Genomic DNA, 288358 nt, shown 5'->3' on the forward strand with positions numbered 1-288358 from the left:
ATTACTGATAAGTTCATTACTAAAGCTGACCCAAACATTCATGGTTGGTTAAATCAGTACTAATAGCTGCTCCTTTGGATTTTGATTTTTGTGCACAGTAAAATTATTAAACATTTCCACCATGACAATATACCATTTAGAGTTTAAAGCACTTGAAATACTAATAACAAAATTTGCTGCAAAATTCAGTTGCAGAATGATTTCTCTAATCTAGTGGTTTTCAGACTTTCTAAAGTCACAGAACACTCATATCACTTCTGCTGAGGAAACTCCGCCCTTGGCTCCACAAGCTATATGAGCTGATGTGGAGTCAGATAAGCTGGCCAGGCAATGGCAGCTCACTTCCTCCCAGTCTGCTTTAGTATTACCCCTAATCTCTTTGCAAAGTCCCTGTTTGAAACTCTAGGTTCTGCAGAACACAGTTTGAAAACCATTGCTTTGATTCATTTCTTTCCTTGAAATTGATTAATTCCCCAATAGTTAATGCTATTTCCTTTAAGTGTGTAATGAACAAATGTCCATAATTTAATATTATTCTTCCAGTCACGTTCTATAAACATTCTGTTTTAAACATTTCCCGCTTTTCCAGTCTCAGTGGCTCTACATTAACTGAGAAAGCTGATCAAATTATGTGAAAATCTGGACTTGCTCCAAGTGTGTTCTTGCACAAATATGGGAATTCTTTACTACGCCCTTGAAAGCTGCTCAGTTCCTCTTTTATTTCACTTTAAAACACACTGACTTCCAATTCCCATGCCTACTAACTAAATAGCAAATTTCTGGACTGACCCACCTGCAGATATGCACATTAATACTGCTGGATAGTTAAATATCAGAAGACCACTTAGATTAGGTTAACAGGTTGATTGCATTGTAATTAGGAGCGCTGAGATAATTTGTTACTAAAAATCATGTCTACGCACTCAACTCATGCCCTCACATTTCATCTGCCCCCCTTCCCCCTCCCCCCAAATCTCCATAGAGGTTATAGTCACATTTGGAATATCTGTCTTCTTTGTTGGAGTTCTACTGCCACTGGCAATGACAGGCCTCTACTTGGAGAACATTCTGCCGGTCATAATCATCTATGTTAGGCCAAATCTTGCTAAAAGTAAAGCCACAGGAAATCTTGGTGATAGTGCTCTGGGGTCATAACACTGAGTTTTGGAGATGACTTCATAATCATCATCATCTTGTATGACGAATTCAACCATGGATAATTGAACATGTAGGCCAGTAATTCTCAACCAGGGTGCCATGGCACCCTGGGAGACTTTGAGATCTTTTTAAGGATGCCATGGCGTGCCATGCTTATGTTAGTATTCTTAGGTGTGAAACCATGATTCATGAGATAAACCCAGACATTTCAAATAGGAATCCACAGTGTTAAAATGTTCTGATCTTGTGTGGTCTGAGTTCCTTGCAACAGAAGAATTGCTCCATTATTTTTCTGTTGCCAAAAAACAAGTGAAAATTAAGTTCTGGCATTTCCCAAGGGGTGCTTTGAGTCAAATGAGGTGTGCCTTGAGTCTAAAAAAGTTGAGAACATTGACTTAGGCCTTCAGCCACTGAGGTACCTGGGGAAGGAAAGGCTTTGGTCAGGCCTCACCTGGAATCCTGTGTACAATTCTGGTCACCCATGTTCAAGAAAGATGTATACCTGGTGGAACAGATGAAGACAAGTGTTGCCAAGATGATCGGGGGTTGGGGAGCCTATCTTGCAAGAGGAGACTAAGGACTTATCTGCTGCATGCTGACAGCATATCTTGACCACAAAGGGCCTGAACATACATCTCTGCACCATACCCACTTGCACCACAGGCACACTCCAAACCAGAAATTTATTGGTGAGCTTCTCTCAGTAATGTTCCTTTGAGGCCACTCTCAAACTCTTGGTCTCTAGTATGGATTAAAATGGCTACTACAGATGAGACCAGGGCAGCTCCAGTGACATATTGGGCACATCTACACATGTTGCTATGGTGACATTGTTACTGCACCATCTTTTAGTGCTTCCTTTTAGAAGTACTAAAAGATGTCACAGTAACACCCTGTACTGCACCATGCATGTTGTGCATGGTTCTTTTTAGGCAGTGTGTCACTGTAGAAACATGCTATAATGGGGGAGCATGTTGCTACAGCAAGGTAGCTGTGACATCACGGTTTGTGACCACCGACACTACATCACCATAGCACATTCTATAGTGTCACAGCATCATGTGTAGAGGTGTCCACGGCTTGGCTTGTAGCATGCCTGCAGGCATGGGTACTGCAAGATGTGGAAGAAGCATGCTTCAGCCCACCTAGACTTGGGTACACTTTTGCTTCCATGTGGACAAGCCCTAAAAGAGCCTGACTTGTTTATTCTTTGAGCTGTGTTTTCTATATGCACATTCCACTATGGGTGCTCATAAACCTGATGCAGTCAAAGCAGAGGCTCAGATATGTTTAGCCAACTGTACCTGTGTGTAGGGCACATGTGTATCCTGCTGCTTCCTGTGCTTTGCACCAAGGGCAGGCATAAAAGGACAGAGTGCCTATTATACCTGCATTTTCTCTCAGCCACAGAACCCAGGTATGCCAGACTTCAAGGAAGAGGGTCTGGAGGGCAAGAAGTGGGATGGGGACACTTGAATGAAGATATCCAGTCACTGTGATAAACAACTTCTCTTTCTCCTTTTGTGCTTGTCCATGTGCACATTCAACTGCAGATAACTCTGAAATGGTAACTAATCCACTTAAAGGAAGGAAGTTAGAGTGTCAAGATAAAAGTGACTCCAGCACCCCATCTGAAGGCTTCAGAAATTGTCCAGTGTTTTGTGAATATAACTCCACATAGCCATTCTACAGATGCCTGGGGCAGAGATGTTTTTAAATGATGCTGTTAAGAGTGCCTAAGCTCTGATGCTGTAAAGGCCCAAAGCAGGTTTGCATGGTTATTCTGTGGCCTGGATTCATACAAGCAGAGATCCATTTGGAAAGCCTTTGGAGAAGACTGTTATGCTTTCCATCATTTTTGCTATGGATGTGGAAAGCTGAAGAGATGACCTTGGAGATCTCATCCTTTGTAAGTCAAAGGCCAATGCATGTTTTATGTCTGGGTTATGGGGCAATGCCTCTGTTCCAGCTGCATATGTTTGGGGAAAACTATGAGAAGGTGGTTGTTAGTTGTTGGTTTAGTTTTAATTCCGTATTCATCTTCTGTAGGAAGGAGACCTTGTCCAGATAGAAAGCTATATAGGGAGGACTTAGCATCAGAGCTTGGACTATCAGAGAAAGCATCACAATCATATCCAAATAGCATTTGCCAGGAGTGCACGCTAGTTTTAATCAACCTTCTATGCACTGCAGGTGTAGTTTTGCATGTGGCATTATGTAGGTACACAATGCCATGTAATCCTACAGAGAGACAAGTCATTGCCTCTGTTTAGCTCTAGGTTAATTGGGCTCTGAAATCTGTCCTGAGGAAAGTATGCCACATGTGACATGAAATCCATAATCCCAATGAACTGAGTCTTTGCTTTGACATTTGATTCCTGGGTGTTTACTTTGAGACCAGAGTAAAATCCAGAGCAGACAAAGAAAGTATCAAATGACTTTAGAAACGTGAAGAGAGACTTTCCTTTTCATTAGTCAGTTATCTAGGTAAGAGTACACCATTACAGTGTTTGTCTTGATGTATATCTCCCTTACTCCCCTGCTCTGGGAAGCTAGAGTTGAAGGAAAGATGTTAAAACACCCTCGTTTTTCCCAGCCGTAAGTATTCTATGAAGTGATCACACCACAAAGTTGATTAAAATTCTGCAAATAAATTCCCCTATAGCTTATAGCTGGCAAATAAATGATAATCTAATGCAATACAGTTAATACATTTCACAAATATATCTAGCTATAGTCTAAAATCAGTCATAAACTTAACAAGAATAAGCAGTCTTATAACATAGTGGCCACACCTACACACGTGCTTCACTGTGGAGTAGACTAATTAATAGGACTGCATGAAACAGCCATGTTTCATTTTCAGTTTCGGATCCTGCCATTTTGGGGGACAGTGATTCAATCTGGTGTTTCAGATCACTGTTCTGTTTTGATTCAGCTGAATCTGTTTTAGAGTTTCGATGCTGTTTTGGTGATTCAGCAATAGGCTATAATGGGGAATCACTGAAATGCCTATAACTTTGTCACTTCTTGCCTGATTTGGATGAAAATTGCAAGGATGGTAGCCCCTTCTGAGGGCATGAAGCCCATCAAAGAGATAGGTGCAGGGGTTTTTGTGAAACTGCACCTCAAACTGTTCAAAGCAAGACTTGTGTCACGTGTGTGTATTAAGGCTAGTGGGATGAAAACAGCAGGGATGGTAGCCCCTTCTGAGGCCATGAAGCCTGCCAGGTTTCAAAGAGATAGGTGCAGGGGCTTCTGTGAAACTGCACCTCAAACTGTTCAAAGCAAAACTCATGATATGTGCGACTTTGCGTGTGTGTTGAGGTGCAGCAGGATGAAACCAGCAGGAATGGTAGCCTGTAACAGGGGGCCTTCCTGGTGCCGATTAGATCTCCACCCGCCCATCTGTTTCTGGGCCAACTGCCCGACCCTCTTTTTCCTGCCATGCATTGATGGAAAACTGATTCAGATGTTTCCCAGGTGGAAGGCTGTCTATTTAGGTGTCTTGCGGTGACATCCATTCCACAGCTCCATACCTCTCCTAACACTGTGGCCCATGCCTCGCACATTGCATCCTTTACCCGCTGCAGCTGTGGACTCCTCTCTGGGACCTTTGGCTCCCCCTTAGGTCCTGGCCCCACCTTCAGGCCAGTCAGAATCCTGAGCCTCTTGCTCTGGGTATCCCTCGCGGTAGGCCCCGGTCCTTTGACCCCCCCTTTGGGTCCTGACCCCAGCACGGACCAGTTGAGAGTACCTCTGATATCTTTTATTAGACCAACTGAATAGTTGAAGAAATATATCTTAGCAAGCTTTAGGGTTTAAAAACCCTTCATCTGGCTGAGAAAGCATCAAGTTGGTGTGTGTGCGCTCTTCCTGGATGGAACAAATATTGAAGAAGCCAGAGGCTGGCATGCAATGCGGGCAAGAAAGCCAGTCAGTGAAAATGTAAATTGAGGTGTCAGGGGGTGAGGGACAGGCCGAGGTGGGGGGAAGGGGATGTAGCAGGTAAAAATGGAGAGGTACCTGGGGAGTCAGATGTCAGGCAGATTACAGTGTCATAAATCCAATGTCTATATTGAGTCCATGAGTTTTTGTATCCAGGAGGTGATGAAGTGAAGTTCATGGGCTCATCTGTGAAAAGTGGTTTATAAATTCCCTTTGAGGATCAGGCCTGAGAGATTGGAGACAGAGTGGCTTTCTTGTGAGAAATGTGCCCCCACAGATAGTTGGGCATTCTTGTCTGTAATAGATTGGATTAGTATGTGTGGCGTCCCCTGCTGGCGCTGTGAGTATGCTCCCACTCTGTGGTCCGGGCCTCTGACTCACTTGCTATGACTTGATGGAATTACAAATGAAAGGAGGGTTTCCGTGGTGTTTCCCCCGACCCAGAGATGGGATACTCACTGGCTCGCCACGGTTATTCCTGGGGCTCTGCCTCCCCTACACCCCGTCCACTCACCAACCATGTGGACCTCTGGGTTTTGGCTCGTCTAGTGCTCCAAAGAGCCTCTGCCTTGGAGACCACTAAGATCTGGGAGATGGTATCCCACTGTGTTTTGTTAAGGGGGCCGCTGATCCCAATCTCCCTGAGCATAGCCATCTCATAGATGGCCTTCTGTTGCTCGACCAGCCTTCCCAGCATCAGGTATATGGACTTCCACCAAGTCTCCGCATCCTGCATTATTTTGTTCAGTGGGATGCTCAGCTCTGCCTGTTTGTCCCACAGCACCTTGCCCCTCTTGATGCTCCAGTGGAAGTAGCCCACCACCTTCCTGCATTTGGAAATGAGCTGGCTGGTTGTAACAGTTCCCTCACTGGCAGCCCTGTCCCCCTCCAAGGCATCCCTGACTATAAGGTGGAACTTATGTGCCACATAGCAGATGCAAACAAAGTTGGCATCACAGACTGCCTTGACCATATTAGCCCCATTGTCAGTGACCATGAACCCGTGGGTGAGCACACCCTGCCCAACGAGCCACCCCTGCACCATGTGGTTCATGGGCCCTGTTGCCATCTGGGACTCATCTATCACCTCCACTTGAAGGAGAGCCCACTGATGGCCTGACTGATTGCATCAGTGCCCTGTGAGGGAGAGGTAGGTGCAATCTCCACCCCAGCTGCTCCAGATGTCCGAGGTGAAGTGTAAGGCCACCTGCAGACCTGCCTTGCGCAGCTCCTCCCTCAAGTACTCCCTGCATACCTCATACAGGGAGGGCACCACCGTTCTGCTGAAGGTGGTGTGTGTGGGAATGTGGTATGATGGGGCCATGAGCGCCAAGAGCTGCCTGAACCCTGGCCACTAAACTAAGGAGAGAGGATGGCCATCCAGAGCAAGCATCTCCCCAATGCTCTGGGTGACCTAGCTAGTCTTGGGAGTGTGTCCCCCTTTCTGTCCGCCTTTCCCGCACTGGTCCAGGGTGGCTTGCCTCTGCTTCTGAGGGATGGGGGTTTTGAAGTGAGAGGGGGACTTCCCCTTGGGCATGGCTCCCACTGGTGCCAGGCTGAGGAGGAGGAAGGGAAATGGGGTGGTGCCTCCTGATATGCATCAGCATCTCCATGGTGCTGAAGTGTTTCTCGTCCTTGCCCCAGCTGGTCTTGCATTGGCAGTGCAGGCAGATAGCATACTTTGGATCATCTGACACCTCAAAATGATCCCACACTACATTATCCCCTCACTTCTGGGGTGCGGGTGCAGATCCTGCCTTATCCCCCTCCTCAACAGACAGAGGCACAATGACAGGGGAAGCTGAGTCACCTGCCCCCACAACCTCCTCCGCAGTGCCTTCCTGACAAGTAGACCTGGCTCTAGGGGAACTTTTAGGGGTGTGGAGCAGAAACTCAGATTCCCTCTCCTTCCCTGGAATTTCCCTGGCTATGACACTGAGCTCCCCTCATTCCAGATCCAGCTCCTCCTCTGGCACTGGGAGGCTCGCACTGGGAACTGAAACTGGGGTGGAGGAGTCTGTCTTGCTGGTGTTTGTCATGCTGGTGGTGCTGGGGGTTATTATTACTGCTGGTGTTAGTGGAGGTGGGGCAGGTGCAGACACTCCTCCCACCTTCTTGCTGCCACTAGCAGCAGAAGCCTCATGCCAGCTAGGGAAGAGGGTGTGTCTAAGTTTAGCGGGGGCGGGATTTACAGCTCTCCCTCCCCTGCCAGAAGACCTGGAACCTGCCTTTCTAGCACGCTTCATAATGTTTGCTGTGCTGGATAATGTGTGTGTGTGTGTGTAATATATCTTCTATGTCTATCTTTATGATATCTTCTTCTATCTGCTTATTTTACTATATAATATCATCTTCTAGCTGCTTATTTTACTATATCTTCTATGTCTTTACTATATCTTCTTCTCTCTGCTTACTATATTTTCTATCTGTAATATATTGGAATCCTTTCCAAAAAGAGAGGCTAGCAAGAGACTGACTAGGAAGTCAGTCACTGCAACAAGCCACAATACCTTTCACATGCTGTTGCTTCCAGACAGACAGCTCACAAAAGGGACAGAAAGGCTTCACGCAGAGCCTTTTATGCTCTTTCGTCATCCCTCCCCCAGAGCACTGAGACTGAAAGGGACCTCAGGGACAGATCGCAGACACTGGCCAGCTATAGATGTCAATGTCAGAGCAGTCCTTCCCCCACTTTCTTCCCCCTCCCTCTTCTGAGTTTCTTTTTCCCTGCAAGCCTGCCTCCAAAACATTCCTAAACATCCAAAACATTTTGAATGGTTTCGTTTCATTTCAGAGCCTTCTGTTTCATTTCAGATTCAGTGTTTCAGGTGCTAAAATGGGGTGAAACACCTCCAAAATGAAATGGCTGCCAAAATTTTGCACAGCCCTACTAATTAGCTGTGGAGAAAAGTGTCACCATCTACACATGAGATGGTATTAGGCTGCAGTAAACTAATTTACACCAACATAAGAGTAGTACTGTCCCCAGCAGTACTATCTTATGCTGGGGTAATATACTGCAATAAAATGTACATGTAGATGCTGACTGCAGGCATAAATTGCACCCAGTCAGCCCAGCCAGTCGAGGGCCAGACTCCTGTCTGCCACCTAGCCACACAGTTTCACACTTTTAGCACCCTTGTGCCCCAGCCAGCCCCTCCACCACCCAATGCCACCAGCCAGAGCCTGAGGCTGACCCCTCATCCCCCTTGCCAGCCTAGGTCTCCTCTGCCCCAGCTCAAATTGTTGCTGTCCTGGGGGGCATGTATAGACACTGCACCTGGTAGTAGTTTACTCTGGCTCAAACTGGGTGCATCTACACAAGACATTTACTGAGAAGCTGCCTAATTAGCTCCACGGTAAAGTCTCTGCATCTATACATGTGGCCCTTTTAGGCTGCAGTAAACTAATAAACACCGCCATAGGCTATGACCTATAAATACAAGTACTATCCTGCAGCAGCATTATTTACTGCACAGCAACACACATGTACATGCTGACAGGGGCATGGAGCTGCTACAGTGCAGGGTCTGCCTGCTGGTTAGCCCAACAGTGAAGGACTTTCTTGCCCTGACCAGCCCCTCTGCAGCATGATGAGCCAGATCAAAGCAGCCCCAGGCTGGCAGGCTGACCCCCGGCCCCTCTTCCAGCTAGAGCTCCCCCAAACCGGCTCAATGTGCTGCAGTCCCGGGTGCACATGTAAATGCAGCACCCAGGAGCAATAAATCCTGGAGCAATATGTACCAGAGTTTATGGCTTCACATTAATTACGTGTGTAGATGCAACCACTAACCACATCTACACAAGACGCTAACTGTGTAGTAGCCAAATAAGATTGTGCAGTAGCATGGCACAGCATAGACAGTATTAATATGCTACTACACAGTAGCATCACTAAAAAGGCATTTGCTGGTACTACTGCACAGTAACTCTGGTTACTGCGTGTTTATTTACTACTTGATTATACAAGTACTAAATTAAATGTGCAGTAACCACTGCACATTAATGAATATGTAGATGCACCCAGTATCACTTAAAAAACCCAAGTCCTAAAAGTTCTGACAGGTGGCCAACCTGTCAAGAGGATCTTACTCAAAATCAGAGACTGTTTTAAGAGGCATGGGATCCTCACAACATCTGCAGATGGGAACCACAGCAAGGGATCCTCTTGGATCACTAAACCCTCTTTTATCCCCTTCCTCAGTAAAGGCTTACAGAATTACTTGATAGAAACTTCAACCAATATAGCAAAAGAAAAGATGCCCTTATGTCATCCTATTAACCAGGATGGAACCCGCTGACCTGACCCCTTTATCAAGAATAGATGTCCAAAGACTAACTATCTTTCAAGGAGTTTCTCTCACTGGGGACTTTCTTCCATTTTTTTCTCTTATACTACTTCCCCTGTCCTAACTTATGCTAATTTAACAGTACTTAAGGCCTATTAGAACATCACACAAGTCTCTCCTAAACCCAGAAATCATTTGTTGACAAAGGTGCTTGATATTTAATGGTCCTGAACTGTAGGCTCAGACTTCATTTTTTTGTGAGTGACTTTGTTCTGGTGATATTTTTCATTTGCTTTTATCACTAGAGAAGATGAGACTGGAAATACTGTCCTTCCTCTCTCTCTCCAGTGAGACTTGATATTTCTTGTCCATATCTTACATAAAGTGGAGTGTACTATAGCTGAAATCTGTCAGACCGCTAGAGCATGACCCATTTGTTTATAGGCAGAGCCACTTTTCCCATTGGCAGTGAAGAACGTCTACCAGTTTGTGTGTTTGTTCCTCAACTTTCTCAAGACCAGAAGGGGGATCTAGAGAACACTTGCTATTCTTTTCAGACGATTGTGGAACCCTCAGAAATCATGCAATTCAGGGGTTCCCCAGGGGAATCACTACTTCAGCTAGGGAGGAAAAGTGAACAGAGTAAGACCTCCTGTGTTTTTAAGTTGCATCATGGTCTCAGGCACGTGCTCTTGCTGTGGTGATAGATCTTGCTGGTGCTGGTCAAAAAAAGCCACCAACCTAGAGATCATGAGTTGCATGTCCATCTTGCAGCAGAATGTGCATGTACCTTTTTCAAGGAAAACAAATGGGTATAAATTGGCTGTAAATACATTTCAGCTAAAATGAGTAGAAGGCTTCTAGCCATCAGAAGAGTGAGGCTGGAACAGCTTTCTAATAGGAGTAATGTCAGCAAGAAAACTAATTGGTTTTAGAGTGCAGTCTGAGAAATGTGTGAACAGGATTACCTGATGAAAAAAAATTGTGACTGACATGGAGAGAATGAAAAAAAAAAAAAATGTCACTGTTTAGGTTTATCACTGATTGTGAGCAGATATTACAGGCAAGTGACATGTGCATTAAGTATCAACTCCCTGTCTGCCTCCTTACTTCTATACTCTGTTGCAGACAGCTGGACCAAAAGGACATGCTATGACTAAGTTGGGTTCCTTTCTCCTTGGACATATTCAGGGTTCAATTAATGGGAAAATTCCAACTGGAGAGAAAGTCACATTCTAGAAGAGTTGATTCTTGATGTGCAATAACAGGAAGTAGATCTATTGCACCTTTTCTCAAGGTCCTAGTAATTCATTATAGACTTTCAGCCTCTGTCATTCTGAAGATTGTGTGTTTTCTCGTTTCCTTTGAAAATATTAATGGAAAGTTTAAATTTTATGTTGATTCTTGGGGAGCACATAAAGATTCACTTGGTGAAAACAGACAACCTTTCATAGACTGTTTCTTGACAATCTTCAGTGAGCAGATAATTAAGATTTATATACATTTTATTTTGCTGTGGTAAAATTCTCTCTGGTGTCAAGAGATAACATCAGGACCTTTATCGCTCCTGCACTGGATTCCCAAATAGATGCTAGTCCTCCTTATGCATCTCTGGAGTTTGTGACCAGTATTCCCAAAGGGAACAGAGACTCCTCTACTTGTACTCCTAGACATACAAGACCTACTTTATTCATTTTTCTTGTGGAAGGAAAATGCTGCTGTATATTTAGATCCTCAAGCAAAGTACCAGATTTTCAACACCCTGCCAAAAAGAAAATTGCTTTCCTTCACCTGAAGCTAGGAAATCTGGTTATATTTCTTTCACAGAAATAGGGACATAAAATGATGCAAAGCATGCATAAAAAACCCCCACACATCCCAGCAAGAAACCACTTGTGAAAGAGGGAAAATCTAAGGACCTTTTACCACTCTCTCTTGCTGCATTTAATTTTTGGAAGATTTGGATTTAGTATTATGGCTGATGGGTGACAGATGAAAAAGCATTTGATAAAGAGGCAGAAATGGAGGTAAATTATTAGAAAAACCCTTTTAACTCTTGTAATTGCCTCATATGCAATTAAGGCAGAATGGCAGCCAAACTTCTAATAACCCACATATGATATATAAGGGCCTTGTTACATGGTAACTTTAAGCAGCTTCCAGAGCTCTTAAAAGGTGTTAACATGCAGCCAGGCCAGGGTTTAAGTGGCTTAAAGCACTCAATATTCACCTTAATGTTACACCACTCCAGGGCAGGATTATTGCTAATCTGTCTAATTTTGCTCCCGTTCCATTAATTTGTGGCCACTCTCCATAGCTTTTCCACCTAAACTAAAGTCCTACAGCATGCCAAGAAGCTGCAGTGCCTCCCACTGCTGCTCAGACTGGCTTTGCTCCTGGTGCCACCTCCCGGCAGCCGCCATTTGCATGGGCTCTGCTCCCAGAGCAGAGCCAGTCCAAACAGTGGCTGGGAGGCAGTGCCCCATATCACCGCTTCCACGGGCTTGCTCTGCTCCTGCAAGGAGCAAAGGTGGCTTCCTTGCTGCCACAAGGAAGACACCAGAAAAACCATATAGATGCACCCACACTTTCTGCCACAGCCTCCCAGGTGCACTTTGTACTCTGCCTTCTCCCCCGGGAGCCAGAGGGTAGACCACAGTCTCCCTCCAGGACAAGGGAGGACTCTGGGACCTCCCCTTCTGTCCAGTCAAGGGAATGGACCAAGGTGGGTAAGGGCCCCAAGGCCCACCGCACCAAGGCCCCTGCCCCACCAGCTTAGCAACAGGTACCCCAGCAGAGCCTGGTGAGTTGCCAGCTCCTGCAGGCAACACAGGCGCTACTGTAGCTACTGCCCCGGCTCTCCCCAAGATAAAACATAAAGTGTTTGTTGTGGGAGTCTCCTTTCGGAATGGAGTCTGATGGGGTAATCTGCTGCTCCAACCCCTTAGCCCGGGAAGTCTGCTGCTTCCCAGGGGCCCACATCCAAGACATTGCGGAGAGGATCCCTAAGCTTCTCCAGCCCACAGCCCACTATCCCATGCTCCTTATTCATGTGAGCGCCAGTGACGCAGCTTGGAGCACTCCCAGCCGGGTCATGAGGCACTACAGGGATTTGGGAGTGGGGCTAAAGGGTCTGGGGGCACAGGTGGTTTTCTCTTCGATCCTCCCAGTCTCGGGGCATGGGCTGAGGAGGGGGAGGAGGATCCAGGTAGTTAACCAAAGACTGTGGCACTGGTGTCATCAGGAAGGCTTTGGCTTCCATGACCACAGCCCACTTTTTGGTAAGAGAGGCAGTGAGCTGCTGGGAAGGGACGGCCTCCACCTCTCTCTGCTGGGGAGGAGGCTCTTCTCAGCCAGACTAGCTGAACTGCTCCACTGGGCTTTAAACTAAACCCGCTGGGGTATGGGGGACTACCACCACTGCTGGCCCACTGAGCAACCCTTGCAAAGCCAGCAGGCCAAGGCACTTAAGGGAGCCCACCCCTGCCCCATCCCGGTACAATCTGTGGGCAAGGCAAGAGCCCCCAAGGGGACACTTGCCTGCCTGTACACAAATGCCAGGAGCTTGGGGAATAAGCAGGAGGAACTCGTCCTCCTGCTTAACCACAAATAATTATGACTTCATAGGGATAACAGAGACCTGGTGGGACTCCATCCATGACTGGACCATGGGTACAGATGGCTATACCTCATACAGGAGAGATTGAGTAGGTAAAAGGGGCAGGTGTGTAGCTCTCTATGTTAAGGAAAGCTACACCTCCCTGCAAGCTGATAATGGTGACCAGGGTGGACAACTGGAGACCCTCTGGGTTAAAATTCATGGGGAACATGGCACAGGGGACAACAGTGGGAGTCTACTGCAGACCTCCCACCCAAAGTCCTGAGCTTGACCAGGAGTTCGCCCGGGAACTGGCTGAGGCCGCATGCTCCAGAACCATGGTTGTCATGGGTGACTTCAACTACCCAGACATGTCATGGGAGGATCACTCAGCAGGAGAGTGGGCAGGGGATGGGGCCTGGTGGGGCTGCCCCCCATGGTCCCCTCTCCCCTCCTCCAGCCCTTCCTCCTCTACTTACTGATACAGAGTCTGAGTCCAGCTTCCTGTGGTGGTGGACAGGGACTGCCCAAATTGCCAAATCTCCACATCAATTCGGAGGCTTCGAAACAAGTTGGTCCTTTTTATTGGTCTCCAGATTCGATTTGGATTTGGAGATTCAGCTGCCGGATTGGACTGAATCTCCCCTGAATTGAATCAGCACAAGGCATGAAGCTTCACGCAGCCCTACTCTGCAACCCTGTAGTTGCACCCCCTCTGGCACTGGGGCTCTACACAGTAGTGTGCCCCAATAAGGCCTCCTCCTCCCCATAAATACTCATCCCACTCCACCTGTACAAATGACAACATGAGCACAAGCCACTGGGCTGCAACACGACAATAACAATGGAAGCAACACTCTGCCCCTTTAAGGAGGCCAACTTCTCCCTTAGTATTGTGTGCCTCTCCTAGCCCCAGGTACCTTATGAGCTCTAGGAGCCCTATTAATCTTGCAGGAAGAAAATCAAACAACTAAATGTCCCCCAGGTAGCTCTCTCATGCAGGAGCTTCTTCCCCTGGCTTGGGCCTTCTAGCCCTAGCCTTGGGGTTTATATGTGCCCAGGGCCCTGTCAGCTGATCATGTGCAGGTGCCAGCTAATTTCCTCATTAGCCTGCTGCCCGGGCAACCTGCAGCTGTGGAGCTCTGCCTCACTCACAAGGCTCTCTAGCTAAGCTGCTTTTGAGCTTAAAGGAGCAGGCTCACCTTAACGCCTTGTGACACCGGGCTTCACACAGGAGCTGTGAGCCTGTTCTTCCCCTAGCTCCTAGTCCCACCCCTGCTCACAAAGCCTTGAGTGGCAAGTCACAGCTGTACAAGTGAGGGACAGTCAGAGGTTTTTTTAGCCTTACAGGTGACTGCTTCACTAAGCTGACCAACACTAAGCCAATTCACATTTGTTTGACTTACAGAATAAGGTCTGACACTGCCCTAAGTATTGCTGGGCATGTCTACAAGACATTTACTGTGGAGCTGCCTAATTAGCTCTGCAGTAAGTAAATACAGGTACTATCCTATGGTGGCATTATTTACTGTGCAGAAACACACGTGTAGACACTGATGGGTATGGTTGGGGCATGAGAGTGCTTCAGTGTGAGGGCTGCCTTCCAACTAACCCTCCTCTGAAGCACCCTTGTGCCCCAGCCAGCCCCTCTGCAGCATGTTCAGCCGGGTCAGAGTAGCCCTGGGCTGGTAGGCTGACCTCCACCCCCAGGCCTTCTGCCAGCTAGGACTCCTTTGACCCGGCTCAACATGTTGCTGTCCCAAGTGCACATGTAAACATGGTGCCTGGGAGCAACAAATTCTGGTGCAATATGTGCCAGAGTTTATTGCTTCACATTAAATTCATGTGTAGATGCACCTGCTGAGTAATAGATTCAGTGTTTTTGAAGCAGGTCCTCTAATTTCAGAGAGCACGTTCGTCTTGCACATTTATTTTTGTTCCATTTTCAAAGCTACTTGGATAAATGCATTGGATGTAGCCTCACAAGAAGTATATATCAACAGTTATTTTGTAGGTATTGCCTGTTGTACACCAGTGGTTCTTTCTGGCCAATGTATATAGTGATCTTATTATCTCATGCTTCATATTTTTCACATTTATTCCAAATTAAAGGCCAAATTGTAAGGCCTTTTGTTTATTTTTAACTCAGGCAACTTTCAAATGAGTAAGATTTCACTGATGATAACTGTCTTCCAAAACAGCAGGGATTTCTGTACATAATCGGAAGGGCTGCTTTCCACTACATACAAAATGTCAAAACTTATAAAAAAGTAGAAGCACAGAATAAGAATTTGGAAACTGCTTATGAGAACCAAAGGAGAGGCTTTAGTATTAGTATTTAGTATTAACTTCCACTGATTTTAGTCACTCCTTATTCCCTCGTTAGTATCACTTCTTCCTTTCCTCCCAGAATAACTGAACCAGCTCATTGTAATTTCAAGTGCAGTGTGGCAGGCCCCCACCCAGCTTACAGGCCCAGCAGGAGACCCAGTACCTGGGATTCCAGGTTGGGAAAGCCAGATACGCCCATTAGAAGATAAGGTCAGAGCCTTGAATTCCTATGAAAGGCCTCAAATGAAGAGGCAAGTCTGAGCTTTTTGGTGACTTGCCAACTACTACCTCAAGTTCATCCTGTGGTTTACAGAAATGACAGCACTCCTCATGGATTTGACACAAAACCGGCAACCAAACCAGGTCCAAAAGACTGCGGTGGCCCAAGAGGCATTCAAACAGGTCAGACGGATGTTATGTCAGGACCCAGTGCTATATACCCCCGACTTTAATAAACCATTTGTTTTGCAGAATCGCCATAGGGGCTAGGACTGTGCAAAACAACACCGTTCAACTTTGACTTCCGCTTCGACGTTTCAACAGAACAGTGTTTTGTTTTGAGTTTTTAGTTTTGAAAGCACTGCTCCATTTTGTTTTGTTGAAACTGTTTTGCTGTTTTGATATTTTGCCCATAGGCTATTCTGCAGCCAGCGCCGGAAAGATCGGTGCTCCTGCTGGCCCCAGCTGGCAGCACCAGCCTCCTGTGATCCAGCAGGCAGATTGGGGGCTCACACCCCCCAGGAGCAGTCTGGCATAGCCAAAACATTTCACCCTTGTTTTGTTTTGAAGCTGTTTCAAGGCTTTTGTTTCATTTTGATTTCTCTGTTTTGAGCTCAAAACACATAGAATCAGCTTTGAAATGAAACACTGGGCAAAATTTCACACAGCCCTAATAGGGGCTATCCTAATGGAATGGTAAGAACCTTGGGAATGACCCATAGCTTATGCAAGCCCTAAGTTGCTTTCCCAGTACTCGATGATTTGCCAGTACTCGACTCGCCAGTACTCCATGATTGAGCTAGAATGTCTGGCCATCCAGTGGCTGGTGGAATTTCTCCACTATTAGTTACTAGGATGAACTTTCACCCTCATGACTGATCATGCCCCCCTTTAGGTGACTACAGTCTTCCAAGATGGATAACTCTGAAATCATGCAGCGGTTGTTAGCACTACAGTTGTTTTATTTTCCAGTCCAGCACTGGCCCGGCAAGCAGAATGTGGTGGTGGACTTCCTCTCTTCCCAATATGAGATCAAAGCAATACCTGGTGGACTGGAATCTTAGGCACCTCCAACACATGGCCTGGAAGTAAGCACCAACTCCACACCAACGCATTATCCAACCATCAAGCAGAGGGAGGGGGTATGTGGTAGACCCCTACCTGTCTTACCTCTGCGGCATAACCCTGGTGACCCGGCTGTGACTGGCACAGCTGCTGCTCTGCAACCAGAGAAGCAGGGCCCTGTGACCACATGCTGAAAAGTGTCCCAGGGGCCAGGAACATGGTGGGATGTGCTGGGCACTGGAAACAGAACCAAATGCACTCCCCACTGCCGGGAACACACCGCTGCTGCTGTCATCATTGCCATACAGCATGCCAGTGGGGATTGGCCCAGGGTGCCTGCAATTAGAGGGGTCCAAACCAGAGGGGCATCCAGGCCCCAGACATGAGACTGCACACCAGGTGCAGCTCTGGCTGCCAGCCCAAGGCCAGACCCACTTGCTGGGACCAGGCAACTCACGCTGGAACCAGAGAGCCAAGCAGCCTATGCTGGACCAGAGCCAGTATCATCACAGGTTAGATGGGGATGGGAGAGGGCAGACCGGTGGACCTAGAGGGCACCCGACAGGGACGAACCCTGGAGGGACAGACTGCAATTCTGGAGCCTCCTGGCAGCCCAATCACGTGCCCAAAGGGTACTGTTGGGAGAGCCCACTACATCTGGCCACAAATGGGCTCAGCAGAAGCCTCATGGAGCCATGGGGACATCAGGCCATGGGGCAGCAGGGAAAAGCCCTGAGGCAAAAAGCTGTCTGATAGAAAAAGGGGAATGAGGGGTTGAGGAAGCGGACCCCTAAGCCCCAAAACTTGAGAGCAAGCAGCTCAGAGCAGGGGCAATGATGCCCTGCCCACCACTCAGCCTGAGCCACATTGAGTTATATTATTTTCTGTTTTGTGTTAGCATCCCTTTTCCAAGTCCCACATATCACAGCAAGCAACTGTGACCCTGAAATGTCATCCTTTCTGTGCATCACAGCACCTAGAATGACAATAAGGCACAGCGTGTGATCTACAAGAACACCTGAGTGGAAAGGAGTGGGGTGTAGAGGAGGAGACCAACAGAAGAAGCACCAAGGCAAAGTCCCTGAGCTGGTAAGAACCACTGAGCAATATCACAGAGGTACTGACAATACCCAAACTTGGCGGGTGAGTAGGCTCAGGGTGGTCTGCCCCACAACAGGCAGCAAAGTGAGGGCCTGCAACATGAAGAAAATGGGTTATTGTTAAACTGCACTGTCAAAGTGCAAGCAAAAGTTTAAAACCTACATTACTAACAGGATGCTCTCTGCCCCTTTGGTATGTTGTGATAATTTCAGAAAAAATATAATATTGTAATGGGCCTGGCCCCATCACTGTGTGAAGGATTGTACCTGAGCTACCATTGGCCTGGGGTGGCTTTCCCCCCTCTTCCCAAAACAGATGTGGTTGTGCTGTGGTCATCCACACTGGCCAGTAGGGCTGTGCAAAGCTTTGGATCATGATTTGGATTCGGAGATGATTTGGGCAATTCAGAGGCTGAATCTATTAATCTGAATTGAATTGCTAGAAGTTTTAGACTTTCTGAATTGATTCAGAGCTTCCGAATTGATTTGGAAAAGATTCAGAGATTCAGCCATAAGGTACAATGGGGAATCAGTGAAATATCTATAACTTTGTTGTTTTTTGGCTGATTTGGATTAAACTTGTAGAGATGGTAGCCTCTGCTGAGGCCACAAAGCCTGCCAAGTTTCAAGGAGATAGGTACAGGGTTTTCTGGGAAACTGCACCTCAAGCTGCTGACAAGCAAAACTCATGACATAGGTGACACTGTGTGTGTGTGTTAAGGCACAGGGGGCTAAAAACTGCAGGGGTGGTAGCCCCTGCTGCATCCACAAAGCCTTCCAGCTGTCAAGGAGATAGGTACAGGGGGAATCTGGGTTCTGGGGCCCTGCACCTCTGGCCGCAGGCAGGCAAAACTTGTGACATGGGTGCTTGTCGGACTGTGTGTATGTTCAGGTGCACCCTTCCTGGTGCTGGGGCCTCTGCACAACATGGCAGTGTGCCCCCGTGAGGCCTCCTCCTCCGCTACAGCCTTGGTCTGGTCCACCACTGTAAACGACAGCTGGCTCCACACCAATAGCACCAGCAGCATCAAAGATAGCCAGACGGAACTGTCACAGAGCCTTTCTTTTTATAAAGGAACTGACAGCAAGAAGTAAAGATGTTGTGTTGGATATATGTTACTTGTGGTGTGCAATGGCTTATCTTGTGTTTTTATGGTTATATGTTTATTATGAAAAAAACCAAAATAGTTAGAAAAATGTATCTTAGGAAGCTTTCGGGTTGAAAAACCCTTTGTCAGGCTGAGGAAGTACCTGAAGTTGGTGTGTCTCCTGGTCCTGGATGGAAGGAATGGTAAAGAAGCCAGAGGCTGGCCTGGCATGCAATGCAGGCAAGAAAGCCAGTCAGTGAAAATGGAAATGGAGGCATCATGGGGTGAGGGACAGACTAGGATGGGGCGGGGGGGAGAGGGAAGGAGGATATAGCAGTGCAGGTAAAAGTGCAGAGGTGCAGTTCCCCAGAAACCCCTGCACCTCCCTCCTTGAAAACTTGCAGGCTTCCTGGCCTCAGCAGGGGCTACCATCTGAAGTTTTCACCCCACTGCACCTTAACACACACACACAGTGTCACCGATGTCATGAGTTTTGCTTGTCAGCAGTTTGAGGTGCAGTTTCCCAGAAACCCCTGCACCTATTTCCTTGAAACTTGTCAGGCTTTGTGGCCTCAGCAAGAGCTACCAACCCTGCAGTTTTCACCCCACTGTGGCTTAACACACACGCACAGTATCACCTACGTCATGAGTTTTGCTTTCAGGACTTTGAGGTGCAGTTCCCCAGAAACCCCTGCATCTATCACCTTGAAGCTTGGCAGGCTTCATGCTCTCAGCAGAGGCTACCACCCCTGCTAGTTTCATTCGAATCAGACAAAAACAACAAAGTTATAGATATTTCATCGATTCCCCATTATACTCTATGGCCGAATCTCCGAATCAGCTCCAAATCTTCTGAAGTGATTCAGCCAAATCCAATTGGGAAAACAATTCAGATCTCCAAATCAAATCTCTGGCATCTGAATTGGCTGAATCCGAATTGAATAGTTCCCTATTCGCACAAGCCTACTGGCCAGCAGCCCATGCAGCCAGCACAACTGCAGCAGACAGCCCCAGCTGTGAGCAACTTGGGTCTTGGCTGCCTAATGAGGGTGGAACGGCCCACCCCTGCTGCACACACAAGGAGAGAAAAGCACTTGGGAGAGGCTGCTTGGGGCTGGCTGGCTAGGAGCAGGCAGGCAAGCTGCCCCTTGCTTGGCAGGAACCCTGCAGCTGGCCCGGACCCAGACCTGGGCTGCTAGGGGGACACACCGAACCCACTATGTGGACAATGGCAAGGACCAGAATCACAAGCACAGATACATGTGACCTTTTTTGTTAACTCTTTATTGTTGATTTTATCTTAACCATTGTAGACCCAGGTCAGGGAGCTGTGGGCCCCAGGGAAGTCTGTAATTCCAATGGCAAGCCTCAGGCCAGCTGCCCAGGGAATCCAGAGTCTGGATCAGTGGACCTTTGGCTGCCCTTCTGCAGGCTATACTAAAAAGGGTCAGGGTGTTGGCAGCACACCCAACCTAACACACCCGGAAGAGCCCCTCCCAGGACTGCAGCCACCTTGGCAGGTCACAATAGTAATATATTGTTAATTCTAAGAAGTCCCAATTGGGAACTAGAATTATATTGTTTCTAAGCATGGTAGACACGTATACTGACAAGATATTTAGCATACTCATTTAGTCACCTGGTCAAGTCATAACCTGTGACAGTATCTGATTTTCCCAAGCTAAACAGCGTTGGGTTTGCTCCCTGTTTAGACAAGAGACCAGTAATGAAAATGCAAGTGATGCAGGAAGAGGTGTTATTGAATTAACAACCCACGCTCCTTCCTCTGAGTTAACACTAGCTCAACTGGTATAAAACATAAGCAGCACTGAAAAAATTGCATAGCGAGGCTCATTCTGCAGGAGAGTTTGGGATATGCGGATGATACAGGAATTAAGATTTCTTTCTCATTCACACATACTTTTTACATATGATGAGTTAAAGTCATGATGTAACCCATAGTAACCCTTGATGGTGACCTTCATAAACTGATAAGTGTGTGCCCTAAACGTGAGCATGGTTTCAGGGGATGATTTACTGCATGTCTCCAAAAACACAGAAGTATTAACATGAAAAAGATTTTCAAATCTCACTGCAGGTCTAGAGACAAAATGATAAACCTCTTTTCTCACTTTGCTCCATTGACTTTGAAGAACCCCTCATATGATCGATAAATGTTAGCAGGTTCTCACCCTTATTTCAATTGGTAAATCAAGAAATATTTACCTACAGGTAGGGTATTTGCTCTTATCAGGGAACAGTCACTGAACCTAAACAAAACAGTCTGCTTTATCTTTCCACTGAAAAAGTTCCACTTTGACATTCACATCTTATGTTTTCTTCACCTTGGAAGTTTCTTTATTATTTTTTAATGATCTTAATAAAATTTTGTGTTTTAGACTGGGAGCTCTTGACTTGAAAGAGTACATAAAAAGAGTACATAAAGTACTGCGATACAGCTTCCTTTGTGTATTTTCATGTAAGAAAGCCATTCATTGTCTCACGGTCTTTCTATATCAGATATCCTTATACACTCAAGATATAGTTCACTTTTTTCAAAGAGCAAACGAAAGACCTATGTACCAATGAGGTCTCAACTTAGAGCCCTGATATGAGAATTTACCTGTAGGTACTACTATGTACACACATCTTGCCAAAGAATAAATTTCACCCATGGATACATATGGCCTGATTCTGATTTCACATAGCTACAATACATCTACAAACAGTTGCTGCAGTCCAGCCAGGAAAACATGAAGGCATGATTGGTAGTTAAGGTCAGGTTGTTGTCTGCCAGGAAGGTCCAAACTGAAGATGATACCAGTGTATGGACCTAAGTGAGAGGCAAGGTGATAGGGGGTATAGCAGGGCACTAAGGTGTACCACCTGCTCCTGTAAAGCTGAAGCAGCCTGACCAGGGAGCTCTGCAGGGTAAGGAGAGCTCCACAGCTGTGGGTTGCTGGGGTAAGCCTAGGGGTAAAATTGAGCAGCACCTGCAGGTGTCACATGACTGCAAGAAGGCAGGGTTTTGGGACATATAGCCCAGGGCTGTAGCTAGCAGGGATACATTCTCTCTGACAACTGCAAGGGAAGGAGCTCCTGCATAAGGAAGGTAGTAAAGCTGCCTGCTTTACTACCCTAGTGCTGCAAGACTTCAGGAGCCTCCCAGGTACCAAGGGCTAGGAGCATGTTGCCCTAAGGTTGGAAGTTTATCCCTTTAAAGGGGCAGGGCACTGTTGTCATTGCTAGTGTTTCAGTTATAGCCCAAGGGCTTATGCAGCCACGGTGTTCAAGGTAGCACATGGCTTGGTCATGTCAATTTAAATGGGACTTAGGCATGTATTTAAAGTGCTCTTCCAAACAGGGATGCTTTCCTAAAGTGAAGCCTGTGATTACCCAAAATATCAGTGTTGATTATTTTTTCCTGCAAGAATACAGGAACACTGGCAGAGACACATTTTATACATAAATCCAAAGCACCTGTAACTTTTCCAGGAGAAAATCTTTGATAATTTAAAATATATTTGTGAGTTCTAGAAGTTTTAGGATAGTAGCACAGGAGTTGGGACTGGAAAGTGGTACTTACTATTATTTCTGATTGTCTGTTATGTCCTGACAATATGCTCTATTAACATCTATAAATTCTAAGAAAATATGACAATGGAATACCACTAAAGAATTTTTCAGAAGTCCTTGAATCAATATAGTATTTATAGATTCATAGATTGTAAGGGGCTGGAAGGGACCTTGCAAGACCATTGGGTCCAGCACCCCTGCATTAGGCAGGAAAGACAACTAGGGTCAAGTGACCCCAGCAAGGTGACCATCCAGTCTCCTCTTGAAGATTTCCAGAGTAGGTGATTGCACCACATCTGGAGGGAGTTTATTCCACAGTCTGGACACCCTAATTGTGAAGAAGGTTTTCCTAGTGTTAAGCCTGAAAAGGTCTTCCAGGAGTTTGTGGCCATTACTCCTGGTTTTCCCCAAAGGTGCCCTGGTGAACAGTTGTTCGCCAAGCCGTTGATGTATTCCCCTGATATAGCAGTAAGCTGCAACCAAGTTCCCTCTCAGTCTTCTCTTCTTTTAGTATATGTTACAGGTCTTCAGATGTCCCACAGAATTCAATGAACTACTCACATAAGGTTAGACACTTGCATAATCATCTTACTGCATTAGTGCCAGAATCATTAAAATTTATTAGTTATCGGGAAGAAATATTGAGGAAAAAACAGATCTTATGTGATCTTGTATTTTTGGTTCAAGTTCATTGCATGCGACTTAACTGATGTCCCTGTTAAAGAAAAAAGACACCAGTGCAACCTGCTTTGATATCAACAAAATAAGGCTTTAGTCATATATTTGTTTGAAACATTCAGTGGGTTATGGGAATTGTCCAGCCCTAACATAAGCTAGAACCAATAGTAGTAGCATATAATGGGTGGTATATGAAATTCATTAAATTAATTTTAGTATGTTCATAATTAGAACTTAAAAAAAAATTGAAGTACCAAACAGCACTGACATGTTAAATGTTTGCTAGGTTTTTCATCATCATAAATCCTTTGAGGTCACAATTGTCACTAGTTTGAACTTGTCATGTAGATTTTCTTCCCCTGGCTATATATATATATTTTTTTTTTTTAAAAGCTTACACTGATTAATTTTTTTTCAGGTTTTTGGCATTTAAATACACAACATGTCTAGTTTCAGAAAACAGTTTGTATCACTTAGGCTAACAATAAAAATAATCAGATGGGTAGAATTTGGTACACTCCAGTTGTTGTCTAGCTAATATATTTTAACAGTATGTCTGAATGCTTCAGTAGAACAATTTATGAGCCCAAAATAATAAGAATCCTGGCCATATTATGGCATTCGATAGCTAAGGTGGCAGAAAAATTAGGTCTTAGCTCTGCATTCTGAACACAGGCAAAATTATCCCCCCTAAATGCCAGCAGTCATGCTTTTTTTGATTTCCTAACTATATCCTTAATGAATCAAAAAGGAGGCAAAAGGGAACAACAGGACAGGCAAATAGATATATGGGCTTGATGATGCCTCTGTAAAGCTCTAATAGGTCTTTATCACTTTTAGTATGAAACATCAGTCGATATCACTTTGGGTGCATCTACACGTCACCCTACAGCGACATAGCAACATGCTACATCACCGTACGACATGCTATGGTGGCAGCGATCACATGGGTCTACATGTGATCAGCAGCTATGTTGCCATAGTGACACGCCCCCCCTGTTTCAGTTCACCACCATGGCAACATAGTGGCAAAATCTAATTGTGCCATGTGCATGGTGCTGCATGGGTGATTACTGCACTGTTCTTTACTACTTCCAAAAGGAAGTACTAAGCAAAGCACCATAGCAATATTACCATATGGTGATGTGTAAACATGCCCTTTTAGTATGAAACATAAGTCTATAGCCAGAGCTGTCCCATAGGTAGGACATATTGGGGTGACTGCCCTGGGCCTGGTGCCTTGGAGGGCCCTGAGGAGCTGGGTGGAGTGGCCACTGCCCCTCCCATGGGGCTTACCTGGAGCTGGCGGCTCAGTCCTGTGCTGCGGAAGAAATGTCCAGCTGTTCACCCCCTTCCTCCCCCTTGCTGCAAGCCACCAGCTTTGTGTCCGCTGAAGAGCGGCTTGGCCAGGGCATGCGGAATCTGCTTGGCCCCGGGAACCAAATTTCATTGCTATAGCATTGCCATGCCCTGCCTTTGCGGGGGTCCCACAGCCCTGTGCAGTGTTAAAGGGGCTCCACACAGGCTGATTTAACCCGGGCCCTGGACCCTCCTAGGGACGGCTCTGTCTATATCACTTTTACTATGAAGTACACTGAGATGATCATTCTAAGATCAAACAGTACTTGGGGTTTCTACTTGTAACAGCATCTGAATCTCCTGCTGAAACACTGGCAAATCTGCAAGACACAAGAAAAACACACAAACACCAAACCAAAACAACACCCCTACACCCCTAAATATTATTTTCTTAAGCTACTGAAATTTTTATGAGTACAGGATTTTAGCACATAAAGCCAGACCAGCACAAAAGGGATAGGGCAGGGGAAGACAGAGAATCTGGCCCTATGTGTGTATAGCACGTGCATTTGTGGAGTATATTGTTGACCCAAGCCAATGTTTCTCAACTAGAGTTCTATCAAATCCTTTTAGGGGTGCTGGAGGGTGCAGCACAGTACTGGCATTGTTAATTGTACACATATTCACAAGCATAGGCAACATGTGGCGGGGGGGGGCACATGCCCCCCCTGAGATTGGCCCTCACTGGCTGGGGAGTGGGAGCACCAAGAGAAGCACCAGCAGTACTTCCGGTTTTGCTGCCAGCACTTCTGGGGTCAGTGATCAGCCTCTGGTTCCCCCCCAAACTCAGGAGGCACCAGTTGCCTATGTTCACAAAATAAACCCAGAGATTTCAAACAGGAATCCACAGTGTCAAAAAGACTCATTGTGGTCTTTCTGAATTCTTTGCAACAGAATTCAGAACAATTCTTTTGAAGACTTGTCTATCATTTTTCCGCAGTCAAAATATGAGTGAAAGCTAAGATCTGGGATATTCTGAAGGGTGCCTTAAGTCTCACAAATATATCTTCAATCTAAAATGGCTGAGAACCACTGACCTACGATTAAAGAATGGAGTTAAAGAAAAATATTGACAGAACCAACAGTGACTCTCATCTGAAGATTGTAACATATACCAAGGGTGGCCAACCTGTGGCACAGGTGCCACCACAAGTGGTATGAGCACCCTCTGTGTCTGGCACGTGGGAGATCGGGGAGGGGACAGGCAGCACAGTGGCAGATAGGGAAGTAAGCAGAAAGCAGAGCAGCAGATCAGGCAGGAAGCAGAAAGCAGAGCAGCTATCAGGAAAGGGAATGAGATCAGAGTAGCACTTGGGGAGGGTGCAGGGCTAATTTATTTTGGTCTGCCAAAAATGTTGGCCCCCACTGACCTACACTATTCATGTACTAACTGGATTGTAGTCTTAAAACTCAATCTGGCTATACTAGGACTATATATAGCAACTCTTTTCATCCCAGATGTAAAAAATACTAGCATAAGACCAATGCTTTTCCCTGGAAATAGCTATAAGTAGACTCAACTAGACTAAAATACAACTACGTTTCAAGGTGTCTCCAGGTCATATCCTTGCACAGAGATTTGCTCATATCACATCACAGTTTCCAATTTGGACTCTGAGGCATTTCTGTTTCTCTCAAATAAAGTATAACAGAATAACTTGATGAACTTGGTAAAATATATGAGCCCAGTTGAGTTAAATCAATGGGATGAAAAATAAATTAATCCATTTACAGGTTCTGTATTCTTATTGCATAGCCCTCTCCCTTTCAAACTTCTAGCACTGACTTGGAGACATTACAGTCTGGGATCAAAATTCCCTCCTGCCCACTATCCACTATGAAGAATAAAAAGTACATGGGCCTAGTTTGCCTTTTACTTAACAGCAGCATAAATTGTGCGTAGGTCCATTAAAGCCTCTTGTAAAACTGAAGCAAGATGAGACACAAGACAAAATGTTTAATCTTTTTGTTCCTATTAGCCACAAGGTGGCAGTGTTCTCCTATCTCAGACATATTTGAAACCCGTTCTTTGTGCTGGTGAATGAGTAATCTCTTGTTAAGCAACTCACCTTGAAGGGAAAAATGAACATGAAACATAATTTTTATTTGTTTCCTTTCTATGCCTAGATTGCTCATTCTAGGATTCTGCTAACACAAGCCAAATTTTTGTCCCTGCTCTATCTGGAAGGCTCAATGGTCTTTGGAAGCATGCCTATGTAACCCTTCTGGGTTCAATTTTGGGGTCAACATATATTTTATCTTGGCTCAAGCCCCCACCTGGGAAACACTAAATAAATTACTAGGGTGTCCCACATAAACAAAACAACCCCACCTTGCAAGCAGTGTAAACAAAGAATAAATTTATTACTGAAAACAAAGGCAAAAAACCCAAAGGAAACACCAAATACAGTTTTAAACACTACCAACTGCAAGGCATCTTTCATAGATTGCACCCTTTTGGGGAAGCCTCACCCATGCCCAGGCAATCTAGGACTTGGGGCTCATCCAAAAGGCAGTTCCAGGGTCTTGCACCCTTATACCTACCCTTCAGCAATGGGCTGCAGAGGCGGCTTCACTGGAGAATCCTTTGAGCTGCTCCTTGGGTTTGCATGGCTGCGGGAAGCTGATAGAGAGCATGGGTCTTCTGTTTTGCAAGGGGCCCCTTGTTGCTCCCTGTGACACTGTAGAGTGATTCCCACTTCCATATGTTGGCCTTGAGGGGTTGACTATAGCCCCAGACAGCATGTTGCACCCCTAAATTCCTAGTCCCAATCCCAGCTCTGCTGGGCAGAAACTGCAAAAAGAAAACTTCAAAGGAGAGGTCAGGCCTACCTCACTGGGCCTGAACTGGGCAGCAAAAGCTGGCCAGGCCTATACTGCATTGCGGCCTGAACATATAACTGGGGTTCAGCTGTGCAGTTAGGCTGAAACAACATAGCTGTAGAAACAGCAGAAAAAAAAAGGCCTAGGCCCACGGGCAACCCGTAGGCGGTGCACATGGGTGCATCTGCACCCCCTGAGCATAGTGGTACATCCCCTACAAAAAGGTGCCGCTGACAGTATTGCCGCTCGCCACCCCACTGTCGACACTGCTGGCAGTGTCTGCAGATGGTCTGTGATCTCCGCTGGCCGCTGCCACCAGTGGCGTCTGTGAGTGGTCACCAACCCCTGGTCAGCACTCACCCCTCCCCGCCCCTCCCCTGCTGCCGACAGTGCCAGTGGTGTCTGCAGGAACTTCCCCACTTATCACTGCCGCCATACCCCGCAGTCACATTTTTTGAATGATTAAAATGAAACACCTCTATATATACATCTATATCTAAGTGGGGTATCATTTTAATAATGGAAAAAAATGGATTTTGGGTTACTTTTTTAAACCAAAAATTGGGGATTTTTTTTTAATCAGAGAAAACCAGGATCCCTGCTCATCAGGCAGATGAATAAGAGCATTGGTGACGCGTAGGGGGTGCACACAGGTACACACGCACGCCCTGAGATTGGTGGTACACCCCCTGAAAGAAGCACTGCTGACGGTGCCTGTGGGCAGTCGCTGCTCACTACCTCCTCCCCGCCCCGTGCTGCTGACACCACCAGCGACATCTGTGGGCAGTCGCTGATCACCACTGGCCACCACCAACACTGCCGGCAGTGTCTGCCAGTGATCACCACTCGCTGTCCCCCTTTCACTGCGAATGCCACTGGCAGAGTCTGCAGGTGGTCACCAATCACCACTGGCTGCCACCGACGCTGCCAGTGGCACCTGTGGGTGGTTGCCGATCGCCACTGGCTGCTGCCACAACTGCCAGTGGTGTCTATGGGTGATCACCGCTCGCCACCCTAATTGCTGCCAACACCACTGGCAGCATCTCTGGGCAGTCACCAATCACTGCTGGCTGCCACCAACACTGCCAGTGGCATCTGTGGCTGGTCACCACTTGCCACCCCCTCGTTCACTGCTGACACTGCTGGCAGTGTCTGTGGGTGGTTGCTGACTGCTGCTGCCAATGCTGCTGGTGGCATCTGTGGGTGGTTGCCGACTGCTGGTCGGTGCTCAGCACCACCCCCACACACACTCCTCGCTCACTGCCACCATGTGCCTCCTGCCTGTGGGTGGTTGTTGTGCCCCCACAGCCTCTGGGAGCACATGCCATTTATGAATAAGAGCCCCACGAGAAAGAGAGAAAGACTTAGTGAGTTGTTCTTATATACCTGCTGTGGCATCACCCAAGCCTTGTCAAGTCTGGGAGTGCCATATTTCAGTCTTTCTCCCAACCAATCTGCCCAAAAAATCCTCTGGTACCTCTGGCCAATGAGGTCAGAGGGTTTTACATATTTTCCCCAGATACAGGCCCCAGCTTGCCATGTACTGAGCACATGGCCAGCACTGCAGAGGCCATCTGGCCCATATCAAATCACACACACACATACAAAAAAGACACTGCCCCAAAATTCACCTTAGCCCCCCCCATAGCCACCCCTCCCAGCATCGCCCCTGTCCAAGCCCCTCACCTTCCCTCCCGAGTTGCCACCACAAACCCCACTCCTGCCTGCAGAGGTGCAGTGCTCCTAGCCCAGCCTGGCCGGCAGGCCCATGTTTCACCTTTGTCTAACAGCCCCCCACCCAGTTTTCTGTCTAGTCTACCTCAGCCCCTGCACTGGGAAGAGGCTGGTGTCACCCTGATCTACATAGTACAAAGGCATCACTCTACTTCATCTTGAAAAAAAATAGAGTGAGTTTCTACAGCCTGCATTGTGTGGGAGGTCAGACAAAATGATCATAATGGCCTCTTCTGTATAAATCTGCAAAACCAGACCTACTTTTCACTGTGTGAAAAGTGTTTTGGGATTTAATGGCCACAGTTGATCAGGACCTCAGATGTATGTAACATTTGAAAGACAATATAAATAATATATTGCTTTATATTCCTATGCATTGATATTAGTTCAATACCATCTCAAAATGCAATATTATTTATCCAAGCTTCATAACATTGAATTTTGCTCTTGAGTTAGCAGCTTTTTTTTCCAGCCATAAAAATTGTTTAGTTTCTCAAGAGAGAAACAGAGGGGAAGCAAGCAACTCTTGGACAAAGTGGAGCAAAACAAGAAAGGAAAGAAGAAGAGAAGAGCAGCTGGTTCTAGAGAGCAGGGGAAAGAGAAGTGGTCTCACCAGATCTTGAAGAAGAAAAGAGAAAGATTTGCTGTTTTGTGCCACAAGGCTTCCCTGCAAAACTTACTGTGTTTTCATCTGACCCCCTTACTTTATTGTAAAATCTCCTGTCTTTGCTGTAGCCCCTGGGTAATTTTCCAGCAACAGCAGAAGCACAAATGTAGACCCTATTTTTACCCCAGTGCTATCTAGAACTGCCTAGGCTGAACGTTTATGGCCTAGTGCCAAATGGAGAACAATTACTCTCCCAAGCTGGAAAAATGTCAGCACATTTTAACCTGACAGATGCTAAAGCTGTTATTGAGACAAACTGAATGGAGGGGATTGTGAGTCCTTGAAACAAACAGACCAACAGAAAAAAAAAAAGCAGTGGCAGAAAAAAACTATGGGCATAACCAAACACAGACTGGAGAGCCCACAGACTGAGATCCTTGCCACATTATTTGCAGCATTCTTTAGTAGTTTGTATATTCTAAACTTTCTGCTGGAATTCAAATATCAACGTTTTTATCCCCTGAATTTCAAATTTATGTAACTTCTTAAATTGATGTCTTTTTAATACAGCCTTGAGAAAATGGTGATAAAGATTTTTTGGGCTGATACCAATGGCCAGTTATTAACCAGTCCTATTGGCTGATACCAATCTAATTGCCAATATGCAGCCTGGCAGCTTGGAGTGCAGTGTCTGGCTGGTAAGTCTGTGGGGTGGAAGGGGCAGGGGAAGAGAAGGAGTGTAGGGGGGCTTCAGATTGAGGCCCCTATGGTGAAGAAGGGGGTGAGGCTGGGGCCGGGAAAGGCACTGCCCAGCCAGGGGCTCATCTAGGGAATGCAAGGGGAGAGGGAGGGGCAGCTCCCACTCCTGCATGCACTCCCGGGGGAGGCATGGGGGGAGTGTTCCCCCCAGAATTGTGCATGGGACAAGGGCAGGCTGCCCACTGTGGGCTCAGGGCCAGGGGCTGCACCAGCCTCTTCCCAGTGGGAGAGCTGGGCCAAGGATGTGCTCAGACTGAGCGGGGGTGGGACAAGCAATGGCTGTGCTGGGAGGGTGGGTTACAGGCTGGGCTAGTCGCCCCAAAATTTGCCATAGCCACCCTGTAACCCCCATCCCAGTGCCACTGCCACCCATCCTGCCTGCCCTGAGCTCAGCCCAGCCCCACTGCTAGGGAGAGGATGGCTCAGCCCCTGGCCCTGAGCCCATAATGTGCAGCCTGCCCTCGCCCTGCACACAAATCCAGGGAACACATGCCCCCGTGCCTTCCCTAGGGGTGTGCACAGTGTCAGAAACTACCCCCATCCCTACCCTGGATGAGCCACCCATAGCTCCATCGTGCGCCCTGCCCCACACTGGCTGGGCAGTCCATTATCAGCCACATCAGCCAAAAAAAGCCGATTGCCAATAATGTCAATTTTCTTTTTATCAGTGCAGATACGATATGGACTGAAATATCAGTGTACCTCTATTTACCACATTTATTTAAATACAAGATGAGATTTTTTTTAAATCTTATATTCATATACAAGGAAACATCACTAAGTATATTGTCTGTCATTAGACAGCTACCAAAAGCAGCATGTGCTCAGTAATGGAAACCAATTATGAAGTTGATTAAATGCAGCCAACACTATAAAACACATGGCCCATACTGGGCAAATATGCTTCACTAACCCATTTTTTTTAACTAAAATATATTTCTATATAGAGAGAGTTATATATATATATCCTTTATCATAAACTTTCCATCACACATCTTAAAACCGCATTAAGAAACCTGTGATTCCTGTTACAATAAATGCAACCACTCTCCTGAGCCCCCACCCTCCACCCTCACCTACCCCAATCACAGTCTTTTAGTCCAAGCCCTGATTTGGAGTTTACATTCTCAGTTCATTCACTGTCCTTGTCGATGTCGCTGTCACTTTCACTGCTGCTGATCCTGTTGTAGTCCTTCTTGCTGTCTCCAGGTCCAGTTGCATGTCTGTCTTCTTCATTCTCCCTGTCCACTTCCTCTCCCGGGGGGTTTTTGAACACTCTGTGCCATGTGTCACTTTTCCAAATGAAGTTGGCTGCATCTTCTCTGTCCTTGTTCACTGATTTCCGGTGGTAGGACTGAAGTTTGTTCAGAAACATTTTAACAGTCTGTTTTCTTGAGCTCAGCGTGCCTGTATAACAGGAGGTTCCTGCATTGCCACAGGGCACTCCAGACACAAGACACAAACTGGTCGAAATGCATTGTCTGGGACCCCTGCGGCTCAGTCAGGTCTCCATACACCGCCGTCTTACTTGTGATCAACCAGACTTCTATCACTCTTTCAAGGAGCCAGCTTACCTTTTTCCACACATCCTTGGCATACAGGCAGTGCCATAGGAAGTTGTCAATGGTCTCTGCTTCTTTTTGGCAGGTTTCATGGAGCAATTGGATCAAATCCCTCATCCCCCTCTGTACCTCCATGCCTCACTGGCAGTATTCGGTGTGCTATTAACCAGCTCAAGGTCCCTGTGGTCCTTATAGAAGTCCTTGTGGAAGATCCGGTTCCAGATGGCTTGACAGTCCTCATCGGGGAGCGTCTCCACAGTTGATAGACTGTCTCTGTCTCTTACTGCCTTCTGTATCTTTTTGTGGTTGGACATAGTCACCAGACTTTCCTTCTGTGACCCATACTTACTCCAGAACTCGATCAGGAACTCATAGAACCAGGGCTGCTCCATGGTCCATGGTCTTCCATTGGTTGGTGTGTACACCCCACACTGTCTCAGGAGGTGACCTGAAAAAAACTTTACTAGACAGGCTGTTTTTCTCTCTGGCCCGGTTGCCAGCTTGCAAATTTGGCTCATGTACCATGCCCGCAGGAACAGGTGGATGTCTGGCATCCGTCTGTCCCCAGCCCATTTCTTTTTGTATAGGATCTTCCTTGCCAACTTCTCCATTTGGGATCCCCAGAAGAAGATACTCATGGCTCTCTGGATTCTGTGGATGATACGCTTTGCAGGAAGGAAGACCAGTGCAGTGTACAGAAACACTGGTAGCAACACCCACCCATGGAGAGGTGATGCCTGTGCCACATACTCAACCTCTGCTTCACCTTGGCCTCCTTCTCCCAGGCCCTCCTTCCATTCAGCTTCAGGTCAAATTCCACCCCAAGGATCTTGATCCCCTTCACGGGTGACTGAGACCCCCAGAAACTCCAGGTCCCAGCGCTCACCTGTGACCAGGCAGGTGCTTTTGCTCACATTGAGTTTGGCCCCCACTGTCACTTTCTAAATCTGTGTGTGCCACAGGACTCCACAAGGATAGGTTAGTGTAGCCAATCTGAATAATGTATATGGTAGTGCCCATTGAGTGCAGTTCCCCTCAGTGCAAACTCTTTTTAAAGTCATGGTGGGCCACTACATTGCATGTATTTCAGCTTTGTCTTACCTCCCACAGTTGAGCTCCAACTTTCTTTTCGATCCCCAATTATTCCTTTCATCACCAGTCTTCAATGTCTGGCAAACATAATGAAATGGATCCCTAAATAATTAATCCAGAATCCCTCTGTTGCCGCCTCTCTCATATAATTATTATGGCCCTGCCCTCCATGAGGTAGAAACAGACCAGGTTACCCCGTGCATTGTCTTCATGTAAATTTTTGGAGAATCCCAGGATTTGTGACAGGAACATTTGGTTCCAATCATGTGTAGGGGGCTAATTAGTACACATCCTTTGTGGTGGGTATCTGGAATACACACACACAGCGAGCAATGCTGAGCTGTGAGGTCACCATGGCTTTGAATGCTATTGTCTCTGCTGGGACCCAGCCAAATGAACTATATGGTAAATTATGAACCTTTTGGCTTTGGACTAATATCATGCATAGATTGTACTTTATATTTCTCAGCATCTTGTGAGCTAAGATCAAGGGTAGTCACTGCACTGGTCTGATACCTGAGCCAAAATGGATTTAAAATGGCACTGTGTAGTGAAGGCTGCACCCCAGTCCAAATGTGGGCAGGACTCCCTATGAGATCCTCATAGTTATCTTTCCACTGGCCAGCTTCCAGTAGGAAAATCTCAGCTACATGCCAACTTTATGGAAATGGGGACTTCTCCCTAGCTTGCTCCTGTGGCTGCTGGCTGAGGAAAAGCAAAACTTGGGGACATCCAAACCCTGAGTCTCCAGGCTTGGGCCTGCATATAGGATGCCTGATACTGGATCTGGAAGCATCTGAAGCCCCAGGCTGAAAAGTCCAGGGTGGAGGATATTTGCCGGCAGCAGGGCCACACATGGTTTTTTGAATGATTCCAAGGATTCGGAACCAATCTGGCGAATTTGACCTGGAACAAAAAAATTTCCAAAAAAATAAATCATAAAAAAAAGTTTGTACTTAATGTAAGTAGGCACAAAAGTGCTGCTTAAAAATGTGTTTATGGAGAACCTGTGCTAAAACTTGCAGTAGCTTCAAAAAAGGTAACATGCATCATTTCTGCATTTAGTAAGTCTGCAGGCAGTATGCAAATTACTTCAGGTCTATTTTGAGGTTATGTTTTCAAATTTGTTCTTTACTTTCATGTACTCAGGAAGAGTTGGAGCTGATAGTAAGGATGAGAGGAAGGGACTGGAGGGGGGGTGTCAGGTACTACCTAACCCCCCCCCCTCCCCACGGCTTTACTTTCCTTGCTATAGCAGTAGGGAGGAGAAAAATTCAAGGTAAACCACCAATAATTAGATTCTATATCTGGAAAATTATAAGAAATGTATACATTTTCCATATATAGTGTCTAATTATTGGGGGGTCACCTTATATTCAAGTAAACATGGTATGTGCATTGGTCATTATTTATGGTATGGTTTCTTTAATGTGGTTATGCTGTGTTCCTCCTCAGGCACCATGTTTTATTTTCAGTTTTGGTTCCTGTTCAGAACAATAAAGTCACCAGCCATGTGAGCTGTGTGATGCTCTCTCTGCTAGTCTAATCTCCCCACCCCTGTGGAACCACAAGACATAACAGAATGGTAAACTCCAGAGCTTACCTGGAAGTCCCAGTAGTACATTTGCAATGTATGGAAGAGAGGCTGCACTGGGACAGATATTTCAAGGAGGGTGGCACTGCACAGTACTGGTATCATGCTTCTGAGGAGTTTGGCCAGATCACATAAGGCCAAAGTTCTGGAGAATACAGGGAGCCATCTATGAGAGATTCTAACCTTGTAGGCATTCCTTGTGGTCTGTGTATCCACAGGCTCTGTAGGAGTTGACAGCCAACACTGCTGCTGCTGCTTTGAGGTAGGAGGAAACCTCCCAACAGAAGAATTCTTCCTTGCTGAAGCTGCACCCCTTCCCCTAGCCCTGTCTCATGGGAAGGATCAGTCAGGTCCATTACCATTAATGAGTAACTGTAATAATTAGCAATGCACTCATACAGAATACTTGGCACTCATACAGCATTATGGAACTACAAAACAACATTGGCAAGTAAAACACAGCTAGCACTTTATAATGAATAGTACATAAAGTATATTTAACAAATCTAAAAATATCGAGTGATATAGTGCATGCAAAAACACATCAGCATTGATTTATATTATCTTTTATTTATTTTTCATTCTAATATGAACCTTGCTGTTGTGGTTCAATGGTAGAAGCTTTGTCTGCTGTGTGGGTGATTTGGGTTTGATTGTTGGACACGTGCATAACTACAGCCATTGAGGCACTGAACATCTGGATTCAGTCTGGCCTCTGGATTTTGTCCCAATAGTTTAAGAGGGGTGGAAGGTCTGGGGAGCCTCCATTTCTCTGTACTCCTGCCTAGGCGTACATGCTGAAGATCTGGGTGACCTCTCACGCATATACCACGATAGCGAAGGATCAACAGTTGCCTACTACTAATCAGTGATATTAGCAAGTCCTTTCCAATCCACACTGTTCTCCACTATTTGAGTGGAGAGCCCAGTTTGATTTCTTACAAAAACCCAAACACTCTTAAAGTTACATTGTGCCTGCTTGTGCATGGGTTTCCTCAGGAAAATCCACTTAGCAACACTGTACCACTACACAGAGCTAGAACACTATAGCGGTCCTTTACTCCAGTGAGGTCTGATCCTAACATCGCTGGCTAACCCAAAAGAGAGGATGGTTTGGGAGAAAGCAGGGCTGTAACCTTGCCTACTGCCTCCATCAGACAACAGAGCGGGTTGGGCTTAGAAAGCCATGAATATTGCACTTGTTGAAAGAGTCACACAACATACCCATTGAAAGCGCCACCTGCATACCACATGTCCCCAAATAAGTATGTGCCTTTTTTTTTTTGGAAGGCAAAATTGGGGGGGCAGAAATTTTTCCCAAGTTATGGCTTAAAGCTGGCTTTTTCATGAAGAGCATGTGTTGCAAAGTGGCTTTTAGCATCTGTTAGCCACCAAGCTGAGTTGCTGTAAAAGGGTTAACAATGGACTCCACCCCTCCTTCCTGCTTGCTGAGACCAAAGCTGTCAGCAGTTTTGCAATACAATGTTTTCATGCTTCTATCACTGCAAAGAAAATCAACTTCCCCACTTACAACATGGATCCCAACTTTGGAGGACTGATTTCTGGGGGAAAGGTGCACGTGGTATGCAAGTAAATATGGTAGCCATACTATCCAGGAGCTCAGGGTGCAGGAGAAGGGGACATTGCTGAGTCTGCTTTTGACTGCCTTCTCCCCTGCCTCTCATATTATTGCATAAGTACCAAGAGTTCTCATGTAACCTTCCCACTTGATTTGGCTGTCCTTCAGCTCAACGGTGAGCCCAAGGTTATAAATACAGTCACTGAATACAAACCAGAAAGTAAACATCAGCTACGTTCAAACAGCTCTGGGTAGAGTACAACAAATGGGTATTACGTGCAAAACACCTCTCTGGTGTCCTGGTACCTGGATTACAGGCAAACTTGCAGGTTGATACTGATAAAAGAGGCAAGAGACAGGTCTGCAGCCTGAACTTTTATTGCTTACACCCCAAACACAAAAACAAACAAACAGTTAGCCCAAAGTTTATCTGGCTGTCTGAGCAAAATAAAGACTCTTACCTATACTGGCTGGGAAAACTAACAGGGATGAGGATGGTACACAGATTGGCAGCAGGTCTTCCTGAATTTGCTGGTTTCTCCAATTTTTCCTCCAGCCTATACACTATATTTGTAGGTGGCTTAATATTCTAATAAATGGTCTGTGCTTGGTTTGATTGAAATTTCTTTGTTTTATTGCTTACCACCATCCTGTTTCATCTTGACCTTGACCCATGGTCTTCCCTAACAAACTACTTTGCTTTTACAATTTAAATAGAAATGTTAACAAAAAGATATCTATTATAGCAAAACAGCATCTAATACATTGGGTACATTCATCACTACTACTAACATTTTAAGATAAAGTTATGCTATAATATATTTGAATTATTTTAAAGGTCTTTCCTTACAATGTCTCCTTCCAGGCCTCATGTTCTGTTTAATTAGATCTCATTATTGGTTTAGCTGGACATGTTGATTGCTTTCTTTGCTGACCAAGCTGGTTGTCACATCTGTAAAAGTTGATTCTACATTCACTCAGAAACAGGCTCTGGGGTCTTCTGCGTAGCAGCTTTGCCTGGGCCCCTTGAAAATGGCCAAGGCTGGCATGTCTTGACAGGATACTTTGTGCATGTTCACATGTGCAGTACATGCAAACAGCCTGGCTCAACAACAGGAGGACAAAGGGGAAACAGGTTGCAGAGCAGCAAAACGATGAGAAAAGAAAAGGAGCAACACTGACTGAACAGGGCCAGGGAACCTCTAGGAGGCCCTTCATGATGAAGAACTTCCAGGAAAACTGCACTGAGTCAAGGAAAATGGAGGCTCAGCTGCAGCGCTGGGTGTTGCCTGGCCCCAGCTGGACTGAGAAAGGGAGAAGATTACACAGATCCAAGAACCTTGAGTAGGAAATGCAAAAGCAAAATATCCAATAATTAATAACAAACAACTTTCCAAACTACCACTATTACTAGCTACCCCAAATGCCCAAGTACAGAAATGAGCTGTGCAGGCTGTCTAGATTGTGATTATTGTGCAGGCGGACAAACACATTGTAGTTTTTCATGGGTTTCTTGGTTTTCAATGGAGAAATGCACGTGGGTCCCCCAGACCTTTGTTAGACCTTGAAAGCATGGAATGACTGCCGATTGTGCAAGTTTCTGTCTCCGAAGCACTTCTGCTCTTCCAACACATTTTTTCTGTCTTCACATGCCTTAATCTAGTTTAATCTCTTAAATGTAGTTAAAACATGTACTGGCCACACATCTCCATGCTATTTAACCTGTAATTTCAGCTGCTTTCTGCTTTGCTCAATGGAGAGAGATTTCTACTACAAAAATGGAGAACAAGCCATATATAAAATTCCATTTTTAAGAGCCATTTACTTTCTTAGATCTGATCACAAAACTCCCATTGAGATCACTAGCTGATACATATACAGGAACTGTGGGCAATTTACAGTTTGTAGTAGCTATATCTGTCCTTCTCTTAAAGGTTTTGAAACTATTTAGCTCTAACTCTTGCCACTTCATATGTTGATGTTGTATCCCAATGATAATGACCACTGTATCCCTCATCAACAACCTGGAAGATAAGATGGAAGTGCACCCTCAGCAAGTTTTCACATGACACAAAGCTGGGGGCAGTAGTGGAGATGCTGGAGAGTAGGGTTAGGATTCAAAAAGGCCTTGACAAATTGAAGGATTGGACCCAAAGAAATTTCATGAGGTCCAATAAGGGCAAGTGTAAAGTCTTGCACTTAGGACAAAAAAATCCCATGTACTCGTACAGGCTGGGGACCAACTGACTAAGCAGCAGCTCTGCAGAAAAGGACCTGGGGGTTACAGTGGACAATAAGCTGAATATGAGCCAACAGTGTGCCCTTGTTGCCAAGAAGGCTAACGGCATACTGGGCTGCACTGGTAGGAGCGTTCCCAGCAGATTAAGGGAAGTGATTGTTCCCCTCTATTCAGCACTGGTGAGGCCACATCTGGAGTACTGTGTTCAGTTTTGGGCACCCCACTACAGAAAAGATGCGAACAAAATGGAGAGAATCCAGCAGAGGGCAACAAAAATGGTTAGGGGACTGAGGCACATGACTTCTGAGGAGAGGCTGAGGGAACTGGGCTTATTTAGTCTGGAGAATAGAAGACAGAGGGGATTTAATAGCAGCCTTCAACTACCTGAAGGAGGGTTCAAAAGAGGATGGAGCTAGACTGTTCTCAGTGGTGGCAGATGACAGAACAAGGAACAATGGTCTCAAGGTGCAGCAAGGGAGGTTTAGGTTTGATATTAGGAAAAAAATCACTAAGAGGCTAGTAAAGCACTGGAACAAGTTACCCAGAGCGGTGGTGGAATCTCCATCCTTGGATGTTTTAAGACCCAGCTAGACAAAGCCTTGGGTGGGATGATCTAGCTGGGGATGGTCTTGCTTTGACCTCCTGAGGTTCCTTTCAACCCTAATTTTCTATGCTTGTATTCATTTATAATATAAGCTGCAATTAAAGTAATGAAATAGGGTAAAAGTGGTAAAAACTTAGAAGTTATTTTAGATGCTATGGAAAGTCATCCAATAATGACTGACCCTCTAATAATGCCTAGTAAACATCATAGCTGGCATGTGAGTGTGATATTTATTGACTATACATATCCGTAAGAACTTGGGAGTCTTAAACTCTTACACTTGTGGCTATATACTGCATCAATAATAGTGAGACAGAGGAGCAAGAAGGGGAATTTACCTTAGTAAAGTATTACAGGATCCAGGAGTCAACTCCCTGAAGAGGGGGAAATTTCACCACAAACTCAGAATATCCTCAGAAAAAGTATAATACAGATCTCTACTAATGCCTCATTGAGATAAGTTCTTCCGCATTATAGAAATAAACACACATATGCAAATTAAGACCATCCCCACCTAGATCATCCCACCCAAGGCTTTTTCATATTGACCAGAATTCAACTTGTTATAATTTTCCATGTATAGGATCTAATTATTGCAGGGTCATCTTAAATTCATCCCCTCCCCCCACAGGGGGGTAGGACAGGCAGCCTGATCCCTGCACCTTGCTCCCTCAACTCCCCCACTTGCACCCCTATTGCCTGCCCCCCATTCCCCACCACTTTAAGCCTCCTGCCTGCACCCCTGCCACCTGACCTGATCTCCAGCTCTCACTGTTGCCTGATCCCCTACAGGTGCTACTTCCCCATCCCCCGTGCAACTCCTGCAGGTGCTGCTGCCTTATCCCCTGACCCACTGCTGCAGCACCCCTGGACCTGTGCTTCTGACTGGCAGCAGTGCACACCAGGGGAAAGGGAAGCAGCGCACATGGCTGCCACTGGATGCAGCTGCTGCCAAATAGGAGTGTGGATCAAGGGATGGGGCAGGAGTGTGCACTGCATCCCTATCTCTGACCTGCATGGCTGCCCCATCTCCTGACCTGTGCTGCTGATCAGGCAACAGTGCAGGTGAGAGGATGCAGCAGCAGTGCGAATGGGGGCATGGAGCAGCAGTACAGATCAGGGAAGAGAGAAGCAGTGTTTGTTGTGCCATCCCCTGCCAAATTTCCGATCCAAACCCCAACCCCAGCATCCACCCATCCTGGACCCTAGCCCTGGTCTAACCTGCACTCCTTAGATTGCTGCTGGCTTCAAGCAGCAGTAATAACAGCAGACCCAGCAGCTCCAGCTCTGGCCCTAGACCAAAACTGGGGAGAGGGCAAAGCTGGTACTTGAATCCAAAACCAGGTTTATTTTCTCACCAGTTGATGGAGAGCATACAAACCTCATCTTGGAATCAAGTAAATATATATGTATATTGTATTTATTCAAATCCAAGACCAGGTTATTTTTCCCATTTATCTTTCAAGTACAAGGCAGTTTGGGGACAGGCTACTGGTGCAGCTTTGCCTCTGGCCCCAGCCTCAGGTAAGGGCCAGAACCCCGAGTGCTCTCTGGTCCCCTGATTCTCCCCCACCATAGCCTCAGGCCCTCTGCCTGCTCCTTCCCCTCCCCCCTGCAAACTAGGGTCTCCTCTCCCCCACCACCACTTACCCTTGCTCCAGCCTGGGGCATGGAGCATATGCTTACTCTGGCCCCAGTCTGACCTGTAGCAGTGGTGACAGTAGCTCCAGCCAGGCCCCAGAGCTGAGGCTGTGAGCAGAACTGCCACACTGCCACTGCTGCTACCAGTCTGGGCTGGGGCAAGAGCAAGGGTAAGTGGAGGGGAAGAGGGCAGGTGTGGGATGGGGGAAGAGGCTGCAGGGGGAGACGAGATATGGGGGGAAGAAGCAATGGGGATTTGAGGTTACAGAGGGGGCAGAGGGGGTGGAAGTGCAGGCAGCAGCTGAGCACGTGGTGGAGGGGAAAGACAGCCAGGAGTAAGGGACAGGGGTCAGGCTGCTTGATCCCCCCTCTGCCTATCCCTTAATACCTGCTCTTCCTACCATCTGCTTCCCTGCCTCCCCCTCTGCCACTGCTTCTCCTGTTGCAGCAGTGGAGGTGGGGAGGGGCATGACAAATTTTAGATGACCCTCCCTTAATTAGTTTCTATGTATAAATTTTCCATGTACAGAATCTAATTATTGAGGGGGGTCCTCTTGTCTTGGATTCTGATAAATATGGTATATATGATGAGGCAGTCAATTTGTGGAAAACTGGAAAATCCCCAGATTTCCATTGGAAGTTTTCAAAAGCTCTTCAAATCAATACTGTCTCTACTCATAAAGGGCACCATTAATCTTGGAATATTTTAGAATCCTTTAATCTGTCTCATAGTATTTTAAGGAGAACAGAATATATAGTAGATATGTTTTAGGAAAAACAAATTTAATGAAGACAGATTTGAAAATATGGAAAATGCTAGATTTTAGTTTGAAATAATACTGTTACAGAGACAAGATATATATTTTTCCATTCAGATACCATCACTGGTTTCATTTTAAAATCTTGGGCCTATTACAGCAGTATCAAAGGTTTTATCAAAAGCAGTGCTACATTTCAGGAAATCATTTTGAAACGCATTTACACACACCTCAAATCTGCCTGCAGAATGTGCTGATTCCACCCTTCACAAAACCACAATAAACACAGAAGCAGTTCCATCTTTGCAAAGTTTTGATCAGAGTAGAGCTGCATTATTGGAATAAATAATGCTAGCACCCACATAGAATTATTCTGCCTGGGGCTGGAGCAGCTAAGAATGCTAAAAAAGGAAGGAGAAGGTACTGGGGATAGGGGTGGGTGGGAAGAGGGAGGAGGGTTGCCTTGGAAGGAAAAGGATAGTAGGAGAGGGGAGAACACAGTTCGCTAACAGCAACAATATTGGATGTTGCTTAGAGTTAAGATGAAAGGTCAACATTTCAAAATGTTTCAAAGGATGAAAAGTTCTGATTCAGAAATGACAAAATGTTTCCCCTCCAAACAGCAAGGAGTGCTTGCCTGAGTTACCACAGTACCTCTGTGGGAACTTTTGCATAGGTACCTGATGTGCTTGGCTGGACTCTGTGTCTCTATCATGATGGTCATGGGACTGCCAAGACACCATCATCTTACTTTGGACTTAGCTTTTGTAGTCTGGTGAGAAGCATGGCTCACAGGGGAGGCATGTGAACTACCACAGCTATGATCCACCAGGACAGCTCAGAGAGATGTAGACAAATGTTCTGATCCCCAACCATGTATTTCAGTTCAATTTGACCAGTGGAAACATTTTGTTTTAGATCAGCTCAACTTGAAAGCAAGCATTAACAAAAAATTCCCAACCAAAACTCAGCATATTTTGGCAAAATTGACATTTTCTTGTGGCGATGGATATATTGGAAAGAAAAAAGGAGGACACTGCACATATATAGCAAGTTTTAATTCCATTTGTGTCATGTATTGACGGTTAATGCATGCCACGCAGAACAGATCCCTGTGTCTTTAAAGCTGCTGGTGACAGAACTCTTGGAGACAGAAGTAGAGCTGTGCTGCCTTCCCCACCAAGGGGAGGTCTTTTAATCTATTTCTCAGCCAAGAACACGGCCCCAAGAAGCTTGGTCATTTTGATAACATTGAAGAAAGTGCAAAGTGTTCTTACCTCTAGGAATCCTGACAACAGACCAGGAAGTGCTTAAAAAAGAAATGGCAAAGTTAGACTGTTACAAGAGTATGGATTTTCGGCACCATTTCTCCTTATGTGCAGTCTATTACTTAGCTCAGAAAGATACTCATGAACAGTTCTCCCTTTTCTAATAATACTTGGAAAGTCTGCAATTTATGCGCACAATGCTGTGTGGAAAGTGCATATATAATTACTAGTAGGCACCTACCGAATTCATGGTGGAAGTGGGATGTGCTGTGGCTCCTTTAACCTTGCAGGTTCCCCTGCACTCCCTTGGTTGATTGGTGGAGTGTCCCTGCTTGCGGCTTGCTCCTGATCAGTGGGGAGGCAAAAACTGCGGTTTTAAATATGATGCCATTTTTGCCTCCTGCCACTGATTGGCTGAGGGACCCCGGGCAGCTCTGCTGTTTGCTGCTGACTGGTGGGAAGGCAAAAATGATGCCATGTTTAAAACAGCGGTTTTAACTTCCCTGCTGATCAGGGGGGAGTGGCAGGGTCCTCTGCTAATCAGCAGTTTGGAGGGGGGAGGTCCAGGGGCGAGGTGCATGCAGGGAAACATGCAAGATTAAAGGAGCCACCATGCACTCTACTTCCACTGTGAATTTGGTAGGGCCCTAGCAATTAGCCATCCACTTTGTCAACAGAATTATGATTTTGGTATGTACTGGTCAATTCTATGCACAAGGGGCTACATGTGGTCATTTATGTAAACAGTTAAATAATTTACATGCACAGAGCTAATTGTGCAAGTAGTTCTTTGCTAAATCAAGCACAGAAGAATAATTCCTGGTGATTCCTTGTACAGAGAATGTATTTCTTGGCTTTTGTCTGTTCATCCAATGTTCTTACCTGATGTGTTTGATACGTTGCCTAATAACATATGCTAGAAGTTACCATAACCCACTCCTATTTTCTGTGTATACGAAGTTCAACATTTACATAAAAAAATACATAAATAAAACAAAAATACATACCCCCCCCATAGAAAACAAGAACACTTAGGCTCTGATCCTACAGAGACTTTTGGGACCATAATTGATTTATTCCAGTTGGACTGCTCACAACATGTAAAGTTAAGCATACACATTTGCAGCAACAGAGCTCCAGGTTGTAAAGCAAAATAATCAGAAGTCAGGAATGCTAAAGTTAAGGTAAACCCATGGCATCTGAACCTACTTCCTTGCCCACATATACAACAAAACTGCCTTTTATCATAATCATGCTTTCCTGCTGGATCCAGTCTTCATTTAGTTGTGGTGGTGAGAAAGAGGCAGGGATATAAAATGGATCAGATGCAGCCTTGTTACTTGAGATAGTGCACTAGAATAGAGCCTCCAGTAGATAGTAGAGAAAAAGTAATCCCAAATTTCCTTTCTGGTTGTGAAAATGGGCAAACTGAATATTGGATACTTCACCAAATCTGCAATTACTTACTCCCTGTGGGCCCACAGGAGGAACTTGATCAGGTGGTTGTAGATTATTTAAAAAAAACACCAGGGGAACAGTCTTTCTTAACTTTATCTGTCTTGATAACAGCTATCACACTGAATATATCACAGGCTCTGAAGGTGGTGAGCAAAATGCGTAACTCCACAGATTGAGGTATTAGAAAGTAGAAGGACATTTGATAGCAAGAAATTTTTCCTTGCCAGTCTGAACATAGTACATTGTCAATAATGACATAAAAGACAATATCTGAATTGGGTTGATAATTGCTTGTGGTTTCACTGATATTGGATGCAATCTGATTGACCTTCAGGGTAAAAAGGTATAAAGACCGAAGTATTTTTCTTGAACAGCCATTTGGATATCAGTTTAATTTCTTGATTTCTAAGGGACTTCTTTGGGACGTGGGACCAGATTTTTCTAAGAAAATGGCAACTTTTAATGAAAAAAAAACCTGCAGCCAACGGATGGAAGATTTCAGCCGTTTTATGTGGAATCCAGAAACAAAGCAGTTTATGGGAAGAACCTTGATTAAGTGGGGTATGTGTTTGTGTTCATCTACAAAAACAAGAATCTTTTCTTTTTTGTGGTATTGTTAGAAAACTACATATTTTTAAATGACTGAAATAACATATAAATGTTGGATTTTTTATGATTACCAATTTTACAGATGACTGATTTTTATTACATAGTTATGATTCATCTTTGCAGGTCAGTGAAATATTTTGTTACAGCCCACATTAATTTCCTGAAATGTTTCTGACTGTGGAATTATAGAACGAAGAGATTTGGTATTTCAATGATGCTTCACAAATACAAGGGTTTTATTGCCATAGTTAAAATGTCTAAACAACTGTCAGGATAAAATGAATGGATTTAAAAATGAATTAAAACAAGGCAAGGAAAGACAATCACTGAAAACTGGAGTGAGCACAATGAACAGCAACCAGAAATATTAAGGAGTTAGTAGAACTGATTTATGAGAAAAACTGAAAGGACTAAGGACTCAATCCTGCTCCCACTTTAGTCAATGACAAAGTTTCTACTGGCTTCTATATCTAAAGCCCATGAAAACAGCATGAACAATGCACTCCCAGTGTGTTTTTTAACTCTTCAAGACCAGGTCAGAAGAATGAGAAAATCATTTCTAGTCCAAATATCTGGAAATATAATTTTCCTCTCTAAAATTATTTTTGAACTCCTATTTGATTAGCATATTTGCCATTTTATCCCAGCACACTGATGTCTATTCATCCACCCAGAGCCAGATCTTTTAATAATAACATGCGATATAATTATATGGTCTACAGTCAGAGGCCCAACTCTTACTAACGTTAAGACGACTTTTCATTCTTCCCACGTATTCTAATCTCTCCTTTCCTTACCCCTTTCATGAGATACCAGAATTTGACTGCAAGACATTTTTCTGAGATACAGTGTGTCAAATTTTATTTAATCAAAAGGGTTTTATTTTGAATTTTAATTTTAAATCAATTTGAAATTTTAATATTTTGTTATTGGCAAAGTGCCCAGTAACAATTGAGGCCATGTAGAAATAGGTGACTCATTCATTATTTTGCCACTCTACTTTCCTGTCTTTGGCTATGACAGTATTTACAAAGGTGGTGGTGGGGAATGATGGCAAAACAATGTTGCTGTGGAATGCTTATATGCAGAATTCACTTTAACTATATATTCTAAATCATACATTTCCTTTGCAGTGTGGATCATTTTGTACTACATGGCCTTCTATGTGGTGATAACTGGGCTGTTTGCACTTTCCCTATATTCCTTAATGAGAACAATAAATCCATATACACCGGACTATCAAGATCAATTAAGATCGCCAGGTACTGTTATAATTCTGTCAGTTTCACATCATATGGCCAAACTATCAAAATCACATTGTTTTGTATAACAACACAGTAGTTTACTTAAATTGATTGGCACTGGAAGTATTCTCACAACTAATGGGGCAATGGGAGATGGAGATTGGTAGAACTGACTTGGGTAAAGCAAAAACATGCTCCAACTGTAGTCCAAAAGTTAAACACAGATGAAAAGAAAATCCAAGGTTGAAAAATCTGCATTTACTTTTATACTTCTCTGAACATTTTGGCTTCAACTATTAAAGTACTAGTGCCTGAGTATGCACATGAAAACCATGTATGGAAGATATTCTCCACAGTCTGATCTCTGCCCTTTCACGTGCAGATAGGGTCACCCATCACTGCATTACCCCAACCTCTTAGAATCCGCAGGGTCAGAAATTGAGTAAGTAGGGGTAGAAGTACCTAGGTTAATATGGACACCCCTGCTTGCGTCCAGCATAGGTCTGCTCACAAACAAAAAACAGCTGGAAATCAACCAAGAGAAAAATGGAAGAGAGTGGGAAAAGGCAAAACGTGTTTAACACCTGGGAAAAACAGGTGTTCAACAAGTTAATACCAAAATATCCAATCTAAGGCTTCTCCTAATTACCATTTTTAAGCAAAGGAAAAGAAAACCCACCGCTTTTAGCTATAGAACACTACTCTAAATTATATCCGCCCACCCTCAAATGATATGACTTGTTTGTAAGCAAATGGTCAATTTTCCTCTCTTCATATCTAGCAAGTGAAAAGCTTGCTGGCAAATAATCAGTGCAAGGATGGTTTTTCTTTTCTTTCTTTCATAAAGGTGTGACATTACGGCCAGACATTTATGCAGATGAAGATCTGGACATTCATTATAATATTAGTGACACACACTCCTGGGGAAGACTTGTAACTGCACTTCACACTTTTCTTTCAGGTGAGAGAAAAAAATATAGTTCATATTTATTCAAGCATAACATTAAGGAAGCACCAGTTACAGCTCTCTTGTGAAGGCTGAATTGAGTTTTGCACTTCAAGCAGAGATGCAACTTTGAGGGGGGGCGGGGGGTTGTATAAAAAACACAGTGTATCCTCCCAAAATTATAAAACATTTACTATATGAGTATATACTTTGAGTATTATCTTTTTTGAAAATTAACAAGTAAACCTGTTGATTAATTTATTAATCAAGTTCATGGGAAATGTGTTGCTTAAAAAATAAAGATCCTTTTCACATCACTTTTCATCAGAAATGGTCCTAAAAACAGTGGGTCAGATCCTAAAAGAGGACTTAGATGGATTTTAGGCCCACAAATAAAAAAACTGGAATCCAAAAAATCCCTACAAAGCAACCATGTACCCCTGGAGGCACCTATACTCACTTCTTGTCCTAAAATCTTCCCAGGTCCTCCAGTTCCATCTTCTGCACATGCTCAAATCTACCATGCTGAGCAGGTAGGCCCTATTTAGATCCAGAATCTAGCTGGAGCAGCAATTATATCCCCAGAGGGCTGATCTCCAGAAAGGCTCAAAACACTAATGGCTCTGGATTTTGCATTCCACCTTGGGGTAGAGGTGTCTATGATATAGACATTATAGACGCCATTTGTTAAGTACCCAAGTCTTTTACTGGATCCGGCACAGAGAGAAACCATAAAGTGAACACCATGCCATGGTGTTATTATAGGGGGCATTCAAAGCTGTGTTGGTGATGTAACTGTACCATAGCAGTTAAATATTTGTATTTATTGTCAGTTGAACTATAATTTTGTATTCCTGGCATTTATAATGCTTATTTTTAGAATAATTATAACATTCCTGGTATTAATTTTACTTTGAATTATTAATATATACAGTCAACCATAATTCCATTTGAAAGTAGGTTTATAAACAATGTAACTTAACCTTCTAATACTATCTGACACCATTCTATCCATCAGAAACAAGAACTTGTAAATGGTATCAGGAACTAGAATTTCACAGTGAAATGTTTCAAGGACACAAAACTGGTAGAGAAATTAAGTTTTTTCCTTGTTGTTACATGTACAGCATACAATACAACTGCACAACGTAATAACATCAACTGCTCAAGTGAGACATACTTCTTCCAGAAATCATTCCTTGGTCCAAATAAAACAAAATTCTCCTGCAAGTTCACAGCAGACATGCTTGAAAACTGTTCAGGCCTGACAGATCCCAATTTTGGATTTCCAGAAGGAAAGCCATGCTTTATTATAAAAATGAACAGGGTAAGTACCAATCCAACATGCTGAAAAAGCATGATCTGTTAGCTGTTTGATAAAATAAGCAGAAAAAAAGTATATATTTTAGGGCATAATATATGGTATATTGCTTTAGAATGTACATTCTGACTTGCTTCAGTACTTCAGGTATTGTCCATTTCTGTGAAGACCCAAATATTTATTAGAGAATCAGTATGATTATGATATCACAAATGCCAAGAAAATGAAACTTGAGCAATTAACAGGAAAACAGGTTTTAAAAAGATTGTTCACAACTGCATTTTTCATTTGCTTTTTGTTAACATCAACTTAACTTTAAGCACCTGACAAAACCCCTAAGGGAAAAAAATACACTTTTTGCTGAAATGTCAAGATCCTTCTTTCTTAACCTGAGTTTCTTACATACACCTCCAATTGGAACAGTATAATATTCTTGATAGCTCATGGACTCATTCTCCAGATTTCAAGAAAGCCTCCAGCTGAAACTAGGAACACAAGGCTTGATCATTTTAAATAAGAAAATATTGGGGGGAGGGGCATGGAAGAGAACTTCAGGTTATTTTGTTCTGTTTTTTTACAATGTATCAATGTATGAAGACCACAAAACTAGTTTTTTGTTTTCCTTTTCAGGGAATGGCCCATTAAGATTCCAGGCTTTTTGATTCAGTTTAAGTATAGGATAAAGAAAGTTAATTTTTCTGGTCACCTGTGAAGAATTGTTTAATTTTTGGGCTTCTGACTTGCACTGTAGTCATTAGTGATTGCTGCTACTTAGCAAGCTTCAAGGGCCAGCTTCCAGGAGTGAAAGCTTAGATGCCTGGCTTTGGCAGGTAAAGAACAGACTCTTTTCAGAAAGCTGCTGCATTCACCAGCAAGGCCTTTTTCAGACCTTCTACCACCTCAAGGCTCAGCAATGAGAAAAGCCTGCCTTACAGTCCCCACTGAGGATTACGTCCTTCCTTGCTCACAGAGATACAGATTCTGCTATTTTGTATCTGCAATGGGTAGCCCAAGCCAGTGATGAGATGTTAGGACATTGGAGGGAGCAAGTTTTAATAAGGTGCATTAATAAGCTTCTGCTCACTGAAAATTACTGTGATGAACATACACAATTGAATCAGTTAGCCCCTGTGAAGTAACAGAATAGTGTTGCATATTGCCATATGATGTTTTATGGCAAGGTTTTTTATGCTTACATAAAAGTAAGTGACCTAAGTTTCATAATTCTTACTGAGTTTCAGATAAAGCAGCATGTAAATCTAAACGTATTGCTTTGTCAATTTTAAATAACAAGTAAATAGCTGAACAACATGAACTTTTTGGTATTTCAGATTATCCATTTTCTCCCTGGCAATGGCACTGCACCAAGGGTAAACTGCACGAATAAAGTAAGTCTCCAGAGCTTATATTTCAAAGTATCTAAGTAGTGCAGCTCTAACGCATGTAAACTGTGATTTCTCTTTATCTTTTAAGACAAATAAATGACTGTTAACTTGATTTAACAAAACAGTGAATTTATAACTCATTGCAATGTCTAATTGTTCTTTCATTTGAGGTATTCTGAGCTATACACCTCTTTCTGCACCAAAAACAGTCAAAAAGGGAAGTTTTTTAAAGTCATTTGGAAACTGTTCAGATATTGCAGATATTACAGTAGTGGAAATTATTTGTCTCAATTTTTTGCTATTGCTGCCATCTTACCTTTTACCACATATACTTTTGAAAATGGAAGGTCTATTTTTACTAAAATAACATCTAAAACCCAGGAACTCTGGGTTGACAGAGGTCTCTTCACATTTAAAAATTTTAATTATATGAGATTTGGTCATTTAAAAACTGTGCTTGTAAATATTTATTTAAGGGAGTATACATATTAAATATCAGATATTAAAGCTCTTCATAAAAACTATTTCCCTTATGCATTTTGATAAAATAATTAAATATATTGCTCTTTAAATATAATCACTGGCATCTGAGCTAGTATTCATTGAAATGAGTAGGGAATTCACTACTCAAAGCAATTGTTATGGACTCTCTGATGATGTAGGCAGAAATCCAGGCACTAGTTAAATTAGTTAAATTATCATGATATTTGAGACTTTATCTTTACAACTAGATATCTACTGATTTATTAACGAGAGCTGAGTCTATAGAATTAATTTAACTGGGGCATAAAATGTTAGGCATGTTCTTAAGTGCTGTGCTGACAAGCAGTGGACCACTGAACTGGGACTTCAGTGAATACTATATGGGTTTCAGTATCAACAACATTCCGGGCAAAGTTTACAGTTATATTGCTAATAATCCTCTTTTCTTCAAAAACAGGATGATGATTCCAGCCCACTTGAAGTTCAATACTATCCAGTCAATGGTACCTTTAACCTTCACTACTTCCCTTATTATGGAAAGAAAGCACAGGTATACATTTCTAAACTCTCATTTTTCCTTCAAGTTTTTTCTGTAAAATTGTGTGAATTTAACAGAAATTAAATGTACAAGATGTATTTCTAAATTGACAGCATAATTTTTTAAGAAAAGTTTTAAGACCTCCTTTTTCTTTCATCCTAGCCCACCTATACCAACCCTTTGGTAGCAGTGAGATTTCTCAACATTCCAAAGAATACAGAAGTTAACATAGTGTGCAGAATTGTTGGAACTGGAATCATCTCAGATAATATTCATGACCCATTTGAAGGAAAAGTGGAATTCAGACTGACAATACAAGATTAGACAACAGTAACATTTATAGTACAAATGAAAACATTTCTAAAAAGTGTGCTATGAAGAGTGATTTAGGTGTCACTACATTGTTTTGTATTTATTTTCTCTCAATGATTTTACACCAAAATTGCTCAGATTGCAGTTTAACAAAAGCCATTTTAAATGCCTGTACTGAAAGATCATCCACAGATCAAAAAATCCACAGTATCATTTACAATGCAACAAGCAAGAAGGATTTTTCTTGATGACATACTATGTGGAACAAAACAGCTTGCTCTTCCATGACAACCGTATGTTGATGTCTTAGTGCAAACAGTTATATAAAACAACTTTCTTCTAAAATGGAGCAGAAATGACTCATGAGAAACATGGACATAGTATCAAGATGTCATTTTCAGTTACTTTTTTTAACCATAGAATAACCATTGTATATTTACTACTTACTGGACACTGTAGAAACAGCTGAGGTATTAGGAAAAATAAAATGGCACAGCAGTTGAAGCACTTGTTTATATTTCATTACACATTTTTTTTTGCGTAGCATACAATGTATAAATCAAAAAGTAGTATAATCTAACTGGATCATTAATTAATACATTATATTCTGCATGGTTCAGTCAACAGATTTGTTTTATGGTGTAACATCAAATATTAGAAAAAGAACTGACTTGAAAATTAGCTTACGTAACTTACAGCATTATAATTACTGCAAGTTTTACAACTTCTGTATGTGTACAGTTTAATAAAATAATCAAAGGTGAAATCTAATTATGCCTATGAAAGTTGGGCTAAACTGTTAAATTAACACAACATGGCACCTCCATAGGCCAGCCCCCCAAAATAATCACTGAGTTTTGGCTGTCTGCAATAATTCAGGAAAACAGCCTATTATGAAATATCAAGTTCTGTAACAACTGACATAAAATAGCATTAATACAGCTACAGCATAACAGTATAGCTTCTGTTCAAACGGACTTGGGTAAAAACTAGGATGTTTTAAGTAGATAGTAAGTATTTTGGAGAGTAAGTAATTCAGAAGATATTTTTGAATGCTTTCTTAGCTGGAATCTAGAAAAACAAAAGATCAACAAACTCCCACAGCAAGACCCAGTCAGCATGGCACCTGGAATGACTAACCTACAGAAAGAATCCTTAGAGGGGAAGCTATGTCTCCCTCCATGACCAGCAAGAGACCCTCCTCACAAACCTGGAATTAAGGACTATTTGGGTATCTCCAGTTTCAGGGAGAGTAAGAAAATTAATTAATTCTTACCTATACATTTCTTTCCCTAAATCGTTTGCATCTCAGTCTTAACAGTGGGATTTTTGTCTCTTTTTTAGGTGATTCAGTGAAGACCAATCTTTTATCTTTGCTGGGGCATAGATTTCTCCTCCGAATCTTTCCCAAAATAGCATTTAAAACTATGAAAACAACAAAAAATTGTGAACCAAAATGCTCAAATGTTAACCAGTACCATTTGTACATAACCATACCATTTGCCCATTGAGCTATTAGAAACGAGCATAAAAATCCTCCTGCTTCTCTTGCTGGCTTGCTTCTGAAATTTTTATATTTGAATCAGAAAGCCCTCTATCACAACTGCACATACTTGTAGGAAGACTGCTATTCATTTTTGCTATATGCTAGACTGCTTGTGCTCTCAAAGGTAATCTGAGCATAAAACGTCCCAAAGATTGGACCATTAGGATTACGAAGAAAGATCTTCAGTACATTGAAGAGAAAGCCATAGCACTAGGATTGTCCATGTGTGGGTTTTTTTAAACAGATTTTACTGCCATCTGAAAATGCTACTTGATGTCACTGCAAACAGTAACATTTGCCAGGCTTCCCATACACAGTGCAATCAGCTCACCTAGCAATCTCTTAGATGCTGGAATGTATGGCCACTGGACAAATTACGCAATTCCCCTCTTCAATGGTGTAGTCAGCTCACATTGCTGAGGTGACTGCAAGATGTTTAGAAACATCGGTTTAGAAGCATTCAAGGACAGCCAGTACTTCTGAATGTAGCTGGACATTTTCTTCTGTCCAATAGGAACGGGAAGGAGTCATAGTTTCAGGCTAAGAGAGATCACTAGATTGTCTACTCTGAACTCAGAAACCCCCCATTTTAATGTACTGAGCCTGATAACTAGTGTTGGAAAAAGTGCATCTCTCAGTAAGACATCCACATTCTTGATTGGAAGACAGCACAAAATGGAAAAATAAGCACTTTGTAATTTGTTCCACTAATCAAATCAGTATTTGCTTAAATATTATGTTATTTTTTATTTGAATTTGTCTGGTGTTGGCTTCCAGATATTAATTCTTGTTATGCTTTTCTTCACACGATTAAAGAGTCCTTTCTTATTCCAACTCCTGAGGAGATACCAGTTAATCTTTTCTCACAGTCTTCTTTTTGATAAATTATAAATTCAGCTCTATCACTCCACAGCCTCTTCTCCAGATCTTTACATAATTCTTGTGGCTCTCTTCAGCACTGTCTCCAAGTTTCCAGCACCCATTCTTAGATATGGCCACAGTACAGAACTATACACAATAATACAGGAAGGTAAAAGAAAAATCAACCTCCCTGCTCATTACTGCCCCACTTAAGTATCCAAGATTGCACAAGCCCTTTTTCACTCAGCCTCACATTGAGAATTTATGGTCAGTTGCTTGTCCACCATGACCTTTTCCAGGATCACTTTCTGGCACACAAGTCCCAAATTTTATAGGTATTGCTTGTGTACCCTGTAGTTTCTAGATATATTATTTTACACTGAGCTGCAGCAATGCACATTTTATTTGAATGGCCCCAAATAAAAAACAATCCAGAGTACTTTGTCTTCATCATCATTTACCACTCTGCTAATCTGCATTATTTATAAGTTACTTTTTTATTATCAGCATTGATTTTATACTTACGTTGGAATATTTTGTATCAATGATCTGAAAGTGATTGCTGCAGAACCTCACTAAAACCACTCTCATTCAGTGATATGATGTTTTTTAAATGGTCATTTAGCTAGCTCTTAATCTATTTAACTTGGGCTTTGTGGTTTCTGTAGTATTGATGTTATTTTTAATTAGGATATCATGCTGTACTGAGTCAAACACCTTAAAATAGTCTAAGCATCTATGAGAGGTAAAGGGTTTTTATGATCTTTTACTGCACCAATTTTAAAATATTACTAAAAATGTATATACGGTTGATCCAATAAATCACACACACTTTCTACTCTAAACATCCATATGATTTAAACACCCAACTCTTAACCTCCCCAGAGAAATTAGGTTTGTTTAGGAAGATCTATTTTCTATTAGAACTACCACTTCGATAAAAATAATATAATATGTCTAATTCTTTTAAAGTCAACACTCTTTAAAAAAAAAAAAAAAAAAAATAGTAAAGTGAGGCCTGGCAGCCTGATATCAGAGTTTGCTGGGTTGTTCTTTTTGAAAATATGTACAATGGTAGTAGTCTTCCATTCTTCTAGAATGTCTCTTGTGTTCCAAGATCTATTGAAAAATTAAAACACAGAGAGAAAATATCTACTTAAATCAAACCTTTTAGGACTTCATTTAAAATTTTAGGATTTAATTTTGTTTTAAATCCCAAAGTAGATATTTAATGTCATCCTTAATTACTGAAGGAGTGGGAAAATACTTCAACTTCCTGATAGCCTTCTTCACAAGGACTTTCAATTTTGCTGTATACTGGTATCCTAAAAGTGGGGGAGAAGGGAGGTAGAAAGTGTTTTTCAAACTTTCCAATAACCAGATCTTGCAATTGAATAGGACTGACATCATTGCTTTGGCATTTGCACTGATGGTACCAAGCTGTCACTTGGTACACTGACAGTACCAAGGTTTATTACTAAGACCGCATGCAAAGCTAGCTGGGCTTGTGTTTCAGTTAGGTGAATTTAATCCATGCTTTTATGCTACCCTGCCTCTCCCTCAAGATGCCAAAGAGCTCCATTATGAACAAGTGATTTCTTGAAGAGAGTAGTAATTGCAACTTGGCAAGTGGTTTAAACAACTGATGGATATTCTTTGCTTTCCACCTTTGTTTCTGGAGAGGAGCTGTACAGAGCAGTTTCCCTACCCCAGATCTGTTTTGATTTCAGACCCTCCTGCTGAAATTCATGAAGATTAATCAGAAACAAGAAGTCAAGAAAGAGAAGGCTTTTAGAACTTCCCCCCCATTTTTTCATACCCACTGCCAAAGACCAAGAGCCCTACGAAACTACTCCACAGTCTAAAAATCACTGATTTATACCCTTTACCTTTATCTCTTCACTCTGAAACTTTGAACCTTCCCTTTCTCCCTGACCTAGCTTTCTCAAAGCCTCTCTTTCCTCTGTCCAACTGTAGATGATATGCTGGTACTTTATAATTCAGGGGAAGCTTGAAGATATGAGCCAGAGAAGTCTTTGGGCTGCCACTTAACTACTGATAGGCTTTGCAGATGCAGATGTGACTTCTCCTACTGAAGAGCTAAAGGAAGGGAGCAGCTGACTCAGCTGCTATGGAAGGATATTTTCTCACATCAACACCACAAAGAAACGCACCCATCTGTGGTGACATCAGGTTGATAACGCATTAACAAAAAAGTTCCTCTAGACCAGTGGTTCCCAATCTTTCTGATTCCATGCCCCACTTCCAGCAAGGGCCCAACTCTTCCAACAGAATACATGTCGCTTACAACCCCACTTGTAAAGTGCTGCAAACTCTAGTTTGGGAACCATTGCTCTCAGACCTCCAAAATCACCACTCAGACAATCCAATAAGCCCCTGAATGAGCTGAAATGTTCTAAGTGGAATAATCCTAAATTAGAAAAACACAGAGCTTGTTAAAAATGCCCATGCGCGTTTTATTAATAAAAACTAACAGTGCCAAGGTTAAACAAGTCAAACAATTAAAGTCTCTTTATATTCCATAAAATATTACAGAAGTTTATTTGTGTTTCAATAAAAAGACTACTGTCTTAGAATAGGCAGCTGACAGTATTTGTGCAGTTAATTGTTTTGTGAATAAATTTAAAAAGACTACCACCTGCCCTGAAATTCCTTTTATAAAAATGAACTATTAAAAATGATTGACAAATTTTGAGTTAAAAAACTTAAAACATTCTCTATATTTAATTTCAACTTTATAATAGATTACAGGAAGATGCTTATGAAACAAATACAAACATTTGTTTCAGTACATGTCTTTATACGATAGACTTATAAGTATGTAAACAACTATATAATAAAAAGTTTCCAAAGTCTGCCTGTAAGAAATCAGGCAAAATTTACCATAAGCAATAAATCATTCCAAACCTTCAAGACATTTTATACAGCTGCACCAGCTGGCAGTAAACATTTGCCAAAAACTTTGTAATTTTATGTTTCAACATACAGTGAAAACAATATATAAAACCGATGGAATCACAATGTTATATATAATTTAAGGGAAAGTAAGTTCACAACAACATTTCTGGAATTTAACATGTAAAAAAGTAGGACGTATCTCTTTTGTTTGTTTCTTTGGACACTGCATGATTAACGAAAACCACTACTACATTAGCTTGCTATCCCTCAAAAAGTGGTATAATCAAAATACACTCCAAAGAAATGGCCATTCAGTGTATTCATTTTCCACAGAAGGATAGCGTTTTATTTTTCATTGATGTGTCTACATTTTCTTTAGCAAACTTAGCAAAAAACATTTGGGGCAAAATGCATTTTCCTTCAAGTAAAAAAACTAAAGAGTAAATAAAGGCTCTGCATTAACACACTGGTATCAAAACACACATCCACACCACATTTAAAAATATCCTACATAAAACAATCCTTGTTTGCTTATCAGAGGTGCAATTTCTAAACTCAGAACTGCTTACCAATATTTTCCTTGAGGGATGGGGCAAAATAATTTGAGTGTTCTCTCCCTAGAACAATTTATTTCCTGAAGCTTGCTGAATTTTAACAAAAAATAAAGTCTACAAACAAAGGGGATCAGTCGTCATCGTCATTTTCATTAAAGTCGTCATCATCATCATCATCATCTCCAACATAAGAGACAGGCGTTTCAACTCTGGAGCCACTGTACTGTGATCCATTGGAACTTGTAGCTAACATTCCATCTCCACCATTGGAAAAGTCACTGAAACAAGGAAAAATTAAATTAATATTTATCATTTATAATACATTTATTCAGCTATTATTTGCATGTGAGGTGGAACACTAAAATTCAGTGAAATTTTGAACATTCCATGGAAAGAAAGTCAAGTTTTTATCAAGTGTTCACCTATTTTTGTCACTGCTGCTATACTGATTTATTGCCATTTATCACATTTTTAGGCATGGGAAAGACAGACAAGTCAGAACATCTGGATACTGCAAGAGTTCAGAAGGGCTGACACTTTCCTGCAAGGTTACTTTAACATATTGAAAATTTCTTTAAAACAAAACAAGCAAACACCAAACCTTAGTCAGCTTTCCAGATATCACTTCAGAAAAATGGTCCGCAAACAACCGAGACTAAACAAAGACAAGTGCAGAGTCCTGTACTTGGGACAGGATAACTGCATGTAAAAATACAGACTAGGGAATACTGGACTGGCTGTAGTACTGCAGAGAAGGACTATGGGATTACAGTGGACCACATCCCGAATGCGAGTCAACAAGGTGCTCTTGCTGCAAAAAAAGCCAACAGCATCCTAGGCTGAATTAACAAGAGTGCCACTTGCAATCAAGTGAGGGATTTAGCACTGGTAAAGTCACATCTGGAATACCATATCCAGTTTTGGGCCCTACACTTCCAAGAAAGATGTGGACAGTTTGGAAAGGGTCCAGTGCAAGGCAACAAAAATGATTAGGTACCTCTGAGACAAGACTTCTAAGGAAAGGCTGAAAGAACTAGGGTTATTTAGCTTGAAGAAGAAGACTGAGGGAGGATTTGATAGTAGTCTTTAAATACCTGAAGAATAAATATAGAAACGATGGAGATGGATTTTTCTCTGTGGTTGTAGGGGACAGGACTAGGAGCAATGGCCTCAAGCTGCAGCAATGGAAATTTAGGCTGGAGATTAGAATGAACTCTCTATGAGTGGTTAGGCATTAGAACAGGCTCCCTAGAGAAGTTATGGAATCTCCTTACTTGGAAACTTAAAAAAAAACAGTTTAGATGCCTTGCTGAGAGGTTTAGTTAGGGATGATCCTGTCTTGAGCAGGGGGCTGGAACAGACCTTGTGAGCTCCCTTCCAGCCCTACTTCCCTATGAACCTATGAGGCTCTAAGCTACTCTTAGATGAGACCACTCCTCATAACTGAAAATGTGCCACTGTGTAGATAAGGTGAGAGCAAGCACAGGAGTGAACATAACTTCATAGCCCAGCAACAATGGCACTTACTCAAGGAAAGGAAGGGGAGATGCCTAGAATCTGTCCCTACTTTTAACACTGTTTAAAGCATTTTATCTAATGACTTCATCTGCTGTGCTGGTATGTTGGGAAGACTGTTTATAAAACATATTTGAAGTAGTTTGATTAGCAAACCTAGAAAGAAAATGGCAAGTGAGAATTGACAAGCTAGCAAGTGAAGTAATATTTTCTAAAAATCTCTGAAAGAAAAATAGTTGTGAGTGGGTGCAACTATGCAAGCATGTATAATTTATAAATGTCATAAGAATGGATGAGAAAGCAATAAAGAAAGAACTCACCGTAAGTTTGCACCATCCCTTTGAACAGATTGTCAACTGTGTGAAACTAATCACACAGTACTATTTAAAACCACTGAATCTGACATTCATTTGCACATCCATATTTATACTCTATTTGGGGTGCTTTTTTATTTGGTCAAACCAGGAGGTTCCAAATAAAAGCTTATCAAAACTAAAAAAATTGCAAGATTGTCTATTTGTTTCAAACTTAGGAAAAATGGAGGATGCTAAAATGTCAGAATTTGGAATATTTATAACAGGTGCCTCAAAAAAGGGATATACCTATAGAGGCAAAGTTAAAAAAAAAAAGGCAACACAGAGCTACTATTTTAGGGCCAACAGGGTATTAAAAAAAAAGAAAAAGAAGAAAACACAACCTCTTAAATCTTACAAATAAAGAGATGAGGATATAAATCTGTCAAATAAGTCTGGCATACAGTCTATACCTAGAAACTTTTTAATCTACTAAAACGGGCCATGTAGTTGCCAATTTGTGCCTTTTTATCTATACTAATACCAAAAATTAAGTTTGCTTGCGAAATAAATTAACTGAGAAACTGATAAGTATGTGAACATGAGCATCCCATGTAAGAATTAAATGCCTCCCAAATGGTGCTCCCTCCCCTCACTCCCAGAGAAATGGACCTTAAATGGTTAGTGTATTCCTGGGAACATGTTGGGGTAGAGTTATGCTCACTATGGTAGGTTACAAAAGGTTGGCAAGTCAGAAATACTTAAAGTGAAGCCTTAAAGCCCAGTGGGTTTCAGATTAATATTGTATCTGTCGGTATGACTAGAAACCAATATTAGAAGCTGAAGAATACTTCTGGGAAATTGTGAGTAACTGAGATACAAAGATTATTAAAAGCAGCGGGGAAGATTAATATAGAGAGTGACCCACATTCTCCCAGCACATATTAGGATATAGAAACTGCTTTTCTTTCATTAGCTGAGGTTGAAGGGATTCTGCAAATTCAGCTGACATCTAACAAGTCAAGGAGAGAGAAAGTTAAGGGGTGACGGAGTAGACTGCAGGAACAACTTCCATATCAAAAGTACAGGGCAAATCTTTCCTTCAGCCAGAAGCAATAAGTTTGTCAGGCTTCTCCTAGGGTGATGTTCTGTGACCTTCATCTTTGTATTGGCCTCTGGCCAGAAAATACTTAAAATTTCAATGCCCTTGATGTTCAAAGGTTTCTTTACACTCCAATTCCAACTATTACTACACAAAACTTGGTTAAAAGTTGAAGGTAAAGTGGGGGGAAATGTACTTACCTTGTAATTCTGATTCTATAAAGATATTCTGGCAACATTTGTAATCCTGAACTTCAGTTCCCTACTCAAAATGGGGAGAACACCCCACACACTTTCACACAACCCACCCTGCAGGGGTAGTATTTTACCACCCTGAGCTTAATTGCTTCCTTTGCCAGTTAAATCTGGACTTGAACACAAAACAAAAAGCACACCACAAAGAAATACCCTCTACCTGCAACATCACTTTGGAAATGTAATGCTTAAAAAATATGATACAATATACTGCATCTGCAAAAGGTTTCCCTTCCAAACTGAGGGAAGGTGGGTGGATGGGTGAGAGAAAGAAAGATACCAGAATGATAACTTCAGAGAAAAAGAACTGCACGTTATACTTCCCCCTGTTTAAAGATAATCTTACCATTGCAGGACTTTTACCCTACAAAGCAAATAGCTTAAAACAGGGCTGTCAAATGCATCTGACCCTGCAGGACAGATGAGTGATAAGAGGGTGGTCCATGGACTAGATCACACCCCCATCCCCACTCCCATCAGATCCACCACATAACTGGTCTGGGATGTGCTCTAGCCAGTTTGGGACCATGCTGCATGCAGCAGTGCAGCCTAGATTCAGCTCTTGGACAGCATCTTTGACATCCCTGGCTGAGAAGATGTAAAAACAGTGCAGTCATGCAGCACCTTCCCATATTACTAAGTGAGAAGGGACACCCTGCAGCCTAGAGCAGGGGTGGGTAAAATATGGCCCGCAGGCTGGATCTGGCCCACCAGCCCATTCTATCCAGCCCGCGGGGCCTTTAAAAGTTAATTCATTTCTGCCCATCGCTGCCTGTCAAAGATGACAGGCAGCCAGCGGCAGCAGGACCAAGCAGGAGCCTGTGGCTAAGCAACAAGGCTAGCCTGGCTCCACCCAGCCCCCCACCCCCTTCCCGCCCTCAGCCCCCAACCAGAAGCCTCTGCAGCTTCTGGCTCTGCACCACTGGAGCTGTTCCCCTTCCCTCTATCCGAGTGGAAAATAAGGTAAGATTGGACAGAGGGAGCAGTTGGAAGTGGCGGTCGTGGGGAGCAGTGGGGGCCGCAGGGAGTGGTGCAGCAGCAGGGGGGCCCATGGGGAGCAGCATGGTAAGTGGCAGCTGTGGGGAGCTCCAGGACCCACGTGGTACGCAGCAGGCGGCGAAGCCACGGTGGTCCCCAGTGGGCAGCGGGGCCGCAGCAGGCCCCAACAGGCAGCACAACGGGCCCTGATGGGTGGCAGAGCTGTGGCCAGGCCTCAGCGGGTGGTGGGGCTGCAGTGGGCTCTGGGAGGCAGCAGACCCACGGCGGGCAGCAGAGCCATTGTAGGCCCCAGCGGGTGGTGGGGTTGCAGTGGGTGGTGGAGAGGCAGCAGGCGGCAGGCCCTGGCAGGTGGCAGAGCTGTGACCAGGCCCCAGCAAGCAGCAGAAGCCAGTGGGCGGCATAGCCACAGCAGGACCCAGCAAGTGGTTGAGCCACAGTGGGTGGTGGGACCCGGTAGGCGTCGGAGCCCCAGGGGCCCCCAGCAGGCCCCAACGAGCAGCAGAGCTACAGCCAGGCCCCAGCAGGCAGTGGGGAGGTGGTGGGCCCCAAGAGGTGATGGAGCCACAGTGGGTGGCAGAGCCCCAGTGGTTCCCAGCAGGTGGTGGGGCTGCAGTGGGCCCCAGCAGGCAGCAGAGCCACAGCAGGAGGTAGGCCCCAGTGGGTGGCGGAACTGCGACCGGGCCCCAGCCGGGACCTGGCAGGCAGCAGAGACACGGTTGGTGGCGTGTCCTAGAGGGTGGCAGAGCCACAGCCGGGCCAAGGCAGGCCCTGGTAGGCAGCAGAGCCCCAGCGGGTGGTGGCAGTGGTGTGGCAAGCCCTGGTGGTTGGCATAGCTGTGCGGGGCCCCAGCAGATTATACAGCCATGGTGATGCAAGCCTGAATGAGGAAATGCAGGGAAAGGCAGAAACACAGAGTCCATGCAAGTGCCCTGGGACTGGCAGAGACCCAGGGTGGGGTTGCAGAAGTGAAGAGCCTAGGCATGGGGTCTGCCTGTTTGCATCTTGTGAGGCTCACATGTAATGTGTTAGAACTGCACACCATGGAGCTGGCAGCCCGGTCCCAATTCTCTCTCTCAGCACACACCCAGCCACCATACCCACACCCCACCGTGTGTGTGCGCGCGCGCACGCACACACACACACACACACACTCCCCCAACTACACCCCCACTTACACCCCCTTACTGTCCACACAAAACACACAGTAGGACTGTATTTTAAGCTATTATGTAGTCACCTCTAGATACACTTTTTGTAAACACAGAAATCAGTACAAAAATATTTTTAAATAAAATTAAAATAAGTTATAGTAGGTGGGGTGTACACACATACATATATGCATCTTTTTCCTGGTTTCCAGAACACGGCACCCTTCCTCCCAAAAGGAGTACTTCCAGGGCAAGGGGAGAGACTTCCAATGGCAAAGGTCAGGGGCTAGGAGGTGGGACTTCTGGTTTCAATATAGTGACCGGGGCAGGGCAACTGTCAAGGGGTGGGGCTACCCATGCAGCCCTTGACAGCTCCCTGAAACTTGGTAAAGTGGCCCTCCATCCAAAATAATTGCCTGCCCCTGGCCTAGAGCAATTAGCCAGCTGGTAACAGGTCACCCACTGCAACTGGCTTGGCCAATTAGTAAATGTGGGGAAGTTGGCTGGCTGACCCAGAAATAGAAGGGGACAGGAAGAAGAAGCGAAAGAGAGGACCTGGAGGGGGCAACTGCTTGTGTAAAGAGGGAGGTCTCTCCCAGGAAAAAAGGTGAGTAGAGGGTGAAAACTAACTCAGCCTGCTGGATGTTCATTATGGGCTGTTCGTACTTTATGTTGTGCTCTGTGGTGAGGATTAACCCAGGACTTGAAGCTTATAGTGGATTGGTTCTATTTGCTACTGAACCCTGAGAGGGCTGAAGAACCCAGAGCATTATCATCATGTGCTGTGAAGCCCAGAGAAAGACTGTAGCAGGGACCGAGTAATCATGACCTGGGAATTAGTTCAAGGACTGATTTGAGCCTGGTGGTGCCAGGCTAGCCATGTAACCAGCTTCAACACTTCGGAGTAGTCCTAGCAGAAAAAAGAATGGCTGAGGCTTGGAAAAGTCAAGAGACTCTGGAACTTGCTCTCCCCTCTTCTTGTTCCAATGACTGCACAGTTATGTGTTACTGATAGAGTTGGTTAGTCAACTAGCCAAAAAATACTTGGTCAACTGACCAGTCAAATATTTTAAGCATTAATTAAAAGTGGCGAGAGACTCATTTAAGCTCTTGCAGCCCCTTACACTTAATGGGGCAGAAAGAAAATGAGGCTGGAATAGCTCAGGAAAGAGCAGAAGGGCGGGGGGGGGGGTGCCTGCTCCTAAATGGACAGCATGTAGGATAATTTATGAGTCCTGACTGCTGCAGGACTTCAGGGACAAGACGTACATTCCTTCTGCTCTTGCTAACAGATGAAACCATGATGCTCTAAAAAAGTAGGCCGCCACTTACACAAAGGCATTCTCAGCTTCCTGAAATATTTGACAAATTTTGACTGAAGTCAAATAATAGGCTGTCAACTGATCAGTCAATTATTTTATATTACCTGACCAGTCAGTTTGTCAATCATAGTTACTGAAAGAGGTAGAGGGTATGCTTCTAGAGACAACCTGGCAAAAAGGATTCTTGTAGCTAATTCATGAGCTGGCTAAATTAAATTTGTTCTACTTGATTTTTTTTTTAACACTGCTAGCTGTATTACCCTGTTGTAAGAGTAATTAGAGCTTACATAGGTGTCTGAAAGCAAAAACTAAGCCAATACCAGTTTATGAGCTAAACCTAATACAGTAAGGAAGAGACAGAAATAGAAATTAGTAAAATCAGGGATTACCATAAGGAACAGTACAGGGCTACCATGCCATACAAGGGGTATAATTAATTTATAGTCCCATCTGCTACTCTTGTTAAGGACCAAAGAAATTTAAATTCCCACTGCCATAAGCTAAGGAACCATAAAGAAGTGAGATTCTTGCCCAAACGGTATCTTTATATTAAGGACTTTCACTTTATCGCCAATTTAAAATCTAAACTAAAGCCAATTCCATAGTACTCTGACTATATTTCACAGTTTTGTGACAGATTTTTCCAATGACCACAACCAACTGCTTAACAAATTTCTATACAACAAACTGCATATCAACCATGATTAATTTCTTTACAATATTAAAAGGGGAAATTGCCTATATGACATCATATGATAGTCCAATTACTCCTAAAAGTGACAAATGGGCAATAAATAGTAAGAAACATCACTAATTATCTTTTAATTAATTGGTGTTAATGGATGTGATTAATGCAAGAACCAATTAAACACATTAATTTTTTATGCATTAATCACTGACGTGGTTTTCAAGTCTGTGCCCAGGCTGCCTTGCAGCTTCTCTCTGCTGCTGTCACCACTGCCTCTGAGCTGCCCAGCAGGGCAGCAGTGGCAGTGCAGACAAGCCACAAAGCAGCCTGGGCATGAGCACAAGGTAGCAGCTCTGGCACAAGCTGCCTCTGGGCCCCTGGGGAGCGGTGGCGACAGTAACCCCATGGAGGCAGTTGCTGCTGGCAGGCAGGGGCAGGATTCCTGTGGAGCCACCTCCCACAGCCCCCACCCCATGCCACCCCACACACCTGGCCCCAACCCAACGCTGATGGAACCCAAGCCCAGTGCCACTGCTGCCATGCTGGGAGAAGCTGCCGCTGCTACTCTCCCTTTGCTGTCTGTGCTCCCACTCAACAAGGAAGAGGAGAAGTTCAGGTCCAGGCTGGGGCCAGAGCAGCTGCCCCCAGTGAGGGCAGGTTGAGGCCACCACTGCTGGAGGTGTACTCAGGCAGGGGCATGCTGCAGGCCCAGGGCAATTCTGCAGAGACCCTGCTTACGTAGGGCATCCTGCCAGGGCATGTGGGGGTCCCCACTCCCCAGGCTCTAGAGCCCCTCCCCCACATCCCTGCAGGGAACCTTCTTCCCCGGGCTCCAGATCCTACATACACAGCCACAGCCCCCCACACCTTCACAAATTTCGCCCCACACCCACCCTGCAACCATACAGAGTACCTGCAGAATTTTGAGTTTTTCTGCGCATAATTTTGAGTTTTTAGCTGTGCAATTTAAATAGCTATTAATTGCGACTTTTTTAGTTGTGCAATTAATTGTGATTAAATTTTTAATAGTTTGACAGCCCTACTAATTACAATAGAATAGTCCCCTAGAGTTACCTTTGAAGAAGAAATTGAGTTACACATCAAATCTGCCATTGCCAAGGCAAAACTAGAGATTGCATACGTCATGGTACTGGTTAAATTGCTGTAGTTTAAATGGCTCTAAAGCTAATTTATTAAATTAGTCTCACCTAGCAGAAAATCTTGTGCCATTTGAAGCAGAGCCTGATGAAGATGTGACATATACACTGCTGATTGATCCCTGAGCCATTTCTGCAAAATAGAAAGAGTATACACTTCAACAACTTAACATGACATCGAACTAGCATAAACAAGAACCACCTTTCCATCTGATCACAGCCCAGAAGTATCTTTTAACTCTTAAAAACAGTATTTGGACTCAGACATTCAAATTCCTATATGCAAGATAACAGAGTATCGAATTCCAAAGGGCAAAAGAAAGAAAAGCTGTAACCTAAGACTTAACTTCCTTATGTAACATGAAAAAGTACTAATATACAGTTAACAGAGATTCGTTTATTGCAAGTGAAACAAGTCTTATGCTCCCCTACTAAAACGTTAGCGGTTTAGGTAATTCACTTGAAAAAATGAACTAACAGAACTTTTTGCAGTCAAATCAGTTTTAGTTGAACAAGTTCTCTCTCAAGTCCTATATAAAAAGATAAAATAGCAGAAGCATGTTATAAAGGGTAACTAACCTGTCACATATGGTTCCAGAGCTTTAGGAACCAAACTCTTTGCAATTTTTAGGTCCTCTGCTGAACAGCTTCCAGATTCTAGCCCACAAGCCATTCCCATTCGTTTTAATACCTCTATATCATCATGAATTTCAAAAGTATTGTCAAAATTAAATAGGTATTCAAACCTGGAGAGGAGAAATCTCAATTAACTTCTGAATTTTGGAAACACAGAAATATAGCAAGTATATCAAGAATTTTCAAATATAGTAGTGTAGTGCTTAAAGAAATTAAAACACATGACCACAGCAATATACGCTTTCTTAATGCTGGTTTGTTCTAGTAGCAATTCTTCTTTGTTCTAGTGAAAACTCTTAAGTCTCAAATGCCATACCCTAGTTAATAATATGAATAGATAACTCTGTATTTACTTGAATATAAGATGACATTGAATAAGACAAGCCCCCCATAATAAGATTCTACATATGGAAAATTTACAAATGTTTTGCCTTGAACATGTCCCCTTCCCACTGCTAGAGCAGGGAAAATAAATCTGGGGGGGCCATGTGCCCTCTGACCCCACAACAGTCCCTCCTCCCCGATCCTTACTTTCAGACCTTACTCTCCTTGGGCACATGGAAGCAAGGGGAAAATTTGAAAACAATGACTTTGAAATAAACTTCCCTGTAGTAACCTTGAATATAGGCAAATTATTATGGGTACCAATAGACTTAGTTCATCCAGAACTGATGCATTTTACCTTTTCTGAAACTGCTGCAAGTTTTAGCACAGGTACTCCATAAACACACTATAAACAGCACTTTTATATTAACTTCTATATTGGGGTGGGCAAAATACGGCTCATGGGCCAGATCCAGCCCACGAGGCCATTCTATCCAGCCTGCAGGGCCCCTAAAGAATTAATATTCATCACCCTTGGTTCCTGTCAAAAATGACAGGAACCAAGGGCAGTAGGACCCAGGGGAAGCCTGGCAAGCCCCCACTACAGCAGGACCTGCCTGGCCCTGGCCCCCTCCCCCAGCCAGAAGCCCCAGCTGGGCCTTCTGACTTGGAGCCACATGGCTGCCCCAGCTGGAACTACAGGTAAGGGGGAAGGGCGGGGAGGGGAGGACCCCAGGCAGGGAAGGAGCCCCGGGAAAAGCTGAACACAGGAGGGGGGGGAGTGGCCCTTCCCCTGTCCCGTGGCTGGCGCCTCACACTACAGCTGCTTGCAGCCCGCATGGGGCTGCCTGTGCCTGCCCCAGACAGCCCCATGGGCTGTGAGCAGCTGCAGCAGGGAGCGCTGGCCACGAGGCAGGGGAGGGGCCACTTTTTCCCCACCTTCCTTCTTCATGCAAAGTGGCCCCTCCCCCTCCCCATGGCCAGTGCCACACACTGCAGCTGCTCGCAGTCTGTGAGGGGCTGTCTGGAGCAGGCAGAGGCAGCCCCAGGTGGGCTGCGAGCAGCTGCAGCACGGGGTGCCGGGTGGGCGAGGGGCTGCTCCCCCCCCCAGCACCACCTTGTAACTTGGCCCCACTGTGAGCCTGAGCCCCGTCCTGGCTCCGGGCTCACCAGTCGGGGCTATGCGTGGTGACAGAAGCTGTAGCCTCCCCGCTTAACACAGCATTTGCCACCACTGCCTGTGGGTAGCAGCCAACACTGCCCAGCACAGCAATGGGGGGGGGGGGGGGGCGCGGCGGCAGCTGACAGGCAAGCCCAGAGCTGGCTTGGAGGCCAGGCTAGCAGCAGGGCCGGGTTACAAGCTGGTGCTGAGCGTGGGGAAAAGCGGCCCCTCACTCGCCCCATGGCCAGCACCCTGTACTGTAGCTGCTTGGAGCCCACGTGGGGCTGAGTGCCTGCTCCAGAGAGTTCCGCGTGGCTGCGAGTGCCTGCAGCAAGAAGTGCCGGCCGTGGGGCGGGTGAGGGGCTGCTTTTCCCTGTGCTCAGCACCAGCTTTGTCCCTGCTGGCAAGCAGGGGGTTGGGGCTGTGCGCTGCCACCTGCATGTACCACAGGGCTGGGGGGGCACTTGGTGCGAGTGGGTGTGAGAGCCAGCAGGAACACGGGGCCCGCACCAGTGTCCAGTGCCAGCAGGGCCCAGAGCAGGGTGGCAGGAGCGTGGGGTCCCAGCCAGCAGGGGCTCTATGGAGCCAGGCCAGCTCCCCACTCTCTCTGCTGGTGCAGCCCAGCCCGGCTCCACAGACCCCTGCCAGCCTGTGCCCCACTTTGGGCCCCCCCCAGTGCTGGCCCTGGGATACTGGTCCCAAGACATTGGTTCCAAAATGGTGACCGGGGGCAGGGCACTTGTCAAGGGGCGGGGCTACCCATGCGGCCCTCGACAGCCTGCCAAACTGGGTAAGCAGCCCTCCACCCGAAATAATTGCCCGCCCCTGTTCTATATAGTACAAACTACGCATGATATTAATCCAAAGCCAAAAGGCTCATGATTTACCATATGGTTCACTGGGCTGGGCCCCAGCAGAGACAACAGCATTTCAAACCATGGTGACTTCATACTGAGGTATGTGCGTGTACTCCAGATATCAAAACCCCAACCCCACAAAGGATCCATGTACTTATCAGCTTCCCTCCCCCTACCCAATAACTGGAACCAGGTGTTCTTGTCATGAGTCCTAGAATCTTCCAAATATTTATATGCAGATGAGGTGCAGGGTAACCTGGTCTGGCTCTACCTCATGGAGGGTGGGACCATGCCAATCACGTGACAGTCTGGGACAGGAGTGACAGAGGGATTCTGTCTGTTTAGGGCCCCATTTGGTGATGGTTTGCCAGACATTTAAGACTGATGAAGAAAAAGGAATATTTGGAAACGGGAAGGAAAAGGCACAGCTTCACTGTGAAGAGGAAGTCAAAATGTATGCAGTGTAGTGGCTCAGTTAGGGCCTGGTTTAAACCGTAGGCCAGCTCGTGAATATCATGGCCCAATCATGGCAAACGTCACCATTTTTGTGAGCCTGATTGCAGAGCCACTGACTATCATCTTTGAAACCTCATGACTATCAAGAGAGGTCTCAGATGGTTGGAAAAGGGCAAACATAGCACCCATATTTAAGAAAAGGAAAACCAAGGATACAGGGACCACAGACCAGTCAGCCTCACCTCAGTCCCTGGAAAAATTATGGAGTGGATCCTCAAGGAATCCATCTTGAAACACTTGGAGGAGAAGTTGATTAGGAACAGTCCGTATGGATTCACCAACCTGATTGCCTTCTGTGGAGATGACTGGCTCTGTGGAAGTGAGGAGACCAGTGGGTGTAGTATACCTTGATTATAGCAAGGCTTTTGATATGGTCTCCCACGACATTCTTGCAGGAAAGCTAAGGAAGTACAAGTTGGATGAATGGACTGTAAGGTGGATACAGAACTGGCTGGAGCATCAGACTCAGAGGGTAATAATCAATCAATTGATGTCTAGTTGGCAGCCAGTATCAAGTGGAGCGTTCCAGGGGTCGGTGCTAGGGCTGGTTTTGTTCACTGTCTTCATCAATGATCTGGAAGATGGCAAAGAGTGCGCCCTCAGCAGGTCTGCAGATGACACCAAGCTGTGCGGAGTAGTAGATATGCCAGATAGTAGGGCTAGGATTCAGAGTGACCTAGGCAAATTGGAGGATTGGGCGAAAAGGAAACTCCTGAGGTTCAACAAAGTCCTGCACTTCAGATGGAACAATCCCATGCACCAGTACAAGCTGGGGGCTGACTGGCTGGGGAGCAGCTCTGCAGAAAAGGACCTGGAGGTTATAGTGGACAATAAGCTGAATATGAGCCAACAATGTGCCCTTACTGCCAAGAAGACTGAGGGCATACTGGGCTGCATTCGTAGGTTTGTTGCCAGCAGGTCCAGGGAAGTGATTATTCCCTTCTATTCAGCACTGGTGAGGCCACATCTGGAGTACTGTGTTCAGTTTTGGGCCCCCCACTACAGAAAGGATGTGGACAAATTGAAGAGTTCAGCAGAGGGTGACAAAAATGGTTTGGGGGCTGAGGGACAGGACTTCTGAGGACAGGCTAAGGGAACTGGGCTTGTTTAGTATGGAGAAGAGAAGAACAAGAGGGGATTTAACAACAGCCTTCTACTACCTGAAGGAGGGTTCAAAAGAGGATGGAGCTAGACTGTTCTCAGTGGTGGCAGATGATAGAACAAGGAGCAACCATCTCAAGTTGCAGCAAGGCAAGTTTAGGTTAGATATTAGGAAGAATTTTCTCACTAGGAGGGCAGTGAAGCACTGGAACAGGTTACCCAGAGAGGTGGTAGAATCTCCATCCTTGGAGGTTTTCAAGACCTGGATAGACAAAGCTTTGGCTGGGATGATCTAGTTGGAGATGCTCCTGCTTTGAGCAGGGATTGGACTAGATGACCTCATGAGGTCCCTTCCAACCCTAATTTTCTATGATTCTATGACATGCCCTTTGAAATATTTCAAAACCATCTGAAGCATTCCAAAATAGTACCTCTTGAAATGAGGTATTTTTTTGAAGCATTTCAGTTCGTGTACACAGAGATAGGGGGATCCATAGATTCTCCAGAACCCCAATGATGTGTTTCTTTCCTTCCTCAATTCCACAGCAGAGGGAGGGAGAGTGCAATGGACATTCTGCAGCATGGGTAACTGGTGCCTCTTGAGTCAGGGGGGGCATATGTCCCTCTGACACCAGTCAGCACCCGGGATGGGGGGGAGGGGGAAGTGTGCCCTGGCAACCAATCTCATTGACTGGGGGCGGGAGGGAGAGAATCCCTGGCAGTCAATCTCACTCACCAAACAGCGACCGTGCTTTTACTGACAGCCCTGCTCTCTGGCCAGTACCTGCAGGGGGGGCACTGGTGCTTCTGCCTGCCCCTTGCTAAACAGGGAGTGCGGCCTGACAGGGGGTGCATATACACCCCTGTGCATACCCTACGCATCGCCACTGGTCTACAGGCTGGGTGATGGAGCACCAAACTATGCAGCAGTCAGGTACCAGACCATGTCTTGGCCACTCCTGTACTAGGAACCTGCTGCCACTGCTAGGTTCTTCAGCTACAGTCCCCTATACCTCTCCTCTCTGGTAAAAGGGATTGGAGTTGGAAAGGAATCCCAGCAGTGGGGAGCTGGGGAGCCTCTTCCTTTTTGAAACATTTCCAAGCCCAATTTACTTGAAAATGTTTTAAAAGTTATTCAAGTCTTCACCCTTCTCTAAACATCTAGTACACTGGGTTATCTTATCTTCTTTTCTTTACTCTCCCCTTTCTCCTTTCATTAGCAACTCTTGATAACCTAAAGCCAAAATATAGACGACCACTACACTGTTTCCTCAGTAAGACACAGGTATGGATTCCAAATTAAGGGCAAAGAAAATACAAATCTAGCCATAAGCCTGAAGCCTGTGTGTCATTTTCCTTGAAACAAAGAAACAAACTACTTAGTGAAAGACAACAAAGTTTTCATAGAGTTACCATCACTAGCTTTCAGCGTAAAGGAATGCTAATCTCCACAGCACCCAAATGGATAATAAGCTTTAAATAGACCCTAAAGTAATTTTTATTTAGAATTTTAGAAAATTCATTTTCTATTACATACAAACTAAATGGTTCTGGGTGAAGAAACAAACAAATGCTCCCTATCAACAGAAGTAAATACGTAGCTTTATTTTTATTTCTTCTTTATCAAAGTAAGTTGTGGATTTATTTTGACATGAAACTCCTGGCTGCATTGTAAGGACAGCTGAAAAATTTTAGCAGACTTACTTGTCATTAGAAATACTGCAGTCAATCACAGTCTTTTTGCTGGTGTTCACAATAATAAATGGCAGATGGATGACAGAATTGGAAGGTGGTGGTCGACTTGCTTGCTGCTCTGCTTGACGATTTCGTTGAACTAGGTTCTTGAAGGCAATTTGCTATAAAAAGTAATAGCATCTTAGAGAATTACCCAGAGTCATATTCCCACCCCCCATTTCTCTTATAATCTGCACATCTCCGAAAGTTAAAGAAAAATTAAGTTTCCAAGTATCTTAAAAAAGCAAACTGAAATTGTCAATTTTGCAGCAACAGCCTGTTTCCAACATTGTAGATTATTAGAATGGATATTTGGAATTAGCCCATTTATTTTAAATAGGAAACATTTTTCAAGAAAAATAAAGTAGATACCAATCACAGACAATTTCTTCCATTCTTTGATGTTTGTAAAATTGTATACAAGACAAGGTTACCATAACCCCACATGAACATTTTCCATCAGAAAACTGGATTTTGGACTAAAGAAAAAATTCTTTAGCGAGCCATCTGCTTTCTGTGGAAAATGCTAGCAAATAAACATCTGGGAGGAAACTGACTATGTTTTGATCGATTCTACAGAGGAGATGCACTGACAATAACAGGAGTTGAAGCTGTAAATGGAGGCAACAGCAAGGTATTCTATTTTTTTAAAGGTACCACAGAATTCTGTAATGAAAAGGCCCTAATATTGTAGAACTCATTAGGGGAAATTAGAGAAAATGAAGTTTTATGGCCATAATTGTGGCTTTACACAACCTAGGGAGGCTGGAGAATCTGAGAAAAGCAAGCCTGAACACACTCAATGACCAGCATGGCAATCAAGTCCACTCTGTCTCCTCCTCCCCACTGCTAACCATGTTTTGCTACTGCATTGCACAGCAATAAATAAAAACCTTAGTTTTAGCAGAAACCTCCCGCTGTTTGCAATGTAGTAATTAAGATTTACTAGATAACACTGCTAAATCTTAGAGGTAGCATTTCAGCAAGGAATTAGTTGATAGATAGACAATTATTTTTCATAAGCTTGAGACCTAGAAACTTGAGTTTAACTGAGTCTTAAATCTGATGCCAAGTTCTGTGGGAAGGCTGTTTTCTCTGGTCACAGAACTATGAAAAATAAAAGGTTTTGAACACTAGTACGTTTTACTTGTGGTGACTATTGCAACTCATGGCAACCACAAAAAAAAAGCAGCACAAAATAAAGAAACATTCAAACGCATGGTCAGAACTGCATATTACAATTCAGAAAAACAACAGGAATTAAAAGAATTGTCAGCAAAAAGCTTCTTTAAAACATACTCAACGGTCCTACTGAATTTAACACAGCATTCTGGAAGTTTGCCAGGTACTCCCAGAGCAAAACAGAATTTGCCTATACTACTAAATGCACAGGCACCGGCACCATTCTTTTACAGTTCACCTGGAATTCCCTGCAAGGTTTCAGTTTGTTTGTTTGTTTCTAATAGGTACCAATAGAAAATAGTCATGCAAATATGTTACCTTGCCCAATAGACAAGAGTACCTTGACTATACCTGTAGAATAAGTTCTTGTAGCTGAGACTGTTTTAGCTTTATTCTTTCAAGTCTTCTCTGTTTCTCCACCTTAAGGAAAAAAAAGTTTTTAAACAATATTCCATATTAACATGGTCTCCAATTTAATAAAATGCAATGGATTGCAAAATATCTTTTTATTCTTCCAGTTTCTAGTTCATAACCTTAAAATAATTTTCAAATTATTGAAAAAAATTAAAATTTGGCACTGCATGAAATCATATGCAAAGACAGTTTAAGGCTCAAAACTTAACATTTAGGGAATAAACTATCTAAAACTCAATGTCAAATCACACCACATATCATCATTTTCATAGTTCAATTCAGATATTTTCGTACTACTTGTACATTTAACCCACATTTATTTTCCAGACTATTTCAAGACAAAGGCTTCACTCACTTGTTTAATTTTATGCCTTGAACCCATTGGTATAATCACCACTAATCTCTCACTGAACATTTCTGTTCTGGGTAAAAATTTTAGAAGTGGCTAAATAATCTAGATATTCACAGGATTCCATCTTTAAATTAGTTTTAGGGTAAAGATTTTCAAAACTCTGTAGTCTGCATATATAGTAATTGGCCTATTTTGAGGGTAGGGAGATTTACTAGGCAAATGATACATCTCACTCTTTCACCCCTTAATTATAGAGGCTGCAATTGATATTTTCTAGTCATACGGTAGTCCCTCCTCATTTGAGAAGCTCATTAAAATGTCTTGCTACTGCTCTTGTGATTTATGAACTAGTTCCTTCTATATTCTGTGATCTTTTCCCCCTCTCATTAAAAAGGGGAACTAAAACCTTTAATCTGAAAGAAAGAAAACGGCCACATTTGCCAATGATGGCTGGAATGGCATTACACTGCAGTACCTATTATCATAGTCATGTCAGCATGAATTTTGTAACAGAATAAACACTCCATAGACCACTTACAACACAGAATTGAAACTTTTTGTTCCTATATAGGTTATAAACTCTGCAAGAAGGGAGCCTATAATAACTATTAGAACAAACAATAAGGCTTATGTTATTTTCATGAAGCCAGCAGAAGCTATATACTCTACAAATCTAATAATTCTGTCACAAGCACTTGAAGTAGGACACCGAGCATACAGGTTCCTTCCAGCTTAATACAACTATATTTTCCTCATTCAACACAAGAGGTAAATATAGAAGTTTGTCTTTTGGGTAATGTTGATGCTACAAATTTAAATGATCTATAGATAGAGAATAAAAAAGCTGCAGGGCTTGTAGTAAAAACAAAACAAAAAACCCAGAAGCTTAAGTGTTAAGTATGCATGTTAAAGTGTGTATTAATTATATTCAGTATAAAATGTAGACATGTGTTGCATGTCTGAATGACATTAGTATGAGATGCTTTTTTTTTTTTTTTTTTTTTTTTAACTGCTTTTTAGTACAGTTTAGTGCAGGGGTGGGCAAAATGTGACCCGTGGTCTAGTGCAGGGGTGGATGTGTCCCGTCAAGCCATTCTATCCGGCCCGCGGGGCCCCTAAAAAATTTAGAAAATTAATATTAATCTGCCCTGGGCTGCCCGTTATGTGGACCTAGATGGCTTGCCAAAACTCAGTAAGCGGCCCTCTGCCCAAAATAATAGCCCGCCCCTCGTCTAGTGTCATGTTGGGATTATAAAATGTTTGCATTTCAATTAAATTCACTTCAGGGCTATTTTATGCATAATTCAATTTCATGTAGAATTTTATCAGATGTAATCCATATAATCTTTAAAAAGCTTCAATTACCATATTTTCTCACATACTACATACTCCTAACTAAGAAGCAACTTGTTTTTGGGACGGCAGAACAAAGATAAAAATATATTTCCAGACTTACTGCTGCATAGAGCAGGTACAAAGCCTAGTCTTCAGTCACTCTCCCCTTCCTACTCAGCCTAAAACTGTAACCTTAGCTATTGCTCTCGACTGGATCTGATTTTGAAAAGACCTAAGTCTGCAAGGCTGTGAAATGGGAGGAGAGACCAGAAGTACTTAGCAGACAGCAAAACTGCCGGAGGAAAGATTAGCTTGATTAATGAAACTTCAAGACCATTAAGAAGGAGACAATCACTAACACCTGTGGACTGAAGAACAAAGTGCTATTAAATCAACTGACTCCCAAGCTCCCTGAATAGAAACACCACTGCTGCTGTTGGGCAGTTGGCTTTGGAGCAGGAATCATAGGAAGGTAGGGCTGGAAAGGACCTCAACAAGGTCTTCTAGTTCAAGCCCTTACTCAAGGCAAGATCATCTGTGAGTAAACCAAGCATCTGTACAGCCTGCTCAAACATATTTGGGGATGGAGATTCCACTTCTTTAAGTAGCCTGTTCCAATGCTTGACCAAACTCATAGAATACCTCCTAAACTCCAACCTAAATTTCCTCCACTACAATTCAGTCCATTGGTCCTAGTCCTGTTCCCTATGGCCACAGGAAAGAGCCTATCTCCATCTTCTCTAATGGCCCTTGAGGTATTTGAAGACTGCTATTAAATCCTCCCCTAGTCATGTCTTCTCCAGACTAAAAGCCCTAGCTCTTTCAGCCTTTCCTCCCAAGTCATATTTCCCAGGTCTCTAATAATTTTTGCTGCTCTACTCTTGACTTTTCCCAATCTGTCCAAACCCTTCTTGAAGCATAGGACTCAAAACTGGACACCAGGCAAAGTGAGCCTCAGCAGTGCTAAACACAGCAGAAGAATCACTTTTCTTGATTTGTAAGTGACAGTCCTATTAATACAACCCAGTCTACTGCTAGCCTTTTGTGCAACATGGACATACTACATTATTAGCTCATTTTCAGTGTATGGTCTATTGCAGAAGCCAGCGACCTTTTTATAAGCTGCGGGCCATAACAACCTGACTTCAAGTACAAGATGGGCTGGGTGGTTTTGGCAGCACTTTCCCCATACCCATGTTGGGGTGAGGCGCTGGGAGCTGTGCTTGCACCACTGCAGCTTCTCCCAGTCTTCCATCTCCCCACAGTGGAGCAGGTACACTAACACCTGGTATCTGCAAACTGTGTCTGCACTGCTGCTGCTTCTCTCTGCTCCCCTGCAGCTCTGGTGTAGGCACAGATAGAAGTTACCTGGCCCCAGCGCAGCTTTACACCAGCTGAAAGCTGTGCCTGTCACAGTTGGGGGAGGGAGCAGAGAAAGCAACATGGACACAATTCCCAGCTGCCCAGTCCAGCACAACTCCCCATGAGCAAGAAGCTGTCTCTTATGCCGCAGCTGGGCAGTGGAGGTGTGGGTGCAGCTCTAAACTGCCTGGCACTGGTGTGGGCGAGCACCGCCCCCCCCCCCCCCACACACACACTGATACACCACTAAAACCACCCAGCTCGTGTTAGACCAGAGCTGAGAGGCCAGAAAAAGCAATAGTGGCACAGCTGCAAGCTGCTTAACTGCTTGCTGCCTGGCCCTTGTGTAGGTATGGGCACAAGCAAAGCTCTCCAATTCTGCAGGCTGGATCCAGTGTTACGCTACTACTCCTGGCTGTTTGACTCCTTCCTCATCTTTACTGCCAACTGCTATTGTCATGTGGTAACTGCCCTTATTTATGAAGAATGAAGTAAAGAAAGCATCATATATTTTCAGCCTTTTCTCCATGATCTGTGACTAGACTGCTTTCTATATTCCAAAAGGGACCTACAGTTTCTTTGGAGTTCCTCTTATTCTTGACATACTTAGTTATTGCCTTTTATGTCCCTTGCCAGTTGCACCTCAAATTGTGACGTATGCTTCTATTCTAGACAGGAAAATCAGCTTCACTGCTTAAGGCATGCCCTCCAATTTTGGGGGGCTTATTTTTGGGGAAAAAGGTACAGGTGGTATGCAAGAAAATAAGGTGTTTAATTAGATATGGCATAGTAATGTATGTTTATCTATTCTTTTATTATAGTTTTATATACTTAAGTCATTAAGAATCCAAGCATCCAATTCTACATTGCTAGCTTGGAAGAACGTTTGCTGGCAGGATAAGAGCATAGTTAAGCCTCTAGCATTTACTCAAACAGAAAAATCTCTAATTATTGACTTCTCTATATGTATACCTCTAAATTCTGACATTCCTGAGCTGAGTTAGTAGGTAGACCAATCCATTTGATTTCCTTCTTCTCCTTTGAGATAATATTCATGGCCATAAGGACATTTAAGGCATCATAGACACGTCGTCTAATATTCTTCTGGTCATAAGCCTGCTGTAGACATAGTGCATTAATCAAAAACATACCTGTGACAGAAACATTTGAAAATCCATTACAGTGTATGGCCAACTCAGGCAGTATCTCAACTGTTTCATTTAATATAAAGGGGAGAAAAAAATTCAGCTTTCTTTAGAGAATTTAATCCTTTTCCCATTCAAATGGCATGTAACCCAACCACAATATACTTACTGATTCATTTGGTGAAATATGATTATCAGTGGTACTGAACTCTGCGACCAACTCGTCTGCCACCTCATTGTATGAGGTGGTTCCTTTTCTCTGTACCTTCTCACAAACCTTCATTGAGAAATGTCGCAAACCCTTGCCATTCTTCTCTCCTTTTTTGTTACGTTTCCTACAAAATAATTTTTTAAAATTTATCCCTTTGAAAGTTCATCAGTCAATGACACACTGGTCTGAAATGTCACCATTGCAATATTTACCAGCAAACACAATTGTCCTTTTTAGGAACACATATATACTACATGCTTGAATCATGGATTGAATTAAATTTACAAATAATATTTGCAGCGTATTGACCATAAAACACACCAGGCTAATCTGGTCACTGGTGCTACCAGAGAGACAAGTTAATGGTAGGTTCTTTTAATGCAAAGGGAGTCTAAAGTCATCAATAAGTGGTGGTGAACTACAGGAACTAACATTTTTCTGGGAGCAAGTCTAGTGGACTAATTTCACTTTCTTCACTGATATTATATTGAACATTACAGTATGGCTAAACTGTAGATTTCTACTGCCATGACATGCAACTTTGCTAGAAACGCTACAAAAGTCAGGATATATGCTGCGTAAATCACATAACTTGTTCAAACTTGCAGTGTTATTAAATATTTAGAAGAATATGAATGATAACTAACTGACAGTTCTCAGTTTAAGTTTCTAATAAAACTTGGTATCTTTAAAGTAATAATAAAAATGTAAATATCAAGACCAGTGAATGAAACCGTTTATATTTCCCTAAACCTGTTAGCTCAAATGCCTTTGGCACAATACAACTCCATAATTCCCCAATAGAAATATATTTAGTATCAACTATAAAAAAGCACACATAGTACTGCTAACTTGAATGAACTAAGTTAAAACAATCAGCCTTCAAAACAATCTTTTGTGAAATAAATCCCAAAAGTATGTTTCTGCTGAAACGGAATGAAACATCAATCTTATTTTAAAACTGCCTATCAAATTATGCTAATTTAGTCTGAAACAATTAATGCATTTATATTTTAATAGCACACAAGAGAATGCAAAATCCAGGTTAACACCACTGAGCTGAAGCCAGCTTGATTCCTTTTGTTAGGAGTTAATATTTATTAGCACAAACGTTACGTAGGAACACTGCCTACCAGCATACCTGTCAGTTTGTTTCTGTAGATATCTGACTTCTGCTATACAAAAGTGAAAATGCATTCTAATTTAAGTATCTAATCTAGGCATTAATATCAGAAACAGTAATGCTGAAGTACTCAAGACTAAATCTAAGCTAAATCCCTTTTTCACATAATATAACTTTAACAACAGAGCACATTTACCCAAAACTAAGAAGAATGTTCACACAACTCTGTTAATCCCTTGTAACTTAATAGAATTTTGCTCACCCAGCAGACCAAGGCGAAGAGTCTGCAGTCTGGTTCTGTGATACAAAATGTGTGTTGGGTGTATGTGGACTTCCTACCAGGATAGTATTTGGCGCTGACGGTCTCTGAGGTGTACCAATAACCTACAGTTAAAACAAAATAATTTGGAATATAATAAAAATTTCCCATGTTATTCAGATGCATTCCCCACCCTTATCTGGAGCTATTTCTGTATTTCTACCTACTTCTACTAGAAAAATAAAATCATACCATACTACCATTAAAAACTTAGCTTGTGTTTATATATTTTGGGCGTGGTACACTGTCTGATCAGATGGCAAGTTTTTACATTTTATCTTCTCATGATCAACTCCACTTGCTTTCTTGATTTATAAACAAAATTTGGCACTAATCTTGCAAGGATGAAAACAAGCCTCAATAATATGACATTAACAGATTAATAGGTTTAAGCAAGGTTTAAAGAGGCAAGAGCAAGTGATGATACAAAATGCACCAAAGAGGAATCATAAAGCTCACAACTCTCTTGAAAGTGAGAGAAAAAGTGGTGCTGTAAGAAGAGCCACATCCTCCTTTCTACTTGTGCCCTTCCTGCTATTGCATCAAAAAAAAATTAAGACCGCTTCCGACTTGGGTGACAGTGAAAGCCACCTCCCCAAACTACTCCAGGTGGATGGTATTTGTGATGCATGTGATTAGTCTGGTTTAAGAGTATACATGGAGCCCTCCTTTGTGAAATTGGCTGAAGCAGCAACTCCCACTTCTGCTGAAGAACTACACTCCACAGCTAAGCTTTTATACATGTTGTAACAGTAGTATTCAGAGTTAAGAAAACCATTCCAAAAACTGATCACTATGGCTTTCCTATATTCACAGAAAGATCTACCTATTCATGCAAGCTGCAACTCTATTTCCAGAGAAGAGGGATGGCTGGGTCACTTATGCCTTTGTGACAAAAGCTTCCATTACACCTGAAGGCTAATACCCAATACTTTCCACATTTTTCTTGGTATCACATTTCTTTGGTCTCCTCTTCCCACTTGTCAAAACCTTGAGCTTATTTCCCCTGTCTGACTTCAACAATTTTGTTTAAATTCTGTAATGACAAAAACTGAAAGTTTAGGAGGATCTGAAGATGAAACATTTCAAATTCATGCTTAATTCATTATCCAACTGCATAAAAAGGGATAATGTAAAATCTATTATTGTTTCACATTTAAATTAAATGCCTCTGAAGTTTACTTGAATTTAACTGGGGCAAAATGCAGAGTTGCTAGGCTGCAGAAGTCATGTGTTGCTAAAAAATTTAGGCCAAATCTGCAACAATATGAAGCAACTGTTATGCCTAACTTAGAGCACTACTTCTAAACTAAGTTTTAATGCCGTTTCAGAACAGCAAGCCAAGCCAGATAACTTCTAGTTAACTATAGGGAAGAGGTGGAATGGGGCACAGAACAGGCATGGAAAGAGGCATGTGTCAACAGATTACCTCTCTCACTGGAGCCCAGCCCCTCAGCATTTATACTGTTCTTCATAGACATCTTAGAGAGCTGCAGACTGAAACATGATATTTTTCTCCTGACACAATGCTTTCCCTGACAGAAGTTTTTAAGAACAGGTTAGGAAAACACCTGTTAGAAGCAGTCTACTTAATCCTGCCTCACTAAAAGGGAATGGCATAGAGCAGGGGCAGACAAAATCTGGCATGCCAGGCACTTTCATCCAGCTCATGGCAACCCCTAATTGTACCCTGCACGGCCCTTCCACCCACTAGGGTGGGAATGAGACACCCATGTATACACCCCCCACCAACATACCTTATTGTGCTTCACTCCCACCCTCAAGGGCAGAAGGGCCCAGCCCAACCAGAACACAGCTTCCAGGTGGGGCTGCTACTGCCAGTGCTGCAGCCGCTAGGGGACCTGCTCAGCTTCCCCTGTGTCCCACTTGCTTTGGGCAGCAGGTAGGGAAGCTGTGGGGGTGAAGCTGCTGCTGGGCCAGAGTGAGAGCGTGGAACTGGCAGCAGCACAGAACCCAGCTGGGTAGTCTGTGGTGTGAAGAAGACTGAGGAGTGCATGGGGACCCCCACACTCTCCCCATGGTGCGCAGCCCCCGCAGGTGGCAGCAGCAGCAGCAGGCAGGGGAGCTTGTGCCTGGTCCAGACACTGCAGCCCAACAGCACGCAACTCCAGCCAGTGCTGCATGTGGTGGCAAGGAACTCAGTCCAGCAGAGCCGCCTCTACCTCGGGCGGGAGCTCCTCACTGTGCACATGCACAGGGGCCGGGGCTCCCCTCTGCTTCCAGAAGTCCTCGGACCTGCACAGCAGGGATCAGTGAACGCACCCAGCTCCAGCGCGTGGAGCTTTTCTCCAGTGGTGCGCAAATGAGGGAGCTGCATGTGTGTGGCAGGGAGTCCTGGCGATAGAGACAGCTTAGCCGGGCTGCGCTCCTCACTGCAATATGCAGTGCTGGGTGGAGCCATGCACCACCAGACAGCAGTGCCTATGCCAGGTATGAGCACCCTGAGTACCCCTGCCTGCTGCTGCTGCCTACAGGGGCTGTGTCATGGTGGGGTCCCCACTCCCGCGAGCAAATGTCACACACCCATACCCTACCCCTACAGCCTCCCCCACATACCCTATTGACCCACACACACAGCCACACTCCACCTCACAAACTGCCCTCCCACACCCCACCTGGGGCTTCCCTCTTGTGCTATGCTGCCCTAGCAGGGAAGGCAGCCAGCTCCAGCACCTGGGGCTTCCCTCCCGTGTCCAGCGAGTGCAAGACCTGCACATGTGTGCAGGGAGCACCGGCAATACAGACTGCCCAGAGGAGGCTGTGCCCCTTGCTGTGATGTGCAGTGCTGGCTGGAGCCAGGCCCCGTCGGATAACTGTGCTGGATATGAGTGCCCTGTCTGCTGCTGCTACCACCTGCCAGGGCTGTGCACCATGGGGGGGGGGGGGGGAGGAAGAGAGGGGTCCCCACATCCCCCATCCTCCCTCACATCCACATGCTACCCAGCTGAGCTCTGCTCTGCACTGCTACCACTCCCCTGAACGCAGGCTCCATAGTGCCACCTGCCCCAGCCCCACACTCCCACAGCAGCCCTGCCCCCGCCACTTCCCTACCTGCTCACCAGAACCAGCAGGAAACTGGAGAACCAGAGCAGGTCCCCAGGAGTTGCAGGGAGCAGCAACCCCACCTGGAAGCTGTGTGCTGGCCGGGCCCTTCTGCCCAAAAGGGTGGGAACAAGGTGCAATAGGGCACATTTTGGGGAGGGGGCGGGGGGAAGACGACGGATGGACATGGGCACCTCGCTTCCACCCCTGTGGGTGGAAGGGCTGGGTAGGGTACAATTTGTTGGTGGGCGCTGTGCAGGGCCAGATTAACACACAGGCAAACTAGGGACATGCCTAAGGCCCTGAGCAGGGGGGGGGGCAGCGGTGGCGGCGCCGTCCTTCCCTCTGCAGCTGTGGTGAGAATGGTTGTCTGCCTCCCTTCCCTTTCCTCCACCAGCCTTGCCACCATGGCAGCTGCTTCCTATTTGCTATCCCAGTTGTAAGCATCTGGATACCTATGTCTTCAAAATAAGATTGCCTGGAATTCTAAAAAAAAAATGCTCACCGAAAGATTATACTTTAAATTAAGTGAATGGACAGATCTGAATTGAACACGCAACTTGTATGTCATTAGCAGGGATCCTGGTTTTCTCCATTAAAAAAAATCCAAAATTCATTCTCTCTCTCTCTGTTGAACACAATGTTTTATTGATATATTTACAAATTTAAAGCAATCTGAAAGCCTACCAGTGCCTTAATCATTATAATAAAATAAATTCCAAATACCTATATATTTTGGTGTTTGATTTTGCTTTATCATGGAAAAATCAGAGCTCCCCCTGTCCCTTTCACTCATCAGGACACAGGTCCAGAGGTGGCTGTCTCCCAGCTGCTTTGTGGCACCAAGCTGCCCCTTTACTCCCAAGCCACAGCCCCTCCCCCCCAGCCCTGCTGGTGCCCCTCGCTCCCAACCTGCAGCCCCCTGGCCCTGCCAGTGCCCCTTACTCCCAACCTATAACCCTCTACCCCCCCCCAAAGCCCTGCTGGTGCCCTTTACTCCTGACCGACTGCCCTCCACCCCTCAGTTTGTCAGGTGGGGGTGCCTAAGCATAGGCAACACCAGAGGAGACATGTCGTGCCGGGGGGGGGGGGGGAGAAAGAAAGACTGGGCAGGCATGTGACCCCCCAGGGGGCATGGAGCTGCAGTCTGGTCCGACCACCACAGGCAGGAGCCACCTCTGTGGCTCAGTGGGCAGGACCTGGTGCAGGGTGGTGAGATTCATTGCACTGCCACCAGGAGCCCCACACAACTAGCAGAATAAGAAATCGGGGGGGGGGGGAGGAAGAAAGCAAGCTGTGCTGCCCTCACCACCTCCCGCTGCCAGCCGCTCCTGCGCTGGGAAGTGGCTCTACTCCTCAGTCCATCTGCGCTGCCCCATATGCCACCTCACCTCCAGGGTAGAGCCACTGCCTAGTGCACAAGCAGCTGGCGTTGGAAGGAGGTGAGGGCAGCGCCCCATTCTCCTTGCGCTGCTCGTGTAGAGGTCCCAGTGGCAGCATTGAGTCTTGCCATCCCGCTCTCCCCTCCCATACTAGGTCCTGCTCCCTGGGCTGCAGAGGCACATCCCCCCCCACCCCCCACACACACTTACCTGTGGGAGCTACTCTGCACCAGGCTGCTACATGCACATGGTGCCCCATGCCTGACCAGCCTCCTCCCACTCCCCCCATCCCCTTGCAGGCTGGAACTCTGCCAGCCTGCAAGGGAAAATCTGTGGTTTCCTACAATTTTCTCCTTTAAAGGAAAAATCCACATTTTCTGCAGCAAACAGAAAACCCAGATCCCCAGTCATTAGCCACTGAGTTAAACAGATATAATAAGAATAAACAACCCAAAGCATTTCCAATATTTATATGTTCTTGCTGTTTAAAGCATAAATAAAAGCAGGATCTGCTATGTTGTGATGAAGGAATCAGAACATGAACACAGCCACAAGTGAATTTTCATGAGTTGTTTTTATTAACTGAAGTACAAACTCTAAAGTAAACGGAATACATATCGAACTCCCTTAAATGATGATTTAAGCCAAGGTAACTACTATGAAATTAACAGAAGTTATTTTAAGGGATGCAGCAAAGTTACCAATTAGTACACAGGACCAAAACTTGGACCATGGACAGAGATGCATCTAAAAAACTCCAAATCCAGGATGACTAAAGAACAGGAATTCCTGCATGTCTCTGGAGGTTTTTGATAACTGTCTGGTACATAGGATAGCACTCACTGGCCGTCTACCCAGTTTTCCCCACACATGTATGAGTGTGTATACAAGTTGTCAGGGGCTTAGGGATGGGGGCTTTAAAGGAAGCAAGCACTTTAAAACATGCTCATTTTTAGTGGGTCGTTTTTAAAGTACTACTTAAAATCATTCACATTTGTACACTTACTACTTAGAGCACTTAAAGGCACTTGGAGTGCTTCTAACAGCACATGTCCAGGGCTTTAGGGCACCTTCACTCTCTCTGGCTCTACCACGGATGTGCTACATAATGTCAGCAAGTAATTTTTTATAACATGCTCTGAGCCCTGCCCACAAAATGACACAACTTCTATTGAGTTTAGTGATGGATAGTCTATAGGAGTATTAATACATCAGTGTATCACCCTCCTTCCCCCCCTGCAATCTCAAAATATGCTCTTTAGCTATTCACCCCTTTTCAGCAGGTTACAGCTCATATTGTAGAATACCATCTACTAGCTGTACTGCATCCCTTAAAGCAGGGATATCAAAGATATGCCCTGTAGGCTGAATATGGCCCACCAAGCCATATCATCCTGCCCAGTGTTGTCTGCCACATGCAACGTGCACTGGTCCCAGCAGCACATGGAAACCGTCTAAAGCAGACTTCACATGACAGAGCCAGTCTGGGATGTGCATTGCGTACAGCACCTATACCAGACCAGTCTGACATGCTGGATCTGGGGCCTGTCCAGATTGGGCTCACATATCATATCACATCCACCACACAGGGCTGGTCTAGTGTGGGTGCTACATTCAGTACATGCCTCAAACCAACCCCATACACAACGTAAAGCACCAGCCTGCACTGCATGCAGCATGTGGGGCTGCTATGGAGCAGAGGCTGCATGTGGCACCTGGACCAGACTGGCCCTGCTCACTGAATCTACGCCCAGTCCAAATCAGGTCCACAGACAAGCCTTGTACACCAGATCCAGCATGCAAGGCCAGTCCAGTGTGGATGCTGCATGCAGCCCATACCCCAGACAGGTCCTGTGTGTGGGGCTGGGGCCAGGCCTGGTGCATGCTGTATATGGCATGTGTGGCTGGACCTGGTACATATGCTGCAAAGTGAACACAGCTGGTCCAGGGCATGTGCTGCATGAGACGCTCACAGCAGATGATCCCTGCAGGGTGGATCTGGAAAATGGGACCAGTCTCTGGCCCGATACAGCTCGCAGACCGGACCTGAACCCCTCACCTGGTCCACTAAAGCAGCACCCCTGCCTTAATGTGAATTCTGCATACTGCATTGCAGTTACCTTAAATGATCATTTAAGGTAAATTTTCTGTATTTCATTTCCTTTATAGTTTGGGATATAATTTCATGGATAAAAAGTGTTAGTTAGAAAATATATTCAAGTCACTAGGAAGTTCATGAATTTGGGTGGGGGGAAGGGGGACAGGAAGGAAAGAGCTTAGTTTTTTATAAAAAGCAAATCTAAGAAAAAAAAATTTTTTTTGCTTCTATGGAATTGTCTGAAGTGTTCTGCCTATAAAAGCAAGCTAGATTACAATTCAACTAGATTGTGTGAATAAATCCAAGGCATTGGGAGTGAAGGGCAGAAACTATTCTACAGTATTTACATTCTTTTATTGTGTTCCCCATGTTGTCCAAGGACTTAACTCTGACTTGATTTACACCTTGATTTTATGCCTTTCTGGTAAAAGGAGAATATTATTTTATAGCTAAGCCAAATAAGTACTTAAAAATTAAATGCTGGGTTTTTTTTAAGTACCTAAAAATAAATCCAGTCTTGGAGAGTCATGTAACTCCCCAACTGTATGGCTGACCAGACAGATGAGGTTACCCTGAAGGAAAATATAAGTAAAAAAGCCTTCCCAAAGAACCTTGCCTGCCTACTGAGTTAGGATCTTTCCAGGACAGGAAGAGTTCAGGAAATGATAATAATGGGAGAGTGTAATTACCTATTATGTCAAAACTAATATTTTAAACAAGCAATACCATACATACACAAGTATGTTTGAAGATAGCGAAAAAAAATCTTTAAACTACTGCAAAAAATTGAGTTGTTTTAATACAGTAAACTACTTAATTTGCCACTCCAAAGGGAATGCACATAATGGCAAATTATCCAATAGTGACCAATCATCAGGAGCTGAAGGTGGGGAACTAGAAAAAACAGCAATTTAAACCACAGACAAAATTGATCACAGCTTAATGTATGTGTTTATCTTAGAGTTTTCAAACTTTGAGAAATTCTCAAGCTGTAATAAAAAACAATATAATCCTTTCAAAGTTTAGACTGAAGCGAGTGCACTTAAATAAAAATTATAAAGATTCCATGTCACTTTAATTATGAAGTTATGACCTAGGCTCTAATAATAATTCTCCTTACTGTAGTTCCTTTGATGGGTTACTACATTAACATAATAAGAGCCAATGCAATGGCTGGAATTTCCATTTCTGAGAAACTAAAGGAAGACCTCAGAACAGTAACTCAATTAATATATAACTGGTAATGTAATACAATGAAGTTATCTGCTGCCCTACAAACATTTCATGCAGTAGCATCCATGGTCTGAGAGGGAACTTTTGAAGTGTATGGAGTTCAAGTACTAGGCCTGGTCTCTACACATTTTAGATCTGCATAACATTACTTCAGTTAGGAAAAAAAAAAAAATCAAAATACTCTCTTTTCTTTTTTACTGAAACAGTACCCCAATATCCCTAGCATTGGTGCAATTATATTGGTATTATGTCTAGCTGCTATAACTGTATCCATATTAAGAGCATTTATTTTCATTATACCAACATAGTTAAAATGATACAACTTGAATAGTCAGACAACCCCAGAGCTCTTTGCATCCCAGGACGGGTCCAAGAACAAGCTAACTTTTATTAGTAAATGTTTAGGATTGTAAATCCAAAAAAGCTGACAAAGCCAGTAGGGAAATACATGGCGCCCTACTAAATAAAAAGGTAAGCCAGGGTGCAAACTTGCTCAGTCGGTTCTTCCCTAACAGCCTGCATGCACTCTCTTACTCCATGGTAAATGTGAGGTAGTTTGCCTCTCAATGAAAATGGGATAAGTTATCCTCATTTTTAGTGTAGGGCAGGGGTTGTCAATCAGGGGTACACGCAAGTGGGCAGGAATGGAATGCCGCCACAAACCATCCTGCACTGCCGCACAGGCACTGCCCGCCCAGACTTGAGGGAAGCTTGCATGCAGCGGCTGCCACCGCTCCACATTTGGCCACTCTCCCCATGTCCAGCTGCCGGGGGTACACTGATCCAAAAAGGTTGAAAACCCCTGGTGTAGGGGACTGTGGGATAAGAGCATACATGCTGATAATTTTATTGCTGCACTAAAGCCTTGCATGCTCCTTGTAGTAATTTATAACTGAGGGCATGGATGCATGACTACAACCACCTCTTGTTCAATACCCCTCCAAACTCTTAGCTCTCTTTGTTATTAAAAATAATCCATATTTCAGTGCACAGGCACAAAAATTCAGAGGCTTTTACACTACAGGAATAGGGTAATTTTATCTTGTTACTAGCTTCACATATCATTCAACCTCCACACTTTTTATATTTAATTATTTTCCCAATATTGATCTCTCTCAAGATATTTGCAAACAGGCTTTTAGTCCAAGATCCAAAATATACCAGTCTGAAAAGATCATTGATTTAGAGCAACAATTCTGATTACCAAGAGAGAGACCTGAATATTCAGTAATGAAAAGTCTCGAAGGCTGATTTAGTTGGATAACCATTTCACCTATTTACACACTGATGCTGCCTTTACCCATGAGAACAGTTGTTAACAAACTACTGGACTGGTTAAATAAACAGCCCCTCTCTTAAAGGAAGATTAGGCTGAATTGAATTTTTTGCCAGTACTTTGCATGTTACACAACAACCGATTCTCCACATCAGAAGTTGGCAACCTGTGGCCCAAAGGGCAGAACTGGCCCACAGCAGCACTGGGGATCAGCAGTACGCAGCTCACTTCAGTGCGTCCCCTCTTTCCACCCAATAACATGCTGCCGATCCTCCCACCACCCTGTCACCTCCTATGGTGCATGCTGTTGCTCATCATCACTGCCAAATGTTCCTCCTAACTGCCACTGGGGACAGGGATTGGAGGCACATAGCAGAGGCATATGGTGAAGCCAGCAGGAGGCAATCTGGGCACCATGGAGGGGAGTGCTGCAGAAGGGAGCAGTGCTTCCCTTCACTTCCATAGAAGTGAAGGGAAACAGCAGCCTGTGGCAAGGGCTGAGTCACAAGTGGCAGCCCACTGCTTCAAAAGATTGACTCCTTCTCTACATGGTGAATTTAAACTAAGGTACAGCTAGATAGATTTGCAACCAATAATAGAAAAAAAATCCTTACCACTTGTTGTGCAATGTTGACATTAGACTGTCCAAATGTTTTTGGCAGGAGCTGTTTCCCAAGAGTATTTACTGTAGAAGGATGAACAGCCACTAATGAAACAACCCCTAAAGCAAATAAAAACAGAAAATTAAAAGTCCATCTTATTTCTTTCTTTCAATAAATCAAGCTTCATATAATAAAAAGAACCACAGCACGTAACTTTGAGAAAACCAGTTCTGAAAGAGCCATCACCCCAAAAATAAATAAGTAAGCACCAAAAACAATTTTTGTGGGTGCATATGAAAACTCCCTTCATGAGTTTAAACCAGTTGTTCTCAACCTTTTGCAGACTCAAGGCATGCCTTGGAAAATGCCAGCTCTTTGTTTCTGCTAATTTTCTGACTGCAGAAAAATAATTTTTTGTTGCAAAAATCAGAAAGACCACAAGCCAGAAAGATTTTGACACTACAGATTCCTACTTGAAATCCCTGGGTTTATCTTGTGAACCATGTGTAGGTGTTTGCACAACTTACAGCATTAATACAGTCCAGCACCACAGGAAACCATTAGAAGGATCTCACAGCACCCCAGTGTGTCATAGCACCCTGGTTGAGAATTAGTGGTTTAAACAAACATGAATATAGAATGTGTGCTTGAAGAGAGCGGCAAAAAACTTAAAATCCCGGATAAGTTCTTCCAATCTTTCTCCCATACAGACACCCGGAGTTCCATGATCCATCACAACTGGGTTATTCTCCTCCTTACCCTTCAAACTCATTAATGCCTCCCTTCAGTTTCACAGTGCAATTCCAACAGTGGACCTGTTTAGAGAACAAATTCCCCAGGATCTCATCTCTATTTGAAAAAAAACAAGAGGCCCTCTTCACCATCACTAGGCAAGAGCCTTTCCTGCCTGCCCCCAACTCCTTCCATAACCTTCTTGATGCCCTTTGGTGCAAAGGTAATGTGAGAGCAGGAGCCCTCAGAAAACAGATATTTGAGGAGAATAAATAAAAGTGTGGCAGACCTAGCTAGAGGCAAGGGACCAGCACCCCCTTACCCAACTGCAATGGGGTAAGCAAACTAAGTTACTTAGAGTTGAAATTCAGTGGCAAGAGTTGGCCTTCCAGTACTGCCAAATCAGGTGTCCCTGGTTATTTGGTGCTCCAGGCCAACGTGAAACAAGGCAGCAAAAGCAGAATACAAAAAGCAGCAACAGGGCAAGCAAGCTTGAAGTTGCAATTCAGCATCAAGGAGGCTTTTGGAACCAACAAGCCAGATATCTTTTGCACTTATTTTCCTGCTGATGGGTGTAAATATTTTATCAGCCTCTTGGAAACACTTCTCCTAACATCCTACTCACTTTAGACTATCACAATAATTCAGTATTTTTGACCAGCAGTTTTGGAAAAGGCCTTGGCCAGTCCTTGTGGTTGGGATCTTGAGCCCCCCAACCCTTAATTACTTAGTTTGTCTCCTTCCGAGGTCAGCTGTGAACTCCTCAGTACCTGACACTAACCACAGCTTAACAAAAAGCACTTAATCAAACAGCCCAGATATTCCATGACACCCGGGCAAGTTAAAGATTCAGCTCACCAATTCTGTTCTTAGCTTCCTCAGATGTAGTTTTATGTAGAATAGTTTAACCTACCATTTTTCCACTTCTTTACTATTCCTTTCACTGTACTCCCACCCTCGGCAAGTGAGCAGAGCTGTCTGGTACACACAGCAATCCTCCTAGTACCCTCTAACTCAGGGGTGTCCAACCTTCTGAATGTGGGGCCGGATCACAAACTTTTTATCACCCAGTGGGCCGGCGAGCCATATTCAAAGACCTCACAGGAAGTGGTATCACATCAGGAAGTGATGTCACGTGACCTTTGACACCAATGAAGTTGCAGGAAATGATAATGAAATGGGTCTAACCAGTTCAAAACTCTCCCTCTATAGCATCCACCTCTGCCACTGTTCGGGACAGGATACTGAGCTAGATGGACCATGGGGCTGACCAAGCATGGCACTTTTTATGCTCTTATGTTCTTTGGTTGAGCTTCCAAACTATGGCTGAGATTTGCAAAAAGGGGTAGACAGGCATGTTACAAAGTTGTCATAAAAGATTTGGAGCCCTCTAAATCCCATTCATTTTAATGGAAGTTGGCCTTTTGACTCAGCTTTGAAAGTCTCAGCCCAAGGTGCCAACCAAATAAGTCAAAATATATTTTGCATTTCTATGCAGTGCATCTATGTGGGGCTCTCCAAGCATTTTACAAACATGAAGTGAACGTTAGGATGAGCCCAGCCAGAGGAGCAGGGGCTCAGCTGCACTTTCCCTCTACCTGCGCTGCATGCCACTTTTCCTGGCTGGTGCTGACCCAGCTGGGTCCATCCCATCTGGAGCAGCATGCAGCTGAAGCCGGCTTCCCACGAGCTGCTGGGGATGGGAGGAGCCCGGCCGAGTCTGCACCAGCCAGCAGAAGCGGCGGCAGAGCCATGTGCCGCTTGGGATGGGACGAACCCGGCGGGAGCGGCAGGGGCTCAGCTGCATTTTCCCCCTGCCTGCACCAGTCAGTCCTGAGCAGCACATGGCTCCACCGCCGTTTCTGCTGGCTGGTGCCAAACCGGCTGGGCTCCTCCCGGCCCCAGCAGCACATGGGAATCCGGCTTCAGCTGCATGCTGCTCCGGATGGGACACACCCGCCCGGGTCAGCACCAGCCAGCAGAGGCGGCGGGGAAGCCGCATGCCACTCGGGACTGACCAGCACAGGTAGGGGGAAAGCGCTGCTGAGCCCCTGCTGCTTCGGCTGGGCTCATCCTGTCCCGAGAGACACACGGCTACTCCTCTTCCCACATGCACCGCTTCGGCAACATCAAGCTGACGCAGTGCGTGTGGGAACCTTGTCCCTTCCCCAGCCCTTTAGCAGCCATTAGGAAGCTGCTGAGGGGCTGGGGGAGGGACAAGGGGTGGGAATGAAAGTAAACAGTGTTTACTTTCGTTTCCCGTTGCAGCACCGCAGGCCACAGAAAACGGCTTGGCAGGCTGCATGGCGGCCCATACGTTGGGCAAGCCTGCTCTAACTCTATTCCCCTTGCTCCTTCAAGTGTGGTCTACTTTACTCCTGTACTTTAACCTTGTTTATTCTCTTTTCCTTCTTCTGTTGAAGGTCACAGCAGTGATAAATTTATATTAGTACCTGATCTTCTGAGATGCTTCCCTAATGTAAACAAGGTCTACCAACTTTATATTTTACATCCTCTGACTGCTTTATTTGTAAGTGAGACAAGGAAGCCTATCACATATTGACAGCCTGCATGTCCAAAGGACCAAAATAGCTTGGGAATAACTTTTTGTCCCCCTGGATTCATTCAAACCAGATAAGGAAGAGATGAGGGGATCCAACCCATTGAACAAGTCTTTTGAATGTGTTCCATTTGGCAACAAAGGACTTCCTTGTGAAGGACTTACCAGAACCTCTTCATTTCCTGAAAATGCCAATAATTAACCCTTAGATATGTTAGCCATGTTGTCTGATGAAAAAAAAATGAATTATGAATGAACTACCTGCCCATTCTATTCGTATAAAATAGGCTTGGATAAAGGAAACAAGAGAACCTGCTGTGGACCAGGATGTTGCATTCAAGATTGTGTGAAAACGGTCTTGCTAAGCCTTCCTGAAGACAATGGGGAAATCAAAGAGAATGACTCCCCCTTGTTCAAGAGAGACACTGGATACAGATAGATCATGGGTCCATGGTGTTCAAGCCACAGGGTTCTGACTTACAGCCAACAAGTCCATGGCCCTACCAGGCAAAAAAAAAATAAAAATAAAATAAATGAAAATGTGTCAGAAAAGCTTTAATGTTTACTGGCATCACTTGACATCTTTCTAGCTGAGGCTCTCAGCCTCTCCTTTCCATTCTTTCCCAATGTGAATAGCCAAAGGAATCAGTTCTAGATGCTCTAGTTCTATCAGTGCCCACTAAGGATCAATAAGGAACGCTGGGCTTCACTCTACTTGTTCATATACTGTGTGATAATTGTGTACGAGTTTTAATTAAAAGTTCTCTCTCATCTGAAGAAAAAAATATATATAGTCAGTTTTATAACTCTCATATCAAGATATTTATACACAACTTCATCTTCCTGAGGACTTCATGCAAATTATAAATGGCTCATTTAAATAAGCTGAAACCATTCTCTTTTACAAAATAATCCCAATTTTTATACTATTGGACCAGTGGCCTTCCTAACTTAAATTTGGAATACTCACTTCTTTCATGACCTTTGGGTATGACTAAAGGAAAGAAAGAAATGGCATCCTTGTTTTAAGACATTTCCTAGAAAATTGGATAGCAAGAAGGTTCTCATACACTGTAGGATGAAAGAAGATATTAGCATAAATGTAACCCTCATCTCGAATGCAGAAGATAAACATTTTTCACAGCTTGAGCTGAGGAACATTAGTAAGGCAATATGATGAAGTTCAAATCTCTGATGAAGGATTCATTTCAAAAAAAAAAAAGAGGGAATTCAGTCTCTATCACTTACTGATCATCCATGATCCCTTGGTTGGCCCCAAAATATGTGAAGAAAAAAAAGAAAAGGCCAAGCAAAACCTATTTTAAAAATATTCAGACACTGGCAAAATCATTTGTTTTGATTTTAACTAAGGGTTCCAATCTTTCGCTACTATAGCTGATGTTACTCCTCTTCTCCACAGAAGGAGCTGTAATGGGAGTGTTAATTTTTACAAAAATAATTATTTTCCCTTTCTTTCCAGAGACCACTATTCATTGAGGTTGGATTGGTAAGAAAATTCAAAATAAAAACCTACTTAACATACATGGAAAACTTGTTATAACAAAACAAAATGATCTTTTCAGGCTCTCAAATACAAACAGGTTTGACAAAGTAGCAAGTCTCAGGGTTTACTGCACATAAAAGTTTATTTTTAAAATGGGTACCAAATATGTATGTTTTAAAGACTTCTTTTACAAGCATTTCTCTTTTGTGTGCTACTACTGCCACCTACTGGTATAGGAGATGTCAATCCTTATCTATAGTTAACATTTGCTTTCTAAAATTAATGTAAGGCTGTGTGTAGACAAAACAAGGCACATGTGTGCATGACACTTTAAAGTGGGTTAAATGCTTTTGCACTACTTTAATAGTGACAGTGTTTGTATGTGTCAGCAGTGTACTGCCCATTAATTCCAGCCACTGCACCAAATTCAGCAGTGTAATGAGCCTTAAATGACTTGGAGCACAGCAAACCTTGAAGAAGTTTTAGTTTGCTGCCCTACAGCTGCAGAGCAAAACACTGGGCTCTGTAGGAAGCCCATGCAGACAGTCTGGCAGCAGCCTGGGAAGGCCCAAGAAAAGCGGCAAGACTGACCTTTCCCCCACCCCCCGGAGCCTGACTTTGAGCTGCACGGGGGCCCAGTGCTTCCCTCCATGGTGCTGTCCCCACAGGACCTCCTCAGCCAGGTGCCTGCGGGTGGGTGCCGCCGCTGCCACACAGGAAAGTACCAGCCCCCCCTCCACAGCCCAGGAACCGCTCTGCCCACTGGCAGCTCACCCTCCCCTCCGCCAGAGAGGCAGGTAAGTTCGGGTGTGTCAAACAAATCAAACAAACCTGTAAGTTCAGAATTAAGGCTTCATTTAAAAGAAATCCAGAGATCTCAATCTGAGGGGGAAAGGATAGTAGACTCTGTGGTATTTTACAATCTTGCAGATCTGCACGGGGGATGACAGCATGCTGCCGCTGCTGACTGGAGACAGCAGCAGCACCAGTCTTCCCAGTGTTTGGTGTAGTTTCTGTTCGATTCCCCCAGCTCTCTGATCACTTCCCCAGCTCTTCCTGGGGGGCACAGGCCCCTAGATCCGCGCGCCAGGTTTCAGCAGTGTTCCCAGTGCTTGATGCGGGCTGCGCCAAGCAGCTACTGCTGGCCCCACCCTGCAGTGGCAGCCTGTTGAAACCCCGCGTGCAGATCAGGGGCCTGCACCCCCCCCCGGGAAGAGCAGGAAATGATCAGAGCTGGGGGAAGAAAACCAGGAGCTAGATGTCAATATCAGAGCAGTCCTCTTCGCCTTTCCCCCCTCCCCCTCCTTAGTTTCTGTTTAGCTGTAAGCAAGCCTGGCTCCGAAACATTTTGAGTGCCCTCATTTTGTTTTGAAGCCTTTTGTTGTTTCAATTTCACTGTTCCAAGCTTGAAACGCATCGACACAGCTTTGAAATGAAACACGCATCAAAATTTTGCACAGCCCTATTTGGAAAGTCTTGAGAAATCAATATACTGTGGAAACTGTTTAAAGTTATATTTGCAACTCAGAAGATGCCAAATGAATGGAGAGGGAGTGTGTTGGTGCCAATATTCAAGCAGAAAGGTGATGTCCAGGATTGTGGCAACTATCAGGGAAACTGATGTCTCACACTTTGAAAGCATAGGAAAGAGTGGTGGAGAATTGGTTAATAACTGAGGTGGTCATTGGAGAAGGCCAGTACAAATTCACGCTGGGGAAGAGTACCATGGATCTGGTTTTTGCAATAAGACAGATGACGGAGAAATAAAGAGAAGGTTGTAAAGATATCCATCTAGTTTTTATTGATCTGAAGAAACCTATAATCATGTACCCAGAAAGGAAATACGGGACTGTCTGAGAGTTAAGGACATGCCAGAGAAATGTTTCAGAATCATCAAGAACATGTACTGGAAATGTACAGCACAAGTGAGGAGCAGCTCAGGAGAATCAGAATTTTGAGGTGAAGGTGGGCATACATCAAGGGTCAACTTTGAGGCTGTTCCTGTTTGTGGTCATGATGGATTTGTTTACTGAACAAAGACAACCACCGTGGAATATGATGTTTGTGGATGACATGGTAATTTGCACTGCAAGTTTAGGGAAAGTGCAAACTGGATAGGACCAATGGAGAAAAATGGTAGAGGGAAGAGGAATGAAGATTAGTCTATCCAAAACCGAGTATATGCACTGTGATTTCTCTGCTGTACACGATAAAATGTGATAAATCAATGAGAAACATGTTTGAAAAAGTTGACAAGTTCAAGTATCTGGGGTCAACCATTCAGCAGAATGTAGAGTTAGATGAAAAGTTGAACCATAAAATAAACAGCAGGGTGCACAAACTGGAAGTTGGCCACAGGAATATTATGCAACAGGGGAGTATCAGTGAAGCTGAAAGGGAAAGTCTACAAGACATGTGCATCCAATGCTACTGTACAGAGCAGAGATATGGCCCCTGAAGAAAACTCAAGAAAGGAGACTTCTGAATCCGACAGAGATGAAAATGCTCCAATGGATGTGAGGAGTGATGAAAATGGATAAAGTGAGGAATACTTACATCAGAGAACTGGTAAAGGTAGTGGAAGCACCTAAGAAAGTACAAGTGAGAAGACTGGCATGATATTGGCGTGTTCAAAGGAGTTTGGAAGAATATGTGGGAAAAGAAGTTACCAGAATGGCACTACCAAGGAGACAGGGAAAAGGAAGACTGAAAATGAGATGGAGAGATATAGTGGAGAGGGACATGAGAGAGAAAGAATTGGAAGAACAAGATACATATGACCAAAGTCAGTGAGGAGCCAAGATCTACAAGAGCAACCCTATTCAGATGGGACAAGTGAGGGAAGATGACTTGTTTTTTACCTAAATTTTTAAAAAATGATACCATCTTTGAAAAACTGTGTGTGCAGCCATTGACAGCTCACCAAAACTTGCTAAGTAACCAGTCAAAAATAATTGCTCACCCCTGCTCTGGTAGAAAGGGTCTTTTGCCACATCATGCTGCAGCTGAGTGGTGGGGAAAAGCAGCAGCAATGCATTAGTCCTAGCGTCGCAGATGCTGGGTTGAAGCATCCCCATGCACCTGGCACTGTGCAGTCGCCACAGCCATGATGGCCTGAGCATGGCACGCCCAGGGCCTGCTGTTCAGTGCTAGGCAGGGATGCTTCCACCCAGCATCCCCTGCAATGCTCAAGAGATGCAGTCCAGCCTCTGGCCCTGGCCTCTACTGGCGAGCATCACCAAGGGTTTATGGGGATAGACTGCATCTCCCAGGCACTGTGGGGGACAAGCACTCCCATCCACCCTCCCGGCACAACGCACACCAGGCCCTGGGTGAGCTACACTCAGGCCCCAGCCTCTGCTGGCATGATGCAGTGCCTGGCAGGGCTGCTTTTGCCCAGCATACTTTGCAGTGCCTGGCAAATGGGATCCAGCCCTGCAAGCCCTGGTTGGGTCAGACTCCATTTCCTAGGATACTTCTTCCTAGCATTGCCTGCAGTGCCAGCAGAGGCCAGAGCCACCACCTACCAGCAGAGGCTAGGGCTCGAGTACAGTTCACCCAGGGCCTGCTGTGTGGTGCTGTGGCCTGCAGGCCAGATAAAAGCCAAATGGCAGGCTAGATCTGGCCCTCAGGCTGTATTTTGCTTACCACTAGTCAAATGTCTTTCATTTGGCTAGATAGTCCTATGAAGACAGGTCATAGGACTTGTTTGCTGGCCCATAACGCTAGGGTGGGGAAGAAAGGCGAAGAAGAACAATCAGCTAAGGAAACCCAACTGGAGAGAGCTGTTCATTTTCCTTATCAGCTCCTGGAACTGTTATTATTTGTTCAGAGAAGAAATGATGCAGGAAGGGGTTTGGGAGCTTTAGGAGAGTTACCATCAGTATTTTCTTCATTGGGCAACAGCTTTCCCTTTTAAGCATCTTTTTAACAATTAAAAATATCCAATGCTCTTCTTAGGTCAGAAAGGCATCACCAACGTATTGGTACAGGCAGTCCTCAACTTACGTTTTGAGTTACAACGTTTTGCACTTGCAACGTTTATAAACTGACACCCCGTTTCAACTTTCTGACTTGAGTTTTGACTTTACAACGCTTGATCTGATACCAAGCCACGCCAGCGAACAAGTTCTCTGTGTCGCCCATCTCCCTGGAGAACATCTGTCCAAACTTTCTTGGACACTTTCTTTAAGAAAGCAGACAAGAACCCAGAAAAACCTGCAGCCAAAACTCCTGAGAAGACTCCAGCCAAAAACCCTTCAAAAAGTACAGCCAAGAGCCCTTCAAAACGTCCAGCAAAGTCTCCTCAAAGAAGTCCTTCCAAATCAATATGATTGCTATTTACAATATAAATACATTAGTGTAGCTACACTACTCATCTATAACTGACTGAATACAAAATTCTGGGTTATTTTTGGTGAAAACAGGGTATTGGGCCTTGGTTCAGGAACCAACCCCCCATTTATAACATTGTTTCTTATGGGCAAAATCAGTTCCGAGTTGCAATGTTTTGACTTAAGACATGGTTTTCAGGAACCAATTGTGTCATAAGTCTGAGGACTGCCTGTATAGCTGTAGTGCTGGAATCAAGGCCCTCTAAAAGGCAATGGTGATCAGGATGGACTTGGTACAAAGGCCTTTAATTCCAGGTAGGGTGCATGTGTCATACTAGGAAATGTGACATGCTAAGTTTTGCAGGCTTTAAGAATCCTTTAAGAATGCCTGAATATAGGGCCAAATGCCTAAAGGAAAAGGGCTCTGCATAATGTCTTTCCATGTCAACAGAGATTTTGGTAAAGAAAAATAAATTGACTTGCTGGAACAAGGCAATGGGATTTGTGTTGCTAGTTCCAATAGGATTTGGTGCTCCTAGAGTGTTTGAAATTGAACTGTTGGAAAATACTGTTGCACAGAATCAAACAAGAAAAAAGCAGAGCAAAAAAATTCAATGAGACCTCTGAACAACAGGGGAATATTTGATGCAACTGTGAGTACATGCACCGTACATAACTTGTGATTAAAGCCTTGAGCTGACAAATAACAAGTTTTAAAAGAAAACACAGGCCATTTGTGGAAAAAGCCTCCCCTTCTCTTTAGACTCTGTAAGTTTGACTGCTCCTTTTTTTCTTTTTCTTTGGAATGGGGTCATGTAAATATCTGGAAATCTCCCTGTGATTTATGACATAAACCAATGCCTAATCGAACTATATGAAAGAGTCTTTGTTGCAATCAGTAGTGCCAGTTCAGATTAACTAAATGGAACTTGTGATGTCAGGAAGTACAAGGCAGGAATATCAAATGCTGTGGGCATTAGTCTGTGAAAAGTGGACCTCAGGCTCAATGTGATGGAAGGCACTAAGATAGGAGTGGATAAGGGTGTTTCAGATGTCTACGGAAGAGTATTTCAAACTTCTGGCTGCAGACTTACTAAAGCCAAACATGATTACAACCCAAGTTGCCCATTGCTCCTAGTCTGAAAGGTAAGAATATGACAAATCACACACTGGGATGCTAGAAGTGATTCTTCCAGGCAACTAAGGCACCAAACATGCATCTGTCCCAGGAAATATAGCTGAATAGATTACACTTTGGAACCATTTTGGAGTTTGGGGTCCGAAAGTCGCAGTGGTGACCCACAGCCAGTGGTCACATGTAAACTATTGCTAGAAACTAAACAGAAATTATTTGTGGGGGGCAGGGAACAAACAGCAGCACAAGTGCCATTCAGGCAAGCTCTGTATATGGCGCATGGCAGATCAGGAAGGAGATGGGACAGTACAGCAGCAGATTGGCAAACAACAGAAAGCAGAGAAGGAGATCAGGCAGGGAACAAAGAGCAGCATGCAGAAAGTAGAATAGCAAATCTGGCAAAGACAGGGGATCAGAGTGGAACTCAAGGAGACTACAGGGCAAATTAGTGGTGCTTCCACCAAAAAGGTTGGCCTTCACTGTTATAGAGAAAGCCAATTAGTCTGGTAGACAAGATAGTTCAGGGGTTGGCAACTTATGGCCTCTAGACCAGATCTGGCTGATAAAGAGGTTGGATTTGGCCTGGGGTGGCACAAAGAAATAAGCATATGCAGCTGCAGTGAGCTGCCCATACCCTCTGCAGCACCCTCCTCAGCAGTCCTGCCTGCTGCTCTCTTGTCCCTGCACTTAACTCACTGCAGAAGAGACAGCTATTTGCAGCAAGGGAAGTGCAAGCAGCTTGAGCTGTCCAGGGCATTGGGGTGGTAGGGAGGGGGAAAACAGGTGCAGGGGGTGAACAGAGAGATTTGTCCAGGGTGACAAAAGGTTGCCATTCCCGAGGGAAGTGGTTCTTTCAGCTCTCTGGTGCAGTAAAGGACCTGAAATGGATAAGGATGCATTTCTTCATACAGCCAGGGCTCAGCGTTGTTGAACTCAAGGTACACCCCTGAAAATGCCAGCTATTAGTTTTTATTAGTTTTCGGGATTTTTTTATACTGTGGAAAAGTAATAAAGCAATTCTTCTGCTACAAAGAACCCAGAAAGACCACAACAACAGGTTAGAATATTTTTGACACTCTGAATCCCTATCTGAAATCTCTAGGTTTAGCTTGTAAATCACATGTAGGTGTTTTCATCCTAACTGTGTTAATATTGAAGGGTGTTCCACAGCACTTCTAAAAGGGTATCACAGTACTGTTGCATCCTGGCTGAAAATTGTTGCACTAGCACAAGTGTACCTCCACGGAAGATATGAGTTTTACATAGCTTGGCAGCACAGAACAGCAGAGGCACTATACCTCCTCAGTGAGAATACAAAGAGACCAGGCAAGAAGAATCCTTACAACTCAGGTTATTCAAATGAAACCCTATGCACAAGATTCTTACTAATTTTAACTATGTGGGAAAGTGAAGTTTCTGAATTCTCATTTTTAAGGTCCTCTCAGGAAAACAACTAACAAGTGAATGCTGAACTTTTTAAAAGGACCTGTTGAGCTATTTATTTTTAACTCTGAATTCATTTACATTTACAAAAAATTAATTCAGTAGTCAAAATAAACATAAGTCGAGGGAATTTAAGCTATTTTTCACTATAAAACTAAGAATAATACCTTCTTTAAAAGTGCAAACCAGAATTCAAACAAAATTACAGAATTTAGACTGCTGTGTCAATAATAACCTATCAGCTACTAAAGCCTGAATGGTCCCCAACACTCATCACGGTGAAGGGCAGTTCCCTCTGCTAACAAAACAGGGTCACACACAAAAAAGTAAAAAAAGAAAAAAGGTAACAAATTGTCATTTCTACTACTAGGCTGCTGCCAAGTACAGAGTTGATAAGTTAAATGGGGAAGTGGAAAAAAGAAGGACAACACATTCTAAACCAGATACATTTGACACATTTAACCCAGAATGCTTATCACAGCCTGGGGAAATAAAAAGAAAGAAAGAAAAATCTCATCATTTGTGTATGGAGAGCCAACAAGAACTTGGTTGTCCAAAAAGAACTGTTGTTGTCCCATTTTTATGAATTTCCTAAAGTGAATAAAAATGAAAGCTGGTTGCCACTGCAAATGATGGCTAGAAAGCATCTGAAGTGAAGCCATTTATTTATACCTCCGTTGAGTGCTAGAGCAGACCCCACAAACATAAGCAAGAAAAAAAAATACCCCACAATCTACCACAGCAGTGCAACAGTACAAGTGTTTCCATTGAAAACAATATGCTGAGAGACAACTGGCCTCCTGATTGGAATTTTTTTTTAAATATATGTTTAAATCTCCTGATAGCCACCATAAATAGCAGGGGTGCACATAGATTCAGTCCGCAATTCGATTTGGAGAAGATTTGGCCTGATTCGGAGGCCAAATCACTAAATCAAAGGTCGGGAGGAAAAAAACCCCCTCTGAATCAATTCGGAAAAGACTCGGAGATTCAGAAGGCACTCTTTCAGGGGAACAGAAACTGAGAAGAGGGAGGGGGAGCGGAAGACTGATATTTCTAGCTGGCCAGTGACTGTGACCTTTTCCCAAGTCCCTTTCCAATCACAGTGCTCTGGGGGAGGGACACAGAAACAGCATATAAAGCCTGTGTCTGCAAGCTTTCTATGCCTTTTGTGAGCTGTTTTTGCCTGAGCAACAGCATCTGAAAGGTACTGGACTGGCTTAGCTTCCTACCTAGTCAGTCTCCTGCTAGTTTTTGTTCTTGGAAATGATTGGATACATCTTAGTAACTAGAATCCCTCTACTTATCCCTATCCAATCCATTTCTTTCAACTTATATTTGTTCTTGTGTGGGGGTTGGGGAGAAACAAACACTTTTTAAAAAGAAAGCTTTTTTCCCTGGCAGTGTGATCCATCATTGTGCAGGAAAGCACATACATTACACACACATCATAGAAGTAATCTGATAGAGATTATTAAACACACAACATGGAAGATGTCAGATAGTCATACAACAAAGAAGAAGAGATATTATTAGTTAGTTACACACACAGACACATTTTCCAACACAGGAAAGATTAATATGAAGCGTGCTGGAAAGGCAGGTGCCAGGTCTTCTGGCAGGGGAGGGAGAGGGGCTAGAGGGGATAGGAGGAGAGCTAGGGCTGCAAGTTCCCTCCCACCAAACATAGACACATCCTCTTTCCTGGCAGCCATGAGTCTTCTGCTGCCAGTGGGAGAAAGGGTGCAGGAACAGGTACTGCTCCCACCTCTGTACCACCTCCCCCAACACCAGAAATAGTCACCAGAAGAATGATACTCTTCTCCACCCCAATTTCATCTCCCAGTGTGAGGCTCCCACTGACAGAGGAGGAACTCGATCTGGAACCAGGGGATGCAAGAGCCCTAGCTAAGGAAATTCTGGGGACCAAGGGGGAATCTGAGTGTGCTCCCCACCCCTCAAAGTTCCCCTAGAGCCAGGTCTCTTTCTCAGGAAGGCACCTCAGAGGAGGTTGTGGAGGCAACTGGCTCAGCTGAGTCAGCTCCTCCTGTTGTTGTGCCTCTGCCTGCTGAGGAGGGGAATAAGGCAGGATCCCCACCCTCAACCCAGAAGCCAGGGGGTAGTGTAGTGTGGGATCATTTTGAGGTGGCAGATGAATCCAAGTATGCTACCTGCCAGCACTGTCAAAGGCACATCAGCCAGAGCAAGGAGGTAAACCACTTCACTATGGCGATGCTGCTGCATCTCAGGAGGCAGCACCCCCTTGCCCTTCTTCCTCCTCAGCCTGGTACCAGTGGGAATGTGCCCAAAGGGAAGTCCCCTGCTCACTCCAAAGCAGAGGCAGGCCACCCTGGAGCAATGGGGGAAAGCCACAGACAAAGGGGGCACATTGCAAGGGAGAGGAAGGTCACCCAGAGCATTGGGGAGATGCTTGCTCTGGATAGCCAGCCCTTCTCCTTAGCTGACTAGCCAGGGTTCAGGCAGCTTATGGCACTCATGGCTCCATCCTACTAAGTGCCTGCACACACCACCTTTAGCAGGACGGTGGTACCCTGAAGCATGTAGGGAGTACTTGAGGGAGGATATGTGCAAGGCAGGTCTGCAGGTGGCCTTGCACTTCACCTCCGACATCTGGAGCAGCCGGGGTGGAGATCACACCTACCTCTCCCTCACAGGGCACTGGTGCAATCAGTCAGGCCATCAGTGGGCTTTCCTTCAAGCCAAGGTGATGGATGAGTCCCACACGGCAAGGGAGATCATGGTGGCCATGAACCGCATAGTGCAGGGGTGGCTCGTTGGACAGGGTGAGCTCACCCATGGGTTCATGGTCACTGACAATGGGGCCAATATGATCAAGACAGTCTGTGATGCCAAATTTGTTGGCATCCACTGTGTGGCACACAAGTTCCACCTCATAGTCAGGGATGCCTTGGAGGGGGACATGGCTGCCGGTGATGGTGCCATCACTACCACCCAGCTCATTTCCAAATGCAGGAAGGTGGCGGGCTACTTCTACTGCAGCATCAAGTGGAGCAAAATGTTGCGGGAGAAACAGGCAAAGTTGAGCAACCTGCAGCACAAAATAATGTAGGATGTGGAGACTTGGTGGAACTCCACGTACCTGATGGTGGAAAGGCTAGTGGAGCAACAGAAGGCTATCCATGAGATGACCTCGCTCAGGGCAATTGGGATCAGTGGCCACCTTAACAAAGCGGAGTGGAATACTATCTCCCAGATCTTGGTGGTCCTCAAGCCCTTCCTCAAGGCAACTGAGAGCCTCAGCACTGGCGATACCCTCCTTAGCCAGGTGATCCCCATAGTAAGGGAATTTGAGAACCAAATGGAGAAGTTCCAGGGGACCAATGTTCCTGCCTGGGGCAAGCTGCTGTCACCAGATGTGCAGACACTGGTGAGGCAGCTGAAAGACGGCATCAAGAAACAGCTGGGTCCATTGCAGTCCAGTACAGTCCGCATGCTGGTGGGCATGTGGGACCTGAGGGTGAAGGGGAACATGTGCATGGCAGCACCAAAACCCTCGATCACTGGATGGAGGTGCTGGTCAAGACAGTCAGGGAGGCAGAAGGGCAGAGGCGAGGGGACGTGGAAAAGGGGGAATCCACTTTCCCGTGCCAACACTCCCAGCACCAGCCAGTCTCCTCCACACCAGCTGCTGCCAATGTGGGCAAAGGGCATGGCTTCAATGTTGGGGTCCAGACGCATCAGACCCCAGCCTTGGACAGGTAGCGCTGAGGCTTCAATGGCTACCTATCTCGCCAAGGATGTGAAGCCACTAGACTGCGGCTTGGCCTATTGGGCAACCCCAGCCAGATGTGGCAGGATCTGGCCACGGTTGCCTGGGAACACCTGTCCTGTCCACCAACCAGTGTTCCAAGCAAGAGGGTGTTCAGCATTGCTGGGGATGTTGTGACACCCCATCACAATTACTTGGATCCTCGTTTGGTGAAGCAGCTGATGTCCTCAAGGTGAACCTCCTGCTGCTGTGGTGCCCCAAGCTCCACCTGCAGATGGAGTGAGTGCCACCCTCCTCATTCCACACCCATTTCCATTTTATTTTTTTAAACCATTTAATGCCCCGCTCTCTGAGCTGGAGGCTGCACTCACTGCATCACCAGCCAGCAGGGGAAGAACATGTCCATGCTGAGCTACCATGCCAGGATGAAGTTGGAGGTATGGGCTGGGGCAATGGGGAAGGAGGCTGCCCTAGGTCCTGGGCATTACCACTAAAACTGCATCCTGCCAGGGTTGGGGAGGCCTGGTGGGACTGCTGGCGGCGCGGCAGCCCCATGACATGCCAGGACCAAGGATCCCTATGCCTATGCAGGGGGTCGGACTCGATGATCTATTGAGGTCCCTTCCGACCCTAACATCTATGAATCCCTGTGGTGCAAGGTGGGTAGGAGGTGCCATAACCTCCAGCCACCACACGCATTCACACAGTCCTAGCTGGGGCAAGCCCAGACCCATCATGTCTTTGACAGGCCTGAGGCTTGCTAGTTGCAGTGGAGTTGTGAAGCTCCAGGTGAGCTCAGCTTAGCTGCCTGGGATGCCAGCTTTTGAGTTGAAAAACCTTTTGTCAGGCTGAGGAATCACCTGCAGTTGGTATGTATGTATGCTCTTTCTTCCTGGATGGAAGGAATAGTAAAGAAGCCAGAGGCTGGCATGCAATGCAGGCAAGAAAGCCAGTCAGTGAAAATGGAAATAGAGATGTCAGGGGATGACAGAGGCAGGCAAAAGTGGAGAGGTACCTGGGGAGTCAGATATCCAACACACTACAACCTGCCTGACATCTGACTCCCCAGGTACCTCTGCACTTTTACCTGCTACATCCCCCTTCCCCACTATCCTGGCCTGTCTCTCTCACCCCCTGATGCCTCCATTTCCACTTTAACTGACTGGCTTTCTTGCCTGCATTGCATGCCAGACTCTGGCTTCTTTACTATTCCTTCCATCCAGGAAGAGCACACACATCAACTGCAAGTGCTTCTTCAGCCTGACAAAGGGTTTTTCAACCCAAAAGCTTGCTAAGATATATTTCTCTAACTATTCAGTTGGTCTACTAAAAGATACCAGGTTGACCCAAATAACCTTGTCTGCCAGTGCCATGTCCTTAGACCAACACCCCTAGCACCAGTCCCCAGTTAGCTGACTGGAAGGATGCAGGGCCCTGGGCACATCTAAGCCCCAGGGCTGGGGCTGGCAGGGAGAGTTCTCTGGCAGCTACTGAAGAAGCTCCTGCAGGAAAGGAAAGAAAGGATCTAGTCCGTGACAGTTTGGCTGCCTGAGATGCTAGTGCTACTGTGCTGCAGTGCACTGCTTACCTGTTGTTATTTAAAGTGATGGACCAAGCTGAGGCTGAAGGGGAGGAGGCCTCATTGGGGCATGTTACTGTGTTGTGTAGAGGCTCCAGCACCAGTGAGGGCGTGCCTTCACACACACATCACGAGTTTTGCTTGTCAGCAGCCTGAGGTACAGCTTCCCAAAAACCCCTGCACCTATCTCCATGAAACTTGGCAGGCTTTATGCCTTCAGAAGGGGCTACCATCCCTGCAATTTTTATCCAAATCAGCTAAAACATGACAAAGTTATAGGTATTTATTTCAGTGATGCCCCATTATAGTCTATAGTCAAATCTCTCCGAATCAGTGCCGAATCTTCCAAAACAGATCCGGCTGAATCGATTTGGGACAGTGATCAGAATCAAATCATTGCCCTCTGAATCCAAATTGAATGCTTCCCTATTCGCACAGGCCTAATAAATAGTACATACATAACATTAAGTAAGGCACTCTATTCCCATGCAAAGTAGAATGTCAGCTTGGCAGTTAGCACTTTGGTACAGTGAAAATTTTTGAAGTCATTAACAGACCACTTTGTGAAGTACATAGATTTCATAGACATTAAGGCTGGAAGGGACCTATCCAGAGGAGGTGTTTGCACCGCTTCTGGGGGAAATCTATTCCAGACTCTAGAGACTAGGACTGTAAAGAAGTTTTTCCTTATGTCCAGTCTAAAACGGTCTTATAGCAGTCTGTGACTGATAGACTTTGTCTTCCCTTAGGGTGCTCTGGTGAACAGATTTTCTCCCAGGTCCTGATGCACACCCCTTATATACTTACAGACTGCCACTAAGTCACCCCTGAGCCTTCACTTCTCCAAGCTGAATGTGCATCTACAGATCCAGTTGAGTTTCCTGCTTCAAATTTGTCAGTTGTAATAAGTTTTTGGACCTAAGCTTGAGTATTACTGTATTCTGCTACAAGCTCTACTCACCTTGGCAAAACTTCAAACAAGAGACCCTCTCTTTCAGTAATAAGAAGCTTTTCAGTCCCAATTAAAATAACTGTTTTCAGTGTTAAGTATGAGGTGACCGGGAAATGCTACTTCATTCCTTTCCCTTTTTTTTTGCTCCCTCCTGAAGAACAAGCTTAAGGTTGTGGTTGATGCATGATGTAAAACCAGCAGTGTAAATTTGGCCTTCATAACACCTGAAGGGCTTCTGTTTGCCACCATGTAATCTGAATTCAGACCTATTAGTTTTGGCTTGAGATATTTTATTATCCAAACTTGGCTATGTCCTCTGTGCAATACCACAGAATCGAAGAATCACAGAGAAGTAGGGCTGGAAGGGATCTCCAGAGGTCATCAGGTCCAACCCCTGCCTGAGCTAGGATCATCCCTGTCCAAACCATCATACACAATCCTACTCTAAAGCAAGGGTGGGAAATTATTTGGGCTGAAGGACCACACAAGGGAGTTCTGATGAGCTGTTGCGGGCCAGTTCAGCACTCCCCCTAGCCCTCCCAACTCACCAAAACTCCCTATGGGCCACTGAGCACATGGCAAGCAATGTTTGGGAGCTGAACGGGCAAGTGAGGCTGAGATCACAGGGCTGAGTCATGGAGCGGTAACAGATTGGGGCCAGGGCAAGCTGCGATAGACTCCCTGCATGACCCTGCCCTGCAGAGGGGGGTGGGGGCAATGTGTATAGGGTGTTGGAGAGGGTAGCCCTGGGCATTAGGTCCCAGGAAACAACCAGGAGTGAGGAGAGGAAAGGGGAGCAGGGGACACCTGCAGCAGAGCTTGCCTAGGTGGTACAGTCTACAGCTGCCCCCATGGTGTTCCACATGGGGGCAAGCCCCACCAGCTCCCACCCAGAGCAGCTCGCACTGTGCTCCCACACGTGACAGCCGGCCTGGCCCCAGCCCAACCAGCATGCACAGCTTCCAGAAGGGCTGTTCCTGGTGCAGCTGCAGCCAGCCAGGTGCTGCTTTGCTCCCCTTGCCTCCAGCTGCAGGTCCTCCTCCTACTCCTGCCCCTGCTGCATCAGTCTGAGTGGAAAGTAGGAGGTGAGGGGGTAGGAAGTTTCAGTCAGGGGGCTCTGCCTCAGCTCACAGGGCTCCAGCTTCCTCCCACCTGCTCTGTCCACTCAGCATAATGAGAAGCCATCTGCATGTGGGTAGACAGAATGAGTAGAAGGGAGCTGGAGCTGAAGCCATGCACACTGGGGCAGGAGCCGCCCAGCTGAAGCTTCACCCCAGCCTGCCTGCCCGGAGTGGCACAGCAGGGACAGGAGGAAAAGCCATCACTGGAGGCAAGGGAAGCAAAGCAGCACCTGGTCAGTGGCAGCCACACTGGAAACAGTCCTGCCGAAATCTGCGCACACTGGCTGGGGACTGGGTCGGTAGGTCTGTTCTGTTCCCCTCCCCTCCAATAGTGGCTGGTCTTCCTGCTCTTGCCTCTGCTGCGCCACTCTGGGCAGACCAGGAGAAACTTCAGCCAGGCAGTTTCTGCCCTAGTACACCCAGCTCTAACTCCTGGCCACCTGCCACCCACTCTACCTACCTAGAGGTGGCTGCTCATTGTGTTGGGTGAGCAGAGCAAGAAGACAGCTGGAAGCTGGAGCCAGAGCCCCATGTGTTGGGGCAGGAGCTGCCTGGCTGAAGCTCCCACCCCTGCTTGCAGCTGCACAACAGAGGCAGGAGAAGGAGCCACAGCTGGAGGCAAAAGGAACAGAGCAGCCCCCAGCAGCTCCTGCCCCAGCACATGGGGCTCTGGCTCCAGCTCCCATCTGTCTTCCAGTTCCTCTGCCCACCCTACACAATAAGCAGCCACCTATGGGCAGGTGGAATGGGTGGAAGGTGGCCAGGGAACATCCCCACAGGTGGAAGGTGGCATTGGGAACAGCCCTGCAGGAACCTGTAAACACTACTGGGGCCTGGGCTGGCTGGAGCACAGTGTGTGCTGCCTCAGCAGGAGTGGTTGGGATGTGGCCCAAGGTGGAACAGTATGAAGGCAGCCATGGGCCAGATCCAGTCAACTGGCAGGCTGAATCCAGCCTATGGGCTCTACTTTGCCCACTCCTGATCTAAACTCTACATAAGACTACCATCAACCCTGACAACCATAAACCAGGGGTGTCAAACTCACCCCCACCTCCTCCCTCCCTGGACCAGATCTGGAACTTGGAGGTTAGATTTTGATGCAGCAGTGACCACTGCATGTCTTGAATGCTCTGACTTGGCCTATGGGATGTACATTTGACACCTTTGCCATAAACTGTACCAAAAATCCCATGACAGTTTTATACCTTACACAAAACAAATCATAACAGGATGTTTGATAGGTTCGATTACTCTTCAATTTTGTTTGTTTTTTTAAAGATAATTACATACAGTTTAATGTATGTTTAAAATCATAAACAAAAGTCAAAATTGCACATTAAACTACCTGATCACTGCAGCAATGAAGTCTGAAAATATAAGGCTGTAGAAAATACTAGAAAACCCCAAATCCAATCAAGCCATGTTCCCCGACAGAATAAAATAATTAAATTGTAGCTAAGTTTACTACAAAATCTAGTTTAGCAGTTAGGTTTTGGCAAAAATGTTACCCCTGAATTATCCATGCAACTGATAAACTACAGTTTATTTCTTTTTCAAGTAAAAAAAAAATTGTGCCATGAACCAACATCAGACTCTGTGGAAAAGTTTTCAAGGCTTTAAAAGTTGCTACACAGTCCACTTCTGACTTGTTCAGAAAATTCAACATTGAGTGCCTTTCAACCAGGTACAGAAACAAAGCCTGTACCTTCTCTCTCCCATATAAATTTTAACAAACCTTAGTACAAAAGTTTTAACATAGAACACATTTAAACATGGGCTCAGGGTCTTACTTGTTCTCCCAAGTCTCTGCTTGTAAAGACGCTCCTCCAGCTGGAACCTCTACAGTTCTACCGTCCTGCTCTTTAACCCCAAGACCTCAGTTCTCTTAGACTCCTCCAAACAATCTCCTAATCTAACAGGCACCTCTATGGTCTATGTTACATTTGGGGTCAAAGTAACACAAAGTAAGGAAACCCTGTATTTTTTTCAGGTTGACATCATACTCCTCCTTACCCTACACATCTGAACTACAACATTTTTTCCAGTCTAGGCACTATCCAGGGCTGAGAAAACAATAGTTTTTTAACCAAACTCTCACCCTCATGGACATGTAATTTTTACATGTGCTCCAGGAGTTGGGGGGGGGGGGGGTGCTTTAATTAGAGCAGCTCCAAAAGCTGTTCTAATTAAAGAGCCTGGAGTGCCTCATGTATCAGCATCCCATGCTTCAAAATGGCAGCAGGGGTGCTTATCTAAAGTTTCTTGAACAAGCTTTAAAGTACCCCCACTGCCATTTTGAACTGCAGGGATGCTGATACACAAGACACAGATGCTGGCTGGAGTATGGTGACTACCACACTCCAGCAGACTCTATTAAAGTTTGCTCCAGTGCACTGTAATTATAGCACATAGGAGTAACCTCCCAGCTCATGTATAGGCACCCTCAGAGATTCCCTCCCTTTATGGCAGCTACAATCATGTGCCATACTAAGTCTGTCAAATCTGTCTTTCAGTTCTGAGGGAATCAGGAAATAAAGCCTTCAATAATAGGCTTTCCTGCCCTCTTCATGAGACTGTGGTCTCACTCTTTTTGCGCTCATATTCTCAAAGAGTCAAAACAAAGAAAGGCATATGATATGGACTTACTTCAGTAAACCACTTGATACAGCATCATATGGGAAATTCATTAAAAAGAGAAGAGAAGGATTAGTACAAGGACTGTAAGATGCGAGGAACTGGCTTGAATGGAAATGATGAAGTTTTGGGCTGAAACAGGGAACTATGTGGAGTTCTTTCAATGACTGTTCTTTCACCTTGGCACAAAAAATAGTGGTGTACCACTGAAATAAGATGATGAAATGCGGTTAAGAGGCTCATCAATACAAAGGCAGACCAGAAAATTTAAGAAGAATGGAATAGCCGTGAACACCAGAGTAATAGAAAAGGGCTGAAATTCAACAAAGCACGAAGTCAGACACTTATAGTCTCTGCTACAAACTAGACCTCATCAGTTGGAAGTCACTGAAGAGGAGAAAATCTTGGGTGTGTGAAATGATCGCAGGATAACTATGAGCCACCACAAGATTTTCCAGGCAAGGTATTTCCAGCAGAACTTGGGAAGTATTGATGACATTATACAAGTTACTGATAAGACATCACCTGGAATTTTTTGTACTAATCTGGTCACTGATGTTTAAGAAAGATGATGAGGTCAAACTGGAACAGGTGCAGAGAGTCATGAGGATAGATCAGGGAAATGGAGAGCCTATCTGAACAAGAGGAAACCTGTTTAACCTCACTCCCCATAGCCTTTGTTTTGCTGTAATTTTTAAATAAAGAGATCAGGAGATGAACATCAGGAGGTAAAATAGTACAAGAACAAACAAGTGTGAATTGGATGTGAATAAATTTAGGCTGGAAAAAAGAAAGCTCAGAAAAGCACAGTTCCTAAAACCTTCCAATTGAAGCAGTGGGGGCAAATGATTTAACCAGTTTTAAGACAGAGTTTGTAAATGGGATTATTGGTTGTGGTTAATGCAGTAGCAGGGGAGTGGGGTCAGTGACTCAAGATTCCTTCCAATCTCAGGTTCTCATGCTTCTTTCCTAGCTTCTCTTGCCTTTCCTAGGTCAAATGTTTAACACAACTCCAAAACTGATATATTGTTCTTGGATTTTAACCATATAATCAAGCTGAAATAGAATTCTCTTTTATAGGCCATAAGGCAGAGACACGTTTGCATCACAGAAATAAAACAGGGTAGTCAAACAGCAGAACTGTTACCTAAAAAGGTCTAGAAATTTTCTATTAAGAACATTATCTTTGACAAACTAGGACAAATCTTCAGGATAACTGATGACCAAGCACTGTTGTAGTCATACCAGTACAACCCTCCCTTAAATAAGCAAAGACACTTTAAATTATTTGCCCTTAAACACTTTTGCCAGCTGTTAAGATACACTGATGCAAATTGTATCTATCATCTTTGCCTGTACAGTGGTACAGCTACATTCGTAACTGACCAGGAAATGCCAAAGCTACTATTAAACATCACACAAATTGGAATCCACAATAAACTTGCAAAGTTAGTCTGTTAAAGTATAACAGTGAGATTAAGAAAAATCTAATAAAAGCCATACTATAAAGACAGTTGCCAAGCCCATTATTGCCAGTAATACACTTAGATATAACTATGGCCAAAAAATGGAAGAAGTCTTTCTGAAAACATGTTCTTACCTTTTCCAGGACTAAGATTTTGGTCTATAAACACCTTAAGTTCTCCATTGGCTTCAATGAGTCCAGCCTATAAAAAGAAAATAAGTTCAATTTACACGTACAATACCTACAGACAGCTATAAATTCTTTTGTGTTCATTAATAGTTAGAACAAATTACCCCAGAAAACTACAACATAAAACTGGAACTAAATAACCATAGTATCACAAAATTAGTAAGGTATGAAAAGCACAAAAATAAAGTATAGAAAAAGATCAGTTATTCAAAAAATCCAAAAAACAAATAAGCATGCTGATTATATTGGTGATATAACCCATTTTGGAGATGGTGCTACAAACCTTGCATACAAACTGGATGTACATTTTAAATAGGATTCCAAGGGTAAAGAATTTAAAAGTAAAAAAATCAAAAAAACTTGCATATTACCCAAAGCTTCTTTCTAAAAAGGTTTTTCTAAGGTAGGGACTCAAACTCAATCACTTTCAAGTAACCAGAACTATTACTAAAGCCAACAATTTCACCAGATCTACTGGAATATGAAGAAGTAGTAACGTATTTACTTGACTACAAGACAAGATGCCCCCCACTCCCCAGTCAACATGGGGATTTTTTGTTCATTGGTAAGTGTAATCTCATTTACATAAACTGAATTTTTTTTTTAAATTAAAAACGTAAAAATATTGAAGTTTCTATTCAACAGCTGAAAGAACCAAATAATAGTATATCAAATTTATAGTGCAGAATTCCTGCTAATTCATATTCAGTTAGAAGCAAGAAATGTAGATGAGAGCAGTATGATATGAAAGTAAACCCCAATACTGGATTTTGATTAGTGGGTCATGAGGAATGACAATTTTGTTTTTATCAGTAGTCTCTTTATTCTAGTATTTAAATGATTTAGATTTATTTTAAGAACACAGAGTCGGTTTTATTTTGCACGTTAAAATATCTGTATTTAAAATGGGAGTTCTAGGAACAAGGCAAATGCACATGAACTTTTAATTATACTTATTCAAATTTGTGGCACAAACTGTTTGAGTGTCAAAAGCAATATTCTAATATTATAAAAGCCTAAGCCTGTCTGTCTGTCTATGCTTTATTCCAGGGGCGGGCAATTATTTTGGGCAGAGGGCCGCTTACCGAGTTTTGGCAAGCCATCGAGGGCCACATGACAGGCAGCCCAGGGCAGATAAATATTAATTTTCTACATTTTTTTAGAGGCCCCGCAGGCGGGATAGATGGCCTGGCAGGCCACATCCGGTCCCCAGGCCATGTTTTGCCCACCCCTGCTTTATTCGCACTCCGATTGGCTGACAGAAACAGCCAGAGTGCTCCAAGTGTGGGGGAGTGCCGCCATAATTCTGAAGCCACGCCAAGGACCAGACAGGGGGTGGGGGAGCTGGGGCCCGCAGTGATGCCCTCGGCTCCCCCACCCCGCTCCCTGCAAGAGGCAGAACAGCGGCAGCTTGGGGTATTATGTAGCTGCCCCCCTGCCCCCTGTCATTCTTGACAGGCAATTGGCTACTGATTAATATAAATACCATAAACAGGCTTATAGACTTTCCTGCTACATTTTTGACTGTTTTCTTCTTCATTAAAGGGATTTCTTTACACTCACCATTCTATCCCTCTGTTCCCATAGCCACTTATCTGAACAACTCATTTATCACAACCCCTATGTGAAGTAGAAAGAACTATAAAATGAGGCACAGAGGGACAAAGTAATCATGAAAGATGACTGTCTCCAGTGCAGCAGGGAGTTTAAACTAGGACTTCTCAGTCATATTACTCCCTTCAATACTGGACCACCCTTTTATCCATTTGGAATTATCACGTTCTTTTTTTATATTTTATATAAAAAAATTATATATTATATAAAACATTTTAAAACTCAAATATTGGTTCCAAAACTGACATGGCTTTGGCGGCTTGGTGTCCTGTTAAAACAGAGTTCAGTGGTTGTGCTGGACATTTATAAATAAACTTAACTCAAGAAAACTTTGAATGACCACAAAATAGACCTGATCATCTTTCCAAGTGGGATGACATCACAAATTTAGGCACTTGTTTGTGTGAACAAGCCATTCAAACTTAAAAATCTTCATTACAAATGACAAGAACCAGTCTGATGCCAAATGGGCAAATGCATTATACACCTCTTCTCCTGTGTGAATGGATTATTAAGGCATGGGATTCATTTAACAAAGACTAAAGAGACAGCACATGTGTTAACAAAAAAAACCCCTACAAAACTCAGGGATGCATCAACAAACAACTCAGAGAATGGGGACTGCTAAGTAAAGGGGATCCCTTTTTTCAGCAGTAAGACAGCAGGTTAGTAGAAAAATGAAGATTATTATACTTACTCTTGCAGCAGAGTGGAGAGAAGTACAGAAAGAAAAAGTATACTACATTTTTCAAGTGACCAAATAGTATCAAAACATACTGGATACTCACTAGCCCTGCCAATACAAAAACCAAAAAAAACCAGAACGGACCTGCTAGTGCTAGCAGGATTCAAGAAAACCACCCTTCCCTTTCCCAACTTCAGGGTCAAGGTTAAATTCTCTCTTGGGCATTTCCTTTACAGAGGCAAGGTTCCACTATCTTTCACATCAGTACATTACTAGCAGGTTTAATTTTCTAGTTATTTTTTGTCTCAAATATCATCTGAAGTGGGCAGAAGGATTAACTAATAAAGTTAGAAAGGAGTCGTAATTAGAGGTGCACCGATAAATCAGTCCATAGTGTATCAGCACTGATAAAAGGAAAATTGACATTACCGGCAAATAAGCATTATTTGGCTGATGTGGCCAATAAAATTGCTGATAAATGCCATGTGCATGTACACAGTTGCAGCATGCACACGGCCAACCTGGAAGCTTGGAGAGTGGCATCCGGCTGGTAAGTCTGTTGGGGGCCAAGGGGTGCAGGCAGGGAAGGGGCATGGGGGGGGGGGCAAATTGACACCCCTGTGGTGAGGGAGGGAGTGGAGCTGGGGCTGTGGCAGGCGCTGCACAGCCATGGCAGGGTATGGGACAGCTGCATGGCTCACCTAGGGGATATGGGGGGAGGGCTGATCCCACCGTTATGCACGCCCCCGGGGGAGTTATGGGGAGGGTTTCCCCAGATTTGCACGCAGGGTTACGGCAGGCTCTTCCCAGTGGGGGGGTTGGGCCAGGACTGCACTCTAAGCAGGCAGCGGAAGCACTGTGAGAGGGTCTACAGAGGGGGCTACAGTGAATTTTGGGGTGGCCATAGCCAAACCCAGAGCCCCACCCCAGTACTGCTGCCGCACACCCCAAACACAACCCTGGCCCAGCCCCCCCCCCACTGGGAAGAGCCCAGTGCTGCCCTTGGCCCCAGCCCACAGCAGCAGCCTGCCCTCATTCCACACACAGATCTGGGGAACACGCCCCTCCATGGCTTCCCTGGGGGTGTGCATAGTGACAGGATCCACCCCCCACACCGTGCCCCCCAGACCAGGCTCTCATGGCTCTGTCCCACACCCCACCCCAGCTGGGCAGCACCTGCCCCTGCTCCAGCCCCACTTGCTCCCTCACTGCAGGGGCCTTGATCTGCACCCCCACATGTCCCTTCCCTCTCCCCCCCACCACCAACAGATTTACCAGCCAGATGCTGCTGTCCAAGCTGCCAGGCTGCATATCAGCAATCAGATTGGTATTGGGCAATATGGCTCATTAATAAATCGGCCATCAGTATCAGCCCAAAAATCTTTATCAGTGCACCCATAGTAGTAATAACACTAAGAGATTGGGGGGGGGGGAGGGGAAAGAGTACAGGGGAGGAGGTACACAATTCAGATATAATAACTGAGAAGAAGAATAGAAACCAGTCTACTACAAAACAAAAAAAAATGAAGAGAAGCCAGAAAAGGAAAGCAAACTTAACTAAAAGCAAGAAAGATGTAGTCAATCAAATACAAAAACCTCAAAAACTAACAAACAGTATTACAACAAAACACAGAACACAAGGATGTGGAACTATTTTAATCCTTTAAATTGCAGGAAATGTGACAGCCCCATTTATGTTTAATCCTAGCTCCGAGTTTATACTACCACACGACCTTGACTTGCTGCCACTGCTCCCAAAACTGCTCCCCTGAACTCACTGACACCTCCAGATTCTTCTAGCCACTGGCGGAATCACCTCTGGACCCCTCACTGCCACCAGTCTCACCATCACCACCAGACTCCTCACCACTGTGATAGTGGCCATAGTAGCCATCTTTGTGGCCCAGACTATCTATTTAGTCTATAAGGAGCCCTGCAATACGGATCCATCCCAGGGCCCCAGATGAGTTTCACACCCCTGATATAAATGGATAAAATGTGACCGTTAGCATTACAAGAAGAAGAGATAAACAAGGAGATAGTCTAATCCTACAAATCTAAATGAACGATTCAAGAGAAATTTCGAGACAAAGATCAGAACAAACTTGGAATAAGAGACAGCTTGTCCCTATGAATGATCACCTAGGGCAGGGGTCGTCAACCAGGGGTACACGTACCCCTGGGGGTACTTGGCCCAGGGGGTACACGTGGTGACAAGGGGAAGGGACACGCAGCAGCAGTGTGGAATGGTGAATGGCGGCAGCCGCTGTGTGAGCTCCTCGCCCCCTGCTGCTGCCATTCACCACTCCGCAGCGCTGCCACACATCGTTACCCCGCTGTCCACCATTCACCACTCCGCACACTGCTTCCCCATCCCCCGCCACCGCCATTCACCACTCCACACTGCCACTGTTGCTTCCCCATGCTGCCGGTTTCCCTCCCTCCCATCTGGAAGGGCATACACTCCAAAAGGGGTACATTACTTAAAAGATTGAAAACCCCTGACCTAGGGAAGTCCAGCCCTAAAGTCCTCAAAAGTCACCTTCTCCTAGATAAAGCAATGGCAACTAGAAAGACAGCCTTCAGACTTAAATGATGAGAACATTTTGATAGAGTTTCAAAAGGAAGCTCCATGAATCTCTTCAGAGGACATTAAGGTCCCAGGCAGCAGTAGACTATTTGACCAGTCAGATAAAAAAGGCCTTTCCAAATTTTCAGTATCAACAGATGACAGAAGACTAAGTGCAACTGAACAGGCAAATAGCAAGGCAATACTGTTGCAAGGTGGTCCTTAAGTACTTGAATGAAAAGTCAGATTTTTTAATATGGCCAATACTCAAGGATCTATAATACTGGAGCCTACCCTGATTCTAAGCTATGCTGGGCTATCCATATAAAAAAAAACAAAACACTTCCATTTTGGGAAAAAAAAAGGATTTATTGATGGTTTCCTGCTCTGTATCAGGTTCTTTTAGACCAGTGTTTCCCCAACCAGTGTGCAGGGGCACAAAAGTGTGCCATCAGAAATTAACTACTGTGCTGCAGAATTCTGCCATGTCAATGAGCTATAACGAGCTAGAATAGGTATGAGGATGGGGAATGCCTTAACAGGCGTGCCACGGAAAATTTTTATTAAATGTAAGCGTGCCTTGGGCTGGAAAAGGTTGGAGAAAACTGGTTCTACAGTAGCTAACACCTCTGTTAGCAGACTGCCATTCAGCCCCAAAGTAACTATCTGACTAGTGACATGAAATCAGATAAGAGTGTATGGGAGATGAACAACTGACTGAACGAATATCTCTGCAAAGTTTCTCAGCCAAAACTGCACTGACATGAAGATGATCAGGACCTAGGGGTGCTCAACCTCCAGCCCACGGGCCAAATGCAGCCCATGGAGCCATCACATCTGGTTTACGAGTCTCCCCACAGGATAAGAAATACTGCTACCCTCCCATCTATTAAATTCCCAAACCTCAAGCTCCATACAGTTGGTTGGAGCCAGACCATGCCCCCTTCCCCCTGCTGAGCTGGGGCCAGCCTGTGCTTCACCTCACCATAAGGCAGGGCCAGACCCCTCCCCCCCCCCAAACTTCGTGACAAAGGGCCACATCCCCTTTCCCCTATGAAGCCTGGCTGTGGCCATGCCATGCTCCCTTTCTCCCCATGGGGCCAGGCCACTCCCTCACGGCGCTCCCAGGTCATGGCGCTCTGGTTTAAAATCACTGCAATATGGTAATCACTCATCTGTTCAGGAAGTGTCCCAATGTTTTCTTTTGACAAAACCGTACTTCCCTTTTTACATAGTACATCACTGACCCCCTGTAAATTAGGATCTACAGTGCAGAATTATGGAAATAGGTAGGGATTGCCATGCAGGCTAGGCTGTTGGCTCTGAATTCCAGGACACTTATGTGAAGTCCCATACCCTTCGAGGACGGAGTCCTTTGCATCTCTAGATAATCTAACTTGGCTGTCCAATATATTCTTGAAATATCTGCTATTAAGGTACTATCAGAGAAGACACTGTAAAAGCTTCCCTTGTACATTTATGGAGTCCAGCCAGTAACTCGGTTGTGTGGTGAAAAGGGTCAGTGTTAGCTCATGACATCCAATCTCTCACTAGAAAATAGAATGATATGAGCTATTCTACAGCTACTGACACACTTGCCGATTCCTGACATTACCTCAAATTCATGGTGGTAACATTGTTCTCTATCACCATGCCTCTTTAGAGTCAAAACTAGCTAACGGTTTTTGAGAGACAGGTTACATACATCCATACTAACATCCACCTAGCTCCTACAAGTACCCACCATTTGCAGAGAAGAACCTGACTCCCCACATCAAACCTGCTGCCTCAGAGTATGTTGGGTGTAAGACAGAAAATGAAAAAGAAAATGTTGTGGAATACTAGAGTCCTTCTTAGTAGGGAATCAGCCTGTTTATTCTGAAAATAAAATAGTGCCACTAATGCCAATGTCAGTACCAGTTCTCCCTTTCTGTATGTCATGCACAGAATCTATTATAACCCACAAACTCTGTGAGCAGGTAACGAGGAGCAAAACTGTGGGTGGGTAACAGGGGCACAATCCCCAGGCACCAATTTAGAGGGGTGTGAGAGAACAGAACAGACTCCCCAGGGTGCAGAACCTTTTCTGCAGGGAGGGAGGTGGGTTAGTGACTTAACTACAAAAGATACGGGGACCTAGCAGGTAAAAAAAAGCAGCAGAGCACACACGTCCCAACTTGCCACTATTTTTACTAGGATCTGCCTCTAATCAATTCTTTATCTACATAAGAGTAGGTGTAGATGGGCTGTCACCACCCTAAACACTTTGTGAGAACTCTCATTGCCATGGGCAGTACAAATGACAGTATCTTGTACAGATAACAATTAGACTATATACACTGCAAATATGAGGTACTTCCTGTAGAAAGTGAATGGCTATAGAAGTACGTAACCTATATATCAGAAGGCCCATACTTTCTTCTTGACTCGTCTTTGGGTATTTGAGTCAGGTATATGGCTAAGGAAGTGTGCAACTTAAGACATCAAAAGCCACAAGCCAGCTTTGAACTTAAGATGAAATAACAGGTTAGTGTTACCATCTTGAATGTGCAATTCAAGGAAAATTGAAGATTACAAAATTCTTTGAATTTTAGGGAAAGAACAGAATTCTAGAGATCTGAAGAAAGCAGCAGGTTGTGGACACTCAACGAGTTTTAATCTCACTGAAAAAAGCTGAGGGGGAAATTAAGGTCTTAACTGCACTATCATTTATAGCCTCCAATGTGAGCGCAAGGAGAGAGAGTGCACATGTGCAGCTCCATATACTGTTATCTAAAAGGCTGATCTTGTATACATTAAGTGCATGAACACAAGCAAAGGAATCCACATCAACATGTGCTCAAAGAACCGACAAGTTATTCCAAGCAGGGTGCCCAAAACTCTGGTTGAAGTAAACAAACTGTCAAAATGTGCCAAGTAACTTGCAAGATGTAGGCATAATGATAAAGAATGTGAAAGTAAAATTATTAAACTTGTTCAACTTCTTGTAGGTATGACTACAAAATGTAATGTATATATATGCTATAAATAATGGTCAAGTCTCAGTGAAATCAATAAAAGCAAAAACTTGTATCACAACTGTCTTGGTAGGATCAGGGCCCTATTAAAAAAAAGCTAAGCCAAAAAATTAAGCAGCACAAGTTTAAAAATGATTGACATTTCTGACATTCCAATGTTAAAATATTACTGCAAGTAGCTTTATAGTTTGTTTTCCTGTTTTTAATATAAGTTGGGGTGGTAGTACCTTAAGGTGGCTTGACAATTCCCATTTTAGAGACCCAGTTTTAAATTGCATACAACTTTTCACAACTATTTGTACTGGAATAGTCCATGGAAGGAATTTGCTTCAAATTGATTTCTTGGAAAAATTTCAGCCATTTCTGTGAAGGAAGAGGGGGTTGCACGACCCAAGATACATGCAATCCTTGAAACATTTTCCTTGCTCTAGTGCCTCTGTGCTTTAGAATAGGAAGCTGAATTATAGTATGGGTGGTATCTGGTTCCAAGGCTGGGTCTTTTGTTGCCCCTGTAAGAACTCCCACAATAAGTTACAGACCTTAAAAATCCAAATTTGTACATGGAAATTTGATAGTTTGTGGCCAAGACATTCAAAAGTTTCATCTACGCTGAGCAGGCTTAAGAACCTCACAGCTTCTGATCAGCAGATATCCTGGTTTTCCATGATTAAAAATCACAAATTCTCTGATAAAAAAATTGCAAATTCTCTCATAAAATTCCTAAAATCCATGGTTAAAATTAAACGCCCCCCACAGCCCTGCTGGTGTCGCTCAGTCCCATACCCCTCCAACTCCCCAGGCCTGCTTGTGCCCCTCGCCCCCCCCACCCACAGCCCCTGCCCCCAGATCCTCCTGGAGGGGGCCCCCATCTCCCAGGGCCATGGGGCCAGGAACCCAGGTCCACAACCCCTGCTCCCAACAGAAGACAGAAGCTGCTACAGCAGGAGCACGAGCTGGCTCCCCCCCTGCCTGCTGTGGGCTTGGGCGGGGCCAACTCCTGGCAGCAGTGTGCACTCACAGGGGGTAGGGGGGGCCCACACCCCCTAGATCTGTTTGGGGGGTGGGGGCAGGACGGGTGTGCGCTGCAGGCTCATGCTCCCCACCCTGCTGTCCTCCCCCAGGCCTTCTGGAGTGCACCGTGTACAACCTGGCACAGCAGCACACCGGGGGACACGCACACGAAAGCTGGCTGCAGCTGTGAGCTCCGTGCTGCTCTGGCCACCTGCAGGTGGGGGCAACAGTGAGGGGCACAACCCTTCACTGCTCTCGTGCACACAGAGGAAGTGAGGCCAGGACAGCACAGAGCTTGCAGCGACAGGCAGCTTTCATGCATGGCCCCACTGTGCCCTGCTGCACCAGTTGCACATGCTGCATTTGGGAGGGCTTGGGGGAGGGCAACAGGGCAGGGAGTTGGCTGGGCACTCGGGGGGCTTGCAGCCTCCCCGCTTCTGGCCGGAGCGCCACTTTTCTAAAGTGTCAGGATGCTGGAGCCAGGCAGGGCAGCCACTGAGGGGGCTGGGAGAGTGGGCGGAGAATGGAGTCTCTCTGATTCAGAGATTCGGCTGATTTAGTAGCAGCCAAATCTCCGAATCAGATTCGGTCACCGAATCAAAACAGCACCTGAAGCTTCACACAGCCCTGGTATATGTACCACAGGTTGGGAACCACTGGCCTAGAATTTTAGCTGTGATGCAATGACCTGATCTCTTCTATGTGTGCAGCTCCCTTGTTAGTTTTGTCAAGTAGTGTCTCAGATAACTTCAAAGATTTTCTTAAATAAAAACTGTGAGGCTTACTGAAGCCCAATTTCTACAAGGTTATAATAATAAGCATTCCCTAAAAAAGAACCCAAGATCACAATGGCTCTTTGACCTTTGCTCTTGTCAACAATTCTTGAAATATAACTTATTGGTAGACCTGGGACTCCAAAAAGGACAAGCCAGCAGGACAGTAGTAGCAACTACCATTTCCAACAAGAGTTCTCAGTGCTATCCTATACCTGAACAAAATGAGTGTTTATTCTCCAGCCAATTCTTAAAAGCTATCAGTTCAACATCATCTGTACTAATACTATTTCATCAGTTATTGCTCAACAAGATTTTCATAGATTCACAGATGTTAGGGTCAGAAGGGACCTCAGTAGGTCATCAAGTCCAATCCCCTGCCCTGGTCAGGAAAGAGTGCTGGGGTCAGATGACATCTTTCCAGGTCGATATTGACCCGTCCACCACCACTCTCTGGGTGCAACCCCTAAGCCAACTTGCCATCCACCAGACCGTGTAATCATCTACATCACAGCCTGTCATTTTATTTATGACAACAGAATGAGATACCGTATCGAAGGCCTTTTTAAAGTCTAGTAGATGACATCTACCTTGATTCCTGCATCTAAGCATTTTGTGACCTGGTCATAAAAAGAAACTAGGTTAGTCAGGCATGATCTACCTGCAGTGAATGCGTGCTGATTTCCTTTCAACATTTCTTCACCTGCTGGACTCCCAGAAATGTGATCCTTAATGATTTTTTCCAGAGTTTTCCCAAGGATAGAGGTGAGACTAACTGGCCTTTAGTTTCCCAGTTCCTCCCTCCCATCCTTCTTGAAAATAGGGACTACACCGGCCCTTTTCCAGTCCTCTGGGACCTGATCAGAGCACCATGAGTGCTCTAACAGCCATGCCAGCAGCTCTGTTATGACACCGGCCAATTCCCTCAGCACCCTTGGATAAAGTTCATCTGGGCTCGTGGATTTGAACACATGCAGCCCCTCCAAGGGCCCTTTCACTATGTCTGTGCTAACAGTTGGTGGACTGGTATCCCTCCTATGTCTATCTATGATCCAACTGGGAGATTTGTCTTGGTCTGTGTCTAAGAATACAGATGCAATGAACTCACTGAAGAGCTCAGCTTTGTCCCCCCATCTCTCTGTCACCAATTGCCCTAGTTTGTCCTGTAGGGATCCTATGTTAACCTGCACCTTCCTTTTGCTTCCTATATACCTGAAGGACTTTTTGCTGTCCATAATTTTTGTCACCAGCCTAAGTTCTAATCCTGCTTTGGCCTTCCTGACTGATTCCCTGCAAGTGCAACCCAGGGAGGTATGTAGCTACCCCATTTCCACAGCCTGTATACCTCTTTCTTTGCCCTTAGGCTTTCCTGGACTTCCCTGTTCAGCCAACAGGGCTTCTTGACCCCTTTGTCCCCTTTTATACGCAATGGGATTGTCTCCTTCTGCACCTGTAGGATCACTCCCTTGAGGAACAACCACTCTTCCTGGATCCCCCATTTTGCCAATGCTCTTGAGCTTTAAAGCCTCACTAACTAATCTATTTATTTAAAGCCATTTACCTTACCTATCTCCATATCAGTGTGGTTTAAATGCCTACAGAATTCCAAAGGCTTATTCTGAAATAACTGTGTGCCCACCAACTTGCAGGGGTTTAGGTTGTAGCCGTGTTGGTCTAAGGATATAGGCAGACAAGGTTCCTTGGGTGAATTTGATATCTTTTATTAGACCAACCCAAATGGTTGGAGAACAGTTATTAAGCAAGCTTTTGGGTTCAAACGAAGGGTTTTTGAACCGGAAAGCTTGCTTAATAGCTATTCTCCAACCATTTGGGTTGGTCTAATAAAAGATATCAAATTCACCCAAGGAACCTTGTCTGCCCACCAACTTGGCATTTAAGTATAAGGACAATTAAAGCAATGCGTTAAACTCCTTAGAAGAAAGCAGAAAACACCCTGCCCCAGTCCAACCAATCATAAATCACCCATAAGTAGTCTTCAGTAGGCAGATATAGAACTAAAAGTAGTGCTGTTAAAGTATCTACTGTAACTTCAAGAGATTAAAAGCTGTTATTTTACTCATACTATAAATGCAAGCTGTTCATAACAAAAACAATGAGAGCGTACACCAAAAAACTACCATAATATACTGAAAGGTGCAAGTAAAGCAAAACAAAGTTTGAAGAAGAAGTGGCAAAAGAACACAATTTACAGACAGACTACAGAACTGATAGATGGCTTCTCAGCTGCTACTGGCAAGCCACCTCAACTGGGGAAATGGGGGAGGAGTTTTGCTTGCTTGTTTATTTATTTATAATACTAATGGAGAGCCAAAGGGTTACCTTAGGTCTTCTGCCTACTTCCTTCCAAAAAAATGTTTATAAATGTTCTAAAATGTTTAACATCAGAAATTCAGATCTTAAGTACTCTTTTTCCTATAAAAAGTTTGAACTGGAGTACAAGTAAAAGTATATTATCAAAAGCCAAACATGTGAAAACTGACTGAGGATGAATGATTTTTAAAAGTCAGACTATTTATTAATCTGTGCGCTAAACGTTAATCAAAAAGCGCATGCGGAAACTTAAAGACTATTTCCCCAGTCATTTGAAATAAAACTCTTTATCTTTCCTTATAGTCCAAAAATAAATAAAAATAAACCTATCAGAGAACTTTCCTCATAGGTAAAGAAAAATCAGATGGAAAAAATCTCAGAGACCTTTCAGACTCTATGCATCATAGAGAAATAAAAAGCCCATCACCTTTAGCATCCTTTAAATTTTTTAAATTCTAGCCCAGATATAACCTTGGGATCCAGGGCCACAGATAGTTGTTCAAAATTCATTTAGAAATACCAAACAAAATTATTAAAATAAAAGCTATGCATTATAGTAATGAACTGCTACAATAAAACACAGATCTATTAAACTTTAACACTGTACAGTAAATCTAATTCTTATAGGATTAAATATTTATAATGGATTTTGTTCAGAGAGCTAAAACTGATGCAAAACCATGTTTTTGCAGATCTTACTATGTTACATTATGCCTTGATTAAAGAATTTACTGACATCCTAGATATACTACTTTCTATTGGGCTTCATAAAATAGTTCTATGAATGAAACAAAATAAAATTTCACCTAAAGAAGCTCAGTAGGCACATGTGAGATTATCTGTATATTATTTATCCTCAATGTAATGCTAGAATGTATGGAAAAAACACTGTCCTAAATTAAATTACAGGCCATTTATTTACTTTTAATGTAGTGCTTCACAACATTAGCTAGTACCACAGTTGCCCAAGCTTTTCTTTGTTACAAAGGAGTTTCTCTCATTGGTCAATCTGGATGTATGTGACAATGCTCAATCTGCTGCCTGTCTGTCCCCCCCCACCCCAACCACTTGCCCCCCTGCTGCCCCATGTCTATGTGCCTCAGCACTTGCCCCCAACCCACCATCCCCATGCCTGCACACCACCTGGAACCGGAGCTGCTGCCACCCCTACTACCAGGGCAGGCTGTGGCCAGAGCAACAACATGCTCCGTGCCCTGGGCTAGAGCCGGAGAGTAAGAGGTGCCAGCAGTGAGGCAGCAGCGGGGCAGAGGAGGGAGAGTGCAGTAGCTGCAGCTCTGCTTCCAACACCATGTCAGGGCTAGAATCATAGCCATAGCACCTGCCTGCTCTTCCCCACCCCCACCACCTTGTACTCAAATCCAAGATGAGGGTTTTTTTCCTTCCTATATTAATTTTGGAAAGAAACCTTGTCTGGATTCAAATAAATACAGTTTTTTGTTCCCTATATCTTTGGGAAAAGCTCCAAGTCCTGATCCTGCAATGAGCTCTGTGTAGGCAAAACCCTCTATAGAAGGTCAGTGCGATTATATACAGGCATAAGAGTCAATCTGTACAAAGATACAGGGTCAGTCTCACATGGTAAATGAATGACATACAATACTAAAAAGCTGTTCACTAAACACTTCCAGAAGTAACTTGAGCACTTAACATTTATTCTAGGTAGACAATGTAGAGGTCAAAAGAAAAAAATTGGCAAAACAATTCAAGTGAAAAATAAGGTATGAGTAGAACAAACAATTTAAATGTTTGAGAAATCCACTAGTACAGTTTGGAAATGCTTTCATAGCAGGAACAAAACGGTATTAGTGACTGTGCGGAGCTAGACTATGAGACAATTGCATAATATCCCCGAGACAACTACAGCAATTGCTTATGTGGAAACTGACATTGAGAAAGCCTTTAGGCATGTTTAATGCAGGGGTGTCAAACATATGGCCCACCAGGTAATCTGGCCTTGGAACAGCTTTATCCAGCACTGGAACATGAGTGTGTGGTCTGCCAAGGAATCTGCCACTGGGCCCCAGCAGAAATGCCAATCAGTAACAGGAGGGTGAATAATGGCTGATGTAGGCCCAGTCACCCTCCAGCCACTTCACTTGTTGTCATTGCCACTGGTCCCAGCTCCTCATCTGCCAGCCCCACCACTGCCACTTGCCCCTCCCAGAGCCAGAGCTGCTGTCATGGCACTCGTCATGCGGTAGCAGCTTTGGCTCTGGCACAGGGTATGAGGTAGAAGCCAGAGCTGCCATCGCCATGTGCCCTGCGTTACAGGAGTCAGGCCTCCTACATGCCCCAAGCTGGATCCAGCCCACAAGGAGCCCCATGATTCAGATCTGGCCCAGAGTGCAACGTGAGACATACCCCTGATTTACTGTAACGAACAATTTGTCCTTTCTGGAAAAAAGAACTTCTAAATCCCTTTGGCCTGGTCTCCCCACCTACATATTCTCTTTGGGCATTCCCCCAAACTTATGCCTCCAATTCCTCCTGTGTAATCATGATTCCTATAAGAAAGCCAGTCACAAGCCTGCCCCCTGTTTTACACACCTCAAAGATTTTCTTTGCAATTAAAGTAGCTAAAAATCAGCATCATTCAAACAGTCAGCTCTTCAACTACCAGTTTAAGAACTTGGATTATTATGTTTTTTAAAAACTCTATGATAAATAGCATTTCCTTACTTGATTTTCAGATACAAATTCTAATGTACAAATGAATACACGAGGACCAATGGCCTGTCTGCAACATCATATCAGAGTTACCATCTAACTATTAGGTCACTATTATGTCTCCCAACCAAACGCAGAGTTAGTCTACGTTCCATTTATTAGTGCCTAATTAAGGGATGAAAATTTCATCATCTTAGCACAGTGGTGGACAAAATGGCAGATGCAGCCAGCAGCCAGATTCCATTCCTGAGCAGTGCCTGCTCAAGTCACTGAGGCCAGTTTCCATGGAGACCCCAGTAGCGGTGGCACCATGGCAGCACGGAGTCCGACTGCCCCGGCTCCAGACTGCACTGTCAACACATTAAGACCCCAGCCCCAAAGCAGCTCCCCACCCTGCCAACACTGCTGGGGCCAATCTCCATGGAAACCCTGACCCCACATTGTCACAGTGCCACCACTACTGGGGGTCTCCATGGAAACCAGCTGAGCAGGGGTTGCTGGGAAATAGAGGCCGCCACAGGCCCAATCCAGCCCTCAGGCTGGACTTTGTCTGCACCTGCCCTAGGAATAACATTTGACAGCTTGATAGTGCTTACAGTTTAGGTTTCCTCCAAGTCATAGTTTCCAAAGTACTCCCCTTTTAACTGCACCCTATTCTAATTGCATGACTATATGAATTTGCTGAACAGCAACAAGTCCAAGAACAGATAAAACACTTTATCCTAAGGATGACCTGCCTGTAACTCTTCTCCTTCTTAAAGTACAACAGGATAATCACAAAGAGAAGGTTCTGGGGCTGCTGGAGTGACACTGAAGATGTGGTCAACCACCAGAAATGGAGTATTGACTAAACTGGGGATTCAAGTGAGCTATTTCAGTTTACGATCGCCAGTGTAGGTAACACACACACACTGGAACCAGAAAAAAGACACGCACTCTGTCTCTCTCTGTCAAAAAGGTACACATTATTTGACTCAAAGACTTCCATTTCTCCAAAATGAATCTATAAGACCCTCCAACCTAACACCTCAGAGAAAGGAAATGTATCATGTCCCCAAGATGCAAACATACAATCACTCTTCAAATACCAGGGTCTGTTTCCTCCTTACCACCTATAAGTTACACATCTTTACATTTTCCAACATTCTTGTCACCATTCTCTCCAAAATGTTGTTGCTGTTTCTTTGAATACAGTCAACTTAGAAGTTTTCTAGTAATGGGTTGCTCCGAATGCAATACAGTATGCCAAGCCAGCTCTCCTCTGTACAGTTCTGCTGCGATTAATTCTTTACTCTATATATTGGCATATGTAAACAAAAACATCACCAGCCACTTTTACTGCTAAATCATATTAGCAATTCAGAACTAATTTGACCTCCACCTCACCATAATTCTTTAAGCATTATGTCTTTTCAGCTCTAGTCTCCTTTTATGTTTTACTTTTTCTTAAATATTAGACTACTTTTAACAAAAAAAGTCTTCAAGTACATGTGTTTCTGTCACTGGGCATATCTACACAAGACATTTACTGCAGAGCTGTCTATCTAGCTCAATAGCAAAGTCTCAGTGTCTACATGTGCAGCCCTACTAGTCCACAGGAAATTAATTAATTCCACCTCAGGTTAGTACTTGTAAATAAGCACTATCTTACAGCAAAGTTCATTACTGCGCAGCAATGCACATGTAGAAACTAATGGGGCTGACTGGGGCACAAGGGTGCTTCACTGCAGGGGGTGCCCTCCAGCTAGCCTTGCAATGGAGCACCCTTGTGTCCCAGCTAGCCCCTCTGCAGCATGTTGAACCAGGTCGGAGCAGCCGTGGACTGGCAGGCTGACCACCAGGGCCCCCTGCCAGCCAGGGCTGCTCCAACCCAGCTCAGCGTGCCATGGTTCCAGGCTCATGTTCAAACATGGCACCCAGGAGCAATAAACTCCAGCACAGTATGAGCTAGAATTTATTGCTCTGTGGTAACATTATTTTTCACTCCTCAGTGGTATTTTCAACTGATCCATATATAGTATTATCAAAGAACATGTTCTTTACTTATTACAAAATCTGTTAAATTCAGTCAGATGTAACATCTTCATTAAGAAACTGGAACAACCTCTAGACCATATCTACATGTCTAATAAAAAAAGTGAGAGGAAATTCAAACTTGATACTTTGTCATTTATCATTACCTCTTCTTCTAAGTACTTTGGCTACTTTATAATCTACATGACATTGTATCTAGGCCAGTTTAAAATTTCTAAGTAAGATTTTGAAAGATTTTATTAAATGCTTCATTAGAATTCAAATATCTTCTTTCATAGTGCACCAATTAACCTTGTAATTTTAAGGCCTCTTAAAGAGCAATAGCCTTCATTTTGGCAATAAATATTCTTTGTATACTTGTGCTATGTCATGTTCAGTTTCATTATCCAGTAGAGTCCCAGTCTTGCAAATGTAGGTACATACTCCACTTCAGCAGGTATATGCAGTTCCACAGAGGTTCCATGGGACTATGTGCAACCTTACACACACACAAAAGTCTTCGTAAAATGTGAACCTAGAAATATATTGATACTTTTTCTCTTGTGACTCATCCTGTTATTTACTAAGGACAGAAGTTAGGCTTTGGACAGTGAATCTCAATTTTTTTTTCCTTTATGAAGATTAAAAAAAGTAAACAATACTAACTAGTACCTGAGTTTTGTATTACTAAACTGGCTTGGATACACCAAATTTGCCAATGAACCCAATGCCTTACACCAGGGGTTAGCAACTTGCAGCTTGCTGAGCCATGAATCTGGCCTGTAGAACCGTGGCTTTGGTGGCATTCAGCAGAGAGAGCTCTCTGCCTGTGTCATGGCAGAGTCAGCTACCAAGGGCTTCAGTGGAGGGGAGCATTGACTGACCCATATTGTGGTCAGGAGTTTTGATGGAGTTCTGCCTGTGCTGCACTGTGCCCTAGACAGCTCGGTCCTATCCTAGCGCCTCAGACCTGAGCTGGGTCATTTTGGCCCTGCTGCCAAAAAACATTGCCAACCTCAGTCTTATGGTCTGCATCATTGCAACTTGATTAGCAAAATATAAACTCACCTTACAGACTCTTAGGAACCACAAAAATATAGGGCTATAAAGGGACTGAAAGAGATCATACAGTCCAACTTTCTACTCCAAGGCAGGATTAAGTATGCTTAGTTTATTCCTAACAGGGGTTTTATAACAGACAAAGTTCCAAAGGAAGAAAGATTCACAACCTCCTTTGGTAGCCTGCTTCACTGCTTTAAGTACCCTTATCCTTAGAAAGGGTTTCCTAATACCCAACTTAAATCATCTTTGCAGTAAATTAAACTAATTATTTTCCCCTACCCCTGTGAACAGAGAGAATAATCAATCACCTTCTTTATAAATGAACTTGTACATATCTAAAAATCTATTATGGTCCTGCCAATCTTCTCTTCCTAAACACATTATATTTTATGCTGTTTCTCCCTCTCAAATTATCCTCATATGCATTAATTGTGTAAGTTCTTTTATTTTTTTTGAAAGGATAGATTTAAAAACAAAAATAACTTCAATATTTCAGTAATTTCAAACTCCTTAATTTCACCCTCATTTAATAGCAGGCCTTCTTCCTTTTTATCCCCTGAGCTTCTTTAGCTATCTGTAACACATTTTGCTACCCTTATCTTTTCCTGGCAAGCTCTCAGCAACTGTGTATTTTGGTTGGTTGTCTCCTCATTCATTAAGTCAGTCTTAAGGTTTTTCTTAAACCACATTTTACAGAAATCCTTGCCACTTCGAGGATTGCAACAGTTCACATCATCCTCAATTAATTAGATCAAAATCAGTTTTAATTAAAAAAACCCAAACAGCTATGCATGTTCTCTACATTTTTAAATCTTTAGGATACACATCTTGATATACAAATGAGAATATTTAAACTTCTTGGTATCTTGCCAATAAGGAAGTCCAATGATAATAAAATAAGGTAATAATTTAAATTAAGAGTGCAGAAGATGAATATTCTTATTGTACAGAAGGACATTAAAAGTGGAAAAGGAGAGAAACAGTTTAAAAGATAGTCCCTTTTCATTATGACTCACCTTTAGGTTGAACAGCTTCAATTGTGCAGCCTACGGGGAAATCCCCCGAAGCCTGAATCCTAATGGCCCTAAGTGGCATCATTTTGGTAGTTTCAGAAGAAAGGTGAAAGAACGAAGGCATGGAGACTGAACAGCTTACATAGGAACTACCTCAAATATGATGTGGCTCTTAAATAGGGTCGAGTCAAGGCATGGCAGTGATACTCATCTGTCCCTCTGTATCACTCAGAGGTAACTGGCTGACAACTTTGAATGCTAATAATAAATTAATTCACTTGTTTGTTTGTTAAAAAAACCTGGCACAATAATGAAAAATCAGGTTTTCAAATCCCCAACAAAAGCACACAAAATGCCAGCATCACAAATGCTTTTCAGCAAGATGGTGGTTCTTGTTATGCTGCACTGAACAAATGGCTGTAGGTCTTTTCAAATCTTAAACTCCCTCCGCCCCGGTTCTAGAGCTCATAAAAATTCTATCCCGAGCTTCCTCCAGGAGCAACAAAGACAGCGCAGCCCCCACCCAGCGCGGTGCGGAAAATGCACTCCCACCGACACCGATGCCATGGGCACAATGCTCAGCCCGCTTCGTTCCCATGCATCACCAGACACGTGGAAACGGGCTGCTCCCGCGCACTCACATCTTTTGCCATGTTACCAGTGCCTTGAAACCAACGTCGGGGCCTGCTGAAGCGAAAGGAGGCAAGAGTCCAACGGCCTAAAAAAGAAGAGAAAGAGAGAGAAAAACACCAGCTTTAGCTAGGAGGTGGGAAAAGTTTTGGCAGCACTATTGGCACAGGACCACACAGGTGATTTCTCTACTTAGCGAAGTGGTGCTGGGACGCTGAGAACAGCCCTGGTCCCCTCACAGCATGGCCAACCCCTCTGATGGGGCCGTCTCCCTCCCACCCCACCCCCACTTTGGACACTGCCCCCCTTCCCCCTCCCCGGCTTAGCCCTTTGCAACCCACTCAGCCCCAGGGGCGACCTCCCCCCCATGACTCCCAACAGCCCTCGGGGTATTGCAGCCAGACAGGCAGGCAGGTGGGGCAGGGCCGGGTGCTGTCCAGCTACCCCCGCTCCAACCCCCCCCCCAACGACCGCACACGCGCCCCTCCCCCACACAGCCCTCCGCCAACCTGTCACGGCGGCAGTCGCAGGCCCTAGGCCTCAGGGGCCGACCCCAGCGCGGCACCCCCACCCTCGTCCCAGCCTCGCAGCGAGGAGCGGCTGCCGGGCGGTTCCGCTGGCGGCTCGGGGCCTCTGCAAGCCGCCGGGGCCGGGCCGGGCGCGGGGACACGCGCGGGAGCCCCCTACCCACGTGCCCTCGGGGCAGTCCCTCCCCCCCCAGCAGCAGCAGCAGCAGCGACCGTTGCCCGTTGCCCACCCCCCGCCTCGCGCACCTGCTCACTCTGCCCCCCAGCTCCCCGCCGAGGGCGCCCTGCGCGGGGTGGCCGGGGGGAGGGGGAGGGGCCGGGCTGGGCTGGGGGCGGGGCCCCGCACGCACCGCCCGAGGGGGATCGCGCCCCCTCCCCCCGCCCCTACCGTTGGCAGGAAGGAGGATAAAAAAAAAAAAAAAAATTGAAACTTACACTTTTGTGCGTCCCCCCGGCGTGACGCTGCGCGCTGACGTCACGGGGGAGAACGTGCCTCGCCCGGCCAGACGCGGGGAGCCCGGGGCATCCTCCGCCCCTGACGTGGGGAGGGGGGAGGGAAACGCGCATGCGCGAGCTTTTCGCGCCTTCCGACTCTTCCTGTCTCGCCCCGCCCCCCGCGGCGGCCGCGCGGGAAGCATGGGCGCGAGAGCGGCGCGGCGGGAGGCTGTTGGCCTGCGGCACGTGGGCTCACGCGAGGGGGCGGGGCAGCAGCGCCCCGCCCCCACGACGGCGGTGTGGGGAGGGAGGTCGGCGTGGTACTAGGGAAAGCTCTCGCACTGCTTTTCTCCTCTCTCCCACTCCCACGGGTGTTCTTTTAAGCGAGGGCTGGCTGCCTTGCTGTCAGCACCAGACCTCAGAAGAGCTGCCACGGGCTGGGTGCTGGAGCCGAGGCCCATCTTGCCCGGTGGCAGAGAGCGGGTCTGTCTGTGGCCAGGATTTTCTCCACTCTCCTGTATTAGGTGCAGCTTCCAGGTCCAGGTCGCTCCTCTCTCCCCTGCTCGCTAGCTCCCGCTGCCCCATCCCTCTTGGAATCCTAAATTCTCAGCTCAAGAATTAGGGGTCACAGCATGGAACAAGTTAACACAAGGCAGTTCTTTTTCAAGCCTGGTGTCAAGGATGTGGATAAATTGGAAAGTCCAGCAGAAGGCAACGAAAATGGATTGGGGGCTGGGGCACACGACTTCTGAGGAGAGGCTAAGGGAACTGGGTTTGTTTAGTCTGGAGAAAACTGAAGCGGGATTTGAGAGCAGCCTTCACCTACCTGAAGAGGGGGTTGAAAGAGGATGGAGCTAAACTGTTCTCAATGGTGGCAGAGCAATGATCTCAAGCTGCAGCAAGGGGAGTTTAGATTAGATATGGAGAATTTTTATGCATAGCTTGTACTTGGTACCTGCCTACCTTACAAGTAGGTACAAAAGTACTGCTTAGAAGTGTGTATCATAGAATCAGAGAAAATTAGGGTTGGAAGGGACTTCAGGAGGGCATCTAGTCCAACCCTCTGCTTAAGCAGGACCACCCCAACCAGATCATCCCAGCCAAGGCTTTGTCTAGATGGGTCTTAAAAACCTTAAAGGGTTGAGTGTCTACAACCTCTCTGGGTAACCTGTTCCACTACTTTACTACCCACCTAGTGAGAAAATTCTTCCTAATATGTAACCTAAACTTCCCTTGCTGCAACTTGAGACCATTGGTCCTTGTTCTGTCATCTGCCACCACTGAGAACAGTCTAGCTCCATCCTCTTTCAAACCCCCCTTCAGGTAGTTGAAGGCTGCTTCAGACTTCTCTTTTCTAGGCTAAATAAGCCCAGTTCCCTCAGCCCCTGACCCTGAACCGTTTTCATTGCCCTCTGCTGGACTCTCCAATTTATCCACATCCTTGGCACGTGGCTTGAAAAAGAACTGCCTTGTTAACTAATTTCATTTTGTGACCCCTAATTCTTGTGTTGTGAGTAATAACTCCCTAGTTACTTTCTCTTCACAGTTTAGTATTTTGTAAACCCTTCTCATGTCCCTGCTTAAGCATCCCTTTTCTAAACTGAACAGCCATAGCCTTTTTAGTCTCCTGTGGAAACCCCTCCATAGTGCTAATCAGCCCTGTTGCCCTTCTTCAGACCGTCTCCAATTCTTCCATGTCCTTTTGAGGATCAGAGGGGTAATGAGCCTTCTGCTAAATGCTGTACCCCCATGTTTCCACCCCTACCTCTGAAAGAAGATTAACTAGGGACAGAAGAAAAACATCTCATTTAGACTCTATCTCTTCTTCATAAAGACTGCCTCCTGTCTCACCATCATAGTCAGACCTTCCAGGCCACTTACTGCCTTTCTGTCTAAAGCAAGAACCAGCAATGTTTTTTCACAGAGTGCCAAAAGCAGCCACAACCTCATCTTGTAAGGTGTTGATGTGCCGGGGCGGATAGCAAAGGAGCTGCAAGGGACCTGTGATACTTGTGGCAGCACAGCCCCTGTCCTTTCCTTACCATATGCCCCAAGGCATATGTACCAAGCAAAATGCCTTCATGTGCCACACTCTGGCACCTGTGCTGGGGGTTGCCGACCCCTGGTTTAAAGTACTACTGAAGTGGTTAAATTAAAAGGTACAGCACTTGTTTTTCCTCTTACTGGTGCAAGAGTGCGTACACAACCCTTGTTTACAACCCCCACAAGTGTTCCAGCACATTCTGGGGGGTTAATGACTGCCTTCAGATATATATACCACTGAGTATCTTTTTCCTTCAATACTACAGCATTTACCCCTGCACTTTAATCTGGCTTTTCTTCATGATAGTAGTGTTGGTCAGTGTTTTTCTTATGCTCTGCTGTTTAATTTTCTTTCAAGTGTATTTTCAAAAGAGAATAGGTCACTCAAGTTCAGGCTATGGAAGCATGACAGAATTGTGCACAAGATAGCTTATTTTCATGGTGTCATCTCTCACTAGACTTGGCCTCAGCCTCACTCATATCAGAAGATATGTGAGAAGAAATGGGATATCTGTTCCATTTAAGTGCAGGGCCTTCAGCACTGAAATGCCTTCTGCCATGCAACAGGAACTCAGTTGTTCCAAAGATAAATGTGATGATCTCCTATCATCCTGCACTGAAGGGTCTTCCTCAGCACATCCGAGTAATAAATATTGCAATACAGATTTAGAATAAGGCATTTTATCTAATGCCAAAAGAGGGGCAAAAACAGTGACTGCTCCACAGGGAAGGATCTCTCTCTCAAATTCTTAAAACTTCTCAGGACATCTGACTGAATCAAGAGTCGGTCCCATTTATGCAAATTACATTCAATATCTGGACCAGCAACATCTGTCCAAATATAGCACATGTGCACATCCGTGTTTCAAGCCAGCTAATGACCAAAATACCACTCTCCTTTCATGTGGCTGTCTTAATTTCAAAAGAAAATGAATAAAAGATAGCTCTTCTTTGACATAATCTACTCAATAGCATAAGGAAAAGTTCTCCATAGCAGATTCATATTTTATTCTGGGTTCCTGCCCCCCCCCCCTTTTTTTTAAACAGGACATTTGGAAAATCTACCAATATCCTGGCATAAATTAGAGCTTCATTTAAGTGTGAAACAGTAAGTTATTTTGACTGCTATACAAGTAAACAGGCTGATGAATTCCTTTTGTAAACTGAATGTCCGATGCTGAAATAAAAATGATAAAGCAGATTCAAAGTTTCTTTCTATTAAAAGAAAGTTTATTATCTGAATACTATTTGCTTAGATAGTGGATTCTTGTAGATTTAATAATTGGCATGTTAGATTCTAATGTACATATGCAACATGCATCTTTCTATAGTTGACTCACAAAAATGGCAGTTTCATATGACAGTACAATACTTGATTGAAAATGTTACTACTGTACATATGTCTTTACAGTTATTAAATACATCTTTGTAGTGTAATAAAAACAGGACACAGCAGATAAAAAGTCCCAAGATGAATCACTTTAGTTTCTCTGAGCAGACTACATTCTACGACATTTAAAGAAAGGGCTCTTACAAAGTTTACTCTATAACAGACTAAAAAAAAAAATCCAGACTCATATAACACATTCAAAACATTGGTGTTTAAGACACTCAAGTTGATCCAATATTGATGCAATGTAATTATGCCAGTTTTCAATGCATACCCAGAGTTGTCACTTCCTGTGTTGTTCAAAATAATTTAACCAAAATAATTTGTAAAGTAGAATCAACATTGACATCCAATCTCAACAACTTTTAGTAAGTAATTTAAATGTTTCCATGTCTAGTTCAAGTTCTCAGAGTTAGGTTTTCCATACGTACACTTTTATTTTGGTCTCAATGAATACAAAGTATAAACAATCAGTAAAACAGTAAATCAATAATTGAAAGTGTTGACAGTTGGAATTAGTCTTGAAACATAAATTAGAAGTCAGGTCACCCCTAAATCAACCTTTAGGTCAGAAATATTGTCAATAAATAGAAGACGCCAGAACAAATAAAGTTACAATACAAATAAAATACATAAAATGTTTTAAAAAATATCATAAAAATCAGAGTATGAATGTATAATGCTGGCTGCATCATTTTGGAATATGCATTTTAGCACTTAAAGCTTTATGCCAGAGCTGCTAAACCTTATTTTTGTGTAAATGTCTAGGCTTTACACACCACTGAAAATGTTTTGCAACCAATGCAAAACCAGCATATTAACTCTTAAATATTACACGCTTAAATTGCTCAAGAGTTACATTAAGAAGGTACCATAGGCACCATAAAAATAACTTGATTTTTTTAAACAAGACTTTTATGAATGAACAGTACAAGATGCAAATCAATGTAATAAAAAGGCACATCAAGGCAAAATATTCAGGGTGATTTGCATGATACAGTATTTAAAAATATTTTCTACTCTGTATAACTGATTGGATCAAACACAAAAAAGTTATTCTAGCAGATTCTAATATGACAGTGTATTTTGTAAAAGCTGTGCAATCATCAGTATACCAAACATTTTTTTTATGTAGTGTCAGTATAAGGCTCATAACCAAGTGCATGTTTAGATAAATATTCCAAACCCTCTTGCTTTCTAACTGCATAGAGATACAATGAGCTACGAGGAGAATCTCTGCGAAGACTTTTTTCTTTTTAAATTATTAAAAGTCTTGTCAGGTACTTAAGCGTCTTTCTGGCCTTGGTACACATTTCATAATTCCAGCTCTCCACAGTGCAGGTGCAAGTAAAAGACTTAGCGTAGTCACACTCAAGATAAGGAGGTAGACCTGAAAATTAAAAATCAAAATGTAACTTCTACAGTTCACATTCATAGATGCACAATAGATTAAGAAAAGGTTGAAAGGCTAATGAGATAAGTAAATTAAGAACTTTTCTGGACCACTCTTCAGTTTGACTTCTAAGTCTGATCCTGAAACTGAACATGCCTGCAAATACAAATGCACATCATACTTAAATTTAACCATGCCTCCCACATTTGGAATGTATGTACAGGCCAATTTTGAAAGCATAAGGTATGCAAATAAAGGCACTTGTCAAATACCAAGCATCTTTTACATTCAAAAAATAGGATTATTTAACAGCAGAATACTAGTCATTTTATAGGCAACCAAATAATAAGCCATGCATTGGCTGTTCACATTTATTCTGGAGACACAACTATACATTCTGAAGTATGTTGTTAACACATTATAAAATGCAAAATAATGTAGAGAACAATGACAGAAAAGGTACCACTAAAATATATCACAGCCTGCTGAACTCATTGTACGCACAAGAAGGCCTCAAACAATTGTTATGTTTCTGTGTTTAGACAACTTGCAACTATTTTACAAAAGTGCAGTTTTTGCAATTTTATTTCATGTGACACATGGAAATTAGTCACCCAGTACTAAAGTGTTTTGGGGTGTTGATTGTTTTGAGTGAGTATTCACATTGGCCATAGATCATTACAAGTCAAACTTGCATGCAGCACATATAAGTTTATGCATCTCTGTTTTATTTAGTTAATATGTCAAGATCAGTCACAGCCTACCACCAAATTGGATTGTGTGTTGCAGATAAACATAGTATGAAAACCTAATAACTATTAGCATATTTACTCAAATCCAAGACAATTTCCTCCCCCCATTCTGCATGGGGAAGAGAGCCCCTTGTCTTAGTTTTGAGTACAAGGCTGGGGGTAGGGTGAAGGGAGGGCAGGCAGATGGCGGCAGCTCTGATTTCAGGCTTGAGCTCAGGTTAGAGCCAGAATCAGAGCCACAGTAAGTGCCTGCTCCCCCACAGCCAACCTCTACAGCCTCTGTCCCCACCAATCCCCACAGCCTGTGGCTAACCATCAGGTGTAGCTCCTGCTCCATTCCCTCCCAGGGCACAGAGCACACAGAAGCTCTATCACTTGCCTGGCTAATCAGCAGCAGTGGCAGCTCAGGCCCTTGGGACGCTGCTGATTGGCAGAACAGGGGACAGAGCTTCCATATGCTCCATGCCCTGGCAATGAACAGAACTGGAGCTATGCCTGGCAGTAAGCTGGGGGGGGGGGGGGGGAGGAGGGGAGAGAAGGGGGCATAGGCTGTGAGGAGCAGGCATGGGGATGGAAGGGCTGGTAGGCTGCAAAGGGGAGCATGGAGGGGTGCAGAGGGCAAGGGAGCTGCCTGCCTCCCTGCTGCTGCTTTCCCTGATGTAGCAGTGAAGTAGGACAAATTTAAGATAACCCTCCGATAATTAGATTCTATACAGGGAAAACTGTAACAAATTTTTAAATTTTCCCTGTATAGAATCTAATTATTGGGGGGGTCATCTTAAATTTAAAGTCAAAGTCAATAGCTTACCTCTCGAGAAATGATCCCTGCTCTGCGTGCTCTGCTTCCCAAAACAAAAGAGAACTCACTGACTTGCGCCAGCCCTGCTGAGACAATCCACTTGATATACTGGCTGCTCTTTGGAAGAATCAGAGAAAGGACAAGCACTGCCAAAACAAACTGGAGGGGGGGGGGGGTTGTTTTTAGAAGTCTGGATGATAAAAAGTGCTTACTGTAATGGATATAACATTTTTTACCATATATTTTGACTGTACACAGGACAAACCAATGGCTTTCTTAACCATAATTTCTTAATGCACAATAAGACAGTTTACACTAACAAGTGTCCTTTGAACAGAAAATAATAGTACAGTGTTTGGTATAGTGAAAAAGCATTTGATAATGCTCTCATAAAACCAACAGATCTAACAGATCTAACCAAGTACATGTTTACCTGTCTAAATATAATAACAATTTCTATATTCAGCACACAAATACTAGTAGTCTGGCATCAAAATACCTATGAATAAGAGTTACAGAGCACAGCAATAGTAATGGTATTTTACCAATAATATTTATATAAATCATTTTCGGTATGTATACAGCATTTAGAAAAAACTGTCACATAATGGCGATTCTAAAGTAAATTACGGCATACAACACTTTAAATAGCTATGTTATCAAGGGATAAAGAAAATATACCTTCATTATGACAACTGACAGCGTAAGAAATAGCAAGATGGTGAGTTCATATATTACAAATGTGGGGAAAACATGAAGCCCTGAAATAAAAAAAAGCCAACAAAACGGTTATAAGCATTAATTTACAACATTCTTTTCCAGCATAGAAGAGGTCTGATTCTTTGCAGGTTTAGGTTCCTTACACTCCTGTAAAGATGACCGTTTGTCAGATAGCTATCTAAACCATTGCACAGAATTGCAGAGGTGCTCTGGGTGACTGCTTCAGCTTTTATTCCAAAAGGCAGTACTCCAATTGAATGGAGAAGCAGCATCTACTGAAGAAAAAGCTGCAGCATGAGCCAAGCAGCTTTTTCTTAATTCAGCAACTTCCTGCAAACTAAAGGAGTTGCGAACCACCCAGATACAAAAAGTCAAAGATCGATTATACTAGTAAATTAATAAAAATATACATTTTTTAATAAACAGAGAATGATGAAATCTTCACTAATTTTACTTTTAGTTTCTTTTAAATAATCATTAAAATCATTGAAAAAAATACTGGCATATTAAAAGATGATCGTGTGATCTGGAAAGGTTGCTGAAAAAATTTCAGGTTTGGGGGGCAGGTTTATAAGCAAAGGAATAACTGTTACTCAACAAAACAAACACCTTTTCCATCATAAGCGATTTCAATCTCTGATTTCTGTTCTATTTGTGACTGAGCTGGAATATCCTTAGTTCAAAACTTGGCTGTTAAAAGAATATTTCCAAAAAAAAAAAAAAAAATCATGAAAACACTTAAGGTTTAATACACGTATTTGTAGCATTTTTCTCCAAACATTCTGTAAACACCTGTCACTGTTTCAGTATCATTATTTAGCAATTAAAGTTGGGGACTTGCCAAATTAATGGTACTTCCCAGGAGGGCTGTGCAAAAAGCTTCAGACGCTGATTTAATCTGGTGGAGATTCGGCACAATTCGGCAGCTGAATCTCTGAATCCAAATCGAATCAAGAGACCCTTTAATCTCTCTGAATCAAACTGGAACCCTCCAAATCAATTCAGAGAGATTTGGAAAGATTCGATGATTTGGACATAGACACAGCTTTAAATATTTTTTCTGCATACCTCAAGGTACCAGGTCGCTTGTGAACGCTGAGATGATGGGGTGGATGAAGCATTCCACAGGAGCTCGGGGGAGGGGGGGGGCAGCACACACAGCAGCAGACCTGGAATTGGACCGGAATTATTTCCGGTCCACTTCCGGATTCACCGCTGAGTACGCATGGGGCCCCACCCCGCCACACTCCTGTGGGACACTCCATCTGCCCCACCATCGCAGCATTCACAAGCCACACCTGGTACCTCAAGGTACACAGAAAAAACATTTAAAACTGTCTATGGGCGAATCGCTGATTCTCTGAATCAACATCGAATCTTCAGACTCAGATTTGGCTGAACTGAATCAGGACAGTGATCTGAATCAACAAATCAAATCGCTGTCCCTGATTCAGGCTGAATCTGAATTGAATACGGCTCGATTTACACACCCCTACTTCCCAGCAACAGTCCCTTTCCATGGTATAGCCTGATCTCTCCCATTAGAAAGGACTAGAAAACAAAAAATAAAATTCCAAAACTCTTATCAAATATATTCTATAATTAATGGATTTGGGGCTAAATTGATTTAATGGCAACAGTAAACTTGAAGCACAGAACATTCCTATCAGTACTACCTACTGATGCAGTAACCCAAACCACTTACAGCAGCACCCACCTGACTTATTTCCCCAGAGATGTCGTATCCCAGTGCTACCAAGACTTGAGGTCACACACTGATAAAATCTTGGTATTGCGGTTGCAGAAATTTATGCTTGTGTTCTAGAGCTGGAAGAGTGGAAGGAAAATCCTAAAGCCCTTAACTTACATGAATAGCAAATAGTTCACTCAAGTCAGTGGGAGGTTAACCTGATTGAATATTAGGTACTGTAGATTCTGATTTACATGATCTTTCACACATTGATGTATCACAGGGCACACTTTATATTGGCATAGCACCTAACTAGGCAAAATCGAAAACAAAATTCTCAGTACTCAGCTCCTGCAAAGAGTTTACTCAACCAATACAAACAGGAACACTTCCTTAAGCAAATCGGTGTTGACTTACAGCTGGATTTAAAACCTGCTTCAGGGTTCAAACAACTTGACATAATACATTTTCCCTAGGACCTGAAAGCACACGAAGCACATCCTCAAGCAGACACACATCCAAATGAACCATGTTCTACAAACCTGGAGCAAATTATGCTAGTCCTTTTAATGCCACTTGCAAGCAAATTTCCAGTATTTCTACCCTAAGGTATCAAGCCCACAGCAACCGCTAATGGGCATACCTCAAGTAGGGAAGCTAGCTTTCTGGAAAGATTTATTTAATATAATTCAAATAATTTTGGAATCCACAGACACAAAATGTTTGGCTCTCTAGACATACAGGCAGACTCTTCTATTTACTGTTCTTAATTTAATCAATCTCTTACTAAAAAAATAATCATCAAGGTGAGTTACTTAAGGGACAGCTTCCATTAACAAAAGTTCAAGCACTGAAAATATGGAAAACAAAACAAGTATTGCTAAAATCCTGATTCACTTCTAAAAATTAATAGCTTTTACAAATACAATATTTTAAAATATAATAATAATTTCATTGATTATTCCAGAATCCTTAAACAGACTACTCACACCCCAAAGCATGTATGTTTTACAAACATGCATATACACACACATGCATATCCTCCCCGCACAACCTTCAGAACTGACCTCTTTCACTTGAACTGGAATTGTAAATTGGTGCAGGGAAATCATATTCTTATTCTCTATGTGGACCAGTCTACAAAACACATGTATACTGCTAGTACCTTAACAGTATTTGCGAGTTGGCAATGGAATGCCAGACATCAGAATTTCTGGTTTCTATTCCTGGCTTTGGGAACAAAGTATGGTCCAGTGGTTACCAAGAATATAGCTAAGCTTAACACTCATGTGGAACTCCACCCAAGACCCACAGATGTGAAATGAGACTACCATTTGAGCTGAACAATCAGCTCTGTTAGCATGAAGGCAGGGATAGCCATAACGTTTATATTTGAAGTCTACTCACTTGGAGTCATGCTGTTAGTGTGAAGTGCACAAGCACATAATCTGACATTTTATCTTTGAAACGGAATGTGGCAAAATGTGTTTTGTCTCTTGTACTGTACACCAATATTATATTCCCAATGACCTTGTGCAATTTCTCAGTTACCTCACCAGTAGATGAGTGAATAGTTAGTTCCCCTTGGTTATGAGCACGGATCTTTGGATAAGGTTTGTGAAGGGTCTGGACATTAACAGGAATCAGCTGAGGAGTTAGGACTAACATTCATAGGTTTTTGTCTTGATACCAATAACTCAAATCATTAAGGTCAGAATTGCACCAAAATTTGACCTCCTGATTGATTCTCAGTTCATCACATCTCTTTCTAAATTATCAGGTATTGTGAGAGGCATCTGGCTGTGCATGCCAAACCTTTTGGGAGCTTTCTGCGTTTTTAAAACAGCTCCTGAAGAAAGGACCAACGTTAATGCTTATGATAAATCCATGAGAATTTGTAGTAAAAACTCTGAAGCAGTGCCTAATTCACCTGGAGGCAAGCAGCAGCATACCAAGAAAACGATCTGGAGGACTGTTTTGCAAGTCCCTCCAATGGCAAAGTGCAAGTGTGAAGAGAACTCCAAGGGGGTGCCTTATAGATATCCACAAGACAGACATTCTTAAGAGCAGCTACTAGTATTGCATGGAGTTTACTGGAATGTGCCCTAATCACTATCAATGGATCCTCCTGCGTGATTTCATAGATTTCCAGAGATTTTATTTGAACAGCCTCTGGATGAAGATCACTGTCTTTCAGCCACAGGAAGAAAAGGGCACACACAACCAAAAAGATATATATATTTTTTTTTTGGAAAGCCTCATTGTTTTACATCTAGTGTATGCAGCAATGCCTCCCCCACCTTCATCTGATCCCTCATTAGATGAGGGTTAATTTGTCATACGATCAGCCGCTTTTAAAGTGCTCTGCAGCCATGCATGTGTGTCACAGCACAGCTGTAGAGCACTTTCAGGGGGCTGGTCATGTGACAAATGTCATTTTTTTTATCAGTGCCTAGAATGGCTACTTCCCAACAGTCCTTGCCAATCTGACCTGTGGGAAAAAAATCCTTCCTCTACCCAAATGTAGTGGTCTTCTTGTCCCTATATGTGCCCCTAGGAATCTATGAGAGAGAGAGACAGAGACTAACCAAGGAAAAACTAAATACCAGAGACTAGCATTTTGAGAGCTTCCGTAGAGATCGGACATGATCGGGATCAGACTGAAAAAGCTCCTTCTCAAGCCCTGGTTGGCTGAAAGGAAGGCAAAACCTGGAAAAAACAGATGAAACCTTTCACACTTCAGCATGGAGCATAAAGAAGGGCAGCGCTCATGCAGGCTGTCTGGATACAGCTAGAGCTCCAAGTTCGGATACATGCACATTTACAACAGAATGTGCACATACTCAAGCAGCTGATTGAGAAGAATTGTTAGCCAGGGCCCAAATCCAAAGGCAAATCCTCCCCTCACTTATAACTGTACAAAAACTGCACCGGTTCAGCTAAGGGCAATTAAAAACATATTATGTACAAACAAGGTGACATTTAACTTAAATTTTAGATCTCAGGGTGAATTTGCAGGGCCAGTGATGAGACTTATTTTTCCCTGCAAACAGACCAGTTCTAATGTGGATTCAGGACAGAATGAGTTAGGAAGTCCTCCCAATTTTTACTATAATTTTCCAGTTGAACTATATTTTTATATGCGGTCCTTTATTTTACCAGCGATAGAAATTAAATATACCTGACTGATATACCAAGCTACCTCAAGATCCAAATCTTTACTCTCTACAACAGAATATCTTGCTCATTCAGCAGTGGCCTTTTTCCTCTCTGTTCCACCACCTATTCAAGCTACCCTTGATGCAAGATGCTCTAGAAGAGGAAGAAAATCCCAATAACAACTCCCTCTTTTCCAACGTCTTAAAGTATACTTTTACCTTTCCTCTAAGCTGTTATTTGTCTGGATAATACTTTATTTAAATTCTATGTAACTTTATTACTTTGGATAATAAAGTATTGGGATATATAAAACACATTATACAAACTGTAGTGCAGAGGAGATAAACATGAAGCCTGAATGCCAAAAAACCCAAACACCTTGAAATTTCAACCTCCATGCTTCCCCCCCACACACTTCTCACAATGACCTACACAAATAGTTTTATGTTACATCACACAATTTCTCACAACCAACCTCTTTCCACAAACTCTTGAACTCTAGTCCATACTCCCATTTAAGCTTTTTACATTTAATAGATGAGACACTTAAAAGTAAGATAGTTAGCACCGTAACCTTTTTGTGAACTGCTAATGTACATATCATATTTCTTCTGAAGTAACATCATACATTTTATGCATCCATTCCTCCATGAGCAGATTTATTCTCTGTAAAGCTCTACAAACATTTTGGGGTTCATTACTGCTAAATTAATATCACAAAAGGAAGAGATATTGCAGTGCTCAAAAGGATATTCTTATCATTCAAGAACAGAACAGGAAGTAACATTTGAAATAGCTACTGTCTGTTACTAGTTAGGGTGGACAGAATACTGCCTAATATCTCACCATTTTCCTTTACTCCCTTGTCTGACTGTGTCCACCTGTTGTCTTCTTTTACACTAATAGTAAGCCTGCCCCAACAAATTTACAACTTGCTTTGTTCTTATACAGTACTTAACATTAAACAATTCTGGTGTATGACTAGGTTCTAAGGTGGTAATAACTACTATATCATGGAGATGTGTTTTAACAGCTCAGTTGAGAACATTTAGCAACGACTGTTCCAACCCAGTCACTTACACAGACCCAGAAGTTTTACTCTAGTCTAACAAATTCCCCATCCCACCTAAAGATTCATTTTAAGAGTCAGCTAATCTGCAATTTGACTGATTTGAGTAAATTACTGTTGCAGATTGGGCAACATGTCATTAAAACTGGTGGGAATATTCATTTTAAGAGAGCTGTAAGAAACAGTTTAAGCTTCTATGCCGAATAATGGCCAACAAACCAATACACAGGTACATGTATGGGTATTCAGGCACTGAATTATGTTAGTGAAGTTCATAGTTTTATAGTAGCTAGGGTCAGGAGGGACCTGATCATCTAGCCTGACCCTCTGCCACAGGCAGGAATGAATGCTGGGTTCACAAGACCCCAGACAGGTGATCATCCAACCTCCTCTTGAACTTGCCCAAGGTAGGGGCAAGGACCACTTCCCTGGGAAGCTGGTTCCAGATTTTGGCCACCCTAACTGTAAAAAATTGCCTCTAACCTAAACCTATTCTCCAACAGCTTATTACCATTGTTCCTCATCACCCCAGGTGGTGCTGGGGAGAAAAGGGCTCTACCTATTTGCTGTTGATCTCCCCTGATGAGTTTGTAGGCAGCCACCAGGTCCCCCCTTAGCCTCCGTTTTCTGAGGCTGAACAGGTTCAGGTCCCTCAGTTTCTCCTTATAGGGCCTGTCCAGCTGCCCTCTCACCAAGCGGGTGGCCCTCCCCTGGGAAGTGTTTGCATAAGGGTGAGTGCTTGGAAGTGAGAGAAGTTGGAGAAACAGAGAAGGAAGTTCTATACAAAGCCTGAAGATGCTTCAAGTGAAATTCTACAACAACATACAGTTTTTGGGGTGAGTGCTCACTAAAAGCACCTGGGAGCTACAAGCAAAGAAACTACCTCCTGTTTGATTCTTCCTTTTCCAGGTATGCGTTTATGTATTGCATCTAAACAAAGAGAACTGCAACAAAAATGCTCAACTCCATATTCAAGTTTTTCACCTAACCTAAATAAAACTTTAATAAATAAGAACCATTTTTTTGCTGTAATAAATATCCTTCTGCAGAATATAGGATTTAAAATGACAAACTTTTTTACCTTAAGGTATTTCAGCTATTTGTTTAAAGTAGCTCAAAGGTTAGCAGTTACTTGATTAAATAGAAATTAGGCATGTCAATTAACTGCCATTAACGTGCGTGATGAACATGGTAATTGATTCTTGTGTTATTTTTTTTAACGCATTAATCACACGTGGTTTTGGAGCGCACACCATGCTCCACCGCTGTCACCACTGCCTCTGGGCTGCCCAACGGGGCAGTGCTGGCAATGCAGAGGACCGCAGGGCAGCCCAGATGTGGGTTTTAGGCTGTTGCAGCAGGAAGGCATGGGGGGCAGACGCACACAGACACATACAGATGAGCAACCACAGCATGCACACACCCAGGAATGCAACCCAGCAGTGTGCAGAGTGGTGCCCAGCAGGTAAACCTGTGAAGGGGAAGGGGCTGGGGGAAGAGGGAAGGGGTGGAAGGGCAGATCAAGGCTCCCACAGTGAGGGAGAGTGGGGCAGAGGCAGGGGCTAGGATGAATGGGGCTCTGGGGCCAGGGCAGGTCATGGGATGGAGTCAAAGAAGACTTGCCCAGGAGTGGGTAGGAGGAGCATGGCTCCCCACCGCTGCACACACCCCCATGGGAGGTATGGGGATCCTGTGGCACCCCAGATTTGTGTGCAGGGTGGAGGAGGGCTGGGACTCAGTGCCCTGCGGCCTTTGCCTCAGGAGCCACATGCTGGCTGCATGTCCCCTGCCTAACCAGGGTGGAAGGCACAACATGGCATCATGTGGCTCCTGGGGCAAAGGCACCAGGGTGCAGGACCCCAGCCCAAAGTGGACAGCCCGCCTCTGCCTCATGCATAAATCCAGGGGGCACATGCCCTCTTGCTTCCCCCAGGGGTGCATACAGCAACAGGGAGCCATGTCCCCCCACACCCCTGGTCAAGACGCCTGCAGCTCAGTCTCACAACCCAGCCCGGCCCCAGGGCCCCATTCACCCCAGCCCCTGTCCCACTCCCTCCCTCACCATGGGGGCCTCAATCTGCCCCCTGCCTCTTCCCTCTCCCACCACCCTCCCCCACAACAGATTTACCTGCCGGGCACTGCTCTACACGCCACTGGGCTGTGTTCCTGTAGCATTACCATATTTCCAGTTTCAAAAAAAGAGGATACTTGTGAGGGGGGGTAGGCAGTGATATTCCCGTGCCCTACCCCTGCCCCTCACTCTCAAGCCACAGCCACCACAGCCCTGCTGCTATCCCTCACTCCTGACCCACAGTACCCTGCATCCTGCCAGAGCATATAGGGATTTCTCTTCCCTGGGCTCCAAACCCCCCCATACACACCACCCCAACAACAACCATACAAAGTACCTGCACAATTTTGCAGTTTTCTGTACATAATTTTGGTGAGTTTTTATCTGTATGATTAAAAATTGCAATTAATTGTGATTAATTTTATTAATCATACAACTAATCACGATCAAATGTTTTAATCATTTGACAGCCCTAATACAAACAGGACTACAGAGTTTTAACATTACGTACTTAATTTACACATTCATAAAATATTTTAATGCTATACTTAAAATATATAATACATTTATACAAACTTCACACTTAAGAAAATATTCTAATAGATTCATACAAAGCAAAAATTTCCCTCCCCACACAAGTTTATGTAAATTCATAAATTTTTAAATTATGTTTTAGATTACCTATAGATGCAAAGAAAATGATGGCAAGAAAGTCCCTTATTGGTTCAATACAGGACATGATCTCTTCAGTAACCATGTGCCCCTGAGAAGAGATCAGTGCGCCAGCTAAGAAGCATCCCAATTCCATTGAAACATCCAAAAGCTCTGTAATCTGTCAAGAAAGAAACATTTATTGATCTCCTCTTGCTGAAAGATTTAATGCCAGTTTTACAGGTAGACTAACTACAAAACTACTACTTATAGATTTGATGTATAAAGCTTGCCACATCAATGGTTTAACCAATTAAAGGAATTTGAGAGAGAGATATTTCCTTTCAATAGTGACAAATTAATTTTGATGAATCTGGAATATTCACAAGCCAAAAAAAAAAAAAATCCTATGGAAACAAATGTAAAAATTTGCATTCTACATTTAAGGTATTATTATTAATAATTAATATCAATAATTAATATTTTCTCTTTGGAAATAAAATCCTTATTGACTTCAACAGAGGCAGGATTTCCCTCAAATACTTCATGTGTTATAAGAGACAGAGAACCCAGTAAATTTCCTTCCACTTTTCCAAAAAGAAAACTAGATTTATAATTTGAGAAGATATTGAATTAAAGCTGGTATTGAATACCCTGCTGTTAGAGCTGGCCATCTTGCAAACCATTATACATTATATTCAAGATCAATTTTTGGACCTAGTTAGATCAAGCAATGACATATCACACAATACCTTTTTGGACAAAATTAATCATGTCTTGGATGATGTTAAGGTGTAAGGTATGAATCCAAAGCCCAAGTAACTTCAGGCAATGAAAGAGAGCAATAACCTCTTCAACATGTACTGCCTGGAATATTTTACTACAAAAATGGAACCTGCAATTTAAGAAAAGCTGTTTATTTTTAAAGCACTAGCATATGAATGTTCACCACACCACTCTATTTGTGTACACAGTTCTGAACAATTATAAAATAGTTAATAAAATGGAATGGGTCTGTCAAGAAACGCGATTCCTTATCAGCAGGGATCCTGGTTTTCTCTTTTACAAAAAAAAAAATTCCCAATTTTTGGATTAAAGAGAGTAACCCAAAATCCGCATTTTTTTATGGTTTAAATGAAACACCACTAATATACAGATAGATATACAGTGGTATTTCATCTTAAATCATGGGAAAATGTGGATTTTGGGTTACTTTTTTAATCAAAACATTGGAGATCTTATCAAATAAGAGAAAACCAGGATCCCTGCTTATCAGTCAAAACTAATGCAAAGATTACTGCCAAAAATCCCTTCCATTTAGTTTCAAAATACAGACTGCTCTTAGCAACAGTTTGAAATTAAAGTCAGCAATTCCCTTGATTCAAGGATGATCTCTACTGTGGCTCATTGATAGGTATTAAGGCGACTTAAAAGTCCAATCCTTGAGCCACAATTCTGCCCACAGAAATTGCAGATCTTTCCAAGGAGAGAGTAAGTCATAGACCAGGATTTCTCTTTTCCATCCTCCGCTTTTTCTTCTCTGCTTTGTCTTGCCCTTCTTTGCTTTCAGGGCAAGATGCGCTACCTCCAAGTGGGCTGCCACTTGGTTGAGGTTGTGGCACCATTCCCAAGTTGGTTAGCTGCTATCTCCTCCTAGCTCTTGATGTCAGCATCTGTTTTCTTGAGGTATGCCTTCAATGTATCCTTCAACTGTTTCCTCTGGCTGCCATGACATCTCAAGCTTCAGCTAAACTAGGATTGGAGCACTTGGTTTTGGGAGTTGAGGGTCAGGCATCAGGGCTGTGCAAAATTTTGCCAGCCATTTCATTTTGGATGCATTTCAGGCCGTTTTGGCACCCAAAACACCAAATCTGAATCAAAATAGAAGGCTCCAAAACATTTCCAAAATGAAATGAGACATCCAAAATGTTTCAGGAAATTTTGCAGAGGGTGGGTAGCAGCAGCAAGGAGACTCCCAGAGTGGATCTCTGCTCCCTGCAGAGCCAGGCCACAGAGCGTGGCAGGGCTGGTCCCTACCACGCGACCTGGCTCTGCAGGGAGCAGAGATCCAGGGTAGCATGGGGCTGGCAGCAGTGGCGAGGAGACCCCCAGGACAGATCTCTGCTCCCTGCGGAGCCAAGTCATACAAGCAGGAGAAGTGCAGGGTGAGCAGCGGCGGTGAGGAGACCCCCAGCATGGATCTCTGCTCCCTGCAGAGCCAGGTTGCACAGCAGGGACCACGAGGCTTGGTCGCCGATCTGCGCTGCTCCCCTGCCCCGCAACCCGGCATGACAGGGATCAGAGATTCATGCAGGGGTCTCCTCGCTTGCACAGAGAGCAGCGGCCCTTCCCCTCCCCTGGACGAGCCACCCACAGCCCCATCCTGCTCCCCACTAGGGCCCTGCAGTCCCCAGCTCCAAACCCAACCTGGCTGAGCAGTAGGGCTGTGCAAAACTTGCAGCCCATTCGAAACAAATTCAGAGGAGAATTGGCAGAGCCAAATCTCCAAAACAGATTTGACCAAAACAAAACAGAACACTGATCCAAAAAACCAAACTGAATCACTGTCCTCCGAAACGGCCAATTCCAAAACCAAATCAAAACACAGCCATTTTGCACAGCCCTATCAGGCATCCACATGCCATGTCCAGTCCAGTGAAGTTGGTGCTTGAGGATCACCAACTCAATGCTGGTAACTCTCGCTTCAGCAAGGATGCTACCATTTGTGTGGTGATCTTCCTATTTAATGCAAAGGATTTTCCAGAGGCATCACTGGTGATATCTCTCCAGGATCTGCTCCCCCCCCAAAATGATAATGGTAGGTCACCCACATTTCGCATCTATAAAGGAGAATAGGGACGATGACTCAGAGTAGGGATGATGAAACAAATGCACTGTAGACCTGGATCTTAGTATTTTTTATTGATTGCAGTCTCCAGAAAAGCATGCTGAAGTGATTTCCTGAAGAAGGCACTTATGCACTGGATCCTATGCTGGACACCCTCAGTGTTCACTCTCTGAGAAAGGTGGCTGCCAAGGTAAAAGAAGTGCTCAACTACTTCCAGGGTCTTTCCCTTGAATGATAATTTGAAAAGGGGGTCACATTTGAGGCCTGGAGCAGGCTGATAGAGGACTTCAGTTTTCTCCATATTGAGAGAAAGACCCAAAATTTAGCAGGCTTCTGCAAAGAGATGCAGTAGTTTGGGGAGGAGATGAGCAGCCAACAGTGGCATGAACTATGTGCGCCCCTAGTGGCTGGGGGGCACAGCTGTGCTCACAGCAGAGGAAGCACAGCGGTGGTAAGTGTGGAGCTCCTGCACGCACTACTGGCACTGTCAGCGGCAGGGGGGAGGTGGGGGAGGAAGTGTTGGCAGCGCCTTTTTGTAGGGGGTGCACTGCCAGGCTCAGGGGGTGCACATGCACCTGTATGGACCCCCTACGTGTTGCCCCTGAACAATGGCAAAAGAACAGGTTAGGAACGATTTAGAAAAATCAGATGTATACAAGTCCATGGGGCCAGATGTGATGCACCTGAGGGTGCTGAGGAAGTTGACCAATGTGATTTCAAAGATAGTGCCCAGCTTCTCTGCAAACACATGGTGATTGGGAGAGGTCTTGGATGATTGGAAAAGGGCAAATATAGTGCCCATCTTTAAGAATGGGAAGGAGGAGGATGCAGGGACCTACAACCCAGTCAGCCTCTCCTCAATCCTGAAAAAAATCATGGAGAAGGTCCTCAAAGAATTAATTTCTAAGCATTTGGAGGAGAAGGTGATTAGGAACAGTCAGCAAGGATTCATCAAGGGCAAGTCATGCCTGACCAATCTAATTGCATTCTATGATGAGATACCTAGCTCTGTGGATGTGGAGAGACCAGCGGACATGATATACCTTGACTTCAGCAAAGATTTTGATACAGTCTCCCACAAAATTCTCACAAGCAAGTGAAGGAAGTACAGGCTAGATGAATGGACTGGACTCTAAGGTGGACAGCAGGCTGGCTAGATCATTGTGCTCAAAAGGGTAGTAATAGATTTCATAGACATTAGGGCTGGAAGGGACCTCGGAAGATCGAGTCCAGCCCCTTGCCCGAGGGGCAGGAAGTCAGCTGGGGTCATAGGATCCCAGCAAGATAACCATCCAATTTAGTCTTGAAGGTGTTCAATGTAGGTGCTTGAACCACCTCCGACGGCAGGCTATTCCAGACCTTGGGGGCTCGGACAGTAAAGAAATTCTTCCTTATGTCCAGCCTGAAACAGTCTTGCAGTAGTTTATAACCATTCAACCTCAATGGCATAATGTCTAGTTGGCAGCCAACACCAAGTGAAATGCCCCATAGGTTGGTCCTGGGGCCAGTTTTGTTCAATATCTTCATAAAAAAAACTGGAAGATGGGATACAGCACAACTTTAGCAACTTTGCAGATGACACCAAGCTGGGAGAAGTAGTAGATACAATGAAGGGTAGGGTTAGGATTCAGAGACCTAGACAAATTGGAGGACTGGACCAAAAGGAATCTCATGAGGTTCAGTAAAGACAAGTGCAAAGTCCTACACTTAGGACAGAACAATCTCATGCACCAGTACAGGCTGGGGACTGGCAGCTCTGCAGAAAAAAACATGGAGGTTACAGTGGGCAATAAGCTGAATATAAGTCAACAGTGTGCCCTTGTTGTGAAGGCAGCTAACAGCACACTGGGCTGTTTTAGAAGGAAAGCTGCTAGCAGGGTCAAGGGAAGTGATTATTCCCCTCTGTTTGGCACTGGAAGAGTACTGTGTCCAGTTGTGGGGTCCCCCACTACAGAAAGGATGACTGACAGGAGATTTAATAGCAGCCTTCAACTACCTAGTTCCAAAGAGGATGGAGCTAGACTGTTCTTAGTGGTGGCAGATGACAGAACAAGGAGCAGTGGCCTCAAGTTGCAGCAAGGAAAATTTAAGTTACATATTGGGAAAGATTCTCTTACTAGGAGGGCTGTAAAGCACTGGAACACGCTACCCAGATAGGTTGTGGAATCTCCATCCTTACAGGTTTTTAAGACCTGACTAGGCAAAGCCTTGGGTGGGATGATCTAGTTGGGGATGATCCTGCTTTGAGGAGGGGGTTGGACTAGATGACCTGCTGAGTGAGGTCCCTTCCAACCCTAATTTTCTATGCTTCTATGACTGTTGTTTTGAATACTTTGGTAGACTAAAGAGCCCTCCATCCATTCAGTATTCAATATCGATTCCGGAGGGGAGGATCTGGATGATGATCAAAAGTGTGGAGAACAGACCTGAGGCAACAACATCCTTGCTTGCCTCCCAGTTTGGATGACAAATGGATCAGTCTCCAATCTGCTACAAAAATGATCCCCGTCATCTAATATCAGGAGAAGTATCAGGACCTTCGTGTATTTTTCAGGGTATCCAAATTTGACCAGTACTTCTCCCAAGGCTTTGCAACTGACTGAGTCAAGGGCGTTATTGAAATCAATGAAGTCCATATATAAGTTCCAATGTCCAAACAGTTTTCTTGGTCTTGATGGGCAACAAAGATCATGTTAATTGCTGCATGGGAATGTCTGAAACCACATCAAGATTCCAGTAGGACTTCCTCAGCAAGATGATGAGGGTTCAGGATGATGTGGGCAAGGAATGTCCCTGCTGTGGAAAGGGGAACAATACTTCGATAGTTCCTTCACACAGACTTTCTTGAAGGTAGACACTATGTTGGCATTTCTCAAGTCCACTAGGGAATTCCTCATTGTTCCAAAGTCAAAGAATAAATTTGTGGAGTCTCAATACCAGTTCCTCACAGCCAGCCTTGAAGATTTCAGCAGGTATGCCATCCGGTCCAGTAGCCTTGTTGTTCTTGGTTTTCTTGATGGCATACCAAACTTCTTCTAAGTTAGAAGACCTAAACTGAAACCTTGCAGTGGTGGAGAGGCTTGCATGTCCCAATAATCCTCAGAGTTATGTCATCTGGAGTCTTTCAATTCTGGCAGGGTCACCCATGGCAACCAGGCCTGACGGCAAGTTCCAGACAAACTACAGCCCAATTCCAAGTCCTCAACAGAGGATCAGGCAGAAAGAAACATTAGGATCTGTAAAGACAGGAAAAGGATGCAACAGGATGGAGGTTCTCTTGTTACCTAGGATTCTCCCTTGCCACTGGGTCCAGATGTCCACCTCATTAAGATCCTCTGGTTGTTCATTCCATGCATCAGCTTCCTCACATTAAACAAAGCCATACTCCATAACCATCATAAAACAAAGTAAATACAAAAGATTGGATATAAAGGGACAAAGGAAGCAAAGACATTTTATATAAATAGATGTTTCTGAGCTTTTCCCTTGCCCCCTTTTTGGTGAAAAGCATCACCACTCTAGAGTGTTTTTACACTCTAAATATAGCACACAACTGGAGCATGTCTTTACTACTAAGATACTCCCACACATGCTTGTGTGTCAAGTTATTAAAATAGTGTGGTGTCAAGCTAGCTATTTAAATTTTAAAACGTTTACATTTGATGGTTAGTATAGGATTTACAATCTCCTATACTGGGTTTAGACGGCAGCACAAAATGTAGAATAAAAGAAATACTGTGTATGTACTTATGTATAAACATTGACCAACTATAAATTATATTTAGCACATTTGTTTTTTCCCCCTCAATATAAAAGCCTCAATCCAACCACTTATTTTATTATTAAGAGCACAAATGTGTCAGCCAAAAATGCTGGCTTTGGTATTCTCCTGCTCCGTTCCCAAAACTGAAAGCAGGTACACAAGCCCTAGCCTAAAACAAGTAATTATTGCTATTCCATCTAGGGAAAGTGCATTGTATTACTGTCAGCAATTCTTTAAACAGTCCTTTTACCCCAAACACCACAGGAGGACAAGATACCAGCTATATCATTTAACTCCAGGACCACTGCACAGAAAAGGAAAAGGAAAAAGGAAAAGGAAAGAGTGGTGATGGTTGATTACAGGTACTCCTCGCTCAACGACTTACCTGTTTAACGACCGCGCGGACTTACAACCAGCTCTCCGAGCAGTCGGTATTGTGTGTTCAGCACAGCGGGGCGGACAGCTGCGCTCGCGGCCCAGGCGGGGAAGGGCGGGGCGCACAGAGCAGGCTTTCCTTGCCGGGGCCGGGGCAGCTCCGCCGGCTCCCACCTGCCTGCAGGCGCAAGGGCAGCAGGGCGGAGGTCCTGGAGCGGCCCCGGGGCCGGGAGCGCTGGGGCCGCAGGGCCGGGACGCGTGCATGCCCGCCCGCTGGAAGGCGCCGGCCCAGAGCGCGAGGGCAGGGTGGGCTCTTGCTCCACTGATGCCATTAGGACTCGCCCGCCCCAGCCTGGGGCCTCGTGGGGGCCAGGGCAGCAGCAGCACTGGGCGCCCCGCTCCAGAGGAGGCAGCCCCCTCCCCGGCCGTGCCAGTGCGGCCACGGGGTAAAATACCTTCGTGCCCCAACTATGGCATGGGTCTGACCCCGAGCCAGAGGTGCCAGAGCCTCCAGCCGGGCTGCTCCCCGCCGGTGCACTGGCACAGCCCAGCCCAGCCAGTACCCAGTGCCCCCACAGAAGGCTTGACACCCCCAGCCCAGGTCACAGCAGCCGGGGGAGCGATGCCCCCAGCCCCATGCGACAACAGCCGGCAGGGCGCAGAGCAGCCCCGCGCGTGGGTCTGGAGGGTGGGTTTAAGGGCGGTGGTTAGTTCTGCCTGCCGGGGCCGAGCTTCCCTCCTGCTCCCTGGTGCCAGCTCCTTCCCTCTCTCAGCATCCTCTTCCCACCAGCCCTGGCTTCAGGGGAGCACTTTGCTGCTCAGAGCCGGACCGTTTCCACAATACGTACGAAACGTATTGTGGAAACGGCAGCGCGGCGTCTGAAGCCAAGGCACGCAGTATCAAGGGGCGGCTCCTCGCTTATCAACCAATTCACTTAACGACCTAGTTGCAGGAACGGAACTTGGTCGTTAAGTGAGGAGTGCCTGTACTTCCTTGTGCAGAGGACAACACTAATTTGTCATCCATATTTGTGGGCCTAAGAAGTGTTTTGTCTGCCTGGAGCTCAAACTTAGGACATCACAGAAAGACTACCAAAGCTCACCCATCCTTCAGACCACTACCCCTTTCTGCTTGTCCATGTAGGCACCAATGATACTGCCACGAATGACACTAAGCAAATCAGTGGTGACTATAAGGCTGCTGGCAAGAGTATTAAGGAGCTTGGAGCAAAAGCGGTGTTCCCATCGATTCTTCCTGTGAAGGCAAGGGTCCAAACAGAAACCACTGTAACCTGCATGTGAATGCATGGCTGAGATGGTGGTATCAACGTGAAGGCTTCAGCTTCTTCACCAATGGACAGATGTTCTTTGGAAGACTACTATCAAGAGATGGGATCCATCTATAAGAACAGGGGAAAGCATCTTTGGACAACATCTGACCAACCTAGAAAGGAGGGCTTTAAACTAGGTTACATGGGGGATGGTAATCAAAACCCTCCAGCAACAGAGCACAGTCCAGAGGGAAAAGGACTTGAAAAAGCAACTTAACTGTGGGAGAGAGCCACAGAACTACAGGACTGCAACAAGTGATGCAAAAGGGAAGCAAGGAAGTCAAAATGCAAATAGATCCAATGCATGTATAACAAATACAACAAGTATGGGGAATAAACAAGATGAGCTGGAAGCTGCAGCCTGTAAAAAGAACTATGATCTGATTGGCATCACTGAGACCTAGTGGGACAGCTCTTATGAGTGGACTGTTGACATTGAGGGTTACACTTGGTTTTGGAAAGACAGGGTAGGGAGAAAAGGTGATGGCATTGCCCTGTATGTCAGAAACACCTTTACTTGTTCCCTAGTTTAGGAGGAAGACAGCAAAATTGAATGCATTTAGGTGAAGATGAAAGGTAAAAGATGCAGCACCAAAATAATGGTGAGGATTTATTATAGGCTACCTAATAAAAAGAGGAGGTAGCACTCTTCAAGCAGGTGACAAATCTATCCAAAAGCTATGGGATGGTACAGATGGGAGACTCAACATTTCTGGATACCTGCTGGAATAACAACATAGCCAAAACAAAAAAATGTCAAGCCAGTTTCTAACTTGTATGGAGGATAACTTTTTCTTCCAGAAAGTAGATTATCTTCTAGTTATATCTTCTATCTTGGATCTTATCATGACCAACAGGGAAGAATTGATGAAGTATGTGAAAGTGATGGGTAAGTTAGAAGGAACTGAATGTGGCAGAATGCCACCTCTGTCTCTCCCCAAAAACTCTGCTATCTGACATTTAGTTAACATGGGCACTGCAAAGGGCAGACATCCTATGGGCTCTTTCAGTAACCCTGAGTTGGATACATTCCTGAGGTAGGGAGGAAACCTGCTCCTTATCCCTACATGACTGGTATCACATACCTAGGTGAGGGGCTTGGGCTCCCTATTGTTCTAGAGACCCTGCCAGTCTGCCCGGCAACCAGTGATGCATTTCAAATTGGTTGGCTGGCAGCCAACAGGTGCTGGCCTCCATTGGACCAGGTAAATGAGATCATAAGGTCTAGGACTGCCCAGGAGGAGGGGAGTAGCCATGATGGAAACTCAGAGAGAGAAAAGCTGGACCATCTGAAACTTGCTCTCTTGAAACTCATGATCAAAATAACTGCCTGCCTCCAGAGGGAATCTCTACCTGCCTCTGGATGATACTCGTGAGTAACCTACCTGAGATCTAACTAGATATGTAGCTTGCAGTAACTCAGATGCATGATCAAAGGCTACCCCAGCCATCCTGTTTGCTCTATGGGATTTCTCTGACACTGCTCAACCTGTACCCTATTCCAAACCTACTCCTTGTAACCAATAAAGTTCTCCTTTGTACCTAGCATGGGAGACTTATTGGGAATGGGTCTAGATTGTGCTTTGGGGTCCCCTTGGTTCAGCTAACTGAGGGAGACTACTGTTTGTGCTTCAGACTGAGGGAAACACCCCAAGTTCTTGAAGTGGGTCAAGTACCCTCAAGGACTACTAGGCCTGCATTTCCCAGGGGGAACAGTGCCAAGATCAGACCAGACCCCAGGTGGTGGTGGCACTAACCCCAGGCTAGCAGGTGTACTCCAGGAAGGGGGTTCGGCTAGACATGAGGCAACCCCTGGGAGGCACTCGGAGCCTGGAAGGCAGTCGGGCTCAGTGAGGTGGGCGGCTCAGCACAGAAGCATCCCCCTACTGGCCTGCCACAGTGAACACAATACAATAGAAGTCCAGATTCTGAGACAGGGAAAGCATGAAGTAAGCAAAATTAGGATGCTAGATTTCCAAAAGGTAGCTTTCATCTGACTCGAGTTAAATAGGCATAGTATCATGAAAGGACAGTTTGAAGGATAAATGTGCCCAGGAGGGCTGGGGGCTTCTAAAGGGCACAGTACTGGAAGCTCAATAAGAAAGTTTCTCAAAACAATGGAAGCACAAGAAGAATGACAAGAGACCAATGTAACTGCACAAGGAGCTTCTTAAATGCCTCAAATGCAACAGGAAAGTGGGTAGGCAATGGAAGAATTGAGCATAGCAAGAATCTGCAGGGACAAAATCAGGAAGGCAAATATAAGGAATGAGCTGCACCTGGCAAAGGAGGTTAAGGACAACAATAAGAAGTTCTGTAAGTATGCTGGTCAGAAAAGAAGGACCAAGGAAGCTGTGGGTTCTCTGTTAACAAGCCAGGGGGGACTCTTAATAGAAGATGCAAAAAAGGCAGATCTACTCAACAGCTACTTTACCTCAGTCTTCACAAAATAATTAAGCTGCAGCCAGACACGTAATAAGGATTATGTGGATAAGGAAGGGGGCAAACTGAGGGAAGGGATAACAAAAAAAGATGGTCAGAGAGCTTTTGTTAAGTCTGAATGAATTCAAATCATCAGAGCCAGATGATCTTCATCCCAGGGTCCTGAAAGAATTTACAGAGGAAATCTCAGAGCCCTTGGCAATGATCCTCATGAAGTCATGGGAGATGGGCCAGGTACCAGAGAACTGAACAAGGGACAATATCATGCCCCACTTTAAAAAAGGCAAGAAGGAGTATCTAGGGAACTACAGACCAGTTAGCCTCACCTCAATACTGGGGAAATTACTGGAGCATGTCCTAAGGAGGGGAGCATCTGGAGGAGGAAAGGCTGATCCCAAGCAGCCAGTATGGATTTCTGAAAAACAAATTGTCAAACCTTATCTCTTTCTTTCACAAAGTAACTACTTGGGTGGATGAAGGGAAATGCTGTGGTTACATTGTATCTGGATTTCAGAAAGGCTTTTGACAAGGTCCAACATGACCTTCTCGAAAACAAATTGGAGAAATTTGGGCTAGATAAAACTACTACAAGGTGGATAGGTAACTGGCTCAATAGCCATAAGCAAAGGGTAATTATTAAGGGGCTCATGTCAGAATGGCAGGAGGTTTCAAGGGGGGGTGGGGGGAGTCCCACAAGGGTCTGTCCTGGGCTTGGTACTGTTCAATGCATTTATCACCAGTTTGGATGCTGGCATAGAAAGCTTCTTAAGCAAGTTTGCAAACAACACAAAACTGGGAAGAATTGTGAACATGTTGGAGTATGGGAGCACAATTCAGAAAGATCTCGACAGATTGGAAAGTTGGACTCAATCTAACAGGCTGAAGTTTGATGTGGACAAATGCAAGGTGCTACATCTTGGGAGGAATAATCAAAAACACAAATATAAAATGAGTTACACCTGTCTGGATGGCAGCTCTATGGAAAAGTACTTGGGAGTCTTGGTAGGTCACAGACTCAATGCAAGTCTTCAGGGTGATGCAGCCACACAAAAGGCAAATGCAATTTTAGGATTAGGATATTAGCATCAACAGAACTATTAGGTGCAAGACATGGGAGGTGATAATACCTCTCTACTTGGGACTGGTTAGGCTTCATTCAGTGGTGACACATAGAGGGTGCACAGGGGTGCATGTGCACCCCCTGAGAGCACTGGTATACCCCCTGATCAGCTGCACTTGCCACTTAGGCGATGGGCAGGGGGGCCAGCGGGAGCACCAGTGCCCCCCCCCCCGGTGAATGCCGGCTGATCACTGCAGCCATTCCCAGAAGTGACCGCAGCCACTCCTAGAAGCGGCTGCAGTGATCATCCGTTGTGGGATTGGTTGCGGGGAACCGCCCCCCCCCCCCGTGGTCAGCAGGACTGGTCGCAGGGGTGGCGCATGCCCCCCCTGACTAAGGCAGCACCAGTCACCCATGGCCTCATCTGAAGTACTGTGTGTAGTTTTGGGCTCCACAATGAAAAAAAAAGCTGTGGAGAAGTTAGAGAGGGTCCACAGGTGGGCAACAAAGATGATACAGGATTTGGAAAGCAAATCATATGAGGAGAGACTGAAGGAGCTAGGCATGTTCAGCTCTAGGAAAAGCTTAAGAGGGGACATGATAGCAGTCTTCAAATACTTGAAGGGCTGCCACAAAGGCAAGGGAAAGCACCTTTTCTCTATCACTGGAGAAAGACACAGACCAATGGCTTGAAGTTTCAGCAAAGTACATTTTGACTGGATAGCCAGTAAAACTTCTTCACTAGTAGAATAGTGAGGCATAGTAACAGATTGCCTGGGGAAGTTGTGTACTCTCCATCACTGAAGGTGTTCAAGAAGAGGTTGGACAGCCACTGGTCAGGGATGATCTAGGTGTAGCTATGCCTATTTTCTATCACGGGTATTTACCATGCTTCTGTGCTTTGCTGGTTATCCCTGCCTCCCACCCCCACCCCTTTTCTGCCACATGGGTCAGGGTGTTTTTAAGTCTCCCTCAGAGGCATTGGGTGTTAGTTACAGCCAAAGCTGGGGATTTTGACTGGGGTGTGCCAATGCTCCTGCTGGGATCAAAGCCAGGAGGTTCCTGGCTAGAGGGTTTTGCCTCTCTACTCAGGGTCACACCAACAGCCATATTTGGGGTCAGAAAGCAATTTTACCTCATGGTCAAATTGGTATGGACTATAGGGGTTTTTGCTTTCCTCTGTAGCAGGGGCCATGGCCCTCTACCTGGAATCTCTTGAGCATATATTGACAACATTTCACAGAAGCAGGATGTTGGCTGCCATCATCTATGAATCTATGAATCATTCCCTGCTTTACCTGTGGCAATTTAGGGTGTTAGGTCTGTGCTGCGTCAAGGCTGATGGTAGCCTTATGTAGATGGTAGTCTTATGTAGAGTTTAGAATATGAATTGTATAGAATGGTTTGGATAGGGATGATCCTGCCTCAGGGAGGTGCTCAAACTAGATGAGGTCTTTTCCAGCCCTACTTCTCTATGAACTAAGCCACAGCTTTAAATAATATCTCCATAGGATGACCATACACCTAATTTATGCCCCATTTTCAAAAACCTCTCTGTTAGACAAGTACTCATTTGAAGAAACTTGATGGGACATCTGATTGAAGTGCCTCTCCCACAGAGTCATCAGCATGCTCCACTGTCAGCAGAGCTCAGAAACAGCTGTGTGCTGGACAGCAAGGGGAAGGAAGATTTATCCTGTTTTGAGATTCAAGAAATATGGTTTCCCTACACCTCTAGGAACTGTCTAGCATTAACTTCTCCAGCGAAGATAATCTTTCCTTTGTAATCCATGCCACGTGATAGAAAACTGCTATCTCTACTTCATTAACTGCTGCAGGACCCTACTGGTCTTCCTTCATGCACTGGTAAAGAAGAGCAGACAGAAGAGTAGTCTATAAATTGTACCAGTCATTTGTCCTAACCCAAATTCCTATCTTTTTTACAAGAAGCCTTCCACAAATCAACTTTAGAGAATCTATATTAATTGTACTTCCTGTTGAATAATTGCCTATAACCTTCCAAACTGTAGCAAAATGAATTTTATAACCTACCAATTGGGTCCCTGGGCTGCTAAGTGAAAGACAGGCAACACACACAGCATTAATGCCCAGGCCAACTTACTGGGAAAGAAAAGTTTCTTTCCTAGCTCCAAAAAAGGTAACCAACTTAATTCCCCAAGAGGCCCAACTTTCATCAGGAAGGGAGGTAGTGTTTTTGGTTGGCTTTATTCATCCTGGCCCAAACAAGCTTCTCCCACCTCTGATATGGGAAGGTGGGATAAATGCAACCTTGTTCTATTTTGCAGACAAACTAGAGCCATCTCCAGGTATTTGCAATGAAGCTTCAACTGTCAGAGCTGTGTTTCCTATAATGCCAGTTTTCTATCAGCAAGGCTTACTAAACAATCCTGCATTAACAATTTCATTGTAAAACTCAAAGATGTTATAAAAGTTTTGAACATTCAGAAATTCACCCTATGGAGCGAGCTGGATTCTAGTTCTACCTTGTGCATCATCAATAGGATAGTTTACTAGTTTACAACAAGCAGTATCTGCATTAGCAGACAGGGTTGCACAGGTTTCAGGGTCTAATTTGGTACATTAGTCCTTTGCTTGGTATGTCAGTGATGGTGGAAAAATTCCAGATTGCATCTCATGTAGTGGAGAAACAGATACCCACAAACTGGCATGCTGACAACGCTTATCAGAGTAGAGCTGCATTTTGAGATGCATCCTTTTATTCCCCTCCAATCTCAAACCCACATCTCAATTTGAGGGAAAAATCAACATTTTGCACACCTGTTTTTTTTAATTAAAACTTTGAATTATGATCTGGGGAAAAGGGGTTGTATAAAAGACCTTATTTCAGACCTAATTAGGTGTAGCGATACCAGTTCTTCACAAACATTTTAGGAAACAAAACAAAACACCCTACACTCAGAAACTATTTACAGATATGCAAGTTCCACAGGAAAATTACTACACATCAAATAAGTGCTTATTGAAAATCCAGTATAGAACAGACAGTTTTGGTCTTTCAATGCACAAAGGTCTAGTCCCCAGTGCTGGTGGAGAAACTTAAATATTTATCTGGTTCTATTTAATGAGCTGCTTTATATTTTGTCAAAATATTCTGTTACCAATTAAAAAATAAGCTATACATGAATTATTCTGATTAGGTGCCCTCTTGCTAGCTGGAAAAAGTGGTTATGTCAGGATGCCTCATGCATTAGATACAGAGATTAGAATAGTCTTGTTTGATCTATTCCATCAACTTTCAAATAGATTCTTAGAGTCACGTGTGATCAAACTCAATATATGCATGATCCTATTCCTTCTACAAATGAAATGGTATGATTATGAACAACTTGTATGCATGCAATTAAGTAGGCAGAGTTTCTTTCTTTTAGCTTATTTTTAGAAGGAGATTTTTAGACTAAACCACTGAACAAAACTTTTCCTCCATCTGACAACAAGAATTCTTTCCAAATGCATCCCCCCTTCTTTTCAAATTGGAATTTTTTTTTCACCTTTTGATTTCTGATAGGATAGAGTAACTATGGAATGTGGCTCTTAATATTTGTATATCAGATACAATATATTTGTATATCTTTGTACATAATAATATTTGTATATCTTAATATTTGTATATCAGATGTATAGCATTTGTTATCTTGTCTTTGTCCTTGAAATGACCTTTCATCAAGTAACTAAGTATTACTATTGTATTGGTGTTTGTCATCGCTTTATCACCTCTACTGATCTGTCAAAAGCTTCTTGATATGTTAAGAGTTTGAAAAAAAAGCTGAGTGAAAATGGAATTGTCTATGTAAAGAACACAGCTTACTTTTGGATTTTTTACAGCAAACTCGTTTCCGTACATAAAAGGATTATTTTATGACAAAAATCTTTCCACAAATATAATGCAGTGCCTGATACTTCGTATAGGCATATTTCTTATTAATATTCGCAATAGGGGATCCATTTCAAATACAAACCCTAAGTGTAGAAATGGCCTTATTTTTGAGAGATTAAATATATTTCTGAAGTCACCCCAATATAATTTAAGTCCTTCGTTGCTTCTCCATTAACAGAGCTTCACAGATATTATTCCCACTTGTTAACAGAAGTCTAGAAGAAACAATAAGTCATTTCTCCTTTTTCGTATATGATCCAACAACCTGTTTTCCTCTTTAAAAAGTGCTCTGTATTCCACTGCCTCCATAGCAATCACATTTTTCTAAATTTCATAGTAGCAATCTGATTTTGGCATTATATGGTTCTCGCCTTTTAACTTCTTTCCTGACCTAAATTATCAAACTTAAAAGACAGACTCCCTTGGCCAAAAATGCCCACATTGATCATTTGCCTCTGGTAGTTCTCCCCCCTCTCAGAATGCATCTGAAAGCTGCTGAACTCAGCTGGATTCATTACCTTTTTATTCTCTGTCCTGGTTTTAATGCAATGCCCTAGTGACAACATTTCTACTTTACACTTAAAAAGTAAAGCAAATTATTTAAACTGTATATCTGTAAGCTCTGTTCTCACTTTGTGATCAGTTTTACATTCTACTATTTTCCTATATTAATTTCTAGAGCAAAAAATAATCTTTCATATGAAAATGCTAGTAGAAATTCAAAGAATATTAGCAGTTTCTATAGTTCCACAACAGTACTGCTTCAAACCTACAATTTACAAAAAGACAACAGATATGGTCTTCAGCAGAGTAGTTTACTGGATGAGTGCAAATGTGAAGTATTAAATAAATGAAAGAGTTTGAAAGGGGGCAGGGGGAGGGAAGGGAAATTACCTTTAAGACCTATGAAGAACTTATTATTAAAACATTTGGCTCCTGGCATATATCTGGAAAGGCTATATTAGCTCTAATATAGTCTTTAGAAGTGCTACTACAGTCACAAGAATTTCACATTATGTTTTAGTAGTAAAGAGCAATCTGATCATGCAGACTTTTCTTTACAAAGGGACAGTTAGGGATGGGTGTGAATGCATAGCAGGGTTGCCAACTGTCCAAAAATAACCAGACTAAAAATGCCTGTGCATAAATTGTGTAAAAATGTTGTACCATCCATAAAAACCACAAAGCAAAAATAGCTGTACAAAAAGTGAACTGAAGAAACAGCTAAAGCTCCAAAGTTGGAAAAAGAAGCTGGAAGCAGCATTCAACCATACAGAGCACAGCAATGCCACCAGGTACGTGAGCAGGAGTGTAGTACCCTTAAGGGGCTCTTCTCAGGGCTTTGTGGCTTCTTCCTAAATTCCCCAGCCATATGTTGCTGCTGGTAATGGTGCTACTTCTCATTTGTCTGTTACACTGCTGGGTGATAGGTAAGCAGATAGTAGTCCTTCTTTTGAAGGGCCTGTGCTGGGATGAGGATGTGGGGAGAGGAAGGGGAGGTATGTGGAGAGGGGAATAGGGTGGCAGGTAAGTTGGGCAGGGGGCAAGGAATACCAAGTTATGGGGGTAAGTAGAAGACCCGTGAGGTAGGTTGGGGCAGCACAGTATAAAACCATTGCTGCAGGTCAAGTAGAGTTGCTAATTGATAAGTCTGAAAACTTTACTAACAGTCAAACTCTTTTACTATGCTTGTCCATAGTAAAAACAGGGCTGTTGTCCATGGTCTGGCAGAAAGGTTACATTTACATTATATAAAATGTATGTCAGTAAAAGAATTTGCAGGTTGTCAGTAAAAAAGTGTATTGGGTTGGGTTTATAGTTAAAAATTGTTTCCATTCCAAGTTTCATAGTAAAAAACAAATGCAATAGGAAAAACGGTAAATTCACTTAAGTTGCAATCATTCAAATTAATAAAAAAAATACCAGCAGCAGGAAATAAGAATGTAAACCTCAAGAAGATTGGGACAAAAAACAAACAAACAAAAAACCAAAACAAAGCACAAGAAGTACCAGACCCTTAATTGCACAACATGTTAATATGATATTTCAAGATCTGCAAAATGCCTGAATCCTTCAGGCATCCTTACTTTTTGGTTTCAATGGGGTTTGGGTTTTTTTACATTTGTTTTATAATGTTATTTGGTTTTAAAATGTCCAAATACAGAACTGAAAAGATACGCAAAAAACAGACAACATGTTAGCTTTCTTGGTATATATGTTAAATCTATACACCTTATGCAAGTAAAATATATTATTTTTAAAAAATTACCGTTAACATAAGAAAGATGAAAGCAGATATTCCCAGAATGAGGATTTCTTTATTTCCTTTGCTTTCTGCATGCAATTTGCGATAATATGGTCCTATGAGATAAGTCTTTATAACAAGACATATAAGAAAGACAGCAGCCAGGGAAAAGAGGATTTGGCCAATCAGTATAAGTATTCTCAGTATTTCCATCACAATACTAGGAAAGAGAAGAAAAAAAGTTATTTGTATGTACTTTCTTGCCTCTAAACCAATTTCTAAGTGAAAATATCTAAGATTTTAAAACAAGATGCTTGGATTAAGGGTCTAAATTTCTATTTAGGCACTTAAGTGACCTGATTATCAAGTATGCTGAAAAATTCAGCAGCTTCCAACAAATTCTAGAATTTACTTCCTTGCTGGTCCAGTGATGTTTATGTTTGTTAACTTTTTAGTAAAGTGTAAGGATCACTACTTTGCTCAAGCTTATGACCCACATTTATTGAAGTATAAACATTAATGCTGGAGACCTTCAGTGTTTGGCAAGTTGGGGGGAATCTGGGGGGACAAAACCCCACCTTTTCTTCATCACTCATTTTTAAACTGAATAATTGAGGTAGACTAAGCTGCTTAAGACACGATGAGCATTCCAAGTTAGTATTGTGAAGCAAAAATAAAGCATGAAGGCCCCAAGCATAAAGCGAGTTTCTACAACAATTACAACGTCAATTTTGCACATGAATTTTAGTTATACTTGTACATGAATTCATTAATAAGTATACATCTCTTCATTTTAAACCAGAGCCCAGAAGGTCTCCCTTCAGAACCAAAAGTACATAAATATCTACCTCTTATAATTTCTTTACCTGGAGTATGTACTGGCTCCTGCCTGTATAAGAGTTGGCATGACAGCTATAAACAAACCAAGCTGCACATCCTGCATTACCAGCATGCCAAGTAATACGCTACTGTAGTCAATATCACCTGTGCATAAGAAAAAGCATCAGATTCAGAGAACCACTTAGGACTTAAAAAAAAAAAAAAAAAAGTTTAAAGTGCATTTCTCCTTTGAAAAGTGACTTAAAAGTCTTATTAGTGACCTTTTAAAGTTACTTAAACCTCTTATTACTAACCTATTATTACTCACAGATACATTTCAAATCATACCTGCTTTTAGCAACAAAAACAAGTTTGCTTTTCAACCCTAAGAAACATAAGAAATGCCATTTACTGGGTTCCTTTCCTTTCTCGTGTCCTTGTGTCAAGATATTAGCAGAATTCATAGTTTCACTGGAATCTGACAGGCCTCACCATGAACACTTCTGCTATGGCTTCAAACTTGTGAGTTCTGGGCTGTCAACTGTGTGCCTTGGCACTTGTGCCACCCCAGCTCCCATACAGTACTTTAAACCTATATTACAGCAGCAGCTTATTATACTATATTATAGTATTATACATACTTCTTAAAAAGTGAAATGATAGGATACTGGGCTAGATAAATCTGCCTCATGGTATTTTAGAACAGGCTGGTATTGGGGACAGTTTAGAGACAGAAGTTGGCAGTGCAGGTAAATCTAGAATCAGTGCTGGTGCTGTCAAGTTGTGCAGTAGAAATTCTGGTTCTGACTTGATCACGAAATCATTTAGTATTATGAAGCAAAGTAGGACTGCTGGGGATATTGCCATGGTATTTTAGAACAGGCAGAGCTAAGCAAGCTACAAAAATAAAGAGGAGAAAAAAAGATCAATCAAGCACCAATGCTTAGAATCCTAGAATCCCCATCAAGCTAGTAAAAGTTATTTAACAAGAAGAATGTGAGAAGCATGGGTTGCAGGCGATATATTTTATTGGACCAATACGTTGTTGGGAGGAATACAGACATGCTTTCAGGTACCAAGTACCTTTCTTCAGGTCTCTGAGAAAAAACCTTTTATTTCCCAATTTGTCTCAAGACACTGACATCTTGAAAATTATTGTAAGCATTTAAATTGGTACCGACTTTGGGATGGTCCGTTTAAGCTGCACATACCTTCTTTGTCTCCTCGAGCACTCCCTGCAAGGAATCTAGATACCAAGGGTGTGCTTGATAATGACAAACAAGTAGAAATGAAGACGCTCTGTGTTGGTCTTATCTGCAGTAAGTGTCCCCATAACAAGCCAAACGCAATCATCAGAACCGTCATGTAGCACGGTCCTTGCAAAGATATCTTCCATACCTCAAAGAAAAAAAATGCTTATATTTGCATTGTATAATCTGAGGGCTATTGTCTCAGTGATATGATGTTACAGTGGTTTTCAGTGCAATAAGAGGCAAAGATGAGAAAGATTTGAGTCATAGCACAGAATTAATGGACTATAATAATTTTACTAGAATTTATACATGCAGGACTGGGATGCTCCTTACCAGAAATATTAAATAAACTGGAGGGAGTTCAGAAAAAAAAAAAAAGAAAATGATTATGGGGCTAGAATGCTTGGCATAGTAATTGTCCACAAACTGAACTACAAACTCCCTACAAAAACCAAATAGCGAGAGGAATTATTTGCCATGTTTCCAGAGGAATGACTAGGAGTATTAGGGGAATATTAAGAAAAAGAAAAGTAGTAATTAACTATCAGTACAAGCCTCCTTCCACAGAGATCCAGAACAAAAAAAAAAATTAAAAGACCCAATCTCAAAAGTCATTTAAAACTAGACTGAATTATACAATTTATTATTATGTAAATGAAAAAAAAAAAGTAATGTGGGCACTTAACTTCAGTAAGTGATATTTGCCAATCACTCAAATCATGTTGGGTACCACACTCACACATTACCAAGCATGGATCAATCCAACAATGGCAAAACATGGACTAGTATATGGACTAATAGATCTTTATCTTTAATGTTAACATAAGTGACACTTGCCAATCACTCAAATAACATAAGTTAAAGTGAGATGACCATATAATTTTCTATGTATTGATAAAACAGACTAACATGGTATCACTGACTCACCTATCAAGGAAAGAATAAGGAAAGTGAAGTAGATCTTAAAAGTATACACTGAATGGTTAATATTTTTAATCATTAAAATATATTTGCAGGCTTACCTAGTTAAAGCCAGCTATAATTTTCTATATCAGTGGTTTTCAACCTTTTTTCATTTGTGGACCCCTAAAAAATTTTGAATGGAGGTGTGGACCTCTTTGAAAATTTCAAATGGAAGTATGGACCCATCTGAATTATAAGTGTGGGTATTCACATACTGTTGGTTGATCATAGTCATCTTTCACAGACCCCTTAGACATAGTCTGCAGACCCCCAGGGGTCGGTAGACCACAGATTTGAAACTATTACTCTATATTAAAAATTCAACTTAAACATATTTGTATCTTTTCGGTTAAAGTTTAACTGCTGTTCTATTTAAAATTAGTTTGTATTACATTATGTCTAATCAGGAACCCACAGGCTTGACTGGCACTTTTCAACCAGCACAGCTTATGTTTAAATCCATCCTATGGGGTTTATTACATTAGCTTTCCCTTGCAAGACATACCTTTGCATCACAACATTCTGACATTTGTAGCTCAAAAACTGGATTCAGTGTCATATAAAGATGGATTGCCCTGAAGTGAATGTGGGACTTAACAATATAGAAATAAATACATAAAATAAATGAATAAATAAATATTAAAAAAAATGAAAGGTATACAGCAACTTTATTTTAAAAAAGTTATAATGAGTAGAAATATCCTTTTCTCAGATAGTGGGAGCAAAAGAAGAGACAGGTCAAGGAGAAAACTTGAAATATCTGTCTTTTAAAAATCTTGGTCAAGTTACATTAAGAGATAATCACAGGCAGCTTTCCAGGTGCTTAAATATAACTGATAAGTTCAACACTGCCAAATTCCAATATCCAGAAGCATTACACAAAAATACCTTTCTTAACCTTTCAGGGGAAAATTCCAAACCAACTAGGAACAAGGTGAAGAACACACCAAACTCTCCTAATGTTTCCACCTGTACAATAGACTGCAAAAAAGAACATGGATATATTTAGTGCACTACAATCTGTTTACTGTAATACAATCACATATACATTTTTAAATAATTATGCCATACCACAGGTTATTAAACTGTATGCAGGATTCTAGGGGCTTTGTACACACCACAAAATTGGCCATTAAAGCAGCTTAAATGCCCTTTTGCACTGCTTTAATGGCGTTGCTGTTTACAGGTTCTGCAGCATATTCTGCTTTAAATGGCTTTGGTATGTAGCAAGATAAATCACTTCCAAGGTGTTTTAGTTTGCAACCTGACAAAATGCAACAGTACAAAGGGCCCTGGAAGCTGACGTGCTCGGGGCTTGGCAGGCCCCATGCAGCTCAGGGGTTGTCGGACCTGGCGGCAGCCCATGCAGCAGGCTCCACTGAAGAAAAAGAAAGAGGCAAGCCTGATCTTTTTTTTTCCTCCCTGGAGCCTGCCTGCCTGAGCTGTGCGGGGGCCCAGTGCTTCCCTCTGTGGCTGCAGGGGAGCCGGTTCTTCCCTTTACAGCTGCAGCACCCCTCAGGACCACCCAGGCTGGGTGCCAGCAGATGGGTGTCACCTGGGGGGCCCCTGCACAGCTCAGTGACCACTTGGCCTGCCAGCAGCTCACCCCTCACCGTGCCACTGAAGAGGCAGGTAAGGATCAGGCTCCCACCCTTGTGTACATGCCACGGGGTTTTCGTTTGGTTTAATTCTCCCTAAATTGAAGCAGTGTTTTTAAAAACCCACCATTTCAATTTAGGGAGAACTAAACCCCCATGGCCTGTACAAGCAGCCTAGATCAACAGTTCACAAATGGTTGTCCATGGAGCACTTATTGGTAGTACCAACACCTAGCTAGTCACATGATGCTGGTTCTCTGGTTACAGCTAGTTCTTCAGTTGACTAAGCTGTATTGCTAAGATGATCCTACTGCTTACTTGCCTATTTCTAGGAATTGCTGTTGCATAGCAAGTAGAGGAAAGGAAACGGGTGCTGTCATTAAAACTGTACCCTCCACCACCACCAGGAGAACATATCTTAAGAGATCAGAAGAAGAAGAAAGCATCTGGGTAGCATCTCCAAAGGAGGTAAACTAGAAGAGCAGAGAAGCATATGCAAGAACAACACATGAAGAGTAAGTGGCAAACAAATGTGCAGGGTGCTCTCAGAGAGCAGAGAAGCACAACAGATGGGAGAGTGAGATTAAATGAAGACATGAGGTTTCCTCTTCTCAAGTAACAGAACATTCCACATTAGATAGCTTTAAAAAATTAAAGAAATAAAAAAAAGCCACCCACACATAAATACTTCCCTGCTCCAATTACAACAGTTACTTAGGAAAGCATCAAGACGTTAAGTGACTGGGAACATTAGGGGCGGGACCTGTGCAACTGCAAACAGGTGATACTCCACAAGACTGCTTCTCTAGTAAAATGGGATATACATATATACACCATGAAAAATAATCCCTGTTCTGTTCAAGATCTTTATCACTACAGTAATAGTTTTAAAACTTGTCCCTGTATTAGTATGGACAATAATATGCTTTAAAAAAAAAAAAAAGCTACATTACATGTATTATTCATGTATTTACCCTCTCCTCCATTTTCTATCCCTCAAATTTGGTAAAAACCTCTTGCAAAGTAAAGCTAAGTAGTTCTGGTCTCAAGATATATTTTTGCCAAAACTTAAAACATTTATTTTAGGCCTTTGTTTTATTAGAGAAAAGTATGAAATAAGATAAAAATTCAAGTTTAAAATAAGTACCAATACAGTGGTAAGACAACAACATTTTGCTACTACTAAAACAATGGTCCAACTTTGTTCTCACTGGTCATTTTGTCTTCCAGGTAACCTGTGACTAATGTAGTAAGGGAGGGGAAGGGGAGATAACTAGACCATCTGACAGATTTTATACTGAACATAACTTCAAACAACAGTTTGGAGGGTATTGCTTTATTTTATTGCTTTGATTTTAAGATTGTAGGGCATGGCTGTGCAGAAAGCAGCAACAGGTTTCAAAAGGTGTCAAATTACAGAAGCTAGTAGTCAGCATTTCTAAAAATCCTACCTTAAAATCCTTCTATCTGAAGTAGTTTTCTAGCGCCTTTATGTATGACCTTAACAAGAATGTGACTTTTTTAAAAATTCAGTACAGAAGAAATAATAAGAAGTTTAAACAGGTGAAGAGATACTGCGGTTACTATTCACTGAGGGACCCATGACATTCTGAAAATCATTACGTCAACAGGAACAGAGTTAGGCCTAAACTAAAAGTACTTTGGAAAATCCCACTCTAAGTTTATGTCTATCTGTAAAGCTCTGAACTCCATGGCTAAGTATATTTTAGCTGCTTTAAAAAGGGGGAGGGGAACTAATTTAGGAGTTTCAGCCACTGTTACAGTTTAAATATTGCCTACATGAGCCTTTAGTGATATAAGTTAGCTAAACTGCCCTAACTTTGACCCTGGAGAAGCCTGGCTATAGTTAGAGTGATTTTGCTACAAAATCATGCAGATGTAACCATGCAGATGTAACAGCTTTCATCTTTATCCTTGGACAGCAATACAATTGTTACCTCTCCAGAATATTTTATCTATGAAACAAAATCCTAAAAATATTCATGGTTTGTGTTATTGCATACTTCCAGTGTTTGTGAAATGCTTTGTAATCAGTTGATTATAATCCTGCAGCTCAATCCTTACTCAAGGAATTCTTTCACTTTACAATACAGGAAAGAGACAAGAACTATTTAACTTGCACAAGGATTTCATACAGTGTTTATTTCTGTTGTATTTTGGTAAAGAAATGCAAGGGCTTTAATAATAATTCAACCATAATTTAGTGAACAGAATCTCTATTTTAAATAATGTAAACTTGATAAACAATGTTTATTACATGCAACTATTATATATGGATTCATACCTCTTGAAATTAAGGTACATGATGCCTAAGGCAAACACATCCCTCATGTGTTCATGTAGAAGAGGCCTCGGGCTAACTACTTGATTGCTCTGCAGGCCTGAAGATTCTGTGCTATAATTCTCCTGCTATAGTCTAGTTCATACTCTTCTGTGTCTGCCTTACAGCCCCCACATGCCTTTATTTCCCTGATAACGGAACCTCCGTATAGGGAAAAAATAGACCAAGAAAACAGACTGTGACAACAAAGCAGAGAGGACAGATGCCATTCCTACAGCAGCAACACCTAGCATTTCCTAGCAACAATTTTAGGGTCCAAAGGAAAAAAAAAGTAGCGATAGCTGTAAGTATGGGTGAACTGACAAAGATTTTTTTGGCCAATACTGATGGCAGATTATTAAATGAGCCATATCAGCCGATACCAATCCAACTGCTAATATGCAGCCCGGCAGCTTGGAGAATAATGTCTGGCTGGTAAGTCTGTTGGGGGGAAGGGGCATGGGGAGCACAGATCGAGGCCCCTGCGGGGAGCGAGGGAGTGACGCTGGGGCTGGGGCAGGGGAAGGGAGCAGGTGCTGCATAGCCAGAACAGGGAGTTGGGCAGAGCCACAGCTTGTCTGGGGGGCACAGGGAGTGAGGAAGGGGGTCGGCTCCCACCACTGTGCATACCTCTGGAGGAAGCACAGGGAGCATGTGCCTCCCCCCCGTTACAATCTGTGCATAGGGCAAGGGCAGGTTGCCTACTTTGCACTTGGGGCTGGGGGCTACACGAGGCTCTTCCTGGTGGGGACTGGGCCTGGTTTGTACTTGGGGAAGATAAGGTGGGGTGGCTGGCATCAGTGCTGGAGGGGGGGGATACAGGGTGGCTAAAGCCACCCCGAAGTTCACCATAGCCACCCCATAGCCCCCCCTCCCAGCAATGCCACCCACCCCGAGCCCCCAGCAGGAAAAGCCCATGCCTCCCCTGAGCTGTATGCAGAAGCAGGAGATGCTGCCTCCCTCCCCCTCCCCAAACAAGCTGCTCATGGCTCCATCCCACACCCCACCCCACCTGGGCAGCACCTCCCCCTGCCCCAGCCTCAGCCTCACTCCCTCCCTAACCATGGGGTACTCAATCTGCCCCCTCCACACCCTGTCCCTTCTACAGATTTACTGGCTGGATACTGCTCTCCAAGCTGCCAGGTTGCACTCCTGGCTGTGTGCATGTATACGGCATTTATCAGTGACATTATCAGCCACATCAGCCAAAAAAAGCCGATTGTTGATAATGTCAATTTTCCTTCCAGTGGTGCTGATACGATATGAACCGATATATCGGTGCACCTCTAGCTGTAACACATGGAAAACCCCACTGACTATGAGAAAATGGGACACTTTCCCCCACAATCCCATGGCCACAGGAGACAGAGAAGAAACAAATTTTATGTCTGTATATTTCTATAAAATTCACCAATCTTACTCAGGAGAAGTACAACAGATAACATAAAGGCCTCCTGAGGAGAACCTACAGTACAGAAAAGCAGAGGTTTACTAGAACCCCATAAAGAGCCAGCTTCTCACTGGAACTGTCTTAAGGGGGAAAGAGGGAAGGCAGCAAAACCTTCTCCATTTTCTCTGTTCTGACCACAATTCATCTCTTTGGGGCTGTTATACTGCCTTAGCCTAGCCAACTGGAATTGCTACATCATTTTGCAGTCTTGGTGGACCAGCTTCCCAGAAAGCTGGGCAGACATGATAATCAAGAATGGACTGAGTAGCAAAACAGTGATACATGACTGCTTGTTACAGCACAAGTGCACCAAATGGAAGTATAAGTGTTAAGTGCTCCAAATTAATTCCCTCATAGGGTTTCTTGAGTTAATGAAACTTAGTAAAAGTTCAATTTTTTTAAACATGCCTTCAAAAATGTTTTAATGTAATAATAAACTCAATTTCCCAACTCTTGTTTATTTTGCAAATTTCATAGTGTGTGAAGTTTCCTTAGCTCCAGAAGCTGAGGCTTCATTATGCAGAAACTTTAGCTTTCACATAAAAATGTTTATCTTCCATGATTGTGGAAAACTGGGGAAAAGACAAAAATCCAGAAACAAATGAACTCTAAACCCCCTGAAATAATTTGACCCTGAAATAGAGGGCAAATTAAAGGAATCTTAAGTGTATTACATTTAAATTCTCATGATTTTCCAGGGTTCAACTTATTTTTTGAATGCTTGAAATTCTTAAAGCTTCCTAAAAATGAACACATGGGTTAAAATTAACATGAAAGCTTATTCTCTTACCTTTATACTGTTTAATCCTGATGGTCCCAAGAGTACTCCACAAATGATGTACCCAAACATGGTTGGCAATCCTATCATTGTACACAGCCAGCCACATGGCAAAGATAACATCCCTATGGTCACAATGTCCTAGTGTATAGAATTGATAATACACATTACAGTAAAAGTCATGAAAAAGCTGTGGTGAAATTGAAAATGCTTCCAACGGTCAGAGTTTAGTAGCAGTATAAAAATAAATGGAGTATACAGGATATAGGTTTAAGTGCATAGACTTGGGACTGGGGGAGGGGGGAACTATGAACTTACCTTACCATAAACAATACAGGTTAGCTAAAGGAACAACCTGTGTGAAGCATTTCAGATCTCATTAACACTCAATACCATTTCTCAGATTTCAGTCTTGAGGTGACAGGACCTAAACAGTTCAATGCTGCTTTAGAAGTTTTGAAACAGATGACTCCTAGTCAGTTTTACCAAATATGCAATACAATTATATTACGCTGCAAACAGTGACAGCCGGGTGGAACAGTTCCTATGCACGTAATTGGTTTATACACCTAATGGATATGCAAACAGTCATAAGCTATCAGCTACAGAAAGCTATAAACTATAATCAGATTTATGGAAACTTAACATTATGGATCTCAACATTTGAGGGTCCTGAAACAATAGTATGTTCAGAACTGTAAGGAAATGAGAAACAGGAAAACAAGATACAGCAGACTCCAGTGGTATTTCCCAAGTCCATCATTCTTTTTACCCAGATAAGAATAACTGATAAAAGTTTCCTAGGCAGATGTTGTCAGAGATTGTAGAAATGACCAATATAAAAATCAATGTTTTGGAATGCACAGTACACAGAGGCCTGAAAAAAGGGCTAGTGGCTTTGATGACTTGAAGAAATTGTTGTTTGTTTGTTTTTTAAATAAGTCCAAAAGCCTGATGATAGTGTTGTGAAATGGAAAATACATTAGTTTCCAAATCTTCCTGAAGATCAAGGGGGCTTCTATAATCTTAATATGAGTTTCTGATAATAGGAAATAGAATTTGAGATTGTTTTCATTTACTAGACCACAATGGCTAAGTACAGACAGTCAAAAAGCCCAAGGCTGAATTGATTCAATCTTTGCAGGTTAGTCTAAGCTGCGTAGATCAAACCAATAAGCAAGTGAACAGATATTCACTCTTGATTCCAGAAATGCAGCTACATGCCTGCAGTGGCCCAGGCCAGAAGCTGGGGGGCACTAGAGCACGTCTCCCTGCTCTGCTGAAGTAGACAGCTTGGGCCAAGGCTAGCCCACCCACCCTGCAAAATGGGGGAGGGGGAAAAAGCATTGTGTGGGAAGAAGAAAGCATCCTGGGATGCTGGGGGACTGTGAGTAACTTGAATCTGGAAGGGATCTAGGACAGAAATTCAATAAATTGATTTCAACTTAAGTCAGTTAAGTCTGACATTACATCTATTAAGATTGGCTAAAACCAGTTTAAGGTCATTTTGAAAATGGTTTATGTGCACTGAATTTCTGTTCTATTACAGATTTGAACTGGTTTCTGATCACTTATATTGGTTTACGTGTAATTTCTGTCCCTTGCCCATAAGTAAGTGTCAGAGCCTTCATGATGATTTCCCAGTTGAGTACTCCACAATCTGCTCGGTTTGGGCATTACACGTAAGAACCTGAGGGTTCTTAAGCTTTTCTCCATTCAAATAAGCTACAGTATTGTCTCTTTAACTTCTATAGCACATTTCCCATATTCAAACAGGCTGTGCATTCCTCTTATGAAAAACAGAACCCCATGATCCTACTGCTTTAGATCCCCAAGATCAGTGATCTTTTCTCTTCAGAGTTCCAACATTATAGGCACTCCAAGTTTACAACTGATCTCTTCAGACATATAACATGAGACAGAGAGATGCACAGGCTTTGTAAGGAGGCTTCAAAGAATAATCATTCTTTACTTAGCCTATTAAAAACAATTATTATATAGAAATATCCCTTGCCTTTGCATTAATTTGATTAGCTGGGTTTAATCAATAAACATATCTACTTTATATAATAATGGCCGAATTAATGTTAAAGCCCTTATATATTTTTAAAATAGAAAATGCAACAGAAATAAACACCAGGTGGAACCCTTGTCTACACTGCTGCTGCAGCTGGCAGAGCCAGACTCCCTACGCAGCACAGGGCAGAAATGATCATAAGTGGCTCTGGGGCTCCCCCATGCCTGCATCTGCAGGGGACAGTAGCAATAGAACACAGGTTCCTCCTTCCAGTGTCTCCTCCCAGCCAGCAGGGGAGACAGGAAGAAGAAGGAGGGAACCAGAGCCAAGCAAGCAGTAGGTGCTGAAAAGAGAAACCTGAGCTAAGTGATGCCACTGCTGTTCCTGGCTAAGCCAGCTGTTCTTTGCAGTGCGGGGCAGGAATGGATTAGGAGCAGCTCTGGGGCTTCCCATGCACCCAGATCAGCGTGGGACATCACTGCTCCTCACACCTCCCAGCTGAAGCTGTCTCATGTTAGATTCCAAAATGAGACTTTGTTTCTTACCCTCCCCTTTATTGAACAGGGTGGGGGGGGAACCTCATATTGGAATCAAGTAAATATGATATATGCCAGTGAGCTGACTATGCCCTGTGATAGCCTGACCTTGTGCCAGTCCCACCAGTCTGGAACACTGTCCCACAGGTGCAAGCTAATCAACTTAATACAAGACACAAGGGTGCATGTTGCACATACACCAAATTCATGCCACAAACATCCATACATGTCCTGTTGTACCTTAGCATAAAGTACAGCCAGAACCTCAGTGAAAATGGAAAGCATGAAATAATGGGAAAATATCTGAGAGAGAGAGGGATACCAAAACCACACACACAAGTCAAAGGAGGTGCTGGCAGGCAAAAAAAAAAAGTAGGTAAGAGTCCCCACAGCAATTTACCTTTATGAAATGATGATCAGCACGAGGAATGGTTGAATCCCTGGGCTTGGTAAGTATATACTGATTGTTCTGGGAATCAATAAGCATACTAAGACCTAAATCATCTTCCACTTCTCTTTTTGACATATTTATCTTGGAGTCTGCTTCATCTTCTTCCACCCTTAAAACTGCCTCAAAGTTAACACCTCTCACCTGACAGAGAAAAAACAAAACAAAATAAAACCTCAACATTTCCTAGAAGTATAAATTTCATTGTCAAAAGTATCTGTTTAGAAAGGAAAGAAGGAAATGAGAAATTAAAGTTGCTGGAAGATTTTTCTCCAGAACTTACAAAAATAATTATAGCATTTGACCTTGAAGTAGTTTATCACAATTTATTTCATTAAATGGTAAGCTTGTTGCCACAGTTGAGATTCCATCATTTGTAGTTGTTGAAACATTACATTTCAATATTTTTTTAATAAAGTTGAATTATTTTCAGTTGAAACCCCTGGACTGGCTGCATGTTAACACCTTTTAAGTATCTTAAAGCACTTGTTATTTGATTTAAAGTTATGCCACTCCAGGACAGGATTCTCTCTAATCTGCCTAAATTTGCTCCTATTCCATTAATTTGTGGCCACTCTCAACCGCTTTTCTGCGCAAGTTAAAGTCGTTCAGCATCCCAGAAGGCAGGGGGCCCTCCTGAGTCAGGGCAAGTGGGGATGCAGGGGCACAGAGCCTCATCTAGCCCTGGGAAGTATCTGGCAGAGGGAGCACTGAAGCCCCAGAGTGCCTGGCACTGCAGAGGATGGCTCCCGCCACTGCTGGGGCTGGCGCTGCTCCCAGCAGGAGCAAAGCAAGCCAGCTCAAGTGGATGGCACCACCTCCCTCCTGCTACTGCTCAGACCAGTTCTGCTCCTGGGAGCAGAGCCGGTTGGAGTGGTGGTGGCAGAGAAGGGGTGTCCCTACCCCGCTTAGATCATCTGACTCTGCTCCCACTGGGAGAAGAGCCAGTCAGAGCGGTGGTGGGGAGGCAGTGCCTCCTCCCTTTGCCCCCCACTCAGACTGGCTCACTCTACTCCCAGTGGGAGGAGACCTGGTCTGAGCAGCAGCAGGATGCACCACAGCTACCAGGCACTCCAGGGCTGCAGCACTTGCTCTGCTTGGTGGGAGCTGTGAGCCTGTTCCTTCCCTAGCTCCTAGTCCTGCCCCTGCTCATCAAGTCTCTAATGGCAAGTCACAGCTGTGCAGGTGAAGGACAGTGAGAGCAGGGTTTTTGCCTTAATGTGCGACTGCTCCACTAAGCCAAATAACAGTAAGTGAATCAACATTTGTGCGGCTTTCAGCATAAGGTGCAACAAGGTCCTAAATAACCCTTCAGGTAATTTGAAGACTGGTATCAAATCCCTCCTTAGTCTTCTCTTCTCTAGACTAAACAACCATAGCTTTTTCAGCCTTTCCTCACAAATCACAGGCTTCTAATCATTTCTGTCATTCTCCGTTAGACTCTTTCCAGTCCATCCATATACTTCATGAAATGTGGAACCCAAAAATGGACACAGTACTCCAAATAAGGCCTCACCAGTGCTGAACTAAGTGAAAGAAGAATTACTTCCCTTGATTTGCAAGTGACATTCCTTTTGATACAACCTAGGATGCTGATGATTTTTTTTTTGTTTTGCCACAAGAGCACACCATTGGCTCCTATTCAGCTTAAATTCTACTGCGACTCCCAGGTCCTTCTCTGTTCTCATTTACGATAATAAAATGTAAAAAAGCCTGTCAAATGTTTCTTGCTATTCTGAAGTAGGATCAAAAGAAAGGCCCTGAGCTGACATTTCAACATTTCTTTTCCCCTAGCAGACACAGGGAAAATGGGGGAGAAGAAAAAACCCTTAGAGAAATATGAGCCAGTCTTCCTCTTCCCAGTTAGCAATAGCAGCAACCAGCAGTTAGATCTGGGTTTCTTCCACACCACCTGAGAGTGACAGGGAAAAGCTGTTAAATTCCCAGCTTCAACACATACACAGAGGCTTACCTGGAGGATGCTTCCCACCATATGTAGAGTGCCAACACGACATTGCAAGTAAGCCAAGAGATTAAAAGCAATGAAGTCAGAAGTGAATGAAAACAATAACAACTAAATTGAAAGATCACAAACCTGTTTCATATTCTACCTTGTACACCATTTCTTTTCCCAGACTGTGAAAACAAATTTCAAGAATTCTTCTTCTCCTATCAGGCAGGCAAGATTCTTTGGGTAAATGTGATATCTTTTATTAGACCAACTAAATAGTTGGAAAAATTGTTCTTTACAAACTTTCAGGCACAAACACCCTTCTTCAGGCATAGGGAGAGTCTGCTGGTATGCTCTCCTGGGTGGAATAGAAACCAACATGCACAGTGCAAGTATGTGAAAATGAAAATGTGTGGCAGGGAAGATCAGAGGGGACAGGAGAAAATAGCTGCAAGACAGGCAAGTGGGGGGAGAGGGGGGGAAGAGGGGAATTTTGACTTGGTGATAGAATGTAGCTGGTAAAATGAAGAGAGGTTACTGGGGCTGTCCACTGGCAAGCAGGTTATAATGTGCCATAAATCCAAACAATAAATCTCCCTTTATATTCTCAATAAGAGATTATTATCATCTAATAATAGAAATAAAACTTTAATCCTGTATCTTGCAAGCCTAGATATCAGCATCCTGACCTTGAAAATTGTGTATGTTGTGATGTGGAACATGCATGTCAACAATAAAAACAATGCACCAGCAATTGTATGAGTTTCAATTGATAAACAAACACACTGCTGAGAAAGGAAATTACCAGCTTCATGGCAAACAGTAAAAAAAAAAAAATTCACAAGTCTCTATCTATAAGAGGTGCAGGATAAAACTTATGTAATAACATTTGAATATTTAAGAAAAAAAAAAATCACCAAGTTGTGACCACAATTTAATAAATTTGGCACCACAACAGCATCAATTCAATACTTAGTTCAGACTAAAAGTGAATGTACACAAATCAGATGCCAAAACAGTTTCTAGACTATCACTTACAGATTTGTTGTCATCAAAGGCATGTTCTTCAATTTCCTCTTCCAGTCTATCAGCTGCCTTCCTGACATCTTCAAGAATTTCATCAAGCATGGACAGGCTTTTATTCTGATGCTGCATATTCTTGATGGCTTCAACCTGATGTTTTTCTGCTGCTAAAAGCTCAACATATTCCATTTCCTCCTATTGGATTTTACAGCAAATAAAAATGAGGTGCTCTTTTGCTCTTTGAACAGGATGATCTTGCCTGATGTTTATAGCCATTGCTTTTGAAACAAATCATTTTTATGAATATTAGAACTGCCCAGCTGATACAGCAGTTCTTCTGGAATATTGCTTTTTTTTTTTTTTTTTACTGTCAGTTTATATTATTTGAAAAGACTTATCTGCCAGTTTGTACAGGTGGGAACCTCTGTTTTATTACAGTTTAGAAGCAACTGGAAGGCTCCAAATGAGGGAGTATTAGAAAAGGAGCATCTCAAGGTGCTTTCAAGGAAATATCAATTGCAGGGCCAATATACACTTAGAAGTATGGCTCTGATAGTCAGATCAAGCAGAACAATGGAAAATACACCAAATCAAGTTTATTTAAACCTTATATAAAACAGAACCCCCTGCTGAATGAAATATCAATTACAGATCAGAGAATGATTCATTTCAATCTTTTGGAGATGTATTAATTTAGGAACAATATTTAAGAATTTGGAAACTAGAAAACTGTGTCAGGATTCTCCTTTTTTTTTTTTTTTAGATTCACAGCATTACTGGCAAATGCTATTTGGACCTTCATAGAGCTAACATCAAGGCCAAAGGGCAAAACAGCATTGCACAAGTAATTCCTGCATTCATTGATGAGCTCATTCTCTTCTTGAACTGAGCAAATCCATTTTATTTAGTCAAGAGGAACAGATTATGTCTCCCTTGATGTTAATGCTGGGACAACAATCTGTTTAGAGTAAAACCTGTTACTTCAGTCTGCTCTTTCAAACCTCCTCCTGCTTAAACTCAAGCCTTATTAACACATTCAAGAATTGTCAGAAACCAATCATATTATCATAGTAATACCCTTATCAGGGGAATCACTGTTGGTATTACTGGAGTAAGCGGAGTTTAGGGGGAAGAAAGGGAAGGTGGAATAAAAAAAATAATAGACAAGGTTTTATCTATTAGCAAGGCCAAATGCTGGTCTTTATTTCTTCATCTCTGGTTTCTGGTAACAAACATTTGTGTTTTCATAATTTTCCTAAAGACTGCCTACTACTTATTCTTCTCTAGCTCTGTTAGAAAGTCCCATTTAAGAGGGAAAAGCCGACTTCATATACAAGCTCTAGACCAATCCACAGACACTTTATTTGGATGGTAGTAGCCTAGAACACAGGATGCATTTAACAGTCAAGTTTCCTTCCATAAAAAAGAGAAGAAATTATTTTGCCACCTCCTTCCCCCAATCAGAACAGTTAGTTACAACTATCTCTGTTTACTTGGTGGAAACAGCTTCAACTGTATCAGAGATGTTTCTCCCCCTTTCCATCCACTCCGTAACTTTGTAAGCAAATATCTCAGGGCTGCACTGGAGCAAGGGGAGTCACATAAGGAATTGCTAAAAAGAAGAAACATTTTCATCTCTTACTGTGTGCAAGGCAAAAGTGTGCACTGTAGTATACCCACTACGCTGTGCCTCACAATGGTATGGAATGAGATGCCTTTTTAAAATGACGTTAAAATAAAAGTTCTTGACAAATTTAATTCACTGGTTAATACATCAAGAATTGGGACCTATTCTCCTCTTGCATGTCTACCAACAAGATTCAGAGCAAAGTCCTATAGAGAACACCATCTTGCTTCTGCTGCCCTGTGCTGTTAAGAAAGGAAACAGTGGCATATTTCTACCAAGATGCATCCCCAGGCCCTGGTTATTGTTTTTCATATCACCACCTGGTTAGTAGGTGCCCAGTAAATCTGAAGCTCCCACAAGGTAAGTTGAAGTTTCTGTCACTTCTCTTCCTAAGCACCAGTAGAAAACAAAAGTAGTCTCTACCATTTTATTCCTCTTTTAGCCTGCCTTTTTTGGCTGTCCTTCAAAAAATTGACACTTTTTCAAGCGAGAGATGACATTTGCCCAGCACTCAGCTAGGAAATACTTCCGTTCACTCGGAATAAGGAAATGAAAGAAACATTACTATAATCCTTGGAAATCAGCACCTAATCACCCAGTAGGAAATTGAAAAGGAACATCTTGTGGATACAAAGTTTAGAACACCACAAGAAACTAGAACAAAACTGGAAGTAATGCAGTCATTGCAATTTGAAAGCAAGTGATCTTAAGCAACTCAGGTAAGCTTTCTCCCCCCCCTTCCCCCACAAGAGTTATACCTTACTGACTTTCCTATAATAAATAATGAATTAGGGAGAAAAGACACTATTTAACCAACCACACACTTGCTAGGATAAACAGTCAGGTAAAAGGAAAAAAAATATCTTTTTTGTCCTAAATAACATGTTGACCTAGCTCACAAGAGAACCTAAATTCCCCCTTCCTGCAGAATCTAAACTTCCATTTAAAAAGAACTTCTATCCTAGTATAAACATAACCTTTCAGATGTGTGGCAAGTGTGACCTAACAAAGTGGCCTTCTCAAGAAAGCAGACAGATTGCTCCAATATTCCTTTTGTGATGGTTTCCTTGTCAAGAAGCTGAAGAGTGAAATAAAAAAGTGGAAAGCAGTGGACATAATATACCTTGATTTTAGCAAGGCTTTTGATACCATCTCCCACAGCATTCTTGCAAGCAAGCTGAGGAAGCATGGATTGGATGAATGGACTATAAGGTGGATAGAAAACTGTCTGGATTGTCCAGCTTAACAGGTAGTAATCAATGGCTCAATGTCTAGCAGGCACCCGGTATCAAGTGGAGTGCCCCAGGGGTCAGTCCTGGGGCCTGTTTTGTTCAATATCTTTATTAACAATCTGGAAGAAGGGAATGGAGTGCACACTCAGCAAGTTCGCAGATGACACCAAGCTGGGGGGTGCAGTAGATACACTGGAGGGTAGGGCTAGGATTCAGAGTGACCTAGACAAACTGGAGGATTGAGCCAAAAGAAATCTCATGAGGTTCAACAAGGACAAGTGCAAAGTCCTGCACTTGGAACGAAAGAATCCCATGTATCAGTACAGCCTGGGGACTGACTGGTTAACAAGCAGCTCTGCAGAAAAGGACCCAGGGGTTACAATAGATAATAACATAAATATGAGTCAGCAGCGTGCCCTGGTTGCCAAGACGGATAACAGCATACTGGACTGGGCTACATTAGCAGAAGTGCTGCTAGTAGACTGAGGGAAGTAATTATTCCCCTCTAGATGTGGCCTCACCAGTGCAGAATAGAGTAGTGTCCAGTTTGGGCCCTCCCCCCACTATAGAAAGGACAAGTTGGAGAGAGTTCAGCAGAAAGCAACAAAAATGGTTTGGAGGCTGGGGGACATGACTTTTGAGGAGAGGCTGGGGGAACTCGAATCCCGATGCGAGGAAAAAGAGGGAATCCCGATGCGAGGAAAAAGAGGGAAGGGGGCCAGGAGGCTTCCTTGGCTGACCAGAGAAATCCAGGGCAGCCTAAGGGCCAAAAGGGGAGCACATAAAAAGTGGAAACAGGGAGAGATCACCAAAGACGAATATACCTCCTCTGCTCGCGCTTGTAGGGAGGCAGTTAGATGGGCCAAAGCTACCATGGAGCTGAGGATGGCATCCCAAGTAAAGGACAACAAGAAATTGTTTTTTAGATATATTGGGAGTAAAAGGAAGACCCAGGGAGGAATAGGACCCCTGCTAAATGGGCAGAAACAATTGGTGACAGACAGGGGGGACAAGGCTGAACTCCTCAACGAGTTCTTTGCCTCAGTGTTCCTAAGTGAGGGGAATGACAAGTCTCTCACTGGGATTGTAGAGAGGCAGCAGCAAGGCGCCAGACTACCATGTGTAGACCCTGAGATGGTGCAGTCACTTGGAAGAACTGGATGCCTTTAAGTTGGCAGGCCCGGATGAGCTCCATCCGAGGGTGCTGAAGGCACTGGCCAACATCATTGCAGAGCCACTGGCGGGAATATTTGAACGCTCGTGGCGCATGGGCAAAGTCCCGGAGGACTGGAAAAGGGCCAATGTGGTCCCCATTTTCAAGAAGGGGAGGAAGGAGGACCCGGGCAACTATAGGCCAGTCAGTCTCACCTCCATCCTTGGCAAAATCTTTGAAAAAATTATCAAGGCTCACATTTGTGAGAGCCCGGCAGGACAAATTATGCTGAGGGGAAACCAGCACGGGTTCGTAGCAGGCAGATTATGCCTGACTAATCTAGTCTCTTTTTATGACCAGGTTACGAAATGCCTGGACACAGGAGGAGCGGTGGATGTTGTATACTTAGACTTCAGGAAGGCCTTCGATACGGTATCCCACCCCATACTGGTGAACAAGTTAAGAGGCTGTGACTTGGATGACTAAACAGTCCAGTGGGTGGCGAATTGGCTGGAGGGTCGCAACCAGAAAGTCGTGGTGGATGGGTCGGTTTCGACCTGGAAGGGTGTGGGCAGTGGGGTCCCGCAGGGTGCGGTCCTTGGACCGATACTCTTTAATGTCTTCATCAGCGACTTGGACGATGGAGTGAAATGTACTCTGTCCAAGTTTGCAGATGACACAAAGCTATGGGGAGAAGCGGACACGCCAGAGGGCAGGGAACAGCTGCAAGCAGACCTGGACAGGTTGGACAAGTGGGCAGAAAACAACAGAATGCAGTTCAACAAGGAGAAATGCAAAGTGCTGCACCTAGGGAGGAAAAATGTCCAGCACACCTACAGCCTAGGGAATGACCTGCTGGGTGGCACGGAAGTGGAAAGGGATCTTGGAGTCCTAGTGGACTACAAGATGAACATGAGTCGGCAGTGTGACGAAGCCATCAGAAAAGCTAATGGCACTTTATCATGCATCAGCAGATGCATGACGAATAGATCCAAGGAGGTGATACTTCCCCTCTATTGGGCGCTGGTCAGACCAGAGTACTGCATGCAATTCTGGGCACCGCACTTCAAGAGGGATGCGGATAACCTGGAGAGGGTCCAGAGAAGGGCCACTCGTATGGTTAAGGGCCTGCAGACCAAGCCCTACGAGGAGAGACTAGAGAACCTGGACCTTTTCAGCCTCTGCAAGAGAAGGCTGAGAGGCGACCTTGTGGCTGTCTATAAGTTCATCACGGGGGCACAGAAGGGAATTGGTGAGTTTTTATTCACCAAGGCGCCCCCGGGGGTTACAAGAAATAATGGCCACAAGCTAGCAGAGAGCAGATTTAGATTAACTGTGAAGAAGTTCTTCTTAATGTCCAGAGTGGCCAAGGTCTGGAACGGGCTCCCAAGGGAGGTGGTACTCTCCCCTACTCTGGGGGTCTTCAAGAGGAGGTTATATAACCATCTAGCTGGGGTCATCTAGACCCAGCACTCTTTCCTGCTTATGCAGGGGGTCGGATTCGATGATCTATTGAGGTCCCTTCCGACCCTAACATCTATGAATCTATGAACTGGGTTTATTTAGTTTGAAGAGAAGACTAAGAGGAGATTTGATAGCAGCCTTTAACTACTTGAAGGGTCGTTCCAAAGAGGACAGAGCTAGACTGTTCTCAGTAGTGACAGAAGACAGAACAAGGAGAAATGGTCTCAGTGCAACAAGAGAGATTTAGATTGGATATTAGGAAAATATCTGTCACTAGGATGGCGATGAAGCACTGGAACAGGTTACCTAGAGAGGTGGTAGAATCTCTGTCCTTGGAGGTTTTTAAGACCCATCTTGATGAAGCCCTGGCTGGAAAAATCTAGTTGGGAATGGTCCTGCTTTGAGCAGGGGTTTAAACTAGATGACCCCTTGAGTGAGGTCCCTTCCAACCCTAATTTTCTATGATTCTGGAGAGCTTCACTACTATTTAGAACTTTGCAGGCATGTAGTGAAATGATCAAAAATCCTGTCAGCAATATGATTGCCAGAGCTTCAGAAAGTGATAAGCCACAGAAGCCAGTTCCTGGCTGCCCACAAAATACTGGCAGCAAGGATGTTGGGAGTTTGGTTAGAAACCTGTTGTCAACTACACACAACCCATAACAAGAATGATCTGGTGGGAGACTTGTGGCTCACCAGAGAGGAACCCAACTCTGAATTTTTTCAACACTATGGACACCTCTTTTGAAATTTCTGGGCTTATCTTGCAAATCATGTTTGCACACTTAAAAGTTGTGTGGCACTCCTGGCATCACTGAAAGGATCGGAAGCCACCCCGTGGTGCCATGGCACCCCCCTGAGTGAGAATCAACTGATCTAAAGAAAACAAATTTATTCTAGCTTCATTCAAAATTCCATTTTTAATAAAAGTGTTGTGTATTTGCTGTAGCTCCACATTTTTAATGCATTTTAAAAAGTATTTAAAAACATATTACTATACAACTGGAAAAACTGCTAATAATTTTCCCATATTAACCTCCATAGAAAATTTTAAATCACTAACCTTAATTGCAGCTTCCCTCAAGGCCTCCAATCGCTGTCTACTACTATCTTTCATATTTACAACATCTTTGTAATCACCTTGAAGAGCTCTTTGCAGTCCATGGATTGCTTGAAAGACGGAGTTTTCACTTTCATTTAGCTCCTTTTGGAAAATTTCAAATGTATGTACCTGAAATAATTTCTCTTCATCTGATAGCCTCAAGTCTTTCTCCACTGCTTTTATTGCATTTTTTAGTTTATTAAGGACCACATTTTTCTGACGAAGGAGCCCAGACAATTTTCTGCAGTTTTCTGAGACCCACTGTCTTCTCTGAGTGACAGCAGCTCCTTTCCCACGATGCAGCTTTATTGCATGCTTTACTAGATCATCATGTTCCGCCGTGTTCGCTAATTGACAACAAAGCAAAGAAATCAACGTCCATAAGGAAATAAATACAATTGCCTTCATTGTCCACTTTTTATTATGGTTGGGAGAAACATAACTTGGAATTGTCCAAAGCCTTCTGCTACAGGCTCTCTGCATCTCAGATACACATGTTATGCTGAAAGGTAATAAAAAAATCAGCAGTCAGACAAAGTTTAATAATAGAGCCCTGGATCCACAGTGAAAAAAACAAACTCAGAGACAACACGTTCAAGACAATGAAATTTGTTTTTTAATAAAAGTAATGTGTTCTCCTTAGACCAACAGATAGTTAAAACCAAGTCTCCCTGGGTTAGTAACATATTTTTGTTTTCTTGCTCTTCAAAACACATTATTCCACTTTAAACCCATTAAAGCTGGAAAGTTTAGCAGTTCCAGACACAGTTGTCAGTTATGAGATATGGAAGTCTCAAAACCAAAGCAAGAAAACCCCACTATTATTCAGTTAAATTGTTAGGATAACGTTGTACATAATTAAAAACATAAAAAATAATTCCTCTTCCAGATACTCTGAGATGGTTTTCAAACTTCTATTAAAAAGGTTTAGTTTTATGTAGTTTAGATTATAGTTTGAATGTATGGGATGCTTTGGATAGGGATGATCTTGTATTAGGCAGGGGCTTGGACTAGATGTCCTCTGGAGGTCCCTTCCGGCCCTACTTCTCTATGATAACTAAAAAGTCTATGCGAATTATTATCAAGGGTCCCAAAGCATGTTAAGTACAGTATAAAGATTTTTTTTTAATTATTGCCTCAAAGAGGTTACAGCATACACAACACATAGCAATGAAACTGCCTTGATATTTAGTCACTGACCTTGAGCTTTCAGAAGCTATGCAGTGGTCTCCAACCATAAGCCACACTATGCAGAATGTGTTTAAAAAATGATTCAGAGGGGAACATTAAAATAAATCAGTATCATTCAGAAGCCAGTTTGCTAGTAACTATTTTTAATTCTTTATAAAAAAGACTTTTCAAGACTGTTCTTCAATTTAAAGAAACAACAAGTATTTGTTTTTTAAAAACATCTACTATAGGTTCTCAAACCATAGTAAAAATCTGCACAAACTCCATTGATTTAGAAATTTTATATAAATGTAATACCCAACAAAGTGAAATTAAGTTACCTGTAAAAATGTGCTTGCCATCTAAACTTACTATTTTTTAATTGCAGAATATCAGTAATTAAATTTCAACAAATTTTCAACAGAAGAAATAAATATTTGTTTCATTTTCAACTGCAAATTTGAACTTTGGTCAAATTAATTATAAACAACAGTGATCACAAATGGAATACAATAATGATTGCCTGGGACCAGCTTTCCTACAAGATGCTGTCTGCCCTGCAGGACACTACCAGTTGCAAAGCAGGGGTCAGCAACCAACAACCAGTGGGCTGGATCCTGCCCAAAAATGTTTGATCTAGCACAGGGGATCAGTGGCCTCAAAAATCTGATCTGGCACAGGAGCTGCACCATGCCACCTATCCTCTCCGCTACAGAGACTGCTGCTCCATCACGTCTGCACTAATCCTTGATGGACAGGGGTTAGAAATCAGCGAAGAGTGTAAGTGCAGGCAGCTGGCCGCTCCAGGTTGTAGCCCTCAACGAGGCCTGGGTTATAACCCACAGTCTATGCTGGCAAAAGGCTGCTGACTCCAGAATTAGAGATTGCAAGGTCCTTGATAAATTAGAAGGAAATAGTTGCTCAATGCTCCATTACACCATGTTGTTGGAATTCATGTATGTCGGTTTCAGGAAGTCTTAGATAAGCTCAGGGGTGGGTAAAATATAGCCCGTTGCCAGACCCGACCCACCAACTGATTTTATCTGGCCTGCAGATGTAAAACAGCACCGTGTGGCAGGCCCTGGGTGAGCCACGCTCACCTTTGCTGGTGGGTGGGGTGGGCAGCAGCTCTAGCTCCAGCTGGCACCCCAGGGGACATTGGGCAAAAGCAGTCCCACCCACCCACCACCACCCAGTGCCAGCAGAGGCTGGAGCCAGAGCTGCTGCCCACCAGCAGAAGCAAGAGTCCAAGCATAGCTTCCACATGGTGTTGGGTGCACAGGGCTGCTTCCACCCAGCATCCCCTGTGGCACCTAGGAAATTCATCCTAGCCCCATAAGCCCTGGCCAAGTCACAGTCAGGCCCCAGTCTCTATTGCAGGAGGCACCCAGGGCCTGCAGGGCTGGACTGCATCTCCCAGGCACTGTGGGATGCTGGGCAGAAGTAACCCTGCCCACCTGGCACCGTGAAAGGCCCTATGCAAGCCATGTTCAGACCACGATGGCTCCAGCTTCAGCCACAGCACAGTCCTGGGTAGGCAGGTGGGGCTGCTTGTACCCAGCAGCTGCCAGCATCTGAGTGTGGCTCATCCAGCTCCTGCACATGGGGGATGAAGCCTGGCCACAGGCCTTCATGCTGTTCTGCCCTGCCCTGCCATCAGAGCTTCTGGGAACTGCAGGGTGGAATGCACACACCAGGAGCCCTGATGACAGTGTGGGCTGGGCTGCAGGTGTTGGCTTGCAGTGAGGCATGGGGGAAAATGGCCTGGGGCCAGGAACTGCACGTGTGCAGCCCTCAACAGCTCACCAAAACTCATTCAAGTAACCCTCCAGCCCAAATAACTGCCCACCTCTGGACCAGCTACCTTCAAGAAATATCCCAGGGCTTCCCCCCCCCAAGTTCAAATGAAACAAGTGAGGTGGAATACTACGAGCAGGGATCTGGGTTTTCCATTGCCCACAGAAAAAGCCAATGTCCCCCTTTAAAGGAAAAAGACCCAGATGTTCCAATTTAAAGTGGGAAACCACAAGCTTCCCCTTGCAAGCTGGCAGAGTTCCAGCCTGAAAGGAGCTGCTTGGGTCTGGGGGGAGGGAAGGCAGGGAGTGCAATGTGCATGTGCACACACACACACACACCTAGCAATACAGTCAGGCAGGGTGGTGGGAGCTCCTCCCTGCAGATAACTCTGGGGGATGTGTGGGGCATAAGCAATGTGTGGCGGGGCACAGTAGAGGGCACAACTTCCTACCAATGCATCTCAAGCAAGACCCAGGATGTCATTCTCCCGTTGTACTTGGCCTTGGTGAGGCCACAGCTGGAGTACTGCACCCAATTCTGGGCTCCACAACTTAGGAAGGACATGAAGAAGCTTGAAAGAGTCCACAGGGGAGTTACATGCATGATCAGAGGACAAGAGAAGAGGCCTTATGAAGAGAGGCTGTGAGCTATAGGACTCTCCAGCCTGGAGAAGTGCAGGCTCAGGGGTGACTGGGTGGCAGTTATAAGTACATAAGAGGTGTCCATCAGGATCTGGAACAAACTCCCCCCAGAGATGGTGCAAGCACCTATTCTGGACTATTTCAAGAAACATTTGGACATTCATCTTGCTGTGATCCTTTGACCCTATCTGACTTCCTGCCCCTTGGGCAGGGGGTTGGACCTGATGATCTTATGAGGTCTCTTCCAGCCCTAACGTCTATGAAATCTATGAAACTCCATGCTGCCATGGCCACCCTTTGCTGTGGGGTGTTGGGTCCAGCTGGGCTGCAGCCCTGTGCCCCTAGATTGAGGTATTGGCAACAGTTAGTGAAGGAGGGAGGGAGTGTGCACTGCTCCCCTATCTGCCAGACCGGGCACCCTCAGGACAGGGTTGGCAGTGGGGGTGTGCCTGGGGGTGCTGCCCAGTGAGGGGCTCCTGGCAGCAGCAGTATGGCTCCCAGCAGCAGCGGCATCAAGTCTAGCAATCCGGCCAGACTGCAGCCCTGTGCACCACAGGAATCTGGGGGAGCATGTCTCCCCCCATGGTCTCCCAACATGTTGCTAACAGGCATGCCCAGATCACCCCTGTATCATCAGGGGGCCTCCCTAATGGTGCAGGGTCAGTTTGGGCTCACCAGAGCTTGGCCCCTGATGGCCTAGAATAGCCCCACACCATTGGGTACCCCCCAATAGCACAGGGGCGATCCAGGCACACTGGAGGTTGGCACATGGCCCCAATGGCATGGGGCTGGTACAGGCCATCAGCGGCCAAGCTCTGGTAAGTCTGGAGCAGCAGGCACCATCAAGGCAGGGACCAAGCTCCACACAGTCCCCACTCCAAACCAACACCCCCCTGCTCCACACACTGGGGGACTAGAGGCCCCCTCCAGCAGGGCAAGGGGCAGCAGGGGGCTTGGGGCTGGGAATGAGGAGCACCCCTGGCTCCTTGCCACCGCCTCTGCCCCTTCCTGAGCCACGTTGAGGGTGCTGTGACACCCCCTTTCCCTCCCCACCTCAGTACCCTGGACAGTTGCCCTCGCTGCCCATCCCTAAGGCCAGCTCTGCTAGCAGGGATGGAGGTGGTAGCACAGGGAGGTATAGGTCATGATGGCAGGGCTAGAGGGGGCTGTGGCTTGAGAGGGAGGCACTGGCCTATCAGGGCTGCTCAGCAGCACAAAAAAAGCGGGGCGGGCAAGGGAATAGCCACAGCTAGACCCATGTCCTGATGAGTGAAGGGGACAGTGGGAACTCTTATTTTTCAGGATAAAAAAAATAACAAAATCAAACACCAAAATATATAGGTATTTAAAATTTATTTTATTATAATGATTGAGGTACTGGTAGGCTTCCAAACTGCTTTAAAACTAAATATATCAATAAAACACTGTGCTCAACTGATACATACATATATGGTGGCGTTTCATTTTAATTGTGGAAAAAGATGGATTTGGGAGTTTTTAAATCAGATAATTTTGGATTTTTAAACAAAGGAAAGCAGGATCCCTGATCATGAGATAATTTCAGTGGAGTCTATACATTGGCTTATGTCTGGTCACCACTAACAGGACTTGTTACTCTCTCCCTTCGTTAATATACAAGGTGTTAATATTTGAACACAAGCTTGCCTGGAGATAGGAAAACTCTGTCCTACTTCTGTTCTCTCTTCTCTGGAGAAAAACCCCACCCATTAAACTATTCCTCATCGGTTATGTTTTCTAAACGTGTCTTCAATCTCGTTGCTGTCAACTAGGGGCTCTCTAGTTTGTTTTTCTTAAAATGCAATGCCAAAGCCATGCCACCCTCATCCACACCAACTAGAACAGATAATTACCTCCCACGCATAATTCCTTTCACTGTGGGCTGTGCTGAAATTAGCTTCCCTTAAAATCAGAATATTGGTGATTCACCATTATTGAGTGATTCTTTGTAAGCCACAGCTTTTCTGCCAACACTGGAGTTGTGCATTTGATTTTTCTTCCCTAAACTTGGCACTTTGCATTTATCTTTATACAATTTCATAGGGGTGTACTGATAAAGATTTTTTTGGCCGATACCGATGGTTGATTATTAACCAGAAATAATCAGCCACTACCGATCTGATAGCCAATATGCAGCCTGGCAGCTTAGAGAGCAGTGTCTGGCTGGTAAGTCAGGGTTAGATGGGATGGAAGGGGCATGGGGGTGTGGGGGGCAGATCAAGGCCTCCACAGAAAGGGAAGGAGTGGGGCTGGGGCAGGTGCTGCACAGCCAAAGCAGAGGATGGAGCTGCAGGCGGCTCATTGGGGTGAGATGGGGAGGGGCAGCAGCTCCTGCTGCTGCATGCACCCCCGGGGGGAGGGTGAATTTAATGTGATCCACAATTTTTATAAAAGTATTTTTTTTATTCCAGCCCTCAAATCATTAATGAAAATACCGGGCAGAACTGAAGCCAGAAAAGCCCCCTGTAAGATCTCACTTGAGATGCCCTCCCAGTTCGACAGCAAACGATAAGTAGTTTTTTGAGAGCAATTTTTCCACCAATTTTATACTCACCTGATTATGATTACATCTAGACATCTTCCTCTTTTGCTTGTTCATGAAGATGTCACTTGGGATAGTGCCAAATACCTTAAAAAAGTTAAGAAAATTCTCATCTACTGCTCTCTTATCCATTAAGCCAGTTACCCTGTGAATGAAGAAAATGAGATTGGTTTGACAAGATGGTCTTGACAAACTTGTAACAGTCTTCTTTTCATTCATTGTTGAGGTACTTGCAAGTTAACTGCTTACTTATTCGTTCCAGGACCTTTCCAGAGATCAAAGCTAAGTTGGCTGGTCCTTTCAACAAAAAGGAAAAATGTGCATTTTGCTTGCCCCTCTCCAATCCTTTGGGATCTTGCTGCCCTCCCCCCACAAATTCTCAAAGATAATCACTGATGGTTCGGAGATTACTTTAGCTAGTTTCTTACTCACTGTGGGATGATTTTAGTCATCTTGAACTTAACTATCTTACCTAAATATTCCTAAACCTGTTCTTTACAAGCTCTGGCAAGACCTTCCAGCATCCTGTTAAAATGTCATTTAATTAAGAATTTAATTAAGAATCCAAAAAGTGCCTTTTTCAGTGATGGACCTAGCTTCAGCCTTCTTTGTGTTCCCTGTTATCACTAGTTCACCCATTCCATAACAGATCCCTACTCCCCTTTGTTTTCCTCTTCTGGTTGCCTTTTATGCCCTTGCTAATTTTAACCTGTTTTGCCCCTTAGCCTTTCTGAGCACCTCCAGACAAGCACACACATGTGGTTTGCGGTACCTCAAAGCTGTTTAAGGCACTGCAAACCATACGCAGCACAAGTGGACCCATTCACCATACTGCTAATTTACTGCGCAGCACCAAAATTTGACACCAGGGGGTCTCGGTGTCAAAAAAGCCTCAGAAAAAAAAAAAAGGAGGGTCACACATGCAGCAGCAGCATGCACCACCAGAAATGAAGCCTGGCTGCCCCAGGCAGCTGGATCAGCACCACTACTGCGCTGGGAGGTCCCCAGTAACACTGCTGGGACCTCTACCCCACCTGGGACAATTTGCCACACACTAGAGCAGACATGCAGGGCATGCCCTGGAGCAAAAAACAGTGGCACCTGTGGGAAACATATTCCCCTACATGTGTCCACGTTTGAATGCACCCTCTGATTTTACCCTTATATGATTTAAGGGCTCTTGCCTCAGGGTGTACCTCTTTCAATCTCTTGTAGGAGCCCGCTCTGATCCTCAGGTTACTGAAAGAGTTCCTTGAGCAGGTAGAAAAGGCTCAAACTACTGCCTACCCTTCTGCTGGACAGCAGGCAGTTGTGCAGTTAACAATGTCTCTCTCAGACCCCTGCCACGCACATGTTACATATATCATGCAATTAACTTGTGAACTGTGCAATACGTTTAGACCTGGGCTAACTGAGACTGGCCATAAGCACAGAGTAATTATCACAGACTGAACCAGTGAACCATGGCACTACATCTAGACGGGTCTCGCATAAAAAGTATCATCACATGATCAAAATGACTACCCAGTTATAAAGCAAGTCAACCAGCTGTAGGCCCCTGCAACACAGTACATATATCAGCAACTCACTGGCAAGTGCCAGGCCACACCTGCAAAGTAATTATCACCTGATAAAGAAGAACAATCCAGAGATAAAAAGCTATAAACCTAGTGCTTGAAAATGCCTGACCACTCTTGAGCTGGTCTCTAATCCAGCCTGAAATACGAGCATGAGGTAGGGACCCTCAGCCATGAACTCCCCAGCTCTTTCGCACTCCCTCCTCTCTCAGGGCCTTGTTACAGTCATTTTGAGCAGCTACTGGACCTCTTAACCGCTGGATTGTCTGCACATTAACAACTTAAAACGGTTTTAAGCACTCATTATGCGGCTCAATGTGACAACACTCGAGGGCAGGATCATCTCCGATCTGCCAGATCCAGCTCCCCTTCCATTAAGGTGCTGAAACCCTCCAGGATCCCAGGCTCTCTCGGCCACTCGCAGAGCAGAGTGGGTCCCCAGCTCCCTCAATCACAAGTTTCATCAATCAGTTTGACCTAAATCAGTGAAGCCAGATCTGACCTCCAATCAGGTTGATCTTCAACCAGTTCTGGCTGCTCTGAAAGAGGTTTACGTGTGCTGAACTTCTGCTCCGTTACAGGTGTAAACCAGTTCCTAATTGCTTAAACCGGTTTGTGTGCAACTTCTGCCCCTGGCCCAGTGACGAGTCACAGCAACAGCTCCAAGTCCTGCCCCCCCGCTCACCGAGCCTCTAGTGGTAAGTGGGGGCAGGCAGAGGAGGTTTCCAGGGTGTGGCTTTCAAAATTCAAGGTAACGCTGATGCCCATCAACAGCCTCAGGGGCCACAAGGCCCTCAGACCCCCCCCCCCAGCCTCGCTCTGCTCCTTACACAGGTGCCCCCCAGAGCCAAGCCCAGCTGCCCCCGCTCCCAGGGGCCCCAGGCTGTGTAGGCCCCCCCCGGCCCCCGGCAAGGCGTCGCGCGCCTGCTCCTACCGCGGCGACGAATCCCGGGCACCGCCCGCGTCTCCAGCTGCCGCTTCCGCCCACACCTGCAGCGGGAGGAGCCGAGGAGAAGGGCGTGGAGGGGAGAAGGCAGGGCGAGCGCTGCCACGTCATCGGCGACAACCGTCCCAACGACCGCGGCGGGGGGGAAGGGGAACGGAGACCGAACGGATCCACAGCCACGCCCTCACCGAGCGCCGGCGCGGCCCCTTTAAGCGCAAGGCATCCCGGGCTTGGATAGGGCCCGGTCTCGCTGAGGGGCGCGGTGCACCACGGGAGTTGGAGTCGCCGGCTCTTCCCATCCGTCCCGTGCATCACGGGAGCCAAAGTCACTGCCTGCCCGTGGCGGCGCGGTGCATCACGGAAGTGGTAGTCCGCGCAGCGTTGAGTAGTGCCGGGCTCGCGCACCGCCTGCCACGTTCCGCCAGTGCCGCCCGGGCGGGAGAGGGGGCTGCTCCCGCGCGGCCCCCGCGTCCCCCCTCTCCCCTTGCTCCGCGCCCGGCGCCCGTTCGCGCCCGGTGATAGGCGGCCGGGCCGCGCCTGCGCGGAAAGCGGCGGCGGCGCTGGGCAGTGAAGTTGGGCAAAGCACCGGTGATAAAATGGTAGGTGGGAAAAGCCTGGCCTGGCCTGGGCTGGCCCGGCCTCACCGCCCACCCCTGCCCGGCCGCCAGGGGAGGCCGCACGCGGGCCCGGCAGCGGCGTCACAGCCTCCCGTGCTCCCCGTGGGGGGGGTCGGACCGGGGAAGGTCACCGGGGGCAGGGCCCGGGCCGCGGGGGTGGGGGGCGGGGCTGGTATTTTGGGCGCTGACGCGCCGCAGCCCTTTCCCTTTTTCGGGCAGGCAGGAGCCGGGTCCCCTTGGGGGAGGGGCCCCCTGAGGGGGGCGACGGTTGTGTCGGTTTGTGACGTTCCAGGGCCCCCCGTGACCCGCGCGGGGGAGGGGGCGGGGCGTTCCCCCTTCCCCTCCCCCCCGTCTCTGGGGTCCCTGGGCACTGCTTGGAGGAGCCCCTGCTGGTCCCAGTTCCTGGCCTCAAGGCATCGCCTGGTGTTTGCAGCGCCTGTGTCTGCCTCTGGTTGAAGTCCTAGGTGCAGGGAAACCCACCTGCTCCTCAGGGGCTCCTCAGGGGCCCAGGAGGTGGCAGGGGGGGTGACATGTAGGCATCTCTTTTTATTTATTTTTTTTCAAGAGGCATCAAAGCTGGTGTAAGAGGTGATATCTTTTATTAGACCAATGAGATCTTTGCAAACAAGTTATTTTATTTTTTTGCAAGCTTTTGGGTGCACACCCCCTTCTTCAGGAAGAGAGCAGAGATTGTCAGAGTTAGGTGGAAATGAAAATTCCTGTTACACAGGAGAGCTTGAAGGTGTGGTGAAGTCTCCAGTTTGGTGTAGTTCATTTTGTCCAGGTTAGAACTTGCCCCCCTGCCTGCGCTAAGCCGTCATGGTGCCCCCCGCCCCACATTACACCTCTAGAAAAGGCACAGAGACAGGTGAGCGTCAGCCAGGTATAGACGGGATGGAATAAGTTCATTGGCCGGGCTTTGTCTCTGTCTTGCAGGAGTTGAGGGTTTCCTTTTGATACAGCAAAGCCCAGTGCAGGTGAGGTGGGGTTGGTGGGTTTGCACATGCGAAGAGCTGATTTTTTTTTTTTTTTGTCCTTGTGCCGAGTCACCTGTTGTTCACTGGGATCTTGCGTGAGCCATGCAGGATTTGAGTTGGGAGCTCAGATATTTCCATTTCCCTGAGGGGGTCTTGACACAAGTGTAAGTCATTTTCTGAACTGGAGTAAGAAAAGTCCTTTCAAAATGCCTTTGTAAAATCTATTATAGGTTTGTTTTGGTTTTTTTCCCCCCCGTCATTGCAATCAAAGTTGTTTCCAGTTTTGTTTTCATCACTGTTTTTCAATTGTCGGAGCTACATTTCAAAGAAAAGCTACATGTGCATGTTGGGTGCATGATTCAGGTCTCTTTTATGACCAACTGCAATAACATTCTAATAGGGTCACCGTGTTTAGTATTTACAAGAGATAATCAGTAAATAGTAACTGTATGTACAGTCAGACTAGTATAATATTGAAAACTGCATAAGTGATAGCTTTTTCTAATGCTGTGAGATTAGAAAGTCTTTGCTTAATGTTATACATGCTTGTTGATTTAAAATTTAAGATTTAGTTATGTCCCCACAAGATAACTTTGTAAAACCTATCAGTTAACAAAAGCAAGAAATATTAAAGAAAAGAAAGGAGCAAAAAGGAAAAAAAGTATTGCAGAGAGCAGTTGTAAAACACTTTCATACCTTTTTTTGTCATCTTTTAACTCCACTTTCCTGTTCTCCAACAGTATGCTCTGGGTTGTTGTAGAGCATTGGCTTACTGCAGTTAATAAAAACATTTATTGGTTTCTGTAAATCCTTGTTTTTTCTGGTTATTGCACAGCAGTTAATACATTATGAGAATAGAAGAGGTACTGGTATTAAAGCTTTTGGTTAGACGTACAAGAACTTTTTAGTTTCATAAGTTAGAGCAAATCTCTAACTTTGCTTTAGGAGTTGTGTATTCTTCTAAATTAACTTGGGAGCAACAATTGTTCCTAATTGTTTCTGACATTCAGATGTGAAATGTGCAACTTTGTCTTAAATGGTCAATTGGAAAATATTGTATTGTTCATTAGTTCTGGAAAAAAATAGGAAAACTCTTAAGATTATTCAGAGTAAAAACTCAGTTTTTTACAAGGCCTTTACAGACACAATCTCAAATTTGAGAGAGTCATGTTTTTGAAAATTTTTGTTATCATGAACTTATTAATCATAGACTTACTTTCAGCATGTTAGAATACTGGTCAAAGTCATAGTGGGCTTTCAGGTTTTTTTTGCGGGGGTGGGGAGGTTAGAGTTTTTAACCAAATAAGTTTTAAACCTTACAGGAAATGGAACATATAGAGGTCAGACACTTTTAAAAAAATGTTTCTGTGTGTGCAAGTAAAACAGTGATCGGAGTTTATTATTGCCAAAATATTTGCTGCTGAAAGTGTGTTTAGAAATGCTGGCATTTCAGTTTTCAGAAGAAAATGCTGTCTTTAACTGCAGAAGAACAAGGCTTTGTCTTTCTGTAATTCTGAAGTGGGAGATGCCACACACCAAGAAATTTAAGCCCCTTTTTAAGATAGGCATTAATAGTAGAGTGCTGAAACAAACTTCTGGATTAGCTTCATTGGCTTTCCTGCTTCTTTTGCATCCCAAAGCATAAGCTTAAATCGTCTCAGAAGGACAAGGTCCGCCAGTTTATGGCATTTACCCAGGCTGGTGAAAGGACTGCTATATACTGCTTAATGCAGAATGAGTGGAAACTAGAAGTGGCAACAGACAACTACTTCCAGAACCCAGACTTGTACTACAAAGAATCCATGAAAAATTCAGTAGACAGAAAGAAATTAGAACAATTATATAACAGATACAAAGGTAAGGATCAGTTTTATAACTTATTTAATTTACATTACATTTATACCTTTACTTTTTGCCACTAGTAACATTTTTAGATAAAAGGTTGCTAACATAATGTCCAACTGTTGTTACTTAGTCTGTGTGTTGCTGCACTTGAGAGGTTTGCTTCGCTGTAAGGCTATCTGTCTACTATTGCATGGCTCAGTGTTCATCCCAATCTTCGGATTGTTTTACTTGTAAAATGTAAAAACACCTTGACAATGGGAAATATAATGCAAGAACTGAGCGAAATGAAACTAAATCCAGTTACTTAAAAGGGGGGACTTATTATCTGTAAAGGACGTATGTATGACCTACTGTCCATAAACTATGTTAAGGAATTTTTGTATGTCATATGTTATGTGGTAACATGATTATAATTCCTGTATTAAATACTTTTTCAAAATTAAATTTAGATTAAAGATGGTGGTAGTATTGTTATTTATACTACAAAAACATTTTCAGATATAGGTAAGGTTCTGACAAATCTGTTAAGTAAGGAAATGTGATTAAGGTTGAAACTCCATCCATAATTTACTTTTTGTGTTTGAATATTACAGCACAAGTCATGTAAAATGACCTGTTAAGAGATTCTTGGTGGGAAAACATCCATGAGAGAGTGAATTTAAGATGGAGTTGCTTTTATATCTTCTGTTCTTTTTTTTTTTTAAATGCTAGTGTTGATAGGAAAAATGAGGAAATATGGTCAAGGAAGCAGCGCAAGACATTGTCCAGTGAAAGAATTCCTTTCAAAATGTTACTAACTTAGATCAATTATTTTTTGTTAAACAGTAGTGTGACGCTGCTTTATATCATTGCTGTTTATTGCTTGGCTCAAACTTTCTTTGGAACTCTTTAAAATGGATCTTGAGCCATATTTTTATCAATATGGACCCTTTCTAATCCTAATAGATGGTATGATTCTTACCAAAATTATTTTCTATGCATCTTGGCCTATACGATTATTAATACTATTGCTTTTCAGATTGTGGATAACATGAATACTTATTCCATTTGACAATACGGGTCATCTTCAAAATTTTAATTTAGAAAAACATATGGTCGTAATGTGTTATAGGTGCACTGGCACTCGAGCAGCACTAGAACATTTCCTTTGGGTGCACCCATAGACATTTAATTACTGTGATACTTCTTTTGGTTAGTTTTGCTTATATTTAAATGTTTTTTCTTGATCTGTGTATAGTAGTTTGAAAGGAGATGGTCAAGTGAAAGATATACTTAATTTCTTAAATTTGTAACTGTCAGTAGTAATGTCTAAACTGAAGGATTTTTTTTTTCTTCACTGTTTTTTTTTTTTTGTGTCCTTTCTACTTCCATCTTCACTTTTATGAATTTAAAATAATTTAGTCAGTTTCGGGTTTTTGTTTTCATGCATCAACACAATTCTGTAGTGCTAAAAATGAAAGTAATGAAGGGGGAATGTACACCTAAACATCGCTTTCCCAGAATTTAAAAGGAAAAGTCATGACAGTGCATTTTTTAATTGGTTTAACACCTTTTTCTTTCTTAACCATAACCTAAACTTTCTGCCTGATTAAAGGGTCTATTGTAATCCTATCTCTAGTTTTACAGAGGATTACAATGGAGAGAACCTACAAAAATCTGTAGGTTGCATTAGCATTGTATTTGAAATGTGAGGTAATATTTCATTGTCCACTCAGCTGTTCTTGTTTCAATGTTCTCTTTATTTAATATTCAACATCTGAACCAAAGTTACACTTGTTCATTTTTATTGTTTACTCAATTGCTCAGGTGTTATGAATATGCTAAAGACGGAATAATCCTGTTTGTTGAAGCCAGTCAGAGTTTGGCCATTAACTCCAGTACAGACTCTTTAAATATCTGGGAATAATTTTAGGAAGTTAAGAAATACGTTTAGATGTTATCCTGGAACCTTATTTTTGCAAATAATACCCTGGAAAGATTTATTCACTACTTTTACACATAGCAATTGTGATGGAATAAAGATACTTTAATAACATGTTTTTGCTGCATCAACTACTACTACTTGATGTTCTAACTATTGGCTATTTATAGGATCAATTCTTTAGTTACTATTGTTGTATCATTAGAAGAGTTTGAGAAGCAAAAGAGAACCCTAAAATGAAGGCCCCAATCTTGCAGTCAGATCAGATTGTAAGACCCATGCCTAGGGAAGGATAAAATCATACCAAGTACTTATCCAAAATATCAACCTTGTGATATATTGAAAATATTGTTTTAACTATATGTTTCATGCAGTGGCTATTTTAGTCAAATAAATACTTAAGACTTATTTTTCCAAATGATGGAATAACTTCTGTATTTTGTAACTGGCACAACTGTGAAAAGTAGAAGTATAATTTTGAGAATATTACTTTAGATTTGTGTAACTTACATTTTAAGAGACTCTCTCGGGTTCCAAACTAAAGTAAAACAGCAGTCTTGTTTACATATGAAGTGTTTAATTTCTTTGGGTTCAATTATGAATCAAATATAATTTTCCACAGAGGATTTTTGCATTTGTTTAGGTTTACTTATTTAAAACAAAAGTTAAATTTCAGGCTTATGACATAACCAGACACTGGCTATTACAGAGTGTTTCTACCCTATAAAAATAACTTATTATTGAACAATTACAGTAGTTCTGAGGAGCCTAATCTAGATTGAGGCCTTGTAGTGCTGAGCACTGTAAATACTGTCACATTGATTTGGTCTGTCTGCAAGGCTAATTTTTGTTTTTTTAATTTACAGTAATTAAACCTTGGTGATCTCAGTTGAAATAGGTCATTTCCTTTTGTGTCCCTGGAGGGGTGGGGATGGGAAATATCTGTGGACCTCATCTAGTGCATTTCTTTTATGCACCTGTTGCTATTTCCTAACTAGTACATGCTCTTTTATTGTACTTTTTATAACACTTCGCTGACAATCGGTTTCACTGATTTCTCCCTATTCTCAGGCAGCTTCCCTGTTGTTCATTTCTTTCTTTCATATGGTGATTGGGAGGGGGGGAATCTTAGAACAAAAAGCAAGTATTTTAATAGTAATTTAAAAACAAGATTGTCAGAGAGACTTGGGAAGATTTTAAAATCTGCTTTAAATTCACATTTTGAAATTGATTAAAATTTGAATTAATGTCCAAATAAAAAGTTTGAGAAGTACTCAAAAACAGTAATGTCTACAGTGCAGCATATCAAAAGTACTCTGGTCAGTATTCCGTAGGAAAGTTTAAGAACTGTAATTCTCCTTTTTGTACTTTGAACTGCAGACCCACAGGATGAAAATAAAATTGGCATTGATGGGATTCAACAGTTCTGTGATGATTTAAGCCTGGACCCTGCCAGTATCAGCGTTTTGGTTGTAGCCTGGAAGTTCAGGGCAGCTACTCAATGTGAATTCAGCAAAAAGGAATTTGTAGATGGCATGACAGAATTGGGGTGAGTGTGTCAGTTTTCTTTATGGTTCAACTTTCTTAGGAGCTGAGCCAAATCTATTGAAAGTTTTTAAAACTCTCCATGGACTTGTTCCATGTTACCCTGAAGATGCACGCAGCTGACCTACTATACTGTCTGGATTCCACTCTTTCCCATCTTAATACCACCACCCTATCAACTTTCTGTGATTCATTTACACAAATGCCTGAACTGGGCTGCAGCAGGAATTGCATCATGATTATGCTTGGCATCTTTCATTTAAAAAAAAAAAAAAAAAAAATCAAGACTTTTATTCAGTGTAAATCACCTGTTTAGATGATTTCTTACTCCTTTTTGTTTTTCTTCCTCTCTCTCACCTTGGCCTGTTTCTCTCTTTTATACCCCTTTTTGTAAGATATCTAAAACACTTGTGGACCTTTGCAGCTTTTCCTTCTCGTATTGGCTCCTAGTATATAAATATGTAAGTTACATTTGTCCAAAGAGTGTCCCTCTTTTTATTCATAAGAGAAAATAAATGAGTAAGTGAACTTGCTGAATTCTTGTTTGATAGCAAATTAGCTGCAACTTGAACTTTTGGTGCTCATTTCTAGGGCTGAAAACAATGAGCAGAAAACCTAGGCTGACCCTAAAGCCCATCTAGTTTTAGAGACTGGATAAATTCCATACATTTCAGTGTCATTGACTATTTTTGTCAAGTCACTTTACACAGAGAATTTCAGTCTCCAGTGTGACAAACCACAGTCTTATCTGCTCCCCCAAAGTGACTAAACTACCATATTTATTGAAATCCAAGACAAGATTTTTTTTTTTTTCCTCCCATTTAACATGATGGCCTGGGAGAGCTCCTCATTTTTCATTTGAGTACAAGTAGGGAGGCAGGCAACTGCTGCATTAGGTCCCATCCTGGATTTGGAGCCTTTCTGCCCTGCTCCACCCTTCTTTGTGCCGCCCCCCCCATGCACTTGCTCTGGTCCAGCCTGGGTCACGTGGCTACTCTGGTCCCTGCCTGGCTACACAGCAGCAGTGGTAACAGCTCCCAACTACGATGGTGCCAAGGCTGGAACTGCCACTGCCATGACCAGCGCTGTGGGGCTGGTTTGGAGCCAGATTCACTTTGTGGGCAGGTACCAGAAGGTGCAGGCACTGTTAAGGGGGAAGGGGCAGGCTTCTTGACTCACCTGCTGCCTGCCCCCCTGTTAACTGCTTGCTCCACTGCAGTGATAAGGTGGACAAAATTAAAACTATCTTCAAATTTATAAATTTTTCAGCATATAGAATCTAATTATTGGGGGGGGTCATCATTCATTCTGAATGATCTTGGATTTGGAGAAATATGGTAGTTCTGGCTTGCTTAGCTTTTACTACTAGAAACCACACTCAGGCCAGGTATTAAAAGTCAGGATGCATATAATTCACTCAGAAAAGGCTTCTTAAAAAGTATTCTGTAAGTTATAGAGAGTCACCAAAATGCATATAGCAGTAATTTTGTCCCACAATTTACTTATGGTATGTCGTATGTGCTTGTGTACGTCTCTTCCTGGTTTGCAAAGGTTGGAAGTCTGTGATAACACTCAGTATGAGAGCCTGGCTGTTAAGTACAAATTGTAATGAATCATATTTTTAGCTTTGTAAATAGTTTGTTCAGTCTCTGTGATAGTGGCTGTCATTGTAGCAGGTTCACAAATGCAGTTGATGAAACAATTCCTGCTTCATCAAACTGTTATGCTAATGCAAAACCTTTTCTGTGACCTTAGCAAATAACTTTTCAAATATGGAGATGTGACAGAAGAGCTATTGGTATACATGATACAAAATTCAGAAGTCTATTAAGGTATTTCAGTAGAGTGCATGTTGTTTGACATTGGGACCATTATCTGTTAAGAATAGAAACAAAAGCTTTTATGGAGTGTTTGGAATATAGGCAGCAAAAAGAAAGTGGATAAGATATTCCTTCATAATCTAATCTTATTTAAATTTTTGCACATATTGGGTGAGTCAAATTCTGGCCTTAACTGTCATTAAGTCTAATTTTATTCACTAATAGTACCATAAATAATCCTTCTCTCTGCTGATCACTTTATTGTTCAGAGTACCTTTGAAAAACAGGGAGATATCTGGAGTTGAAGTTAGAGCCCTGGTGGTGGAAATGATGTCCAATTTAACTGTAGTATAATCTTAAAATTCTTCTCATGGCAATAGACCCAAAGAAAACTTTCTTCATCTGTAGTGTCTGTGAAATCGTGGCTATTGGAACTCAGGCTGATCAACTTTGTAGGTTAAGCCATACTGTCCCTGTTTAGCAAAAGAATCAAACATTTCTTACTGAAAATGATGTTTTATTTATACTTATTTCTTGAAAAAGATGGATCAAGTAGCTGTCCTTGTTTGATCCACATCAGAAGGAACAAATTATTTTGCTAAAAGAGACTGTAGAGGTAGGTGGAAAATTTTGACCTGTTACTTGAACCTATATTTCCTGTTGCTAATAAAATTTAATTTGGCTTTAGATTAGTATACTGCAGAAAGACGTTAGTAATAGGTGGCAACTTCTATCTAATCCAAGTGATTTTGTTTCTTGAGTAGGGGCCTAACTGTGTGTTGCTACTGATCTCACCAAGTACCGACCTCTTTCTAACCTTTCCTTTTTAGGTAAGGATGTTGACACATTATAATAAAACAACTTTTAGTGTCATCTGAAGTCCACTGATTACTTTATCCCCTTTAGTCTGGCTTCTGGCTGTAATGACAATAATTGCTTCATTATCTAGCAACCACCTGGCGTTCATGTTTGATTTTTATTTATTTATTAATTAAAGTCTGCCAGCAACATTTGATACCCTTTATTATAAGACTTATTGAGCCACCTCTGGACATTTGGCTTTAGGATATTTTTAACATTTCATCATAGTATTGCTGTCTTTCCTGAGGGAATTCAGTCAGTGTTTTGAACAATTCTGTTGTTACTCCCTGCGCTTGAAGCACCTACAAGGCTTCTTGGTGGATAGTCGGGTGGTTTGGACTTAATGCCACTAGTTTGCTAGTTTGAAACTTTTCCTTTTAAAACCCAGGTAGTGTCATGCTTGTACTGGGCATTAATTGGGATTTTAGATTAATTTAGATTAATTTGGTTTGAGGTCTAATGCTGTTAAGTGGAGAACATCTAAAAGGCACAGTAGGTATCCACATTATTTAGGGAGTTGACCTGTTCCTCAGACAAGAGGCTGTCAATATAAAGGTGGCACGCTGATATAATGATAGCTCCTAATCGGGTGGTTTTGGAAGCCAAAAATGTATTCGTCTTTATCAGTATTAGTAAATTTGTTATTATTAAACCTTTGTCCTTTTGAATGGATTACAGCAATGTGCCCCCTAATAAAGTTATTCTAGAAGTGTCAGCTAGTAAAAATATTTACATAAGCTGTTTGCCAGCCAAGAAGATTTAGCCACAATAGACATTATAATTTTCAAGTAATTACTATATTGTTCCATATTAGTTACTAGGTGTAATTCAGAATACTGCCAGTATCCTATAAATTTTGGTATTAGTTTGAGTCATGTGAACCTGAAAAGCCCTTATCTTCCCAGTGTGATACTGTATCAGTTGAGGAATAAGTATCTTTGAGGCACAGTGAAGAGCTCTTTTTCTAGGTTTTAGTTTGAAGTGTGCCTGACATTTGTGACAGTACAGTTCAGTCACTGAAAAGTCATACAATATTTTAGGCATAAGTTTAATATGTAGTAGTCCTAATTCCTGCGATGGATGCTCAGGTAAATTGGAAAAAAATCAAATTAATTATATTATAATAGCAACTAAAACCGTACGTTACAGTTAATAGTATTTATAACTAGTTATATTTAATTCTTTCTGCACTCTGGCAATGCTCTTTAAGCGTGTGAAATCTACATTAGTTGAGATTGTGGATTAATGAAGAACCTGAAAAAGAAAATATTTTATAAATGTTTATTTGATATATGTACTTTAGGTGCTTGTATATACCATTACCCCTTGTTTCTGTTTAAACATTTTGTGAAGGATATACTTCACAGTTTATAGAATTTAAATGAAAGTGATATGTTGCAGTTGCATCTTGTAATATTGTTGTCTTTAAAATAAACCATTTGTTTAACAATTATGCATATTTATAGACAAACCATCTTTTCTGCAACAGGTGTGACACCACAGAAAAACTAAAAGCTCTATTGCCAAGACTGGAACAAGAGCTAAAGGATCCAATAAAGTTCAAAGATTTTTATCAGTTTACTTTTAACTTTGCTAAAAACCCTGGACAAAAAGGTTTAGGTGAGTATAAAAACTCAAAAGGTAACGGTAAAAAATAATGTGTGTAACTTGAATACTTTCAATAACCTACTATTCACAGTTTGCCAATAACAGCTCTAGTAGAATTGACTTCTAGGGGGTACATCAATAGAGATTTTTGGGGCTGGTATTGATAGCCAATTTTTAAGGAGCCATATCAGCTGATCCTGATACGATTTCTGATACGAGCCCTGCAGCTTAAGGAGTGATGTTGAGCTGGTAAGTCTGTTGTGGTGGAAGAGGAGGGAGGAAGAGATGGGGCATAAGGAGGGCAGATCAAGGCCCCTGCGGTGAGGGAGGGAATGGGACTGGGGCAAACACTGTCCAGTTGGGGGGGGGGGGGGTGGCGGCGGCGGCCAGCTCCCCCTGCTGCACGCTGCTTGTCCATGTGCCCCCGGATCTCTGTGGGGAGGGTGGGGCTAGGGCTGTACCGGGCTGTGCTTGGGGCAGGCAGCAGCACTAAGAGCTGGGTCTGTAGGGAGGCTATGACAACTTTTGGGGTGGCTGCAGTCCACCCCGAGCGCAGCCTTAGCCCTGCCTACCCATGCAGATCCAGAGGCACGCACCACTCTCATGCCCTCCTGGGCAAGCGGCGGAAATCGCCGAATAAACAGGCAAGTGCTAGATGAGCTGCCAGATGAGCGGCTCCTGGATGAATGGTGCACAGCGGCAGGAGCTGCACTCTTCCCCCTTCCCAACGCCCCATGGATGAGCTGCAGCTCCAGCTCCAGCCCCACTCCCTCACCACAAGGGCCATGATCTGCCCCGCACCCCCCCCCCTTCCTCCCTCCTTCCACCACAACAGACTTACCAGCTGCATGCAGCCCTCCAAGCTGCCAGGCTGTGCTGCACTGCGGCTGCGCATGCACAGGCCATTTATCAACCATATCAGGCCAATTTCTGATACAGACGATTTTCTTTATGTCGGTGCCAGTCCTATATTGGACCGATGTATCAGTGCACCTCTATTGACTTTTTTTGCCTTCTTCCCTTAAGTTAATTTCCTCTTCGGTAATTCTCTTGGTTGAGGTAATTTGACTAGTTTTCATGTATGATACCACATTTTTATCAAGTTAAATTGCATTGTAATGGTCCTTATGTTCTTTTGGAACCAAAATGTGAATAACTAATATTAAGGAGATAATTTGCTTCTAAGATGGTCTTGTTTTTCACACGCTCTTCCTTTTTATATTCACAGCTAAACACATGTTCTTGCTAACTAAATAGCTCCACGTAGATCCTAGAAAGGTGGCAAAACGCTGCACAGACCAGTATCCTATACAGTAGCTTTTAACAACTTTGAAAACTATAGGTTTTTTTCTGGTTTTCATTTAAGATTGAAATAATCCCATGCTGTTCTGCCATGGAATGGGGGTGAGGGGGGAGATCATGTGATCAAGGGGTTAAATACTATCAGTGTGTACACACGAGGACTGAAATGAGCTCATCCATAAAGTGGTGCTTCTTAACATGATCACTTGATTCTGCAATCTGAACTTTCTTTTAACTGGTTTTGTGCCTATTTATAGATGCAGTAGGTAGTACTCCTGTAATTAATACTGCCTAACACTCCCATCAGAGTACTCTTTACATAAACACTATTATGAATTGTGGGCACTGAAGCTTGTAACAAACAGATGAACAAATAAAAAGTTCTTCTTAACAGTGAGTGGCTTATTTAAAGTAACAAAGTTTTACCAGTATTGGTAAGAAGATTAAGTAGTAATAAAAGAGAAAACAATGTAATTACTTGGTTAACCAGTTAATCTGAAAAGACAGAGCTGGAGTAACAGTCGTTCTGTTGTTTTAAAGCCCAAAAGTAAAAGATGAGGAAGAATGAGCTATTCATGTTGTAGGAAGCTTAATACGCTTGTCAGCAATAAGTATTAAGTATTTTTGCTAAGCAATTTTTAAAATCACTTAGCAACAATACTTTGCCTGTTGAGTAAGGTCACTTTTACAGCCTATTCCTTTAGTTTTAACAGTAGTAATTGAGGTTGTAATTGTTTTAGTATTGTGTAAAAAGGAAAAAACTACATCTCCTTTGATTAGGTAGAGTTTGTTTTGAGACAGGGTTTGAAATTTCTGCCTGCCAGTGGTGAGGGGGATTTTTCCCATTATGCTGTAGTTCCAGAGTTCTATCTTTGCATAGCAGGTGTTAATGCATGAGTTTGGTCAATAACCTTAAACATTACTTTAGCAGAAGTAGAAAATTGTCAGAGTAGCATATGTCAATTTCTTGCTGTTCTGTATATTTTGTATCTCCTCTGGTGTCTTGATTTCCTGAAAAGATGCATAGTTTTTGCATCTCTTTCTTTTTTCCTCTTCTGTAAGAGTCTAATGCAATGACAACTGAAATTAGTGGAAATCTCTCCACTGGCTGCAAATAAGTGTTTAGTCCTTAAAATAGGGATTCATAGACACCAGGGCTGGAAGGGACCTCAGAAGATCATTGCATCTAGCCCCCTGCCCCAGGGGCAGGAAGTCAGCAGTGATTATAGGATCCCAGCAAGATAAACATCCAAATGTCTCTTGAAGGCGTTCAAAGTAGGTGCTTGAACCACCTCCGGGAGCAGTCTATTCCAAACCTTGGGGGCTTGGACAGTAAAGAAGTTCTTCCTTATGTCCAGTCTGAAATGGTTTTGGAGAAGTTTGTGACCATTCGATAATGGTGTGTGCTCACATTTGGCAAAGTACTTTGAGATGTGTGGATGGGAAACACCAAGAAAATACTGATATTTGAGTATTGCATTTTTAATATATATGTCAGCCTTTGTTGCGTTGCTCTTCTAGTCAGGAAGGGTGTGGAAATAACTCCAAAAAGAGCCCATTAGCTCAGTTGTTCAGAGCAGTGCAGAACTCTTTCCCTTCCCACTTAAATTGTGTTGATTCAGGAAGGGGAGGCCAGACCAATGAGATTATTTAAAACATTTAGATGGCCTTTTATAAATAGTAGAAAATGTCATAGCCTACATCCCACCCCCTATCTCATTGTGAGTTGCTGTTATAATTAGTGAAAAGTATAGTAAGGTTTATTTTTATAATGTTACTTTTTGAGTAGTTTTGTTTTCTGCTGTTTTGAATAGCTGTCCCAGAAAGTGTGACAGGTACATTTATACTTGAGTGCCTGTAAAACAGAAGACACGTGGACACTGTTCACAACCTGATTGTACCTGAAAAATCACATCAAGCTATAATTGTATCTGGTGTTGTATAGTTTTGCAGCATTTGATAGAGGTTAACACTGATTAAAAACATATGTCTTTTTTTAAAGTGGTAACTCTTTTGCACTGAGAGCTACATAAGAGAATTTGCATTTTAAGAATGTGTTTAATCAGCTGCTAAATGTCTGAAAGTTACAGCTTATAAGGCCAGGCATGGTAGCTAAAAGAGCATCAAAAGCGCTCTGTTATTTGAATGTCTTGATTCCATTGTGTGCATCAGTGGTCGTAGGACACCATCCATTGCCGTCCTTTTCGTTAGAGAGGAGATAGCTGGCTGCAACCAATATCTTATCTATAATATGAAATTAGCCTGAAATATAGTGATTGGTTTGTGATAATCAGGGAGTTTTTTAGATACAACTGCATTTGTAAATTATGGTATTTTGCTGGTGCAACCAAGCTATACAGTTGTTGTTCTCATTAATAAAATTCTAAAATATGTCTTCAAAGTAGAAAATAGATCATTAAAAATATTGTTTGTGACAATATTTGTCTTCAGGCAGATGTTCAAACAATTAGGATTTATTTCTTAATGTGGAAAATATACATTTTAAGCACAGAATCAAAAACAAGAGTTGATCTTCATTTTGTGGGGATTTTTTTGTTGACAACTTAATCACTTAGATGTTTCCTGACAGTCTTTATACCTTAAGACTGTAGTTTGTTAACCATAAGAACAGTTGTTTTGTATCCTAATCAAAGACTCATGTAGGTATACCTATACATATCCATTCTAGGTTTTACAAACTAGACCTTCAAATATAAGATGGAAAGCACATTTTTGCTACAAATATATATGTATATAGAAAGTTTTTTTTGTTCTTTTTTATGAAAATGCTTTTGTGCCTGAATAATGTGCATTTCTAAGGATTACCATATTTACTCAAATAGAAGATGAGGTGTTTTCCTCTGATCAGTATGGTGAGGGGAAGCCCCTCATCTTATGTTTGTATACAAGCAAGCCTCAATAAATCCATTGTCTATTAGTAAACTGTTGCCAAAAGCAGTATATTCTTAATAATGGAAGCCAACTATGAATCTGATTAAATGCAGATAGTAATGAGCACGACTAAAACTCATGACCTATATTAGGTTCCGCCATCAGTATGCTTGCCCATCTGAATAAGATGTATGGTAATGCCCATTGTGCACAATCCCCCCCTCAGTGTTGACTCTTTCAAGTCATGGTGAGCCACTACATTCTACACATTTTTATTTCCTCTTCCCTTCCACAACTGAGCTGCAACTTTCTTTTCCATTCCCAGTAATTTCTGTTTCTTCACTAGCCTTAAATGTCTGGCCAACAATACCAAATGGGGCTGTTAGCAAATAAAAACCTAGGATTCCAGACGAGCCTGTGGATTGACACAGCACCTTGTTTGAGTGACAAAGACTTTATTTACAACAAGTATTCAAAGTCAAGTGAGTCCAAACCAAAGCAAAGTCCAGTAATTAACTATAAGGCGATGATTTCTCACCAGACAGGCAACAAGAGGCTGTCTGTTTCTTCCAGCTTCTTGAGATAGCTGGGGCTCAGCAGCAGTTGGTGTCGGAGAGATTTCTCACTCTTGAAGCACGTGCTGTTAGCTGTTTTCACTTCATAGATTCATAGATAGTAGTCAGAAGGGACCACGAAGGATCATCGTGTCCGACCCCCCGCCCCAGGCAGGAAAGCACTGAAGTCATATGACCCCAGCCAGGTGTCTATCTAGCCTCCTCTTTGAAGACTTCCAAGTTAGGTGAGAGTACCACCTCCCTTGGCAGCCCCTTCCAGATTCTGGCCACCCTTACTGTGAAAAATGTCTTCCTAATGTCTAACCTGAATCTGCTCTCCACTAGTTTGTACCCTTTATTTCTAGTTGTTTACCAGGGCACCCATAGGAGTAACACATCTCTGTTGTCCTCCCTTGATAAATTTATAGGTGGCTGCAAGGTCACCCCTTAGCCGTCTCTTGTGAAGGCTGAAGAGATCCAGATCCCTCAACCTCCCCTCTTAGGGTCGTGCATGGAGGCCACTAATAATACGAGTGGCCCTCCTCTGAACCCTCTCCAGATTCTCTGCATCCCTCTTGAAGTGCAGCTCCCAAAACTGGACACGGTACTCTAACTGTGGCCTGACCAATGCTGCATAGATGGGGAGCATCACCTCCCTCCCTCTGTTGGTCATGCATCTGCTAATGCACGACAAGGTGCGATTGGCTTTGTTGATGGCTTTGTTACACTGCCGGCTCATGTTCATCTTGGAGTCAACTATGACTCCATGTTCAGCTGTGACTCCGAGATCCCTTTCAGCTGCTCTGCTGCTGAGGAGTCATCCCTCAACCTATAGGTATGCTGGGGGGGAGTCCTTCCTAGGTGGAGTACCTTTGATTTGTCTTTGTTAAATTGCATCCTGTTGTGTTCTGCCCATTGATCCAACCTGTCTAGATCTTAAAGTCCAGGGAAATTACATCTGCCTCAGCTCCTGCATCTAAGCAGTGTGTGACCTGGTCATAAAAAGCTATAAGGCTTGTCAGAGAGGATCTACCTGTGACGAACCCATGCTGGCTTCCCTTCAGCATCATTTCCCCTGCTGGGCCTTCACAAATGAGCTCTTTAATGATTTTTTTCCAGCATTTTCCTGAGGATAGAGGTAAGACTGACTGGCCTAAAGTTACCTGGCTCATCTCTCCTCCCCTTCTTAAAAATGGGCACCACGTTGGCCCTTTTCCAGTCCTCGAGGACCTGGCCAGAGCACCATAAGTGCTCAAACAGCCGTGCCAATGGCTCAGCTGTAACACTGGCCAATTCCTTCACTACCTGTGGATGGAGGTCATCCGGGCCTGCTGACTTGTACCCATCCAGCCCCTCCAAGTGCTCCTTCACTAAGTCAGCACTAACTGTTGGTGGTCTAGTGCCTCCCAAACATCTATCTGTGTTCAAGTTCAGCGAATTGTCTTGGCAAGTACTTAGGAATGCTGAAGTGAACTCATTGAAGAGCTCTGCTTTTTTTTCCCTTTGTCTGTCACCAACTGCCCTAATTTGTCCTGCAGGGGCCCTATGCTACTCTGTGCCTTCCTTTTGCTTGCTATGCATCTGTAGAAGGACTTTTTATTGTCCTTTGTATTGGACTCGTTATTCTTATACCCTTAGTCCAGCATCTTCAAAGCATTCTTACAGTTGTATAAATCAAGAAAGTCCCAAGCAGTAATTGACAGGAAAACCCTGTTAATCAAACTGCTCGTTATTGATTATCATAAAGTTCCAATTTGAATGAATTACCTTCCTCAATGACAAGAGGCTATCCATTTCCACTAAGTTTGGAACACATCAAGAAATTGACTAACAACCAGGAAAAATGCAAGGGTTTTGGGGGGAGTGTCCTTGGAGAATCAAGGGGAACCACTAGCCAAAACAGAAATAAATCAGGAAGAGGCATTGGTCACATGTGGAGAATGACTCTGTACATTTAAAAAAAAAAAAAAAAGTTAATTGCGAAATAAATATTTACCATACTAATTAATCGAGGATAGACATTTCACATGGTTACATACTGGACAACTAGGAGCTTACGTGAAATCATCATGAATATAGTAAGATAAACTGGAAGGGATACTGCATTATTTCATCTCAGATGGCCTAGCCATGAACTTGCATCCTCTTGTACTATGCAGTTAGCATTAGTATTTTGTATTTTAACTTTTGTGAATAGGCCCCAGTTTAGTATGAGTTTCAGAGTCATTAGGGACCCCAAACAGCTCACCCAGAATTCTTCTGTCACCCCTTCTCCCAGCCTGTCACATATGATTAGTGTGGCCCTGCCCTCCATGATGTGGAGCTGGACCAAGTTGCCCTGCTTCTCATCTGCATATACAGTTTTGGAGGATCCTAGGTAGTAGTCATGACAAAAACACCCAGTTCTAGTCATGAATGGAGGGCTAATTAGCCCACAATTGGTTATCTAGAATACATGCATATACTGAGCAGTGGTGAGCTGTGGGGTCACCAGGGCATGAAATGCTTTTGGGTTTGTTGGGGTCCAGCCCAGTGACCTAAATGGTCAATTATGAGCCTCTTGGTTTTGGATTAATAGTATGCATAGTTTGTACTATATATAAGGTATACAAAAGTGCTACCTAAAAGTGCATTTATGGAGTAAATCTGCTGAAACTTGCAGCAGTTTTAGGAAAAGGTAAAATGTATAAATTCTGGATGAACTACATCTGTGGGTACCCATAGTAATTTGCCTATATGTAAATTATTATAGGTATGTTTTGTTTTTTTTCCAAGGTCAGTGTTTTCAAATTTGCCCCTCACTTCCATCTCTTCAGAGAGAGCAAGGTGTAACCGTAAGGAAGGGCAGAAGGGTGGGGGAGCAGGGAAGAGACTGCAGGGGGTAGAAGTTAAGGAGGGCAAGAGTCTATATGATCCCGCAGATTAATTTTCCCTGCTGGAGGGGATGAATTCAAGGCAAATTTCAAATAATTAGATTGTATACCTGGAAAATTTATAACATTTATAATTTTTCCATGTATCAAATCTAATTACTGGGGACTTGTCTTATATTCAAGGTTTTCTTATATTTGAATATATATGGCATTTTCTTTGACACTAAATCTTAATTTACATCACAAAATACATAGGCAAAATAGAAAATATCTGCAATTTAAGACTTGCTCAAATACTTTGTAAGAGATCTCCATCTATTGTAGCTGTTATACATACCTACTGCAAAAGGAGGTTTTTAACTCACTGCGACAAAATACAGGTTTAGTAGTGTGTAGGTGCCAAATAATTAATGGCCAAACAAAAGAATTGTCATGGTTTAGTCATGGCATGAAAAACTGATTTTTACAGGCATTTCATGGAGGCCCCGCTCCTTGCAATTGATTAGTAGAAGGCCTGGCAGGGTAGGCACAAGGGGGCAGCTGCCATATTGGCTGCTGGCTGCCCTTTGTGCCACCCTGCCAGCTGGCATCTTTCCTTCCCTGGCGGGCTGTGAGGCAGTGAGGACCGCTTGCTCCCACTGGGCGGGGGGGCAGCATTTTATTTTTGCTACTTTTTTTTCCCGGTTGATTTTTGTGGGCAACTGCAGATTTCAAGATTTCTGTGAAATTCCAAATTAAATAGGTCCCCAGTCATGTGCTGGGCCTTGTACAAATATAGAACAAAGGCAATTTCTGCCCTGAGCAGTTTGTAATCTCAGTAAGGGTCATGTCTAGAAGTGAGAGGATAGTTCCAACAGTTTGCAGAAATATGGAGGTCATCCTTAATCATGTTAACAGGTAATGAATAGGTTGTGATGGGGAAAAAAAGGCTGGCAATTGCAGTTATTAAAGTCAAGTCCAAATTCCATTCCAGCCCCCACTTCTTGGTTACTCATAACTTTACCTAATGAATCTTTTTTTCAGCTTAATTTTTCCATCATTGAGTTTTCAGCCAAAAGATGAATTCCCTAAAAGTTTTTTTCGAAAAATCAGTTCAGTCAATTTTGACTTATATGGGTATGACACTTTTCCCCCAAGTTTTCTAACTAAAAATGAGTCCTGAAACTGCAAAGTTGTACAATGCAGTGACTCTTCTTAAAGTCTTAAAGAATATTATTTGGTTTTTTTAAAGTTCAATAGCATGTAAAATATCCATTTTTTTTTTTTCATATTTGAAGTGCAGTCTCTGAGTTTTTATGTAATACACTGAAACAGGGTTAATAATGCCCAGTAGTTTATTTTACTAGTACAGTCAAAATTGTAGCTAGATTCAGTTTAGGTAGTTTACTAGCTTTACTAACAGAGCCTCTAGGTACCCAAAAAGCTCCAGATCTCCTTTCTCTCTCCTTTTCCCATCCTTAAAAAAAAAAAAAAAAAGAGAGAGAGAGTAGAAGTTAAATTTGTAAAATGGTAATTGTGCATTATTGAAAAATCAGGAAAATGAGGAAAGTCCAAATTCATAGTGGAGCAAAATCAGTATAAAAAAAATAAAAGTCCCATATACATTATTATTGTTTGGGATTTTTTAGTCCCATGTTAGGCTGATAATAATTACATGTATATAATGCAATATATAAGAATACATAGGATAACAAAGCTAACATTCCTGGACAACTATAACTTAGCAAATTTAACCTCACTGTTCAAAAAGCTTAATTTTTTCCAACATTAGGACTGAGAAATAATTAATGTTAATCTGAGGTTGGGAGCTTTATACATGGAGGTAGTTTAAATTTTTGCAATGCATTTTAAAATTACCAAATTTTGCAGAGCAAAATCCACAACCCAGTCCCAGATATGCCATAAGCCCTCTAGACTTAGAAATAATTTATACATCGATCCCATATCATATTGACACTGATAAAAGGAAAATTGACATAATTGGCGAGCAGCTTTTTTTTGGCTGAGGTGGCCAATAATGTTGCCAATAAATGCCATCTGCATGTGTGCAACTGCAGCGCAGTCCAGCAGCATGGGCTGGCTGGTAACTCTGTCATGGCGGAAAGGGCATGGGGGAAGGAAGGGTTGTGTGGGTGTCAGACTGAGGCCCCCCTGCATTGAGGGCAGGGTATGAGGCTGGGGCAGAGGCAGGCGCTGCATTGCTCATGGCTCCATCTTGTGCCACAGCTGCTTACCTGGGGGATGCCAGGAGGGGGGGAGCTCTCACAGCTGTGCGCACCCTGGGAGGAGGGGTGAGTGCCCCCCTAGATCTGTGCACGGGGCAAAAGTGGGCTGCTGCTGAGGCTGCACTGGGTTCTTCCTGGCGGGGGATCTGAGCTGGGAGGACAGGTGGCACTGCTGCAGGGGGTTTTGGGGTGGGTTGTAGCCACCCCAAAAACTTGCCATAGCTCCCTGCCCAGCGCCACCCCCAGCTGTAGCCCTCAGTGGCCAACTCATCTTTGCCCCACACAGATCCAGGGGCCACGCGCTTCCCATGCTGTCCTGGCATCTGTGTACCAGCGTGAGCTGCTCCCCTTACCCCCCAGATGAGCCGTGGCTCAGTCCTGTGCCCCACCCCACCCTGGCTCACTGCAGGGGGCCTTGGCCTCCCCTGCTCCCCCCAGTGCCCCCATGCCCCTTCATTCCCTGACAACAAACTTACCGGTCGGACATTGTTCTCCATGCTGCTGGGCAGCATATTGGCAATCAAATCAGCATCGGGCAATATGGCTCATTAAAAATCAGCCACCAGTATCAGCCCAAAAATCTCTACCGGTGCACCTCTCATTTATACCATTTCCAGTTCTGATTAGCATAGTGACCTTAGTGTAGACTTGTGTCCTTGTACATCAGTGTCCTGATGCTCTGTAAATATTACTGTACTGCTTCCTTTTTGGGAGGTTAGCTGCTGCTTCTTGAACCAGCAGCAACATAATCCTTATGGCACTTCACCTAGGGAAATCAGTTCTTTTAAGAGTTAGCTTAGGTGGAGTAGTGTATGAATACAGCTGTGCTGCTCCTGGTTAAGGAAGTAACCCACTTGTACCTCCCAAACCTAGCAGTATAGCAACCTTCATTTGTTGCCCAACACGACCATGCTGCATCTTCTCAGCAAGTGCAGCAGGATACTGGTGTCTGTTTGAGACAAAAGTTTAATTTCAGAGGGCGCATCCAGATGAGTGCACACGTGCCTCTTGCAGTGTCTCAGCCCCCTTTGAGATGCTGCAAGAGGCATACGCAAGAACAAATGTTCCCTGTGCTGCTAATTTGCAGCATGGGGACAAAATTAGACCCCTGGATATCCAAGGATCAAAAAATACCCCAGGGGAAAGAAGCAGGGCCGTACCTCGAGGCTGGTAGCCAGTCAGAGCATCTCTATGCCTGGCCCTTGCTGCAGTGCTGAAGCACACTGCCTGCACTGTGCGGGGCAGGCAGTGTTGCAAGCTGCAGGGACCTGGACCTGGCTTCATGCCAGGTAACTAGGGAGTTGGGGAGGCTGAAGTGGGGGGAGGAGACCATGAGGGAGGGCCGGCCCAGCTCCATTCCCCGTTTGTTCCCCCAATTCCACATTTGTTCCCCCACCCCCTGCTCTCTCTCCTGCCCGTCCCCAGTCACCCCATGCTCACTGACAGTAGCAGCAGCAGTCTGGGCCACTCAGGGCTTCGTGGCGGCCCCAGCTGCTTGGCATCTGTCCTGCCACATTGCATGGGTGCACCCAGCTTAGCAGGGTGCTGTGCGCTCTCAGAGCTCTGGGCCCTTGGGGCTGAGCAGTGCTGAGCCCTGGGTGATGGCCACAGCACCTCTGAGATTCCAGACAGCACATGGTGCCCTGCCAATCTGGGCCGCACCCGTATGATGGCAGCAGCTGCAGCGGGTGCCAGGGGGCCAGGGACAAGCCCTGCTGCCCCCTGCCACACCGGGGGGGGGGGCGGGGGGCGGGACACTGTGCCATAAGGCCCTGAGTGGCCCCAACCACTGCTGCTGCTGGTAAGCTGCGGGCAGTGTGGGAGGCTGGAGCTGGGTGGGGGAGCGACTGGTGGAGGGGCAGGAGCCAAGAGGGGGAGTGATCAGAAGCCTGGAGCCAACTGGGGGAATTTCTGAATAATCTCCGGCCTCCTGATCACTCCCCCGCTGGTCTCCAGTCTCCTGCTCGTCTCCTGCTCTGTTCCAGTCCTCTGGAGGCTGGAGAACAAGTAGCGGGCTGGAGACGAACGAACCCCTGGAGAAAGGTGGAGATGTTCCCCTGCTCGTCTCCAGCCGCCTGCTCCTCCAAAGGCTGGAGATGAGCAGGGGAACCAGCAGGAGGCTGGAGACTGGGGGAAGGGAGGAGAGGGAGCTGGGACCCTACAGGCAGGGCAGTCCATGTGCTGGGGGGGCAGGGGACCCACCCCCTCATAAGCAGCCCCTACACCAACAGTCCCCCACACCTTCCCATGCACTGACCTGCATCCCCCCCACATCCCTCCACACCCACCCACAATAACATTAATTAAAACGGAACTCAGAATAAACCATATTAAATCACAAAATCTTCCTGTCCCTGCTGTACTTTCTAACTTCCTTTGAAATACTTTGGCCATTTTTTGCGTTTTTCTTTCCTGCCTTTAAGAGGTGTATTTTCTCTCATTTAAAAACTCTTACTAAAAAATAATCTTTTCCTTCAAGATGCATTTAATAGTATTAAATGTTAGAACTATACAGCTGTGGAAAGAATGGCCTTTCATAATTATAAGCCTAAGTGATCATGATAAAAAATAGTCAATTCAAATGAATTTTATGAACCATAAAATTATTTATATTAGTACCTTCCCATTACTATTATTATTCATTCAACGTTACTGGTGTTAATAATTAACTGTAGTGTATACAAACAGCACACTTTTCAATATGGAAGTACCGTAAAACTACAGATCAATAAAACTGGGGTTAATACTGAGGGGAATGAAAAGAAACACTAACCCAGCTGCCTCTCTCCCTGAACACTGTTACACTGAATAAGCAGAGATCCTGCACAACACAGTTTATGATATAGTAAGGTTTTATTGTGCATCTAGTCAAGGGGAGAAGAATAAAAGTGTAGACACCCCTAATTCTTTCAGCACCTGGCCTTTGTGTGCTTTATGTTGCAACTTCAATATATCTTTGTAAATGTAGATTTGCAATATGCATAAATTCTACCTGCTTTAATAATATAGCAAACTCATTAGTAGCATCTAAAATTTCCTTTTCAAACACAAATTGTCATAGATTGTAGAGTCAGAAGGGACCAAAATGGATCATCATGTCTGACCCCCTGGCAGGAAAGAGGACTGAGGTCAGATGACCCCAGCCAGGTGACTATCTAGGTTCCTCTTGAAGACCTCCAAGCTAGGTGATAGCACCACCTCTCTTGGAAGCCCATTCCAGATCCTGGCCACCCTTACTGTGAAAAATTTCTTCCTAATATCTAACCTAAATCCACTCTCAACTAGTTTACACCCATTATTCCTAGTCACTCCCTGGGGCGCCTTAGTTAACAGTGCTTCCCCTATTCCCCATTGACCTCCCCTAATAAATTTATAGGCGGCCACAAGATTTCCCCTCAGCCGTCTCTTGTGAAGGCTGAAGAGATTCAGCTGTCTCAACCTTCCCCCCGTAGGGTCTATCACGAAGGCCACTAATCATGCGAGTGGCCCTCCTCTGGACCCTCTCGAGATTCCCCGCTTCCCTCTTGAAGTGCAGCGCCCAAAACTGGACACGGTACTCCAACTGCAGCCTGACCAGTGCCGCATAGAGGCGGAGCATCACCTCCTTTGTTTTATTAGTCATGCGTCTGCTAATGCACGACAAGGTGCGATTGGCCTTGTTAATGGCCTCGTTACGCTGCCGGCTCATGTTCATCTTGGAGGCAATTATGACTCCAAGATCCCTCTCTGTCTCCAAGGTGCTGAGAAGGACACTCCCTAACATATAGGTGTGCTGTGGGTTCCTCCTTCCCAGGTGGAGTACCTTACATTTATCTTTATTAAATTGCATCCTATTTCTCTCTGCCTACTGATCCAACCTGTCCAGGTCAGCCTGAATCTGCTCCCTGCCCTCCGGTGTACTGACTTTGCCCCATAACTTGGTATCATCAGCAAACTTGGAGAGGGTGCTCTCCACGCCATTGTCCAAATCGCTGATGAAGATATTGAATAATATTGGTCCAAGGGCCGAGCCCTGTGGGACCCCACTGCCCACTTCCCTCCAGGCCGAAAAGGAACCATCACCACCACTCTCTGGGTGTGGTCCCTAAGCCAGTTGGCCACCCACCTGACCGTGTAGGCATCCACTCCGCAGTCTGCTAGCTTCCCAATGAGGATAGGGTGCGAAACTGTGTTGAAGGCTTTCCTAAAGTTCAGGAAGATGACATCAGCCTTGGCTCGTGCATCCAGGCAGTGTGTGACCTGGTCATAGAAGGCTACAAGGTTTGTCAGGCAGGATCTACCTGTGACAAACCCATGCTGGTTTCCCCTCAGCATCGTTTCCCCTGCTGGGCCTGCACAAATGTGTTCTTTGATTATTTTCTCTAGCATTTTCCCAGGAATAGAGCTAAGACTGACTGGTCTAAAGTTATCCGGCTCATCCCTTCTACCTTTCTTGAAAATGGGCACCATGTTGGCCCTTCTCCAGTCCTTAGGGACATGGCCAGAGCACCACGAGTGCTTGAACAGCTGTGCCAGCGGCTCAGCTATGACACTGGCCAGTTCTTTCAGCAGCCGTGGATGGAGGTCATCCGGGCCTGCTGACTTGTACCCATCCAGCTCCTCCAGGAGTTCCTTAACTATTTCAGAACTAACCATAGGCGGACTGGTGCCCTGTGGACATCCGTCAATGATCGAGGTGGGGGAATTGGCTTGGTCGGCACATAGAAATACTGAAGCGAAGAACTCATTGAAGAGCTCTGCTTTTTTCCCCGCATCAACCGCCAACTGTCTTGATTTGTCCTGCAGAGGCCCTATGTTGCTCTGAGCTTTCCTTTTGTCCACTGTATACCTGAAAGACTTTTTATTGCCTTTGATTGTTGAAGCCAGCCTGAGCTCAAGCCCCGCCTTGGCCTATCTAACTGATTTCCTGCAATAGCGCGTCAGGGAGATATATTCCTCCTTGTATAGGCAATGGAAGCAGGGAGCAGCCACCATCTCTTTCTTTGCCTCCAGACTCTCCTGGAGTTCCTTGTTCAGCCAAGGGGGCTTTTTTGCCCCTTTACCTCCCTTCCTACGTAATGGGATAGACTTGTCTATTGTCTTCAAACCAAATACTGCTTTTGCTGGCACGATCAAGTTTGAAATGTAAAAGTCATATTTTCTGCTTTGTTGTCATTGGAGATGGGGGCTTTCTGCTAAGTATATGTCAACACTTTCTCTAAAGGCTTCAGTTATTTATTCAGAGGGCAGCATTTGGTTTGATGACCATTTTTAAGCATATGAAATTTTACACAAAGACTATGTGTTTCGTTTGCAAGCATTATGATTTTATCCTGGTGTTCTACAACTTTATACACTAGCTTAGAACCTTCATTTTGTAGGGTCAAGAATAGGAGACCACAAGCAGCAGTGGTAACTTACGTTCAAACCTCTTTCATATCAGTGCACTACACCAATGATTCTTCTTTCTGGAGAATATAACCTGAGCTCTTAGTAATGCTGCTCTCGTAGGGAGTCTCAATTTAGAATTAAATAAGGCAAACTATTCACTTAATTCTTAAGTATTCTTATTAACACCATAATGAAAAAGTAAAATGAAACATCTTTCCTCTTGTTTTCATTCCCAATTTCTGGATAATTTATAGCAATATATATTAAATGAATGAAAACTGAAATGAAAGATATAGCACTGTCATATTTACGTTGTGTTTTGTTTCTTGCAGATCTAGAAATGGCAATAGCATATTGGAATTTAGTCTTATCAGGAAGGTTTAAATTTTTAGATCTTTGGAATAAATTTTTGTTGGTAAGTATGTTTTTCTTCCTGTCAAAGTTGATTCACATTATTAAGGTAAACTAAGCAATTTGGAAGTGGTATACATTGCAGAGAAAAGAAACACCAAGTAAAAGGCATCGGTTTCTTTCTGAGCATCTTTGCATTTGAAAATTCATGTGGAACATTGTTAAGGCAAACTAAATTAATCCTATCTATATAACTTCCCTAATGTGGAGAAAAGGAAGTGAAGCAGAGAGATAACAATACATTATTTTATAGTTTGAGTACTAGGTGACCATGTATTCTCTAGGTGACCATGTATTCTCCTCTGGGGGAAAGTTGAATGTACAATGTAACTCTGATTTTAGATTGTACCTACATTGGCTCCATCACAGATTTACAGAAGTTTAGGGCTGGAAGGGACCTTGTGAGATCATCAGGTCCAGCCCTCCTGCTCTGGGCAGGAAAGACTGCTGGAGTCAAATCATTCCAGAGTCTGGTCACATGAACCATGAAGACATTTTTCCTTGTATCCAGTTGCTGCCCTGTGGGGTCAGGACAACTCTCAGGATCTCAATATTGTGCTGTTAGACAGGAGGTGTGACACAACTGCACATATACAAACACACAAATCAGTGAGGTGTGTATGCGTGTGCACACACACATACCTTCCCAGAGGGAAGGTTTAGGTGAGAGAGAGAATTAAAGTGTGGGGAGTGAAGTTGCCAGAACTGGGATTAGAACCGGTGGACTACAGAGAAGCTGGCTGAGGAACTGAGGCTTGGGTTTACTTAAGGTAGACTGGGGCTAGAAACTCAGGCAGACAGCTGAGATATAGCGGTGGGGGGGAAGAGAGGAGATAAGTGGTGGCAAGGAGGAGACCGCCAGGAAAGAAACTGAGGCAGAAACCTGATTGCTCAGGGGAAAAGGAAAAGGCAGTGGGGATAAGACAGTGGCAAAGAAACAAGGGGTTTTGGAGGCAGAGAGGAGCTCAGGACAGGTGTTGGAGGTGGCAGTGAGCCAGAAGCAGGAGAGGGAGAAATGAGACAGAAGTTAGAGGGGCGAGGAGCAGAGATTGGAGCAGGGCCAAACCACAGTAAAGCAGAACTCAACTTAGGGGTCCAAATAACAGTTTTATTAAACACACAACACACTACACAGCAGCATGAAGTTATTGGCGCATGCGTGCGTGTGCACGCACACTGGCAGCAGTAGAAAGACTCAGTGGAAGGATTGGAGTCCAGGTAGGGAAGAGAGGCAGAGTCCAAGTCCTTGGTTGAAGAGGGGGTAGGGAGTGATAGCTACCTATTCAGGCTGGAAAGGGGTCCTTGTCATAGTTTCATAGTAGTTCGGGGTCAGAAGGAACCTAAATAGATCATCTAGTCTGACCCCCCACCACTGGCCGGAGCACACGCTGGGATTGCATGACCCCAGACAGGTGTTCATCCAACCTCTTTTTGAATTTACCCAAGGTAGGAATGAGGACCACTTCCCTAGGAAGTTGGTTCCAGATCCTAGCCACCCTAACAGTGAGATAGTGCCTCCTAATCGCTAACCTGAACCTGTTCACCAGCAGCTTCTGGCCATTGTTCCTTGTCACCCCAGGTGCTGGGGGGAATAGAGCCCTTCCTATTTGCTGATCTCCCCTAACGGGTTTGTAGGCAACCACCAAATCCCCCCTCAGCCTCTGTTTGCTGAAGCTGAACAGGTTCAGGTCCCTCAGCCTCTCCTCATAGGGCCTGCCCTGTTGCCCTCCAACCAAGCAGGTGGCCCTCCTTTGAACCCTCTCAAGGCAGGCCACATCCTTCTTAAAGTGCGGTTCCCAGAACTGAACGCAGTACTCCAATTGGGCCGGACCAGTGTCGCATAGAGGGGGAGTATCGCCTCTCTGGCCTGGCTTGAGATGCATCTGGATGCACAACAAGGTGCGGTTGGCGTTGCTGGCTGCGGTCTGGCATTGGCGACTAATGTTCATCTTGGAGTCAGTAATGACTCCCAAGATCCCTTTCCGCCTCTGTGCTCTCAAGGGGGGAGCTCCCCAGCTTGTATGTATGCTGTGGATTCCTTCTCCCCAGGTGCAGCACCCTGCACTTTATCCACGTTGAAGCCCATGCTATTACCATCCGCCCACTTCTGTAGTCTGTCTAAATCTAATTGCAGCCTCTCTCTCCCTTCGAGCGTGCCTACCTCTCCCCACATCTTGGTGTCATTGGCAGACTTGGACAATTTGTTTTCTACCCCCTTGTTCAAGTCGCTGATGAAGATGTTGAACAGTGTAGGCCCCAGAACCGAGCCCTGGGGGACCCCACTTTTCACATCCCAATAGGTGTTGTCCAGTAGGTGTTGTCCAGAGGGGGGTCACCTGCAGGACCTCTGGGTCGATAGGTGGTGTAGCATGGTGCTGGACCAGATGGAGAGGGCATCCCACTGGGTCTGTGTTCACTGCCCCTTTTTATAGGGGCAGACCTTGTGTGACCCTAGTGACAGGAGGCATGCCCAGGCAAGGGCCAGCCCCGGTGTACTAAGCATGTGTGCTCCATGCAGGGATGTGCAGTTTCGGGTGTCTGTAATGGTGGGGTACAATGGTAGAGTTGCTAGTTCTGCAGGGTCTTTTGTCTTTCAAATGCTGGATTCTTGTCTCTGTTCCTGGGTGAGGTCCATGGTTCCTGGATGAATCAATGTGAGGTGATGGCCTGGTCGTTACAGGCCATTCAGTAGAGGCCTGCTACCATTGTATTTCAGTCATTCCCAATCACTCTCATTCATTCAGGAACTAATTTACATGGGAGGGGTACATGAATCATACAATTGTAACACAGGGGATGCCTGGGCAGAGGACACAAGATGGAGGCTTGGCATACAAATTGGAAATTTGACATGACTTACACTAACTTACATATATAGGCCTAAAACAGTAATCACACAATATAAAAGCAGTACAAACATTATAATTATCATTTATAAAACAGTGGGTATCAATATCAAAATAGCAGGGAACTTATTTGCAAAGAAGGGAGAGAAAAATAAAACTTACTACCTAAAGTAAAATGTTAAAGCTTATCCTACATCTTAGCTTACTTATACTTATTTATAGGGAATAGAGAGAGAGAGAAAAAGTCAGAAATGGTTGGGGAAGGGGAGAGAATGCATTTTAAAACAAAAAAGGAAAACGGGGTTTTGCTGCACGGTCTGAAACATTCTTCTAGGAGTTTTTGACCATTGCTCCTGGCTTTCCCCTGGGGCACCTTGGTGAATAGTTGTTTGCCTAGCCCCTGATGCCCTCCCCTGATATATTTGTAGGCTGCCACCAGATCTCCCCCCTGAAGTCTCTTTTCTAAGCTGAACAGTCCCATCCCATCCTCAGACTGCTTTGTTTATCACCAGGCATGTTTTCTACTAGATTAAAATGTTTTACTTGTATGCTGTTTATACATACATACATACATACGTACATACATACATACATGTATACATGCAATATCATGGATATTTGTGAATACTTCAATTATATTCAGTTCTTTTCTGACTTGAAAGTTTAGGAGACTTAAAAATTTATTTATATATATAAACCAAAAAAAGTGGAGCTTTTAACTAAAAATGTTATAACTCCTTTTCTAGAGAGCAATCAGTAATAGACTGAAAGTTATGGTACTTAAAGAATATCATTTTTCTATCCGTGGACTTCTGGGGGGGGTCGGGGTCTAAATCTCTTTGCAAGGGATATAGTATTCTATATACTTAGTTTTAATAAAAGTTTATCTTAAATAAAGGATTTTGTCATTTAACTCCTTTTCACTCTAAAAACACTGTCCTTTGCTTATCCCTATAATCGGGCAGTTTCAAAGTAGCAAAGTATTTTCTTTAAATGTAAAGCATTTTATTTTAAATTTCCTGTGAATCTAGCTCCGAAGCAGCTGGGGTTTATAAATGGAAGGTCTGTGTTTTGTGCACCAATTTCTCCTGACAAGATGTCATAAGATTTCACATTGTGCCCTCTTTGAGAAATCGAGTATAAATTTTAATACATTTGATATCTCTCTTTATATTAGATGTTCAACTTATCTTTGTTTAGCCATGTAATCAACGTTCATTATGTAAGATTGTAAAGATTGCTGTCTTAAGCAGTATTGTAGTTGGGGCTGGTGGCTCCACATATTACAGTTACCCAACACTTCTAATTAAAGGAGCCTTTGTTTGTTTCTTGTAATTTCAACTGTTTAGGCTGAAATTTTACATGCCAAGGGCCAGATCCTGTTCCACCTATAGGTGCATAACTGCAATCCCATTCCACTATGTTCCAGTCCATGGGAATCCATTAAAGCTGTGATCGGCAACATTTTTAGTCTGCAGGCTGGAATGACTCAGTTCAGATCAGAAGTAGGTGGATGCTAGGACCCAGCCACTGCTGCTGCTTTTTTCCACAGTGGCACAGGGAGTGCATCTGCTACCACCACTTCTGCCTGTGGTGGCTCAGAAGAGGGTCCACTGCTGCTACTGCTACCTCTTTCCAAGGTTGACTGCTTCCGAAGCCTCCCACTACCAAAGCCCCATGTCCACAAGCTGAATCAGATGTCTGTAGGTTGCTGAGCCTTGCATTAATGCATCTTTGTTTTGGAGCACACTCTCATCATAGTTCTGAGACCTAAATCGCACAAAAGCAGTGAGAAAGAAGAGGACCTCAACCATCTTTTATATTAACTTATTTTTGTGGATTCAAGCAAGTAGAATAAGATCACATTAAGGATCTGGACAAATTATGGTTTAGCTGCTTTAAAAGGAGAGGGGAAGCTGCTGCTCAGGAATGTACAACAGCTTAAATGATGTAAATGTTCAGCCTGCATGATGCTGTAGTGATACAAGTGACCTAAATTGCCCTAACTTGTACCCCAAATAATGCAGGGCTAAAACTGCAGCAGTTTTGCTATACTGGTATCATTCACTACAGCATCATGCAGATGTAATAGTGGTATCCTTCGGTATCAATACAATTGCTACATCTTACTTGCTGCTTAAGTGTATAGAAAGTGGAGTAGGATCTGGTCCCCAACACCTGTCTTCAGGTTTTATTTATTTATTTTTCATTTCAACCAAAATGGTTCAGTTCTATAAAGAGGCAACTGAAACTTGCATTTAGCCTGTGTTGAATGTTTTGGGTTACTTTTTCTTTGAAAAACTGTGTCTGCTAGCATCCTCATACTTTTCAATAGAGGCGTGAAATTTGCTAGGAGTGCCATCTTTTGTCACAGATGTGCCTTCAACTCTTGCCATGTAAAACCTGCCTGACTCTAATCAGATTGAAAGCCTCTGGAAAACTGTAGTTTCACATATTCAGGAGATTTGATAGAGCATTATAAACAAACTCTAAAGATTTCATCTGTGCTGAGCAGCACTTTTCCTGCATTGCAGCTCTGGTCAGCTGTGATCAGTTCTGGGCCTGGGAGATGACAAGGATGGGAAAGCCCTCTGCTTTATATCTGTGGGTTGGAGGAGTTGAGCAAAGAGTCTGTGCTTTAGAATGTACCAGCACTTGCATGGAGAGAGGTGTGGAGTCCAGCATTACAGATTCAGGAGGGGTGCAGTTTTCTATTGGCAGAATTCAGTTTTTTTATTTTTTTTTATTATTATTTTGATGGCTAAAATTGACGTTTATTTTTAGGGGTGTACTTGGTAGCCGTGTTGGTCTAAAACAAAAAGACGTGCATAAAAACTAGAACTCTTGGTTCCAAATTGATACCTTTTATTAGACCAACTGGAAAATGGCAAGAAAATTGTCCCTTTTCTGCAAGCTTTCGGGAATCAAAGTCCCTTCGTCAGGCTCTGGTAAAAGTGTAGATGGTACAAGACCAACATGGCTACCAAGTACACCCCTGAAACATGGAAGATGCCGAATTTCAGCCAATTCTGGATTTTAAACTTCATTGCAGAACAACAAGGACTTTTTTTTTGCCTCCCTACCTACCATCTGACACCTTCAGGGAAGGAATTCTACCTGATCAACACATCAAAGAGCTACTCAACACAGCTCACAAAGACACTCTCATGGACCCAGAGGGACAGACTTCCATCTTCAGATCCCTCTGTGTAAAAATGAAGTTTATTTCCGACCTATGGGGACTTTTTACCATCTTGTACCATCCACACTTTTCCCAGAGCCTGACAAAGGGACTTTGATTCCCGAAAGCTTGCAGAAAAGGACAATTTTCTTGCCATTTTCCAGTGGGTCTAATAAAAGGTATCATTTTGGAATCAAGAGTTCTAGTTTTTTGTATGTTTATTTTTAAGCATTTATTTAGATTTTTATCAACTGAAGTTTTCAGAATTGCGGACAATTAGGGGTGTTCCATTTTTATCAATTTAGCGCGCGCATACATGTGACAGCTGCTGCAGGAGCTGAAAGCTGTGCTGGTAAGCCTGTGCCAGAAGCATGGTTTGGAGGGGCAGGGCTGGTAGCACTTGGGAGGCTTGTGCCACTAGCCCCTCACTCTGTCCAGGTCCCAGCTGGGGCAGGGGCCAAACTCCAGTGGAGCCTGGCCCAGCGGGAATTTCGCCCTTTTCCCAGCCTGGATGGGCATGCCAGGCTGTGTGGGAGTTTGTCTCCTGCCTTAGCTGGGACCTGGGCAGAGCAATTGGCAGGCAGCACTGGGCTCCCTGCTGCTACCAGCCCTCCCTTCCAGCCCATCACAGCCTTACCAGTGCAGCCTCCAGCTCCTGCAGCAGCTCCCATGCTTGTGTGTGTACACGTGCAGTGTCCCAGACCCAGATTTCTTTGCCTCCATCCTGGATTTTTTTTAATGTCTCCTTTCTACAAATTTCAGTAATTGACCTGTAAGTGTCAAGTGAAATTGATGTTTATCAACATCTAGCCATTAAAAATTAAATCCTGCCAAGCCTAAGTATTATGGTCTCACTCTATTTTGATTCCTGCTCCACCCAAAATTTAAAATCTCCTGCCCAGAAACAACACTGGCATTTCTTATTTGGGCAACACTGATGCAGTCAGTTGACTTAATGACTCATTATAATCTACCTGATTCCTGCTGATTTGCTTTTCATTTCACAGGTGTTAACAATTTTCTCTCCTTTATGATTGTCTTGAAGTTTCACTAATCAATCTACCCTGTCTTCAGCAATTTTGCTGTCTGCTTGCTGCTCCTGGTCTCTCCTCTCTTCTACTTCACAGTCTGCAGAATATTTTATCTGTTGTCAGAATCCTAGATCTGCCCACAGAGTTCACTCTTCAGCTACAGTTTTAGCTTTTGGTGGAGTAGCCAACAGCTGCTGACTTTTTTTCATCTGTGAAAGGGCGAAAATTATAGCTTTTGCCTGAGCAGAAAAGGCAGGGTGAGTGAGCTGAAAATTGGGCACTCCAGTCTGTGTGGCTATAGTTCTAGAAAAATCTTTTTTCTTCATTCTGCCTTCCCCAAAACAAGGTGTGTGTCTTATTTGAAGGTGTGGTATGTGAGAAAAGATGGTGATGAAATAATATATCATCATGCATATTCATGAGGGAGCCATGTTAAGGTTGCATAGGTAACCTTAAATCGTGATATTTCATAACGCGAGTGCTTGGCTTTGCAACTTTTTAATCTTTTAATTTTTGTGTGACTAATACTCTGTATTTTAGTGTTTTCCCAGAATTAATGCAGCATAGGAGGATATTCTCTGTAAGCATCCTGCTAATTTAGGTTAACAGGTGTAAACTGAATTTGTGTCTTTATAAACAAAACTCATCAGTGTGCACTTTCAATTCAACTGCATATTTCAGTCTTAAAAAGCTTTGAGCTTTGTGAATGCCTGATTTCATATCCTAAGGTAGCTATGGTTTACAAATACTGTATTCCTTTGTTGCTGTAACTCTTCTAAAGTCTGTGTGAGGCAGTGGAAACAGCATTTTTGAAATGTCAGTAATACAATAGGGGCCTATCATGTACATGTGCGTGAAGTGTGATTGGTGTACTTTGGCCCCATATAGGACTAGTCCTAAAAATTTTTGGTGGTATATCCAGTTTGCTGTTGCCGTATGCTTTGGTTGGAGGCCACAACCTCCTGGCTTCTTCCTACCATCCTTATTTCCACCTGCGCTTTCTCTGTCTATGGAAGTACATCATACTTGTACATCATACTTGCAAATCTTCATAATCTCTGACATCTTTTTCCTATATCTCCTGGCAATGGAAAGGTGCATATCAACTCTGAATTAGGGAGAGAAATTAAGAAACATGGTCATATCATGCAAAGGCTACCAGCAAGTTGAAGTAACTGGGATTGCAAATGTTGAACTGAGAACTGTTTTGGTTGATATTTTAGCATAGGTCCTTTTATGCCTTATGATGTAATCTTTAATTGTGTGATCCTGTGCTGTAACTTGCATGATCCCCCTGCCTCCATCTAATACAGGATGGACAGTACTCACTTACTGAACAATTCTATATTTTATCACTCCAGTTCAATGTGTGGCTCTAGTCCTGTACAAGTCACAGCTCTTAAAAAACAATAATGGGAGCACAGTAGAAGAAGTAAAAGCAACTGTTCAGTACAGTTTATACGATTACCTCTTTCAAGCAGCATTTTATTTCATGGTATTATTGGAAAGCTGCCGGATTTAGTGGAGAGCATTATCATAATCATATTTAACTATGTGACATTTTCTTTTTTGGAAAAACTGGGTGTTACAGATTATTTTCAAATTCTGTAATAGTTTTATTATAATGCAATTTGTTTTCATATTATATAGGAACATCATAAAAGATCAATCCCAAAAGATACATGGAATCTTCTGTTAGACTTTGGAAATATGATTGCAGATGATATGTCTAACTATGATGAAGAAGGTAACAAGTATTACATTTTTTTAAACTAGATGTAGTAAAATTGGGATAGTTTTAAATAAACACAAAGAAATTTGAATCTTATGTATCTTAATGTATTTACATTAGGTGTTTAACCACAAATATACCATATCATATTTATTGCCAAAAATGTATCTCTATTAGGCTGAACAGAAAAAGTAAATAATTCTTGACTCTACTGCTTCAGTGTGTGCTGTCCAATGTGTTATGTTACAAAAGTCGCATTAAAACTGAATTTTTTTACAATAAGGATTGTTAATTTTTAACTGAATGTTGCTTTATTACTCTTTCATGGCAAAAATGCATATAAATGTTTTAGTGTGCACAAGTGTGGGAGTTAGTTAACTCTGCTTATGGAAATATTAATTCATAATTGGTTTAAACATGATACTGGTCCTTAACTCTGTTAATAAAATATTAAAAGAAATATTTCTTAGCATCTACATGTTCTCATTCAAATATTTACACTAACATCCTCTAGCCTAAAAACACCAATGTTGGAATAACTTTGTGCACAAGAGTATTCTGTATTACGATATGAATGCCTTTAATAGGATAAAATTACATTTCAGTTGTATTAATACAATTTTAAACGTGTTCTTGTAACATAGAGTATGCTGTAACATTATTGATTTCAGACCATTACTCCAGTTTATCAAAATCCTTCTGGATGTTAGTCCTACTTTCCAGAATGTCTGCAACTCCACCCAATTTAGTATCCTCTACAAATCTGCTAACTATACTCAATCACATCTCCCAAATCATCAATAAAGATATTAAAGAATATTAAAACCTAGAACAGGTCCCTGGCTACCCGACTTGATACCTTCACCCAACTAGACAATTGGTCACTGATGAATATTCTTTGAGCATGAAAATCCAGCCAATTATATATACACCTAGGAGTGTTTTTAATCTAGTCTGTATTTCCTTAGTTTACCATGATAAGGGCTTGACTAAGTCAAAGTACATCACATCCACTGTTTTTTCCTTTCTTCTCTCCCCAACCCTATCCACAGAGCCCATCACCTTGTCATAGAAGGGAATCAGGATGGTCAGGCATGACTTACTCTTGATGAATCCATGTTGGCTGTTCCTGATAGTTTTTTGGGTTTTTTTCTTCTCCGAATGCATAGAAACGGACTCCTTGATGATCTGCTCCTAGATCTTTCCTGCTATTGAGATCAGACTGTCCAGTCTGTAATTCCCCAGATCCTCAGTCTCCCCTTTCTTAAAGATGGGCTATATATTTGCCCTTTTGCAGTCAGCCAGGACCTCACCTGACCTCCATAAGGTCTCTAATAGCCACTGGTTCTGAAATTACCTCAGCCCATTCCTTCAGTACTCCAGGATGTATCCCATCTAGCCCTGCTGACTTAAACATCCAGGTTCTTTAAGTAATCCTTAACTAGTTCTTTACCTACTTTAAGCTGTTTATGACCTCCCTATCCTGACTGTGCCCACTGCACTCATCAACTGATAGCTAGCCTTATTTGTGAAGACTGAAGTGAAAAATGCATTAAACAGGCCTTCTCTGCATCTCTTATTACCCTCTGTATTCAGTAAGGGGCCTGTGCTTTCCTTGGTCTTCCTCTTACTTCTGATATACTTGTAGATTTTTTTTTTATTTTTTTTTTTTGTCTTTTATGTCTCTTACTAGTTACATTTTTAAATCATGCCTTGGCTTTCCTGATTTTTCTCCCTGCATGCCCATGCAATACACTTATACTCCTCCCCAGTAATGCGGTTGAGAGAGAATATGCTTTAGCGTTTATGCTTTTTTACTGTTTAGGCACATTTTTATATTTTCTGAAAGATTATGCAGTCACTACATTATAGTCAGTCCAACATCTAAGTAATATCATGCTGTGAACTTGTGATCATTTGTATTTAAAGACTAAACAGGTTTCTCTTAAATTATGAACCATTTTTTGGTTTTTATTTAGGAGCATGGCCTGTTCTCATAGACGATTTTGTGGAGTATGCACGACCAGTAGTCACAGGAGGAAAGCGTAAAACATCCTAACCACAGACTCTTCATAATAGACTAAGTTTGCAGTCTGAACTGCATCAGGTAACGAAGACATTTTGGCCAATAACCGCGCACACTGTTGCTGGTTTCAGTGGTCACGGTGAGACGCCAGTGACAAAACTGAGATTGCTCCTTTCTGCCTAAAGGAAATGATGGCTGACTTATGGACACTGCAAGAACAAACTCAGAAGATAGTCCAGGCTGCTCGTAGGATATTGGCTTCAATTATTGTACTGGGTGTATCATATAGGATGTAGATTTTTGCATGATTTTATACTTTGGAGAAGTTTAACTAGAGGCCATTTTATTGAAGTTCTGACAGCACAGCATGCCATTCAGTTCATGATCCAAGGTGAACACCAGCAGTTACATAATTAAAACTGTATTATATTGTACTTATATTAAAAGCAGTATTTGTGGTATATAAATTAAATCCCTAAATAAAACTTACGTAGTATGTTGTATTTTTATACAGGTCAGCTTTGTGAATTAGTCCTAATCATATAAACTTATGACAAAATACTTACTGATATTTTTTTTTTACTTGAAGCCAGGATTCTAATTTTATATTTTTACATTTTCTAATGTATAGATTGATTGTACCTGGCTTTTTTTCTCACATTAGAATTAACTTCATCAGTGTTCATGAAGTGTTTAGTCAAATTAGTTAGCAATTGCTACTCTACATTGTATTGTGACTCCAAAGATGCTTTGAATAGGATTTGCACTGTTGGTTGGCTATTCCTTACCTTTATTAAAAAAGAAAAAAAAAGACACTTAACCAAAGACACCTTTTTATAATTCAAGTGTCATAGTTAAGTACAATTTAGTTATTCTTCAATTTCACATTTTCTGTTTTATTTTTTGTATGTAATGAATTGGTGAGATTGGAAGATTTTTTTTTTGTTGTTACCCTGCAATGTATGATAAAAAAATTCCAGGCAAATGCAGTCTTCTGTGCATGCAGTTCCTTTGTTTGCTCCCGAAACAGAAGCAAACCTACAGACAGACTATAACCACAGTACAGATAACATATTTCAATACCAATCTGGGAAAACTTTTGGACTTTGGAAGACTTTTTTTTTCTCTACACTAAAAACTTCAGCACCCAAGTATTCTGGTAAAATAAAAATTGAATAATAATGAAGGTGTAAATAGGTGCAGTACCTCTGACATCTGTGGAGTTGTATCTGTTTATACCAGGTCTAACTTTAGGTCAGTCAGCTGTTTTCCCCTTCTATATCCCTCCATATAGACTGCTCTGGTATAGCTCAAGGACCAGTCTTCTCTTTCTCTATAATGACTTCCTATCCCTGATTATAAAATGTACGTATAAGAAAGAGATTTCACTGGAAACTTTCACATATTTTAACACACAGGGCTTTTGTAAATTCTACCTCATCACACTGAGTCTGTTGTAGTCACTAGAAGTTTGTTAAAGAGTTGTGGAATATTTACAACTACTTGATTTAAGAGTTGAACTCTGTATAAGAGTTGAACTGACACAAGACCTTGGAACTGATAGGACGTTAACTAAGTTACATAATTTATTGGTATTTTTAATATTTAGATCGTATGTAAGATAATTTTAAACATCTTGTGACTTAATACACCACTTTTATTCATAAATCATGAAGATGCGATATTCATAGTACTAAAACAGCTCTAACGTTTAGAGTTTTTAAGTGGTTGAGTTTCAGATATGTCAGCGGCAGCTCATAATAAATATAAATAAATATTTATCTATCAATATGTAACATGCCGAGTAAGGAAATTTTACCTTCATTCTTTCTTCCTTTTTAACAGTATGAACAAATGAAACTCATACATGTGGAAGGGGGAAGTCTGCATATTTTTGAATTGGCACATTTTCTTTAATAAGTTCCACCTCAGGCATGGTACAAATAAACCATTCAGTGGGTTTTTATTCTTAGTCTAGTTTTACCCCTCTTGAGTTTTTGTGAACCTTATATCTTGTTTTCAGTTAGCCACTAGATGTCAGTATCTCTGTCTTTAGATGCCTGTCTCCTTTCTACGTGGGAGTTAATATTTATAGGAACTAAGAAATAATACTACATCTAAAACAGTCCTCTACCAGCTTCTTAACTAAGCTTATGCATCTGTGTAGAAATACATTTAAGTGCATAGTTTATTCTACAGAAGTCAAATAAGGCAAATTTAAAAAAGCAGGAAGAATTGCATTGTTTTTTCAGAGGGGGGAAAAAACCCCAAGGTATAGCATCTGTAGCTATTACATAGAGAGCATTTAATATCCAGTTATGTCAGCCACAGCTGCCAGTCAAATTTAGTAGAATGCTTATTTCTTAGAAAATTGTAACCTGAAATGTATGCATACAGTACAAAACAAGCATGAATTAACATACTCTGTAGATCCTTTAAACAACTAATGGCTTGCATTATAGCAGAGCTTGTGCAACATTTGTTCATGCTGAACTTCTATAGATTCAGTCCATCAAACAACCTCTTCAACTTTTAAAATTCATACACAGTGTAAAATCCTTTTTTACTGAGAGAAAATAAGGTGAAAGCACTAATGTAGTTGCTCAGATGAGCTTCCCATCTGAGTTGGGGTTATCTTTTTAGTTAGTCTCACAGGAGGAGGATGTTCAGTGGTCCCGATGCACTGCAGTTTCCCTCAAATGCATCTTTACTCACCTGCTTTTAAATATAATTTTTGTGGAGGCTCTTCATGGCAAACACCTGTTGTATGAGAGACTGAACAGAGCAGCTTCAAGGGAAATTAGTTGCTTGAAAGGTTGCACTTCATCTGGGTGGAGTACCTTCCTTCAGTGCTGTTTTCAGTTTTCTAAATCTCTGAGGCAGTCTGGAATTTAGCTAACATCCCCTCACATAATAGCACAGAACAATATCCCTTAGCTATTCATTCTGAGGCATCACAAAGCAAAGTAAAAACTTCAGATGCATACTTGCCAATTATTGCTGTCCTGTATTCTGATCTACTCAAAGGGGTTGACTCTGACTTGGCTTTTCAGTAAACTGGTATAGTGATAATATGTAGGATGACCAATTTTATAAAAGCAAATTATACAGAAAAACTTTAGGCTGTTCAATGCATATAGTATTAATGCCTAGACATATGGGGGGGGGGGGGGGTGTGTGTGTGTGTGTGTGTGTGTGTGTATTTTTTTTTTTTTTTTGAAGTTTGTGCCAATTTGGTTTGACTTGTTTAGAATATCTGAAACTGAGTCACGGCATTTGTACTTGACAGTTCTAAATCAATGTGATTATTTTATGTATACCATGTTAAGGAGAGCGAACCCATAGGCATTCACTCATGCGATGCACCTGAGAGTCTTGCTGCTAAGTAAGCTGTACATTTGTAAATGTTGTGGGAATGCAAAAAGAATAAATAGACTTTCAACATAATGCATCAAAATCAATTGCACACATTGTTTGTATGATTTTTGTCTGTGTAATGGTTTGTTTGGAATGGTAAGGTTTTTTTTGTTGTTTTTTGTGTGTGTTTGGGGTTTTTTTTATATAGCTGGATCATTCGGAGACTGGCAAATATGTAACAAAAACAGAGTTTTTTTCCTGTTTGTTCTTAAAAGGGCATTTTGCTTCACTCCAAGCTCTTACTTTTCAGAAAGGCTTAGACTCTTCCTGCTGTGTTGAGCTGCAGTGATGGATTCATTAAGGAACAGTATAGTGACCAAAGCAACTGCCTGAGCTCCAGTCTGTTAACCTTCAAAGTGTAAGGGTAAAGGACGCCAGTTAAACAGCGTGGACTGCTATGCTAGGATGTTTTGTTTACTTGTCATACACTCTATTTTGTTAGCAGAAAAATGAGGAGGTTGGGGCAGAAAATAAAGGGGGTTTTGATTTCTTTTTAAATAGGAATAATATGGACAATTTTAAATGTTGTATGTGTCTGAGTTAGAGCAACTGGAGCCTCCTGAGAGGAGGGGGTTGAGAAACGGATACCATACGCCTTTCTGCTTGCACTTTCTGTAAAAACGAGCAGCACTTGGTGCCCTCTTCTATTCTTGTTTTCACTTACACCACCTTACCAACATGGTGGGAAAAAGAATCTCCCTTGGTGACCTGCAAGTAGCCCCAACTGTCTGGGCTTTTACTAGCAAATATACTACTTCTCATATGCTTTAATGTTTGCTCTGTTTTTCAAGATCCAGGCAGAGTCTTTCAGAAAGCAACAGAGATCCAATTTAGTGGACCTCAGTCTTCCTTAGCTTCATGCATAGCACTTGTTTTGTTGTAGGAGCTTGATATTACAGTCCTTAATTTTCCTCTTCCTTCATCTCTCCTTTTCTACAAGAAGGATAGTCGGCTACAATTTTAATGGCTGTACATCCCTTTAGAACCTGACTCGCTTCACATTATAACATCTCAAGAGCTGAGCTTCATGCCCATAGGCATTCATTCATACCCAAAGATATCTGCCAAAAGGTTATCCATGAAATTGGATGAGTGAGTGATACTCCAACAATAAAATCATTTTGTTTCTCAAACCTTGCACTGGTGCTCATAGAGGACACTTTCTTTTTGGGTTCCATATTACCTTCCAGGTATGTACCCTGCATTCCCACATTATCTCCAGCCAGCTTCCTGCTTTGGGCTTGTATTTGTTCTGCACTGGTAACTCTCTCTTACTGTGTCAATCCTTTTTCCTGCTATTTGGAAAACATTTTTCTTAGGTTAAACTTGTTTCAGTCAACAACCTCTCCTGTTAGGTGGAGTCATATCCCATAAATGATCCTGTCTTTATTTGGGGAATAACTAGATGTGGATGCTAGAGTTCTCACGTCTATACCATAAGTGTCCATGCCCTCTTGTTTTGCTTGGTTTGGGAATAAAATTAAGTATCTCTACAATCTCCTTCCATTTGGAGTCAGTGTACCTTACTCAAAAACATCAGTTGCAGTGCTTTTAGCATAATTCCTGACAATGCCTCACTCCTTTCTTACTCTGTTTCCCTAAAGAGAGTAAAAAGCCTTGCTTACATTTTCTCATCCTCAGCCCCCAAGATCAGATATCCATACCATTCCAGTTTTCACTTCAATTCTTATGCAAGATTTTTAGGCCTGGAAATTTAGCTTTTCGAACAGTGAGAAGTCCCTCCAGGCTGTCCATTGGCTCTGTTTCTACATGCTGTTTTGTTTGCAGCTGTTAATCACACATGCTCTTCCCTGCTGTGAGTATTAACATTACTTTTATAGGAATAATTGTTGCTGAAGCTGAGCAGTTTATTTTGACAACCATAAAAACATGACCTCTGGCTGAGATCTTGCAAGCTGTAGTAAACAGGCTCAAGCCTATCAACAAGAGACCAAGGAAAACCCAGGTGATGGTAGGTAGCATGTGTTTTTCTTCCATTAGAGTTGATTCTGCACCTATATTCCAACATGGTATTGGGGTACTCATTGTTGGAGATGTTTATTTGGGGTGGAAGGGAGGAAGAAGTGTCAGTCATCCAAGATTCTTGTGACAACTTCGGTTTATGATGATAATTTGTATACTGTGTCACATTTGAGCCCCTGTCATACACCAAGATCCTGTTATACTTGATGCTTTATGAATGCAGATGAAAAGATGATTTTGGCCCTGACTAACATAGTTTTAATTAATCATTATTGCAATAACAGTTGGGGTGCTAAAAATCCAAGTCAGTTTTTAAAAGAATAAGTATTGGCCATTGTCTCCTGATCAAAATGTTGTCTGCTTGCATAAATCCCCTGTAATCTCAAATAGATTTGATTTTTTGAAGAATTTTTTTAACTTGTTACAAGATGCCATGCATTATGTCCATAGTATTTTCCTTTCATTTTCAATAATATCAGAATCCTTTTAAGTATGGTGCCGTTACCTAAAAAGTATTAAATGAGTACAAGGAACATATGTAGGAAGCAAGGATTTCTGGGGGTTCTATCTTTTATTGGATCAACTTCATAATCTCATATTTCCTGGACCATCATGGCTATAACATGGCTCCAACACTACTACAAAGAACATATACTGTACTTACCCAAATCTAAGATGACTTCAAATTTAATACACCCCCCCAGTAATTAGATTCTAGACATAGAAAATTTAAAAATTATAGTTTTCCACATCTATAATTTAAGTATTGGGGGGCCATCTTAAATGAATTTCTTCCCACTACTGTGATGGGGAAAGCAGTGGCAGGGGGGTGAAGTGCCTCTTGTCTTCCTACCCATTGCCCCCTATACCTGTGCCTGACCACCCCTTCACCCCGATTCCCCCCTGCCATGGACCTTCTGCTGCAGCTCTGGCTGGTTTCTGTGGTACTGTGACAGTGTGGAGCCAGGCTTTCCATGGAGATCAGCCCCAGCAGCACTGGGAGGGTATGTGGCTGGACGGGGAGCTGCTCTGGGGCCAGGATCTTGCAGTGGTGAGCATGGGGCATGCAGGCAACAAATTGCAGCTCTGTCCTGGCCCATGCTGTCACTGTTGCAAGATCCCAGTCCCAGAACAGCTCCCTGTCCTGCCACATGCCCTGTCAGCACTACTGGGTCTGGTCTCCTTTGAAACCCTGGCCCCACCTATTACAGCGCCGGGGCGGCTGGGAAATGGAGTCTCCTGCATGTCCAATCTGGCCCATGGGCTGGATTTTGCCCACCCCTGCCCTACACCGTACAGTCTTCCCCGTCCCCTTCCCCTGATGCACAAGTCACCCCAGCCTGGGGCAGGCAGCGGCTCAGTTCCAGCTTCAGCTCAGGGTGGAAGCTGGAGCTGAGCTGCCGTCTGCCCCAAGTCATTATTTAAATCTGAGATAAGGCATTTCTGGCTCTTCCCTGCTCCACTGGGTTCAAGGAAATAGATATACCTTGGATGCCTTATGTTGTTTATTTGACTGCTTTCTATTTCAAAGTAGCCTGAGTTATGTCTTGTCTTGCTGAGACTTGCTTCGGTATACATTTTTAGCCTCATCAGATTGATCTTAAGTCTTTTGTGTCTGGGCTCACCCATGCCATCAACTTTACTTGTTATGGAGGTCTATGAACAATGGGTTTTTCAGTCTGGCAGCCAAATCCTGAATCCTCCCTACCTCTCAACCCTCTTAGTTTTCATCTGGTACCTCTTGCTTTTTTGTGAAAATCAAGCCCTGCAAAAAAACTACTTTCAGACACTAGTCTGCAAATAATGCAATAGTTTTGCTATTTTGTGTATTGTATTGTCGTCCTGAGAGAACTAAACTGTCAATCATAACTTTGAGTTTCATTAGAGCCTAATTCCTTTAAAAAAGGGGGAAAAGGCCCTTCCCTGTGCTTAAACTGCTATCTAATATAATGCACTTAAGCATGGTTCTTGCTATATTTTGGGTATAAGACACTTGGAAGGAAATAAGTGTCAAACACCTCAGACAACAACACATTATAGCGCTGTCATTCAGAACTTAAGAACAGAGACATCAAGCTCTTCACTTCCTTGTTGAGAGAGTCTGGAGAATGAGACTCCTTGTTAGAAGCAGGAAGTTTAAAGCACACTCTTTGTTCAGATGTCGGCACAAAATGCCTTTGAATGAAGAAGGATTCTTCCCTAAAAGGTCAAAGACAGGAGACAAAAGAGAGCACAGAAGTTTTGAAGGGTGTAAGAGGACAAAATCCATGACAAGGCTGTCCGCTTCTTGGCCAAGGATAAGACAAAGGGGTAATGACAACTTTGCCCATTTCTGGAAAGGAGCCTTTCATCTGATAAGGCCTGTTCTTGCTCATAGTACTAGCTTTGGTAGTTGATTTTCTTGCCTCTTCTTCACAGTGACACAGCTTACCCAGCAACTTGAATGGACTAGGTATGGTGGTTAATGCAGAGGTCTGGGAGAATGCTACGTCTTGTAAATGAGAGACAGAATTAAGAGTTGAAGGTGCTTCCTCCCTGGATGGCTGGTGTGATCTTGAGTAATTCCCCTGAGTTTCAGTTTTTAATTATACAATCAAAGTTTCTAAATTCATAAACCCACTTTTGAAAATTTCTGTCTCTGCAAAACCAATAAATAAAATATTTTTTTTTATTTAAGAAAATGCAAATGGTGCTTTGAAACTGTCATTTTTCGTCATCTGCTATAGATGCTATGACATGTTGGAGAAAGACGCTGGTATGTGGTCTGAGGGAGTAGGGGAAGAGAGCTCTATTTGAATACAAGTATTGAGTATTGGATTCAGAGTGCTGCAGTCTCTTTCCCCATGTCATGTTACAGTTGTGGGCACATTTGTGATAAACAAACCATCTGAAAAATACTAAGTACAAAAACCAGAAGTGTTTGTTTGCAGAATGTGAGCTCATTACTAGTTTAGACCTTTTCTGTGTAAACAATTGTCCTAGACTCCCAGGAAAGTCTCTTTTTATTCCAAAACATATAATGACCAGCTTTTGGCCTATGCTGGTATGAAAAATGTGAGAGCAAAATGGTATGTTAGTAGTTATTTTGCATATTTCTTTAATTTGTCCAATGAGAAACAGTAAGGTAAGTTATTTTTCTTGCTGCTTTAATTCATTAAACATTCTGATTTGTGAGTATAAAGAGTACAACTTTTTTTTTTTTTAATCAGCCAGTTGAATTCAGCACTAATGTTTTCTGGGTCACCAGTCTAAATCCAGTAATGTTCCCATCCGTGCTTCCATTTGATACAGCATTGCCATGGGATATAGTTAGAAATGTGAAAGGTCTACTGAATTTTACTTGGCTTGTAATTTGTAACCTACCAACCTTGATTCCCTTGAGGTTTTGGGAGTAGATCTGGGCCATCTCTTCTAACAGCAGACTGCTTCTAGTTTTTGCTCCATTTTACAAAGAGAACAAAATTATTACCAAAATTAAAAATATTTACAAGTCATTAAATAAATTAGTACCTCCCCTGAAGATATTTGTTTTTCTGAGTGTAGAGTTACTTGCACTGGATATTCTGAGTATTCCCTGGCTTGCTTTACACTGGGTTGCAAGAATGACTTTCATTTTTGCATTTTGTTTCTTGCAAGTGGTACACTTGTGTTTTTACAGTAAACTAAAAGCCTGTGAAATCCTTGGATTACAAAATATTTCCTCACATTGGGTTTCAGACGAGAGGTAACACCTAAAAAGCCAGAAAAGGAAGGTCTTGCCTTATAGAGGGAGCTCTGTACAGTGACACAATAGCTGATATAAAGAGTCAGTGTAACTGAGCAGAAGGCAAAGGAACAAAGAAAGTCCAAGACGCAGTGGCTGCTTTAGACAAAAGGAAAGTGGAAAGTCTCTTTTAGGATGGAGAAATTTAAGGCTGCTCTTGTGCTGGCAGGGGTAGGGGATGCTCTTGGTTATCGAAATTTCTCCCGGGAAAACAATGCTTTAGGTGCAAAGATCCAAGAGGAACTGAAAGAAATTGGAGGGCTTGAGAATCTGGTGCTGTCTTCAGACAAATGGCCAGTAAGTGACAATACCTTGATGCACATGGCTACTGCAGAGGCTCTCATCACAGGTGAGTAAGACCTGACTAGTGAACCCAGATGGGAAGGAATAAACCTGTGGAGCTGCTAACACACTTATAATAAACTTTAAATAATGTGGGTGTAATGAGCTTGCAAGAAACTATTATGAGTCTACCAGTACTGCTGTACTGAATGATGATGAGTATAAGCCTGCTGCTGGGAGCATTACTTATTCTCCCTATAGATTTTTTTTTTTTATAGTGTCTCCCTATAGATTTTTTTAATATATAAAACTGATTAAAATTTAGATTAGCACAATTTGTATCTATCAAAGAAAAAGCTTGTTAAAGAGATTCTCTGCACCACACGCTTCCAAGAATAATACAGTCCACAAAAATTAAACCGATTTGAAAAGCTTTAAACTTCTTGTGCTGAAAATAATATACACAGAACACTTACTCATATAGTTTCTGTACGTTATGTTATACAGAATACTGTGATGTCACGCAGCCTGTTAGAAATGTTGTCTCTTCGAATCTGAGACTAGGTATAGCACCTGGAAAGATAGAAATGGAAAGTCTTCCCTTATGCAAAGAGCTTCTCTGTCTGGTCTACAGAAAGATATTTTAAAACTTACTGTAGTTTTAGCTAAAATATCAAAACAGTCACTATTTTTAAATTTGTACTTTCTCTAAAATCACAAAAGTTTTGACCTGTGTTTTCTCAAGGCAATAGCAGCTACCTGTAGCTGGCCATGTTTTCTATGTCCACACTTGCCAATTAAGTCAAGACTTTTGAGATCAGCAAGCCCTTTTCACAAAAAGCATGTCAATAAGCACAGCTTTTTTTTTGTTTTGTTTTAACAACACCTTTTTCTTCAAAATTTAAGTTATTTTCTTTATCTATACAAATGAGCCTTAAGAAAAAAAACTAACACCAAGTGCTATTCTGTAACTGACATCAGAAGTTTGCAAATGTGCTGAATTGTATGTAAGAATAATCCAAATCAATGAAATCTCACATGCTCTTATTTCACTGTTTTATCTGTCTGCTGCTAAACTGTTCTAAATTTAGTTTCCAGAGATCAGTTGAAGAGCATGTTGAATACTTCACGCTTGACTGCTGACTAACCAATGGTTTGAAGGATAGCTAATGCACTAAAGATAAGGGCAAGATGTCAGCCTATCAAGAGGAAAGATGACTAACATATTTCTGAATATAGTCCATGATTAAATGCACATCATGTTTTCTGCTTCTTGAACTCTATAAAGTACAAATGGTATCTCCTACATCTAACAAGTCTTGTCGTATCAGTTACGCTATTAGTAAATTATATTTTTGAAATGCAACAAGCACAGCTGGTGTGTTATAATAAAAAAAACCCTCACTATAAATCACAACAGCAACTCTCCTGCACTTTTGTTCTCACTGGTGAAACTACCACAGCAAAATGCATGATTTGGGCTAGTTGAAGAAATTGCGAAGTGGGAAGAAAGAATTTTTAATGAAAATTTTTCAGTTTATAGCCACATTTTTAGTAAGAAAGCAACTGTGACAAGTGCACCTTGTCTTGCTACTTGAAGAAACACAAAATCCCTGCTATGCATGTCTTTAGCACCAAAAAGTTTAAAGGAAATGGGAAATTGGGCCTGATTTTGACTTCAAACTGTTGACGTCGATGCAATAGTAACGCTAGAGTATGTAAAATAGGATCTCTTGGGCTGAGTTAACTAAAGTTTATGCTTCTAACCTATCTTTTATATGAATGTGCTACTCATAGACTAGTTTCTCAGGCCCCCTCTACACATTACAGGTATCACAAAGTTACCGAGTTAATTGCACAAATTACCTTGAGACCAGCTACACTGCAAAGTAGCTATCACCTTATAAAAAGCTCCAACCAGCTGTAAAATTAGACCTCAACAATGTGTCCTAACCTCATAGCTAGTTGCTATTGAGCTTTAATTTACATGTGTAGCAGGGGGTGAATTAGATCCCATTACACCTTTACCTGCCATGTGTAGAGAGGGTCTCAGAGATTAAAGAGCAGCACTGGTGAACTCATTGCATAGGAGGAGTTTCAGGCTATATGTAGGTAGAAGTGCAAGATTCTTAGTACTATGTCAAAAATTTGGAAGATGCCTTGGCCCCATAAAAGTGAAACTTTGATCAAGAAATAAAACTAAAACCCTCAATGTCCCCCCAGCTGTGTTAACAGCAAATGCAACAAATCTTTATGGCAAAAACATTTTAATTGTTCTTCCTTCCTTTCACCATTTGAGTGTGTGTATGTTTTATTATAAAGCACTTATGGTAATATCCTAGGGCTGCAAATGGGCTTGACTGTGCTGCTCTATGCCAGGTATCCCCAGCCCATGGCTTTCAGACAATACATTGACTGCATGACCTTTCTGATGTTGCTTACAGCAAATTACAAAGTTAAAACTGAGGTTGAAAGGAGGAGCACAGTATGAAATGGCCCAGCATTGCATTTCTTGCTCAAGTCTGTTGCTTCTTTGGTGGAAGTTGTGGGTCTGATTTAGACCCTGTACAAACATAGAAATTCAGGTAAAAACTGCTCTAAAGACCCTGTTGAAAGATTTGCTGCTGTAAGCTGCTCATGGCTCGGAACTGTTGGCAACCACACATAGTCCTACTGACTTGGACTCCCATGTACGCAGATGAGTCTGTCAGTGTGAATCAATAGGCAGGACCTATTGAGGCTTCAGAGTACAATGTTATTCTAAAAGCTGAAATACTTGAACTGGCTGGACTTCCATAAAGTACAAAACACAAGTACTGAGGCTAAGTGGATTATCTTTCGTGATAGGAGATCCATATGAATGTTACTGATGCAAGAATCTACATTTCTGACACAAAGTAAGGTGAAAAGATGGAATCATGAAGCATGGTAACCATGATCAGTTCTGATACTGCATCATTCTTATGCTACTTCATTTCCCCTCCCAAAAACAAACATAGGTCTGATTGTCTTAGCATAATTATGCAAGGAAATAAGGATTTTAAGAAAGGTAATTGGAGAAAAAGCCAACTGGTTTTTTATTAATCTGCTTAGTATTTTCATAGTAAACCACTACTTCACATTTCAGTTGCTCTTGTAACTCCCTACTGGGGAAAATGAGAACTTATTCCTTTTTACTCGGGCAGTAGTGGTAGTTCATATTCAGAGGTGAGGCCATTCTGAATTGAACTAAAGGTCCATTATTCGCTACAGCCACTTGAAACTGGCTAAACATCCAAGTGTAAAGTCTGATCCACTAACAAAGAGTAAAGAAATCCTAGGAGCTTTTTCTGTTGTGTTTTATTGCATTAAAGGAGGATCAAGATACCTACATTACTAGTTCCTGCCAACAGTAGGAGACACTGTAAAGCCATCACTAAAACTAGGAAAGCCTTTTCCTTTCTGATTTGAAAGAAGAATTTAAATAATCAGACTTCAGTCCTGAAAAAATAAAATAGTTTTGTTCCTACTGCACTTGACTGCAAACGCACCTAATTGAAATTTTCCTCTCTGTATGTCTATAGCTGGAGTAATTATGGTGTTATGCTGCTCAAACAGTCCTAAAATGTTCTGGAAGGGGATATGTATGACTCTCTACAAGGAACATTTCTATCCACCTTCTGTATTACTGAATCTGGTTTTCACAGATGAACTGGCATCTGACTGACACCTATGACTGAAATGATTTTGGTGGGTGGGATGGTTTGTAGAAAGTCATGTTTCTTTGGAAGTCTGTGTTTGGTAAGTGGTATAATTTATATATTGCGTATGGAAATAGGAAATAATGTGCATCTCCTCCCCTTTTTTTTGCACATTACAATATAAAAAAGGAACAGCTCTGGGTTATGAACCTCCATAATGTGTCTTAAATTGAGTCTCTTCTATTAGTCTCAAGAAATATCCACTGACTGCTATAAAGAGGCTATTAAAGGAATTTTCCCTTGGGAATGCTTGAGGCATGTAATTTTTTTTTTCTCTTTGTTCCTTAGTATATTTCAAACATAATCAGACAAATCCTAAAATCTTTACTTAGTCCTTAATAAGTAAAATAAATTGATTAATTTTAAAAAAAAATCAAATAGAAGCCAGTGGAAGCTGAGTTGGAACTAAAGGGAGATTCTGAGACTCTTAACTCATGTTAGATACTATTTTTTTTATACATAATCCTGAAGAAATACTGTATTACTGTAGTACTGAAGAAATAGTGTATTATTCAATATGGTAAGGATAGTAGAACAGGATAGTAGAACTGCATCCCCAGGAAATACCTTGAGTTTTAACAGAAAGAGCTAACCTGAAAATGTAGTTAACCTCTGTTTCAGAAAATGAATTGCTGATAAAATTGCAAAGCCGGTAAAGATTTATTGTGATAATAAATCTCTTAAATTTTGAACAGAAGATCAGGGTCCTGGAGAAACAAAGTCCCAGGGCCCATACCAAATAACCTACCATTCTAAATAAAAACTATAATAAAAATATAATTAAAAAAATTATCTTTGAGGTTAGAAATCAGTAATTCTTCAAACAGGGAAATACAGTCTTAAACTAGAGAATTTTTGGCAAATAAAGGCTGCAGCTTAGCAATAAAGCAATGATCTGATAAGGAATGCCTTGCATTCGAAAACTTGTCTAACTTTATATCAGCCATGCAGTTGATCCAGTAAAAGATATCGCCCCCCCCAAAATCCCATCTTAGCAGCTCATTACACCTTGCAGCTCACTTTGAGCACACAATAGTCCTGTTAAAGTCAAAAGCTGCCTATATAGTGCTTGGGGGAGAGGGAGGGGAGGGGAATGAGGTGGGTGCTTTAACTAGACCAATTCCTGGGCAGCCACTCTAATTAAAATGGCTCACCATCATGTGTATTAAACCTCTGCATGTTTAAAAATGGCCACAGGATGCTTTATCTAAACTCCATTTGGCTTAATACATGTGACAATGAGGCGACACCACAGCATCCTAATTAGAACGTGGAGAAGACTCAATTAATCGAGTCTCCTCCAATGCACTCTAATTAGGATGCAAGCAAGCATGTGTTTAGGCAGCCAAAGACGCTACTTGTGTCTGTGTACCCAGCCCAGTTAGGGCCTAAGTGGATCTCATAACAACAGTTGCTAAAAGTGGGGACTCCTTTATTTTTCAAATGAAGGGAATAAGAGGGGGGGGGAAAAACAAGCAAGCAATTGTCCCCCTCTATAGCCAAGGTAGCCATACCACAGCTCATGAGCCTCTGGTGACTCCTGGGTAGTTTAACCATTGACAGTGGGGGGAGCACAGCTCCAAAATTCTGTGTCCCACTGCATGTCAAGGTTTTAGTTTGTTGGCTAGGATTAGGAAATTCAGCCACGCAGCCCTATAGTGTATGTACCTTGGTTCTGCTGCTTTGTTTTGTATTTTAGTTCAGAGAGAGACTCAGTATGCCTGCTCTGCAATTGTTTTCAGGGCTTCTATAAAAGTGTTTGTATATTCACCTGAATGAGAATTTTAAAATGTCTGGTGCCTGGTGCCCTGTGTCGTCCTTCCCATCCCATCTCATTCCCCCCCAAGCCATTTTGTCTTTTCTTTTGCTTACTTATTAATAGTCTCTTAATGCTTTGTTCTAAACAGATTACTGGTGTTTAGAAGACCTATATCGTGAACTGGTAAAACGCTATGTTGATTCTATTGACAAACTCCCAGGGAGACGGTCAGACCCTGCCACCATTGAAAGCTGCTCACAGTTAAAGCCGGATAACTATCTCCTGGCTTGGCATACACCGTTTAATGAAAAGGGTACAGTATTTTTGGGTCATCTGTGTTTGTCAATAACAGTTTTTGTAGAGTTAGAAATGCAGGGAAAGGGTCATTCCTTTTTCCTGCAACAAACAAAGAGGATAGCTTTGCAACAATTCCATATTTGCCTGAAGGTGGCAAGTGATCTGCCAGGAATTCCTTTGTAAGGCACGCTGTCCTTTTGGAAATCCAGCCTGCCCCATTTAACATCTATTTAAAGAAACATTATACTTGAAATTATGCCTCTTGGTCCAGATTTTTGTCCTTGATTTGCATGTTTGTTTTACAGAATATTTTCTGCCATGTTTCATTTAAGTTTCAATAGTTTTTTGAAGTTCTAAATGCGATACTGTCTAGAAAAACAAAATGTTGCATTTGCAAATGAGATTAACATCTAAGGGAAAAGGTTAGCTAGCAAAGTAACTCTGCTGCAGAAGAAAAAATATGAATATTATAACTTTATTATATTTTCCTTCAGGTGGTTAGAGCAAAAGATTCCATAGAATAATTTATTCTTCACTAATAATCCTGCTATCCTCTATCAAGAGACCCTCTAGGATCCATTATGGCTCTCTATCTGTGACTGTTTCATTTAATGATAAAGTGACTCTAGTTCCTTAAGGTTAAATAAACTCTTAGCACACATGCAGATGCCCATGCATACATACTTTGTTTATCCTTAATGAACTGGAGAGTTAATTTATCAAATGATATTTTGGTAGTATTATTGTATTATTGCTGTAGTTATGATCCAGGGAATATGGAAGAAGCAGGATTTATTTTGGCAATATTACTACTTAGATTAGGTATGCATTTGGAAGAGATGTTAGACAAGCTTTCAAGTAATACAAAAAAATTGTCTAAAACTTCTCTCAACTATATAACTGGTCCAATAAAAGATATGACCAAAAAAATCCTACTTCTTATCAAATGAAGTATTCACAAGGAGACGCACAATTGTGGTATACTACAAAGATGTTGCCCTGAGGTGATGAGATGCTATCACAGTCATTCATATCAGTGCCACTCAATGGTATCACACATTGTTGCAATATCATGACAAATACACTGCAGTGCAATGCCATGATTATTTATGGCACTCGGTCCTCTTTGACAGAACAGGAACCCTCCCTCACCCTCTGCTTCTTGCAGCAGCTGCTTGGAGAGAGCAAAAAGAATTTTAGCAACTCTATTCCATTCACTTGGTACATCTCACTTCAGCCCGCATACCTGTGGGTTGGGCAGTGTGGGTAAAGACCCTTCGATGGGCACTGTGTGCACTGTGGAAATTGACTGGGATGCTGAACTCAGGTGAGGGCCTGCCTTGTATGGCCCTGAGAAGATGCATGTCCCACTAGCAACAGCACTCATGTGCTAGTCTTTAGGGTCTGGCCAAATTCCGACGTGCGTAACTACATATTGGCTATCTAACTTCTTTTTTCCTGCTCAGATTCCTTTGGATACAATTGTAAGTCATTTTGTATGTTAAGTATTTGTGTATTGTTGCTGTGTGCTGTCAAACAGCTGCTGTGTTCCATTCCAGTTGTAGCAGAACTACATCACAGGATAAAATGATTCCCATATTACAGGCAGAATTATTAGTTATGCCTGTAGTTAAGGGCACCTGACAATTTCTGTTTTAGGACCCCATTTTCTGCCACTTATAATTTGCCAGACCTTTAGCAGTTTAGACTGAGCTTTTCCATGCTTTGTGTTAGACTCATTTTTTAATTTTTGTCAAAGTGTCAATAAAATAGTTCAGTGGTCTCTGAGATGGAAAAATGTTATAGGAAAAATGTTCTTAAAATATGTTCTTAAACTCTTAACAGTGTAAACAAGAAGCTCCAGTGCCTTTTTGGAATCAGTAACGTGGCTTTTGGGTCTGTGAAAATTCACTCAAGTGGAGAGTCTTGGGTACCAACATGGCCCAAAGATTGTCGTCTCTGAGCATGCTCCAGGCCATGCCTCAGGGTCACAGATGGTCTTTTCTTGAAACTGCTCTCCACCAGCTGCAGGAGGCATTGGTGTCACTGAGGAACAGAAGTAACCAAGTGAAGTACTCTCCTCCATGGTCCTAGTACTGTCCTTTCAGGTGTCCACGTAGCATGAAAGAAAATAAGAAAACAGCATAAGTTATCTGCAGACAGGGTTGGAAGCAGAGGGGGTCAGTTGAAAAGGCAATGATAGCAGAATGTATATGATGACCTGGCACTGTAAGAGGGGCAGGCAGCCCTAATGCAGAAGGCCAGCTGTGAGTGTGTAGAAGATAATAAAGGAGTACCCTTTATTACCTATGGGATAAGCCTCTAGGAGTTTAAAACCCCAAAGGAGAGAGCATAGAGGAGCAAACTAGGGGAGTGAACAGACTTTGCAGGCAGGAGGTGAACTAGAACCCAGATAGGTTTGCTACCAGGAAGAAGCAATGCTGCTGTCCTGGGGCAAAGCCAAAGCCCCCGCCCTGCCCCCTTTCTTGCCCAGAGAAGGGTCAAAGGCTTTTGTTTGCTAGTTTTAGTGTGAGGATTGTGTCTTGTATTTTAAGGACTGGCTGAGGAGCTCCTAAGGGACTAAACCCAGCCTGCAAGGCAGTAGGCTCATGAACCGGGTTGGGCAGGGCAAGACGGACACAAGGGAATGAGCTTTAAGGCAGTGGTTCTCAATCTTTACAGAGTCCCACTGCCATGTTTGTTTGTTTTTTTTATGTGGCAGCATCCCTACTTGAGAACCACTGTCGTGCTCAACTTGCCTTGCTGGTTCTCAACCAGGTGCTATCACTGCCACAGCCCGGTAAAGTTGCCCCATGCACCTGCTGCACAGCCAGACTGGGGAGGGTGGTAGTATGTGCATGCTGTCCTGCCTCATTAGGTTCTCTCCTAATCCTAAAGCAGCCCTAGAGATTTTCCTGCCCTGCTTCAGCTGAGCTGCATGTGGAGCCAGGTTCAGCCAGACAGCAGCTGTGACATTAGGCAGGTTCCCTTCCCCTGCACCTTTTCTTAGGCTGGCAAGAAATACCTTAGGGACCTGCCACAGCTGCTTCTGTTTCCAGCTGAGCCTGGATCTCCACAGCACCTGGCTGAGGCAAGCAGGAGTGGCTCTGGGACCTCCCTGCACCCCTACCCTTGCCCCCAGGGCAACTGGAGACAGGGTGAGTGGGGGAAAGGAATTATAAGAGGGGAGGTGCCACTAAGCACAGAGAGGGACCAGGGGGATTCTCACCTGATTTGGGGGACTTAAAAAAACTCCCGCAGCATCATCAACTGAAAGGGGCATACATCTGTACCACTAAACCTCCTCTGGATCTTTCCCTTGCATAGAAGCATCAGACAAAAGTCTGGTGCTCAAGGAAGGTCCTAGGGATGTGGGTCTCTTGCACAATGGCAAGGAAGGACTGCATGGGCAAAGATGTATTCTTTCACTTCTTTGTGTGCAGAAAGTTGAAAGGTCACTTTTACAAGGTGTTTTAAATTGCTTTTAACGTCTTGCATGCTCTAGTCATGAAAACCTACTACAAAGAAAAGAATATGGTGCTAAACTGAAATATTTGGCTCTTTGGAGATACCTCAGCCAGTGAGTCTCTGAACAAGTCATTTCAAGCCAAAATGTTCACAGTTGTGTAAAAATTGCACATCCCTCATATTCTGGGTGCTCAACCAGAAGAGAAGGACTGAAGGCTTACAAATGCAGTTGAAGATTGAGGAGTTTAGACTGAGCATAGAAAATACTGAAAAAATGCCAAGGCAGACAAAACTCCTGGGGTAGGCCAACTACACAGTAGCAAAAATAATTCTTTCTTTGCAAGCTTTTTGGCCCAAACACCCTTTGTCAGGCAGAGAAGAATTCAAAGACTGTAAAAGTTCTCTACCTAGTAGAGACCGGCATTTGAGTTGCTTTGCTTTTTTCTAATGCCAATACTGGACATAATCAATAGTAGACAAGTTAAGAAGTCATTTTAATGGCAGCTTTCAAGTTGCTTAAAAGAGAATCTCAATTTAGCTTACATTTTTATAACACATTTCATTCAACAGGATACCAAGGCAGTTCAGAAAACACCTGATAGAGAACTGTTACAATTTTTTAATTCTCCTCTGCCTAATGAAGGGTGTTTGGGTCTGAAAGCTTGCAAAGAAAGACATTTTTTGCTACCGTTTAGTTGGTCTAATAAAAGGTATTCCTTCTACTCCAAGAGTTTTTATCTGCTGCTTTTTAGGCCAACACAGGTACAACCTATATCCCTGAAAAAATGCCAATTTAAAAAAAAAAAATCAGGTCCTAGTCAGCTCTGCCTGGGTGATCAGAAATAATTTTTTTTTCCTGGACTTCACTTTACCACTGGTAAAATAGAGATGATACCACAAATCACAGTGTGTGGTGGAGATCAATTGATTAATATTTGTGTAGTACGCCGGTATTGTAGTGAGAATATTGTAGCTCCATCCTCTTTGGAGCCAGGTTGATGAGGGCTGCTATTAAATCTTCCTCTCAGTCCTCTTCACCAGACAAAATAAGCCCAGCGCCCTCAGCTTCTCCTCACAAGTCATGTGCTCCAGCCCCCAATCCATTTTTGTTGCCCTCCACTACGCTCTCTCCAATTTGTCTACATCCTTTCCATAGTAAGGGGCCCAAAACTGGACACAGTACTCCAAATGTGGCCTCACCAGTGCAAATAGAGGGGCATAATCACCTCCCTTGATCTGTTGGCAATGCTTCTACTAATACAGCCCAGTAGGCTGTTAGCTTTCTTTTGAAACAAGGGCACATTGTTGGCTCATATTCTGCTTATTGTGTACTGTAACCCCCAGGTTCTTTTCTGCAGAGTTGCTGCTTATTCAGTCAGTCCTCCCCCTGTACCACTGTATGGGATTGATCCATCCTAAGTGCAAGACTTTACACTTCTCCTTATTGAACCTAATTTGTCCAGTGGAGGGCAATGAAAATGATTAGGGGATGCTGAGGGTGCATTCCATCCCATCTTCCATGTCGTTGATCAAGATATTGAACAAAACCAGACCCAGGACCACTTGCAACCAGGTGCCAACTAGACATAGAGTCATTGATTACTACCCTTTGAGCCCAATGATCCAGCCAGTTCTTATCCACCTTATTGCCCATTAATCCAACCCATATTCCTTTAATGCTAGCTCTTAGTTTTCACTTTTTTTTTTTTTTTGACTATGGGCCCCCTGTCTCCTTTTAAAGGATCTCAAGGCACTCCAGGGTGCTGAGAGGATCACTAACCTAGCTTATGCGCTAAATAAGGCAGGCATCCTAGAGAGAAACTAGGGTGTTATCATGTAATTAAAGACTATATGATCCTGCATACAATGAGATTGAATTAAGTTTATTCAGATCGCTTGCATTCAGGCATTTCCCCAGTGCTGGACTTTGTAGCCTTAATTTTTTTAATATAGGGTATTTTCTAAGATAATACCATATAAAAATTTTGTGAACTGCCTTGAAATCCTGTTGAATAAAATACTGCACTGAAGTGTTCTATGTGGAGGCAAAAATCCATGTGCATGGCTGTTAGGCCTGAAGTATGTTTTGAATGATAGCTTTCAGTCCCTTAAAAGTTATTTGAATTACTGTAATATGCTAGTTTCATATGACATTCATTATATTTGTATACTATTAGTTCCTTTTTAAAAAGGCTATAATTATGTTTTTAATGTAGGTTCTGGATTTGGAGCAGCTACAAAAGCCATGTGTTTAGGTATGAGATACTGGAAGCCTGAGAGGCTAGAAAGTCTTATTGAAGTGAGCATTGAATGTGGCCGAATGACTCATAACCATCCTACAGGTAACATCCATTGGAATGAAGTTTATTTGTCTGGAATGTATAAGACTGATTTTTAGTTTAGAGAAGACTAGCACAGCTCCCAATAACTGCCTTGTCAAAATCTGTTGTATTTGCAGACTCCAGGGTCCTGGTTTGATACTTGCCTGCAGTGAGGTGTATGTTAGATATACATCCATGAAATCTCTAGCTATAGAATGGCTAGAAAACCACTTGAAATGCCTAAACAATTTGCTTGTTACTTTCATGATCAAATTTAACATTTGGATTTATCCAGATTTCACTGTTTTGGAGGTAATCATGCCTTTATTTTGATTATTCTTGCCACAGTGATCATTTTCGTATGGTTAGGAAGGGAAACAAATTGGTTGTAAGGATACTTCCAAATCTGTGTGGCTTGAAGAAATCAGACCTAGCTAAACCAAAAAAAAATGTAGCATTCTGAAAGATCAGCCATTCTGTTTTGACATCTCTGTGCTACTGATAGTACTTACCATATTTACTTGACCCTGAGCTGACCCTGAATATAAGACCCCCCCCCCCAATAAATAGATTCTATATATGGAAAAAATATAGATTTCTTATAAGTTATAAATATAAGATAAAATAAAAATATAATTCTTGTAAATTATATAATTTTCCAGGTATAGAATCTAAGTTTTTTGGAGGGTTGTCTAGAACTCGCATCTGCCCTACACTGTTACAGCAGGCAAAACAGTTGTTGGGGGTGGCCCCTTTGCCCTCTGCTCCCTCACTTCTTCCCCCTGTAGACTTCCTGCCCCCTTCCCACCTCCAGTCTCCACCCCCAGCTCCCCACAATATCTGCTTCTTTCCCTCTCCCCACCCCTCCCCACCACTTCACCCAGCCTCTGATCCTCCCTTACCCTCCCTTACTGTTAGATGATGCTTTGGGCTCTCTTCCCTCCCTGGAGTACAGCACATGAAAGCTCAGCCTTTGCTGGGCTGTGCAGCAGCATTGGTACTGCTGATTGGCTGGGCAGGGGACAATTTTAATGTGTTCCATGCCAAAGAGAGAATCCATCCTGAGCCAGAGCCAAGGTACACCTGACAGTAAGGCAGGGGAAGTGGGGAGAGGAGGGGGAAGAAGCTGCAGAGGGCAAGCAACCCCAACCTGGGCTTAGGGCTAGAGACAGAGCATCAGCAGCTGCTTGCCCCCTGCTCCTCCCCCACTTCATATGTGAATTTAAGACAAGAGGCTTCCCCTCACCCCATGCTTATTGGGAGCAGGGGGGTCATCTTAGATTTAAGTAATATGGTTAGTGATATTTAACAGCAATAAATAAAACCACAGTGAACTTCAATATAGATCAGTTTAAACTTCCTAAAATGATTTTGCTTTCTACCTCTGATTCTTTAATCAGAATTACTCTATCAGCAATGTTGCTTATTGCATTAATAATTTCTATGAATTAATTGTATTAAAAATATAGTAATGCTGTCAAAATATTTAACATGACAAATTCACAGATACTTTTACAAATTGCATTGCCCTAATTTGGGGCAACTTATTACATTTTGCACTGCTATGTTTTGGTGTTTCAAGTTAAATATATCTTTGGAAAAAAACAAATTCCCCCCCTCCCCCCCCCAGCAAAAAGTGCCATCCTTTTTATTATACATTGCCTCTCCCTGACAGCTCAAGGAAAGAACATAGTCATGTCATAGTTAGGGAGCTGAGATGCTTCAAAAATAATGAACGGCAAAAAAATTGTTGATAAAGTATTAAAGCCCTGATCCAACAAGTCACTTAAGGCACAGACAGAAGTGCAGCTCCCCGGTCTAACTTATAGTGCTTCACAAAAAAAGCGATAAATTAGACTGATCCTTCCAGATAACATCTGTTGGGTTGGAAGGGTGAGGGTTCAAGCTCCAATATGGAGTTGATACAGTGAGAGACTGCGTGTTGGCAGCCTCTTCCCAGAGCCCTCTTTCCCCCCCCCCCACTCCCTTCTTAGGACGGTGGGGAAGGGTTGGGGAGGAGAAGGGATATGAGGGGAGCCTCAGGAGGCTCCCATCCACTTGCCTGCACTCCAACAGCAGACTGGGAAAATACCATCCTGAGCTCCCTTCTCCCCCCTCTCCCATCCTGAGCCAGCACTGGGGGCAGGGCTGAGCTGCAGCAGCCCAGCTGCTGGAGCAGACACAAGTTAATAAAGGCACTTTGCTTTAAAGTGCCTTCATTTGAATCTTCATACAATGAGGGTTAATTTGTCCTGCAGTCAGAGTGCACTGCAGACATGCTCTTCTGTTAAGGCACAGCTGGAGAACACTTTCAAGGGGCCAATCGCACAGCAAATGTAATTTCTGTCTGCACCTTTAAGAGCAATGCTTAGCTTAGACTGTGAGTAGTGACATTGATTTGCATCCTTGAAGTTAAGCAGGTGTGTAAAATGACTGAACTGGTTTCCTAGCCTTATAGTGAATTTTGTACTCAATACTTTTCCTGTATTTAAAAACCACCCCAAAAATCTCAAGCAGGTATAAAAAAAACAAGCAAATAAAGCTCTGACTCAACTAAACTATGAGTTTCACTTGAAAGAAAAATAAATTCTTGACCATAGTCAAATGCTAAGAGTTAGATGCAACCATGCAACAAACTTTACTTGCACAGTTATCTCTTTAAGGCAAATAAAACCTGAAGGCTCCTGACACGTTACATTTAAGATGCAATTAACAGAGTGATTTTTGCCTTAAATAGCAATGAAGCCAAATGTTCAAGTCAATTTAAGGCATGACAATACAGTAAACAAGCCACAAATGTATTCCACATATTATATGCAACAATTTTGTGGCTCCTTAGTATCATGCTTTAAATTGAACATGTGGCTAATCGTGAATCGAATCCCATTAAGCTGAATGTCTGTCAGCAGTCAAGTAAAATAAAGCATGCATAAGGGCAATGTAGAATAGACTTCGCTAGAAACAATGTTACATCTAATATCTCTAATCTGCAAGTTGCATGAAGCCAGTTAAAGTTTATCTAACTCTACTCCATCTATGCAGTTGGTCCAATAAAATCTATCACCCTGAGAAATCTTTGCCATTTAAAGTGTAATTGAACTGCTTTATCCAGGCCAGTTATTTAATGCAACTTAAATGAAAAGATTTTCAGTATCATACAAACCCATCATGTTTATTTACATAATTCACATAATTACATACATTTCTGTCATATTATACCAAGGAGAACAGGAGCTCCCTCATGTGAAATAAATCATTACCCAGTAAGCACCACGCTGCAGCCAAAAGTCTGACTGTGCCAAGTGCCAGCCTGTAAATAGACAGATTAGGTAATATATATTTGTTAAACAATACTAGAGCTATAACACACCTAGTAATATTTTCACTGGGGATAGGCCAAGGATGTCTTCATTAATACCATGGTAGAAATACAGGTGGTAATTATTAATGCTAATTTATTCACTCTAGGCTTTTTAGGGTCTCTGTGTACAGCCCTATTCATATCGTATGCAATTCAAGGAAAACCATTAGTAAAGTGGGGAAGAGACATGATGAAGGTGATTCCAATGGCAGAAGAATATTGCAAAAAGACCATTCGACACATGGCAGGTAATTAAATTTTTTTTAAAAATCAACTATAACAATACCCAGTAAATTTCACTACTCAGCTGTCCTGCTTTTATTTCTTCACAGACTGTCCTGTGTCTGCATGTTGTCTTCCCACCTCATCCGTTTATCCTGTAAGCTGTTCGGACAGAACCTTATTTTCATATATTTGGGAAGTTGCCTGCCACACTGGTGGCAATATAAAAAAAGTAAAAGTATAACAATAACCATAAGCTGTATAGAGTTCATTACAAAATAGGAAATATATTTGCAAGCATTTCAATTGTAAAATGTGTGCTGCAGTTTAAGCTGTTTCAGCTGCCCTCCATCAAATCAAACAAACTTGCATGATCACTATGATTTTTTTCATAAGAAAATCATTGACATTCCTAATTTTTCCAGTGGAAGTCCCTAACCCAGCTGAAGATGCATGCATTAGGAAAATAATTAATTCACTCTGTCTGGATATTAAAATCTGGGTTGTTGCTATTCTGTTCACATATTTGGGAGGCATCCTAGTTATACTGCTGTATAAAGCAGTTGAATGAAATAGGACTCCTGAAAGAAATTATTTTACTTGACCTGAGTATATAATACCTTTGTGCTTAATAGCTGCCTACTGACTGTTTGCCTAGGATCATTGTATTTATATCAGTCCTGTTCCAATGTGAACAAATTGGCATAACTTGGATGCATCTCCAGAAGTGAAGCAAAGAGGTTTTCTATCTTTTATAAAGAGCTATGGGGGGGTGGTTATCAAGAATGATGAGACTCCATCTAAAACCTTGCTTGGAACATTAAAAAAACAAAAGGTTTATCTAAGTTATCGAGTTGTTCCTTTGAACATGACAGAACAAATGGGAAGGCTTTCTGAAATGCACAGAATTGTTTTAGTGGAACCTGTTCTGTTTGGAGGTTATTATTATTCTTTAAGCTAGTCCTAGGGACAGCAGGTGCAGGATTAGCATATATAGGTTTCTCTTTGACTTGCCTTTACAGAAGGGTCCTGTCACTCTATCCAGGGTGAACCCACTACTGCGTAGAGATATGTGGGGCTCCTGAAGCATGCACTATGTAACTTTGGCATTGTGGAACCTAGTGCTATTTTGGAAGCAAGTAAAAAATTTTCTGTATCAGGGTCAAGCCCCCTTGGCTGGTGAGATGTGCTGTGGAGAATTTCTACTGAATAGAGTCCTCCATTTTAGGAAAGCCAATTCTTAGAATCTTTTTTTGGTTCAATTGCAAAGACAATGAGAGACATTTAGTTGCAATGTCCGATTCAATAGCCCTTCCCCAGTATCAAATTGCAATTACTTCTCTTTGTAGTCCCACTGTTCTCTGTATGGATACTTGTGTAGTGTCATTAAGTATTCAGCCCAAGTAAGGGTCAAGGAATGGCACCCAGAGGGGAAAGCTGCTTGGATAGTCTGGGTTTAATTTCTGGCTTGGCCACAGATCTCCCCCATGACTGGACAGTCACTTTAAACCCTGAGTTTTTCCATCTGTAAAATTAAGTTAATAGTATTTTTCTAACTTACAGGGCTCCTACAGGGTTCATTAATGCTTTTGAGTTGAGACATTAGGATGGTATGGTTATAAGTGCAACAGAAAAGCAAGAAAACATCTCTAAAAATACCAGGCTTTTTGAGTTTTAAAATCATCAGATCATTTAATAAGTTGTGTGTTTATTTAAGCCAGCACTGCCTTTCTCTGATGTACTTTTTGTTAAAATATTCATTTGAGCTTTATGGCTAGGAAGACAAGGTTCTTTGGGTGAATCTGATATCTTTTATTAGACCAACTTAAATAGTTGGAAAACAATTATTGAGCAAGCTTGCGGGCTACGAATGCATTTTTCACTTTGTTTTTTCATAAATGAATATCTCATTAAGGCACTACTTCGGCTTTCTATACCACAATAAAAGTAACTTAGGCTGTGAAAAAGCAAGATACTAGCCATGTTTTTAAGGACCAACAAAGTCAGCAAATGCCAATTGGATTCTCTAGGTCTTGGCTAAGGGCCTGGAGTAGCTGAACAGTTATTCAATTTTTTTTCCCTCTAGTAGCAGGCAAGGAAACATTATGGGGAAATCAAATCTTTCCTGCCCCACCAATCTGGAAGCTACTTCAGCATAAGGACTGCAGTAGACTCTGGTCCAACTGTCTTCCTGTTCTCTCTGCTGGGTTATGTGAGCTTGGGAAGCAACCACTATGTACCAGATAACAGCATATATAAACCACTGTTATTCTTTAAAAGGTGAAGCATTTTAAGGATATTAATTCATTATGAGGAACTCTGCAAGAGAATAGAAAATCAAATTGCTTCATTTAGAAAAGTAACTGTTACACATGCATGATCCCTTGTTTTCTATCTTGCTCTGAGCCATTGATAGGGAAGTCATTAAAGTAGACGTCAGACTTTGTGCGTACTTAATTTGGAGCAGTAGTGCTGCTCCACACACTTGAACAAGATCTCTACTACTGAATTGCCCATGTTCAAATTATCATGTCCCTCTTGCTGCTCTGTAAATATTTAACCCTGTCAAGATCTGCCTCTTGTCAGAAAGGCATTAGTGGCTCTTGGTCTCTCTTTCTATGGCACACTTTTACTTTTGGAGGCCTTGTGGAGGAGTATGTAGTCAAGATCCTAGTTTGTAATTGTGTAGTGGTTTGAAGTGGTGATTCTGGGGGTTCTTCAGTAAATGATTGCCTGCAAATTCAGGGAACTGGAGTTGATGGCCCATAAGCACCATTCCAGTCCAAGTTCCTATGCCATTGAACTTGGTGCTTATATGTTATTGGATGTTGGAAGCCTGCTTTGCAGTTTCTAGTGAGTGAGAGGGGCTGGCTGGATGTTTTCCTAGACTCTTTGGGATTTAACATCTGTTTTATAGTTACCCTCAATTGCAAGGGATTGGGATTGATGATCCAAGCAATCTTAGTTCTAGGTACCTTTAATTGCTTTATTGAATTGGTTTGGACTTAAACATTTGTATAAAGGTTAATTTAAGGGGACTTGTTAAAGTAAGCATGTGCAAGTTTATATGATTAGGGACTCATGGTGCTTAAAGTGACATGAAAACAGAAAAAGTGTTGGGTATATATAAAGAAAGCCTAAAAGTTTTTCTTCCTGTTTATATATAGAATTCAATATACAACTGTGGAAAATTCTGGTTTTCTCTACTTAATTATTTCTTAGAGGAAAAGCTAGCAGACTCATGAGAAATCATAACTGTAAAACCTGAGGAATAAAGATAGGATATGAATCATATTCAGGATGCTTTAACTTAATGCTTTCTAATTGGTATTCTCAAAACTTGTTTAACTCAAACAATGGGGGGAAAAGGTCTTTAGTCCACTTCTCTGTGATATCCATTAAGTCCTCTGGTAAAACCAGGAAAGGTAAGACTTGAAGTTCCTCATATTTCTAAAGTAAATGGGAAAGAAAAGTATGATTTAAAGGCAAAACCAAAAAAACTAAGCCTTTTTACACCTTCTTTATCCATAATATAGGGACAAAAATTTGGCATACCCGTTGTTCTAATCATTAGTTTACTTTTTTTCCACTAAACATTCTTATTCTTGTATTATGCTATTTATTTTCAAGTTATAGGAAATGATTATGGTAACGCTAGTTCTTAGTTTTTAATGGCCTCCCCTCCTTTTTTTCTTTTTCATGTTTCCAACCTGTTAGTACTGGTGTAATAAGCCAAATACGCAGTTTTGCTCTTTTAAAAAAAAATATATTACTTGTATTGTGTAAACTGTTAAAGTTACATCTCTGTAAAAATAACCAGATCAACACTGGTCTGTTCTTTCTTTACACGTTAACTGCACCTGAGAGTCTGGTCGAGGTGGACTATTACTTTATTAATTTGTTTTTATCTTCAGAATATCAGGAGCACTGGTTTTACTTTGAAGCCAAATGGCAGTTTTATTTGGAGGAAAGAGAAATCAATGAAGAAAATCAGAATAAACCAAGCTTTCCTGATAATTATGATGCAGAAGAGAGAGAAAAGGTAAAAAAAAAAAAATATTTAAAAAAATTGCAAATGTAAATTTTTCAGGTAAAGTCTTTACTAATAGAAACATTTCCAACATTTCCAGCAATCTTAAATTACTTATAAATGCAGATGCTTCCTGAGTGTTTCTTGTTTCTTTGCCAAGAAAAAAGTGTTCCACTGTTGTTTAACCTGTAGGGTAACATAAATGGTTACAATGTGAACATGTAGAAAAAGACAGTAAGTAACAATAATGGAATAGGAGGAATGCAGTAGGTGAAAATATCATGCTAGCCAAGTATTTCAACATCCAGGAAGTGTGCAATATTGGGAACCAAAGTGTAATGAGAAATAGCTATTAAAGATGGAAAAGACATAAAAATTACTGTTTAAAAAGGTGCCTGACCTTCACTAAATTAGGTTGCCCTTAGAAACTTGCCATGTGGACTAGGTACAGACTTCCAAAAAGCTCGAGGCAGAATCAATCTAAGTTAACACAGTTTTTTGTAAGCAGCGTAGTTAAAGCAGTAGTGAACAGAGCACACATTTTCCCTTAGGTGAAGTGTGTGGAAATCTTAGACTGAATTCTGCCGTTTTTAAATCGGTCTGTGTGCTAAATTTCTGTTCTGTTACGAGGAGTGGACTAGTTTCCAATCGCTTATACTGGTATAAGCGTAATGTCTGTACCTGGCATTTTAGTCCACTTGTTGGACCACTTCCTTGTTCCCTTCACTGATTCTTCTCCAATAGTATTTTACTACTTTCCATGAGAAACTATTTCATAGTCTTTTTTATTTCTCTTTAAACCTGCTACTTCTAGTTAGATCTCCTTGAACCAAGCTAAAAAATGCCTCTCCTTCTTTGGTGTTTACAACTTTCCAATATTTGCAGGCACTTCTCATGTTCCCCACTTAGTAGCCAAGCAATAAATACTCAGTTCTTGTCACCTTTCCCCATAAATCAATCCTCCCAGACTATTCTGAGAAGTCACTGTGTAAACTTTTTAGGGGCTCAAGTATATGGTGAATGGTGCCAGTAAAAGACAGATTGTTGATTGATAATAAAAAAAACAAACAAACACCTGCATACTCTGCACACACAGAGAAAGGTTGCATTCAGTCATATTTTCTTATTTTAGTGCCAATAAGGTTTTTACTAGTTTTTGCTCCTGCCAGTATTATAGAGTCAACACAGCTATTATATGAGAGACTGGCACTGAATAATATTCTACCTCACTTGTTACCAAGAAAATAGTTCACAGGATTCAAATTACAAGGACAAATTCTGCCTTCACTTACACCTGTGTAACCAAGTTAGCCCTACAGAGCCTTTGATAATCATGCACCTAAAGCAAGGTCCTTGCTTAACTCTGAGCCCAGGCTTGTCACCAGGACTGATGGAAAACTTCCATTTTTCCTTGTAAATTGACTATATTTAATCTTGAGTCATGGATAGAAACTACATGTAGAAACTGTAATTTCTTTTCAAAATAAAATTGCATTTGATTCTTTCTTGCATGCCTTTCAGTGTGCCAGTTGTGTATTGAACTACAGTGGTGTATCCTTCTTCAGCAGAGGTCAGCAACCTATGGTCTTGGTGCTGGATTGGGCCATAAAAAGATTGGATCCAGTCCAGAGTGGTCCAGTCTGGCCCAGGTCATACAGAGGATTGGGTAGCATGGAGCTACATTGAGCCACCAGTCCCTAGGCTGGGAAAATGTTGCCAACTCCTGTTTTATGGTGCACTGATAGAGGAATGTGCAAGCCCAGAATGTCACACTAAAAATCTGGGTGCATTTTTTTCACATGGAAAACCCCCATGTGAATGTGCACACACGAATTCCACAAGCTTTGTATGTTAGGCCCATACAGCTCAATGAATTTCTTTAAATAATTTGCATAGACCTTTTTTATTCATAAAAATAAATACGCTTCAGTTCAGCAAGAAACAAAGAGTTCATGCTAGACAAAGTGCTATTTCTTAAATCTTCAAACCACTCGGAACCTTGGGGAGTAATGCGAGGGAATTAACCCTCTCTGGCCGTGTCCACATGTGCATGGTCATTTGGTTCCCTGGGGAAAACTAGCAGCGGCACACCTTGTGTCACGTGCCCTCTGGGCAGTGTCCGATTAAGATTTATTGGGGCCCTTGGCAAGCAGAAAATTGGAGGCCCCCCACACTCCAGTGGGGACTCTGGCAGGGGGAGGGGCCCCTTCCCCTCCTGGTGCTGCTGCTGCCAAAGGCAAGGTGGGCCTTCATGTCACATGGGGGAGGCTAGGTGGGCCCAGCTGGGTTGGGGGTGGAGTGGCACATGCCTGCCTCTTCCCACTGCTCCCTCCACCCCCACCCCCACAACTGGAGCAGAGTGGAGCCGAATGGGATAAAGGCGGATGTGGGCTGTCTGCTGTGGGCTCAGGGCTCTCTGCCCTGCTGCCTTTGCCTTGGGGGCGCTACACTGGCCGTATGTCCCCTGCCCACCTGGCAATGGGAGGCATAATTCACCACCCCCACTGCTGCTGGGGATGGTCAAAGGGTGTGTGGCCAGCGGGGCCCCTGGGTTGATGCACACAGTGGCGGGGAGCTGCCCCCTTCCTCATTTCCACCCTCCCTACCCCCCTGTGCTTGCTGGATGAGCTGGCCATGGCTCCATCCTGCTCCCTGCCCTGGCCCTGGGTCCAAGGCACCACCCTGACTGGGCACTGCCCCCAGCCTCTGTTCCACTCCTTCCCTGACTCTGGGGCCTGAGGGCCTTGATCTGCCCCCCACACACCCCTTCCCTCCCTCATACCTCTTCCCATCCATAGACCTACCTACAGGGAGCTGTTCTCCATGCTGTCCGTGCATGTGCATGTGGCAAACTCCCCCCCCCCCCCCCCCCCCCCGTGGGTTCTTTTTTTGTTGTTTTTTCTTTTTTGACACCTAAATATTCGGGGGTCAAAAAAAAAACCCCATGCTGCTCCTTTGCAGTGTGGAGAACAACTGAATGTGTGGTATGTGGCCATACCACACAGCCATGCTCCTCTGGATATGGCCTCTGAGGGCATAGAAAATAGGCAGTGGGTAGATATAAGACAAGTTACTTTACAGTACGTTTTAAGTTTGGATGTTAAAAAAGAGCATTACATAAACTGTACAAATGGAAAGAAGCTGCAGTTACCTCTTGCTCCATGGCTTGGCTCTTGGAGCACTCCTCTCAGGTTGTCAAGATTCCAGGGTTGGACACATTACATGATGAAGATTCAAAATGTGGGGGAGCAAAAAATTATTCATGCAAGGAACTTAGGATGCTGTGAGATGCATCCCTGTAGCGTGAATTATTTTCTATTGCTTCGATTTCATAATTATCTGTTCCCAATCTAATAATTTTCAACACTCAAAGTGAAGAGCCACTAAATTTGTGTAGAGCATTTAGGTACCTTCAAAACTCAAATGAGTGACACTTGAGATGTCTGCAACTCATACCCAGCATAGCACTTCTGTGAATAGTCCTCTTGCTTGCAGTGGGACTATACATGTGAGTTAGTACTATTCCACAGAAATCAGCTAAAGCCTTAAAGATCTGCAGAACTGAACTGAAGCCTTACATTCTGGTGTAATAGGATCATATCAGCGGATGGATGCTGCTTATTGTTTACAAACATATAAACAAAGAAGAAGTGAAACTGCATTCCTGCCTCAGATACTGTCATCTCTAGCATAGAAGTTTGTGTGGAGGGGAGGGGTATAGAATATAAATTTATGAAGCTGAAATGAAAGTGAATAGACTGGAAAGCAAGAGGAGGTTTTCTGTGTGCCACAGAACCTAACGGTCAAATTTAGCTCTGGAAAAATTCAAGTTACCATCCTGTAATCTAAGGGAAAATACAGGCTTGCAGGCTATCTGGTAAGTCAAATGCTTATTATACTGTACAAGAGGAGCAGGTGGATTTTGTTATACTTGGGAATTATGGACAGGCAAAACTTGAGTCCTGCATAGTCTATTTTGAGAGTCCCAGGTCTTTTTGTTGCTGAAAAGGAAATCTGCTTTTGCACTCAGATATCATTTTCATTCTTGTGCTGACCAATGTTTGTAGGAGCAGGGGCAGAGAAGGGTCAGAAAAAAAACTTAAAATGTTCAAAATCTGACACATTTAAAAAAAAATGTATTGATGAAGTGGGGAAAGCCCCATTTAAAACTGGATTGGATTAAACTGAGAATATGTGACTGGGTAAAGAAAGAACAATTTCTCAGTGGCAAAGAAAAGGGCAAGACAACCTCCTAAGTTCTTCTTCTACTTCCAATTTCCAAGACAGTATGAACTTTCAAGATATAAAATTAGACTCTAATGTGATCCTCTTCTTGAAATCTGTCAGTCAAATTGGGTCAAGAATTTAGCCTGCAAAGTATTTGCAAGTGCTTTCTGTTTCTTCCTGTCCGAAAGTGTGGCAAATCACTGCTGTTGGCACAGATGGCTTTGTCCATCACTTGGGGAAGTGTTGCATCTGAAAGCAACCATCCCATGGAGGAACAGAGAGTTTGGCAGTTATATAGGGCTGTGAAAAATAATATATGCAAAACTTCATGTTGCAGTTGTATTTTGTATGTGGGAAGGTAAGAGGGACCCCTCCAATATGTCAAATAACATTACAAGGTAGGAACTTCCTCTGAAAGGTGGGATTGGATCCATCTTCTAGGGGCCTGCGTCAGTGTTGTAACGAGTAGGGTTTTTGCCCTGGGCAAACCCTGCAGGAGAATGGGAGCGGGGTGGGAGGAGCACAGTGCTGAGAGCTGAAGGTGGCATGCAGGGGGAGAACTGAAGTTTTGCCCAAAACAGTCCCTGATGGTTGCTGCAGCATGTTCTGCCTGCTCCAGCTCTTGTTCTTAAAGCAGCAGTGGTTTGATGTTTATGCCCTGGCTGCTGCTGCAAGAGCAACTCTGGGGGGCAATTTTGACACCCCTCCTCCTAAGTCAGCACCTGGGGCTTGGTGCCCCTCTCACCCACCCCTAGTTATGCCATTGGCCTGTGTTTCACAGCAGAAGAACTACTGAACAGCTGCTTAGAACTCAAACAACTGACACTGTAGTTATTCCTTCAGACTTACAGGAGGTGGAGTTCAGAAGGCCGTGGTGGAAGAAGAGGGCATGATGCTCCCATGATTGCATATGATGCTATTTTAGGATGTGGTGGTGACTGGACAGAACTTTGCAACCGTGCCATGTTCCACGGCGGTGAGTGTTCCTTTATAACATCACATATTTGAATCCCTCAGGGTTTAAAGGGCAAAATTATCATTGCTGCAAGAAATGTGAAGTTTAAACAAGAAATATTTGTCTTGTTGGAGGAAAAACCTTAGCAGGAAATCTGCTGAGTAAACAAAACCTACGGTTGTGTATTATTACTACTATAGCAGGTTTACATCGTTATTATTCCTATTGTAATAGCACCTGTCATTCAAGGCTCTGAAAGTGCTGTGCAAACATTAAGCTTCACAGCCTACCTTTGACATACATCAAGGATGTCTTGGTACAAGATATGCTTCATCCATCTCTAGGGTAGCAACTATTCAACCACACAAAGGGTCTGGGCAGGGAAAGACAAAGTTTACTGTGTCCAGTAAAAACAGCAGGGAGGATTCAGGTAAGCTGAATTTACCCGAGTTGGGAATTAGTTAGGACAGGGGTGGGTAAAATACGGCCCGTAGGCTGCATCCAGCCTGCCAGGCAGTTTTATCCGGTTCTTTGTACCCACCAATTAACTGTACCCTACTCAGCCCACACGCTTTGCTCCCACCCTTGGGCATGGGAGGGTCCCGGCCCTGGCCAGCACACCCAGCTAGGATGTAGGTTTGGTATCCCTAGTCTTGTGAAAAATGTCACCTGCTCTTTAAGGTGCTCGAATGGTTCATGTGTCTGGTTTGCAAAAGAGAGCTCCTCCAACAGCACTTTGCTCCCTAGTTCTGTGCGCAGCTTTTAGGTCAGTATTGGCTCAAAGGAAAGGGGGGCCACCTTCTGAACCACCAGCTCCACTGAGACATCCAATGGATACTGGGCTTGTGGTGCCAATGTAGCTCAAGCCTGGTTAGCTGGTGAGAGATAACAAGATCTGACCCCAAGCTGTCCTAGATAGTTGCAATGTCTGAGTGCGTGTATTATTGCAATTACTTGTTTTAAATTGCTAACCATTCCCTAATGTGTTAGAGTAAGATATGTTCCGCATCCCAAAGATTTTGCATCATAACAGATGTTTCTGGAGTTGCTCTTCCTATCTAGTAATGAGGTAACAATGATGATGTTGCACGTCAAGGGCTATTTAAATTAAGGGAGATGTTTCTGAGCATAAGTTTTGTCTTCCTTAAAGGAAAAGAGCAATAAGTCAGTGCTTATTGTGTTGTGGTGACCCTGCTACTTCCTTCCCAGTGGCAATTAAACTCAATCAGCTGTGCCACTCACATGGGTGTGTGAGGAATTTTTCTGTATGGTTGCACATTTATCTTTCCAAACATTACCAAATATATTGCTTTAATTTAATTACATTGCTATTTTGTAATTCAAAAGACATTGCTCTTTACCTTTCAAAACCATTTAAAAAAAATTTAACAGGCTTGTTTGTAATGTAGGGGGCATTAGCTTGATGCCCTGCTAAGAAACCCTTCAAATCTATGGGCTGCCATCTTAGCAGTAGGAAAGCATGGTCGCTTGCTGAAATAAGTTTTAGCCTCTTATCCATTTAGCAAATCAATTCCCCCCCCCGCCACTCTGAGGCTAATGGCACACCCATTTCCTTGTTTGCAAATCAACACAATCCGCAATGTCAGCATGGTTGTTCACTGCTGCTGCACAGGCAACAGAGGAAATGCAAGCGCTAGGTTGTCTTTTGTTTTGTACTTTGGGGGGGGGGTGTTTTGTTTTTGTTTTTTTGCATGCTTCCTGTGCCAGGAGCATAAGAACAAGTTCTGCTTGATTGGTGCCTGCTCAAGGGGAATCCCTCCCTGGAAGAGCAAGGGGAGCTTCCCTCTCTCTGTACTCTTCTTAGCACAGAGCAGGGCAAGGAATCTCCCCTACCAAGTCTCCTTTGAATGGAATAGTGGGACCAATTTGTGTGCTGGGACACATGAAACTCAGGGTTTACCTTCACTTTGTGGCTCTGCAAGCATGTCTACACAGCACAAGGCACAGAAACATCTCCACTGGCTTCACTGTGTAAGCTATCCCACAAAAGGAAAATGGTGTAGCCACCTATGTTCAGGTAGTGTTGTGCTAAAGCTAATTGCCTCTAGTGAGAGACCAGAGACACATTAGCCACCGGGAAGAGCATAGTCTGCTGATGCAGGGCAGCTCTCTTCCTTTTCAGGTGCAATATATTATGCACTGGTGGCAGGGGAGAAGAGCAGGGATTCCAGTTAAGACTGATGAACCTCCTAAAGCTCCCACTCCAAGAGTCTCATTGAGACGCCACAAAACCTGCCAGTGGAATAATGACTTAATGCTTCCCCCCAGAGCGGGTGCAGTTACACTTCCCTTCAGCTGTGTTGCATGTGAGCTCTTGGTGCAAGGTCTGGCTTGAGCCACTGCTCATCCCTCTCTTTTCCTCTACTGCCGAATTCAGTGGGAAATGATAGGGTAAGCAACAGCAGTGCTCTCTCCCCTGGACTCCAGAGCCATGCAAAAGCAGCCTCTGTCAGACACCCACTCTGATCAGCCGGTGAACTCAGAGCTCTGGCAGGACTCTGTGAAACCAAGCAGTGAGATCAGAGTTCACTGTGCCCCAACTGCACAGCCAAAACTGGGGGGGCTGGGCTGCCTCTGCCAGGTTCCTTGATCTGCTGCTTCCCTCCCTGAATAGTGCAGTTTAATACTGTGCAATTATAAATGGCTGTAACAGGGTGATGCACTACTGTGTTTAATTTTACAGGTGAGAGTGCGGCCACTGGATCCATTGCTGGCTGCTTGTACGGATTACTTTATGGCCTGAGCAAGGTTCCTAAAGGCTTGTACCAGGATCTTGAGCAAAGGGAGAGGCTAGAATACTTGGGAGAGACTCTTTACCGACTATCCACAGAGGAAAAGTAAAGCAGTTTCTGCCATTTTCTCTTTCTTTAAAGACTATATCAAATACTGTAGATAAGTAACTAATTTTAATAACACTGTGATAGGCTGAGGCTTACTTTTAAAGGCTCTGTAGAATGTGCACCAGTGCAGTGAGCTGAGTAGTTCAAGAGTAATTGAACTTGTAAATGTTCAGTTTGTCATGTGTTCTGGGGATTTTTAAGTATCAAACTAGTAAAATACAGTCCAGATCAGTAAAGCTTATGTTAAATGGAAAAAAAAATAAAGAAAGAAAACGTCCTTTTATCAAATTCAGTCTAACTTGCTATCAAGTCACTTTCTAAATGCTATGACTAGTAATTACACATGTAATTAATTTTCAAAAACTAATACTTGTCTGCCAAAACTAATTGTCTTGCCCTTTACAGGGGATGTTCCCTGTATACTTTTAAATATTTGATCATTCTTGTTACCACTCTCTTCCCCCTTCTCCCACCATCCCTCCTCATCCTCCAGTCTAACAGTCTCTGATACTTGTAAATCTAATGTCTCTCAGATTATCTTTTTATGAACTGTTAACCCTTTGTCAGCAATATGCTGCAATGTATTATTATGTTAGAAGCTTCCAAAAAGGAAAAACTAAGACTAGGAATACATCCAAGGTACAACAAAATGTCATTGTGTTTAACCTTTCTGAATTATCTGTTTTAACTCTAGATTCTTCAGGGGGAAAAAACCCTAAAAAAATACAACTGGCTGAAATATTTGTAAATAAATTAATCTTATGCTCTTCATAAGCATCGTTCTTTATTTTTAGATTGTACTCATATGTTACTGTATCAGTATCAGAATTTTTGGCTGAGGTCTTCAAACTGTTGCAATATATCATAGCCTGATAGATGACCTGTTTCACACACAACTGAGAAATACAGAGAGATAGGAAAAGAAAACTGATACCTCTGTTTTTCTTAAATCACTATACAAAGATCAACTGGAGGAGAAAATGGTCAATTTGGCTACCACTTTATTAATAGACAGGACAGTCTTTAAATGTCAACCTGACTAAGAGTAGCAGCTATAGCAGAGAGTGTATACACTACCTATGGTTGCTTTCCCTGGATTTTAAAAACCTCACTATATAACCTAGTTAAAAATTATCTGATTTTAAAAAAATTAACAGCAGAACATGTGGAGATAAGACTGACTCAACTACACTGGCATATATTTTGAGTAACTCCTAATAATGGAATTATACTTGTGTTAATTTTGGAGTAACAGAGCGTCTGCACAAGACGCTTAACTGCGCAGTAGCCGAATAATAATACTGTGTGTTAGCATGTCACAGTACAAACAGTGCTAGTACACTACTGCACAGTATTATTAGGCTAGTGCACAGTAGCATCCCTAATAGGCATTTTGGGGTACTATGGCACAGTAACTCCAGTTACTGTGCATTTATTTAGTACTTGGTAGCATGTCACAGCACAAACAGTGCTAATACACTACTGCACAGTGTTATTAGGCTAGTGTGTAGTAACATCCCTAATAGGCATTTGCGGGTGCTACTACACAGTAACTCCAGTTACCATGCATTTATACAAGTACTGAATAAATGCACAGTAACCACATGCATTTAAACACGGCCACTGACAACAGAGCTTGGCCCAGTATGTTTAACTCCATGTTTAAGCACAGAAGTTCAAACTGCTTCGCAGGGAACTTACTAATGGTCCACAGAATGCTGACAGGTTATATGCTGTTGGTTTCTCCTTCTCCAGTTGCTGATTACGTTAAAAATAAAGCTAAAAATACATAAGTACTTTCCCATTACTTTTTCATGTAAGCAATTGCTGTACTGTCCATAGGGATATTATGTGATAGAAAGGGGGAGTAGGTTTTCCATGTCACTGCATTATAGGAGAGATGGTCTGCATGACATCTCTGTATTAAAAAATTGTTCTTACAATGAGTAGCTTTTAAGTAGCTCTGTTTTAGCATGTTCTTTCTTTGCATCATTGCTGGGTGCTTGCTTTTTCATTTTGGGAAGCATGTGTTAAACAAAGCAGGATATTTCTGTTTGTAGCCTTTGATTTTATATAGGAGAACATCAGGACTTGCTGAAAACATTCTTTCTAGTTTGTGATGCCTTTAGCATTCCCTGTAATAAAATCAGCAATAAAGAAGAAAGAAGAGCATGTCCTGCATAAGGTAGGATTTTCTCTTGTATGTGTAACTTTTTCCTTTTTTCCACAGGAAGACAAATCTCCAAAGGAAAAAATATTGTTCCTGTGTTTTAAAAGTTTTATAACAATTCTCAGTGTTATTCTCCTAGAATTTATCAAAGTTTTCCACACTTCAACATTCCATATGGATAAGGACCAAACTTAATTTCGTTCAGTTAATGGTGCGATAGTGATTGTTGGGAGAGAGCATCGGATCCCAGTCGTGCTACTGCCAGCAGTAAGCCTGAGACATGGTGTGCAAGTGCTGGATGGTGGGCAATGATCAACTCTACCCACCTGGCAGCAAACCCAAAGGCTCCCTGGCAGGACTCTGGGATCTACCTTGAGTCCTGGTAGATATCTAAAACCCATGTGTACAGCTGGGCTGCACACACAGTTTTTAGAGGTCCTGACATACTAGGACCAAAAGGTGAGACTCCCTGATCCCAGGATCCCCATGTAACTGGACCTATAAAACCTGTATATGCAACTGGGTTCCACATATGTTTTTTCTCACATTCCCAGTGCACAGGAATCCTGGAATCAGGGAGTCTCTGTGATCAGAATGAATAAGTGCCTTGCCTTTAAAGACAAGGTTCCTTGGGTGAATTTGATATCTTTTATTAGACCAACCCAAATAGTTGGAGAATAGTTATTAAGCAAGCTTTCGGGTTCAAAAACCCTTCATCAGGCTAAGGAAGTTTCAGCAGTTGGTGTGTGCTCTTCCTGGATGGAATGAAAAGTAAAGAAGCCAGGCAACTGACTCCCCAGCCCAGGCCCTGGCTTCCTTACTTTTCATTCCATCCAGGAAGAGCACACACCAACTGCTGAAACTTCCTTAGCCTGACGAAGGGTTTTTGAACTCGAAAGCTTGCTTAATAACTATTCTCCAACTATTTGGGTTGGTCTAAAAAAAGATATAAAATTCACCCAAGGAACCTTGTCTGCCTATGTCCTTAGACCAACATGGCTACAACCTACACCCTTGCCTTTAAAGAGTAAGGCATTTTAAAGTGCCTTGCCTTGCACCCCCTGGAGCTGTACAGTTGGGGATCTAATGGTATAAAGGCATTTCATGCAGATAGCTATGAATTATGTAAATGGTCAAAAAACACTATTTCCGTAATTGAAAGGGAAAACTGTCAAATTTATCAGCACTGAAGGGACAATCTTTAAATGTAAACCTGAATAAGAGTAACAGCTGAGGGAGAGAAGGCTTATGCTTGTTCTCCTTAATTTCAGGCAATTCTTTGAATCAAATCACATGAAAAGGCAGCTAGCCCCAACATATCACATTTGTCCCACCTTAGCACAGACATCTGATTTAGACCACGTAAGAGCTGTGATAGGTCAGCTCCTTGAAATGTCTGTCTAGTGTGGTTAAAATTACTTTCCTCTCCCAGTAACTAAACACCAACCATCTTCTCTGGTCAGCTTTGAACTGCCATTTGCGTTGAACCCATCTGCAAGGAACATTTGTTAAGAATTTCTTACAACTTGTTAATGATAAGAAAATACATGAAAACAAAAGTTGCCTCACTGAGTATTTGTGATTGTTTAACGTGGCCCAGACACACAACAGGCTAGTACAAATAGAAAGCAAATATCCTAATTTACCCGAACATGATTAACCAGTTGCAGCAACAAACTACAGGTGTCAAGCGTATGTGTGCAAGTGGACAAAGTGTCCTAGCAGTGGCAAGTGGTCCTGAGAAGCAGCTGGTTCCCCATGTCCTCTCTTCCCCACCTAGTTAAATAAGCAGCCTTCAACCACTCAGTTAATGCTGAGGGAACCAATTATTGTAAAACAGCCTGTCATGAATGGCTGGCCCTCAAGATGACCTTATGGCCTTCACTTGATGAACTTAACAAGAACATTGTGGTTGCTCACTATGTGCAGATGCAAAGAGGGGAACAGGGCAACAGGAAATACTGTTTGCCAGATAAGAGATCTTCTCATTCTGCCTCACACAGCCATATACAGACTTTTAAGAGCTGGATTGGACCCTTCAAGAAAATAACCACTTCTGCTCCAGTGTTCTTGCCGTGCTGCTGCCACCATTGTTCTGCACCTCACCTCCAGCTAGTTTTGTGTGCCCCTAGGAAGTGCCCTCTGGTCTAGTGTTTTAAAAGGAAATTCCACTTGTTCTGGGCCATACATTTTATAAAAAGCTTTTGATTAGAGATGCACTGATATATTGGTCTATATTTTATCAGCACCAATAAAAGAAAAATTGACATTATCGGCAATCAGCTTTTTTTTGGTTGACGTGACCGATAATGTCACCGATAAATGCTGTGTACATGTGTGCAGATGCAGCCTGCACGGAGTCAGGAATGCAACCTGGCAGCTTGGAGAGCAGCATCTGGCTGGTAAGTCTGGAGGGGGTTGGGGGGGAAGGGGCATGGTGGGGGGCATATTGAGGTCCCCGTGGTGAGGAAGGGAGAAGAGTAGGGGCAGAGGCAGGAGCTGCCCAGCTCGGGTGGGGCAGGATGTGGGATGGAGCCAGTGGCTCATTCCAGGGGGCAGGGAGGGAGGTGCAGCTCTTGCAGCTGTGCGCACCCCTGGGGGAGGCATGGGGGTCATGTGCCCCTGGATCGGTGCATGGGACGAGGGTAGACTGCAGCTGCATGCTTATGGCTGGGGTTGCGCCAGGCTCTTCCCCAGTGGGTGCTTTTGGGCTGGGCTTGGTGAGGCAGGTGGTGGCGCTGGAAGGAGGAGCTATAGGGGGATTAGAGCCACCCCAAAATTTGCTGTAGCCCCCTCTCCCAGCACCACCGCCACCCACCCCACCCAGCCCGGCCCGGCCCGGCCCAAGTGCAGCTGATGGTAAGAGGCTGGAGCAGCCCCAGCTCCAAGCCCACAATGGGCAGCCTGCCCTCACCTTGCGCACAAATCCAAGGTGGCATGTGCTCCCCATGCCTGTCCCAGGGGTGTGAGCAGCAGCAGGAGCTTCTCCCCACTCCCCATCCCCCTGTGCCCTCTGGATGAGCCGCCAGCTCCATCCTGTGCCCCACCCCACCCCACTCCACCTGGGCAGCACCTGACCCAGCCCCACTCCCTCCCTCACTGAGGGTGCCTCAATTTGCACATCCCATGCTCCTTCCCCCCAACAAGCTTACCAGCTGGATGCTGCTCTCCAAGCTGCTGGGCTGCATATTGGCAATCGGATCTGTATCAGCCGATATGGCTGGTCAATAACTGGCCATCGGTACTGCCCAAAAAATCTTTATCGGTGCACCCCTAATTTTGACAGAATCTGGCAGGGATGGATTTGAAAAGGTTGATCAGCAGTCCTGCTACTTGTTAATGCTAGTCTCCCATGTGGTGCTGGAAAGCCACAATACTGCAAGTGGATGACAGCCAAAGAGCCGTGAACAGTGTACCATCAAATGACAGAAGCTAAGGCCAAAAGTACCCCTCCCCTCTTCTGATGGTAAAAGTGTGACTTCTTCTGAAGCCTTCCGAAGTGTGTGCTTTCGACATGCATTCCCTGCACCTTGTGTGGAGGATCACCTACTGCTAGTTTAGCACTCCAGAAACCTCTGTGGCCCCAGCCCAGTGAAGAGGAGGAACACAAATATAGGGGCTGATCACTGGCTCAGCATTTGTGTGAGTTCCTTCTCATTATCCCACCATCAGCAGCTCTGACAGGCCTGAATGGGAAAACATCTACTCTGCCCCTGTCAGAAGTAAGTCAGACTAATCCCAGTTTCATGACAAGGAGGTGTCTGCTACCAATGCTTTCCCTGAGGCAAGCTAGGCACTGCATTGATACCTCTTAGCATATCAAGCTGTTTTTGCTCAAATATTATAGTGATAGGTGTCTCAGAGATGCCTGCACACATATAGCAGTAACTGTTGTCTGTATCTTCATGAGGTATTGCTGGTGAGTGGTGCACTGAGGGGAGCTAGTTTAAAACCAAAAACTTTTGAAAATGGCCTTTGATCCATCAGACATCCAAGCAGCCTTCTGCAGATGCACAAAAACCTTACATTGAAGATAACAGATCTGGAAAGCTGCAGTGCATTTGGATATTGTGTAGATGTTATCATTATGGTGAAAAAGAAAATAAGCACCTTTTAGTTTGGAGGTAGAGAGAAGAGAAGCCCACTGTGGATGTTAGTGCATGCACTGCCATGGTGGAGTCCCTGTTTGGGTGAAGTGCCTTGTACTGCTCAACTGAGATCTCTTTGGCCCTTGAAGGGGTTAATAAATTCCCATTGTTCACTGCAGTCCTAAAAACCATCTGCTTAGTTTGTCTCAACTGTAATGATATGTAACAATAGGTCAGTGGCAGAAGGGGTAGAGCTGGGAGAAGGAAGGAGGGGAAATATTAGGGGTGAAATCTTGGTCTTATTGAAATCAATAGCAGAACTCTCTGTCAGTATGGCCAGGATTCTGCTCCCTGCATCTCCCCAGATTACACATAACAGACTCGTGAAATGTTGTCAAAGTGGTATGAACACTTCCCCGCCTCCTCCCAAACCTATATTTATTTTTAGGAAACAATATCATAGAATGATCTCAGGGTTTATAGTTTTATGCTGCTGGGTCATCCAAGAGATTTTCACAGATCCATTGTAATGCTAGTTTACAGCTGACATCATCTTGGAAAAACTGTTGATGTCCTAAAAGGGTGGAGTAATTCTTATTCAACTTCTATTATTGGCTAGTGAACGTGAACCAAGCATTTTGCTGCAGGCCTAGCCAGCATATTTTTTGTACTTATAAAACACAGTAATATTTCTATAAACTCTGGAAAAATCACTTTATTGCTTCTTTAAATTAGGGTTCTGAAGTGGCCTATGTCAATATGAACTAATAATTAAGGTAGTTTGAGTCTGTACTTAACGCTTTCCAGGATGGATAGAGGGCAGGCCCCATATTGGCAAGCTTTGCAGTCAAAGGACAGATAGACCTATGCTAGTCAAAGTTATGGGTGGAGGGAACAGTAAATCAATCTCTCTCCTCTCTCTCCTTCCTTTCATATACTTAAAAAATCAAATTCTTGCAAAATTCGATTGTAACCATTCCATGGAAACCTCAGTATGACATCAGAGCTGGCTTCATAACATTTCTTCCATTGTGTATCTTTTATCCTTCAAAGGAAAGAGTATTAAATCTAAAGTGTTACCATATGCAGTATACGTGGGGGAACACCTGTACTCTGATGAAATGTAGTCATCATTCACAATTGAAACCTAGCAGTGTTTGTTATGTTAGACATCAGCCAGTTGTCAAACTTTTTTTTACTTTTAAAATATCTGTGAGGTCATTATAAATAGAACTGATTACATTAAAGCTCATTGCTTCATTTCACTGCTGTTGAATGTAGGTTTTAAAGTCCTTCTCTTTAGTGTATTGTAACGTGCTCTCTAAAAGCCAGATTTTGCTCTTTATTTACAATGACCAGTCCCTTACCCCACAAGCAGCCCCAGTGAAATTACAGTATAGGCTTAGGTTTAATTTCCTATCAAATACAACCTGCTATTAATGAGGGGGAAAGATATCAGCTATTCAAGGCTGATACTACGTAAAACATAAACAGTTTTTGCAGTCTTTCTTCACTTACTCGCTGCCTACCAGGTTTAGTTTACAGAATTTCTTCTCCCATTTCTACTCATAAAAATTAATACTCTCCTGGCATGGAGGCTGGAATCCATTCCCAGTACTTTTTACTGAACAGTGAAGCAACTTTCCAGATCTTTTGGTGCTAGAAAGCTGACACCTCTCCCTTCCCACCCCAGCACAATCTATTGTTATTGACTTCACTCTACCGATTTTGTACTAAGTTCAGTATTTTATTTTAGTAACTGATCAGCAGCAGTTAAAACATTTTCTAAATCCCCAGCTGTTTGAAGGCAACATTTCAAACTGAAGTATAGATACAGCATGTCAGAACTCCTGCTCCAGGTTGAATACTGAAAAGGGACAGTAGCCAAGAGGCATTGCATGGATATTTTTACATAAAATGTTTTATCTTTGGTCCCTTGCTACTTGTTATTATAACGATCCTTTCCCTAAAGGTATTTCCCAAATGGATAATTGTAAAACTAAGCTAGATTTCTACTTAAGAAGAAGAGGAAGAATGCACTATGGCTTTTTATGCTGGAAATATACTTGCTACTTCATAAATTGTATCAACAGCAAAACTCAATTATTAACTTATACTTTTCAGCCTTCCTGTCTTGTTTTTGTTTGTTTTTTTTAAGCCATAGGCACAGCCGTATTTTCATATCAGGTATGTTCTCATCTTATTTATTGTTTAGCAGGAGTGAAAACATTTGATGATACTCTCCACGGGAGGGGACAATGGTATAAAAATAGTGAGGAGTTGCACAGATGAGATTATGTTCATCATTATTAGTGTTGCTTATTCTCATGAATGTTTCCAGCTGTCACAAAACACAGAAGATGCTTCTGATGACACAATGTAGGATTGTTATTAAAACCCTGCACACTCTGGGTACAAAATGCTTCACGAAGCTTCTAAAATATTTTGCATGCTCTTAACAGCCAACTAACTATATCTCTGTTAAGCAGCTTTAAGTATTTCTTTCCATTTTATGCACTATAGCATGTAATTAGAAAAAAGAATATAAGGAAGTAGAAGCAATGTTGATTACTTCAAAAGAGCATTCATTTTCTTTTGTGCAGCACCAAATGTACAAAGTTTTGCGGTGATAAGGCGCTGATAGATCCCATGGTGCTGAAGAAGAAACTCAATAGGTTGGCAACAGAACAAGGGGCTTTTGCCATCCTCAGCAGCCTGCTGCTGTACGTTACAGACCTTGCAGCCTGTGATCCACAGATGCGGAGCAAGAGGGCCAAATGGGCAGAAGGCAAAGAAAATAAGGTGAGTTGTACCCGTGAACGCCAAGGGACCAACAGCATTGTGCGCCCCACAAGGTTTCAGCTTTTGCAGTCCAAATTCATGAATAACAATCGTGAACCATATACAAAGAAGAGAAGAGAGGTTGGCAAATTGGTCATTAAAGAAAAGCAGTGGGTAACCAGGGGCTGTCTGAATGCCGCTGTTAATAAGTTAGACAGAAACAAGGAGAAAAATGGAAGTGATCAAACACCAGAAGAGAATAAAAGCATGCTGCCCAGTGAGAGGGGCAAGTGGAATAATTTGACTGGGAAAAATACAGTGAAAAATATTCTTAAGAAATTTTTAGCTGCAGAGGAAAAAGCAGCTAAGGAAAACTCTCCCACCTGGAAAAAGAAAGAGCCAAACAGCAATTTGCCAAAAATAATCATCAAGAATTCTGTTCTATCCAAACTGAGGGAAAAATTTGAAGAAAGCAGTTCTGTGCGTTCAGCCCCAGAGGTGAAACCATTACTACCGCGCAAAAGTGAAAAAAAGAACCAAAAGGTGCCAAATCAAAAACGTGTTCATAAACCAGACATCAGAGTGCTGCACAGCCTGGCAATGACAACCATAGATATAAATAGCCCAGAGTCCCAGTATTTAGTGTGTTCAACAGTTCCAATGCCTAAATTCAGTATCGTAACTGAAATTAACCATCCAGGGAGCTGGTCAACAAATAACATAAGTAAGCAGCCTTTTGATCATGGCATTCAAATGAGAAAAACAAGTGCCATTGGGCACAGAGATTGTATTAAGTCGGGTAAGAAAGAAAAGCCAGAAAACCAAGCACAAGGTGCAGAATATAAAGAACAGTTACCGACTACACAAGGTGGAATGCCCAAGGTCATGACTAATGCAGAGGGCATTGTTGAGACAAAAATAGATTCCACAAACCAAGGACCTGACTGTCTCCCTAATTTTACTTTCTGTAAAAATGAAGGACTCGGAGACAACATTCCTTCCTTATCTGAACATAGTCCAAACCACCCCTTACGTGGATTGGATGTGTCCTCAGTGTTAAGGGACAATAATGCCACTCAAAGTATTAGTGGAAAAAGTCCACCTACTGACTTGCCTTATTCTGATATAGCTGAAGAATCTGATGTGTGCAGTCCCCCAAACATTAACAGGGGTGAAATTCCTGAAATAGCAATGTATGCATGCAGTCCAGAGGAACCAGAAATAGAGTCGGTACAGCCAAAAAAAGATCCTGTCTTTGTGAGCCAGAAATGTTTCCCAGAGCAGAAAGTATCAGAAAACATTCCACCATTTCACTCCCCAGTAGTTCAGGCATCTTGTAATGTAAAGTCTCCAACTGCTGATCTGCAGCTAACTTTTAAAATGCCAGTTGCTGATAAAAAGGCACCGGTAAAGTCAAGCAAAAAAAATGTCCCAGGCTTTAGAGAGAAACTTTCTGAAGCAGGTGAAAAGGGAGAGAAATCTCACAATAAGCATGAAATATTTGCAAGTTGTAACAAAAATGATTGCAAAGTTCCCACTGCACAAAATGAGGTGTCTCTGATTAATCGAAACAATTTATCTGAAGGTCAAATGCAAAAGAAACAAATAACCCAAGAATCAGAACCATGTGAAACGCTCAATGTGCAAATTAATCTTAATAACATTAGTTCTAATGCCTCAAATCCAACTGTGAATAAGAAAAAATGCGTGTCCTCATCAAATGATAACCAGGAGCAGACAAGTGATATTGTAGCGGTAAAGCAAATTTCCTGTGATTCTGAAAGTGATTTTGTGAAGCGCCGTTGTCATATCGTAGACGAGAACTTTGGGAAAGACCCATTACCTTCATCAAATGATGTGACAAATGATGAAAACCATACTGCCCTGCCAAGAAGTACCTTGAATTACCTGGAAACTTGTCACAGGCCGTCTTATTATTTCATCAAACATGAAGAAGCCACTGAAGAGGAGAGCCCCTGGCCTAATTCTGAGACATGTCAATTGTTTTCATCAAATCGTTTAACAAAACAAGAAAGCAACGCTGCAGAACAAAGAATCTGGCATGCTCTTCATAGACCTTTGATCCCTTCATCAAATGATTTGGTAAAAGATGAAACTTGTAATGTAGAAGATAAGAAGCCCTGTCATTGCTTGCCTTCGCCAAATGAACTAGGGAAGCATGAAAATAATACAATGGTAGAAAAAGATCCCACAGTTAGACATGAAAGCGGAATTGAAAGAGAGAGAGAGAAATTATGTAAAAGAGATAAGTACCAAACACCATTATCCAGTGATGGTGCAAAGCCAAAAAAGAATATTACTGGAGCTGAGAAAAATCTGTTTTGTGAAAAACCATCAAGTGGTTTTATGGAGCTAGACAATAATACTTTAAAAAAGAAAAAATCTTGTGATTTTGAGACACCTGAGTCATGCCCAGAGCTTGATACTAAGGCTCCAGTAGTAAAACATACTTTGTGTAATATGAAGTACCCAAAGCCAACAAGAGAGTTAAAGAAACCTAAATATGATATGACAGAAGATGAAAACACCTGTTCTACTAAGAAATGCCAACAGTCCTCAGCCAATGAACCAACAAAATCTGAAGATAATACTGCAGGAGCAAGAAATATCCAGTGTAACCTTAAGAAATATCCAATGCTAACCAAAAAAACAGTGAAGAATGAAAATAAGACTAAGGAGAAGAATGTCCATCCTCATCTTCAGAACTACCAGTTACCCTCAACAAAGGATCCAGTGCAGCACGACAAAAATACTGCAGCAAAGAGGGATGCTTTGTGTGATCCTAAGAAAAATCAAAAACCATCATCAAAGGAGGAGAATAACAAGGTAACAGAAAAGCAGAAAGAAGTATCTTCTGACAATGTGAAGCATAAAATGCATGCTGTGAAAGAGAAAAATAAACAGGATAACCCTGAGAAATACCAGTTACCTCCTAAGAATACCTCAGTACAGAAGAAGCAACAGATACCAACACCAGATGATTTTATGATGAATGAAGCCAATATTGCACCAGAAAAGAATCAACATAACTCTGAGAAGTACCAGTTGCTCTCATTAAATAAATGGGGGAAGCATGAAAAACAAGCTGCGGTAGAGAAGAAGCAAGAAATACCTGCATCAGAAGATGTTATGAAGCCTGCAGCGAGCAATGTAAAAGAGAAAAAGAAGCATCAGTATTCCGACAAGTGCCAGTTACACTCATCAAACAAGTTGCTGAAGCAAGAAAAAAATACAGTAATAGAGAAGCAGCCGCAATCGCCCTCATCAGATGGAATCGCAAAGCATAAAACGAGCACTCTGGAAAAAAAGAACTTGCACCACAAAGAAGAGAAATACCAGTTACTCTCAAGAAATATATTAGACAATCATAAAAATATTAGTTCACGAAAGAAAAATACTGTAGGGGATTTTGAGAAGTATCAACCTTCATGCTTTGAGAGCATGAAACGTAAAAGTGACACCGTATTAGAGGAGCCCACTTTGCATAATACAGACAAGCACCAGAAGTTACCCCCATCAAATGAAATGTCCAAGCATAACAGAAGCCCAGTAGAACAGAACGAAACCCAACATGACTTCAGGAAGTACCAAACGCTGTCAACCAAGGGTTTAGTGAAGCATGAAAATGAGCCTGATCAAGGAGAGGCTGGCTGGCAGGGGGCTGGCAAGACAGATGACGGAAAAGCCAGCCTTGAGGACAGTTCTAGCATAGCAGCACTAACAAAATACACAGCTGAAAGCTACAGTGAAGGACTTTCAGATTCATCTTTTAAACCACTGGTTATTAGAATAACTGATACATTTAAGCATCACACATAAGTTAGCTTTACATCTAAAGAAAGAACCTAAATTGATTGATATAAAGGTATCACTTGATCTTCCTTTTGTTCTTTATTAAAACGTTAAACTCACTTTGCAATTGCATAAACATAGATATATATTTATCAGGACTGAGTTTCTTTCCTTTCTAAACAATAGCCCAAAGGTCTGAATTCAGTACACTGCTGCAGGTATGTTTGTTTAATTATCAAATTTATCATCAGTTTATTATTTAAATTATGAACAGGGGCTTGAAAATGAACATATTAGTTCAATCCTGCTCCAGTTTCTCCTAGCTAAATGCTAGGTTTAGTTTGTAATCAAGGAGATTGCTTTGAGGATAAACTTCTACATTTACTTCTCCTAAAAGGTAAATCCTTAGCTTTAGATGATGTCAGTCTAAATTAGGTTAAAAAAAATGGTTGTGTTTATGCTGTAGTTTGAGAGGTAAATGCAAATACTGATCTGTTGCTAAATTGAATAATATTGTGTACAAATGAAATGTGTGGAAAGGAAGCCACTGCTTGTATTTGCAAGAAAATCCTAAAGGGGCATTTTGTTAAAAAAGAATTTACTAGAGAGGCTACCATTCAGTCTTATAAATATTAGAAAAATACTGATTGAATTTCCTTTAAGGATATTTACACATTTTTTATGTATATAGCATTTTTTTTGTTTGTACAGATATGTGATTTCATTCAAGTATGCCACTCCATAGCCACTACTGTGTCTACAGAGGGTCATATTCCAGCCAAATATAAGAGCTCAGTAAAGTACCAATCCTGGCAGCTACCAAGCACTTCCTATTAGATTTAAAAAAAAAAAAAAAAGAACAGGCTAATCAAAATTTTGCATTAAGGCGCCAGCACTTTGCAGTACTGGAGTTAAAGGGCTTCTAGGTTATATCTGGCACACAAACACAAGGCAGGCATTGCAGCCAAAAATGAAGTCACTAATTTGAAAGTCTTATCTTGTTGGTGCTTTCCTGTCAAGAGGAGCAAGTGTTTACTGTAGTGTGATATGAAACTTGATAATAATGAGCAGCCAGTGTCATTGGAATGTGCCAGTGGAATGTGATTTTTAATGTTCACATTAATGGTGACTTCTGCGTAAAGCCTGCATGTAACAAACTTTTGTTTGAGAAAGGAGGATGGTTCTGTTCTGTTTGCTCCCTTCTGCCAAGCTGGGGAACATGATGTAGCTGCATCACTTAATTCTGCAGCTCATATAACAAAATTCTAGGATCTTAGATAGATGTACTGTATTTCATGGTGTATAAGTCAGGTTTGGAAGCCCAATTTTTGTGTCCTAACAGTCAAACTTGACTTATACACCATGCCGCATCAAAAAATCATGGACGGGACTGGGCTTGACACTCGGCTGGCATGGCCCCACCCCCTGCAAGTGGCTCTGCCAGCGCCGCTTGCAGAGGATGAGGCTGTGCCACCTGAGCGCCGACCCCAACCCTGTCCCCATCCTGATCCCCTGCAAGTGGCACCAGGCTCTTGTCTGCTGTAAACGCTGAGCCTGGCACTGCTTGTAGGGTACAGGGCTGTCTCGACACTTGGCTAGTGTAGCCTCTGTGAGTGGCACCAGGCTCAGCGTTCATCAATGTCACTCTCATCAGCTCCATCCCCTGTGAGCCCAGTGCTGTTCACGGGATGGGTACAAGGCCGGGCTTGGCACTTGGCTGGCGCAGCCTCATTCCCTGCAAGTGGCACAGGTGGTGCCACTTGTAAAGAAAGGGGCCGAGCCCAGCCGAGCCCTACCCCATCCCTTTCCCCGTCCCCTGTGAGCAGCACTGGGCTCAGCACTGCCTGCGAAGGGACGGGGACAGACATGGTGCTCAGCTGGTGCAACCCCATCCCCTATGAGGGGGATGGGGCCATGCTAGCCAAGTGCCAAGCCTGACCCCAACTTATACACCATGTCTATGAAAATTTATATTTCAGATTGGGAAGCCAGGGGTCAACCTAACCACCAATGTTCACCTATTCACTGTGAAATGACCTCACTGATCACATGTGCCAGTTCATCTTTTCTTTTGTGTGTGGGGGTGCAATTGTGGAGAGAGGGGCCTTTTCTAATTAAGAAGGCCTTTCTTTAAAGGGAGCTTCCTAAGGACTTGATTTATTAGTTTTCTACAGCCATCCATACACAGATCCTGGCTCTGTGGCAGCAAAGGTCAGCCTGCTTGAAAACCCAATTAAAAACCCAATCTTTTAAGTGGTATTAAGCTTTAGAAAATTGCAGAGCTAATCAGCAGAGGAAGAGTTTATATAAATGAGCTCTTCTTCACCCACTGCAGCAAATTCCTTTGAATTTGTAAGATTGTCCCTGCAACCATGCATCATATCTGGGGTTGCTCCAGTCCCAGACTTGCAGAACACCCTGTCTGCCTGCCAACAAGAAAATGAGAACATGAGCACACTGGCAGTGTGCTTAGTGCAAATCTCTTTGCCAGTATGTAAAGCACATAGCCACATGTATGACAACTAGGCTGGACAAGCCCAAGGGGCACCTCCGTGAAGGAGCGGTACCATGGAACACGATGTTCCCTGACAACTAAAGAAATTGATATTTAAAAAATGTTTCCTTGAAAATGTGGGATTAAACTTCCCAGCATCCAGGGGTAAAATTCATGCTTGTGCACTTTCAATCCACAAAAATAGGGTCTGAGTGAAATATATGAGTTGTATTATACTGTCCTTTGCACAGAGGTGGATTTCACCTACACAAAGTTTATGAGCAAGAAGCCAGGGAACCTATTTAGCCCTGAACTGAACATGATGATTGCTATTCACTATAACATGACACCTAATACACAAATGCATCTAATTTGAATTGTAAATACACTATATGCCTGTTCACTAATTGGGCTCTTAATGCAGCAGACAGGGCTGGAAATTTAAAAACAATTCCTTTCCTTAAAACCAAATCATCTTTCCCAAGGTTCACACAGCTGGAGAGAGCACCATCTGTGATGAATTAGTGTGTCCCATTAGTTGCCTGGCAGATAATAAAATGTTACTCAGGCAACAGAAGAGAATTTTTATCAATGCTCAGCAAGAACCCTTTTTGGTTTGTATCTTCCACGTCTGTTCTTCTTGATACTGTTAAAGATCTATACTAGCATGCTAGCACCCTTCACTCTTGGTTCAACTTCAGAGCCACAGTGGCTTTTGGGGGAGTGGATTACACTTCTTTATATGCCACAAGTCTATTAGAAAAGTAAGTTGAAGTCAATTCTGTCACAAGCACTACAGAAGCTTTCACTGAAAGCAGACTCAAAAGTGATGCTCTGGTACAGCAAACTGCACATTTTTGATTCAGTAATTATTAACACAATGTCAGAACAGAACTTCAGCCCTCATCTACTCTATAAAGTTTTATGGGCAGAACTCTGCACACTCAAAGCCCTTTGAGGGGAGCCCTATGCTCTGCCTGCAGATAAGGCTTCTGCTACTACACAGCCTCTGGCTGAAGGCCTCTGTAGCCTTTCCTGTACTTTCAGCTGGCAACCATTGTCCATTCAGCAGAAGTTGCCCTCCCAGAGTGAACTTTGCACTCTGGTGGCCATGGGCAACTGGTGCCTCCAGAGTCGGGGGGGGAGGAAGGGGGGGCACCAGATTGCCAACAGGGGGTTGCACTTCCGGTTTCGTGGCTGGTGTTGCCAGGGGATGCACAGCTGATCTCAGGGGGTGCATGTGTAGCACCTGTGTGCACCCCCTACGTGTCACCAATGCTGGTGGCTCAGCTGCTCTAGCGGGGTAGCCAGAAGCTTGTGGATACAGATGTGCTATGTCTAGGATGGCCATCATAGAGGACAGTCCAGTTGTCCTCTGTCCTCTATTGATACAGAACCGGACGCCTTTCTCTTGAAGAGAAAAATAGAGCATGTAAAGGCATTGGGTTTCATACCAATAGAGGGCAGAAGACAGAGTAGCAGAAGACCGGAATGTCGTTTATGATGGCCACCCTAGCTATGCTAGTGGTCAGTAGCATAAGTAGGGCTGTGTGATTGGGGCATGAGCCCCAGGTGCTGACCAAGAGATGGGGGTGCCAGAGTAGCATCAGGGTATTGAGCTGTCTTAGGGGTGGTTAGCTCAAGGCCTTGCAACCAGAGGCAGGACTCCCCATACAGCGTCACTTCCCCTCCCTCTGCTATGCAGCCAACTGCTACTGCTGCCAAATTAAGGCTTTTAAAGCCATGTTCTACATGCAGGTCAGCAACAGGTGTGAGAGGTTTAACTAAGGGAGGTGGAGTGAGGTTGCTGTGGGAACTCTGCTTCCAGTCTGTGAATAAGCATCTAACAGCCCCTGGGTGAGCCTGTGCCATGGAGGAAGGACTTTGCCTCATCTCCAGACTCCTCCTGTTTTTCTGTGCTTAGCACAACTCCACCTTTCTGCACCTGCCACTCTCTGCTTATTGATGCCTCTGGCAGTTGTAGCTGATGGTTACTACAAGAAGTCCTG

At 43.1% G+C, this 288358-nt stretch overlaps 5 protein-coding genes across 14 annotated transcripts; 3 read left to right on the forward strand and 2 right to left on the reverse strand.

Moving 5' to 3' along the window:
• The first annotated feature begins 44472 nt into the window (after window positions 1-44472).
• Window positions 44473-51263, forward strand: ATP4B (ATPase H+/K+ transporting subunit beta). Its single transcript, XM_006272462.3, is given in 7 exon segments — window positions 44473-44688; window positions 45870-45998; window positions 46828-46941; window positions 48054-48253; window positions 49579-49635; window positions 50537-50665; window positions 50816-51263. Coding segments are annotated over 7 exon segments (903 nt in total). The 5' UTR covers window positions 44473-44576; the 3' UTR covers window positions 50978-51263.
• A 4562-nt stretch (window positions 51264-55825) lies between these two features.
• On the reverse strand, window positions 55826-132639 carry TFDP1 (transcription factor Dp-1). 5 transcript variants are annotated; one of them, XM_014600480.3, is made up of 12 exons: window positions 132518-132639; window positions 131567-131643; window positions 112096-112162; window positions 88763-88869; window positions 79040-79161; window positions 77613-77778; window positions 77271-77417; window positions 73187-73255; window positions 71624-71775; window positions 65903-66069; window positions 65375-65456; window positions 55826-57123 (listed from the first exon to the last, which is right to left on the reverse strand). In XM_014600480.3, the coding sequence occupies exons 2-12, from the start codon at window positions 131576-131578 to the stop codon at window positions 56976-56978; spliced, it is 1239 nt and encodes a 412-aa protein (XP_014455966.1). In that variant the 5' UTR covers window positions 131579-131643; window positions 132518-132639; the 3' UTR covers window positions 55826-56975. The 5 variants fall into 5 exon arrangements, with proteins under 5 accessions (XP_014455966.1, XP_019340523.1, XP_014455967.1 ...); XM_019484978.2 differs by lacking the exon at window positions 132518-132639 and adding an exon at window positions 132329-132446 and having other exon boundaries at window positions 77271-77414; XM_014600481.3 differs by lacking the exon at window positions 132518-132639 and adding an exon at window positions 132329-132445.
• Window positions 132640-135768: 3129 nt separating this feature from the next.
• On the reverse strand, window positions 135769-196945 carry TMCO3 (transmembrane and coiled-coil domains 3). 5 transcript variants are annotated; one of them, XM_059721055.1, is made up of 14 exons: window positions 196869-196945; window positions 194170-194302; window positions 187951-188491; window positions 181427-181606; window positions 178390-178581; window positions 175449-175577; window positions 170158-170250; window positions 168265-168451; window positions 167101-167218; window positions 166259-166454; window positions 148285-148435; window positions 139576-139655; window positions 138904-139053; window positions 135769-137340 (listed from the first exon to the last, which is right to left on the reverse strand). In XM_059721055.1, exons 3-14 carry the CDS (start codon window positions 188470-188472, stop codon window positions 137227-137229), a joined length of 2112 nt encoding a protein of 703 aa, XP_059577038.1. In that variant the 5' UTR covers window positions 188473-188491; window positions 194170-194302; window positions 196869-196945; the 3' UTR covers window positions 135769-137226. The 5 variants fall into 5 exon arrangements, 3 of the variants coding, with proteins under 3 accessions (XP_059577038.1, XP_014455955.1, XP_006272526.1); XM_014600469.3 differs by lacking the exon at window positions 196869-196945 and adding an exon at window positions 196669-196862 and having other exon boundaries at window positions 194170-194244; XM_006272464.4 differs by lacking the exon at window positions 196869-196945 and adding an exon at window positions 196669-196862.
• Window positions 196946-197178: 233 nt separating this feature from the next.
• On the forward strand, window positions 197179-234826 carry DCUN1D2 (defective in cullin neddylation 1 domain containing 2). 2 transcript variants are annotated; one of them, XM_006272469.4, is made up of 7 exons: window positions 197179-197279; window positions 199915-200131; window positions 203421-203589; window positions 207756-207886; window positions 223423-223505; window positions 232210-232306; window positions 234271-234826. In XM_006272469.4, the coding sequence occupies exons 1-7, from the start codon at window positions 197277-197279 to the stop codon at window positions 234348-234350; spliced, it is 780 nt and encodes a 259-aa protein (XP_006272531.1). In that variant the 5' UTR covers window positions 197179-197276; the 3' UTR covers window positions 234351-234826. The 2 variants fall into 2 exon arrangements, with proteins under 2 accessions (XP_006272531.1, XP_006272532.1); XM_006272470.4 differs by lacking the exon at window positions 197179-197279 and adding an exon at window positions 197511-198438.
• A 6118-nt stretch (window positions 234827-240944) lies between these two features.
• Window positions 240945-271777, forward strand: ADPRHL1 (ADP-ribosylhydrolase like 1). Its single transcript, XM_006272472.3, has 7 exons — window positions 240945-243829; window positions 249410-249574; window positions 255243-255368; window positions 258816-258956; window positions 262845-262972; window positions 268031-268163; window positions 270847-271777. Exons 1-7 carry the CDS (start codon window positions 243616-243618, stop codon window positions 271002-271004), a joined length of 1065 nt encoding a protein of 354 aa, XP_006272534.1. The 5' UTR covers window positions 240945-243615; the 3' UTR covers window positions 271005-271777.
• The last annotated feature ends 16581 nt before the right edge of the window (window positions 271778-288358 follow it).

The sequence above is a fragment of the Alligator mississippiensis genome, chromosome 1, assembly GCF_030867095.1.
Source record: "Alligator mississippiensis isolate rAllMis1 chromosome 1, rAllMis1, whole genome shotgun sequence".
Classification (NCBI taxonomy): Eukaryota; Metazoa; Chordata; order Crocodylia; family Alligatoridae; genus Alligator; species Alligator mississippiensis.

Excerpts from the sequence above, each read along its gene's own strand:
- TFDP1 (XM_014600480.3), bottom strand. Across the intron at positions 66,070-71,623 it reads TGCAGTATTTCTAATGACAA|GTTTGAATACCTATTTAATT; the intron begins GTAAGTCTGCTA and ends TCTCCTCTCCAG. Across the intron at positions 57,124-65,374 it reads GGCACAAGATTTTCTGCTAG|TGACTTTTCCAATGGTGGAG; the intron begins GTGAGACTAATT and ends TCCTTGTTTCAG.
- TMCO3 (XM_059721055.1), bottom strand. The coding sequence starts at position 188,472 with ATGCAGAGAGCCTGTAGCAGAAGGCTTTGGACAATTCCAAGTTATGTT. Across the intron at positions 181,607-187,950 it reads TGAGGGAAGCTGCAATTAAG|GAGGAAATGGAATATGTTGA; the intron begins GTTAGTGATTTA and ends AAAATCCAATAG. Across the intron at positions 168,452-170,157 it reads CCCCTGAAAGGTTAAGAAAG|GTATGGAAGATATCTTTGCA; the intron begins GTATTTTTGTGT and ends TTTTTCTTTGAG.
- DCUN1D2 (XM_006272469.4), top strand. Across the intron at positions 203,590-207,755 it reads GATGGCATGACAGAATTGGG|GTGTGACACCACAGAAAAAC; the intron begins GTGAGTGTGTCA and ends TTTCTGCAACAG. Across the intron at positions 223,506-232,209 it reads TTTGGAATAAATTTTTGTTG|GAACATCATAAAAGATCAAT; the intron begins GTAAGTATGTTT and ends CATATTATATAG.
- ADPRHL1 (XM_006272472.3), top strand. The coding sequence starts at position 243,616 with ATGGAGAAATTTAAGGCTGCTCTTGTGCTGGCAGGGGTAGGGGATGCT. Across the intron at positions 258,957-262,844 it reads GACCATTCGACACATGGCAG|AATATCAGGAGCACTGGTTT; the intron begins GTAATTAAATTT and ends TTTTATCTTCAG. Across the intron at positions 268,164-270,846 it reads CCGTGCCATGTTCCACGGCG|GTGAGAGTGCGGCCACTGGA; the intron begins GTGAGTGTTCCT and ends TTAATTTTACAG.